General features: G+C 37.3%; 2 protein-coding genes across 2 annotated transcripts; one reads left to right on the forward strand and one right to left on the reverse strand.

Annotated features, from left to right (window-relative positions):
• Nucleotides 1–3919: 3919 nt before the first annotated feature.
• On the forward strand, nucleotides 3920–11757 carry LOC311221126 (riboflavin kinase-like). The gene is made up of 4 exons (XM_084304925.1): nucleotides 3920–4022; nucleotides 4786–4937; nucleotides 6010–6112; nucleotides 6764–11757. Exons 1-4 carry the CDS (start codon nucleotides 3941–3943, stop codon nucleotides 6886–6888), a joined length of 462 nt encoding a protein of 153 aa, XP_084161051.1. The 5' UTR covers nucleotides 3920–3940; the 3' UTR covers nucleotides 6889–11757.
• A 3338-nt stretch (nucleotides 11758–15095) lies between these two features.
• Nucleotides 15096–243587, reverse strand: PCSK5 (proprotein convertase subtilisin/kexin type 5; the record flags this gene model as incomplete). The annotated part of the gene is made up of 37 exons (XM_084305562.1): nucleotides 15096–15496; nucleotides 16323–16509; nucleotides 18087–18202; nucleotides 20358–20575; nucleotides 21360–21537; nucleotides 23516–23746; nucleotides 24286–24522; nucleotides 25045–25262; nucleotides 27170–27365; nucleotides 27910–27993; nucleotides 38915–39115; nucleotides 40365–40507; nucleotides 41309–41351; nucleotides 52690–52758; nucleotides 53101–53298; nucleotides 55236–55372; nucleotides 58591–58693; nucleotides 73227–73342; nucleotides 74453–74582; nucleotides 75122–75219; nucleotides 77784–77868; nucleotides 79354–79547; nucleotides 80111–80213; nucleotides 81995–82138; nucleotides 89790–89926; nucleotides 98063–98251; nucleotides 99317–99434; nucleotides 114064–114167; nucleotides 126636–126736; nucleotides 138479–138691; nucleotides 158132–158304; nucleotides 163317–163405; nucleotides 191966–192042; nucleotides 194261–194404; nucleotides 222324–222437; nucleotides 242640–242744; nucleotides 243537–243587. 37 exons carry the CDS (start codon nucleotides 243585–243587, stop codon nucleotides 15096–15098), a joined length of 5445 nt encoding a protein of 1814 aa, XP_084161688.1.
• Between the last annotated feature and the right edge of the window lie 21135 nt (nucleotides 243588–264722).

Consider the following 264722-nt stretch of genomic DNA (forward strand, 5'->3'; position numbering starts at 1 on the left):
TATACCACATCTGTTCTGACCTGATCTAATTTGTAGCCTGTTATTTCTACAACAGTATGAACACTTTTTTTTTTCTTTCCAGCATATCCAAATAGCTTTAATGACAGTGTAAAACGATGGAGCTGAAGCTCATTTTGATATTATTAGCATTATTAACATACAGCATTCGACTCTTGTCTTTATTTTGATCTTTCTATGTCATCAAGCTTTCAACTTGGAATATCATCATTCCACATTTTTTATTTATTTATTTTTTTGTGACATGGTGAAATTTTGTCAAATTTCTCTGCAAATCGCAGCGCTTTTGTTAATTTTGATTTTTCAGTATGAGGTGCTTTTGCTGTACCTGGTCTGACTTTGTGGGATTCTTGTTTTTATAGCAGGGTTACTGGGATCAGTAAAATACTTTTCAACAAGTCAGCTATTTTTTAGCAAAATTTGTCCCTCTAGGCAATCTCTCAGTACACCACCTTCATAAAAGTACTTTCTACATTATTCTTGAGTAATTACAAAAATGCTAGGATACCTTAACTCTGGGAGTTCTATTATGTTGACCATGAATAAAATACATGGACTAATATTTTCCAGTATTGTCTTAAATGGTTGCTGTTCTGCACCTGGGTGCAGGAGGAGGTGACAAAGAAGAGTTGTTTCAGGATCTCAGTAGGAACAGCACAAGAAAAGGCTTAATAAAATAGATGTTTTAATAAGATAACATAAAATTAGAATATAGAAAGTAAATCTTATGTCCCCTGAGGTGCAGGGCACCCCACTTTCAAGCAACACCATGGGGAAAAAATTCTGTTCTTGGAGTGGACCCTCCTCCCTCCCATACTGTGGTGGCTTTTTATTTTTTATTTTTTTTTAATTGTGTGTGTGTGCGCGCGTGTGTGTGTGTAACCAGAAACATTTATCTTCTTCGGACAGGTTGCAAAGTTATCTCTGTCATATCATTCACACCCACACAGCATAGGCCAGGATGGGTCACTCCAGCAGGTTTCATTAGTGTCTGCTCATGTTTTCAGCAAGACACCGAGCACATTCACCTTACTGAGCTGGCAGTGCTGTAAGACGTGCCCTGCACGTGTGTGGAAGATGTGTTGGCAGGAATATTATAAACGTCAAGTTCCTTTCTACAGTGAGTTTTCACAGAACCTGTCATGGTGGTTCATTCATTGCTTAATGTGTGAACACCGCTGGAAGGCCAGCCGTTGTCTTTCCAGCACGCTGCTCAAGGCCTTCTGGAGAAATTGAGGTACAGCTCAAGGCAGGTAAGAAGAGAATGTTGTTAATGAATAATAACACACAAGCAGGAAAAAATATTGCTGACATTTGCTTTGCTACCTCCTTCCTCAGTCACCAGGACCACCATTTTCATCTTCTCTTTCTGATGCTGTTGCTTAGGTGCTGCACCTTTCTCCCTTGCAGCTTGAAAATTAATGAGGCCTTTTCAATATTCTGTGAAGAGAATAGAGGTGAGGGACCATGCAGCCTATTCCCGGACAAAAGAAAACCTGCACTGATGACACATGACACCTGCCCTCTTTTCTTTATTTTGGTTTCTATGGTTACATGTACAGTAGAAAAATACTTTGGGACTTTTCACTAGCGACAACAGCTGTAAAAATACATTATCAGTACAGGGCAGTTCTTTTTCAGCTCTGTGAAATAGTGCCTGAGTTTTCTAACTGCAGGTATGACCTATCAAACTGCTTTTCTTGGAACATGTTTGTGACTAAAATTCAACTGTACTTCTTGAAGAAATACCTCATAAATTTGAATACAGGTGACTAAATTCTGCTTATGTAAAATCCACCTTCCAATCTGAACTTAGTACAATTTGTATCAAAAGAAAAAATATGCATCGAGGATGAATAATGTACAGCTGGATCACAGTGACCCGTCACTTCTGAGAAGGACTATTAACAAAACAATTGACAGGATGAGATATAAGTCACAAGTTATACTTCCAAGAAACTACTAACCATGTGGTTCTTAAGCAAATATTTACCTTATTCTTAAGATCTGTTCTATTGTGAACATTGGAAAAATGTGTGCCCAAACCTGCAGATATTGAAGAAGAAAAGATCGGAGGATGGCACCTTGTGGACATCACAAGAATATAAAATTTTGTTCTTAAAAGTTGTATTCATAAAACAAAACAAGCTAAAATAACAAAGAAGAACAGAACACAAGGGTACATCTGCTTATATACAGATCATTACCAAAGCTACAATTCATTATTGTCTGGAAGAAGCAAAATACGAACAATATAAACATATCTGCTTCACATGTTCATTTTGCTGTACATATGAAATAAACTAAAAACTCTGTGGGCCAGAGTATCACAGTGTCAATTATTACAGTCCACCCTTAGGCTATATTCTTCACCTGGTCTTAATACCCAAGATGCCTTCATTACTAAATTCACTTGACAAAACTTTTTGTAACATTTTCTTCTCCGTGCTGTTAGACAGAACAGAATGTATGCACTACTTGTGTATTATGCCTTCCACTTTTCCCTTTATATATACTGCCACTGTTATTTTTTTGTTCAGCCGCAGTTACATAAACAATGATTCTTCTAGTGAGTCAAAGGTACTCAAACTGAAGTAATGAATGAAAATGTTATCATTAAATGCACAGTGGGGGACTGGGGTGAGCGAAAAGAAAATAGGAATATGGGTAAATTTGAGGTAGAATTGTTTTTTAAGATAATTTTGGCCTTATCCTATGAAGCAATTAGTGCCTACAGATCATATGAATGCATTCAGTGTTTTGTGTTGTGAGAGAACCAGTTTGTCAAGAGAGTTCTCCATCATCAGAATGAACTGTTTACAAGATGCTTAGACTGCCATTAGGTGTGAGCATAAGTACTTAGCAGATTTTTTACACGGAAAAGCCACCTACCAGATTTCGAGCTAACTCTGGAGACGTTTTTGTAACTAGGTATATAAAACTGGCAAAACTAGCAACTGTGCTCTGCATGAATTGTGAATTCACTTCGAGGACTCTGGTGATACTTCAAAATACACTTGCACTTTTATGTCGATGTGGCTATGTGCACTATAGCCACCTTGCTAGAAGTCCAGAACCTCTTTAGCATACATACCACTGATACAGCCAGACAAGCTTAGGCTGTCTGCTACGTACTAAAGGGGGAATATGCACTGCCATCTGCTATTTTGAATAGAACACCAGCAAATTCAATCTAGTTCACCTGGTTAAAAAAAAAAAAAAAAAAAAAAAAAAAGCGTTATTCAACTGAGCATGTAAGAGCAGTTTAACAACAAACCTACAACATGAAGAGCACCTGGAAATGGGGAATTAGAGAAATGCCAAGTTGGCCTTCACGTTCAGAGCACGGCGATGAGAACACTGGATGGGCATTTCTGTCTCGGCGCATTTTCCAAGAGGAAATGCCCGCAGTGGAGAGGGATGCATCACAGGCGCAGAAATGGTTTCCCTTTAACAAGCAGCAACAGCTTGTCGTAATTACCTAACTAAAATATTTGTTTCACAGATTTTCCCAGGCGTCTGCCGTATGCAGAAACAAGACGATTTTCTATAAGGGAAAAAAAAAAAAAAAAAGAAAAGAAAAAACGGAACTGCGAGGGAAGACCCGCTCGCTGTTTCGTTTCCATGCGCGGGTGAGGAGCGCAGGGCGCAGCTTTTTCCCGTGCCAGGGCGGAGGAAGCGCCACCTCCAGGGGCTGCCGCTGCCGCTTGATTTTTGGGGCATAAAACCCAGGCGGGCAGGGCCGCCCCCCCCCCCCCCACCCGCCCGTCCGATAGCAGCCCCCTTTCTGGGCGGTATTTCCCCCCGTCAGGCTGCAGGGCAGGGGGGCGGTGGTCTAACGGCCGCCCAACGGCCGCCTAACGGTCTGAGCATGCGCAGCGGCGGCGCCGTCCTTGTGGAGGCGGCGGCGGGCGGTGCCGCCATGGTGCTGCTGCCCTTCGCGTGCCGCGGGGAGGTGGTGAGGGGCTTCGGCAGGGGCTCCCGCCAGCTGGGTGTCCCCACCGGTGAGGGGCTCTTCTCCTGGCAGCTTTATTTTCTTTTATTTAGTAATTTGTTTATTTATTTATTTTCTTTTCGCTCTGTTCCCCCTTCTCTGTGTTGTTTAGAGCCGTGTGCCTTCCGTTGTTGAGGCAGTCCCTAGCCGAAACCGCTTTAAAATCCGCTTGAAGCCTTGCACGGAGAGCTGGAGCTAAGCGTGAAGGGAGTTAGCTGGGATAGCGGTTAGGGGAGAGTCTTAGTTCCATTCCCTTCAGTCAGGATAAAAAAAAAAAAAAAAAAAAAAGTAATTTTCTAAGCGAAAAACCCCAGTTGTCGATAACCTAAAAGGCAGCTGGAAATTTTTGACAGGTGACTAAAGTCATAAAATACATGCAAACAAATTAAGTTACTTACTAGAAAAATAATTATGCATAAATAATTCTAAGATGCCACTTGAGCGCGCAGAAGAAACTTGATTCATTTATCTTTGACCATTTTATAGTAGTGATATTTCTAATAGTGGAATGCATTCATAATGGCTATTTTAGTTTTAGAGTAGAATGGATATAACAATAAAATAGGAGCTATACTGACTGGTAGTGGTACAGGGACTACATTTTATGAAGTCATTTTATCATTTATAATTTGCAAGTGGCACGTTATATCACAATCATCATCCTCGGCACTCTGTTTGCATGTAGCAGGTTGGCAGAGCTTGACTTTCAAGCGCTTGAGAATTCTGTCATGCTCTTGATTCACATAAACGTATATTTTCTAAAATTTTTGCAGCTAACTTTTCTGATCAAGTAGTCGAAAGCTTTCCATCCGATATCCCTACTGGTGTATACTATGGATGGGCCTCCGTTGGAAATGGAGATGTGCATAAAATGGTTTTGAGCATAGGATGGAATCCTTTCTATAAGAATATTAAGAAATCAGTGGTAAGAATTTTGCTTTGTGGCGGTACTTTGATTATAATAAAGGAACCAGATGTTGACTTTGAATAAGATGAGCAGAATTTGGTCCATAAACGAGCCTTAGAAATTCTGTTTGATATTAGGAATGTATTTGGTATCCATCTCATATATTTGTATTCTGAAAAGGAAGTAGTCTCAGATAAATTTGTTGTATGTTGTGTCTTCCACCATTACTTAAATTCTTCTGAAATGGATTTTTATTTCCAAATTGGTGGTTGCTTATTGTTTTCATAGCTAGATAAACGTAAGCTTAATACAGCATCAAATTTAATGGTTATGAGAATCTTAGAATGAGCTAGGAAATATTAATATATTTTCCTCTTCAATCCATCCGCATTTTAAATAAGAAATTTGGGGTCATCTTAATTTGTAGTGGTTTTTCATTAATATTTCTCTTAAATGGTAGAATACATAGATTTGCTATAGCTTAATATACAGAGTCAAGCTCCAGAAGTAGTAACAGGATGGAATTAAAATCCTGAACTGTGCCATCTGTGGTCTTCTTGTGCTTTTCCTGAGTCTTGCAGAATTTACTTTTAATTGCTAATACTTGGAAGCAATTTTGTTTCTATGTGAATCTGTGCTTTACTGCCCTCACTCCTTTTATAATTTTAACATTCAGTTCCTTTAACAACTAGTCGTGAAGGCTTTCTTTAAACAATTTCAACCAAATTCATTACAGTTATTTGGAATCATCAGTCTAATGATCAAACAAATGTAAATGTTTCTGATATGTGGCTTTCAAAGCCTTATCTCCGTGATAAGGGATCAAATGTTTTTCCTGAGTGTTTTTGTTTTTTAACATTCTGTTACTAAGTGAATAACTTTTCTTAAATGCTATACAAAGTATAACTCTTCCTCCTAACATAATCAAAGTCTCTAGCCTGTTAATCTTGCATTATATGTGTTAGACTATCTCAGTTTTCCTGATGATATGTGGGAGAATTTGAATTAAAGATGTTAGGTGAACATCCTTGCAACAAGGGGAAAAACTCAGTTCTCCATGATAACTGCCAACGTATTTCTCTTTTTTTAGGAAACTCACATTATCCATAATTTCAAAGAAGACTTTTATGGAGAAATTCTTAGTGTAGTCATTATTGGATATATTCGATCAGAAAAAAACTTTAACTCTTTAGGTCAGTATTACAAGTTTCTATTAAGCTATTTGTCGTATTCTAGCATATTGAAAGTACTGTGCTATCATTCTCTCTCTTGTCTTCAGAGTCAGCTGTTTTATGCCTTAATCTTTAACGTTTCAGTAAAATATTTTTCGTAAGCTGAATCTGCTAATATATCCATTGAATGTATATAATTTAAAAAACAAATTAAATTCAATTAAGAAACAAAGCCACAATTGTATCAATACTTGTGTGCAATGACTGTATGACTCGAGCCTAATAACCATGTGGTCTTGCCGGTTGTCTGAGGTTTAATTCTAAAGTGATGTGGCTGTCATAAAAACATTTGTCTAACATGTCCATTCCTTTTTAAAATGGTTCATGAAATTCTGTTGACTTTTTTTTTTTACTAAAATGCCCTGAAACAATGAAAGAGTAGTGCTTGGAGCACTGAAAAGTTAAAAAGTCAAAACTAAAGCATTTTTAAAAACAAAGATAATGTTGCCTTTCCAACTTCGTAGTAATAATTATGTATTGCCTCTGATTATTTTCTGTTGTTCTGTGGTGCACCTTATTTTCACTTTCTATTCTATATTCAGAATCCAGATCAGCTTTTAAATATTGTTACTATGTTTGTTTTTTGTTGTTTTTTTTTTGTTTCTCCCCCAGAGGCACTCATTTCAGCAATTAAAGAAGACATTGAAGTGGCAAAAAGACAACTAGGTTTACCAGAACATCTTAAACTCAAAGACAATTTCTTTCATCTGCTAGAAGAGAAAATAGTAAACCACTGAGGAAAAAACTTTTTCTTCTCTCATGGACCTCTTTTCTTTGCCTGGCCATGGATCATTTGATATATGACGTAGACCTGTACTAGGTCTTCCTAGGATGAAGTTAATTTTCTTTGTAACAACTTGTATGGTGCTGTGTTTTTGATTTGTGACCTAACGCACTAATGTTTTATCTGTTCCGGAACAGTGTTTACACAGCATCAAGGCCTTCTGTTTCTCACTCTGCCCTCTCAGTGCATCCACTGGGGCTGCGCAAGAAGCCGTGAGGGGACACAACCAGGGAGATGATGCAAACTAACCAAAGAGATATTGCATACCATGCCGTGTTGTGCTCTAGCATAAAATGGAGGGAGGTAGGATAGCCATCTTTTTCTTGGGTACTGGCTGGACATTGGCCTACCCGTGGGAAGCAGTGAGTGATTAACTTCGCATCATTTCATTTCTTTTTCTTACTCCACTTCTTTCCTTATTAAATTGTCTTGACCCATGAGTTTTCTTGCTTTTGCTTCTCCTTTCCTCCTCCTCTTTGCACTTACAGGAGTGGGTGGAACTGAGCGAGTGTCTATATGGTATTTAGCTGCCTGTTGGGGTTAGCCCACAACTGCCTGTTTGGGTGATTCTGATCAGACCTGAACACTAAAACCACACAAGATTTAAGTTTTCTTGTGTTGAATGGTCACTGATCTAGTTGTGCAAAAGGAGAAGGCTATTGTGGTAGGTCCTTATAGATAAATTGTTAACCCATTATTACAAGTCATTTAGAGATCTTAGTCCATGTGGAGCGTGACCATAGTTAATTACCTCTACTGCCCCTAAGGTGTGAAGAGTTAAAAACATCAAAGAAGATTGTCAGTTTTCACATAAAGAATATTACTTTTAATTTGTTTCCCAAATTTGTATCTGGCTTTTAGCTAGCAGCTTAGGAATATGTAATATTGAGACAAATGTTGACTTCTTGTATCTGAAGCCATTGATTCTATAACAGTAACAAGAATGATTCGTAATTGTTCTTATTTTTTGATATGCTATACATATATTTGTCATAGTTGAAATTATTTATTGTAGCCTTAATTGAAATAGAGGAAATCTTTGTTACTCACTGAGTTACTGGAATGTGAAATAAAAGCTTCTGCCTAGTTAAATGTACATGTGGCAATGCATGACATGCTTAGTTTTCTTATGAGGAAGTGTTTCATTAAGGTTCAGAGAATGAATGACAGGGAGAAAGTTGATTTATGTCAAAGGTTTCAGGCTCAAAGGGTAAAGAACCAGTTTAACAATATTTCTAAGGCAGGGAAGGTAACCAAAAGCAACTGCATTTTAGTTGCTGCTGGCAGCTACTTTAGATAAGAACCCTTGGGTTCATTATACTGACAATGATACGGTGGGCTTAAAAGTTGAGGTTAGAATGTAAGGCATAGGAAAGTCCTTTCAACCCTCTACACTAATTGCAGGTAAAATCCTAACTTTTCACTGTAGATCAGTGATCAGTGAAAGTCTTTGGAGATTTGTAGACTACTGTATGAACATTTCAGAAGGTACTCAGTATTTATTACAAGTCATGGTGGCCTTTCCCACTCTAAAATGTTTGCACAAGCAAGTGCAGGGTATGTTGTCAAAATTAACTAACTTGGAAAAGATCTGTTAACGCATACACTTACTTGAAAGTGTACTGTGTATTTGGAAGCCTGTACTTCTAAATCTACTTCCCCCACTCTCTAGCACAACTTTCTGAATTTCTTCCTTGTCCCACCTCACTTTGAATTTCAATCCAACATTTCAGAGAGCTTGGATGAAGTAGACTGAGGAATTCTCTGCTAGAACCCTGTCAGCATGCCAGGGTTCTAGTTCCACTTAATAGTACTTACATTTCAGCCAGTATTCTAGGATATTTTTGGAAAAGGCCTTGAGCAAGTCAAAGAATCGTTATAGCTGTGTAGGACTTACACAGAAGCTTCATTATTAAAAGGAATTGCTCATCAGTCCTGCTGATGGCAAGATAGAAGGGACACACCTCTTGAGGGAGGAAAGAATGATTTCCATAAAAGCACTTACTGCAATAAACAAAACAGCATTTTGGCCTATGTTGCTAAGGTTGTTTATAAATTTAACTCTCCAAAGACACTGACAATTTTGTCTTAGCTGTTGCCTGGACGTTTTCAGCACACCTTAACCTTCTTAGGAGGAAAACGTTAAAAACAAACAAACAAACAACAACAAAAAAACTGCTGTCAGAAATGCTTTTATTAAAAAAAAAAAAACAAAAAACAAAAAACACAATAACGTAGATTTACTGTATTGCATGTTGGAATTCTCTGTAAGAATTGTCTTGAAAGTGATAGTAGTTTTTTTTTTTTTTTTTTCCATTTTAAAATATAGATGTGATAGGGGAGAATTTTTTTCCTCGTGTAAGAAGAGATTCTTGAGTTGGTAATTATGCCAAGGTCTTATTTTATGTTTTACTTTCTGAAGGAACAAATAGTAGCCATGCTAATCAATGAAATGTGTTGTCAAAGTAAAGAATAAATCTTTATTCACTGTAGTATTACAGCTAAGCTCATAGCTGCCTTTAATTTATTTTTTTTGCCACTGATTTTTTATTGTGGAAAGCCTGGTGCCTTAAGCTGGTTGTCTTAGTAACACTATTCTGTAAGTGCTAATGAGTGCTACTGTACAAAATTCATTTAATCGTTTGCTTTCGGAACAGCTGTGCTTGATAGCAGTACCTAAAGAAAAGTTTGAGAAACTTAAGTTGCTCGTAGCTCTCACTTAAAGTATGAAGAATGTTAACAGTAAACTAATAAACTGGTCTTTGCACATTTGTGTTCATGTTTGAGAAAATGTAATTGCATTCATTTGGTTGAATGTATATATCCATACATTATTTAAGATTAAATACTGTATTCCTGTTCATTACATGATCTCCAGTACTGTATAAGCTTTGTGAAGGGTTATATTTTTCCACTGTGTGCAAATAACTATTTAAATTTGTTGTAGCACTGTACTGTTAATAAAAGAATGTAATTAAGAACCTTGTAATGCTGCTTATCACAGATGTTCTGATTGATTGTATTGTGATGAAATAATTTCTGCATATTCTTTAGCATATACTGAAAGAGGTGCAGAGTTCTTTCATTATGCTCCTTAAATTTCTTGCAGAGTCAAAGGGGGAAAAATGTTCGTCTTGCTTATAGACTTGCTGCTACAGTATTTGTTTGAGATGTTTGCAGTTTTATATATAAAGGTAATACATGAGCACCAAGTGAAACGTAAGGATCACTGAAATTGTTGGAGTTCAAGCAATACAAGTATTTCTGTATCTTCAAATACTTTAAAAAAAAAAAAAAAAAGACTATATATTTTTTTCCCCTACATTTTAAATTGATTGTTGCCTCCTGAAGTCTATTCCTGTTGTGAAATTGAGTTGGTAATCTGGGAATGTCAGTATCAGAAGTTTTTTCAAATGCACATGTGAGATAATGGTCTTACTTGGATAACTGTGGCATTAAACAGCCTGAGGGTCTAACAGCCTAAAAACCCTAGGCTTAGCAGATGTTAAATTGGACCATGCTTTTGTGTTTTGAAAAAAATAAGGGAGCAAAGTCTGGAATAGTTGATCATACAGGCTTCTTGTATAGCTTGTATATTTTGAATTGTGAATTTGAGATCCTTGAAACAGGTATGAAGCCTGTATTCAGTTGGTATCTTTTTTACTGTGAGAGATTCCCTGTGTATATGGTATGACTTTGTCTAAAACTAATTGAAAATGAATTAAAAAATCATATTTATGTACTTACTTTAAGCTATAAAAGGTAAATATTGTGTTAAAATTATTACTAATGTGAATAACATGCATTTTCTATAACTGTTACACAAATGTTGTAAACATAGAATGTCAAACATTTTTCCAGATGAATACAGTGAATTAATTCAAATGCTAGGAAGTATCATTAGTAGCGTTCCTGCTAGAGAGTGGTACTTGTGCGTTCTTATTTACTGATTTTTTTTGCAAGCTCTTTTGCCACATCTGTGTTGATAAATTGTACTGAGCCAAAGGAGATGAGAAGTTAAAGATGTGTCTCATAACTCTAGTTAAATACAGTAATCACAAAACTGCAGTAGGTGAACTTTGAAAGTTTTCCCCAAGAGGCACTGTACTACTTTGATGTCTTAGATACCTTGATATGTTGATAACCTTGGTATCCTTAGAAGCTCTTTTTAAAGGACTATATGCAGCAAATAGCTTTTTGAATTCTTATTTTGCCTTCAGCAATTCTTAGAAATAGTTTATTCAACTTCTGATCTGTAAGAATCACTGCTGTGGTTTATAATAAAGGTTATTGCTAGTATTGCTGTTAAACATTTTTTCTGTTTAAGGAGGCTTCTGACAAAAACTTGGCTCCTATGATGTGTTTCTGTGCCATGCCTAGCACAGTTAGGTGTCATAGTCCTCTGGAAGTCCTTGTAAGCGTGATTGCCTAAAAGGTTAAACCGATGGGAACAAGTGTCCAGAAATTATTTAAACTAGCTAAAATTAAAGTGTCTGAAAACAACCCCTCTTTTTTTGTGTGTGTTCTTTATCTAGGACTTAACAGAGGTATGTCCGCAGAACACTGTAAACTCAAAATAGATCTGTCTTTACCCTTTCTTTCAAAATTTAAAACTGCTTGGTTCCTTTAGAAGTCAGATGGAAAGAGTTGTGTCCTATTCTTATGTTCTTGTTCACTTGTTTAAACATTTATTTGGGTCAGGGCAAAAGTCCATCTGCTATAGTTGAAACCTCTATCTTACACATTAATCTGTCTCTGGTCTCTTGGGGAGACTTCTTCTCATGCTGTTATGCTGTTAGTATTTAGACCTTTATTTAACCTCTGTGTGACATCCCTGCATTCCCATGAGAAAATAATGTAATGTGTTATGGGTATGCCATAAGGATTGCTTTTTGGATTAGATGGAGAGGAGTTTTCAGTGTAGTTTGGTATTTGTCAGGGGTTATGCTGTTCTACCAGCTCTGTGTCTTGACCGGAGGCATGGATTTAAGTCCTTAAGCACCTACATTCAGGTTTTTGTTTAGTACCTGAGCAATGTAATTTCAAAGCATTCAGTTGTTGTAGTCATTTTCTGGAACTGAAGTTTGAGATTAAAAATATCAAATTGCCTTCATAATTATTTTCTAATAAACGTGGTCTACATAGTTTTTTTGTTATTTATTTATTTATTTTTGGATCAGAGTATCCAAGTGCTCAATGTGTTTTTCTGCAAAATTTTTCTGAGGTTTGCGGTTGGCTTGCTTTCCCATAGTGCTTTTGTAGGTAAGTAATTAACAAAGTGCCCTTAAACTGTTTGAATATTTGTTCCTCATCAGGAGCATCTTGTTACTCAAAGTTCATTAAGATGTTATGGGGAGATGAAAAATCTATAGTTAGTACTGGTCTATTCTGCCTCCTGCCCACAACCCAACTTCTAACAGTTACTTATGTGATTCAGTTTCTTATTTTGATTTCTATCTTTAGCTCAAAATTCCAGTCTGAGTCTTCAGCCAGTTGTGCAATTGTCATGTAAGACCCAGGAGTAAATGTGTGGTATACCATGAAAAGGTAGTCTGGTCAGGAAATAGCCTGTAGAGGAAGGAGTCCTGGGACCCAAGATACTTGAACTCCTCCAATGCACTTGCCTTCACTTCCTTTCTAGCAAAAAATCAGGATGAAGTCATGGAAGAGAAAACTTTTTTCTACTTATGTGTGGAAAGAACGCTGGTAACATACACCTTCCTTTGAAATCAAATTGCTGGATTACATGAGGGGTAAGTGGGTTGTAAAACTATATAGGGGATAGGATCTTTACAAGATCTTGTGGAAAGAGCTTTACTACTGATAGAGTAATGAGAAATAGTTGCCTAGCAGAAAGGCAAATAAAATACAAGTAATCAGAGAAGAGTGAAGGACTTCAGAAACTCAATGGATAAATGAGAAGGGCAAAAGAGGTACAGAAACCAAAGGCCTTGAGAAGGAAAGAAGGCTTGAGAAGCAAGAAAGAGAGAAGTTTAACCGAAGATAACAGGAATTGAGGTGGATTAAAAGAAAATTAATCAGGGAAAAGTTGAGTGAAAAATATCCTGTAGCAGGTTTGTGTTTTGAACTATATTAGTAAGAAAAATGTTCTAAGAGGAACTCTGGTGGGTGGAGGAGAACATAGCAGAAAGAGCTGTCTTTGTGGTTTATTTGTATTTTTAACCATTCAGGACAATTTTAAATAAATGAAACTTTGCTCATAAAAATGATAGAGATGTTACTGAGATCCTATGCAAAAAAAGCTTGCTGTATCTAGCAGAGTGATTTAAAACTGCTCAGATATAGTTAGGTTTAAGCCTTTGAAACATGATGGGGAAAGTTCAGGTATTTAAAGCAAATTCCTACAATTGTAAATCATATATATATATAATATATATATATATGAAATCATATATATATATATGATTTACATATAAATCATTATAAATCATTATTATAAATCATAAATATAATTAACATAAATCATTAATAATGACTAATAAAATCATTAATAATATAAATAATTATAAATCAATAATAGCAGCATAATCCAAACAAGTTAATCCAAACAAGTGTAGAGAGCAGGATTAAATTAAAGGATTAAAAAGTTTTTCTTTTAATATGACCTTTCAGTCTGATTTTTCACTTTTTACCTTTTCTTTTTCCTTCAGAATTTCTCCAGAAAAAGTGACAAATAAGATGCATCTTTCTAAAGTACCTTACTGTTGTAGAGCTTTTGATAAATAAAAATCCTTTTTTGGAGGGCCTTTGTGAAAGGACATGACTTTGAATGCCTTTCTCTTACTGAAGGTGCACTGATTAAAAGATTAAATTCAAAGTGGTGACAATGGACTTGTCCTTAGAACCTTGAACTTAGAAATGGAAAGATCCTGGTATCTTTAGAAATACCTTATACAAAAAATACCTCTTAGATATCAATCCATAATAATCAAGTATTCTCACACAATTCATTTGTAGACACTAACTGTAATTGATTTACAGGTCTGGAGCTAATTCTTATTGGAAGTCTAAAGGAGCTCAGAGAGAGCAACTTGACAAATAACAGCATTTTCAAGATGGTTTTGTGCAAATAATTTATTCTTTCACAGTAAAGGGCCATGAAAAGCATCCTTTTCTTTACTACAATGCATTGCATTTCTGTAGTGATTGAAAAAAAATCACATTGCTGTGTTCCTTTAAATTACATTTCTAAATAAGTACAAATTATCCCCTTTGACATCGTCTGACCATCCTTGAGGCATTTACAGCAGAAATGGAAAAGTTGCTTGAATAAACAGTTTAAATCTCTTGTAGCTGAGAAGGTAGTTGAAAGACAGAAGGAATCCTATTTTGTCTGTGCTTATAGGCAATATTTCCCTTTGCAGTAAACCAAGAAGCCTGCGTGTACAATAAAAGATTATTTAACAAACACTCTAATAAGGATTAATCAGAGGTTGATATATAAAATATTTTAGTTTTTTTTTTTTTTTCCTCATACAAACTGGGACTGCAGTGAAGTTACCTGTAGTAGTCACAATTGCAGGTCTTAAAAATCATGTTATAGATGCACAATTTCACTGGGAAATATGTTCCAAGATTATAAGGAGAAATGTGTTGGCTTTGAGCAGCGCAGATGTACCAGATGATATCAGTGAAGAGAATCTGGCTAAAATCAGGAAACTTGCATATGCTATTACAAATTGCTACACAACTATAATCACAATGTAGTAAACTACTGGCACCCTACCACAGTGACATTTGTCATGTAGTTAAATAAAACTATCTTATTTATATCTGCACATTTTTAGTAGAGAGTGGCAAAGTTTGCAGAAAGTGTGTATGCACAGTTTGGATGGGTGTTTGTGTTTGTTGTGATGCACACACATACACATCGGGAAAGGATTTGCTGTCCATGCAAATGCACGTAAATGTAATCTCCTCACCAGCCTACATCTGGAGTGTTACTTAAAAGCCTAACAAGGATTTCTGTAAAGCTTCAGGAAAAAATGTTTTTAGAAATCACTCTGCTCTCACAATAATTGTAAGCTACAGTCTTAAGATCAGCATGAAAAGAAGTAACTAAACATACTTAACTAAAATGCTGTAATTTAATAGGAAAAGCAGAAGAGCAGACCAGAAAAACTCTAAGTTAGTAGAGAGTTATCTAAATGAATAACTTTCATCATCATATTCAAGCTCATCTTCTTCATCGTCCTCCAAAAGTCCATATCGAAATCTATGATACACTGTGCCATCCTGGCCCATATATACGATATCATCTTCATCATCATCTTCAACATCTCGATCCCTGTACTCAATCACTTGATCTTCCTGATAGCTCGTGGTCTCGCGGTAGTTGCTCATGTAGGAAGGAAGGACTTTGGAGTGATTTGTCAGCTTCTCATACCCACCTTTCTCGACAGCATGTCTTTTGGATTTTGATTTTCTCAAAATGACTACAATGGCTCCAATGACAAGAAGAAGCAAAATTGAGGTAATGACAAAGAAAGAGGTTTTGCTTTTGCTTGCAGGTGGTTGAGTGGTCCGCAATACACAATCATCTGACAACAGCAATAAAATAAAAAAGAGTAAATGAAGTTGTGTGTATACGTGTGTAACAGGGGGTGGGGTTGAGTATCTTTTTAAAAGACCCAGTACAACATTAAGGCCTGCTTACATTTTAAAATGTGTTTGGCTAAATACCTTACCTTTTCAGTACCTCAATTACGTTCTTCTAGCTGTGGTGGTATGAGGAGGTAAGCAAGGCTCTTGGGACAGCTACAATTCTTTATTAGATTAGGAGTAACCAGAAAGAAACAGAAATGCTAATAGGCACACAAACACAAACCTACTCCCTAAGCCTAGGCAAGAAACATAGCACACCCCTATTGTATTTATGCTTTTTAACTTTCTGGCTGCTAGGATAATTTAATGACAAGTTGTGTGCTTTGAGTGTTTTTCAAAATTGTATCAGTTTGGTCTAATAAAAACATTTTTTTCCAACCTACAGGTTGTCCCTTGTATGAAATGCTGTAGCTATTTAGAAGTCAACGGTGTGATTTTGACATGACGAGCTTAGAATGGGTCCATATTGTTTGCTATCCACTGAAGGAAGCATGTCCCAGTCAACTGCTTTATGCCTGGCCATTTGGCACAATACATGTAGGTGAGAGGAACTCCCATGTCAGTTGCAATTAATGTTATTTGGGTAAAGCATTTCTATTCTAGTGATGGAGCAGTACAAATACACCAGGTACTTGCAGCTCAGCAGTGCATTTTTGCTGTTTTCCACTTTTCATTTCTAAGCGTCAGTCTAAATTTTTTTCCATTTCTAAATGTCCAAATTAAGCACACAAGCAGCTCAGCTGCCCTTTGGGATGGTCTTACCTTGCGTTTCACTGCAGTCACAGCACTCCAGGATGGGTTCTGGGTCGGGGTCCCTGCAGCAGGGCAGGCAGCGGCCTTCCTCGAGGTAGAGCTGCGCACCGGCTGGGCAGACGGTGCAGTTGAGAGGCCCGGGTCCCTTGCACTCTGTGCATGTGCTGTCACAGCTCTCACACTTGGGGTTATCCTCCTTCAGACACAGAACACAAGGAACATGCCTTTCTTTTCAGCTGCCTCAGACCTCACCTGACAGGTCTGTGCCGTCACTCACTGTCTGGGTGGTCACGTCTGGACACCAGGGGTGTCAATTGTAAAATTGAGTAGGGAGTAGGAAAATTGACGTTTGGTTCCTACCTCCTAGGTTCTCAGTGATCTGCTTGTAGGGAGGGGGAATAAAGTGTTGTAGGAGCTTAATTAGGGATCTGACCTAGCTAGAGAGCTATCTAAAATTCATTTGAACTATAAGCTTTCTGGTCAGAATGTATTTTTGTTTTGCTAGACCCATCCTGGCAGGTTTATGGTTCTTTGGCACTAATGCATTTAAAATAGCCTTCAAGAACATATTCAAGAACATAATTAAAAGTAACTGAGATGTGAGAAACCAGACAAAATATCTGGGGGGATGAGAGGTGGGGAATGATGAGAGAATAAATTCCTTTTGCAGCATGCGAAGGAGCAGAAATAAGAAGTAAAGCTGGGTGACAAATTTTTAGCAAAGCAAATTTTTATTAGATTGCGTTGGTTCTGTTTAACAGAAATGTCTTAGATTCAGAAACTTTTCTCAAATTCCAGAGAGGCTTTTGGGAGCCTCCATGTACAAAGACAACTGGAGCTTGTCACTGTCATATCTACTTCTCAGTAAGCTCTGAGGTCAGGTAATTCAAGGCTTCCAGTGTTTGCATTTCCTGGCCTACTGGGAAAAATTATCTGTTTTTCTGTCTTGGAGCCAGGATCACATACTCAGTATGAGGATCTGGAAACACCAATAACCTTTCATCAGTCTTGATCTCTGCTTGCAGCAGAGGGCTGCTTGTTCTGAATCTAAGAGCTTGGAAAAGATGTGGGGTCATAGCAGTTGGTCTGGAGAGTCAAAGCCCTTTCAAAAACTGTGGACCTCTGTGGTCTTCAGCTGTTAGGCTGTTTTTTCAGGTTCACAGTTATGCAGCAGTTCTGCTACAGGAAATTTCAGGCCAGAGACTTCAGAGTATGCAGCATCCTAGGCCAGCTGGCTTGCCATGCTGCTATATTCATGAATAAACAACTCTGGGAGGTAGTTGGTGTAGAAGCCTGAAGCAGGAGTGCCCAGACTTGTGGCACAGACTCAGACCTAGCTGTGGTCCTACTCTGTTCAACATACAGGTCTGTCAACTTCAGCCTCTCTTTTCACTAGAGATTTCTACTAGCATTGTTGTCAATCAGGAATGTGATGTAATTTCTTACAAACAAAGCAGCAGAAAACACCAGGGAAGTCTCAGTAATACTTGAAGAAAATAAATGCCCTGTTACAAATGTAGCTGATTTTGTTCACATAGCTTTGGTATCATCTTTGCCAAAGTAGTGTCTTCGTATTTACTGGTAGAGAATTACTCTACGGTAGAGAGAGACCAAAAGAGAAACAATACTTCCCCTATCAACAGAAGAAAAAAGTAAGCATATTTAAAGACAAGAAGCCTTGAAAAGTTAGGGAAGAACATTCTCTTTTTGTGTTGTGTTCAGAAGTTGAAGTTCAGCATGCTAATCGCAGGAAACAAAGCCTACAAACATTACCTCTTGTCCTGACACATCTTCGACTTTGTAGCTACCTACAAAACAGTCTGAGTTGCACATTCCACCTAACAAACTGTAGCTCCACACACAAGATGTGCAGCTGAATGCTTCCTTCCCTAGAAAGGAAAATAAACCAACAGTATTAGACCAGGAAATATTGTCATCTATCTTCATTTAAAAAATATTCTCACCACCACCACCAACAAAGAAAAGGGACACTTGTCATCTTCAAGAATCAGCAGTAGGGAGTACAGTTTGAAGAAGCCGGTATTAAAATGCTATTAAAGAGCTTAGACCTAGTGCTTGAAGTGTTTTTTTCTTTTGTGTTTTGATATTCATGAAAAGATGACTAGGATATAGTTTTACTAAGATGTAGTTTTACAGGGAAGCTCAGGTGCTCAGTAGGATCAATTAGATCAGTGTTCTAAAGTAAAGTTGTGGGAAACCTTAGCCAAATGTTCCTTGCAAAACCAGTAAGTATTTGGCCTACTAGTTAGCCTTTTTCAAACCACAATGAATCAAAGTACATTTATGTTTAAATAGCAAAATAATTTTTTTAGTTGTGTAGGAAAAAAGTTCTTCACTAGGTGCAAAGAGATCATCACATGCACTTTGTGTGTCTTCTGTGAGTCTTTTTGAAAGCAGATGCTGCCTGTAGTGTTTCTGTGAAACATTGAAGTGAATGTTTTTTCATATGTTAAGATTCACATATTAAAATGCATCTGTCCAGTCCCCTGCAACTAAATGTTTTCTGTCACTGTCTGAAAGGAAGAAAATGTAAATGCTAGTACTTCTTGTCAGCAGAAGCTAAACAGGTGAAGTTAGCAACCTTCCATGACCCAGCAAATTTACTATGTGTGTTTGTTTTGTTTTGTTTTCCTGACCAATGCAGAGTTTACCTACACAGTCTTGAGAAACAAGAGACACTGTATTACTTTTTTGCCTGTATCTCAGCAATGCAGATACATTTCAAAACATCTAATATTTGTTGTTTAGAATGATAGGCTTGTTTTTTTTTTTTTTTTTTTATCTTAGTGTCTCTTTAATTACAACAGAAATTCTCTTCCATAACATTTATCATGAATAAAGTAAAAATCAATGACTGAAAGTAGTCTGGAAATTAAAGTGACAATATTTTTGTCCCAAGTCTGAGCCAAACTATTTCTGTTATTTGTTATAATGTTGTTATGCAGTTACGCTTTGATAGTTCTTGAAGATGGCTTCAGTCTTGGAGTGATTTCCACAATTTTAAATATTGTTATGTTGCAATTAGCCATCTGTGCTATCCAATTGATCCACTATCCAAAACTATTTTGATATGTTGCAGTATGGTGTAGTCTGAGCTGCAGAGTGGCACATGCTAGCTGTCATCAGATGACACTCATGTACAGTAGTACAACAAATGGGTCCAACGAGATTAATGCTGCCCTGTTCTGAATCTGATGCAGTATAATTTAGGGAAGAGACTGAATGTGTAAGTGTGTCACAGAGCAAAACAGATGGTCTCCCAAAGTAAAGTTTGAAAAATACTTAACCATATTAAAAACAGCAGACATCACACTGCTTTTTTTCCACCCTAAAGATATGCTTTATGGCCTTATTCTTATTTTAAGTGTTGCTAGCTTTTCATTTTTTTTTTTTCTCTTTCCTTTACAGTCTGTAAAGGTCTGTGGTTAGATTTAAATTCTTTCACAGAGTAACACATAGCAGGTTAACTCAAAGAGTGAGATATTATTCAGTGTTTGTGCAAGAAACAGGGAGGGCCTAGCTCTGTATGCAACAGAGCCTTTTTATTTTGAAGTGGATGAGCATCTTTGAGAGAGGCCTGGCTGACTTAATACTTAATTACTGCTGTTGGTTTGTTTCCCGTTGCTGGGGACTCAGTCCCAGCCCTCCCGTTGTGTGTCTGCTTTCACACTTGCACTCTGTGCGTGCAGGCAGCCCTGTGGGGAGCTTGGTTGGATTCATATCCTTGCTTTGATCTCAGTCAATCAATGCTTTAAAGGTAATGTGGCAGCATGGAATCTCCAACAAAGTGAGTGACCCTGGGGTCTGGGGGAAGCTGGCAGCCCCTGCAGAGGGCTTGCCAACCTCTGCAGCTACTGAGATCATTGATGTGTTGGTAGGGCTATGCATGGCATGCCTCTGCATGACATGTTTCCAAATCTTGGAGCAGAAGGAGAAAAAGAAAAGGGATGGCAGGTGCCTTGACAATCCTTGACAGTGGTTTTGATAATCCCTTTTTTGTCAAAACTGAATATGTGTTTTTACCTTCACAAGTTCGACAGAATGGGTGGCATCTTTCACAGACATTGTCATCCTTGTTTTCATAGTAATATTCAGGACAAGAGCTAACACATTGGTTCTTGGAGCGCAACAGGTAGAAATATGTATCACAGAAAAGGCAGTCTGTCTGTTGAGGCCCCATACACTCCTTACAGCCCTTGTGGCATCGCTCACATGATCCAGTGGAGTTTTGTGCAAAATATCTGAAACAGATCAGACAGATCAACTCAACAAACAGGCTTAGCCAGACGATACCAACAGAGGATCAGTTGGTTCACTGAAGCTATGCAGTCAAAGGAAAAAGAGGAATAGCTGCACTGTGGCTGTGTTGAGATGTCATTACAGACTTCAAATTTAGTGGGATAATAACTGAATTTAACAGCCAGCATGATTGTACTTACCGCAGAACAAAATGGACCTGAGCCACAAATCATAACTCCATGTTCTAGGTTTGAATTTTTGTGACATAACCACAAGAGCTTGAAGTATTCACATTTTTAAATTAAATGAATTCATATTAATGAAGTTACTACCTAGAATTTTGAGTCCTCAGTTAAAAGATGTTTTAATCATTGTTTTTATTATGATCTATTAAGTGTTTACTTAATGCAAAAGTAATCTCATCCAGGTTAAGTGGAGCCTGCAAGCATGCCTGAAGCAAGTTGCACTTACTCTGCTCAAGCTGACTTGAGGGGATAATTTAGCATATTTATTCTGCTTCACACTGTTCTGTATAACCTCAGAGTATCCTCAGAGTGTGAGAATGCCCACATCAGATCATGCTGTTCCCAATTTAGTAACAAATTTTCTAGTTTTAAGCTGTGAGGGGATGCTTTCTACCACCTCTATACTGGAATAACATAAGAAATTTTCACCCAGAAATGTAATTCAATTCTGTGTGACTCTAAAATAGAATAGGGCAGAATGATCTCATTTCTCCAAGTACTCTCTGTGATGTAGCTCTTAGCTAAAGATCTAGGACCTTACCCTGATGGACATTGGTTTACACATCCTTTTCCTTGTCTGTACCAGCCTGGTTTGCAGGAAAGGCACTGTGAGCTGTGCTTTCCATTGCAGGTAGCACAGGCACTGTGGCATGGGGAACACCATCCCTCGTCACTGTCAGCATAATATCCATCTGGGCATGTTTCAACACAGGTTGTATCTGCACAAACAGGAATGCAAAATATCAGGTCATATTCAACATTTGCTGGTATGAATTAACTTACAGCTCTGCTAGAGCAAACTCTCTATCAAGACATGCTGTTAGCGCTTATATGAGAGCAAAAAATAAAGGGGACATTGGGACATTGTAACATTTTTTTGTTCTTCTAAACCTTGTCAGTTCGTCCTCATTTCTGTGCTTCATGTAAATTAGCAGGCTCTTCAGAACAGAAAATTACTTATCTTTAGGCAAGATAAATGCATAATCATAATAACGAACAGCTGTGATTTTGTTCAGAATATGAAAAAGGAGAAATAATAGCGAAGAAACTTACTATTGGCATAACCATTTTTTTCGATTTTTTTTTTTTCCACTCTTAAGTGTCAGACTAATTGAATTCTGTGTATATGATTAATCTGATGGTAACTCTGAGATTTAATGACATTTGTTCATTGGTCTTTACACCTGTGTGTAACTGCTGCTTTGTGTTATGGGAATAAATGCCTCCAATACTGCCAAATGTACCAGGCACATCTCATTGTTTCACTGAGATACCAGAGCATCATTAGCAGGATAGAAATCTGGGATGAGAAGTTAGGGCTGATTCAAACAAATGCAAGTGCACTATGCTAAGAGAGATGTGATTACTCATTGTCTAACTTCTCTTCATAATTTTGCTTCTTAGGTTATAAGTGGGCAAAGACACGCTCTTTCTTTCTTTCTTTCTTTCTTTCTTTCTTTCTTTCTTTCTTTCTTTCTTTCTTTCTTTCTTTCTTTCTTTCTTTCTTTCTTTCTTTCTTTCTTTCTTTCTTTCTTTCTTTCTTTCTTTCTTTCTTTCTTTCTTTCTTTCTTTCCTCTTCATTCCTTTCTTTCCTCTTCCTTCCTTTCTTTCCTCTTCCTTCCTTCCTTCCTTCCTTCCTTCCTTCCTTCCTTCCTTCCTTCCTTCCTTCCTTCCTTCCTTCCTTCCTTCCTTCCTTCCTTCCTTCCTTCCTTCCTTCCTTCCTTCCTTCCTTCCTTCCTTCCTTCCTTCCCTCCTTCCCTCCTTCCCTCCTTCCCTCCTTCCTTGTCTCTTTCCATCTTTCTGTCTTTCATCTTTGTACACTCTACATTGTTTATTTACATATTTCCATTGTAAATGTCATTACGATGGAACTATTGATAACTATATTTATCAACAGTAATCATATAAAACTGCTGAGTGTGTACATATGAAAACAGGTCTGACACAAGACCTCAGAAATGTAAGAATGCAAAATCTGCATCAGATTAGACTCAAACAGCTTAGAGTCATCTTCACTTCAAGCTTTCTTTAGATTTTTCCTGCATGAAATATCATTTTGATTTTTTTTTTTTCTTTTTTAAATATGAAAAGAAGTGAAGTTTAAATTCTGGTATCTTATGCTTTTTACCAATTTGTTCCTGAAACAATACAGTCTTTTCCCCCAAACTCAGAAAAGGAAAGTAGTTTTGTATCTCAGCCATCCACTAGAGACTGTTCTAGTGATCCAGGGACAAATTTTTATCAGTTCTGTTTAATTATTTCTTTGCTCATCAGGTATCTGCAGGGATTAAACAAGCCAACATGAAAATTGTTAGCTTACAAAAAAAAAAAAAAGTTATAAATTTGTTCCTCTAGACTTTTTAATTTCATTCTAGGAAGCAAGAGTGACAGTAAATATGGAGTGAATAAAAAAAAAAAAAAAGTTTTGTTGAACCATGGACTTTGCTGCTACTTAGGCTTCCTTTGCCCCAGTGAGTGGCAGATAGCAGAATGACAATTTTTCCCAGTCTCTCGAAGAGTTTCCAGGTAGCCCTGTAAAACTAGTTGTCACTGCACAAGTCATCTACTTGTCAAGTCAACTTTGAAATGTGTAGATTGTCTGAAGCTGTCCTACATATTTCATGAATGTGATGGAAACTTGATTATTTCATGTTCTTCATGTAGAATGAAGTCTAGAAGGAGGATCAAGACACTTACTGAGAAGGTAGCGGTTATTTGCACAGCCAAGACACTGGTGTTCAGTTGGTCCTGAGCAACGAAAGCATTTCTTATGACAAAGCTTGCAGGTTTGAGTTTTCTGGTCATAGTATTCAGTATGAGAACAGTATCCAGGTGCCACACAGTGCCCGTTGTGGCTCAGGATCAGGCCATTTCTGCAAGTAAGGCAGGCAGCAGAAGACGAACAAGTCTGGCATGTCCTATTGCATGCTGGAAGGAACAAACAGTAGGAAAGTCATCATTTCTTGTTACATTTTCAAATTATGATTTCAACTTCAAGTTTGCAAGGAACATCCTTCATCTGAGGGTGAGAGGCTGAGGGAAATTAAGAGAAACATCTGCTCCTATATAGTCAAACCATTTATCATTTTCAGACTTATGCAGACAGTTCCTCAGGTTTCCTTTTGCGCTGGCACTGCTTTTGCTGAACAGTGATTTGCAACTTACTGCCTCCTACTATACTCAGTATTTTACCAGAATAGTTGATTAGTTGCTGGTAACATTGAACACACCTGGCTTTGATATCTCTGTCTCTGGATTTTATCTTATTTTTACTTTATCTTTTTTGCTGATTTTCTAAGCTGTTTTTTTTTTTTTTTTTTTTTTTTTTTTTTTTTTTTCCCTGCCTTGCTATTCTCTCAATTTTCAGGACACTGACAGCCATAGCCATCACTCTCAGGTCCTGTAGGAATCTTTAGCCAGTTTACTTGTATCTCAGTGCCATTCTGGAGAAAACAACAGCTGCCAACCTTGACAATCTTCTGTCTCTTTTTCATAATAAGTCCCTTCGGGACAGGCCTTAAAACACATGCCACCGTAGAGGACAAAGTAACTGATGGCACACTCAGTACAGTCATCTGCGTCTGGTCCATCACAATCCTTGCAGTCTTCATGGCAGGGAAAGCAGTGTTTGTCTTCAGCATAGAATTGGGAAGGGCAGTCCTCCACACACTTCCCTTCATGCAGGAGGAACTCATCCATGCATTCTACAGAGAACAACAAACATCAGGTAAGAAAAAGGGCAGCTAGTTCTGACTTCAGTAGGTGAAGGAGTGAAGAAATCCTAGGAAACCCCAAACCCTGCAGTGCATGTCACAACAGGAGATAAGTGGACAGTTTGGGAAGGTAGTTCTTTCTCTTCTAACTCTTTCCCTCCAACTAGATATGTTTCATTAGAGAAGTTTCATTCTTCACCATGAGTAGTCATTTGTAAAAATGGCAGAGATTTAATGTTCGACCAAACTGGGAAAGAAACATTCTTATTTCACTGTGATGTATGTATGTATGTAAGTATTTAGGCACAGATACACTAAATCAGCATCAAAAAAATATAAATCTCTGACAGACAACAGGAACAAGGAAAGCGATGTGAAACAAATTTATTATTTTCTTTCCCTTTTTTTTTCTTCTTCTTACAGATAACTTTGTTGGGTCTGTGTTTCTATCAGTCTGCTTCTAGACAGATCTAGATAGATTTAAGCCAAGTCACAAACAGTTGTTTGTAATACCTTTGCACATTTCACTGTGAATGCACTCCTGGCACATTTCAGGACAGTGTTTACAGATTCCATCATAGGCAAAATGTCTCTCTGAACAGGTAGATTTACATTCCCACTGCTCCAGAAGCAAAGGACTTTCACAGGACTGACACTTTATGGCATTTCCCACGCATGTCTTACAGGATTCACTGCATTTCTTGCAAGTCCCAGAATCATTAAAGTATCCCCTATTGAGTGAAAACAATCACAAAACAAAGTGTTGGTCAGTGTACATTTATCAAACAGTCCAGGCTGTAATAATCGTAAGCATATGTGAGACTATGTGACATTCCCGGCACACTCATTTCAGTGGATCAAACAGGTTTCTCAAGCCAGTTGCCTGTTCTCTACTTGATTACATCCCCTATGACTGCAAGCAGAAAACATGCATGTTAGTACCATGAAGGGAGGCCTTCCCTTCATTTTGCACCTAATCTAAGGGATGCTGGACTTCCTTTCCCACTGTTTTCTTGGTTTGCCCCAAGAAAAAACAAACAAAATATTAAGACCAAAATGTTAGAAGACACAGTAAGAAGCTAGTTTGTGCTTTTAGGTGATTGTTAATCCATATATATACAGACATTGATTAAAAATACAGAAGTTGACTTAGAATGTAGAACATGTATTTCACATTAATAACCTGGCTGGGGCAGGAGAAGTGGGGAAGAAAGTCCTCTCCTTTACAGAGGTGACTTGTGACTTTTCCAAAGACAGGCTGGGGAGATATGTTAGGAGAAAAGCTAGAGAAAAAATAGAAGAGCTGTTCCTGCCATCTATTCTTATCTTACCTCATTTTTACTCCTGACCTTTGTCATAATTCTGCAACTATTTCTCAGCCTTTTCTCTTGTTCCAGTCTCAAGTACACTTCTAGCTCAGTCTTTCAACATCCTCTGTCAGAAATTATCAGTGCAACAAGTCAACACTTTCCATTACCCACAATACGCTCAAGGTTCCAAACAAACACTAAAAAAAATCCTTCCTTAGTCCTCTGCCTCAGTGGAGAGTAATTAAGCCGGAAGAACTTTGTCAGAGGCTGAAATCAGTTTAAGTCTAGAAAACTTTGCTGAATGATGCCTGGAAAGACATTATTTATAGCCTGGAATTTGGAAAAAAATGAGGGTAATAGCAACAGAAAAGAGTGATGATGTATGAAAAGGTTTAATTGTGTTATACTGAAACTGTGCAGGATAAAAGTAGCTAATGAATACTGAAAACAAACATATTGCCACCAAAATATTACTTTGTTTTTTTTTTGACAGAGTTTTTGTTTTATATATATATATATATATATATATATTTTTTTTTTTTTTTTTTCTGGACTAGAGTAGATTTTAGTGTAGCTACTTTGCATTTGCCCTGAAGCATGGTGGTCGGAATCTGCTCCAGTGACCCTTATTGACTTACTTGATAAAGTTAGCAGGAAAGTACTGCCAAAGAATTTGTTTTGGTCATAAGAAAAGCAGAAGCTGGACATTTTTCTTAAGAGAAAGATTATCCAAACAGGATCTTCATACTGCATAGCACCGGTTTTATGTATATATTTAGGTGTGATGAATGCTGACAATGAAAGCAGAGACAACAGGAGAACCTGATACAGTCAAGTGCCTGTTCCAAGCCATTGCAATCAAATGGAAATCTTTTTGAATTTAATTTGTTAGAGGAAAAAGCAAGGGATGTAAGCCAAGGAGAGACATCCCTCACTAGGCACTATATTTCCATATCAGGACTCTGAGGCATCCACCCTGTGGGTTCACACCCATACTCTGAGAAAAGGTTAGGAGAGGAACTGGAGGCTTATTGCCAGTCACCCCAAAGTACAGCTGAAAGCACTGTGGTGTTACTGAAGTCAGTGGGACTATCTGTAACAGGATTTCCTGTATAGTTTTCCTTCCACTTTTTTTTTCACTTCTCCTCTGAACCATAGAAAATGCTGTTTACTCAGGCAAGCTGAAAATGACTTTTACCTTGTGGCAGTCTCTCGTAGGTAAAGTTACATTAAGCTTTACCTTGAAAGCTTAAGGTAGATGGATCTAAGCTATGACAAGAAGCAGCACAGTGAGGGAATAAGGAGCAGTCGTGACAGGAGCTACTTACTCAGGGCATTCCTGTAAGCATCTGCCTTTGTGGAGAAAGAAGGGCTGGTCTTGTTCACCCTGACACTTCTGGCAGTGCCAGAGGTCGGAGCACACCTCACAATTGTCCATGCACATCTCGCACTTTCCACTTTCAACATTGGCAAAAGTTTGTTGAGGGCACTGAGAGACACACGTGTCATGGATAAGAAAATTTCCTGACAAAAGAGCAACCCAGGTGGGGAAAAGCACCAGTTAGGACTATACCCAGAAATTCCTGTCTTGGATGGCTATAACAAATACTTTAATCTTCCTGTAAACTTGAATTTTTGGTGTCTTAAAAGATGAATAAATCATTCTCTAAGTCATTTCCCAAAGTATTCTGCTCATCCTTCACTAAAATTTAAGGTTAGGAAGAATCATCAGGATTATCTAGTATCTTCCTGAATAAATCCCTGTTCTGTAATTCCTGCATCATGTCTACAACATGAAAAAAAGAGAATAGGTTCAGCTTCTACTTCACTTTTTTTTTTTTCTTTTCTCTCTCTCTCTTTTTTTCTTCCCCCCCCCTCCCCCCCCCCTTATTTCTAAAGGCATGTGCTTGTTTCCTAGATTCAGCTTTCCTTAACTTCAGCTGCTGATTATCTGATTACCTAAGCTGCCAATCAATGAATGACAATGAATGAAAATATTCCCTTGAATTGTGTAAGACACAAAATATTTTAACCTTTTGCAAAACCCAAAGAAGAGGAAGTCTCTTACCTTCTGGACACGAAGTACAAACTTTAGCAGATTTGTCACAGGTCCTGCATGAAGGATCACAAGATTGTAACTGTTTATTTTCATCTGGAATAAAAAGAATAAAAGTTCTGTTTTGACAGTCTTACAACAATTTTTGTTGTTTCTGTTGTTGTTCAACAAGGAGGGAATCCCCACCTTTGAAGGGCTGTTTCCTATGACTTTTCCTAAGCCAAAATTACAATGTATGTTTGAGTTTTTGGAATTCTCTACTTGGACAAATTGATGATTGTGTTCAGCTCCACACTCTTAAACAATAAAATAGGAATTGTAATAGAGTAAAACATAAATATTATTTTGAGATTCATTAAAGCACTGTTCTGAACTACTCACAGCAAATGAGGACAACACTTTAGCTTAACGTTACTAGTTTCAGTGTAGTGATCCAAAATCAGTTTCTGATCTGTAGTCCAAAAAGACTATGAGCAGGAAGAGGAGGAAAGTATGTAAATTTTGGGGACTTGTAGCAATGTATTTTCATGGAGACTTTCTACTAGCTGGTTGCCAAACACCCTCACTTTGTATCTAAAGGAGAAAACTCAGAGAAGGAAAAGGAGCAATATCAATATTTGGAAAGATGATTGGTAAAATCATTCTGCCCAGTGCTATTGCCTCCTATTTCCCCCTAAAAGAAAGACTCTGGCTGTGTGTCTAATTGAATTTTTATGCCTCTGGGAAGCTAAGACCTTGGTTATGCTTTGAATATACTTTATTCAATGCCAAGGAGATTTGAGGATTGTACTAAATACACAGAAATTTTGTTGTGGAATATGATAGGTCTCACTGTGCAATTCTGTGCTTTGATCCAAACAGACATAATAATGGTATAATGAAAGTTTGATGAAAAATTGGGCCAGTGGACACAAGACAGTAACCTTTTAATTTTGCTGGAAACCAAAAATAATAAAAAGAGCAGACTGAGCTTAGCATCTCAGCACACCCAGTTCATCCTGCCAATTAAATACATGTGATTTCTATAAATTAATGGGCTGGTTGACAGTATCTCTTAAAAGTGTATAATATAGCACTCACTTTTTTTTTTTTTGTTCTGACTGTCACAACAAAATAATTTTAAATGCTGAAATTTTGAATGAAATTCATAAAAGCAAACGCTTTGGTTAGAAGGAAGAGAAAGTAGAAATGGAGTCATATATAGATCTCTTTCCTACAAGTGGAAACACTGAACATTTTACTCAGCAAAGAGTCACTTGGTAGAAAAGTGGGTATGTGCACACACAACATGGCACAAAACAGAAGGAGAAACAGTAATAAGAATAGTAATGATAATTGTTATTACTGAAAACTGCACCGCTAAATGAGCGGAGCCATGGCTATCTCAGTGAAAGAGACTATTCCCTAGTTTCCTTGAGCTTTTTCCTCAATTACTGAAAAAATCATTACCAAGTGTCCTTCTTCATGTCATCTGTAAGAATATAAGCAATATTCTGAGAAAGCTACATGTTTGGTCTAAATTTTACTGGATTGAGCAGTACTTAGGCTTTCTATTCCCCTATTATGAATGCCTTTGAAACCTTTGCCCTTTTTCTTCTCTTGTAAGAGGATTCCTACTGACCTGTATGTCCTAAGTTTTTTATTTTCAGAGACTTTTGGCAATCTTTGAAACCAAACATTGCTTAATTGATGATATATTGAAAAGGCTTGTAGTTTTTAGTTGATGTCTTTCAGTTTACCTCTAAAACTGTGGCTGACCCTCTGTTCCTGATGCCTGCCAGCAGTTCTATATCATATGCTGCTCTATCAGTCACTTTGATAAACCTTCAAGATTTTTCTGCTGAAAGTGTCAATGACACTTTCTAAATATGTAGCAAATACAAATTTTAATTTCCCTCCTCAACAGCTTTACATCCAGCTACCTTACTAAGGCTTATGTTTTATTTCTTTGAAAATCCCTGCTGGGCAGTTTTAAGTGCTGTAATTTAGTACCAGTTATGTGCAGGAAGAAGCAAGCCAGAAATATCACGTAAGTATGTGTTGCCAATGAAAAAGGACCTTGATCCTGGCAAGAGATTTTTGTAATATAGAAAATAAATAGCAGTAAGATAAAGTTAAGCAGACAACTTGTTAACTACCACTAAAGAAATTTCAAGCTAGCTCATTGTTTCAAAACATTTCACTCCTTACAATTAAAAATAAAGATTTTTTTTCAGTGAAGTACCTCTTACTTCCATTTAACATTTCCCTCTTTGGCAGCATTTGCTGCTTTCTGCAGTATGTGCTAGTCTCCACCAGAGGGGAACGTACACAAGCAGTTGTGCTTCTGACCTTTTGCCGGGGAGACAGGCTTTAAAAGCTTTTCGGCGAAATGTAAGTGCTTAAATGACACAGTGGGGCGACTGGTAGAATATGAACATTTTAAAATTAATTGATCTACCTTTTACGAAATTATTATTATTATTATTATTATTATTATTATTAATGCATTTATTATTCTGGACAGTTAAAATTAGTTTTTCCTGTGACAGTGTTCTTACTGGCTCTTACTGGCTGGAAATAGGATTTCATTTATTGAATAAATGAATAAATAAGAAGAAATTATTAAATATAATTTTTCCTGCATAGTAAATATTCCAAAACATTTGTATTTTGCTACAGAAACCTGTGTCCACTACTTCCAAGAACAAGCTTTACCAAGAACAGCCTTGCAAAGCTGTCAAGAAAATTGGTCACACAAAATATATTTGCTTGGCCTTTGCACTGGTGATAAATGAAAGATTCAACTGGCATTTTTAGGCTTAAAAAAGGCTTCCACTTATTGGTGAAAAATTTGCTCAGCACGGTGTGACAATTGAAATCACCTAATGAAGCAAAAAAACTAATTAAATAACTACTGGCAAAATTGCCTCCCTTCAAAGAAAGAGTTTGGTGGCTACCAGAAAGAATTGCCAGCTCAGGGACTTCAGCCATCCGCTCTGACCTGTCACTGTTCCTTACACATGAGGAAGATAAGGACAAATAAAAGTCTCAGAGAAGGACAAACAAAATTCACAGCTCACTGTGAGCTGCTTGACCTTCACTCCCCAGCCCCCCAAAGCTACCATTATGTATTTGGGAATCTTAGAAGCTTTCCTTTAACTTCTTTTCAGTCTATAGATCTTATGATTGGTTGCAAATGAAACTTCCAAATGTAGAAGTTGTCTGTCTGTGATGTAGAATTGCAGACAACTCAAACTCTAAAAATGTGATGTAGACTATGAAAAAACATCATATTGTGTTATTATACTATTGCACATTTTTTTATTAGCGGCGCAAATACATGACATTTTCAGATCTATCAAGCTAGTTTTATCCTTATGTTTACAGTCTTCCCTGGGTTTTTCGAACTAAAATGCGTTCCATTTAGTCTTATTCAGGCCAGAATCTGACTCAATGTCACATTGATTCTTGTTCCTTTGTCAGAATGAGTAACAACTTTGACATATATCCAGCTCAATCTCCCTTATTCCTTTATGGAAACTGAGAAACTGAATCTTACTGTGCCACTACTTGAGCTACCATTTACTGCAGCTCAACAGCTACCATAGCGCTATGCCCGTTCAGTCTAGTCAAGGGCTTATCAAACTGAAAACTGATATATATATATTTTTAATGTTTTTGTCCTGGTTTGGTTGGGATAGAGCTAATGAACTTTCCCTTTCCCTTTCCCTTTCCCTTTCCCTTTCCCTTTCCCTTTCCCTTTCCCTTTCCCTTTCCCTTTCCCTTTCCCTTTCCCTTTCCCTTTCCCTTTCCCTTTCCCTTTCCCTTTCCCTTTCCCTTTCCCTTTCCCTTTCCCCTATTTTATTTTTTATTTTTATTTTTATTTTTATTTTTATTTTTATTTTTATTTTTATTTTTATTTTTATTTTTATTTTTATTTTTATTTTTATTTTTATTTTTATTTTTATTTTTTTATTTTTATTTTTATTTTTATTTTTATTTTTATTTTTATTTTTATTTTTATTTTTATTTTTATTTTGTCTTTCTTATTAAACTGTCCTTATCCTAACTCATGAGTTTTCTGCTTTCTGATTTTCTCTCTCACCCAGCTGCGGGTGAGTGAGCCAGTGGCTCTGTTGTGCTCAGCTGCCTACTGGCAATAAACTATAATAGTTTTCTTTTCTTATTTGAGCTTGTAAACGGGACATGAAAGACACAATGGCAGTTTCTTGAAAACTAGTGCCGTAAGATGTTAACTGTGATCTCCAAACTGAATTAATGGAAAAAATGAGTGAAATTCTAGCTCCATTAAATACAATGTCACCATTTTCCCCCTTCTTTTTACTGAAGTGGTTTTACTTTGAACTGTATCCCAGAATTGTTTGATTTGATTTTAAAGAAAGATTAAATGAGTTCTCAAAAATATTCAGGGTGAAAAACTTAGGTCTGTATGGAAAGAAGTGGTTGTTCTGGAGAACTGAAGGCTTATTTAAAAGAAAACAAAACAAAGAAACATCAACACAAGAAGCCCTCCAAAAGCTCAAGACCAGAGGTCAAACCAGAGAAGTGGACATATCTAAAGAGTCATGGCTTTAAATATAATGGCATTTGAAACAGCTTATAGTCCATCCTTTAATCTGTTTAAAGCCACAACTGCATTTTAAGGGTTCTTGCTAGGATAGATTCATCTTTTCTGTTCTTGTTCTTCTCCCATCTTGTTCTCTCTACCCACTCTTTATGGACAATGTACTTAATGACAGGTAGTGCAAGCAGTAAATGTTCACATGGATAAAGTTTTTTTTTTCTTCTCCATTTTAGATCTTATATATTCATGCTCTTCTCTGAATAAATGAGGGACCTAAAAGCTTATATTTTTAAGTTGCTATCAAAGTAGCTACTTGTGCACATTTGTATTTGGAATGCTTTTATCTTCTAGTTAAAAAAAGACATTGAGTTCTTCAAGAAGAGTATTTTTGCAGTGTAGAACCATGGCACAGTTGCTGCAGTGAGGAATGCAGAAGGAAATGTGCATGCATATTCCTTTTAGAACATGACCTGTCTGACTTTTATACTGTGTAGTGTGATGTGATTTGAATATGATCCAGTTGAGATGCTACCTAGTTTGTTAGATTTTATTCTGCACATGGCACTGGCCTTGAAACACTGATACAGTCAAGAATAAAAAGACAAAAAAAAAAAAGTTACATATATCCACAAGGTAATTACAATTACATAGACACGATAAAACATAATGAAAACAATACACTTAAGCAATAAAATACTAGCCCTATCCCATTTCAAAGGCTTGTGTGAACTGTAAATTTAAGGAAACTATGGGAGTGCTGAGAAGTAAATCACAAGCTGCAATAAACATTAATTCACAATCTAGTTATCTTGTAACAACCATAGCATTATTTTACAAAAAAATAGCTAGAATACGAAATCGGCATGCCTAAGAATGTATAGGATAGTCAGTCATTTTTTCTTGCCTCTAGCAACCTGAAATTTCACATTTGGATGATGCTTACAAAGGTCTTCTAACTCTTCCCATGGTATTCTAATTCTACACTCCAAATGTCATAACATTTTCTCATTTGTAAGACTATGACCCCTTCTCTTCTGTTTCTGATTTCTCTACTATCTTCTACCCACCCCATTTCATTTTTTTCCTTACACATTCTGAGACCCTTATATGTATATCTGCATATCTGGATTAAGGTCAGAGAACCTTAATAATACTTTAGAAGCCTGAATTACTGTTTTCTTTCAGCCGGAACTCTTCTAGCATGCTGTATTTTTACAGTTTTGTTTTACTCTATATTTAGGAAAAGGAAAATATGCAAGATTGATGCAGTTGGTCAATGGCTGCTTGTGGGAGGTTGCTCCCATTATTGGGGGTGGTATGTAATAGTAAACAGAACCAGCTGCTATTTAACTGCATAATTTACTACAGCACATATTATCTGCGTGTAAAGAAGTACATATTCCATTTTGTGTTTGCATCAGAAACAGACCTCATTCCACACCCATTTTTTTCATTTTGTACTTTTCAGAAATATGTGGTAGACTAAACCATGTAACCAAGGAATGAATGATTTTTTAGGAGCAGTATTTACAATGAACAGGCAAAATGAAGACCTGACTGTAATTTGCAAAACATCTAATCCAGTTGAAAGTGTGTGTGTGTTCACTTGGTGAATCAACTTACACTACTGTGTCTCCTGGTTTCCAAGGTCATTTCATCATCTGGTACAAGAGATAAAATACAGATGTTTCATGCTACAAACACAGAGCTTGATATCTTTTTTTTTTTTTTTTTTTTTTTTTTTTTTTTTTTTATTGGCTTGCCCAGTCTTTTTAAAAGCCTATATACCAGACAAGGTCTGTTTGGATATGACTTATTAATGAGTCCTGATATGAATCAAACTGAATCAAAATGAGTCCTCAGTGAGTCCTGATATGAATCAAACTGTTTGCCCAGCAGAATATGCCCTCAAAGTTGATATCATTTAAGTAAGTTGTTTTTTATAGAACATTTTGGACTTTTGTGTATGCTCAAAAATATTTATAAGACTGGTCTATCATTTATCATTGCATTAAAAAGAAATATAAGTGAAAGCTTCAACTGAGAAAAAAAGTAAAAAAGTATTATATATCCACAAGGGTTTAATCCTCCCTTAGATGGAACAGTTTCTCAAATTGCAAAGAAAGTCAGACTCTGTGTTGGTTTCACCATGGCAGGCTCTGTTGTGCTGCCCTTGAAATTATGTTCACCAGAGAAACAAATAAAAACTACAGCTGTTGTTTCCCAAAACTCCCTTTGTTACATATGGTAAGTCAATACAATCACTAAAACCACAATGGAGCCCACTGAATCCATGTGGCTGGAAAAGCCAAAGGAAAATGGCTTTATTGTTTGTAAACACAGTTCAAGGTCTAATGCCTCAGCTTTCTGTTGTAATATTTCTGAAGAAAATGAGTAAATAGAAGACTAACATGGTAAAAGCTGACGTAAACTACTGGATTTGGAAATTTTGGCTGTCTTCCTAGCTGTGTCGTCTTCCTGCATTGTCTGGAGTAGGGTATATACTAAGGATGAGTTTGGTGTGATTTCATCCTCTCACCCATGACAGGGGGTGAGGTTTTTATTTCATACTTGTTCCTCCACGTGCAGCTCAATCCCTCAAAGTGTGAGGACTAATAATTGTCGGGTCTGTATTACTTAATTAGAACAACTCATTAGACCACCGAAGCTCAGAGGCAGCTGTGCCATGCTGCTGCACTGATGTAAATGTGTCAAGGATACTGAGCACTTAGTGGAAAATATATATTGATAAATAAGAAGAGAAGATGGGAACCAAAACCCAAATCACTGCCACAGTCTTGCCCACAGCAGACTGGTGAACAAGCATAGAAGTATTTTAATATCACCTGAAAACCACAAAAGTTTCATGGAACATGTCCATGCTCATGACAGGCTTCCCTTTGAAACTAAATTTGACAACAGATGACAATATTTTACTAAGAAAAATAACCCTGTAGACAATCAAAGTAGCTGTAAAACAAGCTAAAGAGTAAAAAAATAAATAAACTGGGATAAAATATTTGGGGATTTGTCCAGAGGAAGAAGTGAAAAACTTGTGAAGTTGCCATGATTTTGCATCCATGTGTAAATAAAAAAGAAATAAAAAAAATTCTTAGATCCCATAATCCCTATTGAAATATATAATGGAAAAGAGGAGGCCCTACGGAAATGTTTAAGATGGAGAGGACCTGTTGTCCCAGGAGCTTTTTCTGTATAGTTATGCCAGCCAGAACCTTCACTGACTGTCAGTTTCGAGGAGCACAGGTATGTTTTCATCTTAGCTGATCTTGTACTGAAAATACTGTGGAACATTTCTAAACATGGCAGTAAAAGACAGTGGCTGCCTCAGGTACATCTTATTGGTTTTCAGAAAACTTTTGCCAATAAAGGAAGAGATTCTAACAGATACTGAAACTCTGTCAAGTTTTTGTTTGTTTGTTTCTTTGTTTGTTTGTTTGTTTTTGGTTTTTGGTTTGTTTTTCCCTTATAAAATTATCCAGGCATTTTGAAACTTCATCTGAGTGTGAAATATAATGCAATTTCTAACTAGGAATTACCTTATTCAGGTGATAGGAATCTAACTAGGAATTACCAGGTACTACTGGTGTTAAATAAATGTATTTTGATCCTTCCTGATCCTTCCTTTTTGTTAAGGATCGTAAGTATGGATTTTCAAATATAGAAGACACAGCTGGAAATCTGGATTCACCTGATATCTGTCTCTTGAATGTATCAGCAAAAGAAATAAGTGAAAGTGTGATTTTCTAGCCAAAATGCCAATCATTTAGTTATCAATCATATTGTTTATTAGTTGTATTTAGTTAGTCAATCATATTGTTAATTAGCAAATTAAAATGACTTTTTTTGAGAGAGATGATCCTAGAGTATCTGAGCAAGAAACTTCATAAACTGTTGATAAATGTAGTTATTCAGGGTGTAGCTTCAGTAAGACATTAACATTTTGACTTGAAGGGTACTACTATCTGGAAATTTTCCCTTTTGAGAAAAGGCTCAAGATATCATCAAGTTCAATGTCACTTTCTCAGCAATTGTATGCCACGGCTGCTGCCATCCTGTAGAGTCTACCTAAGAGAAAGTGAAAATACTCCAGCCAGAGTCTACCTAAGAGAAAGTGAAAGGTTTCCTGGACTCCTGTCACCAACTACATCAGGGAACATGTGGCTTTGGATCAGTCATTAATGCTCAAGCCAGTACAGCTCAGAGAGAGATATATCTTGAGGTACAGAATGCCCCTAAGTAAGTTTTGCTTTAACTATTGGAGAGAAAATGAAATAATAGGCAAGATGGAGATTAAATGTTTCAACTGTACAGTAAAGCTGTGTAGAGACCTGCCATCAGCTGCTTGATCAAAAGAAAACAGCTGACAATGAATCACCTTATCTAATAGTGTTAGAAGTAGCTAGACCAATAGCTAGACCAAACCACAGACGTGTTCTTTCCATGACAGTTTCAGAGCATCTCAGATTGGGAAAATACCTATCTGGATGAAACACAATGAAATGCATGGAGGAAACCAACTTTTTATTAATATTTCTCCTTTCTAGATCTCTCTGATCTTTTTCTAATGTGAAGAAATGTTGTTTTCGATGCAACATTTCTCCATAGATAAGCAATGACTAGAAATGGTCAATATATATATTTTTTTCTTTCTCTCACTCTTTTTTAATTTATTTTTTTTTTTTTTATTTATTTCTTTTATTTTTTTAACAATATATTAATTTTTAATTCAAGGCCATAGAGATCTAAGGATAGCCATTCTTTGAAGTGTTTGAGTCAAATAAAGGCATAAGAATCAGAAGAAAAATTGTATTAGATAGAAAAATAAATCTGGAAGGGACCATAAGTAAGATAGTCTCTCACTCTACTCAATAACCACCCTGTCAGATGTTTTTTATCTGTTCTTAAGGACCTGTAGTTATGGAAATTCCCAAATGTCCTCACAGAGTCCACTTTTACTCCATTATTCATTCCATTTGGAAGTCTCATTTTTTCCAAGGCCAATCTAATCTCCTTTTGGCCATTTTAAGTCCTGTTTACTGCACATAAATAGACCTGATCCGTTCCACTCTTCTTTATGGCTGTATTCCTTTTGGCCTCCCCATTCAGTCCCAAGGGCCTCATTTGTCTGAGTTTCTAATTTTAAATATATATGCACAAACACATATATATATACATATATACACATATACATACATATATACACATTATTTTTCGGTAGACTTCTGTTATTCCTCACTGTTTCCTGATATATTGACCCACTTCTTTCTTTAAACATTGTGCCCCAAACTGAACCTATCATTCCAGCTGATGCCTTATGACTGTAAAAAGTGAAAGGATTGCGTTGGTGACTTTTCTCTTTCTTTACAGTGATCAGACAAATAGATATTGAAACTGTGGTGGAAATTTTACTCTCTGTTGGCGGGTATGGTGTACCTACCATTTTAAGGTGTCACTTGCAAGCCTGTCAAGATTCAGTGTGGTGCACAAAGTTTCACTTAAAAATAATTAATTTACCTATCAAAAGAGTTTTAATTTGCATGCTGGGTGATAAATTCACACATTAGCAAGGCCTCATTGGGTAACGTAACCCATTCAATTGTACTTTCTATAACTTATATAATAGGAATGACAAACGCTGTACAATTGTCTTTTCATTTAATGCTTTCATAAGAAGAAATAGATGACTGCACTGGAATGCACTTGCAGATGCTTTAATAAAGGAAAATAATTTAAAAAATAGTACAAATCATCCTCATCAACAGCTTTTATTTTCACAAGCATTTTCCTTCCAATTACATTATTTTATTTGAGAAGAAAATAGTAGTTTTCTCATTCTATAGACAAGCTAACTAAGAAAGAACTGATAATTTTGTGAAAGCATGGAAACAGCTGAAGTAGGACAAGAACTCATAATGCAGTTTTACATTCTGTGTTCAATCTCTTAGTGGTGCATGTCTATGTAGTAAGAGGATTGAAAAGAAGGAATATTGCTGTTAAATATGCATTACACACACACATTCGATTCTTTCTAGTTTCCTTCAACTTACATTCACTAATGTGTAGAGAATCGATGGCCAGATAGCTGTTCTGAAACATAACCTATATGTCTCCCAGTATAGGAACTCACAGTTCCCTATTTTTTATAATTTTTATCTTTTTAAAATATGATATCTTTTAAACTCTTTCCTATCCAGATAAAATAACTCCCCGTATTTTAGATAAGGAACACAGAAATTATAATAAAATGTTATGCACTTTGCAAGGAGATAAATTTCAGTCTGTGATCAAAGCAATGTTTTTAGTCAGTACATTTGATGTACTGATGAAAGTGTATTTTCACTGAGACTGCATGATCTTGATGTCCTCTTTCTAAAGTTCTTAGTAGTCTTCAGAGAAACAGAAAAGATTAAGGGGTCTCTTGCCACTTACCATCCCAGAATTTCCCAGTGGGTTGATAATTTCTTGGATTCAGGCACTCTCCATGAGACAGCTGGAAATCTTTTTTGCACCCAGTGCAGTTCTTGTAGCTATACCCAACACAGGTTTTGCAGCTCCTATGGCAAGGTTCACATTCTCTAAACATGTCATCATTGAAGAAGCCTTCTCCACACTCAGTCACACATGTGTCACCTGCAACAGAAACACAATCTAACATCACGGTGTCAACTGCTAAACATGACAAGAAGATACCTCTCCAGTAGACCTCTCTGTCTTCAACAAGGAAGTTTAAGACAAACAAATAATATATAAGAATTTATGAAACTTTTTTTAGATATCAAAACAACATTTTTAATGTGAACCCTAAATTCGGCTCAGCTCATAAACACAATATTCATAAACTCTTCTAACCAATCTGCACTGAAATTGGTATCTCAGGTAGGTTTTCATCCATATCTTATATCCTGTAAATACATATCTTATAGGAGTCCAAGTTCTTGAATAAAGTTCTCTGGTTAAATCCCAGTTTTTATATTGGCCCTCTATAAAACCTAAGTCCAGTATTCCAGAATTCAGGTTTGGCTGAATCTCCAATTGCTGGTGAATATAAAGCTAAACTCAGGCAAGCCTGATTCAGCTTAAACATCTGTATACTGTAGCAAAGCCCCTAGACATTGTTAGACTGTTTTTTTTTTTGTTTGTTTGTTTTTTTTGTTTGTTTGTTTTGTTTTGTTTATTTTTGTTTTGTTTTCTTCAATCTCCATTAAAAGAAAAATAGACCACCATATCATCTCAGGTTGTGACCACAGAGTTTTCCATGCATGTGATTTTTTTTAGTCCTCTGTTTTGCACATGGAGTAGGCAATGCACAAGAACACCGTAACCTCAAGATTTCCTGTGGTTCCTATTTGGTATTATGTCTGAGCCAGACCTGCTTGATTCATGGCTTCCTAATACAGTTAAGAGATTCTGAGTCTTGTGTGAATCTGAGGTGAAACTTTGTGGTTTAACTAAATTATGTTGAAAATGCTTGAGGCTCATTACGTGGACCTTAAAGTCAAAGTAAAAGTACACCTAAAAATAGCAAGGAAATGTTTGTGTTCTTCTGTGAGATAAAAGCCTCTCCTGTCACACAGTCTGAATCAAATCGATTTTTTTTTTTTTTTAATTTGACTGAAAGTGTGATGATGCATTAAAATAAAACAATACAAGAAAAAAATACCCTCCCAAGCTAGTGGATAGTTAGTGTCAAATATTTGGAGTTTTTGAAACAAATGGCATCTTATGTTAAAGCAAAGGACCTGATTCTGCGAAGTGTTAAATCCCTCCAGCCTCTCCTGTTTGCCATAGGAGAGTTGTGAATTTGAGAATTTGAATCCAGACTAAAAAGGAAATATCTAAGATACTTCCAGGTATATGCCATACTTGTTGCTTTGCTTACCTGAGAGATAAAAACCTTCCTTACACACGTTACACTTATCCTTGTCACAGCTATCACAGTTGCTAGGACACTGTCTACACTGCAGTGAACTTTCATCTCTGTAGGTATTTTCTGGGCAGTATTTATAGCAACGCTGCTTATACCTATAAGGTAAAGTAAACATAAATGGTAAATTCCTTTTGAGGTTAATGAGTTTATTTTCTGTCTGCTTCTAGGCATGATAATGGCAAATCTCTTTTCTCATCCCAATGAACAGAAATTATTTGAATTATTTGAAGTGCATTTGTGGTTAGCTCTTCAATTTTAGTAAGTCTTGTTTCCTAATATCAGCATTCTTAAGTATAGCAACTTTGATTTTTTTAAATGTATACACAAAAATGAATGCTTGCTTAAATTACTATATTGTGGGTCAAAAGAGATGACCACTTGTGAAAATGTATAATCCAGTGCTACAGCTCACAGTCTTTTCAACATTTATTCTATCACAGTAATCATTAAAGAGATCTCTCTTGATACTCTATTTGAAAAGCAGTAGGGTTCTTCCTTTCCCTCTAGTTAAGTTAAACTTTTTTTTTTTTTTTTTTCTTTCCTTAACCTCCTTAAATTTTTAAGTGCCTGCTGAACTGTAAATACCAGAATTGGGCACAATATACTAAGAGTGTACTAGTTCCAAACCCAGAGGCACTTATTAACTTGTATACACTTTCTGTTCAATATACCTCTCTTTATATATGCAAAGATCAAATCAGTCCATAAGGTTTAAATGATCTTGATACTGTATGACTGGCTGTTTTTTCACCATTTCCCAGGCTTTTCTCAAAGTTACTGTTCTCAGATAGGCAATACTTAAAAGAAGTGGGACAACATAAACAGCACAGTTTATGTGGTGAAGCACACATTTTTGCATCAGAAAAAAATGTAGAGGCATAAAGAGCTATACTCACATGTAGTAGTTCTGAACGCATGCCATGCAGATTCTTGGGTCATCTGAAATTAAAAATGTGAAATTATGTAAATAATATTCAGAGATAGAATGAGAATGTTAAAAGGCTGCATTGTGACACCATTTTTATGTTAAAAATTCTTACATTAAAATCAATATAGTCATAACTATAACATGATTTTCTCTGAATCTCCACTTACATTTTTTTGGAAGCAAGCTCCTCCACAAGTAAGTTCTAGTTTTGTATTTGTTTGTTTGTTTTCAGTGACTTTGAGTCTTATTTTTGAGCGCAAATCACCTAGGAATTGATGAGTAATTAAGAAATGTTGTTCTGAACAGCAGAATCTTCCCAGGAGCTCAAGTTAGACAAAAAGTGTAACTTGTAATACAAGGAGACCGTGAAGTATCCAAATCTGTAGTTTCAAACTATTTGTTCATTTTTTGCATGTCTAAAAGCAAACTTTTAAAAAATATGTAACCAATCATTTCATCTTAAAAGTTAGACCAACACTTTTCTATATAATGGGGAGGGCAAAGCTTTTTATTAAACTTTTTAATAAAATTAGTTTTTGCATTCAAAAACTTCCAGCAATAATGAAAAATGAACAAAAAAAGTGCTTTACAATTCTTAAAGCTGTTAAAATGATGGATATGGCTTTATGCCCACATGAATGGAAGAGTATTTTCTGTAACCTTCCAGTATCTTCTGTTAGCTTTCAGTTTCTTTTACCTTATTCAAGTATCCCAAATGGAACAGAGTAGAAGGAAATGGAACAACCTGGCCAATGTATTTTTAAACTATGAAATGTCTAGAAATTATTTTTGATATTAATAGTACTCACAAGACAAAATTTTCACTGAGTCTGTTTGAATTTCGTATACAATAAATCACACTTTACACATGCAACCTTATTAGGCAACTTGCATTTGGTTTTGTAAGTAGTTCCAGCAATTTATTTATGAGGTGTAAAACTTTTCCCAGAAATGTTGCAAATCTGTGAAAACATTCTGTTTGCTGTTTAGAGCACAATCAGAAACAACAATCACACAATCTAGTGTTCTTTGGATTAGGTTTTATGTTAAAAGAAGAAATACTCTTAAAATATGAAAATATTTTCTATGAAGCCCTCTGTTACTTCCAGATGAAATACTTTCAGTTTGTCCAGGAATTCTGTTAATGAGATACTATTTTATTTATTTATTTTTTATTTATTTTTAATCATAATTGAAGACAACTGCATTTAAAGCTGGTTTAGGGTCTAAGAGAAAACATCTAGAAATTAATGAGTAAAAATAGTTTGTTAATATTTCAGACTAGAATGCATGTTGGGGAAAATGCATGACTGGGGATGATTGTTGGGGAAAATGCACTAGAATGCATGAGAGGGGAAAAGAAAAAAAAAAGGTTTCACAAACATCTAGAAGGTGCCTACTCACTCAGAACCTTCTTGCACCCTGCTGCTCACACAAAAGCATAGGCAAAATTGCAGAAAGAAAAAACCTACTGGAAAGCCAAAAATATAGTAATACCTAGTTTGCTGTATTTCACTTGGGAATGCACTGTCTTTCTTCAAACCGAAGATTTTGGAGGAGGGACAAAACCAAACAAATTCCTTAATAATTTTGAAAAATGAAAATCTCAGGAAGTTATAGAAGCAAAGCAAACATGGTGAAAATTTTGTCTCATTTAAGTTTCCAGCAATAATGAAAAAAATATTTTTTTTTTTGTTGACCTTTCTGATGACAAAACCAGGGGGACTCTGAATTTTCTAGATTGTTTCTGAGTGAGTAGCATAATGTGTTACCCACGGGCCTCATGTGTAGTATGCTACTCAGATGGTGAAAGAGCACTCATGGGTTGTTAATGCCAGTCTAACCATGGCAGGTATCAGGAATTTGTTTGCTTATTGCTGCTGATAGCTTTGTATAAAGTTATACATCTGTCTCTTTTATGATTCCAGTACATAGTCAGGAGTTAAAACGGAATGAAGAAATTTTACAGTTTCAGATTTATTATCCAATAAACTTTTAAAACAGTGAAGAATTGCAGGGGGCATACGTTTGGCTTTCTGATTAGAAATCATGAGCTTTCTGAAAATTTCAAGATATGTTTTTTCTGTCATTCAGAGTGCATTTGAGGTTACAGTGTCAAGGAACATACATGTTCTTGTTATGTCTCTTACTCATGTCAAGACCAGCCCATAGTCTAATCTGGTATTTAAACATACAGCCATTGGGATTGTGAAGCCTAAATCCCAAGCATATTTGTCTCCTATATTATTTATCAGCTTTTACTGAACATCGCCGTTTCTTTTACACACATACCCACTAAATGGAAGCTCTACCACCTCTTATATATAATCTTAGTTTTTTGAGTTTAAACTGTTGAGGAATAATGCAATAGTTTAGAAAGGAATACAATGAGGGAAGCTATCTGAAAGCAAGCAGAGAGAAAGCTAACTATATAAGTAAGTATTCCTTCAATAGCAAATTCGATGTTTAATACGTGCTATGTTTCCAAAATCTTGGAAACAAATTTTAAGAATGAATTATCTAGGGAATTTTAAGGATATTACCATACAGTTCCTCGGCAGTGACTCCTTGAAAATCTGCCACAATCTGTTCTTGGACTAGCAGTAATAAATACCTGTTGGGGCTGAAGTCAGCTTGTTCATCCTATACTCACTTAGAGTTCAATTGCCCATGAAACAACTAGATTTCTGTGGCATGAAATGGGTTGATAGATATATCATACTCTAAAAGATTTATTGTCATGAGAACTGCTAATATTTTATCTACACACAATAGTTTCCATTTGCATTGATTTCCATTGTGTTGAGTCTCACCCACTCTTTGAATACAGAAACAAAATTAATCTTGATAGCACTGGAAACAGGATTCAACCAATTTTAAAATATACAGCCTCAGATACAACCAAAATCCTCTGTGACTTTCTGTTTTTATTGTAGCTTTCTTAGATAAGTAAAGATCATCTGGAGTTCATAGAAAAAGTAATTTTGTTCCTTTTCTTTTCTGTACTACAGTGATTGTCCTGTACCCTCCCTTGCAGCCCACCTCTCATAAGTACAATATATTTGTAGCAGAGCTCTGTTCTAATTTAGAAAATGGACATGCAAAGACTAAATAACGGTCAAAGGACAGAGAGTTACTTTTTCTTTAAGCTATCTGATTTGTACAGAATTAGTGGTACATTGTTGGCTTTTTTTTTTTTTTTCTTTTTCAGTGGTGGTGGTGTTTTTTTTTCCCTACTTCATAAGGGAGTATGGGCATTAGTGTTACAAGCATTGCATTGCTTTGCCGGAAGGGCACTTTTGTTCTTTTATTTGAAAGTATAGGAACACTGCAGGTGATTTTTGTAGTATTACCTTAGAGGCTTAATGAAATACTTACTGCATAAATCCATAGTAAAAATGAGCTCCAGACCATTTTGAAAATCCCTGTCACTGTTTCACGGTATCTCAGAGTTCACAATATTTAGACAGATCCTAATTCTGGAAACATTGTGTGGTTAGCCTACTGTACTTTTGCGCTGGCCTTAATCGAAGTATCTTGTCGAGATCCAGATCTTGCAATGACTGGTATGCATGTTTAACTTTATCTGATGTATACAATAAAGCTGTGAGTTGAAACTAAGTGCATGGGTATATTTTGCAGTATCTGTATTTAGATCATAACTTTTCTTTTAGCTTTCTGATTCATTTATGAACTTTTTTTTTTTAATTAAATATTTTGAAGTATTTATTGGCTCAGCCTAGAATGTGCTGAAAACACTTAACTCCTTTTGCACTCAGAAGAAGCTGAGGATATTCTGTGCCTGGGACTTGATGCCTGGTTTACCTTTCTTTTCCAGTTTAATTAAATGTAATGAATGAAAATGATTTTATATTACATTGCAGCTTTTCTTTAAGGGCCAGCCTGTAGTAATTGTTTAATTTCAGCAGTTACTGCTAGATTTTATTTTCCATTTACATTCCTCTGAACAATAATTTAAAATAATGTAAAAAAAAAAAAAAAAAAAGCAAACAAAACTATAAATGGTAATATATAACCAACAAGTGTAATTACATATTTTAACTACCTCTAGACCATTTTTGATTTAGTTTTATGGGTTCTCAATTAAAATAACTGAAATGTACAATCCAACCACAATGGGATTTGGACTAGACATAAGCCTAGGTGAAAATTCTGATTTCAGTAAGTCATGCAAATAAGGGAGATTTCTTTTCTGGAACCCAGAACTGTGATTTGAATCTTCTACTTTGTGCGTGAAAACTTATTTTTTTTGTCAGTTTCATTCTTTCTATTTTATTTTTTTCCTCCAATTCTTTTTCTTTTTAGGAGTTTTGTCAGTAAATTTGCTTAGTTTTCTTTCTTAATTATAACATATAATTCATTTGACAAGTCATATTACCAGGAAGAGGAAGAAAGGTGAGAATGATAATTTTAACCATGGAGTAAGCTGGATTCTGTAGTCAGTGAGACTTAAATGGGAAAAAAGGTCATCATTATTTGCTTTGGCCAAAAGCTATAACTTTGGTTTGATCATGATGAATGAATTAAAAATACGTTCATTTTTAAGTCAAAGAAGGAAAAATATTTTTCACCTTTTTGTTTTCAAAACCTCCTGATCCTTTTACAAAAATTACCTCTATTTCTTTTCATAACTTTTATTGTTTAAAATGTAACCTACCTTTAGTTAGTAAAAAAATGAGGATAGTGAAAGCAGAAAATATTTTGATTGTTATTCTTGTTGGAAAGCTGGTTAACTTAGAAAAATCATAAGCTCTAATCTCAATTATATTATTCTAAAAGAGAAATAATCTCATTTGCTGTTACTGCTTTTCATTGAAAAAATAAAGGGGAAGACACATATTGAGGATTTTAATATGCTGTAGTTAAAAGCAGTAGTGACCTGCAGATAAGATGAAATGAAAGCAATTATATAATGCATTATGACATGCATTACATGAAATAGCTCCATGGTTTATATGATGGAAGTTAAGTGTTGAAAAACACGTCAAAATTTGTTTGTATGTTCATTAATAAACACATTATATTTTGGGAGAGATTTCACTGAGGGAAAATGATGTGAACCTTCAAGGAACAGAAAATTTAACAAACTAGTTTTAAAATGTGTATGTCTGGTTGGAGTACTCTTGTCTGTAAACACATGTAGTGGACCAATGCTGAGGAGAGATTTACACCTTAGATGAAGCTCTAGAATATGATAGCAACCAGAGAAATTATTACTTACAGGGCTAAAAAGAAGAATGAGTGTTTCATTCATATTCCTATTAAAATTAAAGTTATGCAAACTTCACGAGAAATGAAATAAAGACATAGGCAGTAGTATCTAACAATTAAGTGAGGGTGTTTGATTTATTTTTCTTAGAGTTTATTCCAGCACTCAGCTGATGCATTATCTTTTGCTTTTTTACTCTTCTGACCATCTTCTCCATGTGTGTGAATCTTGATGTGAAGGTTTTTAAGCAATATAATAGCTATTACAAAAAATGACCTTTCTGTGTGTTGAGATGCATTTGTGGAACAGACCAAGATGGTCACTTATCTTTGAATTGTTTCTTACTACACAGGTAATTCTTCTGGGTGAGTAGCACTACCTGAAGGGTGTTGGAATGCAGACTGTGGGCCAGACATCCTAGCTTTGCACCACAGATATCAATGCAGGTTTTGCCACTAATTTGAACAGCTGGATTCCTTTGACCCACTGATTAAAAAAAACCAACCAACCAACCAACAACAACAACAACAAAAGAAAAAAAATGTATGCAGGCAGGAATCATAGAGAAAACATCTTCCCTGTATGCAGATAATCCTCATTTGCACTGTTCCAGTCAATAAATTGTTCTTTAAACACAATTCCCTATTTGAAAGGTCATGGCATTCTGCAAACCCAAGTAGTTGAAACAAGTACATATTGAGGTAGAGTTGCTTGAAATGGTTAGATTTTATTTTGTTTTACTATATTTGTTCTGCAGTTATTCCAGCAGAATTATTCAGCAGAAAACAGTTCTTTACTGATTTGATTAACAAAGCTCCTGAACTTCACATTGTTGAAGGACTAGCAATATATACTTTCTTTGTCTTTGTAATTCTAACAGTATGTTCATTGTTTCACCACTGATTACAGAGCTACATGAACTTTTGATCTAACACCAGTATTGTTCTTCCATGCTGTTATTACACATAGCTCTAAACTGAAATCTGGAGTATTAATACCTTAAAGAGCTAAACAGATTACAGACATTACAAATGTAATGACGAACATCATCTTAACATCAGAATAATGAGATGGTTCTAGAAAATTAATAGGTTCCTGCAGACTATTTTTTTTTTTATTGTTTGATAATCAGATATCACAATTCTGCTTTTCAGTCAGTGAAATAATATTTTTCAAGAAATATGGGGGCTGGGTTGTCAAAATTCAGTACCAAGACAATTACTCTTAATTGTTTACTTAATTATTTAATTACTCAAAAACTCTTACTATTTATAGAGGAATCATCTGTGCTACTAGTAAGAATCCAAGCAGGCTGCATGCCTGTGTTCACAAACCTCATGGTTCAATGTTATGTCTTAATTTCTTCCATTGATTTCCAGGCCTGGATTTTGCCAAATAAGTTTTGTTTTGTTTTGTTTTCTGAGAAAAATAAAATTTCAAAGACAGCTTTTTTATATATTTATTTTTAGTGCAAATGTCCCATATCTTTATTGTGCAAGGAAATTACCTTCTACCTATACTTTGGGAAAGACAACATCCTTTAATGTAATGTTCTGCCTACACTGAAATCTCCGTACTGAAAATTAAAGAACTGTTCCAGATCTTTTTGGACATTCTTTTTGCACAGATTGCATATTCTCACTCCAAAAATCTGAGGAAACAAGTCCTATTATCTGCAAATCTAAAGCCCATCCTGCATGATTAACCTTTTGAGGAAGATTTACTCTGAGATAAGAAAGAATCCTTATCATAATTTTCTCTGGTATTTTGAAATCTGTGGTCTATTCATCATCAGGGAAGGTTTGAAGAAATAAAGTTTTTCTTTGTGCTACTTATGTTGCTATGGGAACCAGATCATTTTTCACTCATTAATCATGAGCACAACTGCCAGAATCCCAATCTGTACCTGTGAGTTAAAGTGCTACACTTTAACTGTCTCATATGTTCTTCAAATCTCCTCCAGATACCTTTTCTCTCACTCACAGTACCTTACACATCTTACTCTGTGTGATAGAACTTGTGGAACATTTACATGTCTTTCTGTCTGCCTCTGCCTCTACAGCTGTACGTTTGTTCCCTTGTAGCCCAGGCCAAACAAAATAGTTAAGTTCTGGATGAACTTTGAGAGTTGCTGAGGCTTTACATTGTTAAAATGAAGAGTCACACTTGGGCCTAAATGTCTGTTTTATAGGCTTTTATTCTCAGAGCTGCTGTTTCTTGTGCTTTCTTGCTGTTTATATTGTTGCAAGGTATCTCATAAGGAGAAAAGTGTGATTGCTATTCTGAACATCCTTATCTGCACCACTGAACACTTGCACTGAAAAACACTTTATTCTGTGTTAGCCTTTGAAAATAGTCCTGATGCAAAGGTTGCAAGAACCACTTTGTGCTGCTCTCTGCAGAAAACTGGGAGGGTCAGAAGGCAATGGAATACAAGGAGTTTTGTTACACAGAGATGAGGTAATCTCCAAGAAACCTTAAGAAGTATTCATATCATAACAAGTTATACTTTCACAAGTCCGGTGAGGTGAATGGAAGTGAATCAGCAAATAGTTGAGCAGGAATTGGATCAGGAATATGTGGCTACATGGGAGGACAAAGTCTGAAAGGAAAACAAATTGGGTCAAAACCTGACTTTTGCAGTCTCTCTTGAGAGGAAGAACTATCCTTCAGTTGATCGCTATGAATTTATCAATGATACACTTGAGCTCTCTGTCTTCAAATATTTAGCTTTGTAATAAACTAGGTGCTCATATTTAGCATTATTGGTTAGTGGTGTGGTGGTTTCTGCTTCTGAAATATACATATACAAGTCAGTAGATATCGCATATCAAGGAAGTTCATAATTTTTCATCTTCATAAGTACTCATATATTGTGTCTATATATTATGCAGGTGCAAAAGGGCAAACACAATTTGTATTATTAGAAAGAGAGATGAAAGTGGTTGAAAGAACACTCTGTTCCATGTGTTGCATTTTAGAATACACCGTTCCATGTGTTGTATTTTAGGCACAGCACATAACAGCCAGCATTGTTATGTTCTTGTATTGTACTGACTCTGGAATTCTTTTAAAATAATTACATTAAATGGCTCAAACTCTACAGTTTTACCTTAGCACTTTTCTCTTGTCCTAAGTGGGATTATAGCTGACTGCTTTTTAAAAAAGATAAGGTTGACTCTGAAGAAATTTCCTGATTCTCATTACAGTTTTAAGGCTTTGGAGAAGCTATGGACAAGATTCCGAGGTGATCTTAATATGGGAGTGAGAGAACTTGTGCTGAAGGGTGGAGTGTAACTCCTGTAACAGCACACAGAAAACTCTCTTCTCTAATGGCATTGCATCAGCAAAACTTTCCTTTTCAAATGATGACTCTGTTGAGGAAATTGGATTTTATTTTATAGTCTTTATGGTGCTTTCTGGTGTCCACCAGAACACAAGTCATTTACATTTAGTCATGGCTTGATGGTCAGGGGTGGTGAAGACCTGAATTTCCTGTGGATCTCTCTGAATGAGAGGGAGCAATAAGTCCAGATCCAGGTTCTGGACTACAGGTCCAGAAAGTAGGCTCAGTGTCCCAAACTAGGCTACCAGACCTGAGGTAGCAAAGCCACAAACATAATCTTGACAGTGTGGACTTGAAATTTATTCAGAACACTTTCTGAGGCACTTTGTCCAATTCTGTGTTTGTGCTTACTTGTCCCCTATAGGCTTGACTTGTTGTTAGCTCTCACTTCTGATTTCAATGCCTGTGCAAGACTCTGCCTTTCGGATTTCATGGGATGTGATGTATTTGAACATGCCAGTTGGGCTAGATGGCAGCAGTCACAGTCAGAAGTGTTCAGGAGCATGTGGGCAGAAGAAGGTAGGGAGGTGAACCCCGCAGTGCATAGCTATTTCTTTGGCACAACGTACAAAGCCATAGGTCCTCTGGGGGTTAGTGACATCTAAGGTAATTTTCTCGTAACGTATTCCAGAACTTGACTGTCTGCAGGCAGAATGGTATCTGTCAGTTTTAAAGATTCCTTAGACTAAGCATAAACTGAAGAAGATATTTTTTTTCTCTTACAGTATGTATCAAAAAATCTCAAAGCACTTCAGAAAGAGCAGGTGCCTGACAATTTATTTATTTATTTATTTATTTATTTTTGTGAGAGAATGGTCTTGAGATGTTTGCAGATACATAAGTATGCATGAAATGAATTTGTATTTGTATATGAATAACTACTTTTTGGTCTGTGAACTGTATAATTTTGATTCCAATTGCTGTGATTATTACATTTAGCTTCCTTTCTCTCCTTCTCTCTCCTTTTTAATAAAGCATTCCCCAGAGCTTCCTGCTGCACTTCTGAAAGAAACGTTCATTGCACTGGAATGTTTTTCTACTCCTGCTCTACAGTTCTTACTGAGATTAAATTCCTCAGTGCTGCTGAATGGAAGATAAGACAAAGAGAGACTTTAAAATTGTGCAATATTCTCTTAATTTTAAGAAGACATTGTGCAGAAAGGCCATAACGACGTGAAAAGAAATATATCACATTCCATATTTCCTCAACTTGAAATTTTACTAATTTTAATTATTTTTATGACAGTGTAATTTCTTTACAGCTTTCAAAATAATCCACTTCTGTTTTCTAAGAGACAGGCAGTTCAGCTGTTTCTTTTTACGGAAATCTCTAAATATGTCAATTTTCTGATAAGACATGAGAAAGCTATTACTGTCCTCATCTTATCTATGAATTGGTATTGATATACCAGAAATCTCAATGACTATTAAGAGCAGAAATGAACAAATGGCATCTCTACCTGATTCATTTTAATCTTGAATTTTATAGGTCATGCTTTATTTCAGGAACACATGGTAATTTGCAAAATCTGTTTGGAATCTTTTATACCACTGCTGTTTCTGTTCTAAATAGAGCTAACATTAAACCAACCTATTTAAACTCTCAATAATATATGCATCATAACTGTCAAGGAGTTTTCTTAACAACATGCCCCTTACCAGGCTCTGTCATCCTAATACTTCTGACTTCACTAAGCACTGGAAGTTAACTCAGTCTTTGTTTTACTTTTATCCATTCTGTTGATCTTTGAAGCTTTTGAAAAACAGTTTTTAAAATTAGAATTCTGAGTGCAATAACCTGGGAGTAACTATGTAGTGGATATTATGACTGATTAATATTATGACTAATATTTAGGAGACGATTTACAGGACGATGTTCTGAGGATAGAGGTAAGTATTTTAAATGAGTATAACTTCTTTCTCTGTACTCCAATGAAAGGTCTTGAAGTTTCCTGATGCAGTCTTATTAAGTTCACAATCAAATAAAGTCTGTCCCTGAGTTACTAGCAATGCCTATTTTTAAGAGAGTTTGCTATTCATAGGGTGTTCTGCACTAGCTCAAACCCAAGATTAGCAGTAAATTGTTGCAGGAAAGATAAAATGGATTTTAAGCCACAAGAGTCATGAAGGCACCAAAAATATTAACATAGCCTAGGAAAGTACCATCTGATAACAACAATGAAAATTGGTATTGGAATATATTCTTTCCCTTTTCTTTTTCTTCTCTTTTTTTTTTTTTTTTTTTTTTTTTCTTTCCACAACCAAGCACCAAGCACCCAGCTGATAGGAAGCTGGATACCACGGATACCACACCATACAAAAAGGACAACAGTGTAGTTGTAATCTTGGTCCTCGATCTTGATCCTGCCACCTATTCATTCACCAATATAGGAAGCTACAGGTATAGTAGAAAGCTAGAAAAGTAGGTATAGACAAAAGTATTAGGCTAGATTGCACTTTTACAAAATGGCTGGTCACTAGAGTTGTTGGTTTTATAGTATGGCGTATTACAGCAGAAGTCTGGTAGAAAGAAAAAGTAGTATGTGCTGCAAAGTTAATTAGTTAAATTAACACAAAACCTTATTCTTATTTATGCTGGTGATAGAATTTATAGTTGGTGTTAAAAAATAAATACACTGAGAAAAGTGCAACTTATCTGGTGAGAGAATACAGCAGTGGTTAATTGCTCACAGGCCAACAGCAAGAGAGGAAGGAGAAATAATTACTCCCTAACTGAAGAATAAGGAGAAAGGTTTGTAATAGGGCTACTTACCCAATTGGCAGTTCTGGCATCCTTCTGAACAAGGTATGCAATCTTCAGAGTCAGGATCTTCCACTTCACCTGTTTTGAAAGTCACTTAATTATGGTTAATCCTAGATAATAGAAAGCCAACATTTGAAGGCTCATAGAATTATGCTTTATGCAAATCCCAAAAGGAGAAAGATACAGACCAATTTCTTTTCTCGTTTGTTCTTGTGTAACCCCATTCAATTAGAGGAGAATATTCCTATTTTGCATTAACACAACATTAGAAGAGCATTAGAGCTGGAGTTAAAGGAGCTCAGGTTCAGGTGTGATTGTGTATTTCAGAACAGGAACCAAAATGTTTAACCACTTTTCTGTAATGGATTAAATAGAGTTTTTGTTCTAATACATAGAATATAATCACTGAAGGATGCTTACCTTTTCTGCAGCTATGTTTCTGACATACATTTTGGGTAAGGTAATATCCTCTGTAACATTTTTTGCAGTGTCTGGAGTCCAGGCAAACCTCACAGTGTCCGGAGCACGGGACACAGGTGTTCTTTGAATGGTAGTGACCTGGAGGACAGCTCTCTTTGCACTCCCCTTGGTACAGAAAACGTTCCATCCCTCGTCTATCTGTGTGGCCGACAAACAGGGAAAAGAAAGCAGCAGAGGGCATTTTAACAGAAGAAGCAGCATTATTAATCCTCCAGTGCTTCATCTGATGTGAATTAACATTGAATGCAGACTACAAGATTTGCTCAGTTTTACACTGAATGTACAGAAGTTTCAGGATCTCTGATCTTCCAAACACCTGAAGATCTGTGACATAAAAATGTTATGCTAGTGAACCATCACTATCTATATCCATCAATCTAATCAAATAAGGACCACAAGATTTCCATTATCGGGTTCCAAATATTCCCTTACAGTGACCATAGAAGTACTTGTAGTGTGTTGTACAAATAGATGTAAAATCACCATTATGAAAACAAAGCTGCCCACATCACCTTTCAGAGGGATCAGTATATTTCCATAATACATTAAAGTCTAATCTGCACCCTAGTCACAGCTAAGCTCTGGAAATGTTTAGATTTGAATCTGAATAGTAAATGTCCTTCTGTTTGCTATCAGAGCAGTAGCATTCTATAGTGTATGGGAGCTGACTTCTCAATGAAACCTGTGGAAACTCCTATAACTCCATGTGCCATGTGCTGTGACGTGGGTAATTCTCTAATGAGCTACCCTACAGTTTAAATTGCATACAGTATAGTGCTAAGTGTATTTTATTACTTATCTATAGAGCCCCCTAAGCATTCGTGTATCATAATTTACTTCTGACGCTGCAGGGAAAGCAGCTATGTTAGGGAATGATTGTTGCACCACAAAAGAAAAAACAATTCAGACTTTATTCCTTTCCTTTTCATGTCTGAATCTTGAGTGATCTTTGTTAGCTTTCCCAGTGTGACTCTCATCGGTGTTTCCACTGCTTGATATAGAAATACAGAAATTTATATTGCTGTCCACCACAGGGAGAAACTTGAGCAAGAATTATACAAACTGCTTCCTCATATTGGGCCTAAAGCACAATTTGGAAACTTCATCTACTCAGCCACAGTTCCCAAAGTGAGAACATCAGTCTCATCAATATGACTAAATTAATGTGAGTTATGCCAGTGTTTTCTTGTAATCTGGACACTTATTACTAAACAAAGACTGGGCCGGTAAAGAATTGGACTGAACTGGAAGAAGCAGAAAAAAGGAAGAAGGCTATGAATTCATTGCAAATCATTAGAAAAAGCTCGCAAATATTCATTTTTCTTAGATGAATTGAGAGTTAAATTCTAAATACTCATTTCCAAGATAATTTGACACCACTTACAGTCACTTGCATGTAATTGTTCTCGAGTTCTTTATGTATCAGGCATTAGAGAGGTGAGAGGGAATCAATTTTATGCTTCAGACACTGATGGCGCTTCACAAGAACAGGGGTTGCTTCTTGGAACAACTACATAGTTAACGGCATAGTCTCAACATAAACTCCATAAAAAAGTGTCAAAAAGACACTGTTCAGACCTCATTTGTCCATCTGTAGGGGCATGGTGGTGGAAGCCACCATGCTTGCTTCCTAGTCTTCCCCAAGGAGATGTTTTGGAGAGCACCCTGGATTCCCTGCAACAAGTTTGTTCCATCTCAGTGAAACACTGTGTAGAGGCTGGTGGAGGTAGGCATGATACTTTCTTTTCTAGAGGCTTTTGTGTAGATTTTCTGACTTTATTTTACTTGTTACTGTTTCTGTTTCTATTATCATAGCTCCTATTCAAAATACACAAAGGGCGAAGCATAAAGATGCAATGACAATGCAGAGCCATGTTTTGTTACACTTTAAAAAAAAAAAAAAAACAAAAAGAGTTGAGCTCCAAAACCCTTCAAGGTTAAAACACAGTTATAAGGCAGGTAAGTAGCAAAAGCACTGCTTGTTTTGCTGGCTCTAACAGGTCCTGAAAGCAGAGAAGAAAGGAAACTTGGATGCCAATCAAGGGGGAAAAGCCGCAAGGAGAAATCTTTCTCACCTGTTCCACAAGCGGTGCATTTGTTAGGTTCACTTCCACTGCAGTCCAGGCAGGTATGATGGCACAAATGACATTGCCTTTTGAATTCAAACTTTCCTCTGGGGCATTGTATAACACAGCGACCATCATCAAAGAATCTTTTGAGGCACAGGGAGGCATAATTAGAAATTCACCAATAACTTGTTCTTTAAATTTAGAATGTACTGATAAGAAAAACAAGATATACTTCCTTCACTCTATTGACAAGAGTCTTTGCACTCCTCTCCTTCATTTCCCTGATCTTACTGATAGTATTTGCTGATTAGAATGTCAGCCATGTGTAGAACCTGGACTTCAGAGATGAGTTGGATTATTTTCCCAGAAAAATCACCCTTTGGTCTTACATCTAAATTTCTTTCTACTACTTTCTCTGAAGTGGTCACCTAATGTCATTTAGAGGGAAAGTAAGACTAGGTCTTTCTCTGTGAAGCAATGGTCTATCTGTTATTTCAAATGCTAGCTGTGAAAAATACTGTGGCTTCAGTGCAATGCCTAAGTATATGCAGTCAAACACCTCTTTGAATCTCCACCCTTAGGACTTATCTTTTTAGACTTGCATATGTGTAAATATTTATGCATTTTGCTACTAAATGTAGTCCTGCTGCATAACAAAAAATCTGCTACAGAACCCTTATATGTAATGAAAACTTCTGGTCCATTTTCACCACTATTTAGTGTCTAATGCTTTTATTCTTTCTGGATGAAAAGGAGAAAAGCATCAATACAGATATGACTATTAAAAGAGTATAAAACAAGTTGGCTAGAGTTGGAATGTGTTTTCAATACTTAGAGTTAGAGAGAAGAGACTGTAATCTCCTACTCTCAACAGTTTTTGTCCTTGACCAGTTTGGTTTTTGAGGATTTAGGACTCATTTTCTAGACACATTGAGCACAATTCAGGATCTTAGTACAGATTTCAAGACCATCAGGTTTTCTGTACAACTAGGATTTAGGCTTTCCACAACATGAAGATAGTGCATGCTTCCTTGGAGCCAGGCAGTGGTATTGACAATGTCTGCAATATGTCTTCATAAATTTGAGTTGCTATGGTCATTGTTAGATTTATTCTGAAAGAGGGAGAGAAAAACATCTGCAAAGTTTAAAAACAATTTTGTCAAACTGTCTTTGAAACCGTTTTGAATTTACCATGACTGGAAATGTCTAGGCTTATGAAGTGTGGATATGGAAGAATATGCCATAATGCAAACAGCCTTCCTGAAGAGCATGCAGCACATCAGTGTCTAAGCAAGCTTAGGAATTAGTTAAAAAGACTTGTGATGCTGAAATCAGGCTGCTGCAGGGAAACAGGGAGAAGCTCGTAAAGGTAGATTCAGCAAAGATGTCTCTTTGCTCTGGAGTCTGACAGACCATTCACAGAATGCTATCTGTATTGCTGAAGACCAGTATTCATCTCTTCATGTGGACCACAGCTCAAACTGTTTTGTTTCTGTGCAAATGGGACACCATGTCAGAAACACTGGATTTAGTGTTACTGTATTCCATCACATGTGCTAGCTATAATGATAGTTATCCTCACTAAACAAACAAACAAACAAAAAATAAAAAATTGCACCTTTTATAGTGGTAATGTACTTTTTTTTTTTTCCTTCATTTTTGTTATGCTGTCTCTAATGATAGACACCAGCAGGAGAGATCTTTTCACTAAACTTTTCAGCTGAAACAGTAAACAAGGGGAGGAGAATTTTGATGAAAAACACTGTTTAGCTGGACAAAAACTATACTACTACTACTATATAATTTTTATAAAACAAGTAGCTGCATTTTGAATTTTCAAACAACCAACTGATCTAGCAGTGATTTTATTATGAATTACTGTGACATCCCCTGCTGAATTTTCAGAAAGAATAGGGATTGATCACTGTTTTCATTTTCAGGGGATTTTCAGTAATTACCCCCCACCCCAAATCTCTTCATCCTTTTCAAAAAGGACAGGTGTTCCCCTGTAGGAAAGCAGGATTGCTGAATTTTAGTCTCTGTTATCTAATGGCCACTCATTAATGCCTTCAACAGATACCATCTAAAGCTCTAAAGAGCTATAAGATTTAGGATCCAGTTCAATTGGTCTATTTCAAGCACATAACAAATAGTGCCCATTGGAATGACTTATTATTTAGCTTTCGGTTGAGGTTTTCCATTATTATTATTTCTTTAATTGTGACTGTCCAATATTACTTTTTTTCTAACAACTTTTCATAGTGTTCAAAAAGAATACAGAGAGCTCTTGGAAACCTTAGATAAAAAACCTGAAAACTGATGGAGCATTTGTACTGAGGAGACAGCAGCACCCTTCCAAAAGATCACAGAGACTTCATTGCTGGAAACTTCTAGTGGCTTTGCCTAATGGCATTGTAACTAGTTTGTTCTGTACCTTTGTTTTACATCTCAAAACGCATTGCTAGGAAACACATACAACCTAAGTTAATGCAATTGTGAATTGGAAAAATCCAGTTCTCTGTCCAAAATTCTGCCCAAAACCTGTGCTAATGCCACGTCCAACTTTATATGCATTACATCCACACTGTTTCCTCAGCTATGAATTTGTCTGGGCTCCACTGATCCTTGTGCATCCAATGGTCTTAGCACAGACTTTTGCTCTGTAAATTGTAGCATTGCTTGAGGTTTGTTTTTCTGTGCCTTACAGAACCAGATTCTGATTTCATACTACTTAAATACCAGTTGACTGCAATGTAAGGGAACCAGAGTTATTGGTGTGAGGACAGAGCTATTGACAGGACATGAGTTTAGAAACAACAGGCTCCTGGATTAGGTGCTAGAGCACCTAAACTTCAGCTTTTGTTCTGCAGTGATCTCCTGTGGAGAAGCTTTGCTCTCTGCTCACTCCTTGTGAGAGGTTAGAAAAATAAACTGCACTTAGGAGCATATGTTCAGGTGTTATAAGCAGTCCCACACTTTGTTGATTGCTAGCTTCAGTGTCCATATTCACTCCTATGTCAAATTCCATTGGTGTGTAAAATTGCAGATTGCCTTGCTGTTTGAGTTTATCACCCTTGTGACTCCAACAGTTATGTTTTTGAATGGATGACAGTGAAGGAAATATTATTTCACATTAAAATATTTGTTTCTGTAGTTGTGGGAATCATTTGTTTAAATGCTGAATGTCTGTGTAACAAACAGTTTTGTTCACATACTTGTCCTCTCAGTTTCTCACACTGGTTTTGTTGTTTGCCATAATCTTCAATTTGTTTGTAATAATCATCACTTGTCTCTTCATTTGACTCTGAAAGATAGTGCTAAAGTGATGTCTTTGTGTTGTATGATGCTAGAAGACACATACCTTGTGCTTGGGCAGCTGATGCAGTTGTTGGGCTCAGGTCCAGTGCACTTGTCACAGAATGTGTCACACAACTGACATTCTCGAGAGTCATCAAGATATTCATCTGGTAGAAAAAAAAAAGATTACTTATTTCAGCTCAACATCTTACACTAAACAAACAAACAAACACACAAAAACAAAGTACTAATCCATGTTGGTAAACTCAATGAGTAAAAGGAATTAGACCTGTTTTGAATTATTGAAATGAGCACATTTCCACAAAGTGTCAAGAAAACAAATACTTGCTCCTTTGGTATACCAGGATATTCAGATTTAGTAGTTTGTAGTCCTAATTTATTTAGGACTGCTTGTTTTTATTTTTAATTTTATTTTCCATATGAACCTGACAGGTGGTGATGTTTGGGTTGAGGCTATTACTTTTGCATCAATAATAATCTTATGTAGGAGCATTTGTTACCTAGTTTCCCTTGCTGCAGGTGCAATGTGCTCCTGATTATAAGCTTTAATATAAAGGGTATACTCTCATGGATGTGACTTGTGTTATGTGTGGAGAAGGACTTGAGTGAGCCTCCATAGGTCAGAGACATGTTAGTGCTCCCCACATCTCTAGCTGTAGCACCTTTGTCTCCCTCTCATGCTGCTACTGCAATAACCCACTTCTAAAAGACTGGGGTTCTTCTTTAAACTGAGTAAAAATTTGGGGACCAAGTGTCCTCTTGTACTTGAGGAAGAATTATTGAGTGATTGTCTAAAATCTGAGATGTAGATATAAACACTTCATAATCATGAATACCATAAAAATACTATGGAGCTGAAGTGCAAAGTCTGCTGTTTATTTAATGAATATTCTTTGAAACACTGTTACAAAATGGTAAGCTAAACTTTTCCTACTTCTAAGAGCTGAGATATTCATTTAGTAATTAGCATGAATACTAGATCTGCGTGCAACACAGTGTGAGAACACTAAATGGGTTTATCAAGAAGTTTTGTGGTTTATGTCAGTTTGTTATGGGAAAATTTATTCTAATTGCATCTATACAGTTGATAGAACTGGCTGTTCCTTCATTCTTACATAATGGAAGAAGTTTGACAGAAAGTCCTGTGTAATACATAAACCTTGCAATTTCTCATATCTAGAAACTCTTTTCACGTGTGTTGGAAATTCAGTTTTGGCACACACATTGAATTTTAGAAGTCAAAACACAAATATGTAGTGACTTGGTTTTGGCTCACAGTTGCAATGATGTTTTTGCATTGAAGAGCAAGAGCATTGTCTGAGAAAGTGCTGCTGGATTAAACAATGTAGGAATGAAACATTGTCTAAAAAATCCCTATTATGCTCTCTGTCCCTTGTCTTTTCTATATCCATGTTTCTTTTAACAGAATTTGTAATATTTGAAGTACCTGGTAGGAAATATAAGCTATATTATATATAGCATATATAGTTATATAATTATAGTGGTTATAGTGGTATAGGGAGTGGTATAGTTACAAATGCAAAGCATGCTAAAACAGGAGTATCCAGCTAACCATGGGCCAAAGCTGAGGTACCCAAATTGTAGGTACAGATGTAATTTTAATTTTGTAAAGGATTGTATGTCCCATGGAGTAAGGAAAAAGTTCAAAAATGAGCCATAGACCCACATGAATCAACAAAATAGTGCTCCTCAGAGGCTGGTCTGGTGTTGTTTCTAACCAGCAAGAAATCCAGAGCTAGGAGAAAATGATCAGTCTCTTGAGATGAGAGAAACAGAGATATTTGTAACTCTTTTTTTTTTTTTTTTTTTTTTTTTTAATGTAAATTTGTGCATCAGACAAACATATAAACTTTATTATTTCTGCTGATAATAGGAGCCACCCACACTGCAAATTTGATTATCTGCTCCAGTCGATAGGATAATAACACAATGTCAGAAAGAGACAGACAGCGGAAGAGGTCATGTACTACCACTATGAGTATTTATAATCCTTACCTCTTAGAAAAAAAGCTGTGGCTTGCTGCCTAATAGATCTTCGGGCCATTGTTATTTTTTCTTAGTGTAGGACTCTTTACACTTTTTGATTTGTATTCAGAGGGTGTAACGTGGACCATAATCTCAAATGTCTTTATGAGATTTTACATGTATAATATAATTTGATACTCGTTACAACAGAAAAATTGCCAACTTCCTAAGTCTCAATTTCTTTCTTACATGTTTTTTGCTAGACAATGCACCACCATGAAAAAATGCAGTATTTGGAAAATCTTCTGTTTGCAGGTTTGGTGGCTTGGTGTTTTATACTACTGCCTCTACATAACTAGGAGATCTGTCCTTGCAACATTATTAAATACTTACTTCTCTCATATTACTTTCCAATATTTGTAATAAAAGCATTTTGTTTCTTCCGTCCTTACTACCTTCATTTTATTTGCCTGTATGCTTTTCCGTGGGACCTGAGATATTAATTCACACACCCTGGCTATCCCCTTTCATACCCTTCCCACAAGGTAAAAGTGCTGAGTTTTAAAAGGTTTCTGTTATTTCTTCGTTACTTCTTTCATTGGAAGTGCTGTAATTCATTTCAGCTGCCTTGGAATAGTGCCAGGAAGACCAGCTCTCTGCTGACTCTATTGTCTCAGTCGAAGCATTTCAAAGCATACAATTATAGGAATGCACATCAGAAATTGCTTACATATTAGGCCCTCTGAATTGCAAGTCACATCTAAAGCTGTAGATCTGCCAATAAATGTTAACAGAATATCCTTTTTTCCTTTTTTCTTTCTTTTATTTATTTTTTCCTTTTGGGTGAGGGGGGGAGGGGTAGATATTCAAGGAGTTAAGACAGAAATGCAGCTTTAGAGAAAAATTTTAAACTATTCCACAGGGTGGTTTAACTGTTTGCCAGATTTCTTGTGGGCTATGTATTTCTTGCAAGATAATACCACTTACCAAACCTTGACTCTCTTTTTTTTTTCTTTCTTCTGTATTAAATTTCTTTATCTGCACAGTGTACAGAAATGGAGAATACCACTGCCAAAGCACCCCAGCTCTGCCTTAATTCAAGCAATACCAGTCAATTACTTTGGGCCTTCCTAGATTTAATTTTCCCCCGTTTGTCATTTCTGTTACTTTGTCACCTTGCTTAAAAATGGTTGTCACATTGTTTAAAAAATAAGGGAATGAAGTGTTAACATACTTAATACCTCATAATTGGAAGACTTTTGTTTACAATTTCTTGTGTTTCTAGCATTGTCTCTTCATCAGGGTCATGTCAAGTTGTAGGCTGTGCTTTTAACTTCATACAACAACCTATACTTAAAACAAGTTCTTATCTGTTGATAGGTGTGTTTTAAAATGGGGCAAGACATATACCCATTAAAGAGGCAGAAAAAAATGAATTGCAGTAAACTCATCGAGTCAGGTTAATGGTGTAACAGCAAACTAAAACCTGGTTAAATACTGCATAAGCAGTATTAAGGACATGGCCCTTATCTTGACTCTATTTCCCTCCTGATTTCCAAAATCTGCCATTTATTCACAGCACATGGTGTTTCAGTAGGGCAGTTGGATGAGGGTGTGAATATCTTTGCAATATCTCTCATTTAAAAAACATTCACAGGTTATCTTCTTAAGCATTACTAGTGACATTTTTGTGTAACCATCCAAAAAAATGACCTTATTTCCTCCTTTTGCTTGTTTACTTTCACAGAACCTTGTATATAGATTTTGTACTTAGGCTTTGTATCACTTGTATTGCTTGTATGCGATCTTACAGGTTACAAAAGTTTCACCCAGCTGATAAAGAAACACTCATCATAACCATTTTTCACTGATCAGCCTAGAAAATTCAGTGTTTGGAAGAGTTCTGCTTTTCCCATATTCAGCTTTGACACATTTTTTTTGGCTGGAAGATGGGACTAGCTCCTTGAATTTTGTTAAAGAAAAGTCTATCCATGAAGCTTAAGTCCACTTAGACTAACCTGTGTGTAACAAACCATTAAACTTCATGCTGAGGATTCCTCTTGGAGTTACCTCTCATCTGAGCCCAAAGACTTAATATTTGATAAGTTACTGCTCCCTGAAAGGAATCTTGTCTTCACCTTGAAAATTTCTGAGCACAGAGATTGTGGGATTGTGGTATTTCCTACACTTTTCCCCCTACCCCACCCCTTGACACAATTTTGGGTAAGCATATGAAACTTGAGCCTGCTTTCCAGTTCTGATTTGTCTAGCTTCAGCCTCATGTTAATTATAAGCTTCCAGTCAGTCATTTTACACAGTGACCACATCCCTGTCTCCCTGTTTGGGTGACAAAGGGACAAAGGGGAGATCCTTCATGAATATTGATGTGATATGAACCAAGATGTTGAGAGGGATTTGGGATGGAAGTCTTCTCTTCAAAAGTGATGAACATGAAAGATGAGGTTAAGATGCAGGCTCCTCAGCCACTGCAGACCCCTTGTGCCAAGGGATGAGGCAGAACCTTGGAAAGGGATGAGGATATTCTCCATGAACAGCAGTGTGTGGAGCAGAGTAAGATATAATAATTTTAGGATGAAAGAGCCCTTTGTTTCTGAATTAACTGAGATCACATAGAGCCTGAGGTTAGTTTTAATTGTGAGATGCTACTGCCTTTATCAACTGCATTATCTTGCACAGCCCTCTATTCTTTTCCCTATTGAATAAAAACATTTACATCAAACAAAGGTGCCCTGTTTGTTGACACGAAGGGAATTTTTGTCTTTTTATTTTTGGTGTGTGAGTTTCTTCCCTCATTTCTATGTATATATGTATATTGTATATTCTATGTATATATATATATTTCTACTTATACAATGGTTGTTAGAAGCCCATTGAAGAGCCAGAGCCCTAAGTGGTACTGTGCAGGTGTAAACGGAGTCCAGAAAGATGTTTTCCTTGTTTTAAAAATCTGCTTTAAATCTCCTTTTGTGCTAATAATGTGGATGACTGGAAGCATAAGCTGGCCAGGATCAGGGTTTCCCCCTTGCCTGTTTAAGCACAAAGGTCAGAGCCTGGTAGGTTATTCTGCTGTTCACTTGCAGCCTGAAATTTGACAGCCTCATGAGAAGGTGGGAAGGGAAACGTAGCAGTCGCTGTCCTTATTGCTAATATTGTGCTCTGTACCCTTCTTATTTCTTGAAGGAGGGGGAAACACCGTGTCTATCTCTCAAAATTTCAGAACTACATGGGTAAAGAATCTGCTTAGCCTCTCCATTTCTGGAGCTTCAGATTCCTATTTTTTTGTGAAGCTCAGTAGCCAAGAATGTCCAAAATGGCAGGGAAATGGAGACACTCAAATCTCACTGAAATTTATGTAATCTTGCTGGAAATTATGTGTTGGAAATCCAGATTGTGTCTTGTGGAGTATGGAAAAGAAAGGCTGACTGGATCATTAAGTAAAGGTGGTGTTATTTGCATCTGTACACATTTACATATGTTGAATGTACAATTAAACACAGGATCTTTCAATGCTTGAAGAAAACTCTTTATAATCCAGAGGCAACAGTAGCAGCATGGTGTCTGTCTCTTATGTTTTACAGTGAGCTGTACTTAATTGGTATAAACAAAGCCTTCCCTGACCACAGGATTTCTGCAGATAGACATAAGCCCATGGAGGAAACAGAAGAACATCTCAGGGCTGTATTTAAGTTGTTGTATCCATCTTAAATAGAGCAACCCTTTACTGGAGATCCTAAACTTAACTGGGACATGATCTGCTGAAATAACTGGGCAGATTTTAGCAGGGAAACTCTTGCCCCAACAGGACATAACAAAATAGATTCATACTGGTAATCAATTTCACATTCTATTCTACTTTGTTTTCTACTTTGCTTTTCTCTTCCTGCTAAAGGTAGGTATCCACAAATACTGAGCAGGATCAGTGTACTACCTCCTAGTTCTGCAAAGCAACTTTTCAGTGTGATAGTTTTCACAGAATCATCTAGGTTGGAAGACACCTCCAAGATCACCGAGTCCTACCTCTGACCTAACACTAACAAGTCCTCCACTAAAGCATATCATTAAACTCTACATCTAAATGTGTTTTAAAGACCTCCAGGGATGGTGACTCCACCACTTCCCTGGGCAGCCCATTCCAATGCCAAGCAACCCTTTCAGTAAAGAAGTTCTTCCTAATATCCAACCTAAACCTCCCCTGGTGCAAGGGGGCCCATTCCCCCTTGTCCTGTCACCAGACATATGGGAGAATAGACCAATCCCACGTCGCTACAGCCTCCTTTTAGAGAGCAATAAGGTCGCCCCTGAGCCTCCTCTTCTCCAGGCTGAAAAATCACAGCTTCCCCAGACGCTTCTCATAAGACTTGTTCTTCAGACCCCTCACCAGCTTTGTTGTCCTTCTCTGCACTTGCTCAAGCACCTTGATGTCCTTGTAGTGAGGGGCCCAAAACTGAACACAATACTTGAGATGTGGCCTCACCAGAGCCCTGCAGGGGGACAATCACTTCCCTAGACTTGCTGCCCACACTATTTCTTATGCAAGCCAGGATGCTCTTGGCCTTCTTGGCCATCTGAGCATGCTGCTGGCTCATATTCAGCCGACTATCAACCAATACTCCCATGTCCTTCCCTGCCAGGCAGCTTTCTAACCACTCATCTTCCAGCCTGTAGCCCTGCTTGGGGTTGTTGTGCCCCAGGTGCAGGACATGGCACTTGGCCTTGTTGAACTTCATACAGTTGGTCTCAGCCCATTAGTCCAGCTTATCCAGATCATCCTCTTGCTTAAAGTCCCCCCTCATTCCTAGCCTCCACTATAGACACTGCAGAAATACCTAAAAGGTAATCACTTCTGATGATTTCCCAAGCAAACAGTCCAGGATATTCCCTTTAATAAATACATATTCTTTGCTGAAGGTGCAGAAACGGGCAGTTGAGACAGCTCCTATTATTCAAGTACAGCTGGAAAGAGGCTTTGTAGCACCTTTTAGCTACGTGAGCTCCTTGACCCCCCTTGGGACTGAAAGCGTTCAGGGAGGCTCTGCTGGAGGTAGACCCAGTAAGAGCAGCATTTATACACCTTCGATATGTCCTTGCTTGTAGGAAAAGGGCCTTTATTTTGGGAATGAGTATTACGAGTTATTTTTCTCTTTTGATCATTGGCACGAGAACATGATCACAAGCACTGGGGCTGACAGCAGTGCAAAGTGTGGGGACTTGGAGACCTTCTGACCTACAGCTCAAAGAGCATCTGCACCCACCGGGAGCAGGGCAGTGGACAGGATAGGGACAATTGTAAATGGAAGAGATGGATATTATTAACTAAATCACACTTGTCAAGCTTGAGTGAACATTCAGTGCTTTTATTGAGTTTGTGTGATGGAGCCATTAATTCTCCTTGGGTAAATAAATATTCACATCCTGGCAATGTTCTAGCTTCTCCTCCCCAGGCTGATTGGCAAAATGGGTACTTAACCAGCTATTTTCGTAACACCATAAAGCAAAGACGTCCACTGTGTTTTGTGATGGGATGGTATTATTTGCTTTGAAAATTGATGTTGTTTTCCCAGAAGACCTTCAACAAATCCATCCCCAAACACTGAGAAACAGTGATAAATAAATGATTGTATAAGGGGCATTCAAAGCTGTGCCTTGCCCATTTTTTTTGCAACAAATGCATGAGCTGCTCAGAAGAAAAGAGATATGACAAAAACCAGCCTTTGGGTTGCATGGACAGGCTCAATTTGTTGCTTACTGAAAAAGTTTTTGTTTTTGTTTTTCTAAATGCTTACAGCCTTCCTGCCATTATATGTTTTTATCCTGAGGATTTCAGTGAGACCCTGTATTACTCTGCTCTGAAATTTTGCAGAAATGTCCCCAGACCACAGTAAGTTTGAATCCTCTTGGCTCACCAGTGTGCAACCAACAGAAGGAGTGCAGGTGTTGATTGCACTGCCACAGGTTGTATGCAATACTAAACTCTATAGCTTGAATTTGATCTCAAGGACACTGTGTTGCTACATATAGTTCTTTAGTCCTTGCTAGTGGACTAAGAGGAGGATTAAAGCCCCAAAACACTGTCATGAGTTATGGTAATAAATAATCAGATAATCAGTTTAAACAAAATTGGAATCTTCCATAATGATTTAAGACAAGTAAATAAAAAATTTACATCAAAAAAAATTGCCCTCTGTTAAACAAAGCATTCATACTTTTTCATCCTTAGTTATCATATATTGAAACTGCAGATTCTGAAAATTTTCATGTAAGTTCATGTTGGGTTCAGTTTCTTTTTGATGTAACTCAACTAGGACATTTTTTGTATGTTGTAAAACTTTTTTAATGCTTGCTTAAAATATTTTGCACAAACATTTAATGACAGAACTTTTCTTGATTCATTCTTAACCAATGACATGACAATGGCATATGCAATATAAATATAAGGCATGGTAATGGATCAAAGACAAGTTACTGTTCCATGAGTTGCACTGCAGATTGAAAACATTGAATCATACAAGCTGTCACTTAAATGTCTTTACAGGAATCTTGAATTTATAACAGGTCTTCTTAAAGTCATTCAGTTCATCAACTTTTTTTTTTTTTTTTTTTTTTTTTTTTTTTTAAGTGGCAGGTAGTTACCTAAAGTGGCCACTGATATAGGTAATACTCAGTCTGGTTGCAATGTGGCTACTAAGAGAATTAACTTGGCTATCACCAGTTGCAAGTTCTATTTAGGAATGAAGTTGCTCTAGTATCTCTGCATATAGCTTTACTCATCTTAAAGGGTTATAGGGTCATGCCTCTTATCATTACCTGACAACAAGCAGCAGCCTTGGTATTGTACCATATATTCAGTAACAGGGTTTGCTCAGAATTTCACAAGGACATTGGAAGCTTGTAGTCCAAATAGTCTCATAGGGAAGTCTCTATTAGAAAACTGTGTTCTCCACAATGAGGGAGCTTGCAAAGCCTCCCAGAAAGAGATGAGATATACCAGTGGAGATTGGTGTGTGGGTAGATGGGGTCTAATCCAAGAGCCACAGAAGCTACTGGTCAGAAGCATAGTTTCCACTGACACAACCTGGTGTGTCTCTGATTTGCTGATCCCACAACACTAGTGTATGATTGAGATGGACAGCAGCAGCTAGAAAGGCATATGGCCCACTTACAGAAAGAGAAATGCATCCTCCACTTACAAAATGGTGCATTCATACAACAGACTTTAGCAGATACTCTGCTTGTCTATGGCATGCTAACCTTCTTTCTGGTTAAAAATAGTGTTAGCTGATGCATGAGATTTTTTTGACCCACAGCTGCCATTGCCTCTGAGACTTTTAGTAAGGAAGAGGTCTGTCGGGGTATTCATTTCACTTTTAAATCAATGATTAATAAGAATTATTCTGAACATACATGAACAGGCAAATAATTTGCCATGGAAGTGACATGCCTTAACAAGAAGATTAACTTTAAAAATGTCATTTATTTATTTTTTTGACTTGTGTTATAAATAAGGCAGAAATCAATGAACAGATCTGGACTGACATCATCAAGTGTCCTTTCATACAGGATGAAAAGTTGCATTTTCTTCAAGCATAGCAGGTCTTCCTAACAAGGTTCATATCTGTTCTGCATGCTAACAACAAGGTGTGAAGTAATGAATACTCCAAATATGTCCAAATACTGTCAAGTATACTCAGCATTGATCAGAGATCAATTACCTAAGATAATTCTGCAGGTGGGGACATACTAGCTTCCTTCAACCACAATCCCATTGCTGCAGTGAGCCTCTTGTGCAAGGACTAACTATAGTACTGTTTACTAATTCTGCATCTGGCCACTGCTGTCAATGCATCAAGAAATAAAAATGTTCAAAAAGTCTGAACTGACACCAGAAACTTCTCATTTTCAATCTAAAACTCTGTCCCAGGCTTGCTTTTCTGTGAGGCTTCACAGACCAACATTTAGATGTACACACTCTAGGACAGATTTATTTGGCCAGAGCTGTAATGGATGTACTCTTTGTATGTTTCCCATTCAAAGAAGATGAAGCCTTGACATTGTGATTGCTTGAATTTCTCATGCCAGTTTGAATATGAAGGTGGGATGGCACCTGAAAGAAGCAGCTCTTCATAGAGCATTGGTGTAAGGGTTAAGCCAACCTTTTTTCCCAGTGTGGCTTAATGAAACTATTGCTGAACAGGTGCTGTCCAAAAAATGACAGGAAAACTGGGAGACTGATGACCTAAATCCATATTTTGAAACCAAGTTGGTGATACTGAGATATTTGAGGCTGAAAGCCAATGGCTAAAAAATGTTTTTTTTCAGGATCTTCTTTACATGTCCTCAGTGAACATGCTTAGATCTTCTGAATATACAAATTCTGAGGATGAGTTGCCATTTTGTTCTCCACTTAGGTTGTAGGACTAAGTGAAAAATGAGTGAAATCATCAGCTAATGTCAGTGGAAGATCTGATCCTGCAGGGATCACAGCTAAGACTACAGGAAGCCCTCTCAGTTTAATGGAATGGAGAGATAGCCTGCTGCTCTTAAGTGGTAGACCAGGGTTGTTACCTGAGGTGTGCAGAATGTGAGTATTAGCATATAAACATGCATTAGTACTGCACTGTGCAAATGGTCATGAACAACCATAAAACTACTACACTCCTCCTAAGCCTTCTGAGTCAAAAGGTATTTATGCATGCAGCTTTTTAATCCAAAGAATGCATGAGACAAACTCTTATGGGGAGGAGGAAGCCAGCACTATTGCCCATCAGGGTTTGGACATGGCTGAACTGATAATACACAAAAGGTGTCCTCCCACAGAAACCAGACATTTATGCTTTCGTAAATTTCATCACTTAAAAAAAAATCCACAAAAAAATGAGACACCCTTACCCTCCCCCAATTTGTTTCGATGACTTGCATGTAGTATCTATAGGATAAAGCTACCTGTGCCCTTCAACAGAGATATTTTACATATAGATTACCAACATGTTTTTCCAGACCAAAGGAACATGAATTTAGGTTAATTTAATAGAAAAAATAAAATATGGAATAACATTGATTTTGGCCGATATCAATTACAACAGAACTACCCTATTTTACAAATAACAACTGAACATTTTACACATGTACAGTATTTTTTTTTCAGTAAAAATGAATTTGGATATAACAATGTGTCAGTTTTTTTTTTTTTTAAAGAAAACAGATATTAATTTTTTCTCTATAATAGTGTTAGAGGCATTTGTAAGTATCCAAACAAACTCTTTACAATCCATTACATAATTAAATCTCAATTATGAATATATATTTATATATAATATATATATAATATTAACTTAAACTTTGAAAGCATTATGTTCTAGTTAAAAATGTTATATTGAGAAATGAGGCAGTAACAGACTAGTAGTTAAACTAGCACATATTAAATTCTTATAACTTTGCATGTTTAGCAGGAAATCTGTGATGGGCACCAAAGGAGCTTCACAGGCCCCCTGTCATACAGAACCAGACATCGGTTGCAATAGTTTATCTGCTCTCTGGAAAAGTGGGCATATTATTTCTATAGATTTGTATCCATAATTTGTAAAACTTCCACAATCATTTTGGTATTTAGAAAGGAGGTTCTCTTTATTTTCTAACATTTACATGCTTAAACACCTGCAATACATTTTCTACTTGTGTGTCCTGGAAAGAAAACAGAGAGACACTTTGCACGTTTTAAGTATTTTCCCCCCAAAACAGTATCTTCAAAGTTCAATTTACTATTTTTCGTTAAAATTAATGGCTTCCAAACAGCATGCTAAGTGAAGCTGATGAATAGATATTAAACAGAAATTTGTACTGACAGCTGTGTACCTGGGTAAAGAGAGAAGAGAGGCCCATTTCTCTTACCACCCAGGATGGTTTTACAATGAGGTAACTCTATTGGCCTCAGCAGGATTATTCCTGCTGAAATTTGTACTGTGAGCAGTTAAAAGCAGATTCAGGCCCATCAAGACACGATTGTTACATCAAGAAAACAGTTGATTTATTGCCCTATATGTAATTACCCCTGGAGATGTATTTGGCACAGTGTTACATGCTCAATTATAAATCCAGTCCTGTAAACACGTTCTGTCACATACAGTCACACTGGCATTTCTGTATGGGCACCATGAAATATCCCCACATATCTGCATGATAATATCCCCTTTTTGGTGAACATTACAAGACAACAATAATTTATGACTACTCCTTACATGTTAGCAATGTTTTGATTTCCACGTATACATTACTCTTGCTTACACAAACCAAGAGTAGTATCTTCCAAACTTGTTCACAACAGGAACAAAGTTTTTTTTAAGTTTATTTGAAATAGCTTTTACAATTTAAAAAAATAAAATAAAAATCCTAGCATATCTGTTAATAAGCTAGCTGTCTAAAAATGAGATCTATATGACCAAAAAAACCACTTTGGGCAAAACATATATACACACTGCATGTGATACAAAAAACAGCACACAGCAGAGGAAGTAGGAAAGAAATGTGTGCAGAAATGATCACTTTTCTTTTTTAAATACTGGTACAAAAGGGACAGAACTTAGTCCTGCAGCTGACGATGTTTCTGATTCCCTTAGGGACTCATTTCCTGAAGTTCCCCCTGTCAATTCACATAGCACAACAAAGACTAATGCAAACATTTTTCGTGTTGTTTAGTTTTAATCCGTGTAAACGTGTGTGTTCTTGAACCACTCTAAACCTTGAAGGGGAAACAAGCAGGAAAAAAAACTGGAAGAAAAAGGACCTTCAAAAAACAGGAATAATTCTAAGGTTGACAGGAAATCAAATCATGAGTTAAACGTTAATTTTGGCATCAAATGCTTTGGTCACACAATACTGACTCTGTGATTCTGGATGCTCAGCTCTAAACACCCAGTTATGAAAGGTAGGCGTGTTGTAGTTTTTCCATTTAAGTTCCAACAAACAGTTCACCATCTCCCCACACAAAGAAGGGGGAGAGAGAGAGAGGTGGCTTTTTTTTTTTTTTTTTTTTCTTTTTTCCTTTTTCAATAATACGGATTAATCTATAAGTCTACAGGAGCAGGAGGACTCTGGGAGGTGTCAGTTCACCCCTTGTGCGTACATGTTCTGCAACACAGTTGCTGGAGCACTTTCCGCTGGCAGAGATTGTTCTTTTTCACCAGCATACAGAATCCTCCCTCGGCCCAGGACTCTTCCGTGGCTTCCGGAGGGCAGCAGCAAGAGAAGAAGGGGAAGTTGAAGGTTTGGAGAGCATGGTGTGTACAATGGAGGGAAGTTTAATTGGTCAGACAGGCAGATTTGGTTGAAGAGACCATTCAGGAGCAGGTAACAAGTAGGAAATTTGGTCCATCAGAAGGAATTTCAGTCAACAGCATTTTTTTTTCAGGAAGAGATATTGTGTGGTCCAACAGGGAATGATTGGTATCCATTTGTGAAAAGGAAAAAAAGATTAGAAAGAGAATAATTAGAAAACAGTGATATTTACAGCAAAGGAATTTGTTCTTGATTTTCATGAATCAAAAGAATAAAACAGTCAAACCATGGAAAAAGAATAAACATTTTCAACAGAAACGCAAATCCTGCAGAGTGAGTTAGACACGTCCCCAGTGTTGATGGTCAGGCAGTGAAATGAGGCTCACCATGCTTGGTAACATAACAGAAGGAAAGACTTCTATACTTTCCTTGGCTACCCTGGGCTGTGGAGAGCACACACCATGTGGTGGGATCCAGCAGGACGCACTGCAATTGCCTCATGGCCCACATGCCCATGTGTTGCCTTGTCATGGCAACTGCACTCAGAAGAACCAGGGAGACAGGACTGAGGCAGGGTGTCCCCAGACCTGGGCAACTGTATGTGTGTATCCAGCTGAAGCTGCATGTGGACAAATGAGGACGGATTTTCCCTACCGTAATAATGACCAAACTGTCTGCATATGTATATGCATGTATTACTGCACTTATATCAGGTATCTTTCACGCTGCTTAACACTGGACTTTGTTCTGGTGTGATTTTCCTCTTGGGTAGCACTTGTTCGGTTGTTATTTACAAGTAATTCACATAGTAGTATTTTAAGAGAAGCATGATGCTATCTCAGTGTCTCTGTAATTTTGACTTTTGAAAGGAATGACTATTAGTGAATAATAAAGCCAATCATGCAGTAAGAATGATACCTTCATTGCCTCGGAGAGCTTGGAGGAAGTTCAGGTCTCCATTAAAAATTGGTGCCTTCTGTTCTTCTTTTTCTCATTGCCCTTTCACATAATTCAAGTAACACTACAGGTACTTAAGATCCTTTATACTTACCAGCATTTTCATGGTTTAAAGTGGTGAAATAAATAAATGTGATTCTATTGACAGTACGCTAGGGTCCTCATATAAATTTTTTTTTGAAAGCAATATCTTTTGAAAAACAGAAAAGGAAGCAAAAGTAGGTTGCTGCCAGGGGGGAAAACTATTTTAGGAAAATTCAGGTGTGTATGTGACTAATCCTATTAATGCGCACTTATGTGGCTTTCTCCTTTTTGCAAGACTGAAAGAAGTAAAAAGTAGTGTAGACCTCAAACTGAGAATTTGACAAATGAAGAGACCAGACCATCCCAATAAATGTTAACGAAGCACCAACAGTAAAACAGATCTTTTGAGAGAATTGCACTCACCATCCTTGCAGACTGTTCCCACTACACAGACACCAGAGTCTAGGTTATAGCCGCTTGGACAGATCGTACAGTTTCTGTCTCCTTGACCACTGCAGTCCAAACAGCTGGCATCACATCTGAAAGACAGTGTTATGGTTGGCCTTATGGCCTCACCAAGTACAAGAGTTCCCAGGAGGCTGCTTTGGCACTGCAAAAGGCTTGTTTGCTGTTTCCAGACGTATCAGCTGTTCTAACAATGGTAATAATTAGAAAACCCCACAACCTCCTCCTGCAAGTCAGTCCTGTTTCTGTCCTTCAATCACTTTTTATTCACATTTTTTTGAAACTAAATATCTGCGTTAATCTAGTATTTAGGAACTATGCAGTAGTAATCAATTGAAGTATTAAGCTGATAGTGCATCTATACACCAGCAAGGGATGAACTCAAAGCCACAGGATGGAAAAGACTGACCTGCCCCCCAGTCATTTCATCACCCTTTTGGCTGAATCGATTGCTTTTTTTGTGTGTGTGGAAGACTGGAAAACTGTAACACATGGTGATTCCCTTCCTGTGCTGAACTCAATGTGAGTCAATAATAAACAATTCCAAAGGGCAACGAGTGGTATTTGTTTAACAAAGAATGAAATAGAAAAGTATGTCCCCTCTTTGCACAGCACTAACTTCTCCAAGGCTTATCTACCTATTGGTACACTCAGATGATCTATGCTGGACAGTAAGTCTGTTAATATATTTATGTCATGTTTATGTCTATACAGCTGAAGAACTGAAATGCTCCTTATGAATAGTAATTAACCTGATATTAAACAATCATAGATTCACTTTTTTTTTTTTTTTTTTGACTTGTTGGGAAACATAGATCCTCTGCCAGATTTGTAAATTCTACATTTCTGTGCATATCTACTCAGATTCTCACTATAGGCTTTTTAAATTGAAGAACATGTATGTTTACTAGAAAAATATTTTCAGATGATCTGCATGAATATAACTTAAAATTTAAAAAACAAACAAACATTTTACTTATTTGCTTAGTATAAAGCACATTTTTCCTGTTTTTTTTGAAGTCAGCAGTGTTTTCTGTTCTCATAAGTATTATCTTTCTCTGGACTTGATGATCCTTGTGTGTCCCTTCCAACTCAGGATATTCTGCGATTCTGTGAAATGTATTCTCAACACAGTAATAGCTAACATACTACTGAACATCAGACATATTAGCCACAGATCATACCGTTTGCAGCTTTTGTATCCACTTTCAGTAGAGTGATCAAGATAGTAACCAGTACTGCAGGACTGCACACATCTCCCATCTTCCATAAAATAGCCCTGTGTGCAGTTTATACAAGCGTCTACTCCACCACCTTAAACAGCAGAGAAAACACACTATATTAGCGGTTAGTTCCTCCTATTGTGTAACAGACACCAACTCTTTCTGTAGCAAAACCTTATCTTAATTTTAGAGACCATGTTTTACTTGCCTTTCTTTCAAAGAGTAACATCAAACAATATAGGTGTATGTTTAGAAGAAAACACATTACATAATTGCAGTATTTCTTTTTCTGAAAGAAATGTATGTTGGTAGTTCCATACATGCCATAAAATCTATCCAATCATTCTTCCAATCCAGAAAGAAAATGGAAGGCATTACCGGAAATTAGAATGAGCATTATTACAGGGAAAAAAAAAAAAAAAGAATTTATGCACACCTTCAATTAGGTTTTCATGTTAGCTGAAACAAGTCTGCCATATTTAAGATATATTAAAGAACTATCAAAAGAATTAAGAAATTATATGTCAGCAGGCACATTATATTGTAACTAGAATGTAGTAAAAATGAAAAGATAAAATCGGAGCTAAAATTAGAGAGGAAAGGAAAACAATGCAGATGCCAGTCAGATACCTGCACATGTTGCACAGGAGCGGTGACATGGTTCACATTCCCTACCATTATGGTATTTTCCATCTTCACAGCGGATAGCACATCTGGTGCCGTGCAAACTATTGTAAAAAGGAAAAAAAAAAAAAAGAAAGCACGATGTCTGAGCAGATAACAGCAACAAAAGACAAAAAGGTCATTCACAAACCACTAGTTCTCTTGTAATGAAAGTGCAACTCATAGATTAGGATTCATTGGCTTCCTTCACTGGTCATATTTGTGTAAATTTAGAGACAGCAATCACATCAAGTGGGAATGAAATGCAGTTTCATCTATGGTGAAACACAGATGCTGTTTACAAACTCATTGTAAATACTACCAAGTAGTAGAGGACAGTAAAATATGAAAGATGCCAGAGTCATTTGACACAGGGTCAGCACCACTGCATTAAAAAAATGCTAAGGGACTCGTTAACAAGACCTCATACTTTGTTTGAAAGACCAGCAGTATATCCTGATACCAAGAATAGATTCTCAAACAATGAAATCACCACCTCTTTCTGCCATAGCAGTTTCCTTTAAAATCTCCTAACAGAATAGCAGTTATGCATGGCATGGGTGATTTGTCTTGATTACAGATGGAGGTATTCTGTCTGCAGGTACTTTTGAGGAGCATAAGGTACTGAGTAACAGTTTTTTTTTTGTTTTGTTTTGTTTTGTTTTGTTTGTTTGTTTAAAGGTAGGACTTCTCTGCCATCTTTGCCATCTTATGTGGAATCTCACCTTTCACCAAATTGAGCTCTTTCTCTAAAAATGCTCTTCAGCTCTAGGGATTATCACCTTATGTGAGAGCTAATGCTGTTTTATAGATAGGATAAAACAAAAGTTTTGTGTGCTGGGCACTGCAGGAACTTTTGGAGTGTCTATGATCCCAGTTTAGAAAAAAATAAATTAGAAATTCAACAAATGTTACACCTCCTTTATTACTATTTTTCCTCATCCGCATACCTTAAAGTGCTTTACAAGGCATTATCATGTTTTTACAAATGGGAAAACTAATCATTTGCCTGAGTTTAGTTAATGGGTCAACAGCAGAATCAGAAGTGGAATCAATGTCTTCCAAGTCCCAGCCATAGATACATCCTGCCTATAGATACAACTCTGCCAAGAAAATGCAGGAAATTTTGAACAACAGGAATATGAAGTGCATGTTCTGGGTCTCAAGACTCCACTTACTTTTCACGCCCACACAGATGGTGTTCTTTGGAAATGTTACCAAAAACCAGTCTGAGCTTGCTAATATTGCCCAAGAAAACATGAAATATGTTTGTTTGTTTTAATTTTTGTTTTTTCTTCTTTTGTCACACAGAATAGATTTGTCTGCTTCTTCCGTGGTGCTACAAGCTGACGTTAATGGACATGGAAGTATGTAAAGTTAGTTCCTGAGAAATACAGAAAACGAGACATAGTTTTTCTACGGAGACTATGTCCTATATGGTCACTATTATGGCTCTTCTGACGTATTTGACAATTATAGGAACTTTTGAACTGCTACTTTACTAATTTAATTTCACTGATACACAGAAGGCCATGTTGGTTCTGTTAAAATTCTCCAAACTCTTCACATAGACTGCAAATTTAATTACTTTTTAAAATGGAAGCAGATACTCATATTTCACAAAGAGTGAAATGTTCATATTCAGTCCCATGCCTTCCTTCCCACTAGATCACACTTCCTCTTCAAAGGGTCTGTTTTTGTTTTGTTTTGTTTTTTAAAAATTAGATATTTGTAATAACAATTGTGCAAGCACTTGAAAAATATAAATGCAATATAAATACGCAGAAATGAGAATTCCTTTACAAAATGTAAGGGAATCTAGCTCTTGATGCCCTGCAAAAAAACAACTTTCAGCTTATACTACCTGAAAGACAAAAATCCACTTTGACAAAATGTAAAAGCTCAGTGTTAAAATACTTTCAGAATACTGTATTCTGAAAGAAGAACCCCTACAGATACTGAATATTGACTTCATATTTTTTTGTGGCATAAAGCCAGCATACACTCCTTCATGAATTTTGAAGGATTTTTGACCTTAGCTGCTTGGATCAAAAGGTTGTTCATAAAGGAGCTTGAAATGTGTACTGATGCTTTGTGGGTTCTACCTATCAATTTCAGAAATGATTAAGTCCTCCTATGAAACAAAAATATCCACTGCTGTTCAAAATAATGTGCACACTACATTGTAATAGAATTGAGCCTGAGGTACTTGAGATAAGTGAATGACTGGATGTATGAAGAAACACAATAAAGATAAGAAAATAGTTTCTAAGTATCACCAGAACGAATCTGAAAGATTAATATGGTTTATCAGGTCTACCTCTAAAATAATCCTTGACTGCCACACTGTAGGTCAGAAAAAAAAAAAAAAAGAAAGAAAGAAAAAAAAAAAGGCAGCTTTCCACACAACTGTGACTTTTATTTTACCTGAAATGAAAGGTTTTCTAAAAAGCCATTGTTGGCCAAACCACCATACAGTAGCATAAAAAAATACTGTATTACTGCCTAAACAGCAATGGAACACATTAAATAAGGGCCACTCAAGGTTAAACAGCTATCTGATGTACTTCATTGCATACCCACAGAATTCTTCAGCTATTGTGTTTAGTGATATCCATAATTTCCTTACCTTAGGCCATGTTTGCATTCTGTGCAGATTTGGAATTCAACACATGTCTTACAGTTTTCACTACATTTTCGGCAAACAATCTTATCTACAAAGAAAAAAGAAAACAGCCCAGAAAACCCTGGTCAGTTATATTTAATAAAATTATATGGACATACATGTATAACATGACTTACTGTTTTGTAGCTTGACATCCAGAACAGAAGCAGCTAGCTAGACTAAAATGGCGAATTCTGCCTGTCATTAGCTTTCTCCATCAGACATCAAATGGTTTAATTTATTTTTAAACATTTGACATTATAGTTGTGCCGTTACAGAAATAGCATGCTTTGAGGTTGTTCAAAACTCTTTTTAAACATTTGATATTTAAATTCACTATTTTAATATGGATTTAAATCCTCTTTTCATACAGCAGGGTCAAGCAGTAATGACTGCCATATGTTCCAGAAACTATCCTGCAATTTACTTCCTATGCCTTCCATGCAAACAGTCTGTCATGTCTTACCTGATTTGGTGTTCAAGGACACACCTGCACAAAAACTTCTGATCATAAGAAAGTTGAGATATAAGTTACTGACACTTGTCTTCACATCTCAAGAGTTCCCTACTTTAAGAGATGTCTCTTTCTCTCTTCAGACCTGCCCTTTTGAGATGCAGTGCTATGTTCCTCTCTAATAAAAAAAAAAAAACAACATTCCCCCTTAATTTTACATTTTCATCTACTTTTCTCGAATGGGTGGAAGGGAATTCCATTCACTGTAGTTCTCACACAGTGAAAAATGGAAAAATTGAAGTAGTACCCACTTTTACTAATTATCAAAAATGAACACACATGTTCATGATGCAGGTAGCAAAAGGTTAAGTATCTAGTCGAACAAAGATCTTTGAGCACATATTTGTCTTCTAAGCATGTGTTTAAACCCAAATGAAGTCAGTGCAGTTTAAACACATTTGAACTAAGTCTAAGTATTTTTGCTACCCAAAACTAGAAATTAGGTATGGCAACCGCAGAAGGAAATGGAAGCTAGGTATCTGTCAGGGAATTATTCCTCTTGGGTCATCACATCATTGCAGGTACTCAAGCCTGTCAGAAATGCTAATTGCAATTACATTTCACATCCCAGAAGACTAATTTCATCGGAGCTCCAATTCAGTGACAATGGTTAACTTCTCAGCTGCCTCTTCTACATGGTGTCACAGCATCCAAATGTGGGAGAATGGGAAATGGGAATGCCTCATGTTCATGATCTAGATGATGCCTGTCTTTTCTGGAGTAGTTGATAACCTTCTCAGTACTGCAGCTGACTTTGCTCTTGAACTGCCATCATTCTGCTAGTTACTCCCAGCCACAAGCAGAAATGACATCCTTCCTCTAAACATGATTTTTAAAATCAAGAAAGATTCCTAGGTTGATTTTTGGGAAGATTCTTAATGACACTTAGCAACAATTTAGTAAGAGAAATAGGATAAAAGTTAGATGCATTCAACATATTTTCCTGCTTATAAGTTTTCCAGCTACCTCCCCAGATCAAATTCTGTAGCCCACAATAAAGAAACAATAAGAAATACTAACTCTTATCCAGGTAAAACCCATCGGGGCAGTTGGTAATGCAGCTATTGGTTACTTCATTCAGGTAGTAGCCAGATTTACAGGTCATGCACTGGTCACTGTGGCCTCCAACACAGGTTTCACAATTGGGTGAGCATTTTTTACAGCGTTTCTTGTCTGCATTGTAGTGACCAGGTGGGCAGGTCGAAACACAGATCCTGCAGAAAGCAGGGAAGAGAAGGCAGAGTCGTTAATGATATAACCTGCCACCACATTCCTGGACCATGACTGCAAAGCAGAAATATTTCTCAGCATTGATACTTTTCTAAAGATCACGTATTTTCTAATGATCATGTAACCCTCCAAAGCATTGCATCAGGCTGCCTCAGCATTTTTTTTCCTACAGCATATGCTATCTCACTGGCAAATGCCTTGTCAGACAGTCATACAGTATCAGTTTTGACCATCTATACATCTTTCTATCTTGTTCAAACTGAATCACTGAAGCTGTAGTAGCTATCACAGTTATACACACACATATATATATATATATATATAGCCTCTTATGAAAAAATATCAAGAGATGGGGAAATAATCAGGGAATCTTGTTTGAATGCTGTACTTGAAATTCTGATTAGCTCTTTTTTTTTTTTTCCAACTCCTGAGAAAATTTGTCAAATTCAGAGGAAAATAAATAATCCATGACTGCAGCAAAGAGATGAGGAAAAGAAGTTAATATACTTACTGATGAATCTGTGAAGATTTTTTCTTTTGGTCTTACCGTGTATTGTTCTTGGATTTGTAGTAGTAGTGCAGACAGTCAGTGCAATGATCTGGTCCTGGCCCATCACACCCTACTTTACTGCATTCTGCATTGCATGGACCTGTAAAAAAAACAAACAGGACCCCCCCACACACACAAAATACAGGGTGGGAATTAAAACTTCTCATTTAATACTTAGGACCACTTAAAACAATATTTTAACACAGAATACAATTATTGTGTTTTCCTGTTTGATCTTAGGCCTGTGTAGTAATTTGGCTCAACTGAAAAGAGAAGTTTTTTAGCATTTGAACACCTTTGCAAATCCTTGCTTCAGTATTTTTTCACAGTGATTTACAATTTTTAGCAAGTGTGGCATCCTCTGTAGAATCTACCAGATACTATTTCAGGATCCAAACAGATGACTTCCTAATGCATAACAAATCATTTTGAATTTTATTTAGAAATGTTGAAAGGCCTCTGGAATTCATAATAAGGAATGATTAGCAACTTCACTTATCACAAGTAGGTCAATGTAATCAGCAGTTACTTTGGTTATCAAATGGGCAAATGGTCCTGGTGCCTGCCACAACCCAAATGAACCAGCAACCATGAAGCAGACTCATCTTGTTCTGTGCTGCTACATGCTGGGAAAGCATTGGCTAATGCTTGTTAACCAGTCCTCCATCTCACCCACACTCGTGTTTACAGTTTTCAAATAGTTCCTTCCAGCTAAAGGAGGAAATAACCATCAACTCCTGACTATGTCTAGGGGACCAGGACTGAAGTCAGTTTGCTTCATACAACAAAATCTAAGAAGTTAGGGAACTTTGCAGCAAAAATAGTAGTGTTTCATCACCTTCCAAAGCAAGGAGTTCAGCAGTTCTCAATCAAAAATAGGGACTGTGTGTCTGACATGCTGGGGCAGAAGAGTGCAATGAAACTTCTAAAGTGAACATGGTCCTGCTGTTGGCTTGCAGGAACTATACTCAAGATTCCTCAAGATTCATAAGCTTCTACTTAATGCTCAGGACATTGTTGGATTACATGTAGGAAACTGGCAACTTATTCTGCAGCAACAAAAATTTAAGGCTACTGAAGTCTAATGAAAATAATGAAAAACCTCTATGGGAATCAACAAGAAACAACACATGTAGATGTAGAAGATAATGTACTTCATATATATTTGTGTGCGTATGCATATGTATATTCATATGAAAAGCAGTGCATTCTTCATAGCATGTTAACTGCGGCTTAAAAATATAAAACTGTATAAAACGTATATGGATGAAATGCATATATATATAATTTTAAATTATGAAACAAATAGTTCTGATCTTAAATTAAGAAACCAATTCATTGAACTCCCACTACTTCCATACCCTGAGAAGAAAATCCGGATGAAGCCCTATTTTTGCAAAGACACGCTGTCAGCATCATGTTCTAGCCTCAGTATTTTAATTTTTCCATTTATAAATACCATAAATCCTCATAAATCCTGCAGTTTTGCCATTGCACTTCTAACTAAGCAGATGAAATATAAATATAACCTTATTTTTCTAGTCAGAGAAAGTCCAAGGAAGGCTCAATGTATTGATTATGTTTCTATTTCACTATTTTTATTATTATTATTTTTTTATTTTCTGGTAACTTTCAGTACCACCTAATTGTTTCCCAGATGTGAAAGGCCACAGACCCTGCTGTGGGGTCAGAACCTAGTCTTCAACTAATGCAAAAAGACTAAGAGACACATAACATAGAAGAGAGCACCTACGGAGTAAGCAAGCCAGGAGCCTTAGCAATGTCTGGCCATACATTAACAATACAAAATCCAATGAGAGAAATATTTTTATATGCATAGTTTTGTATCAGTAAATGCACAGAGTGAATGAATATACACACCTGAATAGTCATCTGTTCCATAATCTTCTGTAGGATCTTCAACTGGACTGGAACGCACTCTTTCCACTTTTGGAAAATCATTTCTTGGTGAGTATGGCTGGATGGATGTTCCATAGAGTACCAAGGACCACTCTTTCAATTTGCCTAGAAGTATTTAAAATCTAGTTTTAGAAACCATTTCTTATTTTCTCTATCTTAAAAAACATAACACTTGTGAACATGACCTCTGAGTAGGTATGGAAGATTTTGCTTCAGTTTTCTTAGTTTAATATAGAGAGTGCAATCTCTGCTTCAGTATAAACTGATAAAGCATACTTTCTTCAATCAGTTTTACTTTTTTTTTTTTTTTTTTTTTTTTTTTTTTTTTTTTATTCCCCTCTTTTGTAAGTCTAATTGAAGTTTGCACAGGTTGAACTCAACAGTTCCTGAGTTGGAAGGAACCTACAAGGATCATTGAATCCAACTCCTGGCTGCGCATGAGAGTACCTAAAAATTAAATCCTGTGACTGAGAGCGTTGTCCAAACACTTCTTGAACACCCGTAGGCTCAGTGCTGTGACCACTGCCCTGGGGAGCCTGTCCCAGTGCCCGACCTGGGTGCAGGACTTTTCCCTAACCCCCAGCCTGACCCTCCCCTGTCCCAGCTCCATGCTGTTCCCTTGGGTCCTGTCACTGTCCCCAGAGAGCAGAGCTCAGTGCCTGCCCCTCCGCTCCCCTCCTGAGGGAGCTGCAGGCCGCCATGAGGCCTCCCCTCAGCCTGCTCTGCTCGGGGCTGAGCAAACCAAGGGACCTCAGCTGCTTCTCATACGTCTTGCCCTCCAGACCCATAGCCATCTTTGTAGCCGTCCTTTGGACGCTCTGTGATTGTTTTATATCCTTATACTGCGGTGCCCAAAACTGCACACAGTACTCAAGGTGAGACTGCACTGGCATGGACTAGAGCAGGACAGTCTCTTTCCTCGACTGACTAGCAATGCTGTGCTTGATGAAGCCCTGAATATGGTCAACTCTTTTGTCTGCCAGGGTGCACTGATGACTGATAGTCACCTTGCTGTTGACCCAAATCCCCAGATGCCTTTCTGCAGGGCTGCTTTCCAGCCTCTCATCCCCTGGTCTGTACTTGGCCTGTATAGCCAGGGTTGCCCCTTCCCGTGTGCATAATCTGTCACTTCATGTGGTTGGTGATTGCCGAACTCTTTTATTTGTCAAGATCTCTCTACACTGAAGAATTTCCTTTCACTGAGGAATGTCAGCTATCTGACAGATAGGAACTGAATTCTTTTAAGTGGTTTATATTGGGGTGAAAGATGGCAATGTCTTTTATCTGATTGTCTCTTGCCAACTCAATTTAATATTTATGTGATAGAAATTTCTACATTTCATATGAAACCTTATCTGTTCTATACTTATTTTTTAAGAAGAAACTGTCGTAAAGAGTATATAACTTAATTGTTTCACAGAGTAACTTCCAATTTTTTTGTAGCCGAAGCAAAGCATTACTTTTAAAGAGAAATTCAATCCCGATTTTAAAAATTACCTGATGAAGAATCCACTACACTTGCTGCCCAACTACAATTGCCCTGGCTTTCAAACTCTATGCACTTTATTTTCAGTTTGTCTTATCCCTGTTGTAGCTCACAACCACGGAGCAATTTAGTCTCCCCTAGATTAAAAATGCCCAAATCATCTATTTTCCACCTGTTTAGACATATGGGCATCAGAGTACCTCTCAATGTTCTTTAGAGTGATTCAGCAGTGTTCTCAAAGGCATTTTTCTTTTTAGCAAGGGATTCACATAGAGACCTGATGTTTAACAGGACATGCAGTCATCTTTACAGCCTTTTCAAAAACACAGCTTCTCCATATAGTCTCTGTCCTTTTGGTGTTTTAACCCACTCCCACAGCATATTGACCACGATATATTGGATGCAATCAAAAAATGTGTGTTTTGCTTCATTTCTCTAATCTTTTCCTCCTTGTCCTTATTATTCTCCAATGATCACTAAAGTTTCTAAGTGTTGATTTTATATTTCTTCCAGAACACTGGTAAAGATACTGAGTACTAGAAGAAAATATTTGCAAGTACCCACTAAAAATAACCACAGGCACCGACGCTTCTTAGGCACAGCGTATTGTTGTGTCTGGACTTACACATATGGAAGGGCTTGCATTAACATATCTGCAGGAAAGATTGGAGCTGTCAATATACACCTAATGCAAAAGAGCAGCAAGGGGGAATAACACAGGGTCTCTCAAGAGATTAGCTGCCTTTTAAGAATAGTTCAGTAAATGAAGAAGGAAAAAAACCATGTGACTTGCCAGCAAATAAATGAAGTCTGCCTCCAGGCAGGTATAATTTGCACAATGAAAATATTTCAACAAATAATTACATATACATACACACAACTTTTATAATGAATAAAAAAATGTGCACATTTAAGCCAAAATCTTTCTTTGCCCATTTTTGGCTGCTTCCATCACTTAGTTTGGCTAGAATAATACCTTACTCTGCTTGTATTTAGTACGTAACAGGAGTTCCATGTTGTATGCACAGGAGAAAGTGTATATCACAGTTTTTCACAGCAAGCACATGTCCTCCTCCATAAATTCTACAGAATTAAATGCAGAAATCACATGCACTACATTTATGAACTGGACCCTGCATTTCTTTACAGGTAACAGATGTGGCATTACCTTGCCAATGCAGGGATATGATGACATGTTGGCTCTTTGTTCTCAATTTGATTACAGGAAAACTGCAGCTCTTAATTATAAGACCTTTCAATAGCTAAACAAACACATGCACACAAAGAAACAAGAAATAGGCATGATGGTGATATCGATGTGATAAACTGCAGGCTACGGTGATAAACTAGAGGTACCATAAACTGTGTTTAAGCACTATTTGTTTACTACACATTCTGTTGCTTGCAGAGACTAGCCCTAACATGACCAAAAATCTGAGTTTATCCACAGTGAATATGTCAGGCACTTCCAAAACTTTCTGAATATGTTATTGGACAACTTTCATTATGAGAGAAGCACAAATCTAGAAAGCTGTGTGACAAATTGTAAAGAATATTCAATGAACCACGATCCAAACTCATAACCAGCGTGCATCTGGTGAAACACAAATACATGCAAAAATCTAACCAGTTTAAAGCAGTATTTCACATTGAGGTCAAAATAAAGTAAAGAATAAATTCTCCAGCAAAATTCCTTGAGCATATCAGTTTGCTCCGCCATGCTTGGCTGGGAAAGTATGCCTTCTCCACATCCCCTGGCCTTACTGTCCCTTTTCTTCACATGTTGGATCTTTAGGCTTTACTCCTCACAGAGCAAAATAAATCAGTCCCGTATGATTAGTCACTGTACCACTGAGAAGAATATATATAAAGTATAGAAATCAATATACCAGTAAGACCTATACAATGACTCTCATAGAATGTGATGTGCAGGAACAGGCTTTGAAGTGTATGGTTGGAAATATAGCTGGTCTCTTTAGACTGTCCTGGTGACATAAAAGGGCTATAAAATGCCCAAAGGAACAGCTCACAGGATGGTTTTGTGTTACCTCTTTTCTAGGCTTCAGTACAGGGAGTGTACCAGGGCAGAGAGAAGAGGTTGATAGCTGAAATGCGTTGCTCTTTGGCTCTCCTTTATGCTTGTTGGATGAACCACTGTATTCTGGCACACAAAAAGGTGAATCACAGAATCACAAAATGGTTGAGTTTGGAAGGGACCTCTGGACATCACTTAGTCCAACCTCCATGCTCTAGCAGGGTCCCCCAAAGTACATTACCCAGGATTGTGTCCAGACAGCTTTTGAATATCTCCAGGGGAGGAGACTCCTGTGGACAGCCTGTTCCAGTGCACAGTCACCCTTGCAATAAAGTTTTCCTCATATTCAGATGGATCTTCTTGTGTTTCAGTTTGTACCTGTTGCCTCTCAGCCTATTATTGGGCACCACTGAGGAGAGTCTGGCCCCATCCTCTTGACATTCTCCCTTCAGAAACTTATCCACGTCGATCAGACAGCCCAAGCCTTCTCTCCAGGATGAACAGGCCCAGCTTCCTCAGCCATTCCTCATATGAGAGATGCTCCAGTCCCTTAATCATTTTAGTAGCACTTCTCAGGATTCAATCCAGGTGCTCCATGTCTGTCTTGGACTGGGGAGCTCAGAACTGGGCACAATACTCCAGGTGAGGCCTCACCAGGGCTGAGTAGAGGGGGAGGATCACCTCCCTTGATCTGCTGTCAGTGTTCGTAATGCAGCCCAGGACAGAGCTACCCTAAATTGTCCTTCAAGCCAGAGAGGTTCCTGACTTCTTCAGGAATACTAAGTGCAAAATGGAGTTCAAAATCATTGATTTTTGTCTGTTTTCTTCTCAGTAAATAATTACATTTAAATTATGTAGTAGCTGAGTAATAGCTGTCCTTTATCAAATTCAAACAGACTGAAAATAAAAACACTGTGCTGGGCTGTACTGCCATTTGAGGGACCTGGACAGACTAGAGAATTGGGCAAAGAGGAACCTCATTAGGTTCAACAAAGGCAAGTTCACGGTTCCGCACCTCAGCAGGAATAACCCCAAGCACCACCACAGGCTGGGGGCTGAACTGCTGGAGAGCAGCTCTGCAGAAAGGGACCTGGGAGTCCTTGTGGACAGCAGGCTGACTGTGAGTCAGTAATGGGCCCTCATGGTCAATGAAGAAGGCCAATGGTATCTTGGGGTGCATTTGGAAGAGTGTTGCCAGCAAGTCAAGGGAGGTGATACTGCCCCTCTACTCAGTCCTGTGTAGAGGGTCTCTTAGAGTGCTGTGTCCAGTTCTGGACTCCCCAGAGCCATACTGGACATACTGCAGAGAGTCCAGCAGAGGGCTATGAAGATGATGAAGGGACTGGAGCATCTGTCATATGAGGAGAGGCTGAGAGAGCTGGGCCTGTTTACCCTGGAGAAGTCTGAGAGGGAATCTTCTGTATAAATATCTGAAGGGAAGGTGTCAAGAAGATGAGCCTAGACTCTCTTCAGTAATGCCTGGTGACAAGACAAGAGGCAACAGGCACAGACTGAAATACAAGAAGTTCCATCTGAATATGAGGGCGCACTTCTTTACTGATGGTGATGGTGACAGAGCACTGGCACAGGTTGCCCAGAGAGTCTGTGGAGTCTCCTTCTCTGGAGACAGTCAAAACCCACAATGTGAAATGTGCTCTGTGTGACCCTGGCAGGGTGCTTGGACCAGGTATCTCCAGAGGTCCCTTCCCATCTCAAATGTTCTGTGACTCTGTGATTCTATGTAACCTTGGTATATTTCTGTTCTATGTAGTCTGTACCTACTTTCCCAAATACCCCTTTAATGAGTACCCCTTTTAGTGTACAGGAAACTTTGCATTTTCTTGTTTGATTAATGCCACTTTCCTAAGAAGTTTTCACCACTGTAAAGCCGTGGTGAGAAATGGTCAGTGCATATAAAATTCAGTGAATATTGAAGTACTGACAATGTTATTTCCCTTCAGATCTCTAGAGGATGACAATTGGAATTTCAAAATGATGGGCTTATAAGTTAACCTCTTGAGTATACAACTGACATTTAGATGATACTGGCCATGTTACAGTTATCACAGACTTTAATAAGAAGTTGTTTGCTGCTCAGCTATTTTGAAAATAACACTGATTATCCTCGTATTCAGTAGGGACATATGTGGCTTGTATTACATACCAGGTTTTACAAAAATTGGGTTATGACTGCTGGTTTAGCATCTTGGAAAAATTCAGATTATGCAGACAATTTAGGCAATAAAAGAATTTGATTTGGTGGCCAGATAAACAGAGAGACTTTTTTAAAAAGCAGAGATTGCCTATCTATCTGCTTTATTTAACAGAATACAATTCAGTTAATGAAGAGCAGAACCAAAGAACCAACATTCTCATTCAATTCCATTGATTTCAACTGGAGTTGGGTGAGAATGATCTGTGTTAGAATTTTTAAAGGTAGAAAATCAGCATTTCCATTTTGTCATCATATTGAAATGAGAAGGTTTACTTTTTTACAAAGAAAACTGTACAAACCCAGTTAAGTTTGGCCTATGTTCCACTTGGAATAGGAAGGAGACTGGACAACATCATGTTTCTACATTATAATTCCACCAGTGCCCTGGCTTGCTCTAAGTCACAGTGGAAATAGTTCTACTGAGTTTCTAAGCTGCAGGAGAGCCTAAACAAGCTGCCCTCCCAGCACTGCTAACTCCTCTGAGAGGTATGTTTACCTTGAATAATTGAACTGCACATAGCCTTCAGTTCAGTCTGAGCAATTCAACATACCAAACTTCAGCCAAGAAAGTATATTCCATCTACTTTTCTGGTTGCAGAAAAATTAATGGGCATTTTTTTGGACAAAGCAGAATCGTCACAATCAGCATTCTTTTAGAAAAGGCAAATATATGTATGTATGTGTCCCATCACACCAGTCTTTCTTATTTTAAAGAGCTTTTAAGCACTTCAGTTCACATTTTAGTCAATGTTTCTTTATTTGTATATACAAAAATATTTTTCCATGGCTTCAAGTACTTTAAGTTAACATATATGTCCTAAAATTCAGAATTGATTTTTAGCAAATCTATTAGAAAATCCTGAATGCTTTTTGAGTTTATATAGCTGAGATGTAATGTACCTTGTAGTTCACTGAATTATAAACTAATTCTGTTGCTCATGTCATTGTAGTCCTATATATAATACTTCAGAGCAGAATTTGTCACTTCCAGTGCAATATGATTACATTCTTACATGCTGCCCAATTGGAATAAGTGTAAATGTAGATTGAGGGGAAATAAATTCCAATACATTAGTCATATTTATCTCTCTAACATATGCTTTAATCTACATTACTTGCTTAAGCTATATTTCCCCTTTGATTGTTTTTATGAAAGGGTTTCCACCTACTTTGATGTGCGTTTCTAAAAGAACTATGCTCAGTATCATGCATAAACACTGCAATTTTTGTCTACATATAACATATCTCTTTCAGAATGGTTTTAAGGTTGAAATTTTCAGTAGGTGCAAATGGAAGTAAATACTCATCTCTCAAAACCAGCAAACAGAAATAATCATTTACTCACTTGGGTCTCTTTGAAAGCTCTTCCCTTAATCTCTATTTCTTTCAAAGTGCTTCTACTGAAATATGTGAATGAAACTGACCAGTGCAGTGGAAATTAAAATAAGAATGCCTGTAGTGTTAAAAAAACACACTACACAATACTGTAACTTCTTTCAAACGTGATACTTGCAATTTCATGCATTTTTTTTATTATTATTATTTTTTTATTTTTATTTTTTTAATTGAAAACTGTGACTAGTAGAGTTTTGGTTTTCTTTAAAACACTAACTCTTGTAACATTTCAGCTGGTAGAGGAGTCATCCTCTGCTTGCAGAATTCATAGCTGGTATGATCTAGCTCTAAATGTTCAAACTATCTTTTTATACTTTGAGGCAACATGTCTGAACGCAAAAAAGAAGGCATTTTACCATTGGGAAGATGAAATTCTCTATGGACACTAGAAGAAAGTTCAGAATATAAGAAAATCATGTCTTAAGTAGCAAACAACAGCAACATAAAAATGAAGAGTACACTAATAAATTAAGAATAATTCTCTTCACAGCTCTGCTTTCACACTTGTCTTTATATAGTCAGATGTTACAGATGTAAATAAAAGGTGGAAAGCAGTCGAGGCAGTATTAGAAACTGCAAACATTCCTCTGAGTTCACTGAGCTCAAATAAAGACTACAGTCATACCTGGGGTCTTGAAATTTCTCAGCTGAGATGGAGTGTCACAGATTTCCAAGATCCAGTCACCTGCTGCTTTTTCACTCCAGCAATGAGTAGTCATGAACTCCCAGTTTTTGAATCCTTCCATGGAATGATCAAATAGCCTACAATAAATCATATTATTTTAAGTGAACCATTTTATTTGTGGTGCTAGGCCCCAATATGCAAATTCTTGAATTGTATGCTAATTAGCCCACTCATTTATCTGTGTCTTTACTTAATGTTACACACGATGGTTTTCTCACAGATAGTTTAAGTACATTCAAAAGTTTCCTTATTTTTTCAGTGGAGGAGATTCTGTAAGGAGATAATATGAAAGAGAATGGAAGGAGAATTCACTACAAAAAAAAAAATAAAATCACTAGTGTGATTTAATAGGGTGCATATCTATTGGGAAAAGTGCATATTCGTTGCTTTAACAGCATGACATAAATATAAACAACTTATAAGTTGCAAAATTTCTGTAACATTCATTTTTGGCATTGGTTTGGAATACTTATAAAGGATTTAAAAACAATAAAAAATATAAAAATAAAAACTAATACAAAAATAAAAACTATTGAGTGACCAAGACAAATTAGCAATTCAATACATGCAACTGCTTGTGAGGAAATCAAACGTAATGGAGACATTGGACTCAAACCTCAAAACCTCTCAAATCTATTACCAAACACTTGACAGGATGGAGTTTGGGTAAAACTGAGAGTTGATGGTTTCATGTAAAAACATGGTTATGTTTTAATTACTTAGGTCTTGGGTTGGAGCTCAGGCCTGGATTACAATACTTCCTAATACAGGGGCCCAGTTCAGAAACTGCTATGTTATACTGATCTGGAGGGGGAAGGAGAAGGAGGACTGGGCAGCCATTTTATTGCCTAAAACTGGAATTTATTACTAGAGCTTTGGAAAGACAAGAGAATTTACACTTTTATTCAGTGCTCACAGTATGTCTGCTTGGTACCCCAAAGCTATTGATGGGAGCTATAATCAAAGCTGTTGCATTTATTAAAATGTCACAGCTCACCTTTGAAATAAATATATATGTATATGCATATATATTTATGCATATTCAGTTGTCACTATTTTACCATGGCCTTAAAACGTGGAAATTTCGCTGCTGACAGAAATGTTTAAATATTTCTCATTTAAAATGATATCTATGGTAGAAAATACAGGGGATTTAAAACCTTTTCCATAGGATACAGAAATACCTAGCATTAGACTATGAATATAATAGGATATTTTACACTCAGTTGTTTCTTTATTGTTATTTTCTTAGCAATTTTCAAACTTTAGTTGTTCTAGAAGGCTGTGAAGTTCAGCAGACAAACATTGGGAAAGTAAAATACTTTTGTAGCATTGTATGCATCAAGCTCTTGTAAAAGCATTCGGACGGGATATGAATAAAATACTTTGCTTCTAGCTGAAAACTTTGGTCTGTCAAAAGCACGAGGACAAATTTCCACTGCTCACTTCAATATATATATGTATATGTATATATAGCATTGTGTAAGTACTGCACAATTATACTGTAAATTCTATATTCATTTAACTTCCATTCAAACATATAGAAACACTTTTTACTGTAATTAGTTCAATACTTCCCATAGTATTTTGTGTTTAAAGTTGTCTGTATGCCAACTTTTAATATTTTAAAATGCTATCAGATTGCATCACTCTTTTAAGTCATTCAGAGAGAAAGAGACAAAAATACCTTATGACTTCATCTAATGTATAAAAAACATTTCTACCTAAAATATGCTATGGCTGAAACTGTAAGCTTTCACATCTCCATACATGGAAACAGGGAAAAACAGTAATATTATTTCATAGTCAGTGGACTAGATTTTGGAAAGAATACTTCCCTAAACTTTTTTTTGGGGAAGATTTGAATTTTATGAAGGTTTAAACTTTTAATGTATGAGTTTTATTTCTAAAAATAAGTCTGTAAATGAGTCAATAAGCTACAGACAGATCAAAAGAATAGATAACAACGTAGAAAGGTAGTGATTCTGAGGCTATCTGCAAGTGCAAGTTGTGTAAACGCAATGATTCAAGTATTTTTGTGTTGCTCTGCTTATGCACTAAACTCTCAAATAAAAGATCCTGAATTTTCCTTTCAGTTGCGTTAAATGATAAAATGATTTAAATAATTAAAAAAAAAGTTCAGGTTTATTTTTTCTTATTCAAAAAGAAATACATATTGAATAACATCTTTTAAGGAGCCTGGAGCCAATCCAGATGGGTAATTGATTTTAACTGTTATTTGTCAGATTGATGCCAAGTCAGAATTCATAGTAAGGACACACTTACATGTATACATAGCTTCTTATGGACTAGTAAATTTTTAGTACATCGTTTGATTAATTGTTATTTATCTATTCCTGGTTATTGTAGATTAAGAATTTTAGTTAATCAGGACACTTGGAATAATCCAATAATTTTTATCACCATGCTTATATATGTCTGCAATATCCACACATGTATGTAACAAACATGCTTTTAAGGACCAAACTGGGTGACAGCATTTGATTCTTCATAACTTAATTGTTAACATAACCACGACAGAACAGATATGTTGTGCCCAGGTGACCTTTCTCACTAGAGCACATTCAAGTTAGTGTGGTTGTGATTACATGACTGTTTATATCCAGAGAAACTAATTTTGGGCTACTGCATATGGTAAATAGCATTGCATTTAAAGATAATGACTCTTGCCTCTGAGGAATTTTTTGACATACTCATTACACACTATGAGTAGGTCTATGTGAGAACGTATATTTTACAGAGTGTAGAGTAAAATACTTGTTTCCTTAAAATAAATTTAAGAGTCTTGGACTCTTCCACTACCACAAGCTCAGCCTAGAAATTGCATAACCTTTCTGCTTAAGAATATAACTTCAACCAGAAATATTCATCTGTAATTAAATGTTAGACATAATGGGGGACAATTAGCCACTTTTAGGAGATTCCACAATCAGGAACACACAGCTAGTCTCTCAAGCCTATTAGCATAAAAAAAAAAAAAAAAAAAAAAGCGTTTCAGTTACTTAGCAAAGAATCTCTAATCTCCCAAATGCATAGAAAGTAGAAAATGTATAGAAGAGTCTCTTTTTATTATCTAGATCTTCTTCTGATCCCAGGATGTACAGCTGCAGATGGTGACTGACAGCCATGCTATGCATATTCAACTTACCAGAAGGAGAGCCAGGAGACATATACCCTGCACTGGCTGATGGCTGGGGTTGCAAACAGTGGAGTAGCTGGCAAAACAAAGCTATTTTCTTCTCTGTAACAGCAGCCTGTGTTTATGATGGGCTCCAGCCTACTAAATTGGCAGCCTGACAGGCAACGGTCCTTGCCTACTGGTCTAATTGGCCACAACATTTAAAGTGAGTTAGTATCTTGAAAAATGTACAGAGCATATTCCTGAGCTGTGCACCTGCAAAGGCTTTGGTCAGCTATTCTCCTTGAAACAGCTCTTCTCCACGTGGTTCAACCACCTGTCCCCTGGGAGATATAACCCCTGAAGAACTGCAGACAGCTCAAACTGACTTAACCAAAGCCAGTCAGGTAGTACTGCCCACCTGAATTTAATTATTCAGGAAAATAAAAAAGAAATGGTCAGAGGGCACACAGGCACCTCAGAAGCTTTCTCACCTACATATGTTGGGGATGCTCACTTAAAACTTCTGGATAACAGATCAAAAGATTTATTTAAAACATATGCATTTTTTACTTAAATTTACACTTCAAGTTTTGTTATTGCAGTTAATTTTTTTGAAGCAATGGAGTTCTCTGTCTGAGCTGTCATGAAGAACTTGTTTGTAAAAGAGTAGTATCAGCAACAGGGTATGATGTCTGCCATCTGAGATGCTGGAGAGAACAGCAGCCATCATCTTTAATTATGGAGAGCTTGTCCCCAGGGACTGCACATATCATGAAGTGCTCTGTCATGGCTGTACTAGCCATACAGTTGTGTACCTGATGCTTATAGATGTCTTCTAAAAAGCTGTGTGTGCTTTCCTATTAGTACATAAATCTTCAGAAACCTCACTCTAAATAGTGAGCAGGAATGCTAATTCAAGAGCTTGAGTGAACTTGGTTCCTTATATGGACTTTTCCTATCTTGATGTGTCAGGTAGGTTGAAAGGGATAAATGATTAGGGTAAGGGCATCAGTATAGACTGACTCTCCATCGCACAATCCAATTTATCCAAGTGAAACTCAGTGCAATAAGTGCTATTATAGCAAGATTGAGGTTGGTCTAGTTTTTGTATAGCTAGGAAGATTCATTTTTTCTCACCATAGTAGCTGGTGCAAATGCACAAACCCTAGGCATTCATTCTCTTGTATATTTTACACTGTTTCTCTTCTTCATTTAATACAAAACTCAAAAGGTAAGGCATTTATCTGGATCCTAAGTATGTGCTCACTCATTTGTCCAATTCCACTTCTACTACAGAAAGTTATTTCAAAATTTTAATTATGGATCCCAATTTTCTGCTATAACTGAACTAGAAATACTAGATTCTACAAGCTAATATATACCTAATCTTCAGAACCCTCTGACTAATTCTTTACTACTCTCAGTCTGAAAGAAAGGCAAGTGCCATTCTAAATCTCAGATATATTTGCACTTAATTTTTCTTCCACGATTATATTTGAGCATGTTCCAGGATGGATTTTAGACTTACACAGAGGATAGTGTTACTTAGATGCATTCATGTACTGCTTTGCACATTTAACCCCATTACTTGTTCTTGCAGAGGTGGACAAACCAACAGTAATTTTCCTCTTTGGTACAAAAAGAAGCTTTATTTTTTTTTAAATAAAATATTGGTGTTGGGTCTCTAGTATTCCCAGAGCTCTTTAACCTATATAATGCTAACACTGACAGGGTATAACAGAAGAAGCATTCTAATATTTTTTCAGATGAATTGATGTTGCAATTGCAGAAGTTCGAAGAACGGGTGGTAGAAAGGTAGTAGGATATCAAATCAAAACTAAACTAAGATAAAAGACGTAGACAACCTGAATGAAGTAAAATATAGTGTGTAAGAGTTGCAAGACAGTTTTCTGAGAACTGCTTCACCCTGTAGACATTGTACAAAGGACAGGATTATTGATTGCTCATCCTGGATTTAATATCACCAGCATGTCATTTTCAGTTACTCTAACAGTAAGACTCAGTATGAAGGTTGACCCTACCCTTTTCTTCATATTTGAATACATAAAATGTTTTTGTTATTAGGGTATAATGTGTAAACTTCAGATGTAAGATATAAGATGGGCTGGTCCAGAAATCAAAACGTCCTCCTATAAAGAAAGGTTTCCGCTACTTCTGTTCACCAAGATTTTTTATGGAGTGATCTAGCAAGCAAGATTAGACAAGAATACTTCACTTTTGATCTAAGAGATTTCTGCAGAGAGGGGTATTATTAAAATTTACTGATTATCTAAGTTTCATTATAGGAAAAAGATGGTCATGAAAATACTTCCCTTTGTTGTTGAACAGAGGTATTATTAATGTCAGTGCCATATAAGCATAGGAAGCTAGTGGCCTGGAAAGTTGCCACCACGTGGCTAAAAAATTTCAGTTACGCAGTTTGAATGGCAACAGCTGCTTTAAATTTAAAGGGCAGGAATTAAACAAACCGAAACTTCACTGGGAGACAAATGAGCCCCAAGTTTGCTTCTTCTGCACTTTTTGTATTTAGCTTCTCCTTCATGGCCCCTTGTACTGAGTGTCTGTTTGTACTGATCTTAGCATGTCTCAAAAACACTCAGAAAACAATGCTGCCAAATCCAATGGCCAATTGTTTTCAGAAAGGGGATACTGTTCCCCTTTGGACTTAACTGTAGCCTCATCCTCACAGCAGCCAGCACTTTCCAAGCCTGTATTTTGCTCTGTTGCAGTACATCCAATGTAATCATGTTTAGTACTTTCCAAACAACAAAGCAGATGTTCCCTGTAATGCAGTTTTTGAAGAATGCACATGAGGCTCAAGCCAGTGACAGTGTAATCCACCAAATGCCTGCGAAGGAATCCACATCGTCTCTGACTAACAAGTTTTCTTACTGAAGTCATTTCAGGGGATGCCAACATTAAGTATAAAATATGCAGGAAAAAAAAGCCAGATATTGCCTCGAGGGACCTGCTCGTCAATGCACCAGAAACTACTCAATGACTCTTCTCCCAGAATTGGTGCAGAAGAAGTGCACATATGTAAAATATACCTTTTGCACTTTAAGACATTTTACCAGCAAACTGTTTCAAATTAAACCCAGATGAGTAATGGTAAAGCAATGAGGTTTTTCCTGGGTTCAGTAAAAACAGCTGGTATTGCTGCTATTAATCATGTACATGTGCATTAAAAGGTCTTGTACGTCTGAGAAAAGCGTCTCAGTCAGGTAGTAGCAATGTACAGCAGCCTCTGGGACCTTTGCCTATAGAATAAAACCCACCAGACTGCCTTCTGCCATGGCATCTCTGCATGCTACCTGTACTTGTCTATTCTGATGTCCTCGTGATAAATACTTTAATAATCAAATGTCTCAAAATTAAATGCATTCTTATGTTAGCAAATAACAACCCTTCCACTTCACCATAAGAAAGGTTTTTTTGAAGTCTCCATGTATTTCAGACCTAGAGTTTTCAAAACGCCTTTATTCCTTAATATTATTACCCCAGAGCTGTGAGTTTGTTTCATCCATATGTGACTGACAAGTCAGTATACATCTGAATCTTGCATGGGAAAGGAATTTCTGGTGTGACAGTACAAGTCATTAATAATTCATTTTTGCAAAATGGCAAAACACTAAAAGGTCTTTCAGGTTTCTTCGTTTTCTGGTTAGCCTTCTGATAGTTTAGTGTAAGAAACAGCTGAACGTCACTGTATTTTAATAAATACCTTTGCATCTTTCTACCACAGGTAAAGAAAAATTACTTTCTAAGGTTACAAAGAGAGTGAATTAGACTTTGTACCTATTCCACATACCAGTCATCACCAGAGGTGAACTGTGAATACTGGAATGTCTTTATCTCCCACTTGCTGTGAGTCAACTGCAAGACATGAATGTCTAGAGCCAAAAGTTAGCTGTGTTAAGACCACTGGGTTTACACAAGATTGTTTTGTTTGGATACCTAGGTGGAGGAGTTTTAGACTTTCTCATTTTGAAGCATGGAAGAATGGTTGCATAAAAAATGGAATAGAAAACTAAAGAGGAATTTATTCAAAGAGAAAACAAAAGCCAGATTCATAACTGTTTTGAGGGTAGAAGTCTGCCTTGGCACAGTTAGTAAAAGGCAAGGTTTTTTGTTCAGGGTAGCAGAGAGATACATAGATATTTATGCTCATGTTTTATCAGCAAGGCACTGATGGCACTCATAACGAAACACAGAAGTTATTCTTGAGTGCCCCAAAATTCTGGCACAACTTGCTCTCTATTTGGTACATTTATGACTATAGTTTGAAGAATATTTTCAGTGAATCTTTTCTTTTAAATTAACCTCATCTCTAATGAAAATGTGGGTTTATATCTCTGTCAGAACCAAATCAATTTGAGCTCCACCTGTCTGAAAAATAGCTCCTTCCTCTCAAGAGGAAAGATAGGTCATTTAACAACTGAGGGTCAGGAAGACATGCAGTTCTCCAGAGCTTGATAGTCACTGTATTGGCAAATTTGGCTGGGATGATATAGATATGAATGTGGGGCAGTCTTGAAAGCTGGAAAACTCCTATTTATTAAAAGTCCTGAAGAAATTGGTGATGCCAGGAGTCATAGCTGTATTCACAAAGCTTAAAGAAAATAGGAGTAGAAAATTACCATTCTATCTGATTTTTATTACTAGTGAAGAAAGGATGAGAAAAGAGAGAAATGAATAATAAGTGCCAAAAGTATAGTAGAAGCACACATCCATTCAGCTTCAGTTTCCTTCTTTTCCAGCCATTAAATAATTGGTAAGCCACACAAGGGTATGAAAATAGACAAATACTTTTTTTAAAGATGATGATCTTCAGTGGATTTACAGCTTACTCATCTATTAATAAAGACAGAGATTTACATATTTGAGTTCATTTGCACTTCATTTTCTCCATCTTTCTCTGAAAAAAATGATTAGCCTGTGTCTGTCAGCAATCCTATGGTAATGGCTTGACTATTCTTTGCTGATGCTGCAGTCTCAGTGCAGGCTCTGCATGCTGACTGGACTGTGAAGTTGCGTTGTCATACTGTACCTGTTGGCCAAGAGCTGTGACCTAGTTCCGGAAGGAGAGGTTAGGTAAATTGCCAAGTCTCCACGTCGAGGGTGAGTAATGGTGATGCGCACAACAACGTGCTCCAAGTAGATCACATGGTGGTTAGGATTATCTGAACAGCCAGTGGCTTTGTAAATTGAACGGACAACGCTGTCGGGTCGTATTGTTCTATAATGTAAGCATATAAAACAACATCAGCATTTCTTGCTTATTCTGTAGAATAAGATAACCCAATCGCTTTTGCAGAGTAGTGAATGTCTTTAGTTTTAACGCTTATTTCCCAACAGAAACACACCACAGTGTAATTTTACTGCAGCTCCTGGCAACTGCCCGGCTTTCTGTTAAGGGCTACGCTGATATGCCCACATGTTAAAAGAGGATTGTAAAAAACCTGTAAAAGGAATAAGCCTTTGGGACAGAGCATTTTTGAGGATTAGTGGCCAGCTGAGAATTGTTGGGATTGTCATGGGATCACAGCTGCTTGTTAAGCCCCAGGAAATGCCTGGCATAGCCATAGTCCTTGCTTACGTAATAGCAAGTATTACATGTTAACTGTAGCAAACAGTGGGCAACCAGCATCAGACTCAGCTGGTTTAAATTGGCACAGTGTCCTTGCAGACTATATCAGTTATGGGTCAAGGTTGTCAAGTATATTTGTCAAAAAAAAGTATCCACAATGACCTTAATGCTTTGGAAACGTGTCTTGTGTCTGATGCTCTCTCTGTAGTCACAGAGTGCACTTACAGAACTTCGCTCTTAAGCCTGGTTCTGTGGAAAACCTATCCTAGCAAGCAGAGAGCAATTTAGTCTTAGCCTTTAGACAGGCTCTCTTGAGACTGATTGAGAGAGATACTACCATGTAAGGTTTTAATGACAAGAGTATTTACTTGTCAGACCCCCAGCTGATAAGTTTGTACTCATCTTACAAGGGTGACTGCAGTGCACTTGATTGGACATTCTTCTTCTTAGACATTCTTATACTTCTATACCAGTATTCATCAACATCCAACCTGGCTTGTTTTGTACCTTCAACTTCTGGGGCATTCTTTAAACTAGGGCCTTTTTTCCAATTGCTATGGGGAACAACCTTTATAGACAAATGACCTGAGACCTGTGAAGGTGACAGTGTAGCTTTCAAAATGATACATTAAACACAATGCAAGGGAGGGGTAAATTATACCCAATTTCTTTCCACAAGTTTATGCCAGCAAGAGTTTTGGCAGCGGGTATTACTTGATTTGCCGATCTGTGTTCTCCACGCACACATGCTGTGGAGGGACCGTTGTCCACTTTTCTGCCTCTATCACCATTGCTTCAGCATCCATCAGTCCAAATCCATAGAGGTGGCTCACTGCAAGACACAAACAGAACAGTTGCAATTATAGCATAAAATCTTGATTTTCATCATAGGCTGATTCCAGAGAGTCAGATCCTAAAAGGAACTGCTTCTTTACCACCTATCCCTTGCCTTCACAGAAAGCTCAAAAATCTCCTGGCCTGGAAAAATAATGGCTGTCTAATTTGTTCACTGAATCTGTTCACTGCTTTATTAGAGAGACAACAAATGATCAGCACAAAGCATGGACAAGAACCACAGAATGCCAGGCAGTATAAGTGCCTCGGATTGTTTGTTACCCATGTGCCATAATTCAGCCCAGATCTCTTATATAATGTAATGCTGAAAGGAGTAAAGAAGGTGAGGAGAGCTATTTTTGTTACTCAAATAGCAAGCACATGCATGCACGTAAATATTGAAGATAACTGAGACAGTGTAATTAAGAAGGATCAGACTGACTTTTATAGATGTGGTACGCTCTTAACTTTCTTGTGTGTAAGCAGCATGTGGATGGTCTCCTATTCCAGTATGCAGTATGCTTCCCACTGTCCTGCCAACCAGTGAGACCCGACGTTTCCCTAAAGTTGCCTGCATGATGAGGCTGAGAAGCATGGCATCTGAAGTCCAGTGTTTTAAAGGTAATCTTGTTCATATGTAATGCTTATGTCAGGAAGATTCCTCCCTCTACCTCCTTTTTACATCTGCAGATGAAAGACTGTGAAGTTACTGCTGGAGACAGCTGTTGACATTGTTGCTGACCTCTGATATTACCTACCTACTGCATGCACTGCACACACAGTGGTACTGAGCACTCCATTAGCACTCTGTTAATACTCATTCCTAGATGTTACTATCTCACCTCTACCTACCCTTCCTTCATGCTATGGAGAACCATCAATGGTTCCCTTGCAAGAAACTTAATGTCTTTAATGCCTGAATGCCCTCTACTAAAAGAAGCAAAATGCTTTAAATCATCAGCTTTTTAGGATACAAAGGACTGAACTTTCAAATGTTCAGCAACAAGACAAGACATTTCCTATAGGCTTGTGCCAATCCTGTATCTCTAACTTCTTGCTAATTTTTATGAGTACTTAACTTCATGTAACTGTTTCAAGCATTCCAGAAACTCACAAAGACTAAGAATTTTCACTTACTGAATCAGCTGTGTTTTGTTTGTTTGCATGTTTGTTTTGTTGCTTGTCCAATCAAAACAGAAGCTTGCAAATGCATGTTGATGAATTAGAAAGAGCTGCTAACTGTGTTGATTTTTGTGTGACACTTTGGTGCTCTTGGTAAAGTCCTGATGGGAGGAGGTGAAAGAAGAAAATCTACCAGAGGAAGGAGTTTAGATCACAAATACCACTGTATTAATACATCAGTTTTACTTGCTTCCACAGTGCTACCAGAAAACCCTCAGAAAATCCTAAGTACTATTTTAATCAGTAATGTGACAAGGCATGGTGCAAGTCTTTCCAAGTGCACTTTGCAGAGGCTTTCTGAAAGCAGCCTCCATTTATTGCCAAACCAGAATTCATAGGACTCTCTCCAAAAAAACCCCAACCTTGTCAAACAAGTAACAGTTCAAAGCATTAAAATAATCAGTGCTTAAGGATCCCATCTTCCAAATATGGCAGCATCTAATACGGTTTAGAACTACCAGCCAAAGAGGGTTCCTCAATGGAAAATCCTATAAGGTGCAATGAATTTTTTTTTTCCCATCTCCTTTTTCCCTCATTCCCAAACTGAACATTCCCAAACTGAAGTGCAAATAGCATGGAAATGTTCATTCTGAAAGAACTGAGCACAGCTCTTCTGCCAAAGGAGACAGATACAATTTTCAGAAATGAATCACAATTACTAAAATATATGAAAGTAATTAAATTCAGCTTTCCTTCAGAATTCTGAATTCTCTTTAATGTACACCACAAACCAATTGACAGGGAAAAGGATACCGTATTTTTACATGTGTGTGGAGGTATCCAGAAAAAGGGCGAGGAAGGCTTAGAGAAATTGTACTGTGAAGAGGGTTTCTGAGATGGAAATCACCTTGCTCATAAACATCTTGTAAAAACTGCATCTGCATGTTTATCTATGGAGTCACTTGTCTATTCATAGACTGCATCTATTGTTTTTTAAAATTTTAGTTAATAGTCATTGTCTGCTCAGAAGAACAGTGGGAGGAGCAAGAGTATTAACTTGTGGTCTGTAACAGTACACAGTTGCTCCGTAAAGTACTACTTTTTGACAGTGAGGGTTTAATTTTTTATGAATGGAAGGAACCTTTGAGCTAGTACATAGAAAATGCATTTTTAATTCCTGAAAGGAAACAATCTACTTCAGTGCATGGGATGTCTGTAGTGCTGTAAATCACTGTGTGTTCAACCAATATGTTGACCTGAAAGAAGAGACAAACATCTCCTTAATTCCCTTTGCTCACCCAGAAATGAGGTCAGAAAAGCACCTAACAATGCCACCATGACAGACAGTGAGCTTCTGACTAAAATTTAAGAGGCTTTTAAGCCAGCAAACACTAGAAATGCCCTTTTAGCCCTAATATGCACATTAAAAAAATAAAAACAAAATCTAGTGAGTGAACTTTCTATCTTTCTAACCCTAAAAATTACTTTCAAGATAGTTGTGCTCATTTTTCATTCATGAGATATTTTTTTTTCACCCAAAGTTATAGAGATGTGTTAATTGTCCATGACAATTATGACCTTCAATGCCTAAACTCTCTTGCATGAGAACAGAGATGGGAGTAAAAAGTTCTGCACCTGCTGGCTTTTTTTTTTTTTTTCCTTGAAAGGCCTTCCAATTCAAATCAAAACATCCTGACAGTCAGGGGTGCTCCTAAAGCCTTCCATGGCAGAAGCTTCCAGACAGCTAACATTTGGCTGTCTGCAATGTTTGCACTTCAAAGCCCTTGATCCAGTGGGTCGGTTAGCAGCTGCAGGTACCAGGAGAGGCCCATCATTTTCAAAGACTAAATAATAGCAATTTAAGAAACCATTACAGAGTTAAGAAAAGTAGCTGATCCCCAGTGTCTCAGAGAAAAAAGCAGATTTTGTCTCTTACTGCCTTCAAATTGCACCCCTTCATCTGTGTATGTGATGGTACTGCTGTGAACTCAATGCCAGGGTGTCTCTCCCAGAGGGAAGAAATGACCTTGATGGTCTACAAAGGGCCATAAATGTCTTCTGGTAAGCAACTGGAACAGCCATTGATTTGTATGCAAATGGTACTGAGCTCACTTCCATTAACACTGTAAAAAGCCGTATTTGAAAGGTACTGATGACTGCAGAATGAGATAAGGTGACTGCAAGTGCAAAATGCCCCAGGACCTTGCGCTTAAGTGCTCTACATTATCACTGCTTTGATTTAGTACTAGGCTTGATTGTTGCTAGGAATCATTGACCATGTTAGAGGGGGTACAAGGCTGTTCTGCAAGAAGATATTTTGCTTTTAGAGATGGCATTGGAATGTGAAACTGGTGTAACATAAGCTGATGATTAAGAAACAGCTCTTTTCTCTTGTTGAGGGCTGAGAACTGTGATCTGGTGCTCAAGGTATCAATGGGCAGAACTATTCTTTAATCCTCTCCCTACTCACACAGCAATACAAACTGACCTATTTCTATTTTCGCAAAATCACAGTCATGCACAGAGCTTTACAGATGCAGAACTAGTTTCAGAGAAACTCCTGGAACACAAAGTAAATATTGAGTTTTAGCTATCTCTTTACTCTTCTTATCATTACAGAAAATAACATTTCCCAGAGCTAAAGTCTGTTTATTTATCCCTAGAGCAGTTCCTCTCTTAGTGCAGCATGAAACCAAGGCCTGCTCATCTGCTGGATAGACTTCCCCAGCTTTTCATTATCCCTTTGTTTTTGTCTGAATCTGTTATTGAAAATTCAATAACTTTCTTATTTGTGTACAAAGAAGATGCAAAGCTACCCCTAAATCTAAAGGCAGAATGTGTATCCCACTTGACTTGACTGAGAGAAATATGAATGCTGGAGCTGATAAATCATAACGCAGCATCATGCAGACTGCAGGAAACCTGGACACAGACACTGATAATACAGCACTTCCAGTGCTTCAGTGTAGCTAAACTTGATTTGTTAGGCTGGAGTTCCATTGCGTGTCATCAAGATGTCTCATCAGTAGCTTAGATGCTAAGCTACTTCCTTGCTATTTTTCTCATGTGATGAAAAACACTCTAGAATATTTTCTTCCCACTATAATTTTGTCCTTTAATTTTCTATACGATGAAAGCAGCATTAGAAATATAAGCATTTCGTACACACACATCAAGTACTTAATGATTCTGAAATGTCCATAACTTCAGTTTTTCAAATGAGGATATGCAGCTGTCCTAAGCTAGATTTAGCTGTTTTAGCTGTTGAATTGTGGTCTGTTCATTTATGCTACTTTAGGTAGCATAAATTTATGCTTCAGACTCATCAAAAAAAAAAAAAAAAAAAAAAAAAGCTGCAAAATAAGAGTATGTCCCTTATACTTTGATTTTCTTAAATGCTGCTTAGCAAGACCAGAAGATTTGAGACTCTTATGTTATGTCCATCATATAAATACCTCAAGTCAGCATACAGTAGCATTTCTTTTATGTTTGATACTTTATTTGCAGATATAAAGCTCTAATTCTATATTACTTTAACTTTCAGTTGTTTGCTTAGTATATTAGAACGCTTTACATTGCAAGCAGAAAAGAGAGTCTGAATAAAACTAATGGACAAGAAAGGAGAAATGCAACAACAGGACAATACTTAAACTATTTTCATGTTGTTTTGTCTTGTATTAACTAAGAGAGCATTGATCTTGAATGAGAATTCATCTTGTTTCAGCCATATCCTTAACTCTAAATTCCCTGTTTTGTGTCAATCTATGACCAGTAATCTGCAATAACTGGATGTGATTTCTGAAACATATAACTGCTTTGCAAGGCAGTAACACAAAAGTACAAGAACATTCTTTTTTTTTTTTTTTTTACTCTTTGTTATAAAATCAAATCCCTCATGCTTTTTACATTAAGTACAAGATTTGAAATTTTATATTTTATAGAGAAGCAAACCTCAAATTTTTCTACATAAGGAGAAAACAAATAACAAACCCAATCCCCCCTTCCTGTATGATTTCCTTAAGTCCAGCAATCTATAAAGACTCAGCAGGGATGGAAGAAAATTAAGTTCTTAATCTTACCATCATACTACAGGAGGATTTAAAGGACAGAAAATTATCCAATAAATTTGTCTTAAAAGTAGTAGCTACAAAGACGCACAATGAGAAACTGAGGAGTCTCTGTTTCTAGACAGAGGATAGCAGAATATGTTGATTTATCTCCTAGTTGTGTTCATGTCAGTTACTGATTTTTGTATCCATACAAATTATTCCTCCAATAATATAGTAACTGTGAATCAACTTGACAATTGATTTGCTGCCCCCACTCCCCCCCAAAAAAAAAACAAAAACAGAAAACAAACAGCACAATCACTCCTCTAGATTTTACAGATTTGTCTGATTGAAAGCTCCTATTCACTGATAAGTAAATTATGGACCTCCCAAGAGCAACAGTGGAACAACTAGTAGAAGCTAAACCTCCTGCAGCCAGTGTACCTTTGTTTCTGTATGAAAATCTGACAGTACCTCACCTGCTGAGACTGCTGACACAAAAACCAGACCTAAAATATACAACCTTAAAATATCAAGGAATTAAATCTAAGATCACATTAGTATTCACACTTTGGCAGTATTTATCTGCTTCAGGAATTTAAAATATGTTGTTATTAAGCATAGCTACTGGTTGACAAAAGGGACTAAGAGCAAATGGCACTTTTGGGGCACCACAGTCAGCCTTTACTAATACTTACAGCAAGTACCACTCAAACGTTACTACCCTCTCTCGTGAGTGTTAGCAACGTCAAGGCAGAGTTCTCTAGTCTTGGGATTCAGCCATCTCACAGTCAGTGGTCAGCACTGAGCACCCCTGGGTACCCAGCATGGCCCTGCCAGGTTCTCCCCTGCATACAGCAAGGCCCAGGCGAGTATCTGATTCACTTCTGAGAGCTTGCTTAGATATGGCTAGATCATGCTAATGCTGTGCTCAGAGCACATGGTATCTACTGTGCCCTGCACATGCAGACATTTTCCCGAGTGTCAAAGTACCTGTGTACTTTGCTGAAAGCCTCAGCAGTGACCAGGAAGACTGGTTTAATTCTCTGCCTCTAAAGGAGCAGGGTTGTGACAGAAGAGGAAAACTGACTATTGCTGGCTGGTGATGCCTAAGACAGACAAGCTGCTTCTTCTCCGACCAGCATTCAGTCATAAATCATAAAGCCTCTACTGAAGACATTCATTTATATTGCCTAAAATGTGCCAGCTTATGTGAATAGAATAAATTTAAGGATTATGTGCGTTTAGAAGGGGGAAAAAAAGTTTGCTGACATAAAGTTGGCTAGGGACCACCTACAGTAAAAGAAACTATGTATTTCTAACTCAGTGATAGTCTTTTTTTATGTTGTGTTTTCTTCTGAAAGGCATGAAGATCCATTTGCAAAACATGGCAGCTTGCAAGTTTTCTTTAAACAAAACAAGTTCGTTCGGGATTGCACTATGGAATACTTTTTAAGAAAATGTATTAGTTTCCTTTATTAGGAGCAAATTTACCCTCAGAGGTACATTTAGGATTCCCCAGGAACTTAATAAAAGCAGCCAAATGTTGTTTTATTCTATCAAAAAATAAAAACACATTTTAGTAAGAGCTGCTATGCTAGGCTATATTTCAGAACAGATGATGACAGATGAGGTAAAGAGACTGTAAGAGGAAATGCTGACAGACTGTTAGCAGGAGACACAAAGACAGCAATTCTGTGCTGCCAGGTGTATCAGACACATGGTGCAGAACATCCTCCTTGTTCTGTCTTGCACAGAGGTTGTGTCTGTTCTGAAGTATTGGTGCTCCAGAGCAACGTTTAGACTCAAACTCATTCCTGACTATGCACACGGCTGCAGCAGATTTCAGCAGAGAAAGGACACATACAAATGTGCAGAGTTTTATTGAAGTATATTGCAAATTATTTAATAACAATGATGGTGATTTTTCTAACTTGAACAACACTAACTTCACCCCAAAGCAGCGAAAATACTAATTTGCTAAGCAGACTTCACATGGTCCCCATAGAAATATGTGGTAGGTTGAGTGTCTCTACTGAAGTACTGAAGTAGAGACACTCTGATAATAAATAACTGTGAGTTTTATAGTTATAGCAGAACACTGAAGCAATGCAACAGCAATGAAGAGCTTTGGTGATCCCAAAGGCAAGTGTTGTTCTCAAAAAAAGATAGAACTACCCCATGCATAAGATGCTTACCACTGCTATGGACGTACTACAAATGCAGCTACATGATTACCAGGAACATCCTCACAGATGTTCTGCTTCAACAATTAGCATGTAAATGGTTCATGCAACTGCATATAACTTTTAGGGTTTTTCTTTTAAAATGCAATCTTCATTGTATATGTGTTCTACTCTGAAGAATTGTATCAGTTTGTCATTCACTTATTACATTCATAGGTCCTGGCTCTTATTTCTTAAGACTGTAAAATGGAAATCTATACTTCAAATTAAGTGGTAGACTCTTAGGTTATGAGTTCATGGCAAGACTTTTTTCCTCTATTCTCTCTACCTCCCTGTCCCCCAAACCTTTTCGGAGTTTTGCTAAAGGTCTGAGTTGGGCTTGCTGAAAGAAAATAATGTCAAAAGTTGTAATTCCTATGGCATATATCCTGTTAGTGCTGACAGTCCACTTTGCAATGTCTGGAATATTAGGAATTGCAGAGTATAGTAATTGTAAATATATGTAGCTTTGTTTCTAGGACAGATGGACATCAAGTCTGTCAGCTGTTCAGCAGAGGTACTATCTTTTAAAATTCTTTCTCTGTTGAGCTGATCATGGATTTGTGACAATTCTGAGTGCTATTATAATAGAAATTTAAATCCTAATTTTGCCTTTTGCCTGCTGTTACTCCTGATTTAGAACCATTTCATTTACATTTTAAAATAGGTGTAAATTGGACTCACGATATTGGATTCCAGGAAAGCAACCAACTGTAACACAAAATGTCAATCTACTTTTTCTTTATGTATCCCACCACAGGCCTGAAGTTTCTGATTATATTCTATTTTAAATTCACAGTTCCTTTCCTTGCTTTTCAGAGCCAGCAGGGAACAGAGTGCTTCAGAGCGGATGAGTAATGAGAAGCTTTGACAATGAAGAGTTTGAGGCTGGGAGAAGTTATGACACCTCCCTGCCTTCTCTCAGAGCTTCCCTCTCCTACTTTGTACTTTTACATCTCTGGAACTATAGAGATATATTTCTGATCTTACACATCTTTCAACTGAAAGCAACATTGGGTGGATCTCACTTTGTGCTAGGTAAAAAATAATATATCCAACAACCATGACTGAGGATGCAGAATGCAATATATTTTCCAACTACCTTCCCTAAATCCCAAAGAGGTCTTTTAGGTCTCACTTAAGACCAGCATAGTTTGGATACACTGCTATTTGTTTGGGTTTAACATATGAAATACTGAAACATTCCGACTGCAATTTTAATATTACATTTTCAAAAACATTATTTGTAGCTGCCAGCTGAACTATTACATGTGGAAAGGAAACAAAAGCAATCATTAAAAGTTGCAGTGACCATAAAATAAAAAGCACGAATCATTTTAAACTTGCTGCTGCTAAAAAAAAAAAAAAAGAAGCATGTTTTTATGCTCTTTTTCCTCAACCATTTTCATTTCCAAATCCCACCACCCCATGTCTTCTCCAACTACAGCAATGGTCTTTGTTAGAAGTGATGATAAACTTTATGGTATTGACCTCATGATTACAGTGATATTTAAAGATGGCTGTGGGATTCTTGAGGGCACAGACCTCTTTCTATCATACATATTCTGTCTGCTGGGGTGACACTTCTGCTCGCTGTTAGACTATCTATTAATTTTAATTCCCTGTTGCTAAACTAAATGGTGTCCTGACTACAAACAACCTCCAAGCATGTCAAAAAGCATTCAGATGAATGTAAACAGTTCAACTAATGCAATACTAATGCCTGTCTATGTAGGTGAGTGCTAGCCTTTCTCTCAGACTTTACATCTGCCTTTGCTGAAGACTAGGTCATGTACATGTAAGATACGGCTGGATAGTCTTTCTGCACATACATTTGCTTTTCCAGAACTCTTGCTCTCAGCTGCCTATTCAAGATTCTGGTTTGTGGAACCCTCTGTAAATGGTATGTTATATCTTTGTTTCCATTTAAATATAATTTCAACAATATTAAAATCCTGTGGCTTAATGACTGGTAAATAGTGCTCTAGGTGCCAGGTTCTTCTGATGTTACCTTTACACTACTAGTTTAGAGAATGGCAGTACTGAGCTGGAGCTTTTTTCAAGAACTAATGCATTTGGATGCAAAATCTGACTTAACGGGATTCCCTGTGTGGTGGATAGTTGCAGAAATATGTCTGTGTGGTGGCTTGGCAATGAAGCCATGGGCCTCTGGAGAGGAGCAGGTGGTCAGAAGACAAGGTGCTAAGGGTATTCCTGGTGAGGAAACAAGTGCCTTGAGCCAAGTGCCTCTTGCCCTGGGAGAGCAAGAGAAACGTGTCACATGTGAGAGAGTTTGCATTTGCCCATGCTTCTCAACAGGTTGAGCAGATAATTTACTGACAGCACTCTAATCTGTTAATCTGAAAATATCAGCTTTATCTTTTGAAAGATTAAAAAAAAAACAAACAAACAAGAAATCATTAGTTTAGCTTGCATAGGATATAGTCTTCTTCATTCCTACAAAGTAAGACCAATGCAGTTTCATGTGTTTGTTGCCAATTGCCAAACTACCCCAAACTGGGCTCTTACAGCAGCCAAACTCAAAGCCCATGTTCTGCATGCTCCATGCACCATATGTATGGGTGTTATGGCTGCGTAGGAGTTGATATTGGCTATTAATGCTGTATGTAAATGTCAGCTGGCAGCTGTAAGACTGAAGGCCTTTTGATAGATGAACAGCTTCAATTGGTTGACATACCAGCTCGTGAAATGCCTTCTGTTTTTCGAAGTCTTAAGCCAGTTTCTAACAATGATTTGAAAACATAATTAAAAAAAAATATTTAAAATATGTAGCAGGGTATTTATGAATAGCTTGTCTTCTCTGAAATATGCATACTGTTGTGAATACTTTCTCACACATATCTGAATTTCAGCTTGGTTACTCATCACCCTACAACAATTTAAATCTGGCCAGTCATAGGAACACAGATAGACTCATCTTTTCCTCATTCACAGAACTGGTAGTGCCCTGCTCACAACAAGAATGATGACTAGTTTTATTAAAATTTATAATTAAACAATTATATTAGAAGTCCATAAACCATTAAGTGACCACTTCTTCCCTAAAGCAGCAGAAACTTTGGTCAATCTAAATGGATGAGACTTATCTCTGCTAGAGTCTGTCACTCCCTGGCACAGGAGATAACTCAGTTTCTGTAGGAGAGTAACTCCACTAGGCTGGAGAGTGGCCCAAAATGAAAAAAAAAAAAAAAGGGTCTAGAGTTTTGATTTTCCTTTATCTTTCAGTAGCATTTTATTTCACTGTACTGAAATGTTATTATCCATACTTCAGAGCCAAGAAGAGTGAAGGATGTTCTCTAAAAATCTCTCTGCAAATTAGTGCTATTCCTTCACTCCAAATGGTCTTTTTCCCCAGAGACAGTATTTGACAGTATTTGGAGCTTCGCTTATATATAAAGAACTGTTCGGATGATTTGATCATTGTTCATAGAATTGCAGTGTTTCATTCTGTATCTTTCAACCTAGAGACAAGTTGGCATTAACATAGCATTCCCTTTTTATGAATGCATTTTTGTGCTCTGTTGTTGACCAAACAATAGACACAACAAGGAGCCTTTGCATATCGATCTGCCATAGCAAAACCAGACCAACTATTTTGGTATCTTCACAAAAACAGATATTCTCTCTTTTTTTTTTTTTTCCATATACATATACTAATACAGTTAATTAACTGTATTAGTTATAAAAATTAAATCTGATTTTGAAGTGAAATAGTGAAATGGACCATTATGTGTCTCTATCTAGTGACAAATATTACATACAACTGACTAGACCAGAGAATATTCCAAAGTAAGTATCCAAGTGTTTCTTCTTGAGACTGTTAGGTAATAGGTTCCTGAGTAAAGATGCATGCATGCTGGCAGCAAAACAATAATAAAAAAAAATACCAAGAAAAAATTCTTACACATTTCTGGCTTAATTCAATTGACATGCATTTAATGAATGCTGTTTACTTGCCAGAAAACTAAACAAATAATGGGCATTGCTTTAACAAATCAACAGGCTGGCTCAAGTGCTTTTCATGAATTAATCTTTCTCTTTATGAATGTAAGATATAAAAAACAAGAAATCTTGCAACCAATAATGATTGCTCCTTCTGTGTGTTCTGCAATGGAGAAACACTGCAAAGGACTACAGCGAGGGACAGTGTTGCCATGCAGCCCAGCAAAACAGCCCACTGAAAAGCATGCTGACCCACTTTCAACTACCAGCTCTTGCTGACCCTTTGTTGAGAGAGAGGTTCTTCCAAATTTTTGTTGTTTTTACCCTTTCAGCTCTTCTTTCTAAAGGAGCACGCCAGTCCCTCTCTTTCTTTTCATTTTTTTTCTTTATTTTCCAGATGCATAGAAGAAAGGCAGATTGTTTCTTGTGACTGCCTTTGCTTTAGTTAATTTAGGAAAAATCTTCCACCCCTTCTCTTGTTAAGAACATGCCCTGGAAGAAATATGGATCTTGCCATCAACAAAATTATGATACAATTCCTTAAGGAACTCAGTCTGATCAGAGTAATTCATCTATGAAAAACCATACTATAATTGTTACTCTTGGCAACAGTGAAGGATAATAGTGTAATATTATACTAAATATTGCCACGTGCAATAGTAAAAAAACTGTTCTAGCCTTGCCAGCAGCGGTGTGCAAACCCCCTTTTGAGTTCAGGTTTGGATGTTGTGATTTAATCTAAATCTTTTTCTTCTCCTTCTTCCAAAAGCAACAGAGGTTTAAAGAGAGCTGGATTTTATTGGAACCATTTGCTCAGCCTAAGTTGCCAAAATAATTTAGTTAAAACTAGTGCTTTTATTTGGGTTAAAGTTGATTTCTGAGCTCCACAGAGGTCGAGGCACTTAGTTTGTCTTCCTCTTTTTCAATTTCACCATGAAGTCTACAGCAGAGCTCTGCCAGGTCAAGTTGTATTTCCCGAGTCCCAGTCACCCATTTGAGGTTATCTATGTTCATGATTCTGCAAAAGTGGAGCAGATAACTTTTTCAGCCCTTTTCCTCACAATTTATCTGCTACAATACATAGAAAAATGTGTGGATCCAAGGATTCTGAGTAAGCAGGCACTAGTAGTGTAAGAGTGCAAGCCCTGCTGCCAGTGCTGCTACTGCTGGTGCATTAGTGTGACTTCTCCTTAGCTAATGAGTGACAGCTGCTGTGAAATGCCTTACAGGGTATTTGGCTTTCCTGGGCAACAAGTGGAAAAATACAAAAATATAGACTTTTGGAAGTGAGCTGGGGGAAAAAACACTCTATTTTATGCTACTTGAAAAGCATTGTTTGAATTTCAGATAGTTCCAACAAAATGATAATACAGTCACAAAGTCTTGCCAAAACTTTTTAAATCCTGGGATACGTTTCACAATAACAAATACTGCAATGTTATTGCAATTAAGGAAGTATCTATTTCTCACTGTATGTGTTTCTGCATGTGGGCATGAGCTTGTTGTAAATGGGACAAAAGCAGGCTCTTGAATGTCAGAACCTTTGCATGGTGAGGGGGATGGGGTCAAATACGCATTTCTAAAACTATCTTCTGTAGTTAGAGTCTGGTTTGGATCCAAAAATGAAAGCTTTTTTTTTCTTTTTTTTTTTTTTTTGGTTCCTATTCAGTTGCAGAAGAAATGTCATAGGTCAGAATGATATATTAAGGATGCTCTATGGTAGCAGTGACTTGTTCTGGAATAGATTAATGCTAGGCTTCAGTTTTAAAGTGAAACCAGGGTAAAGATTTGATGGTTCTTGTTTATTAATTTATTATTTATTTATTTATTTATTTTTTCCCCTCAGGAGATCCTAGCACAAAACAGTTCAAATCTCAAGACTTCTACTCATCTTAAAAGAAGTACTGCTGTCTTGGATGGAATTCTCATAAAAAAGAAACAGAAATAAGCCCGTCTGGTTGTTGTTGTTGTTGTTTTTAAAGCAATCCAGACTGAATGCAGTAGGGATTTAGTGAATGGAAATCAGAAGCCAATGCATGTTGAAATACAACATTGGATGGATTAAAAGGCCAGTTTTAATCCATCTTGCAAATGTGTTTATTATTTAGTTGATCAACTGAAAAAGCCAGTCCTATTCTCAACTACATCAAAAGAAGAGTGGCCAGCAGGTCAAAAGAGACAATTCTCCACCTCTATAACACTATTTTGAGACCTCACCTGGGTGCATACAGCTGTGGGACTCCCAGCATAAGAAAGACATAGACTTGCAAGAGCAGGTCCAGAGGAGGGGCACAAAGATGATCAAAGAGATGGAGAACATCTCCTATGAAGAGACACTCAGAGGGCTGGGGTTGTTCAGCTGGAGAAAAGGCGGCTCCAGGGGTATCCAATAGTGCCACTTATAGGGGGACTGTGGGAAAGATTGTGAAGGATTCTACCAGGGTGTGTAGTGATGGGACAAACTAAAAGAAAGCTTCAGAGTAGATGAAATGAAAGAATTCTTTACTGTGAGGATGGTTAAATAATGGAACAGGTTGCCCAGAGAAGCTGCAGATGCCCTATCCCTGGAAATGTTTGAGGCCGGGTTGGATGGGGCTTTGAGCAACCTGATCTAGTGGGAGGTGTCCCTGCCCATGGCAGGGGAGATTGGAACTAGATGATCTTTAAAGGTGCCTTCCAGCCCAAACCATTCTATAATTCTATGATTCTACAGTTCTATGATTCTGTGATTGAGTGTGATTTTTCTCCAGTTACAAATACTAATAGTTCTGCATTTGATATTATCCTAAATCAGATAAAATTTTAAATATAAAGAATGTAGAGTGAATAATATAAATCAGAAACTTAAAAATAGTGTTTCACCATTTTTAATCAGATCATTTAATGTTATTTTGCCATTTTAAAATTGTAAACATTCTTAAATGAGAACACGGTCTGCATCCAGTAACTTCTGTAGCTTCACTTTATTTTATCTGAATGCAGTCTATATGAGGAAAAATTTTAAAACACCTGATTTACTAGATTTTCTCTTAGCAGTGCACAAAATAGGGCTGAAAGGGACAAATAGGATCTGGCCAATGTATTTTGTAGCTGCCATTTTTTATTTTAGTAATTTTAAGAGCTTTCCTTTATAAAAAGAAGACAGTACCCCTAAGCTTAAGCCTGTAAAGTCTGAAAGCTATGCACAACACAACAAATTACTTGAAATTGGTTGTTCTTCATAAATGCCAAATAAGATGTCTCTGATGGCAAACAAGAAAGTTCTCACCCTTATACCCAGCTGCATTGGTTTTCCAGTCGTTAGCATTCAGATGTCCTGCACGAGAAGTCCTGACAATAATATGCTGTATGTCTCTCCATGTCAGAAATGGACTAGAAAAAAGGGAAAACATAAAGTCACAGATTAGATATATTTTATTAGAATGGAGGAATACGAGTCACAAAAGCAAAAAAATATCCAAAACCAAAACAACCCTCACTTCTCTTCCCTGCTCTCCTTTTCTCCATTCAAAATAGCATTTCCTAATCTTACTGAATTACTACACGAAATTATTTATACAGCTAGGAGGCTTCCATGAAGCAGACTATAAAGATATATGATACTCCATTGCACAAACTTCTAGTGTTTTGCTAAGTAAGGGAAGATGATGGAGTACATTTCACCCAGACTTAATTTGTATGACCGCCAACCACCACTGTACGTTGTTATGTTGGCTCACTGAAAAGCTTTACTAAATCTTAATAACTGTGTGCTCAAGCTGTCAGTTTCCTTAGACTTGCAGCTCTGACTGAAACTATTTCACATGCTCTGTTGTTATTCATTTGACTGTTCATTTGATTGTTCATTTGTTATTTGCCTGGCCTTGGGTACAAGGAGCCTCAGCGAGGCTCCTTGGGTACACTTCAAAGATGACCAAACAAACAGCACAGTCTCTAAATAGTTATAGAGCAAGTACCTGATGACACAGAGTTGTATTCTTTTTACACGCTTCTAATAACCTGACCACTGCAATGGTGAAAGGAGATGCCATTTGCATTCTTATTATGAAACTAATATCCATTTATCTAATATCCACTTATCTTGTAAGAAATCTATAGGGAATGTAGTGTTCTTGTTGCTTTTAGATACACCCCATGGAGTATTTCTTATCTTAGGAGATCATTTAAAAGAGCATGGGCATCATAGGGGTATTTTTTATTTCTTCTCATTTCTGTTTTTGTCTCAGACATAATAAGAATAGTATTCCATTTAAAAACATGGTTAAGTGGAGAGAATGAAAAAGTGAGTAATTAAGTAAAGAAGAGAGAGAAAGTACTGTAGGACAGAATACTAGTCAAGTATCATTCTCGGAGAATCATTATTTACCCTTACTCATTGGCACAACTCCATTCAGTTGTAATAATGAAGACAAACCAGAATGAAGTTCTGGTGAAGACCCAGTACTGGCTGTCTACAATGTCCAGCACTAGGCAGTCATTGAAAACCTGGGAAACCTCAGTTCCTTAACACATGCTCTGTGTTTTTCTGACCAAGAAGTAACCTGGCCTGGCAGACAAGTGACTTATTCTCAGCATTTATATTTAAGGCTTGATGAGGAACGCTTGTGCTCTGCTTGCACTTGCAGGTAGAGGCTAGAAAAAAGGAACGGTCAAATGAGTGTGGGAAAGCTCAACCCATGAGAGATGGTGAGTGGGTCACTTTTTGGGGTAGGTAGGACATTCCTATCACATGGAGTTACCATATATTTTTATACCAACACATAGTTGAATTCCTAGAAATTTCAAAGACAGATTTCTTCAGAAAGCAGACAGAGTAACAACAAATATGCAGAAATATTTGATTGTTCTGTATTGAAATACACAGAAAAATCTCACTCAACTCTCCATCTGAGGTACATAAATAAATGTTGTGTGGGTTGTCATACCATTCACAGTGTTTCACATATTCCAGTACTTGTTATCTCAAAATAATACTCTTTTCAAAATACTTGAGTAATCAATGCAGTATGGCACTTAACTATAGAAGTAGAAACCTGCTTATCATGTGAGCTGAACTCAAGCTATTAAGAAGCAATCAGTGAATACATGTGATAATCTATTAAAAAATGTGTACTTAATTTTCAACCAAACTGCATCGATTTAGGTTTTCAGGTGATATATTTCAGCTTCAACAAGCTGTACCTTTAGCAGAAGGTAGTAGGGAAACACAAGTTATTGCAAACCTGCAGCATACTTGTCTATAGAAAAGCTAGCGCCTATCCTATCCACATACAGACATATATTGGTATGTACTAACTACTGAGAGTTCACCATTCTGGGTAGAACTACTGAAAATGAAAATCAATTACCTTTCAGAACCATGGTCCATAACTCTCTGTTATAACAGATAAAAACTTGGGATGTGAAGGCCATTCACTCACATAGAACTCATTCTTACACATTCTAAGTTCCAACAGTCTTATAATTCATAAACCTGAAAACAAGTTGAAATTGCCTAAAAATGTGAAAATTCTTTTATTCAAAGTTGTAAGGAATAATTCAAAGACAGGCACAAAATCCTATTACAGGACATTTCCCAGTGTGTGTGTGTAAACCACGGGTATGCTGATGTAATCTAGCATCTTTCTGCTTACAGCAGGGACACCACAGTATTTTTCTAGAGTCAACACAGAAAGTCATTTTTATGCTTGCTATTAAAAGAAGAAAGAGATGGAATAATCTAAAGATGGATGATCATTTTTAAGTGAATCTCTTATTGACTGTAGACAGATTTTTCTGTAATTTCTTCAAAGCTATATTAATTCATCATCATTTAAGTTCTCTCTTATTTATTTATTTATATAGGACACAAGTGTATTCCTGTGCTTAAATTATTCTGTTGTTTTTAAGAACAGCTGATGCATTCACTAAAACATTAATATGCTCACAGATGCAGTTTTTTTTATTTTTTTTTTTAAGTAGAATTTCTCACGATAGACAGTTGGACTAGATGGATGTAGTTGTTTATTCAGCTGAACTGGTAAGAATGAATGCAAAGAAAAAAGAGTTATGGAATGTAATGAGCATTCAGGGTTTGTAAGATAGGGTATGCTTGGACAGTCACGTAACATGCTTCAAGAAAAAGAATCAATATGATTTTGTACCAGCTCAGGAATTTCACTAGGAGGCTGTGTAAAGTCTTAGAAAAACATGTTTCAGGCCGTCAGGAAGACCTCCAGGAATCCCACGAGCTGCATTCTTTATAATCTGGAATCTAAACAATCTGTTTTTCCATAAAGCAAACTGTCCATGCTACTGGTGAAAAATAAGGCACTAAAATACTGCTCTCAACTTTAAAAGGAGATAGAGCACCCTCAGCTGATTATTTAAAGAGGAATAGTGAAGCTAGTGATGGTGTATCCATCTATCTTCAGACAAACAATTTGAGGCTACAGTGGACTTCACTTGATGACATTAACCTTCCATAAATTGGAATTGCTTGTTCAGTCAGAAAATAAGATTATATCTTAAAATTATGGTTTCCTTTTAAAAACATAAATCATGGAAAATCTCGAAAACTGAGCCATCCACTGCTGAATCTACATAATCACGTAACCATAAAAAGTTATGTAACATTTTCTGTGGCAGAAAACCTGTGACCAAAGTTCCAACTTCCAGGACACAGTAAGATACATAGCCAAATCAGTCTGTCTGTTGTACAACTTCCACATAATTTGATTACTGTAAAAGTCATAAAATTTTATGTTTTCTTCTCAGTGAATGACATTTTGGGCATATGTATATCAAAGAGATTTAACAGCATAAGAACAATATTCAAATCAATTTCTGTAACATACTACAGAACCTTCACTATACTAAAAATTGAGCTATTACCAGTTAGAAATTTTTTCTCTACAATAGACACCTCATTTGAAACAATATAGGTCTGCAATTGTTTGACCTTTTTTTTTTTTTTTCAGAAACTTCAACAAAAAGAAAAAGGAAGAAAGAAATTGGAATGATGTCAAAATAGCAGTTCATTTGGAGAAAGAAGAGGGATTATTTTATTTTATTTTATTTTATTTTATTTTATTTTATTTTATTTTATTTTATTTTATTTTATTTTATTTTATTTTATTTTATTTTTTAGACAAGACAGTCTAGCAGCCAATTTTGAAGCATCTGGAAAAATCACAGATTTTTCAAAAATTGAAGATAAGTGAGTAAACAGTTGTTTGCTGGCAACGTGGGCCCCAGATCCAGACAATATGTCACGGATGTTAATAGATTTACCATTTGATTTATTTAATAACAATTAATGACTAAATATCTTGAAATGAACAAATGCATGAAAGAGAACAGTACTAACTCTGCTTGATAGTGGACTGATTTCAAAAACTGGTCTATTTCCTTCCAGAAAAAAAAATAAAATCTTGTCTCATCTGAAATTGCCTTGGGATTACACATACCAGACAATACTCAAAATCAAACCAGAATAAGCAGAAGTGAGAACAATTACATACAAAAGTACTTGTACAGCAGCCAAAAAATAATGAATGTTGTGTCCTTAACCGACTATTTATACTCTAAGGTACAGCCCTTTTCTTTCAAGCTTCTCAAAATGTTTATAAAACAAGGCAAATGGAAAAAAATGAAACAGGACACTATAAAACAGGACAGTATAATGTAATATAATCACATTATATTACAGTAATATTCATTTGAGATTTAACTGTATCTTTAAACAGGAACAAATATCCTATTCAAACTGCTTAGAAATAGTAGGTCATCATTTTTAGACAAATTTGATTTCTTTATTCCAAAAGTAGTCTCCCTAGTGACAAAATCTTGGAAAAAAGTAAAATATCCAGGCTCTATCTTTTTGCATAATGACACAGTGCCAAAAATAACAGTTAAGAATAAATAATTAGTGCAAGAGAGTAATTAGTAAAAATATCACTCGATATAATGCTGATAGAAATTAGGTGAAGATGCTGTTTGCCTTTTTAGCAATATGATAGGGTTAGAAAGATGAATAACGATTGCTGTATTATCTTAATAACCTGAATTTTGAACATGACACAGGTGTCCCATCCAGATAAGATATTTCTTGCCAAAACAGCGGAGGCTTAGGTGAATTGTTGGAAGAGTACAATACATTTATTTTAATCATTATTATTTCCAAAGAATCAAGGAAAACAAACAAACAAACAAAACAAACAAACAAAAACAATGTATCATGGGGTAGATTAAGAAAAATGATCATCTTTCAGTTTATAGGTATCAAATAACCTTTTTTGGAAATCTTCGCTATGACAGAACAGACATAGGTAATTACTGCTATAAACCACCCAAAAATGAGTCTCTGTGCCCTAGACATCTTGTAGGAAATCAGTAGGAAATAATTTTCATCATGGATATTTGCATAATGCCAGCCTTAAGGGCCTTATGATAAATCTATAAACAAAACATAAGAAATACTTTCCTTGTTTATTCACACATTCCCATTACTTAAAAATCAGCCAAATTGTCCCATGATATCTACAACCCTATTACCTGTCCTAATGACTTCTATTTATAGTCCCTTGGACAGGAATATTAGCTGTGGTAATGGGAATCATTCCTCTTTCCCAGGTCACACAAAGTGTGAGTGTGAAGATGCCAGCTGCAACACAGAATTTTAAGATGGATGAGACATGAAGACTGTCTCTAATTGTGGTGCTTATCCTGTGCTTAGGTGTCTAAATGGTGTACACCATAACCATTTAATTCCTGAAAATTGGAAGGTAAAAAACGTGGAGCTCAGTTTTAACAATCCAGTTGCACATACACAGGACACACAAAATGCATGCTTTGGACATGTCTGACACTCCCAGGGGTTCTAATTACCATGTATTCTCTAAATAATTCATTAAGTGTCTGCTAGAAGAGAAAAGGTGTTTCATGTGTTTGATGATCGGCATGTAGCTCTTTCCCTGTAAATATATATATAAATTTTCTGCTCTAGTGGTCTTTTCCTTATCTGACCTGGTAAATCAACATTTGTTGAATCAGTATATCAAACAAAACTGTCTTTTACTTGGTTGCTGTGAAGTTAGCTGTCACTTCTCTGCTTACAGCTGCTTTCTGGGTATCAGAATGGCCTATCAAATATTTATAATTTCTCCTACTAATTTCTGATTCACATTTAGTTTCATCCAATGAAATCCCTTTGAAAGAAAGCCAGAACAAATTCAAGCCTGGCTAAAGATGAGACTCCCTTAAAATACACATATGCCTGGCATACACAACAGATCTCTGTATAAAGCAATGCGCAGTTACTGACATTTCGGGAAATGCCTTTTCAGGGTCAAAATTGCTGTTGGGAAATGCCTTTTCAGGGTCAAAATTGCTGTCAGTAGCCCCTTACACTAAATGTCATATTCCTCCTCTTTTTCCATCAATACCTTAACTTAAGCACTGGACAAAGAAGAACAGAGCATGTCTGAAAACTAAATGCTGACTAAAAGTCATTAAAAACACATAATTTAAACCAACTGCATTCTGAAGTGTCCTAACATTTGCCAAATTTTATTGTTGAAAGACACACTGGATCTATCCATTTCAACAGCAACTATCTTCAGTAATTTTAAATATATTAAACCTAAATTATTAAATATATTTAATAAACTTAAGTTTATTAAATATAATAAACTTAAATATCTCATGCTCCCAAGTCCTACATGAGAAGGTTTCCATTTAAAGCTAAAGATTTTTTGAAGATATTTTCAAAGTAGGGGCATTTCACTTCACAAGATCATCTTTATCTGTTTATGTCTGGCTTTAAAACATTCACTTGCTATTAGTGCAGCATCTTCACAGTTTCAGAGAGTATCACATTTCTACCAGATAGAGAAAAGTGCTAACTAGAAAACAACCAATGGCCCAACAGTAAGGTTGATAATGATCACTTTCTGAGAAGAAATCTCTTAAGACTGCAGGAAGACTGTAATCTAGCAAACCTGTTCTTCTTCCATCTTCCATGTTTTCCTTTTGCTGTAAGGACACAGGCAGGGAAAAACAGAAGGGCTCCCTGCTCTCAGGATCAGTATCTGGATGGCCATTAGCAGCCTGAAGAGCAACTTCAGAGACAACCCTAAGCTGAGGCTGGGGAACACTTAGCGAAATAAGAAACTACAGGGAACAGAACTGCCAAACTCTTAAAACAGAGAGCATGCCAGCTGAGATTTTTCAAAAGCTTATAAAAGCAAAAGGCATTGCCTTGGCACCAGAACAATGGCTATCCACTTGGTCTATTTCTAGCTGTCGCTGCAAAGTGTAGACAGTGGAACTCAATGAAAAATTTAAAAACAATCACAAACACTTTTGCTTTAACATTGACTCAGTTTGAGAAATGTCTGGATGGAATTTTCTTAAAACTTTTTCTAAAGAAAGTTACACGGAAAAATTCAGACCAAACAATTATTCTTTGGCAAAGTTATATGTAACTGAAAACAGGGCCTTAAAATGGCAAACTCTGGGCAACCTGAACTCAGGAAAATACTTCCAATTCAACCTCTACATAATAACTAGAATTGCAGAAGTGGCACATGTGGTTAAAGCTCAAGAGAAACACAGGTTCTAACCACAGCATTTATTTTAGTTTACATTTTTCAAATACTTCGCTATTAAGAGCATTACTTTACATTTACTCCAAAAAAGCAAAGATTCACAAAAAGATTTCTAACTTACACACTCAAACATTCCCTTTTATAATAGTCAGTTAGTCAAAGAAGCTAAGGCGGACGGACTTAAATGATAACTTCTTCTTCTCTTACATGGGAATCCTACATACAGATCACTTGACAGTACTTCTACAGTTTGCCTCAACTGTCAGAATCACCTCTAGCCTCTGACTATAGTTATGAACAAAGTCCTCATAACTTTGATGACACAGAAACACGTTCTATCTACCCAGAACTGCCTTCTCGAGATATTATGTTGCTTTTCTCCTTTGCTGATGTGGTCTGAAAGAAAATTAATGAATATGGGAAGTACTGCAAGTATCTGATCAGTTGTCAGAAATCCGAAGGCTCTTTCTCTGGCACTCCTGAATGCTGCAATGTGAACTCCATTTTCTTTTCATCTTAGTGATTACACTCAGTTTTACCTTACTTTCAGAAGAATGAAGTGCAGTGTCACTTCTCTGAATTAATCAGTGGTATCAATTCACTGAAAATCTTTATCTTTTACCAACCCTGCCTTGTTCTAGCCTTAGCTTCATATAACTAAAGACAAATGAAATATATAGGTTATATGAAGAGAACAATGGGAGAAGGCACAGAATCTCTCCAGATCTATGCCACTGAGAAAATGTAGCAGATTAATACTTGCATTTCAGGTGCAATTTCTTACTCACATAACTGCAGTTTATTTATCATGTACCAGAAAACATGTATTGGCTTTTAGGCAGTGGTACGTTCAGTTTACTTGGAGATGTATAATGGTTTGTTTTTTAGCAGTGCTGAAACTACATGTATTGTTTTATTATTATTATTTGGCTTTTCCACAGGACCATGGCACAATCCCCACTGGAATCAATGTGTCATATTAAACCTCAAATTCAGACCTTTCTTCAGTGAGAGAGAGTAATTCTGATATCAACAGTAGATGGTACTATGCAACACAAATAGTTTATATCATAGGATCACAGAATCATAGAATCAAAGAATGGCTTTGGTTGGAAGGGACCTTAAAGATCATCTAGTTCCAACTCCTCTGCCATGGACATGGATGACACCCACAAGATCAGATTGCCCAGGGCCCCATCCAACCTGGCCCCATCCAACACTCCAGGGATGGGGCATCCACAGTTTCTTTTGGCAACCTGTTCCAGTGCCTCACCACCCTCTGAGTGAAGAATTTCTTCCTAACATTTAATTTAAATCTCCACTCTTTTAGTTTAAGACCATTCCCCCTTGTTCTGTCATTATCTACCCAAGTAAAGTGTCTCTCCATCCTTTTTATAAGACCCCTGTAAGTATTGAAAGACCTCAGTCCCTAGAGCCTTGTCTTCCCAAGGCTGAACATGTCCAGCTCTCTCAGTCTTTATTCATAGGAGAGGTGCTCCAGCTCTCTGATCATCTTTGTAGTCCTCCTCTGGACCCACTCTAACAGGTCGACATCTTTCTTGTGTTGGGGGCCCCAAACCTGGACACAGCACTCCAGCTGGGACCTCATGAGGGCAGAGTAGAAGGTGACAATCACCTCCATCAACCTGCTAATCACGCCTCTGTTGAAGCAGCTCAGGATACAGACCAGGATGCTTGACTTCTGGCTCACGTTGAGCTTTTTGTCCACTAGAACCCTCAAGTCTTTCTCTGAAGGTCTGCTCTCAATGAGTTCTTCTCTCGGTCTGTCCTTATGTCTGAGACTGCCCCAACACAGGTGCAGCACTTTGGACTTGGCTTTGTTGAAACACACGCAGTTCACGGGGGCCCAATTCTCCAGCCTGTCCAGGTAATTTTTAGTAATAAGATTGCTGCCACTGTTGACTAAATCTGTTATGCTTTAGACCCCTAATTGCTCATTTACAACGAGAAAAAATCAGCATTACATACTGACTAGGAATTGCAATATCAAAGTAAGCACTTATTCATTGAGCCTGAACAGGATACTAGAAACACTGGAAATTGATCAGATAAAAGAAATGCCATAAGAAAACTGTAGAGAAACATAAGAAAATCATAGAATATAAGGATTAAGAGAGAACTTTCTTTGTGTGACAGTTACTGCATACCCGAGTTTCTGCATTATGACCTTGAGGATTCCAAGCAAACACTCTCAAATTCAGTTATACTTTTCTGGTTCCTGCATGAAAACGTGCCACTTCATACTCAAATACTGGACCAACAATGCAATTCATAAATAAGCAGGCCACCCTCCCAAAACCGTTTGTTGCCAGGATCTCAGGAGCAGATTTCAGTTGGAAAAGCCAACTACGTGGATTGTTCAGATCAGTAAGCAGGTAAGAAGTCCTCCATCAGCTATTTGCCAATACTTCCATATGGGGCTTATCAAAGAAAGCAAGTGGCAGGTTGGAGCAGAAATCTGCCTTGCTCATTTTCCATTGGTTTAATATACCTTTGCGTGTGAGCTGAAGCAACTTCTTGGCTGATCTAGCTCATATCGAGGCCAGACTAGTGCTCTAGTTGACTCCTGACGTCTCTCAGGAACAAAACTTGGCTTCTGGGAAAAAAACGACCTCGTAGGCTTAAAAATATAGTTTGTGGTGTTTTCCAGCACAAAATGGAATAAAACTATACATTATTACAGACATATTCAAGAAGTGTTCAGAACTAAGTGCTCCAATTTTTGAACAGCTTGCTGTAAGAAGAGCATAATTAACCTTGCAAAACCCCTTTTCAACTAATCTTTTTTAAAAAATCTCATAGAAACACTTGTGCTTTTAACACAGGCTCTAACATGGAATTTGAGGAAGAAGCTATGTAAATGAAAGTTATCTATATGCAGACGAGTCCCAGTAAGCCCTTATGCTAAGGTACAGTATCATGTGCCCTTTCCATGGTACATATTTAAAAAATATTGGAGAAAATGCTAAAAATGGATTTGGAAATTCTTTTTCCATATTTTCCTTTATTTTTCTTCCACCAGTTCCTAGCATTTACTTAGAATCACCTAAATCTGCAGATATCAGAGGAGAGAAATACAACCCTAATCTTAAAATCAGAGAAATAAATAAAAATCAGCATTCAGAAACTGCTTAAAATTCTCTGTGTAGATTTCATAGAAACAAATCCCAGACATTAAAACTGAATATATTATGACATGATCTTCTTGCAGTAATAAAGGCATTATTTCACAATCTATAGCTTCACAAAACTAAATGTTCCCCCACTCCTAGACATGAATTCAGTTTATTTTATGGGAGAAAATATAATGAAAACTGGAAATAAACAGCACCCCTGCCCCTGCCCCCTACTTCTCCCTGTCCCCGCCCCCCCTTTTTTTTTTCACTTCTTACTGGTGATTGCATTTAAAAAAATTAGTTGTTAAGTACTCATGTGAGAGAAAGTTAGTGAATTTTCCACAAATGTAGAAACCAAATGTAGAAAAAAGATTTATACATTTTATTCTATTATTAATATATATCCCTTGCATTTAGTCAAATACACAGGCTAAGATTTGGAAATAGGAATCTGAAAGAAGGCAAAACACATTTTCACCCTGATTCTCATTAGCACCATGCAGCAGAGTACTCCAAATACAAAAAGTGACTAGGATTTTCATTCACTGGCACATTTTGTCTTCATCACCACACATGAAACCACTATACATTCTTGCCTTTGTTCCTAATGTACCTGTTCTCATAGCAATTACTGACTCGGGAAAAAGAAAAATTATGGTCCATAGAGGGTAACATGGATTTCTCTTTGATATCATCACCAAAGTACGCATTCTATAGAAAAAAAGTAGTGCAAAGTGCAAGCTTCTCAGTGTGTTAGGACACCATAACAAAAAATAGCTCAATTTTAGGTATTACATACTATAATTCCTTGTGACTTTCAATTACAACGATGATTTGTTAGAAAATGCACACAAAATATCATGTAAAATACAAATTGAGAATTACAAGGAATGTTCATTTGTTAAGAAGTAATTATAAAAGCTTTCAGCAGAATGGATTTTTCATGCATGCAATTTTAAATGCATGTGCAGATTGTTTAGAAAAAATAATAAGGATTTTAAAATGGAATAGGAAGAGATTGAAAATAATGTTGTTGGTTTTTTGTTTCTTTGTTTTGTTTTTCTGAATTAACAACATAAAGTTGACTTTTCAAAATAGCTTTGTTTCTAACGATTGAATTAAGAAAATCTAATTATAATGATACAAGTGCTACACTAAAGATTATATCAGGTTTTCAATTACAAACTCTTATTTTCATGACTATAACTCAACAGTGCAAAAGTATTCCATGCTGAGTATTGGCCCATGGTTTCTTCCAAAAAGCAACATTAAAAATGGAAACATAATCCTGCTGCTACGAATTACATGTAATTTGAAATGACCACTGTACTCATATTTTTTACTGCTTTGAAAGGAACTGATTGCCCGCGAAAGAAACTGTTTTTCCTTAGAATTTAATAGAATCAGTCTCATGGCACTTAGAACCATTTGATTTCAAGCATGATTTGTGGTGGAACATTACACCTGAGACCTGGAAATATTATCCAAGGGAGTCCCAATATCACAAAAGGTTTTGAAACATAGAGATTTTGAGATTTCTACCTGATAAATCTCCAGTCTCTTGGCTTTTCCATAAAGCACATTAAAGATACATATTACAGACAGACTTTTTTTTCTTTTTTCTTTTTTTTCAGCATGCAGAGGTTAAGAATTTTTATTTTCCTATGATATTAATTTATGCACCTTGTAGTTTAGCACAGCAACGATACTTTCCTTGCTGTTTAAGAATGGACACTGCTAAAAGGAATCTGATCAATGCAGAAGGTGAGCTACAGGGGCCTGCAGAGTACAGTGGACCTGGACAGCAGAGTGAGCGTACTGTAAGGCATTGTGAGGATACCAAAGGTCGTTCAGTGGAAACTACCTGCATTCAACACCATTTCAACACCCTTTGTAGTCTGCCATTGCTTCCATGGTGTTAGCTTTCTGGCATGTGAAATGAGCATGCTGATCGTTTCTGCTGTTGGAAAGGTACTGCGAATTACTACAACAGAGTTTCTAAAGCACTTTGAGATCCCTAGATAAAGGTGCTGAGAAAGATCAATCTGCATGTTTTTTGTTTGTTTGTTTGTTTGTTTATTTTTTTTTTTTTCAGAGTATAACTCAGATCTTACTTTGCTTCCAGTGCCAGTGCAATGATGCCTGCAGCCATAGGTGCAGAGGCTGAGGTTCCAGTATGGCTGTCTGTGCAACGCTGCCTCAGGTCTGTGGTGATCTGGAAGAAATTGAATGTGTGAAATTTAGAACATAGCTTCAGAAATCAGAACAGATTTAATTTGCTAAAATGAGTTGTATGTATGTGGAAGGTATTTCCTTCTTTCACTGCAAGGAAAAAGAATGTTTTCTGAATACATGACCTTAGATGTCTACATTCTAATCTGACAATTTGAGCTTGAAGTCCTTTGTGAACTTGGAGAACTGTTACTGTATTGCACTGAAAATGTAAGTTAGTATCCTTTTTTTTTTTTTTTTTTTCCCCACAGCATGATCAACAGAAAGACATGCAAATTAGAAAAACGCCGAGGGTTTTATAACAGAACAATTAGAACTCTGCCCTTCTTTGTACTTATAGAACACTTCCCATCCAAGAATCTCAAAGTGCTTTATAAACAGGACTGAACCAAAGCTCACAGTCCTATCACAGTGTGGTTATGCCTGTTTTAGAGACTACAAAACCGAGGTATGGAGATGTTGTCTGGGTTGCTTGAAGTCACACTGGAAGTATGTGATAGAATAGTATACCGTTCTGCTCATGTAAAGTACTATGTTTAACCCATGGTCTGTTTTTTTCATGATATATGCAATAATTCACATGAAATTAAGCAGTAATTCATCTGAAAGTCCTGATGTAATCACGAATTAGGTCCAGAGACCACCAGCAAATTAATTATTTGCAGCTTTAAATTGTTATATATTGCTCAATTATCTGCTGCTACATACTTTTGTATGCAATCTAAGTGGTTGTATTAAGTTACAATGTGCAATAGCAACCAAAGAGATAGAGTTGCTTACTTAGCGTTGGGATGTTCCCATCTTGTAATAAAATTTAGACAGGTTATTATCTGTAAGATAATAAATCACACATAAAAATGTGTTTATTCTAAAGCTACTTCTTTCAAGCAATATTATTTTAAAGTGATTCTGATCTACACTCTTCTTTCTGAAGAAAAAGTTCCTAGGAAAAATAAGTCAGTAGAAATAAGAAATCACTACTACCTAGCAGAAGATCAAGCAGAATCCACGTGGAATTTAAACTGTTTGCTAGTGGACAGCAGTCCACAGCACAGAAACTTCCATGAAGGCAGCAAAGCCTGTGAGGCCAAAACTTATTCTCAGCAATTCAGTTGATCCTTGAGATTCAATCACAAATAAAGTATCTGCCTGAGGGGCAAAGAAGAAGTTGCTCACACAGCTTCTTACCCAAGTATACAGAAATCTTGTGTCTCCATTTCATTTAATTCCCTAGCATCATACTTTATTTGTAACATGGATGTGTACAAAGACGAGTGAAGTTAAGGATGAAAATATCACAAAGAAGTACATGGCATGTAAAACTGCCTGTCTAGTTTTGACACTGGAAGATATGTCAGGAAAAAGACAGCCATGTTCCATCTGGGCACAATAAAGCAATTATATGTAGAAGGTATAGGTTTCACATATTTGCGTTAGAAATAATCAGTGGTATATATATTACACAATACACAATATACAACAAGGCTGCTGAAAGTTTTCATGATGTGTAAACATATACAAGCTAACACAAAACTTACAGTAGAAAAGAAGCTAGCGGAACCTAGGGATCATTGCTAAAAGCAAGCAGTGAGCAAGTGAAACAAAATGGAAGGTTTTAGAAATGGCAAAAGAAGGATTAAATCATTTATAATGTCATATCCTTAAATCAGTGAACTTACCAAAGGCCAGATTCAAGAATAATGAAGTCTAGAAAGAACCTCTTTTGCCCTATTGATGTCTTTCATAAATGCATACCCATTCTTTTTAAATCATTTCTTGTATCTATTCAGCTAAAAGCTGAATCCCATAAATGGAATGTTCTTACCATTTCTTTATCTCTTGCCTTCCTTCCTATTGATTGTGCATTAACTTAAACAATGAAAATTAATTGCACTCAAAAAACCTGAATGCATGCAAATTCCATAAATGCCCTAAAAGATGAAATTGCAGCAGGAACAGGCCTAACACCATATTACCTACATGTGCAAAATCACAAGTTGTGATTTTGCAGCTGAGATAAGCCAAAGACCACAAGGACCAACGACTACAGCGTGACATACAAGCTTCAGTTTCCTTTTGGGATAAACATCTCTCAGTGCAGTGTCTGGGAGTGAAAGGGTGGCCAGGAAGTAGGGCAGGAAAAGAAGTGACTAACACATGCTTGTCTCTTCTGCATGATTTTTTGCAGGGGCCTTGTACCTTTTTCCATGTCACAAGTCATGGAGTAGGCATATTCCTCAGAGGACTGAAGGATAACAATGCCTAAAAGAGGTCAGGTGGGGAGAAGTACTTACAGCTTTTTTACCTTAAGAGAGAGCCTCTCAATACATTGATAACCATACTGCATCTTTGTTTCTGATCCTTGGAAATAACAAGTTTTCCGAGCTTTTTATTGTCCTGTAGCTACAAATATCAAGTACAATAAAACCATGACACTTTATTCAGAAATGTTTTCTCTCATGTTCTAAGCAGATGTTGTGGCAGCAGTTTGCACTACAGCCCTTATCTCTCTCTTTCACTGAGCAAATATTTCAGCAGAAAATGTGTGAAGAAAGCTTCCTAAGTGGAAATCCCATTTGAGCTATTTCAAAGCACAGTTACTGACAGGAGCTGAGATGTTTTTGGGGTATATTACCTCAAAAATCTAAGGCATGTTTTTCAGCACTATGGGTTCACTGTCAGAGAGGTATTGTGTCTATCATGAGATAAAAAAGAGTACAGAACCACCAACAGATGAGCAATTTTCAAGAAAAATGGTGCTCCAAATTCCTGAACCACATGAGGGCAACATCATTAATTGTGATTAACATCACAGTAGAAGGATATGGTATTTGACATCACCAAGTAGCTGTCATTAATTAGCTGTCATTCTCTTCAATAGGTTGAGGAGGAGAAGAAATTTTTCATTTCTATCATTGAGTATGACATATTTGTATGCTTCAATTATCTTTGTAACAACTGCTGATCTACGAAAATGCTGATGAGACTACCCAAGGTAAGTCCACATAGTATTTCTAAGGTCTTGACGTATAGACACTTCTAACTCTTCTAATCAACTAGATTTCATGGAAGAAAATGACAATTAATACAATAATGGCCTAGTTTCATGCTGGTTAACACCAACATGAAATTAGCAACCTAGGATAAACCCTAGTGAAAGGCAAACAATGTACTGTATTACCTGCCATACATATAAATCCCACACATTTTGTAAAGACACATTTTTGTTAAAGAAAAAAGCTCTAGACACATGGTAATAGTTTTATATATAAGCAACTTGCCCTGAAGAGTCAAGGAGATGTCATTTCTGTGTAGTCATTTAAGACTGCATCATCAGTCTTCCCATGGTTTCACCAATTGGGAGGTTAATGCCTTTGGTCAAAAATGGGATTTTCCTCAGCAGAAGGTGCTCAGTCTTCCCAAGCGTCTTTATTTCTTGCCATTTCATATTTCATGACAAGAGTTGTCTGAAATGATTGAACCATTCTTTTTACTTTCTGCTACAATTCCTCAAGATATGTTTTTTTCTATGAACCTATGTCCCCAGGATTGACAAGGGTTTAACAAAATTCTTCTGTTCTTTCTCACATCTTTTGTGTATCTGTATCTACCTGAAATAGAATAGAAGGCACCTTGTTGTATTTTGATACTCTGAATGAGAGTTTGTAAACAAGAGCAGTTTTTTTTTTTTTTTTCTGTGTTTTAAGAATTGACAGGAGTTTTTTGTTCATTTTTATTTCAAGTTCTGCTTAACACAAAAGTTGGTCACCAAGACAAAATCATATCATAAAATGGCTTGGGTTGGAAGGGACCTTAAAGATCATCTAGTTCTAATCCAGCCATAGGATGCCACCCACTAGATCAGGTTGCCCAGGGCTCCATCCAGCCTGGCCTTGAACACTTCCAGGAATGGGGCATCCACAGCTTCTCTGGGCAACTGTTTCAGTGCCTTACTACCCTTACAGTGAGGGTCCTAATTTCTAATCTAAATCTATTGTCTTTTAGTTTAAGACCATTCCCCCATGACCATTCCCAGAAGCATGCCTTCAAAGAGAAAGAAAATCAGGGGACAACATGGCATTTTTTAGGAAACACAAGTAGGAAATAGTAAGTAGAGGTATTTTTTACAAGGTAAGTAATTTTAAATAATTTTTACAATGTAAACTTTTACAAAGTAAGTGATGTAACAGGTTCATAAATTATATCTGTGAGGGATTTTCTAAAATTTATCAGTGCTTTAAGAAGTTATTTGAAAAAAGAATTCACATGAAATATGGTTAATTTGCACAACCTGTTATATAAATTAAAGGCCCATCTAAGTAACCATAGTTATATGTGGTGCTTAACCTATCCTAGCTGCATGATCCAGAGCTGGGAAGCTCTGTTTAACATTCCAGTGTTATCCTATAGCATTCAAAATATCAGAGAATAGGAAGAATACCTTTACAACTGTATATCATTAGCCAACAGTTCTGTATTCACTCTTTTATGAGAGAGAACCTAAGAAGAAGTACATGTTCATGGTATTTACCTAGTGTTAATTTGACTTTGCCCCAGAGTATGAATTTCTATACCTTTGTGTATGCCCATACTTTGCAGTTGCTCCTGAAAACACCTAAAAGAAATTCTAGCTCTTTTCTCTAAGACTCTATGTAGAAGACATATACCTAGCTTTATCTGTATTCCTTAGGAGTGCATCCAAAGGTTGGATCGGTCCATAATGGGCTAATGTTTACTGCAATACCAAATTTGGTGCAGCATAAACTCAAGTACATTTTAAGTACCTTCCCTGATAAACAAGGAACTCATTCAAGATGTAACATCAGTGTGTGTTTAACTGTAACCATTAGCTCAAATTATTTCAGACCAGAATTTGCTGCCATTTACTTTAGTTCAAACGTCAATAAAAAAAGCTCCACCTGGGATACAGATTTGTGTAGATAAAATTAAATTCTTGTTTACTAAGTCATGTCTGTACAAGATTTAAAAATAAAAAAAGAAAACCTCCTAAAATTATGTTACATCCCATATTTGTAGCAAGCAATTATAAAAACAAATACTAATGAAAAGAAGGAAAAAAAAAAGTTTTGGGTTGTTGTAAAAGTATGGGTGCTTCTATTAATCTACATTGGAACTGAAGTTTTTTATAAGAAATTTTATGTATCTCCTTCTAGATCAGAAAATGAGTTATTAATATTTGGTTATAGTTTACTTATCTACTTTATAATACATTCTTAAGCTATTAAACTGGAGGATAAATTGAAAAATACGAAGGAACAGGGTAACCTGACACTATAAAATTGTAGCCATGCATTGTCCTTTAACTAGGAATTCATATCTCTGTTCTACAGCCATGAAGTAACTTACGATATCTGAACTTGTTCTGAGTTACATCACAATAAATAAAAAATGAGTTATTTTAATATTGACAGTAAATCCCATGTCTGGTGACTTCTTCCTGATTTACTGCAGTTGTATATATATTTTTTTTCCTATTTTGGATGTAGTAGTCTCACTCTCACAAACCAGCAAACGTATTGATCAAATTTGTTATTCTTTTTGTGTAATGGCAAGAAGGTGAGCTCTTAATGGCTGATTTGTATATTGCATGTAAGTATATATGCATAAGAAAATTTTGAGAATTGATATTTAGCAGTTATATTTCTATATAACTTTCCTTTTATTCTATTTTTCAATTCTATTCTAGCATTTTGTAGAGTCATGGAATCATAGAGTGGTTTGGGTTGGAAGGGACCTTAAATATCATCTAATTCCACCCCCCCTGCCATTGGCAGGGACACCTCCCACTAGATCAGGCTGTCCAGGGCCCCATCCAGGCTGGCCTTGAACACCTCCAGGAAAGGGGCATCCACAGCTTCTCTAAGCAACCTGAGGTGCCTCACCACCCTCAGAGTAAAGAATTTCCTCCATATATCTAATCTAAACCTACCCTCTTTTACTTTAAAGCCCTTATCCTTTGTCCTATCACAACACTCTCTGGCAAAGAGTTCCTCCCCACTTTTCCTGTAGGCCTCATTTAGGGACAGGAAAGCCACTATAAAGTCTCCCTGGAGCCTTATCTTCTCCAGGCTAAACAACCCCGACTATGTCAGTCTGTACACATAGGAGAGGTGCTCCATCCCCTTGATCATCTTTGTGGCTCTCAGCAGTCTGAACAAAAACGGGCAATGTGATGCACTGAAAAGTATGTGTGATTCAACAGTGAAAATGAACACACATCTTTTTTACTCTACACTCTTTAAGCATTTTATAACAGTTGGAAAATTTTGTCCTCAAATTTTTCAGTTCTGTCTTTTCTTTACTTCATGTTTGACCAAGACATCTTTCCAAGGTACATGGGGTTTAATAGGTCTTTTGTAGTACTGGATTTTAACAAGTTGGAGAAGAGAATGGAGATGCTATATTATCTTTCTCAGAATGATTGTATAGTCTATGAGCAAGAGAGCCAAACAGGTGAGAGCAATGTCCATGAGTGTACGTATTGGAAAAAATTGCTCAGTACTCTTACTTTGAAGAGCTAACTCCACACTGTGATGTCTTTTCCTCCAGGGGTCTAGCATGGCAGAAGTACACAGTCATTATCCTTATGGGGGTAGCTTTATACACAACACAAACACAAAGCTATTTACTGCATCTGCTCCACACTGTTCTGCTTTGCCACTGAAAATGTCAGGAGGTGGAACAGGCTTGTCTGGCTTTGAATGACAAGTACCAGCAGCAAAATCTTCTCATATAGGCTGTTTCAGAAGTTGGTTGATAATACAGTACAGGGAAAAGAGTCTTGGATGGAATATTTACAGTCTCATATTCAAGCATGTGAGATCAGTGAATATTATGGCACAAGCTACTGAAGTAGCTTTGCATAATAGTAGTTGGGATGCAAATTATGTTCCAGTAAACAAAGGATCAACAGATGGGTTAATTCTTATGGCTGCTCAGTATGCTTGTGCTTTTATCATTCAGTGTGCCCAGTAATGCGGTTTGTAGGAATAGTCTAAAATTGGCATATGCAACTGGATTCATCCCAGACGAATGAAGGATCTGATTAGTAAAAGTAATCAGTATCTACAGAACTGATTAATTCAATTTAAGGTTATTTTTGCTTATCTCTTGATAACTTGTCTTAGATCTCAAATGGAGACTCCAAATTAAGGATATTTTTGAAGAAGCCAATCTTTAAATCTTTTCAATAAAGTTAATGTAAAATCTCTTAATTATTTCCTTAATTCTGGGATAATATATGTTCATTTTATAAAAAATTAATCTCTCATTTGTAAAAGATGCCTTTTTAAAAAACCTTACGATAAAACAAAAAACTGCAAGTATAAGCATAGGGTCATAAATCCTAAAACTGAACTATATTACTTCAGTTAACTAAAAAATTATCTGTCTTAATTCTTGCCTTTGATTCTAACATAAATCAAAAGTGAGAGATGTCAGAAATAAGCAAGGTTCTTTTATTGGAATAGTAATTCTACAAAAGCAGAAAGTCCATGCTAATTGAAAAGAGTGAAAGACAAATATCAAGAAAACTATGGCTATTCAAAAATGAGAGGAATGCACAAACATTAAATCAGGTAAGCAGAAAACTACAAATGAAGACCGAGAAACATAAAGATGTTTTCCTATATTAAAAAAAAAAAAGCAATGATATATTGGTCAACGAAACGAGTATTGACAGGTACAAGGAATAATAAATAAATAAATAGAAGTGAATAAAAGACAAAGTGGGTAGCAATGAATAAAAAATAGAAGGTGCATAGAGGTGGTAAGGAAAGACAAGGAAAGACAAAGGACAAAGAGTGAGGAATGCTGGTGGAGAGCATAGGACAAGAACAGAATAAAGATGTTTTTAAATTGATCAGAACCAAAAGAACCCCAAAACTGATATTGTTTAATTGTATAGAAATAATAGGATAGTTAATAGCCATTTATAGTAAATGATTATTTCACCAAATGTTCTCATTTTGGAAAAAAAAATAAATGAAGTTTTCAGAGCATACAAAAGTGATAAATCATCTTCCTATTTATAGCTATTTTAAATAACAAGTTTAAATCAGAAAATTTGGAAGTACTAAATATTTTTAAGAGCTTGAAAGTGAACATGTTAGACTGTATTTTTGATTTTATCAAGTCTTTGAACTCTGGAGATATTCTAGGATATTGAAGGAAAACTAGCACTGTGTCAATATTTTGAAAGGGCAAGCATTATTGCCCTAATAATTCCATCTTTTTTTTTTTTTGTTAATGCCAAGCTTTTAACTGATGTAAAACAACTGATACAAGATTTAAACTAACTGTTAATTGATTAAATAGCAGCATATTCAATGATGATAACATAGGCTGCTGGAAAAAAGAGCTTGCCAAATTGCCACAGTATTTTTTTTTGGTCAGCACTTTGGTTGAAAGTAGTATAGTTAGAATTCTGAAAGACAAATAATGTGATATCACATATTAAAAAAAAAAAAAGAAAAGAAAGATTTAAATTTAAGAGATGATACATAATACATACATTTCATGTGAAATAATTAAAAAGTCTCAAAATATAAGCATACAGAAGAAATTATATATATTGTTATAATTATAGAAAATATATATACTTAAAAGCACGTATCATAAATGAGGTTTGTTTTTAATCTGGCCTTCTAAGATTTGGTTCTTAACCTTAATATGGCCTAAAGCTTTTAGGTGAAAACACTGATAACTTTTGATGAATGCTGCATTTGTAGAAACACTGGAGAAAGTGATGATGGGGGCTAGTCTGAATTGAGTTAACACTCAATTAGGAGTGTTAACTCAGGACTGGGTTGAGTATAGCCAATTGAGTATAGCCAATGGTAAATGGTGCAATAAAGAGACCATAACTACCCTCTCACCTGAACTCCAGGAAGCAATTCTGAAAAAGACCAGAAGTGGTTCTGAAATCAACTTGGTTGTCACACAGCGATGAACACGTAATGTGACAGTGAGGCTAACAGGTCTCAGTGAGGCTTACTGTATTAAGAGAAGTGAAATCTGGCAGTTACAGATCCACATTTCCTGGTCCATCTGGCACTCATGCCATTACCACCTGAGTGGTGTGTCCAGTCTGGGTGCTCAAAGCTGAGAGAGGATTCTTAAGAAAACATGCCTTAAGCAGAATCATGCAAGAAGCTTAAAATCATTTACCTAACCATGGTTACCTAACCATGCTACATGGTTTAAAAGAAATATGTTAGACTACTAGAGCAATCTTCATAGAATCACAGAATCACAGAATCATAGAACCATAGAATCAGCAAGGTTGGAAAAGACCTCCAATATCATCTGGTCTAACCATCTGCCCCTCCATGAATATCACCCACTAAACTGTGTCCCAAAGTACCACATCCAACCTTCCCTTAAACATCCCCAGGGAGAGTTACTCCACCACCTCCCTGGCCAACCTGTTCCAATGCCTGACTGCTCTTTCTGAGAAGAAATTCTTAATGCTAACAATAATATCTGTGACACAATGTAATGTCGAGACATTGAAACTAGAAGAGCTCAGACAGCAAAAAAAAGATACATATATTTTTAATAACAACGCAGAATTAAAACCACTTACCACTAGACTTGACTGGATTTTTTTTTTTTTTGTCATTGGAAACTTTGAAGGGAAGATTGTGTGTATTGTCGAGTTGACCATAGCTACTGGATTTGAAGGACTCAGGGAAGTCCTATATACTTGGCTATGCAACAGTTCAGAGTGGAGAATCACAAGGTCTCTGCGGACCTTATTATAAATTTCACTTAAACATACGGAAGTTAGTGATGGTCTTTTAAAGGACAGTAAAAGGAATTTAATTACATAAGTGAGGACTGCTAGGAAACAAAGTAATTTCTGTCCTTCGCTATTATTTATCAGGGAGAACAAGAAACATGCCAGGAACAGAGATAAGGTTTCTGTGAAGAGAAGTAAGTAAAGAACAGGAAAACTACTGGTATGAAGCGGCACCACTGAAAAAGTTTAAAACAAAAATTAGATCATCTGATAATAAGGAAGAATCCAAGAAGGAATGGTCAGCATCCCACAGTCCTGAAAGGCAAGACAGACACTATTTCAAAAAATAGCTGCAAGAATTTTTAACTCTTCACTGGCACCAAGAGAAGATTCTGCTAAGGACCAAAAAAAAGTAATGTTAGACTGGTGCTTAGGAAGACATCTGTGGAAACAAATAAACAAAAGCAAGCAAACAAACAAACAACAACAAAAAAACACCTTCAGGAAGAAATTAAGATATATGTTATACACTAGAATAAATATGCCGGGAGGAAGACTGTTAACAAACCTAATTAATAGCAATAGAAATGTTTAAAAAGCGAGATTGAGTAGTGTAATTGAATATTGAAAAGTACATTGAGAGCACTCAATTCAAAAAAGCAGACAGTATTAACAAACCAGACTAACAGTAACAGAAGAGTTTAAAAGGCTAAAAGGAGGGTTTTATTGAACACTGAAAAGTATATCTAATGCACTCAATTTTAAAAAGCAAACATATCATAGTGTAAAAACACTAATGGTATCGATACTTTATCAAACAGAATTAAAACAATTGGGGAGTTTCCAGCCAAGATGAGAACATAATTGAAAATGGATGCACAGACTGTTTAGGAAGGAGATGAGGAGCAATATGGGAAAGAAGAGCACTGAGCTTAATCTTGCTCACAATATACCAGAAACTAGGAACTGGCAGTAATATGAACAATTTGTGTACAGCTTTGGGTGCCATGATATATGAAGGACATAAAACTATTTGAGAGTGTCCAAAGAAGGGCTACAAAGATGGTGAAAGGTCTAGAGGAGAAGACATATGAGGAGTGTCCAAGGTCTGTTTGTTTGTTCAGCCCAGAGCAGAACAGGATGAGGGAAGGCCTCATGGTGGCCTGCAGCTCCCTCACGAGGGGAGCAGAGAGGCAGGCACTGAGCTCTGCTCCCTGGGGACGGCGACAGGACCTGAGGGAATGGCATGGAACTGGGACAGGCTCCCCATGGAAGTGGTTCACATCACTGAGACCACCACAGTTCAAGAAGTGTTTGGACAATGCACTCACACATATGGTTTGATTTTTGTTCAGTTCTGTGTTGAGTCTAGGAGTTTGACTTGATAATGTTTGTGGGTTCCTTCCAACTTGGGATACTTTGTGACTCTCTGATTCTAATAAATGAGTGCAAATGAATGTAGAAGACAAATGATACTGGATTCAAACAAATATGAGAAAATAGAGGCATGTGGGAAAACTGCTAATGCCATGTATGTAAAATATGAAAACTATGGTAACTAGATTTAAAACCAAAGAAAAGAGGACATGTTCTTAGGCCTGATGATGTTAGGCAGGATACAGGTAATGAAACAAATTATTTTGGTGGCAATGGCAACAGAATCTTTGAAAGCATCACTCAGAGCTGGCAGCAACTAGTGAGTGGAAAAATGTACTATGAACCAGATACACCCGCACTGCTGCACAATGGCTGCGCAATGCAAGGGTACCCACGTTGTCTTCAAATGACCAGATTTGAAACTTGAAGGAGTGTGGTGCCATCAATCAAGTAAAAAAACTGGGGCAAAATCAACTTGTGCTCATATGCTTGTTTCCAAAAGCAACCCATTAATTAGAATAAATTATCTGTCTCTCCCCATCCCCACAAAGTGGCAGACCACAAACCCCAAACTGAAAGACATACTATTTTCCTGTCGTAGGATTCTCCGCTGCTGTATGTTGTAGCTAGTGTGGATGCACATTCTTCTAGGTACCACGGCTTCTTCCCACTTTCAGCTGTGCTGCTTATGGAGATAGTGTAGATGCTATTGGTGTAGCCATCACAGGAGCAGTGGTCTCGACTCCTTCCACCATTTCCAGATGCCCAGACAAAAACTGAACCTAATCCTCTTCGTCCCTGTTTGGAAAGAGCACAGAAGATTTGATTCATAACTCTTTTTTCCTCTCATCACTTGCATAACAAGTAGGTATTTGTCCCTAAGAGACATCTGAAGAGAGAAAAACAATAAAACAAACTATCTCACTGAGAAGAATCTGAAATAAAAGCAGGATTTAGTAGAGTTCAGAATGAGACATCCACCCCCCCAAAAAAAATCAGAAAATGTGTGTGATGAACACAACTTTAGAAATAACTTTTATACAGTGTCTGCTGCTCAGCACCTGTACTGCTCAGCCTTACTAAGAAAGAGGTGCTTAAGACAGACCAGGCATTAAAACATCACATTGAGTTGAAACAGGAGAAGAAGTATTATACTTGAAAATAAAACCTTTTGTAATGCATGGCACCTTTTGTTTATTAGGGTTCTGTCAGCTGTTTCTTCTTGAATTGCCTGGTAACACTAAATATAGTTTGGGTAGCATTATATACTGTGAATCATGGTGTCATGGTTTCACAGAAGGTGAAATTATATAGGTTTCACTATAAATCACAGAATCACAGAACATCTGAGGTGGGAAGGAACTTCAGGTCATCTAGTCCAACCCACCTAGGTCATTATAAATACTAAGTACACAACACAATAGATGAACAAAAATGGACAAAAAGAAGATACTTTTAAATCCATACAGTTAAGCACTAATGCATTAATTCAGCAAGACATTTTAAACATATGAATAGCTGGACAAATTGCTTAGGCATATTTGTAATTTGAAATGAGAACTTAGAATTAGGTAACCTTTTGACATTTTCTTAACATGCCAAAGGTATGTAGTGTTTAAATAAATGCATATTTTTGGTGGTGCTAGTACTCTTGCATTGATGTGAAAAGTGAAAAAGGTCAGTAATCTCTGTTGTTGATACATGGGAACTGAGAATTACTGATACACAGTCATGGGAATTGGCTTTTCCTGATTTATATTTGCACTTTTCATAGAATCATGGAATCATAGAATTTAGGTTAGGTTAGGTTAGGTTAGGTTAGGTTAGGTTAGGTTAGGTTAGGTTAGGTTAGGTTAGAAGGGACCTTAAAGATCATCTTGTTCCAACCCCTCTGCCATGGGCAGGGTGGCCACCCTCTAGAACAGGTTGCCACCTTTGTCCAACTTGGTCTTGAACACCTCCAGGGATGGGTCATGCACTAGTTCTCTAGGCAAACTCATGCTGGTGAATTAAATTCAAATCCATGCATCTTTCTGATCTGCATTAATTATCAGCAGATAATATATAGTGTTCATATAGAAATGTTTACCAAAGGTTTAAACTTGTCTTTGATTAAGCTAAATTGTATCACCTTTTCTTACATGACATTCTCTCAAAGCAATGGAACATCCCTCTAAGTTACAATTAAACTAACAGTCTCATTTGTACCTCATTAGTCTGCAAGTCATCATGTAATGTCTACCTGGGTTCTGTAAGAGGTAGCTGCCTCTCCTGCTCTCCCTGTGTGTGATAAATTAGTGTTACATGGTGTACAACATTTTTTTGTGTGCATGAATTAATTGCTTGGCCATGTGGGGAGTGTTTGTTTTTCTAAACAGAGTGCAGTTGTGTACCACAAATAACATAAAGACAGCTGTTGGACATCTACTAGGTCAACCTTAAACAATTAGCAATTCAAAGATTCATTTACTCCAGATGTACAGAGAGGTTTCATTTTGGCATTTTATGCTGAGAATGTAAATCAATGTAAGAAAAAATCCCTCACAGTTCACAATCAAAGCTTCAGTTCTCAAACATTTATGCATTTCATTTTGTGAGTTTAATAAAAGCATAGTACCTGAAGAGACTCTTTTCTCCAGCAATATAAGTTAAATATAAAATTCTCCTTGCTAATGTTTACCTAAGGTTATGTCTCTGCCATGAAACTTCTCACTAAATAAGAAAACATCTTAAGTGAAGAAAAAAATTCCAGTATGCCAAGTTAAATGTGTTACGAAATCCACATTCTCCAGACAAGATTAGTCTGACCAGCTAAGAAGTACAAATATTTCAACTTCTTTCTCTTCCTTTAGTTGATTTTAGCTACTACGCATATGAAAAAGATGCAAAATAGTAACATTTCTTTTTGTTTTAGAGACAAGTTTTCTGAAGTGAAAATCTATCCCTGTCCTACAGCTCCTTCAGCACATTATGAACATTTGTCAAGTGAAAACCCCTTTTGGTTTTGTTCTGGGGTTCTTGTTCTGCTCTTCTCAGCCAACAGTGTCTGATTCAGAGCTGCTCAAAGTCAGTGGGATGTGCTTTGCAACTTCATGGGACTGGAACAGGTTTGCATACCATTTCTCTTTCATTCTACTTTATGGTCACCTCTCTTTGTATATCTTTACTTCATACTCCATTGAAAACACTTGATGAGATAGATGTGAGAAAGGATAAACAGAAAGATTATTTCATGCATATTCACTGATTTACTATCCCAGCAGGTCAGGAAGCCAGAAATTAGGACACTCTGTATGTCTGAAGGGAATGGGATGGAGGTTTATGCTAAAGATATGATGCTTCTCTACTTTGCACTTTATTCCTGCTTGATTTTTACTGGTTTTGTTTCGGTTTGATCCCATCATCTCTTGCTATTATGTAATGCTTTCCAGAAGTACATTATTATTTGCTTTCTTCTTCTGTCTCCCAAATGGTTATTTTTGACTTGTCTGTCAATCCTGACATTTGCTTCAGGGTAATTTACAGATTTCTGTCTAGTGCTACACTGCTTTTACAAAACAAATTATCTCTCCTACATATATACACGTCAACAATATAATACATGGATAGGTAGGTAGAAATGATACTGCAAAGCATATCACACAAATGAACTTCTATCTCCATAACTAGACAAAATACTTTATCAAAACCTTTTGATGAATTTTCAAAAGTGTTCCTGAAGAATTTTAGATTCATCTTTTTCATATGTGTTTCCTGAAAGCAAAGTACTATGTACAGCAAAGTATTAGTATTTTTGGCTAAATTGATACCCAATTGGAAATTCAGAGTAACCCACCAACACAACCTAAAAAGAAAAAATGAGAGTTCAGGGTAGTGTAACCAAAGATCCAAGGAGGAGAAAAATGGAAACTAAATATTTGGCTTTTTTGTCTAAGTCTGTCTCTGACATTTATATATGTATATATATATATGTATATATATATATATAAAAAGTATGCATAGAAGATTAAAGCATAAGAAAACAATCAAACAAACAAAACAACTATCATTAACAGTCCACCTGTCTTTTATTATTATTATTATTATTATTATTATTATTATTATTATTATTATTATTATTATTATTATTATTATTATTATTATTATTATTATTATTATTATTATCATTATTATTAATTTTTATTTATTTTTATTATTTATGTTTATTTTTATTATTTTTTATTATTTTTATTATTTTTTATTATTTTTATTATTTTTATTATTTTTTTCTTTTTCCCATCATCAGGCTGAAAAGTCTGCAAGCAGCAGCATAACACGATTTGTCCCACTCACAATGAAAACCATTTCACAGCAGGTTAGGACTGTACTTTGCGTAAGTTTTGCAGACACAACCCTTGAACTATTAGTTTCTCTGCACATAGAATGTGTCTACACTTCTTTAGATGCATACTTATGCTGCTGTTCTAATAATGAAAAAATGAGCTGCAGAGAAAGATATGTGAATACTTCTTTGGGCATAAAATTTAGTCCTACTGAAAACATGCCCACATATATTAAAAATTCTGCAATGCAGTGTTTAAAAATAATAAACACCCATTTACATTTTAATAGTAATCATTGGGCTTTAAAAATAATAGCCATTTGCACCCAGGTTTACCTTTACATGCTCATTTTTTGTAAAAAACTGATATAAAATATCTGTTAAAAAACTAATGCCTCCTGTAAATATATTAAGATCTCTGTCATTGCACTACAAAGTAAGAACCAGGTGCACTGACTAATGGTAAGGAATATTTTCTAATACATACAAAGAAAGAACTCCCATTCCCTAATACACTGCAATATAGCACATTTAACAACTCGGCATTTCTCCGAAAATAGCATTACCTTGCGTCTGGAAAACGTGCTAAAAATCTCATTCTTAAAATCTATTTGGCAAAGAAAATGGTAACCTTAAAAAAAACAAAAACAAAAACAAAAACAAAAACAAACAAACAAACAACAACAACAACAACAAACCAAACCAAACCTGTGCTTTATGTGTGCATTATAAATTTGACCTGAACAAAATAATATGTCAAGTAAATAAGTTCTGTTTTACATTTACTGCCTATTGTCAAACTACTATTTGGTTTCCTCCTCCCTGTCTCCAAACACCTTACTTTATTTCAATAGACCCAGTCATGCTCAGGAAATGATAAACTTGTTAGCAACTATACTAAACAAGTAATTAGAGCAACAACATCAGCTGTCCTACTGTATGCGAATGCCTTTCCCAATTGGTCTCCTTTCAATACATGAAGTTAAATAACATTTGGACTGTGTTACAAAGCTAAGATAAACACACATGCAAGGCACTCTGTAGCTTTTACTGTTTGTCTAAATCTATCATCTGTCATCTGCCAGATGCCCAAGGGTGTCAAGATGAAAAGTCAAGCCTTGAGCTGCCAAAGAAGTCATGTGTCATTTATTACTGAAAAGCAAAGGTGCATTTACAAACCATATGGGTACAACTTGGACAAAACTAAAAGAGTTACTGAATTACAGCAGAGGCATGGACCAGGGTGGAATGGGTGTACAGCAAAGTATGATCAATTCCTGTCCCATGATTTTAAAAATGCACTGCCTCACCTTGTAGGCACATTGTTGTGTCTGCTCTGCAATTTGCAGTGTTACCTGTTGACTCCCTCTCACAAACTCTGCAAGGTGTCCTGTATTTTTCCATTTCAGTGAACCAGACCATTATTCTTTTATCTGCTTTCTTAAATTGCATAAAATGTCACATAGTTAAAGGAAAATCACCTACTCCATTTTGAAATGAAAAAAAGTTTTTCACTGACAGCTAAGACTTGCTACTGACCTGTTGTCTCAGCCCAATTTTCTAGCACATTTCCTGGGTAAAGTTAGTGTTCTCCACTCACAGCTGACCTTGAATGAAATGGACTCAGGTCATTGACAAAAGCGCCCCAAGTCAGAAACTGCACCTGTAAAAGCATGGCACAAGAATCTTGGGGCATTCACTTTTTTTCTGCCAATACTTTGTTTTCCTTGGTCAGCAAGTTGCAAGTGGGGTATGTGATACGAATGCTCCTTTTCTTTCTCTTTTTTTTTTTTTTTTTTTTTTTTTTTTTTTTTTTTCCAGTTCAACAGCATGGAAGAGTTAGTCTGCCAAGAACCAGAGCCAGTATGAACATTTTCATAATGACATCTGCAGAATTTCCTAACACTATTAAAAGAACATTCAACGCTCCAAGTGTATGCATTTGTGTATGTGTGTGTGTATACCTATAAAACACATCTCAGAGTGAATGTCTTACTGGTACTGGCAGGTACCATTATAAGGTAGAGGTCTTCACACATTAAGCTAAGGACAACTAGCAGACCACATACTTGCAAGTTGCTTCCAGCACACTTCCATCTAATAAAAACAGTTTCCATCTACCAGCTGTAGTTTGAGCCAGTAGAGCAAGATTTATTCACACTGTTTTACAAAGTTTATACTGGCCATTCATTCTCTGCTTTACAAGTCAAGCTGCCTTAATCCAGCTTCAAATCCTGATGCTTTCCTGCCTGTGATGTAGGATAGGAACTGATTGCCCCAATAGCCCTCCCTGTCTATCTGGTGAGTTTTGCTTTCTCTGTGGAAGTGATTAACAAGTGACAGGAAAATATATCTGAAGGAGCAGGAAATGCAGAAGACAGAACCACTGACCTGGAGTAAGTAGAGGTACAGCAGCTGCAGACTGGGAGAGGTAAATTGGCAGCAGTATACTAGAAAGCCCACACACATGAGCACAAAACAAATCATGCAAATAAAATACAAAGAGTAAAGGAAGTACACCCTATCCTTACCTGGAGTCTAAACATTTAATTTCCTCTGTTCTACCTAATAATGTTACTTAATGCTTCCAATAACAAAAATTAATACTTGTGAGAAGTGAGATTGATCCTGAAGTGGGAAGTGGAAAAAGTAGCCTATGGTACGAACTCTTCCTTAAAAACTAATTCTTAGAGTGGAAATGTTCAGATCTGAAGTTCCAGAACACCGGTCCATACTCTGGTGACCTAGAAAAAGTACTATGCAGGCATGATTTTAAGCATAGCCACCACAGGGCCAAGCACCAAGGAAGACAGTACCCTGAGATATGCACCTGTGAGAGGCAGCATCTCCTCTTGTAGGTTCTTCATATTCCAATGATTTTTGCATACCCTGAATGCTGGATGCCATTGCCCTGTGTAGAGGCAAAGTTCTGCCAACTGGCAGAATTTTTCTTTTGAGAGGCAGCATCTCACAGACCCTGCTGAGTTTCTACCAGCACACTTAACCTCTAATTTGAAAATGAAAAAAAAACAGTCTGGCACACCACCTGTAAAACTATCTGGCTCTTCTGTAGACTGCAAAGCACTCTCACTCTGAAGCAGGCATCTGTCCAAAAGAGATAATGGCAAATTGAGAGCCCCAGGCAGCAACTCTGAAGTCGTATCATAAGATAGTCCAATGAAGTATTTATAATTAAAATATCCTCTTTGGACATCAAAAGAAAAAAAGCTGTAAACAAAAGAAGAAATTTCTGAGGCCATGAATTCTCTTGAGATGTCCACATTTTCAGAAAAAGTCATGTTTGGGTATCAATTCATTAAAAATGTATGCCTAAAGTCTCTATGACAAAACGAGTAGTAAGCCTAACAGGCATACATAAATAAAAATGCCCATTTGAGGGAAATGCTTAAAAATTAGGTTCCATGCTTGCATATTATCATTCCTGTTTTTTTGTTTGTTTGTTTTTTGTTTGTTTGTTGTTTTTTTTTTCTAGAAAACTAGAAAGTCGAAAAAGAATTTTTTAGTGCTAGAACAAGCATATAAAAATATATATATACAATGCAAAAATCTATCACTACTAATAATAAGAGACAATTATGTTCCTGAAAAAGCAAGTTGTTCCTAGTGCAATTAAACTTCTTGCTCACTTCTGAACCAACTTCTTTACTGAGGAAAAGACAAAATAATTAATCACAACAGAAAGAAGGAAAATGTATTTTATTAGCTAATAGGATATGACTCCTTTAAGATACTGAAGTGCGAAAATACTTTATGTGTGCATTAAGAAGAGTGTATCAAATAACCACAAGCATCCATACATTAACACAGTAATTACTGGGATATATCAATGGAACATTGCAACATACGTCCTTGCGTGTTGTATATATTTTATTTTACTGTTCACTAGAACAACAGCTTAAACAGCTCCAAGTTATTCCCTACAGAGCTGTAATTAGTGCTTAAAGTGCAACCAAAAGAAGTGTTGGCTGAAACCTGAAATCTGAACCTGTGGAATGCTGGAATGAATTTCCCATTTTCCTAAACAAAATAGTGCCAGCTAAAGGGCTGTGTGAATTGCACTTCTGGTTTAGACTCTCTCTCCTTATTATCATTACTTCTGTTGATGATATTGTTACTGGGATAAAATAGATTGTGTATTGTAAATAAGATAAGAGAGAGGTTTTCCAAACTTTTTGTAAGACAAGGCATCTCTAGTAAATAATAGATGACCAAAGAAAATGGGTACTGTGTAAGAAAGAAAGCTGCGTTAGGACTAGGTAAGGGATGTATTTCACATGCAAACACCCATTCTGTGGAGAGGTTTAGGCAGTTGCGGTTACTTTTGTACTATCATGTGATTAAACACTGGAGAGGAAGCTATGTCTACTAGAACCATATGACTTGTTTCACTCGTTAAACTCTTCCTTACAGAAGGCTTCAGGTTTTCAAGATAATTACTGAACTTCTTCCCGCGTAACACACAGAATTGTGTAGACACTGTTGTTGCTCAAGTCCTTAGAAGCATGTGAAGAAAGGGGATAAGCAACTCCATTCATATTTCAAAAAGTCTCTCTTTGAAATGCATATACTTCAAGTGTATGGAAAGAGACCCATTTTGCCAAAGCTGCTTTTGACTATTGGCAATCCAAACTAAGATTTATTCCACATCATGAATGGTGTGGTTTTTCATGTTCAACTATATCACCTGTTTCAGGTTGGGCACCCAAAATCAGAGGCCACTTTTCACAACTAGTCCAAAAACAGTAATGCTATTCTGGCTTGTTATAACAGTTTCCATATATGTGTGAGAATGGATGAGGTAACTAAACAGTTTTGGTTTCCAGTACACTTTGTGACATTGTAAGGAAACTGGACATTTTGAGGTATATTTTCCTGTAACTCTCATTCCAAAGTTTCCTGCCCTTTAGGATTTGTATATTCCAGTTAATGTAATGTAAGAACATTTCTGGTACATTATTTCTTTTTCTGCATATATTTTTTTACTACATGTTAACTTTCTGTGAAAAAAATCTCTTTCCCCATAAAGCAAAGGAGATGAATTTTAAGATTAGTTTTGATTATATATTTCCAAAAGAAAATAAGATGCATAGTATCATAATTCATTCAGGTATCACTGAAGTAAAGCCCAAGCTCTACTTCATTTCCTGGAAGGTAATATCCCTAATTCTACTTTTACTGACTGCTTAAAGTTGCTAACTGGGTGCAAACTAGGTAGGCCAAAGAATTATTAGCTTAACGATGTGCTGAGGTTGTTACCTAACCTGATTTTTGCTGGGCACTCTCAGTTTGGAAAAGACTAAATCACATCAAGGATAAACCACACTTGGAAAAACATTAAGGCATCCTGATATAAATCTATTAGCTGCATACAAGGAAATGAAGCCTGTAGGTAACAAATACATGATGGTGGACAAACTCCTGGAAAACGGTGACTCTTAAAGGCAGTTTAGGGTCATGGCAGATAACCAGCTGGCAATGAGCTTCCCTAAAATTTAGTCTGATTTTTGGATCTCTAAGTAGAATGAGTATGAATATGTGCAGGGAGCAGGGAAACAGTATTATCGCTGCATAGAGAAAGCTGCAAATTCTGTGCCCCATTCTGGTATCCACATTTGAAAAAATAATGCTGGGAAACAGAAAGTGCTTCAGAAAAGAACTACAGGAATGAACAGTGGTTTGGAAATTCTGACTACCAGAAGGAAAATTAATATATAAAACATTATTGTTCAAGGCTTTAGAACAGATTTTGAAGGACGGAGTAATAGGCACCAAAGTCAATGGAATGCAGCACACACTGAATTTAGAAATCAAGATAAACCTTTTAAGATATTTTCAGATAACTTATTTTATGCAGAGAAATGAATTAGAATCAGTCTATCCGGTTTCTACAAAGCATGTATAGAACTCTGAAGAATCAGTAATGAAACAAAATAAAAGTTAATATTACAGCAAGCTGGAAGTGGAAATGTCTGCACTGGAGATGTGGGCTGTGCTGGGGAATCAGAATCCACAGGGTTGAGGAAGTTATGAGCAGAGTGTTTTAAGAATGAAACAAAGCTATTTGGTGATTTTGAAATTAAAAAAAAAAAAAAAAAAAGAATGGTAATGAATCTACTAATTACTACTACCCGCATTCAAGAACAGAATTCAGGTTGAAAGACGTGGAGGGAATCACCACTATGGACAGCAAGGAGACGGACAGCTTAAATGTTAAGAAGTTAGAGTGGCTTGTTTAGCACAGCAAAGTGAAGTCTGAGAGAGGATGTGACTGTGTTCTATAAATATGTCAAATGCTAAAAAGATAGGGGAAAAACTATTTAAGCTGAAGAACAATTTTGACACAGCAACAAATGGACAAATACTGCATGTGAGAAAATCTCGCTAAAATTTAGAAGACAATCTCTAACAAATACATTAGTGATGGCTGCGAAACAGTTACCCAGCAGAAATAGAGGGGGAATTTTTTTCTAATTCATTCTAAAATAGAAATTGCTGAATGTATTTACAGGACATGATGTCTGTGAACTGTACTAGATGACCTACACGTCCATTTCCTGCTTTATGTTCCAACTTAATTTATTCAAGAGATCACTTGGCTAATATCTGTAATTACTTACAGGTGGAGATTTTTAACACCATAAGGTAAACCATAAATGTAGCAGAAAAGGCAATTTACAGTGGAAAGGAAAATAACAAATTTAGATGATCAATAAGTTACTTATTTTAATAATGAAGGTACGTAGTGACTTCCAAAGCAGTGGACGTAACAGGTTTAATAGAGTCATAGAATCAATAAGGTTGGAAAAGACCTCCAAGATCATTGGTCCAACCATTGCCCTACCACCGTCACCCACTAAACCATGTCCCTAAGCACCACATCCAACTTTTCCTCAAATACCCCCAGGGATGGTGACACCACCTCACTTGGCAACTCGTGCCAATGCCTGACTAATCTTTCTGAGAAGAAATGTCTCTTAATTTCCAACCCGACCCCCCCCTGGAGCAACTTGAGACCATTCCCTCTTGTCCTATCACTAGTTATATATGAGAAGAGGCAGACTCTCAGCTCCCCACACCTTCCCTTCAGGTAGTTGCAGAGAGCACTAAGGTCTCCCCTGAGCCTCCTCTTCTCCAGACTAAACCCCAGTTCCCTCAGCCACTCCTCACAGGACTTGTGCTCCAGGCCCTTCAACAGCTTCGCTGCCCTTCTCTGGGCAAGCTCCAGGGCCTCGATGTCCTTCTTGCAGTGAGGGGCCCAAAGCTGAACACAGTACTTGAGGTGTGGCCTCACCAGAGCTGAGAACAGGGGGGTGATCACTTCCCTGGTCCTGCTGGCTACACTGTTCCTGATACAAGCCAGGATACTGTCGGCCTTCTTTGCCATCTGGGCATGTTGCTGGCCAGTTGAGGACTGATAATTGTCTTTTCTTATTTCAGAAATATAAGTGTTGCAAGCCAACAGTACAGCGTCATGTTATCAGAAGGCAGAATTACAATAGTAAAACTCAATACCATTTCTCCGGTTTTGGTACACAGTCAATCTCCCCCTGTACTACAAAGATACCCAAACTTTAACTTGTTCTGTTGAAGTAAATACACTATTATATCCTGAATAATAGATACAACAGGCATACACAGCATATATGCAATACATGTAACAGGCCAATGCCAGGACATAACATGAAGTTACATGAGCATACTGGAAGTCTTATCTTTTGCATCCTTAACCCAAGCACAACACTAATTCTGACAGTGAGTCTTCAGTGAGTAGGTTTTGAGCAACTAATTAGAGCTGTGCAGGAACTCTTGTGCATGCAGATGTTATCTATGTATGATCCGAGTTTAACATACAAATAGCTACGTGTTCATTTGGTCATAGACTACTGATGTAAAGGGTGAACAAATACAACACACAGTTTAAAAAAAATATGGCATTAACTTCTATGAATCATATTTCAGTGTATAAAATGATAGCTATTTTGTAAGTTATTTTGAGAATTATTGTTTTTTGAAGTTTCCTTGCAGGAATTTGTCTTTGATTTTTACAGTGTAATGTTCTAGCAAAGCAGAACAGAGTAACTCCTCTTTTCATAGGCAACACATCCTACTCAAAATGATGCAGAGATGTGATGACAGGAGAAGCCAATAGCTTTTTTAAATAAATGTAAGAGAAATCTATCCACGGCAAAACACAGGCAACAAACGTGGTCCTGAACTCTTGAAAATTTTGAACAATCTCTTCCATTTTTGGAGTAGAGACATTTATTAATAGCAGCAATAATAATAAAAATGTGAATTTCAATTATTTTTTTCTTCTCCTTTGCCTTCCCTTCTGTTCTTTTTGCTTCTCTTCCCTTTCTCTCTCTTCCATCAGAGTAGGAGGCTTGTTTAGTGATTGTAAGTAAGCCTTCCACTCCCAGCAAACACTTTGAACACACTCTGCAGCCAAAGTTGGTGAAGCGAGAGAGATGAGAAGGGGCAGTGATGATGGGAGGGAAGGCACCAAGCCAAGTTCTCACAAGAAGTTCAGCCACACAGCATCTGATCATTAATGTCCGTCAAACATTTTGGCTTGTGTCCAGCTTGCTAAACAGAATGGTGTCATGGCAATAAAATGAAGTCTCCTGTGCTGATGCAGGCAGAAAGCCAACAATTCCCATGTAGATTTCACTGCCTATCTGCCCTCTTAGTTTTTATTAAGGATGACCTGTCACTGATTTTGACTACCTTATGCATACCTCACAACAAATAATGCTAAACATGCAGTTGGTGGGATGCTGGGAGGGGTGAGATAAGTAGCTCTTTGAAACTCTGCTCCATAAAACATAATCAGGGATCACATTCTCCAGAAAGTTAACTATTAGGTCCTTGTCAAACAACAGTGAAAAAACAAGTCAGAATATCTGAAATGCATTATTCCCCAAATGATGTTGAAACTGATCCTAGAATACGCTTATTTGTAGGAACAAAAAATTAACTAGTTACAATGCTGTATCCTGGAGCCATGAATCAGAGAATATAAATCTCTAAAGTGGTTATAACATTGGGCTTAAAGCCTGTGAGATACAGGCAGATACCTTAAAATTTAAAAGTAATTTGGTTTTATTTATCTGAATCAAGGATGGGGTTTTGTGTTCTCCCTTTTGTCTCAGACCCAGCAAAGTCTTATCATATGACTTGGCCACAATCATGTTTAGTCATGCTAAGCATGTTTGTTCTTGAACACAGGGTGAGATGTGACATCACATACCTAATCTTTTATTGAATATGTTACCTTTGGACATATTGACCTTTGTTCTGCTGTTCTGCATTATTATGGGTGAATTGTTTCTGAGATTATTAGGTGACTTCTTATGCATTAGTATTTAAGACACAAGTCTCCCAGAATTTTCTATCCTTATGAGTACACTATTACCAAGAAAAGAACATTGTCAACTGGAACCATAATATAAAGGGAGCTTTTATATTTGCATAGAAATTGTTTGATTGCAAAGTCTTCAAGGTTTCTCTTTGAACCCAAGTATGCAAATTTAATAGAATTAAACAAAATACCCTGAAGATGACAGAAAGTAATGGTACTCAAGACAGGTTTAAAAATTGGCTTCCTCTTCCTTTACCTGGATCCTGGGCAGAATGATAAAAGCATATTTAACTTGTGGTTTAGGTTTTCATTTCATAAATTCAGTTATTACTCAGTATCCTTTCTTTAAATAGATTTGTCTATTTCAATTTATGGCATGTGCTGTCTCTCTGGAACTCTATGGAAAAACTGTACAGTCATTTATCTTTGTTATTTTGTGCAGGATTTGGAAGAAGTAATCATATTAGCTCAGCAGATTTAAAAATAATAATAGTTCTAAAACACCCTGCATGAGCTGTTAATTGGAATAATGTGCACTAAAGATAAACTATCTTATTATTTATTTATTTATTTATTTATTTATAGAATCATAGAATCATAGAATATCCTGAGTTGGAAGGGACCCTTAAGGATCATCAAGTCCAACTCTTGACACCGCACAGGTCTACCCAAAAGTTCAGACCATGTGCCTAAGTGCACAGTCCAATCTCTTCTTAAATTCAGACAGGCTCGGTGCAGTGACCACTTCCCTGGGGAGCCTGTTCCAGTGTGCAACCACCCTCTCTGTGAAGAACCCCCTCCTGACGTCCAGCCTAAATTTCCCCTGCCTCAGCTTAACCCCGTTTCCGCGGGTCCTGTCACTAGTGTTAATGGAGAAAAGGTCTCCTGCCTCTCTTCTAGGTTGGAAGAGACCTCAAGGTCATCGAGTCCAACCTCTGACCTAACGCTAACAGTCCCCACTAAACCATTTCCCTAAGCTCTACATCTAAACGTCTTTTAAAGACCTCCAGGGATGGTGACTCCACCACTTCCCTGGGCAGCCTGTTCCAGTGCCTCACAACCCTTTCAGTGAAGAAGTTCTTCCTAACATCTAACCTAAAACTCCCCTGGCTCAACTTAAGCCCATTCCCCCTCGTCCTGTCACCAGGCACGTGGGAGAACAGACCAACCCCCACCTCGCTACAGCCTCCCTTGAGGTACCTAAAAAGAGCGATAAGGTCACCCCTGAGCCTCCTCTTCTCCAGGCTGAACAAGCCCAGCTCCCTCAGCCGCTCCTCATAGCACTTGTTCTCCAGGCCCCTCACCAGCTTCGTCGCCCTTCTCTGAACCCGCTCAAGCACCTCGATGTCCTTCTTGTAGCGAGGGGCCCAAAATTGAACACAGTACTCGAGGTGCGGCCTCACCAGAGCTGAGTACAGGGGGACGATCACCTCCCTAGCCCTGCTGGTCACATTGTTCCTGATACAAGCCAGGATGCCGTTGGCCTTCTTGGCCACCTGAGCACACTGCTGGCTCATATTCAGCCGACTATCCCGACTAGCCGACTATTCAACTTGCTGTCTACCACAACCCCCAGATCCCTCTCTTCTAGGCTGCTCTCCAGCGTCTCATCGCCCAGTCTGTACGTGCAGCCAGGGTTTCCCCATCCCAGGTGCAGGACCCGGCACTTGCTCTTATTGAACTTCATGCGGTTGGTGATCGCCCAGCTCTCCAACCTGTCCAGATCCCTCTGCAAGGCCTTTACGCCCTCATTTGAGTCCACAACTCCTCCAAGTTTGGTGTCATCAGCAAACTTGCTCAAAATACCTTCTATTCCTACATCCAGATCGTTTATAAAAATATTGAAAAGTACCGGCCCTAAAATGGAGCCTTGAGGGACCCCACTGGTGACCACCCGCCAGCCTGACACAGCCCCATTTACCATAACCCTTTGGGCCCTGCCCGTTAGCCAATTGCTCACCCATCGTATGATGTTTTTATTTAGCTGTATGGTGGACATTTTGTCCAGTAGGATCCTATGGGAAACCGTGTCAAAAGCCTTGCTGAAGTCCAAAAAAATCACATCAGCTGGTTTCCCTTGGTCCACCATACGGGTGATCTTATCATAAAAGGAAATCAGGTTAGTTAGGCAGGACCTACCCTTCACAAACCCATGCTGGCTGGGACCAATGACTGCTTTGTCCCCCAGGTGCACCTCAATAAGTTCGAGAACCAACTTCTCCATGATTTTACCAGGCACTGACGTGAGAATCATTTTTCATAGAAAAATGATCATAGAATCATAGAATCATTTTTCCCCAAGGATCCTAGACTCCCATCAAGAAACTCCCAACAAGAAACTGTGGCTGTTGCATCCATTTCTTTTTTACTTTATTAATATAATAAAAAGATCAGTTAGTTTAATTATATTCTAATCAAAGTTATTATCCCGCATCACCTTTCTTTTTCCTAATTAAACAAATTAAGCATAATTTCCTTTTCAAATTCTTTTTAAAAATCCCAATCTTTTTCATTTCTGTTCTGTTTTTTAAAATAATATCCAGTTGTCTCCACATATGCACAATACATGAAAAATATCAGTTTTGAATATTTGTGTAGATCTGATAAAAGTTCTTGACAAATTATCCTGTAACAATGTTACTTCAATTTACATCACAGACACTGGATATAATAATGTTGTTGTCCAGATCAATATTTCTAAAAGAGAAGGTCAAGATCTGTCCACATTGTAATATGCAATTTTGTCTGCCTATTTTTATTTGCACAATTATTGTGACTGCTTAACTAAAGAGAACAAGAACAAATTCATCCTGAAGTCATTTTGGGTCTGGAAATTAAGCCTATTAATGAAGGTGATAATTGAAACATACACCTACAACCTTTCAGTGTATATTATATTTCAAAGAATGAAATATAATATACACTGAAATATAATATAATAATCTCAAATTAGAGATTAACCTTAAGCATTTAAAAAAATATCAGTATGATTTTCTAAAATATCTGAGTTTTGTAAAAGTCTTAAAGAGAGTACTTATTTCCTTGAAAAAGATTTTAAAGTTTTTATAATCAGAACTAGACAAGATTTCCAAATATATGGAAGTACTTAGATCTATGTTTTTGGATGATGCCAAGCTGTGTGGTGTGTTTGACACATACAAGGGAAGAGATGCCATCCAGGGGGATCTGGACAGGCTTGAGAGATGGGCCTATGTGAACCTCATGAATTTCAACAATGCCAAACAAATGCAAGGTTGGGGCAATCCCAAACATGAATACAGGCTGGGTGATGAATGGATGGAGTGCACCCCTGAGGAGAAGTACTTGTGGGTGTTGGTGAAAGAAAAAATTAACATGAGCCAGCAATGTATGCTTGCATCCTATAAAGCCAACATTACATTGGGCTGCAGGAAAAGAAGAGTGGCCAGCAGGTCAAGGGAGATAATTCTCCCCCTCTCTCATGAGACCACATCTGGAGTGCTGCATTCAGCTGTGGGGTCTCCAGCACAAGAAGGACATGGACTTGTTGAAGATTGTCCAGAAGAGGGTCACAAAGATGATCAAAGGGCTGGAGCACCAATCCTATGAAAAAAGGCTGAGAGAGCTGGGGCTGTTCAGCCTCGAAAAGAGGAGGCTTCATGGAGACCTTATAGCAGTCTTCCAACATTTAAAGAGGGGGACAGACGGGGAGGCACTCTATCAGAGAATGTAGCTACAGGACAAGGCGCAATAGTTTTAAACTAAAAGAGGGGAGATAGATTAGATATGAGGAAGAAATTCTTCACTAAGAGGTGGTGAGGCACTAGAACAGGTTGCCCAGGAAGCTTTGGATGATTGGACTTATTCAAGGCCAGGTTAGATGGGGCTTTGGGCAACCTGGGAGCCCAGTGGGAGGTGCCCTTGCCCATGCAAGGGGGATTGTAATTAGATGATCTTCAAGGTTCCTTCCAACCCAAGCCATTCTGTGATTCTATGATATTATTCAACTCTGAATGGGCAACCTTGTGCAGAACAAAAAGTTGATAAAATGAAACAGAAGGGAAACCACCACAAAAATAGTAACAATTTGACTCACATCAAATATGACTTCTACTATTTCTTTTAAAAAATATCAAAAACAAACAAACAAACAAACAAAAACACGATTACCACTGTAAAATGAAATCCTATGTTTCCACTATATACTGGTATTCTCTCAAATTACAGCTGCAATAATTACAATGGAACAAGGATGCTTGTAGGCAAGATCCACACTCTAGGAAGATTAATCCACATTTCTTATTTATACTGGATTTATCAAGTTTAAAATTCTAATAAGGAAATGGCTGAGTTCTGTGGGTACAGAAATTTGGGCTAAACTTTCCATGGAATATGAAATTTAAACTAACACATATATATGTTTGGACATAATTATTATTTTTTGAGTGTGCTTCAACAATTGAACAATGTTTGCCCCTACATCCTGCAGTTCCTTTAGTCTTGCTTCATCACCTTATTGTTTTTCTTTTCATGCTCATTGTCAAAAACAGTAGTAAGCTTCAGTGGGGTGACAGTGAGTTGTTATTCCAGCTGAAAAGAGGAATTATGATGCATGGGAAGCAGCAAAGGAGAGGTATTTGGCCTTCTCACACACTTGTGCTGCTCTAAGAGTATTTCAATAACAGATAATGATTACTAATTACAGCAGAGCTCTCCGGGGACAGACTCTCCGGGGACAGACTCTCTCCGGGGACAGACTCTATTTTCAGACATTAAATATTGTACAAAAAGTAAAAGCACAAATTTGCAGCTCCACACTGAAAAGTCTTCAGATGACCCAGTGAAAGGAAGGCAGTGGTATGTGGTATGTTGTTGCATGGTTATTTTAGAGCATTTATGGTGTTGACCTTAATGAGAGGTATTTTTAATATCATATACCATGGGAAGCACACTGTAGTTGTTGTTAGTTTACTACTTAAGTAATTGTTCTTCATAACTTAGCTGCAAGGTAGTTCAGCATATATTGTTACCTACATAATTGGGGCAGGAGAGGGAAAGTGTGAGAGTAAATAATTTATGCAACTTTGTAAAGGAAAACAAAATGAGCCAGTGATGTCGCTGTGATTAGAACTGAAGAATTCACAGCTTGTTTGAGGTTTGAGTGGTTAGGCAATGTTTATGGTGACAATGGGTGTCAATTTTATGTTGCATTAGTCAAGTATATTGTAAATCACCTGAAACACTGAACTATGCATACAGACTGTCATTGTGACTGGATGCCCCTGTGAATTTGCCTGTTTCCCCTATGCACCCATTGCCTATTTCCTGTTATGGCTATTTTTGATGGTATATCTTGAATTAATATGATCTCTCAGTGGTAGACACTGTCTCTTATACATGGCACAAATTTTCTAGGCTGCATGTTAGCTATAGTTTGCTAAAATCATCCTGACATATCTGGTAAAACTTGCCCATTTAAATAATAGTTGCACTTTCCAATCTTGCTGCATAGTGTTACCACGTTCCATTAATTATGTTCCAGTTTCACCTTGGTCCAATTGCTTCAGACTCTTTATGCAAATGTTTCATATTAATCCCTTCTCTGATTGTAGAGTTATTCACCATTGAACTAGCAAGTCTCCTGCTATGTTCAAAATAATGCTCAGGCCTTCAAGCACAGAGCTTTAAATTCCTTTCCATCCAGTCTGCTACAGTGGAAAGAGGTGTGAGCACTGGAAAACTAGGCATTTCCTGATCTGTTTAACAGACAGGAGGATAAAAGGAAGAAGCAAAAATTGGCTTCTGACATCACAGGTTCTTCTAACTACTAGCTTCCTTCTGTGGTGTGATTTGTTTGACAGTTGCTTATTAAAGAATATTGAAACAGTCTTAGATTTAGGGTATATAGATATATTTAGGGATATAGAGATTTTTGGGATTTTGTGCACTGTATTACATAAGATTTTTGAGCTATATCACTGAGAAATTGTAATACTACAAACTTGTAGAGAAATTTATACAGAAGTTATAGAAAGAGTGTAAGTTCTCTGAGACCAGAGATAAACTCTAAAAGAAACACGAATGTAGACTTTTTTTAGCTTCCAACTTCCTATTAAAACTATAAAACTTCCATTAAGAAATCAAGTAAAACTAGGCAACAAACGAAAAGAAAGAAGAAGGAAAAACAGTCAAAGGTTTTTGCTTTAAAATTTCATTGCAGTTTTGATTTGATGACTTGGCACTGCTGTGCAAAATAACATTTTTCAGTCTCATTTTTTTTCTTGCAGAATGACATTGGTACCTCAGGGCAGGTTTAAAGGACACTGAGGATGATGTATTCTGATTGACAATGAACACAGCTAGTTGATACACCAGGAAGGACTGGCCATCAAGTCAATGAAAATGTATTTTTAGATTCATACAAATTAAGCTTTTATTCTTTCCTTCAGAATCCTTTTCTCTTCCCCATGCAGTACACTTGGATGTACCAGGTATGTGTACCCTTACAGTTTCACATGACAACAGATTCAGAAGATACACTCTGAATTCCACCTACCATTCTGATGCCATTCTCAAAAGCCTGACGTGCTAGAGAAGCAGGTCCATCCACAGTCTTACCGTCGTCATCAGGCCCCCAGCTGGCACTGTAGATGTGGATGTGCTGGGGATTCAGGCTCAGAGACTTTGCTTCTACCATGTCTGTCACATCTCCATCCAGCATCCGTACACCTTCAGGATGAAAGACACAATGAACAGGACAAACAAATTCAAAATGCTTTTTTTTTTTTTTTTCTTCCCAGTGAGAACTGTTGTGTAGGTTATTGGAATGAATGATCATAAGGATTTCTAGTGTGGAAAAAAATCTCTTTGAATATATGTTTCTCCAATGAAAAAAAATATTTCCATATAAAAAATACAGAAAGGAAATAGTATTACAGTCTTTCTTTGAGTTTTAAAAGCTATCTACTTAGTTTATCCACTGTACAACTCTCAAACTTTAGCATCAAATTTTTATGTTGAAAACTTCTTTTAAAAGAACTTGAACAGTGAAATGTTTGTGTGTTTCACTTGAAGATACAGTATATGATTTTATTTCTCCTTATATACAGCTGTGAAACTGCAGCATACAAACTGAGACCTTTACAGTCCTACATATGCTAATAGGCATAAAAATAGGATCTCTATTGACAGGTAAACATGGAAATGAATATTCCTTCATTTTATGAGGCTGAAAAAAAAACAGTGGGAAGAAAGCTCATGTGTGCAGATACTTAAGTACACATAGTAGCAAGGCAACGTTAGGAAGTCACAATCAAATATTCAATGTACCACGTTATTCAACCTGAAACTACAATATTGTGAACATTCTCCTCTATGAAGAAGCTTTTGTATGGTACAGTCTGAAATTTTTGTGCTAAAAAAATCTATTCACATGAATTTTGACAAGACAACGTGCCAGCCCTTCTAAAGTGAATGGTATTATTATATTTTAAGATCAGTAGAATAAGTAAGGCTTAAAACTGGTAACTAAAGAAACTTTTGACTACGATTTTGACTGAAGTTAAGCTCTGACTGAGAAAAGCACCATAACCAGTCTTACCCTAAATAGGGAAGAGCACCTTCATACAGCTAGTGTGACATTTGATCAAAGAGATATTAAATATTACACCATAATTAGCATAGAACTGTAAAGAGTAATGATCACTTCCACAATTAACTAGTTTGAAGCTTTTTCCCCTTTAAAAGACAACTGCTATTTTAAAGCCAAATTTACATATTTTAATTACAGACATATTCTACGTTGGTCATGAGTTCAGACTGCAGTAACTTGAGTGTTTACCAAGACCTTAACTTTCAGTTAACAAAAGGCATAGGGGCTGCTTTGTTGATAGAGGGAGAGAGGGTCTTTTTTTTTGTCTTTTTTTTTTTCTCTCACTCTAATTGACTCAAAAATGAAAAGTGATCATATTTCTAAGTTCACACAAAAGCTGCTCATGTTTTGTGAGATAATAAACTTGTCCAAGCAGTGATCTCACTATGAACTTTACTTTATAAAAAAGCCATTAAAACAAATTTAGGAATCTCAGGTTTTATTTTTCTTCCTCAGCATAATCTCAGAAAATTAATGATGGGTGGAAGCTATGTTCTCATTTCTTTCAAACACATTAAAATATACTTCATTCTAAATAAAGACAATAAAAGGTACACCACATTTGAAATAAGGAAGATAAGACTTCCCTTTATGTTTCTGTGACTATGTAGCAAGCCTAAATTATACAGCATTCACCTGGTGAGCAGTAACTCCTAATGCTGCCATGGCATTTGAAATAATTCATACTAGTTTTCTTAGGTGATGGCAAAGTGGTCAAAAAAGCTATATAGACAAGGTCGTACCTTAGGTCTTGCTCTGTTCTGCCAACAAATGACAGACATGTTTCAAGTGTAACTTTGATCAATGGGTGGCTCATTAGCTATTAAAAAAACTCTTTTCTTTCTCTCTCTCCCCTCCATTTCTTCTTCTTCTTCTTCTTCTTCCCCCCTTCCCACCCCCAAAAATCTGAAGGAGTTCATTTTGCCAATCACAGAACCTCCAAACTGCTTTTGGCACATGGTGATAGCACAACAAAAGCTGTCCAGAAGGCAATTAGCAGACTGTGTTTCCAGACTGTTCCACCTAAGACTTTAGAGCACTGTAAACTTTTTCCAATATTTTCAGTAAGTGCCAAAATGTAAGTGGCATTTTAGTCAGAACAAACTTTCAGCAAATCGCAGGAAACATGCAAAACTGAGCTGAAAGAAAGGTTTCTTCTAAAATGTTTGTTTTTAATCAGAATCTGACTTAAGCTTAAAAAAACAGCTGAACTAATTCCTCGTCAGCTGAAGACAATCTACATCTGTTGTGCTGTAACTCAGTGTAACTGTTTTCCCGTCAGGATTCCAGCCCAGCCAAGTAACTAAGCACCCAAATCCCTGCAGATGCTTTGCAACTTCCACAACCAGTCTGCAGCAATAACAACAGGCTAACCATCCCTTCCTATGAAAAGCCCCACGTGCTCTGTAGGTGGTAATTTGTTATATGTGAATATTATGGAGGGTCACACATTTAAAAAAAAAAAATCTACCCCTTTTGTGCATTGGCTTGTCTTTTAATGAAAGGGGCCTGTGGCTGAGCTAAGCACAAACTACAGACACATTGCATATTTTTTTTACAAGAAGCATCCCACAACCTATAAAAGAATTGAAGGTCCAAATTGTATTTTTTTTCTCAGATTTTTGTATCTGTGGATTAAGTCCCCACTCATACCATTTTAAGAGAAGATTTGGACTTTTAAAGGATCTTCTTTTTGACGTGCTTTGTGGTTAGAGATTCTTAAGTGTGTGGAAATGAATCAAGGAGTGCAAATACATTTAGATGAAAAGTGACCATTACTGGTGGATAACTTGTTAATGACTTTTTATCACAGAGGTCGTTAATTGGATTTGCTCAGCTGCCAGTATTTGATAGAATATTGATGGGAAGGATTTATTTTTCCCTTTGCTTTATTTCCTTGCTATCTTTTATGTCTCTAGAGATGCAGCAACTCCCATTTTGATTTGAGGTAAGGAATACTCATCTTGGCAGAACAAATTCCACATCACCACTGGCAGGTGCTACTCTGTGTAAAAAAAATATAACTGTGTTACCTTGACTCTAATTTCTTCTCCAAAAAGGCCAAAGGAGGGTCTTTAAATCCTTGGGAAATAAGTGAGCTGAACACTAGTTCAGCATAATATGATTCAACATTTTTACACTCCATCTGGCCTGTGGAGAGGGAACACAACCGCTGCATATTCACATGTGTAGCTTATGGCTTTTCTGAGGGAAGGAAGAGAGGCAGGCCAAATACAGGTCGGTGGCTAAACTCGTACATATAGGCACCTAGTGGAAGGGAAAACTCAACCTCCCTTCTCAACATTCTGAAACTCCCTCTGGTCTCTGATTTTCTGCAGATGGTCTGCTGAGGCCTTATTTTCAAATGCCAATGATTTTTAAAGACACTACATTATCACACTGCCACTATAATATTTTTGTCTCTCTTTAAAGAATTATGTTCGTTCTCGCTGTGGAGTGAATGCTCCACAGAACTATTGGGCTGAACAGAGAGAATAAAATTTTTACTCAGGTTAGAACAATGAAATTTCTTGAAGTCTACTATATTTTTAGCACAAAATAAGCGAACACATTATGAAAAAGGCACACAGTTTTTGCTCTTCACAGAAATTGAGTTCATACCATATCCTTCTGAAACATTTTATACTATATTTAGAAAAAACTGTGATTCTGCTAATATGCCTGTTGTTGTTGTTTCTCTAAAATATTGTCATTGGACAATCCTAATGGTGAATAAATAATAGCCCATTAAGAAGCCACTGTTAATAATGGAGAGCTTCCCAAGCACATGCCCAGGCTGTCACAGGCTGTGTGAATATCCAACTCACAAGTTAAACTTTTACTCCAGAAGTCACCTTTTATTTTTATCATTTAACTAACTCTCCTCAGATGCTGGTTTGAATGCAGTAAATCTGTTCATAGCCGCTACTACATGATTGAATGCCATGCCAACATGAGACAATCTGTTCATCTGCCACAAGCTCACTTGGCCAGTTCAAATTTTTTAAAGCCTTCTGACATGGTAACTTCATGCTGGAAGGCTATCTGTTCATCTGCATCACCCTAGCCATATGTTAGATTAGGTATTGTCTACCCTCTTGAAGCCATCAGGAAAACAGAAAGGTGCCATTAGGTTTCCATTGTGTGCTTTGGCTAATTTGAAATGCAGTTGTGATCACATTTGATTTGAATCAAACTTTTACCATTCCAGTAGAGAAGAGATACAGTATTATTAATTGTGGAAACAGCCCCAGCCCTGTCTGCTTGTATTTTTTAACTGTCCTCTACTGTGTATTTAGGTAAACACATTTCTGTTTTCACAAAGGGGCTCTATTTTAGATCAGTAAATCAGTTAATAAGTTTGAGCTGTAGGTCTTTGTACTGAAAGCCAATATGATACCAATATCATGTTTTCATCAAAAATACAGGAAGCAACCTTACTTGAAGCATTACAATCTGGCTCAGGCAGGCTACAGCCTAGAAGACATGTAGATGACATCTTGGCAGTCTTTTCCAGTTGCCAAAGGTATTGACCAGCCATTGGTTAAGAATTGATAGAATTGGAACCTCTTGGCTGAACAGAGCAAAAAAGTATTACCAGATTTCACACTTTAGACAATAATCTGACTGGTCACAGGGATCAAAAGAAGATTCTCTCCAACCACAGCCAAACAACACAACAAAGTTTTAAGTTTTCACATTGTTTTATTTTAGAGTGACATGCAAATATTTGTACTTTTACTTCTGATTTGTCAAAGCTCATTACTTGGAGCTCTCAATCTGCGAGAAAACCCAGATGTCAAAGTTCTAGGTTTTGTATTTTCATGCAAGGTCTCACTTCCTATGCTCCTGTGTGTATTGAGAGGCAGTGTTCCCAGGAGCACTGGAGAAGTGTCACCACAGACAAACTCCTTCAGTACTGGTCTTTACCACCCTAACACTGTGATTTCCTTGTTAACACAGCTAAGTTTGTTACCCAAACAAATCTCCTTCTCTTGTTGAGAAAGGTCTGCATGTGGCATTTAGCACAAATGTCTCTTTGGTGACTTTTTTTTTTTTTTTTTTTGTGGTGGGAGATTGTTTCACATACCTCCAATCTTGGCATTAAAGGCGATTCCCACTGTGCAGTGTGAGTTGTTTGCAGTGGCTGCCACTTCTCCAGCACAACGGGTTCCATGCCTAGAGTCAGACAAACATTTTTTCAAGTAAGCACAGACTGTTGGGATTTACAGGCATTGGCTTTGCTCATCCTCAGGTGCTAAAAGTGCAACTATCCACAATGTCCTGCACTATTTAATGACCCATAGTAATTTATACTCACATTACAATATTCCTCTGAATGCGTTCTAACATTATTATTACAATCATCTTAACCTGCTCTTGACAGGGTTTCTAGCTATCATAAACACACATGATTTGTAGCAAAGACATAAAAAGATGACACATAATTCCCTGTAACAGAAAGAACTCTTGGACACCAATTCTTAATTTTGAACCAATACTTAGGTTATAGACAGAATTTTTGTCCTGCATTCTCCCACAATCTCCTCACGTTGCTAGCATTTATATTACTATACAGCATTCAGTGAGCACCCTCAGTAGCCACAGCATGAGCCACACTTTTCCATGAAGATGAGACTGTTACAATGTCCGTACTGCTCTTCACAGCCATGCCTAAGACATATAAGTCAGGTACGCTCAAAGCTGCCATATAGGCATGTTCTGGTCTTGTCTTGGTCTAACCCTGCAAGCCTGGTGTCTTACCAGGACCTGAAAAACCAGCTGGCAGCATAGTTGATCTATGTACAAGATCTAGTGTGGGGCAGTTGGGCTGCAGAAGTAGCATCTTAACAAGCTGCTGAAGGTGAATGCAAAACCTCTGGTGGTTGCTTACACCCCTCCTCACTGTGCAAGGCTAGAGTGGGATGTCTTGGCTAAACCTGATCCATGCTCTCTACAGTATGATGGTGGTCATTCATATGGCCACTATGGTAGGAAAGCTGTCCCTGCTTTTTGAGATTTTTGCCTGCAATATGGGCTTCACAGGGTGATTTCCATGAGTAAGTTTTCCCTCATCCTTGTGCAATTAACCATCCCCATTGCATAAATATGACACAACCAACAAGGAAGAGACAGAGAACTTTAGATTGTTGCTGTGGAGAGAAGATAAAGAGTTTCAGACCAGACAGGAAAAGAGATGGGAAGTTTATGAGATGAAGACAGATAATGTGGCTTGGGTAGACACAAAGTAAGGAGTTTAAAAAGTCAATGCAAAAAATTGATAACAACATGGCTACCACTTCAGAGGAGGCGAAGTGAAGTCAGTTGTATACACAGGCACTCTTCTGCTAGTGGTGGTTGACAGACTGCTTACATAGACATCTGGAGTACATGGGTGTTTTTGAGCTAAGGTTGACGCCCACGTTACAGACAAGAATCACAGTTGCTTTCTCTTGGTACAGCTTGTTTTCAGTAGAGTCATTCCTTATTTCCATATTATTAGCGTAACTTTTTCCCCTTAACCTTTCGAGACATTTAGATGAGAAACACTATGACAACTTGTTTGGAATGGCTTAATGTAAACCAAGAACAACAACCAAGAGACATGACTAGGAATTAAAAAGAGGATACAAAAAAAGAAGCGATAGAAGTGATCAGCACTAACCTGTTAGAATTTCAAACAAGACAATTCAATTTAATTCAATTTATCAGGTAAGTTATATATATTTATTCTATGAAGAAAGTGTAATCTTTAGTTACAAAACCTAAGTGACAAGTTACATGTTGATGAATCCTAATGCTGGATTAAGGTTTCACAACTCTATGTATATCTTGTCAAATCTCTTCCTATTAATCTGTTCACAATTCATCATCTAGTTGCCAAACTCGACCAGAGGCTTTTTTTAAGATTTAATTTGAAGTTTCTTTTTCATATGAAGCCTAATTTTCAAGCCTGATTTTCTTCATTTTGAGAAAGCTGGTCTAACTGAAAATGTTACAGCAATTCTTGTAGATAACTAGCAATAGAACGAGAGGGAATGGCCTCAAGTTGTGCCAGAGGAGGTTTAGGTTAGAAATTAGGAGACATTTCTTCTCAGAAAGAGTGGTCAGACATTGTAATGTGTTGCCCAGGAAGTGGTGGAGTCACTGTCCCTAGGGGTGTTTAAGGAATGGTTGGATGTGCTACTCAGAGACATGGTTTAGTGGGCAATATTGACAGTAGGTGGACCAGATGACCTTGGAGGTCTTTTCCAACCTTAATGATTCTATTATTGAATTATTTTCAAAAATCTGAAGTCAATTTTGGAATCACAGATAAAAATGAGTTTTAAAAAGATCCTTGTTCATTTTCAAGTATTTTCAAATAACATTCAAATAGCACTTCAAATATTGTTCAAATAATGTATTTGAAGCAGCGCCCATCTAAAATGAATGCAAATTTAAAGGAAAATGTTGTTCTTAAGAGTTGCCTTCAAGACACATGATTCCCAAACTTCCTCTTCCTACTTTATGACTTTGTTAGGTCTCACAGGTAAGTTTAGACGTATTACAACTCAGATATCAAAGCAGAGATTGCTATAATCACTCACATCACTCTGGTGCATATGTTTTATTAACAAATTGCAGCCTGCGTGGTGAAATGCAGGCTGAGATGCTGCTTCCAAGAGAGAGGCTGTGTAGGCAAGGTACCCTCCTGGGTGCCAAGATTGGGAAAACATGAAAGGGCAGTTATGTGAGGAAGGTTTTTCAGCTGAGAAAGGGGTCAGGTAAAACCTCCCCCTTGAGGGAATGCTGCCTGAAAAGAAATGGAAGAAACAGCTTGAGTTTCTCTGTGGTTCACAGAAGAGTACACGGACACCTGCTGCCTTGTTAATCATATCTACTGAGCACCAACAAAAGATTAGATTTCCACTGGATCACCAAAAAGATCCTGTTCACTCCAGCGCCAGTTAATGTTTTGTAGATGGGACACAGAGGGCATGTGTGGTAGGTGTGGAGGGAGCAAAGCATAACTGCCCCTTCAGCAAGCCACAGTACCATGGGATTAAATGCAATGTGAAACCATACCACAAATTCCATCTGAAGTGGAAGTGGCTGCAATGGTAGGCATACTTCTAACTTCTGTAAGAAGTAGCCAAGGCTTTAAGTGTGGCATGGAGTTATGATGACATATACTTATTGAATTAAAGAACAGTATGAAATTTCATGTAAATTTCTGGTAAAGCATATTCCAGAGAGAACTATATCTTTGGACAAATATGCAAGTTAAATTAACTTTGCTGTAACTTTGTCTTCTTCACACATTGGAAAATCCTTTTTTTTTATTATATCTTTAGTATAGTAATGGTAAAAATTTATTTTGTAAGCAGATTTAATGTTAGACCCTTGCTTCTCTGCCAAGATTATTGCTAATTGCATTCCACATTTATAAAGGAAATGACAAAATTAAAAGTTGTTTTATTCATTTCAAGGTCATGTGTATAAAATTGCATGTCTCACAATCAACTTCCTACTGTGTGAATTAATCATATATGCAACTCAATTTATTTTAATATGTTATCTTTTATGGATCCTTTAAGTAATATTTCAATTATGCTGTGAAATGAAAGACTTTCTAAAAATCTGCATATAATAAATTATGTTCTTTCTGCATTGCTTTTAGCTTTCTCTGTCCTAGGTTTTGCCTGAGGTCTACACTTTGGCACAGACCCTGAATTCTACAATTAAAATTAGAAAAGCCTTCTCATTAATTGCTACAATAATTTATTAATTAGATAAACAAATATGATGACACTGATCCTTAAAATTGATTAGGTCTTCTTTTAAGCTATGAGAACTTCTATTGAGAATGAAATCCCCAAAATTTCAAATTACAGACAGGTTATGGGGTAGCATGTTATAGGATTTAACCACTAATTAGATGTGAAACACCTAAGGTGCTTTCAAGCTAGCATTTTTTATGAATGTGTATATTTCAAAACATGGCAATCTCCTATCTTTGTGGAATGTCTGCATCACACACAACTTCTTTAAAAAGTTGATGCAGTCATAGAAGAAAGCATGACTACTCTTCCACAAAGGCCTATCTCAATAAACTTTAAGGGTTGATGCTTCATTTCACTGGTTCCCTTGACAGCTTATGTTGAAGGGAAATAAGTTCCCAGGCTATTAAACCACACTTTGAAGAGACACTCAGCTGAAAGGTTTTGCACTTGTCCTTTGTGTTAATGTCAGTGTGATGTAGTATCCAGAATAGAAACATGAAAGAATGCTTCATTACGAGACATTCTGCCCATCTACAAAGGGGTCTTCTACCTAGAGTATGTAAGAAAGAAAAGGAATGGAAGAAGAAGAGCTTTCGTTTGTTTCATAAGGAGAGACATGAAAAATCGCTGTTCAGATAAGATTTGGGCTCAAGAGGCCATCAGGTAAAAGACAGATGTCACAGGTATTATCTTAAAAATAAAAAACAAAACAAAACAAAACAACAACAAAAAAGAAGCCACCTGTAGTTAGATGCTTATAAAGTTGGCTAACACTTCCTACCATAAAATCTATACATTATATGATTCTGATTAGGATTACATACTTTAGATAATTCTTCCATTCAGGCAACTATGTAAAACTTTTTCAAAAATGTATATATTTTCACTTTTATCTGTGATAGACAGAACACAAAGAACCAAGGAAATATATAGGAAATTCAGACTCATTTTCATCTCTTTTTATAAAGGGGAAATTTGTCAGTCAGTCACTAAACACAAGTCAGTAACATGTCAAAGACCTGTGCAAGAAGACCTTAGTAAAGACAAATCCTCTACCTTATGATGCCCTCACTATTACAGGGAGAACTTGAAATAAATTGACAAAGAGGTACACTTCTGTGAATAGATGTATGTCACTTTTTTATGCTGCATGCATGAATAGTGCTAGAGCACTGGTAGAGTAACGCGTCTTTTGATGGCTCTCTAAGAATAGGATAAGCAAGAGAAATGTAATAGCTACACACTATACTGTTACACAATGCGACTTTTTTTCATCACCAGATTTTCTCTGAGAGAGGAACAGGGCAATATTTCAGGCAAGGGATGAAAAGAGAATGGGTGCATGTTCTGTGATTAACTATCACTCCCCATCTCACCGTAAGACATCTATCTTTCAATTATAAGTCTTGATTTGCGTTTGAAAAGAGGAGGAAGGTGTAAGGCACCAGGAACATCTTTAAGATAAAAGTTGATTAACAGCTTGCCTCTGAAAGTTTACAGTAAGCAAATACTCAGAGTTAGCCAAGATGGCTATGGGTAATTTGAAAATCCCTTTCCACATAAATTGTCTCTGCATTTCAGAGTCTCCATTTCTGACAGCTATTCACTGAACTCCACAAACACTCTGACCATGCATTTATTTGCTGTATTTTATTCTTCTGGAGTTCACCAAGTATTTCAGAACACAAAAAGCTCAGGGGACTAGAGGGTTTAAAGCCCTTCTGCTTTTCATGACACTAACATTACAGTCCAACCCACTTCAACCTGTCACCACTGAGTCTTTTCAAAATGGGAACTTATGGAAAAAAGCGTTTCAGAGAATTTCAATGCAAGCCCATCACAAACATCCCTGAACATAACATTATTTTACTGAAGTTTTCTAAGAGATATTTCTAAGAGTACAGGAATGAGTTTGTGAAGAAATAAGATAAGATAAGATAAGATAAGATAAGATAAGATAAGATAAGATAAGATAAGAAAACAAACAGTGGTTTGCTTCTTTCTATCAGGAGAAATGTTGACAGAAAACAGCATGTCTTTTGCAAGTTCTGTGCTGCACATACTGTGAGTGGATATCAAATAATTGTAAAATGTTAGAATAGATGGTCTAACAGTTTAGACAATGTAATGTACATTTTAATGTGATGTGCTTGAATGGTTGCTCCTTTATTTTTGATAAAACAGCTTCCTTTCTCAGCATAATTACATAATAACCATATTACCTATGCATGGAATCTCAAGGGTGGAACATGTAATGTGAACTAAACACCAACCATTGACTAGTCAGAGATCTTCTTTTCTAGTTAACAAAATTCTAAACTTTACATGGAATATATTTGGAATGGAAATGGAAAATGACAGGATTAAATTAACTTTATGGGTGCAGCTTTATCCAAATCTGAAGTTTTTATCCAGTGAAGTTCTGATCCTATTACTTTAGTGAGGTATTGCAGCCATAAACTTGAAAAACTAGTTTATACATGGTAAAATGGACTGAAAACTGTAATTACCATGAAGTGTCAATATGAACTACATAGCTGCCACTATTTTCAGCTCTAGCTGCAGGTAATCTATAACTTTCTGAAATCTAAATATCTATAGTTACATTTGCATCACTGACAACTGAATTCAAACCTCTGTGGAGAGAGAAGAATGAAATTTTAGGTAGCCACTGTTACGGGTAAAAAAAATGTAGAAATTGATTTATTTTCTTTAAATCTTTCTTAGTTGAAGTTTCAAGTGCTTCTAAAGGCCTCTCTTACATTGGAATATATTTGTAATTGAGAATATGTGATATCTGAGACACCGCAATGTATTTTAACAACAATCGTCAGAAATGCATTGTATCAGAAATGGATTTTACTGCATTCTGGAGTAATGTCTTACGTAGTGCAGAAGAAATCCTAGGTTAGGATGTTGTTCTGGGAATATCTAAAAAAGAGATATAAAGGAATTTACAGAAGTTAAAAGTATGGGCATAGAAAACCCAATCTTTAAAACACAATCTATCTGCTACAACTGAAAAATAGTAAGACTAAAGCTATTTCATGAAGGGGATATATTTAGATATTAACAGTGGAGAAAGAAATGAAAGAGTAAATGTGAAAAACAAGTTACAGACATCTTAAATGTGAGATATCAGGAGAAATGCCAAAGACTTGGGTGTTACATCGCACAGACAGGATCCTGTTTGTGAGCATCAAGCATGGTGTTGTAATGTGGTTACAGCCCAGGACTGGAAGCTGGCTTGAGTCAGGGTCCCAAGGCTAATGACTTTTTGCATGATTATGGGAAGTTACTTAAAGAGTAACTTGAAAATAACTCATCTACTTCTCACAAATAAATCAATGATGACAGCATTAAAACAAACCCATGGAACACTTTGCATCTCAGACACTCACATCTTAAATTTAACAGCAGTGATCCTGCCCTGCCACTCTCTCTACATTTGTTTTCTATTAGCAGCAGACAGCTAATTTGTCGTAAGTGTGAAGTTCTGATGTAAGCCCAGCAAAGGACTGTGGTTCTACAAGATTAATTACCATTTTACAGTTTATGTGACTGGGCATATGAATCTGAATGTATAAAACAAATATGCTTTTTTTCTTTTTTTCCTAGTAAAGACAAAACAAACAAACCGCACTAACCGAGACTCCCTGATTCCCATCCATAAGCTAATTCGTCAATTGGAGAGCCAAGGAGTGATCAGCAAGACTCATTCACCTTTCAATAGTCCCATATGGCCAGTGCGAAAGTCTAATGGCGAGTGGAGACTAACAGTGGACTATCATGGCCTGAACGAAGTGACGCCACCACTGAGTGCTGCAGTGCCGGACATGCTGGAACTTCAGTACGAACTGGAATCGAAGGCAGCCAAGTGGTACGCCACAATTGATATCGCTAATGCATTTTTCTCTATCCCTCTAGCAGCAGAGTGCAGGCCACAGTTTGCTTTCACTTGGAGGGGAGTCCAATATACTTGGAATCGACTGCCCCAGGGGTGGAAACACAGCCTTACCATTTGCCATGGACTGATCCAGTCTGCGCTGGAGCAGGGGGAAGCTCCTGAACACCTGCAGTACATCGATGACGTTATTGTGTGGGGTGACACAGCAGAGGAAGTTTTCGAGAAAGGGAAGAAAATAGTCCAAATCCTTCTGAAAGCTGGTTTTGCCATAAAACAAAATAAAGTCAAAGGACCTGCACGAGAGATCCAGTTTTTAGGAATAAAATGGCAAGATGGACGTCGTCAAATCCCAATGGATGTGATCAACAAAATAACAGCTATGTCTCCACCAACTAACAAAAAAGAAACACAGACTTTCCTAGGTGTTGTGGGGTTTTGAAGAATGCACATCCCAAATTACAGTCTGATTGTAAACCCGCTCTACCAAGTAACCCGTAAGAAGAACGAGTTTGAATGGGGCCCTGAACAATGACAAGCCTTTGAACAAATCAAGCAGGAAATAGTCCATGCAGCAGCCCTTGGGCCAATTTGAACAGGACCAGATGTAAAGAATGTGCTCTACACTGCAGCCGGGGAGAACAGCCCCACCTGGAGCCTCTGGCAGAAAGAACCTGGGGAAACTCGAGGTCGGCCCCTGGGGTTTTGGAGTCAGGGATACAGAGGATCTGAGGCCCGCTATACTCCAACTGAAAAGGAGATATTGGCAGCATATGAAGGAGTTCGATCTGCTTCGGAGGTGCTCGGTACTGAAGCGCAGCTCCTCCTAGCACCCCGATTGCCGGTACTAGGCTGGATGTTCAAGGGAAGGGTCTCTTCTACGCATCATGCAGCTGATGCTACATGGAGCAAGTGGGTTGCGCTGATTACTCAGCGGGCTCGAATAGGAAACCCCAGTCGCCCAGGAATATTGGAAGTGATTATGGACTGGCCAGAAGGCAAATACTTTGGGATATCATCAGAGGAGGAGGTGGGTCGTGCTGAAGAAGCCCCACTGTACAACCAGTTACCAGAGAATGAAAAGAAATATGCCCTGTTCACTGATGGGTCCTGTCGTATTGTGGGGAAGCATCGGAGATGGAAGGCTGCTGTATGGAGTCCTACACGACGAGTTGCAGAAGCTGCTGAGGGAGAAGGTGAATCGAGTCAGTTTGCAGAAGTGAAGGCCATTCAGCTGGCTTTAGACATTGCTGAACGAGAAAAATGGCCAGTTCTCTATCTCTACACCGATTCATGGATGGTAGCAAATGCCCTGTGGGGATGGTTACAGCAATGGAAACAAAACAACTGGCAGCATAGGGGCAAACCCATCTGGGCTGCTGCATTGTGGCAAGATATTGCTGCTCGGGTAGAGAACCTGGCTGTGAAAGTACGTCACGTAGATGCTCATGTGCCCAAGAATCAGGCTACTGAAGAATATCAGAACAACCAGCAGGTGGATCAGGCTGCTAAGATTGAAGTAGCTCAGGTGGATCTGGATTGGCAGCATAAAGGTGAATTATTTATAGCCCGATGGGCCCATGACACCTCAGGCCATCAAGGTAGAGATGCAACATACAGATGGGCTTGTGATCGAGGGGTGGACCTGACCATGGATGCTATAGCACAGGTTATTCATGACTGTGAAACATGCGCTGCAATCAAGCAAGCCAAACGGTCAAAGCCTCTTTGGTATGGAGGACGATGGCTGAAATATAAATATGGAGAGGCCTGGCAGATTGATTACATCACACTCCCTCAAACTCGCAATGGCAAGCGCCACGTACTTACAATGGTGGAAGCAACCACCGGATGGCTGGAAACATATCCTGTGCCTCATGCCACCACCTGGAACACTATCCTGGGCCTTGAAAAGCAAGTCCTATGGCGACATGGTACCCCAGAAAGAATAGAGTCAGACAACGGAACTCATTTCCGAAACAACCTTATAGACACTTGGGCCAAAGAACATGGTATTGAGTGGGTGTATCACATCCCCTATCATGCACCAGCCTCCGGGAAAGTTGAACGATACAATGGACTGTTAAAGACTACATTGAAAGCAATGGGCGCTGGGACATTCAAAAACTGGGATACGCATTTGGCAAAGACCACCTGGTTAGTCAATACTAGGGGATCTGCCAACCGAGCTGGACCTGCCCAATCAAACCTGTTACGTACTGTAGATGGGGATAAAGTTCCTGTAGTGCATGTAAAAAATATGCTGGGTAAAACAGTCTGGGCTACTCCTGCCTCAGGAAAAGGCAAACCCATTCGTGGAATTGTTTTCGCCCAGGGACCTGGATACACTTGGTGGGTGATGCAAAAGAACGGAGAGGTCCGGTGTGTACCTCAAGGAGATTTAATACTGGGTGAGAATAGCCCATGAACTGAATTGTACCATGTTAATTACTATATAATACTGTATGTTATCACTACCATGACTACTATAGGTGACTAATTAGAATGTATGGAAAAGAGTGTAACCTGAGCATGACATAAATGGTATGGAATAAGGGGTGGATAGATGTCCTGGTTTCAGTTAGAACAGAATTAATTTTCTTCCTGGTAGCTGATGGAATGCTGTGTTTTGGCTTAGGATGAGAAGAGTGCTGATAACACCCCGATGTTTTAATTGTTGCAGAGCAGTGCTTATACCAAGCCAAGGACACCTCAGCCTTTTGCTCTGTCCTGCCAACAGGCAGGCTGGGGTTGCAGTAAGAGTTGGGAGGGGACAGACCCAGGACAGGTGACCCGAACTAGCCAAAGGGGTATTCCATACCATCTGACGTCATGCTAAACAATATATAGGGGTGGCTAGCCGGGGGAGGGGGCCGGACTGCTCGGGGTTAAGCTGGGCATCGGTCAGCGGGTGGCGAGCAATTGCATTGTGCATCACTTGTTTGTACATATTATTAGTAGTAGTACTATTATCATCATTGTATTATTATTATTATTATTATTATTATTATTTTCCTGTCTTATTAAACTGTCTTTATCTCAACTCACGGGCTTCACTTTCCATTTCTCTCCCCTGTCCCAGAGAGGGAGGGGGGAGGGTGAGCGAACGGCTGCGTGGTGTTTAGCTGCCGGCCGGGTTAAACCACGACAATCAGTAACTAATGTATTTAGCCCTGTGTATAGCTTTACATATTAAAAAAAATTATATACATATTTACTGATATCTGATGTTTTAACCCAGGGTAAACACTAGGTATTGAAAAGTGAAAATGAATAAAAAAGCTCAAAAGCCACCAAAGAGAAAAACCTTTCAGACAAGTTTTTTTTTTTTTAATCATTATTATTTCATTTTTCACACAGATTTACATATAAGTGTACAGTAACTTTCTTGAGAAAGGGAACCCAATTCTTTTCTCATTCATTAAAGCAAATCACAAGTATAAACAGTGCACTTTAGTTACTGTGCACTGGAATTAAACCTCTTCAGCAGCAACATCAAAGCCAATACTCTTGGAAGAACATATCGCTGCCTAGCTATACCTCACCAAAAGGACAATTTCATTTGCTTTTGAAACAGAAGTATATGAGGCTGTTTAAACTTCAAGGCTCCCCTGATGCATAAGCAGAATGATCATTTTTTTTACCTAATTCAAGCTGTTTGAGATGGTATAGGAAGAATGTTAAGTCACAAAACAAGTAGGATGTGCTCCAAGCAATTTTGGCAATCATTTTAAGGATCTCAGGTTAGTCGATCCCTTTTGTATTCAGCCCAAATAATAAAGTAGCATACACAATTAGGAAGAACTGCTTATCTGTCTAGACTGTCTCCATTCTTAATCTGAGGTGAAACAGTTTCATCACTTCACTCAGGACGTGCAGAAAAGAGGACAGATGAAAGCCCAAATTCAAATCTCTTACATACAGAATATGGCTAACAAAAATGGCATTGGAACTACCATATTATACAACTTAATGAAGGATGGAGATGTGCAAAGTCAGTCATATATTTTTACACAACAAAAACTCTTGTAATCATGTTGTGAAAATGATTATACATTTTAGCTAATCCTTTAAAAATTAGCTAATTCTTTGAACTTGGATTTACTGTTTCAGAATAATGGTAAACTGTCTCTCCCCTCTCTGCAACAGTGTCAGTGAACAGAATAGATTATTAACAAATTCCTAGAGTTTAAACTCTGTACCTTTCCAGTAACCTGTACTTTTACAAATGGTTAGGTAACACTGTACTTGTGTATAAATAAAGAAATCTTTGAAACTTCACTAAAAATACAGAAGAGAATAAGCCACACTCACATTGCCATACCCTTCATGGTTCAGATGCTATCCTCCTCATAGATAGTAATATTGCCAGCAGATGACAGCAGTAAATAACCTACATAGGGCCATTCATTGTTTCAGGTATCTCTTGCTGAAGTCCACTTTGTCTCCACAAAGTAGAAATACCCTTGTTTATTTGGGGAGAAGAAGGAACAGGTCTGTGGCTGCCTCTGTGCGAGGCTGGACAAGGCTGGCACATACCTTAGGTAATCTATTAAGGAGCAGTTGACAGCAGCTCCTACAGATACATCTCATTTTTCAGTTCAGTTTCAGCACACAGATAATGCAAGCTTATCTGTAAGTTTATCATCCAATGAGATGGCAGGTGAAAACTTCTTTCCTGGAAAACTGCTGATATCTATCCCATTGTTTACCAAGAAATTACCTGCTTTAGCATCACTTCTGTGCTGAGAGAACTTACTTTTGACCCTTTGCTATCTGAACACAAGCACTCTTGAGTATATGCATAACTACGGAGTTATATTAACTAATGTCTTTATAAAGTATAAAGACATAATAGTTTATACTTGGTGGCAACAGCTGAGGCAAGTTCCTCTCTTGCCTCAGCTGTTGCCACCAAGTATAAACTATAATGTCTTATGATTTGAGAAATTATGAAATGTCCTTGAAGTGTTAAGTTTGGGGCATGTTATGCTCTCATACCAATGTGACTCTGATCCTGAAGAATGAGCAATTACTCCTGTCAAGCATCTTGACAGGAGTAATTGCTGGAAAGCAGATGGTGGGGACACCAGAAAAACATGGGCCACATGGCCTTCATGTCTCCTTTATCTACACCAAACTGTCTCTCAGAGAAGCACTTGTGAGATGCTGAACACCTGAGGTTACTAGGAGAGAATAATACCCGGAGAATGATAGAACTACCTACAGAAATGATCATACAATAAATCCTAAACATGGAACCTGTAGCGCAAACAATGTCTCTAACAGTTCATACTCCAATGCCACAACAAATGCAATGCCCTCTGAAGTTTTAATAATGCTTTAGTCAAGTTTAAGTCTGCAAAACAATGCTTCCTCACATCAAAGAAACGTTGGTGGGATATTTAGAGGTCCCATCTTAGTAGAAAATCATCTCAGCAGGTGCCCCTGAGGCACCCTCTCTTTTTCTTTCCACTTCTTATCTCTGTGCAGAAGAGTTTTAAATATTTGAAAAAAAATGTGATGCAAAGATAATCTTGTAATTTCCAAAGTCAATGCACTACACAGATGTGACAACTGAAAATACAAAAGTACTCAACCAATTAAACAAACAACCAGAATCAGAAACATCCATATGTCTTCATAAAAGGTGACTGAAAATAAATGTGTCTCAACAGGAAACTTCAAAAAAATCACTAGATATATTTTTAAATGTTGTTAGCAGATGTGTTGCTTCATTAATACCAATTTTATTTTAAAATTGCACTGATTTAACTGGAACAATGTAAAACTAAACATGATTTAACAAGTAAAAACTTTTGCAAACAGATTATTACAGCATTTTAAAAATGTTTTATATCATCGTAATTAACCCTTGTTAATTACAAGAATCAAATATTTCAACCTAGAATAAATATACTTAACAGACGAGACTTCAAAACAAGTCTTTATACTATTTTTTTTTTTCATGCAACTATATGGATAATGAGCATAGCTTAAGTTTTTTTTTGTTGTTGTTGTTTTGTTCTGTTTTTTAGTGTTTTTGGAGTCTAGAATTAATCCTAATTTAGGAACAAGACCTCAGATTGCAAAGGAAGTTAGTGTTGTTCCCAATATTACTTTACACAAGTCAGAAACTCTTGATATTCTTTATGAATGCTCCCTATTAACTTTACTTAAGCTGAAGGTTTATTTACTAAGTTTCATCAATGAACTGCTACCAATGCTTCTGGGAATTTGTCTATGCAAAGTTGATGATATATTATCTTTTTATTTTATTTTATTTTATTTTATTTTATTTTATTTTATTTTATTTTATTTTATTTTATTTTATTTTATTTTATTTTATTTTATTTATTTTATTTTATTTTTATTTTTTTTTAAATACTTCAGAGTAAGAACTGGAATATTGGCACAATGAGTATTTTTGGCTAGGCAGTACATTTGCTATTCCTAGGAAAATCCACCCATATTTATCTAAGATACTAGCCTTAAAAAACATGGTCATAGACACAACGAGTAAAGCTTGCTAGAAATTCTCTGCTGAAACTTCCAAACATACCACCTAGAGTGAATATGCTTGTACTTGAGAAGGATCCCTGTGGACTAGATATACCATGCTGTCTATACAGTAGGTACAAAGAAGAGCTTTGGATGAGAAGGACACAGGTGAAGCCATCTGTCGTCTATTTTTTGGGCTTAGGAAAAAACATGATTAACTAAAAACTGCAAATGTGCTTCCCAGCTGCTTACATTTCAGCAACTTAGCATAATGCCTGCAGTCTTACAATTTAAAAAGTCACACTGATATAAGAAAATACTACTATTCTCATTCTACTGAAGAAGTACCAGGATGTTAAAAGATTATTTCTTGCAAATATGAGACTAGAAAGAACACCTCTACTAGAACAGCTGCAGCTTAATAATGATGATTTTCAGAATAAACAAAGCACTGTAAACAAAGCACTTTACAAAGCCAGGAATAAAAATTCAGACTATATTTCTTCAGCATTCCTGCATAACCTAGTAATCTGTGTGTACGGTAGAGAGAAGGAGGAATGTGTTGCTCCAAACAAATGCACAGTAGAAGTCTGCCCTGTAAATTAAAAGACTGTACATTGCAACTGAATGGTGCATAAAGAAATGAAGATGAATTTGAAGTGACTGAATTCATCTGGTTAGTGTTTTTCATTGGTTTGATCTTATAGCTGGCAAGCTGATTTCTAAGATTGTCAGGGGATTGTCAGCAGATTTGGTCATAAGTTTTCTAAGAGTGTTGTCCAAACAATTCTTGAACGCCAGCTGGCTCGGTGCAGTGACCACTGCCATGGGGAGCCTGTTCCAGTGCCCGACCACCCTCTTGGTGAAGAACCTCCAAGTCTTGCACAAGTTTGAGGTTGGCTGGGAGCTTATCATTCCTGCAATCATGGTCCTCCAACCCAGGGCCCATCACTGGAGTTGAAGACAGATGCAAAGAAATAATTTTTAAACATCTGCTTTGTCTATGTCCCTATGTTTGTGAGGTGACCATTCTCATCAAGTAAAGGAGCAATGTTATCTCTGGTCCTGCATTTGCTGTTTACATATTTAGTAAAGCCCTTTTTATCGTCCCCCACTGTACCGGCCACCTTCAACTCTTATTCAGGCTTGGCTATACAATTTTTTTCCCCTACAATGGCAAACACAATCTCTGTAGGCTTCCCACATCACCCAACTTTACTTCCACTGGCCATATTCTTTCTCTCTCTGCCTAAGCTCTAGAAGATCCCTTCTCAGCCAAGCGAACCTTCTGCCTTTCCTGTTTGACGTCGGATATTTTGGAACTCTCTGTTCCTGTGCTCTTAAGAGATGGCACTTAAAAACTGACAAGCACTGATGGAACCCCTTGCCTTCAAAAGCAGTTTCCCAGGGGACCTTACTACCCAGTTCTCTGAGCGGTCTAAGGTCTGCTGTCCCCAGATTCAGGGCTGAAGTTTTGGTGGCACTTTTCCTCCTGTCACCAAGGATTTTAAACTTGACTACTTCAAGGTCACTATGACCAATATGGCCACCAATCACTACTTCACCTCTTCTCTGTTCGCAAGCAGCAGATCTAGGAGGGTACCTTTCCTAATTGACTCCCTTAGTTCTTGTATCAAGAAATCATCATCAAGATGTTTTAGAAATCTCCTGGACCTCTTTGTAATCAGCTGTGTGGTACTCCCAGTTCATTTCTGGCAAGTTGAAGGCACTCTTAAGGACAAGAATAGCTGATCTACAGGTATCTCTTAGTTCCTTAAATAACATTTAATCAGTGTTGTCATCCTGGCCATGAGGTTTATAGTAGACTCCTACAACAACATCCACTTTATTTGCTTGTCCCTTAATTCTGACCCAGAAGCTTTCAACCGTGTCACTGAAACAGCTAACTGCAAGCTCCATACAGCTGAGACCCTCCGTTACATACAGAACCACCCTTCCTGTCCCCCTGCTTTGCCTTCCCTGCCTATCCTTTCTGACATCCCTTATAACACACCAGTCACAGGACTCTTTCCATCAGGTTATGAGGTTTCCATCAGTACACTAATGATGTCATAGTTCTGGGAGTGAGCCAAGGCTTCTACTTCGAAGTGTCATAGCATATCTCACCTCTGCAGATATCAGAAATTTCTGTCAAGTGTATCTGCTGTTGCTGTATGTAATACCTGAAATGGTATGAGTTAAGAAGTAAATATATTTTTCTATTCTTTTCCCAGTTGTTTTCCACCTGCATTAGCCCACACTTCTTCCAGTCACGTCCACTGCTTCAGGTGTCACCTACATGGTGCCTTCAGGGACTTAGAGATCAGCCCAGCAATGGTAGAATAAGCAGCTCCACGACAACTCTGTGTGTGTATATTCCTCTGGAATGTGAATCCCTTATACATGAACACATCTTCATAAGCAACTCATTACAAATCTTGTCGTCAGCTTCACCATGAAGTCGGGCCCACAGAGATAATGCCTCAGATGTCTGTGACCATAAAAGATCCATTCAAAGCTATTAAAATTACTCCTGGTTCTAGTACATTAATTAAGGTTCAAGTATTAACAGCAATCTCCTGATAAAAAGACTTCCATGAACATCACTTGCATGGCATGAAAACTTATCAGTTTTTACAAATCGTATCACTGTATTTTGATCTTTTTGCAGTAGACACTGGTTTTACATTGTTGTTGCTTTTTTTTCCCCTTAAATTATTAAAAAAAATAAAATCGTGTGCTCTCAAAATCACATGCACAAGTGTATGTGAAAGAAATGACTATGGGAGAGAGGTAAAAAGGGACTCATGAACAAATTTTTGTGCTTGTTAGGCAGGTTAGTTGTTACTTCTAAAGCAGAACATTCTGTTATTTTCTGTCTCAATTTATTTTTTTTAATCCTTTTTGGGTAGAACAAAATGTACAGGTAAAAGTAAAAAAATATCTTTTATTAGAAACCTGAGTGGTGGGTTGACTATGGCAGGCAGCTAAGCCCTCATCTGGTCCCTTGCTAACTCCCCCGCATTGGGCTGAGGGAGAGAAATAAAAGGGCTAAAGCAGGAAAATTTGTGAACTGAAACAAAGATAAATTCATAAATAAAGAGAAAAAAAAAATAAAGTGATGCAAAGGCAGTCATTTACCACCTCCCAACTGCAGACCAGTGCCCAGCCAGTCTCTGAGCAACAGATACTTTGGAAAAACACACCTGCCCCACCAAGTTTTACTGTTGAACATATTGTATGGCACAGTCCAGCCCTTTGGTCAATTGGTCCCCCTGCAAGCCTCTTCCACACTCCAGCCTCCTTGCATAAGGAAGCACAGTAAGAAACGAAACAAAAACCTTGATGCTGCCCAGGCACTGCTCAGAAGTAGCTAAAACACAGGTTAGTTACCAAAACGGGTTTGGTCATAGATCTACAGCACAACAGCATAGTAGCTACTATGAAGAAAAATAACTGTCCCATCCAGACCTAGTACGACCTGGTATAACTAGGAAAAATAAGCCAAAATAAACCTTTTTTTCAGGACTGCCAACATTCCTGGACTGCCATGGCTAAAACAATGTAACACTAATGCCTTTGCTCTTTATCACCTTAAATTTGGGGCTGTGAGCCTTCTCTGTACTTTTGGTATGCTGGGTAACAAGTTGCCCAGAGAAGCTGAAAATATCCTATCCCTGGATGTGTTCAAGGCAAGGTTTGATGGGGCCTTGAGCAATGTAGTCTAGTGGAAGATGTTCCAACCTAAGCCATTCTATGATTCTATCATACAAACGGACAGAGATATAGACCTATCTCCTTTTTACCTAAAAGCCTCCACATTAAAGCCCTATCATTTTTGGTTAATGAAAAAACAAATAACAGGAAAAAAAAATCAAAATATGCAGCGTCAGTTCTACTGGAATCACATATAAACAGAAGTAACAAAAATCTGATGGATACAAGAATGCAGATCTGAACTTTCAGTTTAGGCATGATTTGCAGCACAAGCAGTCCACTGAACCAATGAAAAGCAGTTTGGGGCAATGCTTTGGGGGAAAAAGGATATTTATCGTTCCATGCAAGAAAGCTACTGACGGATATTCTTGTTTTCACAAAGTAACAATACAGTGATGGGCAGGCAGGACATGGACAGCTCTTTACCCATTTTGCATACTCCGTTTGTAATTGTGGAAGACTGCTTTTGCAGTGTGACAACGGTTTGAAGAAGTTAATATTTTATAACTCTAGATCTCCACTAAATTCCAGCCTGGAAACATAATTCCCACTTATTTTGAATTCTGACTGCAATTTCAATTAGATATGCACTATGCTTAATACTACATTACATTTGATGCTATTGTGCATGGACAATGCCTTTCTCCCATTTCTCTTTAGAGTTGTCTATATTTGCAATTGTCAAAAATTTGTTTGAAATTCAAACCCCACTTTTTTAAGGCTTTTTAAGGTTAATTCTCACACATTCACTAGGGTGGGAAACAAGTTAGTGGCTGTTCATCTCATGTTTATACAGCATAAAGAATAGTGCAAGGAAGCAAGTCTGGGCTGAAAAGAAATGTAAAACTTACCTTCTCATCTTCTCTGTGGTACTCTTTGACCTCTATCCACTAGACATGCCATCCCACATGCTAGAGAAGTAAGCAGGCCATGGCCTGTACCTTGGCTTAATAAAATCCAAGATTTGATGAAGCTTTAGCACTCTACAGCAATACAAATAATTTTCAAAGCAGGTTAACTTCTTTAGTATGGATCCCAGCAGCACAATCTGCATTTATGATGGATACCAATTTCTTTACTTCTGCATCTGAAATTCTCTACCTTTATTGCTTTCCTTTGGGAAAAAACCAGTATGTTGCCTTCAAGAGATCTATCTCACTTTGCTTAAAGTGTCAAACATAGTAATTTGACTGTGTATCTTTAAGAAAAATTACAAAATCACAGTAATGCAAAACAAAGCTAGAAATAAAAAACCTGCCTACAGCAATAAACCTACATAGATACATACTTTTTCATTTGCAATAAAAAGCTACAACTGAAAGTTTTATCCTGAAAATGTCTTACAAAAACATCTATTAAATCCATTAAGATGTTGCTCATAGCATAACTTTGCAGAGCTCATTTTTTAAAAGCATGTTATTTAGAAAAAAAAAAGCTTGAGTTAAAAAGCTTTTGATACCAGATTCAAAATTGCTTTATCAAACTTGTAATTAGAGGTTTGCTTTTAATGCTACAACTATTAAAAGGGGAATAAATCCTGTATTTTGTTTTTGTACATGCTGGCTGAGAAGTCTCAATGAACCACATTTTGTACTTCTGACTGAGCTGACTATTGTGAAGTTAGCTGGCAAAACCAATTACCAAACACACAATACAGATTCACTCTACAACTTTCTCTAATAACTACAGTGTGAAAGGGGGACAACATAAAGAAATGTGTTTTTGCTCTCAAATTCTGCTTGGTTGTAGACCTCTGATGTGCAAATGCATGCAACCTGAAACTTTTAGTGATTTTACTGAATCAATGGTTGTCTACCGGACTCTCTCCTCCAAAGTTCAAAACCTCAAAATATAGACACATACTTAGAGGAAATACCAACTCCAGGAAAAAGACCTTCTGTAAAACAAAACAAAACATAATGCAACAAAAACTTCAATTTCCAACTCTCCGTGAAATTCAGAAAAGAGAGCACCAAAAATACAATAAATATGAAAGTTTATATCCTTCCTATTGTTGACTTTGAAATGAAATGGAAGATCTGACTCATTGCTATCAATTATTTACATACAACAAATAGAAGGAATTGCATAATGATTCAGAATGTCATTTTATTTGTGAGCTCATTGTCTGGTATTTCAATAATTAGAAACAGGAAAAAGGCTTTCCTGTAGAGATGTGGTTGAACATTTGAGATCACGAGAATCTTACACATTCTGAAAAGGAACAGCACTGCTCTTCAAACAACAGTTATGTGATGAGAAATACCGCTCAACAACCTATACCAAGGTAATGAAAAAGGATGAGTATTTTCTTCTGTGAACAGTTGGAATTCCTGTTGAACTTTGATTTTTGTTAAAAAACCTGCTTTAGATTAAAAGAAAAATGGAAATTCATTTATACAACATTTTTTATTTAAGGAAAGTAAGTTTTCTCCAGAAGGTTTTCAGATGTGCATCAAGTTTCTCAATCCTCATCCGAAGAAAACAAAGGATGCATGAAGATTACCTCTGAGGTATGGCCATCTAAATGACAGGACTGTTCATTTGGTAACAACATACAGGGACTCCAAACAACAGTTAAAACAGGAAGGGAAAAATGTGCTCCAAATGAATCTGTAAAGTAAGCCTACTTCAGCACAGCATGATTCTGCAAGCTGAGTGTTAAGATGATGTTTACCTCACTTATTCCTACAATTACTACACTGGGACCTTTAACAATGGCAACTGGCAAGTGACACAGATCTAATATCTCATGATCTTTATGCTACATGATGCCCCTAGGCATTTGGTTGGGTCACTAGATCATAATTGACTTGGAGGCTAGCTGATGAATCACAACCACTTCCCCTCGTAAAATGTGTCGAATCTCACTATAAGCTGACACAGATTGAACTCTACTTCATCAGTAACATCTGCTAAAATTGGAGTGCAATAGTATATTGGTCATAACGGTAGTGAGTTTAAAACCAAAACATGATATAGCAGGACTGCAAGTTCTGACTGTAGCTTCTATACCATCAATGTCTGTATTAATTGGCTTCACAAATGAATACTTCACCAATTCACGGGAAAAAAGTCCAAAATCTGCACTTTCCTGAAAATCCTGACTGATATCCATTAAACAAGCAGTGACAGTGCATATTTAGATACTAGATACCTGACACTTAGTCATTGGTACTTGAAACTCCCACCAAGATTTCCTGCCCCAGCTGGATGCACAGAAGTCTATGGGGCCTCATGGGATTCCTCCCTGAGCTGGCTGATGTCATCGTGGGACCTTTCTCAACTATTTTTCAATGGTCTTGGGAATCTGGGGAGGTCCCAGTTACCTGAAAGCTGGCAAATGTTGTTCCAATTTTCAAGAAGGGCAAGACCGTGGTAGTTAAAGGTCTGTCAGTCTCACTTCAATGCCTGGTAAAATTATGGAGAAAATTATTCTGGGAGCTAATGAAAAACACCTGAAGGACAATGGAGTCATTGGTTATAGCCAACACAAGTTCACAAGAGGAAGGTACTGCTTAATGAACTTAATTTCTTTTTATGACAAGGTCATCCAGCCTAGTTGACCAAGGGAAGTGAGCTGATGTAATATTTCCGGATTTCAGCAATATGCATGATACTGTTTCTCACGGTATCCTTCTGGACAAAACATCCATCCTACAGCTAGACAAATGCATAGTATGATGGCTATGAAAATGCCATGGCTTTTTCCATGGCAAAAGCCGTGCCATTGGCTGATGGGTTGGCCTCAAAGGTTTAGAGTTAATCAGGCTGATGGCCAGTCACTAGTGAAGTTCTGCAGGGCTCCATTTTGGGGCCAGTTGTCTTTAATGTGAGACAGCTCCCAGACAACCTCTAACTTGTGCAAGACTTGCAAGTTCTTCACCAAGAGGGTGGTCAGGCACTGACTGGGACAAGCTAGGGCAGTGGTCACAGCACCAAGCCTGTGGGCCTTCAAGAAGTGTTTGTACAATGCTCTCAGATGTGGTTTGATTTTGGGGTAGAACTGTGTGGAGCCAGAAGTTGGACTTGATAATCCTAGTAGGTCTCTTCCTACTCAGGATATTCTATGATTCTGCAATTCTGTGAACAGTACCACATTGCCATGTGGTAATACTCTAAATCACCCCCTTTTTGAGGAAAATGTATCTGTTATCAGTGACACTTCACTGTCATTGGACAGAAGACATTCTGTCAGATGACAGAATCATGAATTCTTTGGGTTTTAAGCCTCTAGAAGCTGCAGAAGAAAGTCAAGTTGAAGAATCATAGTACACAAAAACAGCAGACACTAAGAATGGAGTTTCTCTCTGAAATCCTCAGCCGTATCCTGAGAGATGATACATCGTTCCAAATTATCCAGAGTTCAGCCTCTTTGCACACCTTAAGCACTGGGTTTTCCAGGCCTTCCCTGTAGGTGTGAACCTTGGGATCTGCAGTTCAGTGCTTGAAAGACTTGAGCACAAACAAATGAAAAAAAACAGTGACTAGTCTAAGCCTTTGCTGAATTCTTTGTTGTTGTTGTGACTAGTCATTTGACAGCAGCCTTGTTTTTTTCACACAAAAGATACAGCACAAGATGGTACAGCAGTGCTTCTCAGTACTACTTAGTTACCCCTCTTTCCCCATGTTTTGAGTTCAACACGTGATACAGCCAGTGCAAAATAATAGTAATAGCTGCATACTGGCAATCAAAGTGTACAAACTGTACAGACAGGTACCCCCACTTGTCAGCACCCTTTTCTATTACACTGCTATGATGGGAACCTTTTTTGAGATGATCTTTCCAACCAGCAGTGCGAGACGTCAGGTTCCCCGTGTTCGACTGTGCTCTTCAGACACCTGCTCTGAAGAGTGTCACTGAAGCTTTTTACTTCTACTTTATTGACAATCCAGAGGACAACAGAAGATGATCTGCCTGTCTAATATCTAGTGTCCCTTCTGATTAAATGACTTAGGATGTACTACAGGTCTTTCACATAAGCATCTGGTATAAACAATAAGCTTGTCACTGCTGGAATAAAATTAAGCCTTTGGCATTTTATTGAGCAACTACATTCATTGATGTGACTGGGAGAAGAAAGTAGCAATGAATTGAAATGGATGTATTGGTCTGCCACTGAAAAACAATGTCAATATGCTGCATCAAGCAGGACTGAAAGTCATTAACTCGTTAATTTTTTTGCTATTGTGAGGTAAGATGTAAAGCTATCTGAATACTGCAAAGTTTAGCGAATAGTACATCAAGTAAATCAAAGAATAGCTTGTGTTTCTTATAACTTTTGAATGGCAAAAATTGCTTTCTCATTAAAAAATCATTGAGAAGGTTATTTAAACAAGTTATTAATGTAATGGGCTCCACTGCTGAAAAATGTTGAAGAGACATTGAAAAGACTGACTCATTGTATCCAGAACAGAAATGACAGCTTACTTTTATTTTTTCTTACCTAAGTTTAATACAAATTGCATCAAAGCCAACTGGTTGCATCAAAGCTTACTGATTGGAGTTTTTAAAAAAGTCCTCTTTTAGAAAGTACCTGTTAGTAGAGCAAGACCTAAGCTCTAAAATATCAGCACAAGAAATTTCTCATGAAAAACATTTTTTTTATTATTATTATTATTTTGGTCAGAATAACAAAGCATTTAAATTCTATAAAAATTTCTGTTTTCTTTCTGTAGCTGCACAGTGTGCATACTACAATTTCAGTGAGCCCATCTGCTTTCTGTTCAAGGACCTGTGACTAGCAATGTGCAGATTTTTTTAACATGGGTGTTTAAAGGTAATGATGGGATAACAGAAAAAAAATTAAGCAGCAGCACTCAGCAGTAAACCAAAACAAGATGCTTTGCATAGCAGGAATGACTTCATCCACAGCTGACTGCTGTCTCTAGCCTCTGAGCAAAAGGAAGTTCTAGTATAGGCCTGTACCATTTACAAGCTTCATGAGTTGCTGCCAATTTGTAGAAACCAAAGTAAACTTCTGGCAGGACTCCTACATACCATAGTAGTTAAAGAAACTATCGTCCCACCCTGATTTTGACTATAAGCCTTGAAAGATTAATCTAATGTTTCTTTCTAGCCTCCTATTCTCTTTAGCTAATAGAAGATTTAACTGAAGTTTTAACTTCAAAAAAATCATTTTGGAAAGTGCCACTCTGGTTATCAACAGTCTCTTCATAAAGCCTCAGTTATTTTTTTTCTCATTCCATTTTCCTCACTAATAAGTCCTGGCAACAGAAAGCATTCACTACTAATTAAAAGTGAAAAGCTAGCAAACAGACCCAGTACCCCAATGCGTACAGCTCTGTGCAATGCTGCCCAGAGATACCTGCTTATTTTTTACAGAACTTCTTTTTACTCTATGATTCCATCCCTTAACATTGGGTTACAAAATGAAACAGAATAAACTAGACCATTTCATGAAATGATAGTGCATTTATATGTCCCCACCTTTACTGGGAAACACAAATGTCCATTACGCAATGTTATTCAGTTGCTATAGCAGGAGGCAGGAATCAACTGAATTGATCCTGCACATTGCAAAGTCTTTGCAAAGTATGGCTTTCAGAATGCTCCCTGGTTGTGGTTACCTCAACTTCCAGGCACAACTTGAGATACCTAGTGCCAAATGACCACATACACTGGATAAGCACAATTCCTGTCCTGATATCTAAAGACACTTTAGACACCTAAAAATATAGACAGACTCCTATCAGTGCTTTTCATTGCCTATGTAGATATTTAATTTTTGCTGAATCCAGTGGGAATTAGGGAAGGATCAACAGACTCACAATCTGAAGGTAATTAGGTGCTGCTTTCCAGGCTAAGTGTATCTGATAATTAGAAATATTGAGCCTTTAAGCAGTTAGGCAGCCAAGTAACCTTATACTGAAAGCATGTTCTGTTACCTCTGTGTCCAGCAGCTGATTCTACACTGACAGCCGTGGGTCCTGAAAAGGCTGATGAAGTGCTGTGCCTGCCCTCCTACCATCACATTTCACCTCAGAACCTAGGGTCTGAGTGCTTTCACCTGAGACGTAGGGTCAGAAAGTTCAAATCCTTCATCCCTGGGAGAAATGAATCTGCCCAGTGTTATCTTACATATAAAACTCTAACTAGCAACAATACAGAAAACAGCCTTTCTTCTCTGGATATGCTTTGTAAAAAAAAATTGATGGCTTTGGTAGTTAGCTAAATGAAAAGATTCATCTGTGACTCCCAGCTGGAGATCATGTCCTTGCAGTGCCAAAGATGGCGAATCCCTGAAAAGCCAACTGAACTGGGAGACCTCTGAGTGCACTTTCACCATGTTCCAGCTCTGGGGACAGGAGCATCATCATGTAGATGAGCCAGGGTGAGTCCCCAAAGTGTGTTTGTAGGACAGTAGTGGAGAGCGATGTGCTGTGATGCAAACTGGCAACTCAGCTGAGGGCCAGACTGACTGTCACATCTTTTCTCAAAACTCCTTGGAGGCTACTGCCAGCAACTGCCCACCCATCACAGGCAGTTCCACGGACAACAGTTGTAGCTGCTTGGGGCATTATCATACAGTCATCTCATCTCAGTAAACCCAGCCTTTACAGTAAGAGGTTCAGGCCATGCTTCATTTTCCCTATTTGTGCCTGTCTAGTTCTCCTCTGACCTCAGGCTGAGCCGAATGAGGTACCTACTTGACCTGGCTGAAAATGAAATTTGTTGTTGCTAGCACAATTTTCATCTTTATTAGTTCCCTACTCTGGAGAACTACATGATGATTTGGGAAAGACAGGAGGAATGAACATACACGAGGTAAGGAGTACAGGTCACCAGCCATTTGAGGTGACCATGTAACCACAGTTTTGCTCTTCCAGCATCTTTGTATGGGTCCGTAATTCAGACAACCAGTTCAAAGCTAGGGCTGATGCTGAAGTGGTCAGCCACACAAATTAGTTGTTGCAGCAAAATGAGTTGCAATGCCTACGGGCCCTGGGCTGCAAACAATTTACAATCTTATGTTCATACTCTATTGTAAGGTGACTCATATTCTTAAAAACCTTGCTGGCAGTTCTGAGACTTATCATACACCAAAACAGAGACTTCTTTTATTACCTACCAAAACATTTATAGCACATTTGCTGATTCTAACTTTTTGACACCAATGACAGCCCACCTCTAAGGCTAAAATAATAACAGCACATGAAATTCCTCAATTAAAAAAAAAAAAAAAAAGCTTTTGAAAGAGCAAGAATTTATAGACTTTTTTATTCATTCCTCTGTTTCAATGAATGTGCGTCTTCAGGATATGTCCTAAAAACTTTGATGTAGCATAAGCATTTTCATTACAAGCATCTGGTTCTGAAATCTTTGGTTTGTCACTAACTTAACTGAGTCAATACAGCCACTGGGTCTTTCAACCATTTGTTCCACATTAGTGTTTTCTTCCTTGCATAACTTAAACTAGTCTGCACGTGCAGAATATTTACACATTTCAAAGCAAAGGGTGTTATTGAATTTATCTATATATTCTCTCATGGTACTCTTGCTTCAGGAGATTTCTAGTGAAGAAGAGGCAGATATGATTCAGTAAACTGAGATTCTGTATGAAAATAGGATGAGAAAGATATGCCTAAGGGGCAAAAGGGGAAGAAACAGTTCTTGCATGTACTTGTTTCTACACAAAAATATTTGGCAATAAGCAAACAGCATCAAATAAGAACAACTGAATGAGAACAGATGCTGATTGCAGTCCCAAATAAATAAACTATGATTACTATTCAGATTAATACTGACATACTATTTTTTATGCTAAACAGGATTTCTAGTCATGTATATATGTATATTTATTTATATGTTTTTTAAAGAGTTAAATCCTCACAGATTTCATATCTCAGCCTACCAGAAAGGATCAGGCTGACTAACCAAGCAAGTATTCAGCAGAATTTGCCTTAGTTTTCATATTTATTTCATATAATGAAAGCAACTATGACAGGTCCTTGAGACTCACTGTAAGATGAGTGCATGTATATGTAACTGGCAGCTATCTGTAATAGGGTCCTGTTGTTCAGCATGTTTATGTATTTTCCCTCCTATATTGACCAGAAGAGCATTCTCCCATCAAAGTGTGGTCCAGCATTGCTCCAATTGCTTCCTCCAGTCAAGCCAAGGCTAAGTTTTCTGTTGACTCCCAGTGAGTTAGCTCACTCTTGCTGTATTCCTCTGGAAAAAGTTTGTGAGATTGCAAGGGAAAAAAAAGAAAAAAAAAACTCTACCAAAACCAAACAAAAATTAAAATTAAAATTAAAAAACAAACAAACAAACAACAACAACAAAAAAAACACATGTATCCAAAAGCATTTGACGTCTGTAAAGAACAAAGTTTCACCTCCTGTATTCTCTCTTCTGTAGGCAGGTAATATCAAATGCTTTCCACAATAAAGAACACCAGACCTCAAGGAAACAGTATGTACATACAGCATGTTGACAACTAGAAGGATCCCCTTCCTCTAATACATGTAATTCCACAGAAAGGTATTTCTTTATGCCAAGTTGTCGTGGCTTTGGTTGTGACAATAGTAATTTTCTTCACAGAGGCTTGTTTGATTCTGTTTTGGATTTTTGATGAAAATGGTGCTAACACGCTGATGTTTTCAGTTCTTGCAGAGCAGTGCTTGCACAGAGTCAAACATTTTTTCTGCTTCTTGTGCTGCCTTGCCACTGAAGAAACTAGGAATGCAACAGGAGGTGGAAGGGGACACAGCCAGGTCCAGACTGACCACAGGGATATTCCATATCATATGACATCATGCTCATTAATAAAAGATGTGGTAAAGAAGGAGGAAAAGGGGGACATTGGGAGTGATGGCATTTGTCTTCCCACGAAGCCACTATGCATGCTGAGTCCTGCTTTCCTGGATGTGGCTGAACACCTGTCTCTCAATGGAGCAGCAAATGAATTCCTTGTTTGACTTTGCTTGTGTGCCCAGCTTTTGGTTTGCCTAGTGAACTATCTTTATCCCAACCCATGAGTTCTCTCACTTCCACCTTTCCAATTCTCTCCCCCATCCTACCCTGAGAGAGTGAGCAAGCAGCTCTGTGGTACTGAGCTGCCTGCCGAGTGAAATCACTGCACAAGTACCTAGTAAAACAATTTTACCAACTGCACTCAGAAATACCCATGGGGACAGAATGGTGGCCCTCTTCCTGAGCCCTGTGAGTTTGTCCCCAAGACTTCACAATAGTACATCCAAAGAGCAGAGCTAGAATGACAAATACCAGGAAGTGCTTTGAAGGAGAAACATATCACTCATGCTGATATATTCAGACAGCCACATGACACAGATATCATAACTAGGCAGAATTGCTATTCCTGGGTTTATATGGTTTCTAGCAAATTTCTATGTGTAAAATCTCCATGAGGTTAAGACTGAAAGTATTAGAAAATATTAGAAAGGTAAATCACCACTAACTTTTTTTTTTTCTTCAAAACTCAAAGTCTATGAAGTTCAAGGAAGTCAGAAGCCAATACAGTTGTCACACTTAACAACCTGCCAATAACTCACTGAAGTAGTATCTAAGAAAGGTAAGAGCCACCACTTTATATTCTGCATCCCAAAGGGATTGAAAATGTTTCCTTTCATGCACCCAGAACTCTCAGACTAATTTTTATGTGGTTTTGGATTGCTCCAAATGCATTCAAAGAGTAAGTGTCATGCAATGTGCATGGAAGAGACATAAATACATATTTCACAAAGATTTAAATACAAGTCATGCTGCCTTATGGGGATTCAAGTTTTCCCGGCTTTCACAGAAGAACTTGTATGCTCTACTTGAGGAACTACATTGAAAGTGTCATGAGTGTCATAGTGCCTTACTTGTTCTCATTGCTGGCATCATATCGAGGCATAGGGTCAAAATCATTTCCATTGACATCAAAACTGGCCTGCGAATCCTGTAGCCAACAGGAGAAATAAAATCAGTTTCTGATTAATTAGTCATTGAGTCATGTAGCCTATACATTCTTCAGCAGGTTTGTACAAGAGAGTCATTAGGTTAACTAACATTCCTGCGGTTTTATGATGATTGCATTTTTTTAGGAAAGGATTATGTATTTAATAATGATGGGATTTACAGATTTTATTTTATCTTTGGAAAAAGGAAGAGAATAATGAATGCTCTGAAAAGCCATAGTTCAGTTGCATAGAGGAAATAGAAAGTGCAGTTTCATTAAACCAAAAAACCTTCTAAGAAACTTTTGGAACTTCAGAGAGTTCATTTTCAAAGCTGGGATTTCACTAAATGTTTCAAGATTCAAGAAAAGTTATCTGCAGCATGATGACTGAAGTTTCAGGAAACAATATAATTTTCTTAAGGATATTAATATAAAAAATACAGCTTCAAATATATTGAATTCCTATTTGTTTGGGAGTGTAAATGTTTCAAATATATTGAGGGTATCTGCACATTTCTACTTCAAATTTTACCAAGATTCTTACAGCTGAAAATAGTTTATAGAGTAAACATCTGATGGTTTGTATGGCTTCCATTAATCCATGTGGTAGCATGCAGTGTGTTGACATGGCAAGCAGTTCTTTTTAATCTCATATTTTTTCAAAACCAGTTACCACATCCACCTCAAATATGCCTGTTTGCAGCCACACCAGCAATAATCTGACATATAGAAGGCATTTGTCATCAAACAAGCAATGTGTACTGCTTTGGGGGAATTCCTTCTTGGTGTGAGGAAAAAGAGAGAGGAGGTGGTATGGGAATAAATAGCTGCTTTAAATTCAGTGGAAGGACAGTACTGGGATGAAGTGACAATCTGGATCATTCAATGAGAGGGTAAAATACTTTGTTTGTTTAAACAACTTTAAAGATTAAAGAGAAAGATGTGGCATGCATTAGGATCAATCACATACTGACAAATAGGGCAACAGCCTGTCACTTCTATTTATGCAGTCCTCATGTATTTCAGATCTGAGTTCCACGTGCAGCATGGGGAAGGATGTAAGTGTGGCTAATTTAAAATAAATGGCTTTAAACTGTGGAAAAGACTGTAGCTTTTGATGGGTTATTAATGATATTATTGTTGCCTTTATGTCTTAAATGTTTTGTCAAGATGGTATGCTACCTGGAAAAAAGCCTGTGTTGAGAGTTTTTTTACAAGGCCTATGACTCTAACAGGACTAAATGTGTATGCATGCCTTGTGCTGGTCATCTTCACTGGTTATACTCAACACATCTGTATTTGTTGTTTCTTTATCTTGTGTAAATATAAAGCTCACACATGTCACTTCAGAGAAATAATAAGGTTGCCAAGGTGCCAAGGTCTTGTGCTTTTGGGTAATGCCTATTCCTGAAACTCAGGAAAAATCACTCCAGCAAGCATGGTTGTGACACTCTGAGCAGCTTTAAGTTCAGATACAAACACAAGAAGTCACCCACTAGAGAAGGAACTTCTCTTCACATTATGCAGTCCTTCCAAGGTATATTAAAACAATCATTTAAACATGATGAACCACAAGCAAAAAGAAACTTTCTGATGGGACATGAAATACCGGACATGGTAAAAAAGGACACTGATCTCCTCTTATTGTAAACTGGGAAGGGGCTCACTGGAGTTTAGAAAGACTCATTATAAAGACCACAAAATATTCTACACCTCTTTTTAATTGAGTTATAACCTTTTCCTTTAATATCATTTCCAGCAATAACTAGCTTTAAAAATGAACACATAGAACAATACATCTAACATTATAGCCTTTGAGACAAGAGCTACTGTCTTGCTAGCTAAATGTATTTGTCAAAAACAGACTTCAGCTGCTCACATTAACTGGAAAGCAGAGTATTTCCATTCCTTAAGTTCTGCAAGTGTGAAGATATTAGGTAAAATAATTGTGGAGAAGAGGAAAAATATCTGTTTATTGGTCCCGGTCCTTCAGAAACGCAGGACTCAGCTACACAAGGCATCTAGATATTAAAGACATTCTGGCTGAATATAGTCTTAACTAAAAGAATACAGACTATCAAAATTCATCTATTTTCCTTCCAATTTGAGGAAAACCTTGTATGAGTCTTCTTCCTCCCCCCCTCCCTCCCTCCAATGAGCAGCAAATTTATTGCACGGTAATAATGCAGCAGCAAATCAGACTCTAGCAAACACTCACATAATTCTGCATCAAGTCTGGATGGTTTCTTTCAATGCCGTCATCCAAGATGGTGACCACAACATTTTTTCCAGTGTAACCTCTCTTCCAAGCACCTACTATATTCATATCTGATTGGCAATGATGAGTGTTATCACTGCAGTGCTGTGGAGAGAAGAGGAGATAAAAATGTTGGATGTTGCAGACTAGTGAGCAGTATGGGGTTGAGATATTATCCTACTTACGTCAACATTACCATTTAAATTAGCACAAGCACATTGATTTGAATAGCAACTATACAAGATCAACACCTTCATTTAGAAAGAAATGAATAATTAAAAAGAAACGCCTAATTGTATGAAAATTGTTTGTCCTGTTATTTTATATTTTTTTTCTCAGATTACTTTTCATGCTAAGCAATAGGAAAATGAAGCAACCATCCACAATAAACCACTAGGATCTGTGTATAAAATAAAAGGACTATTCCTGACTGTTAAGTGCCCTTATTTAAAATGTACATTTGAATTATTTTTTTTTTTCAGAAAAACAAACCATATGTGGATAAAAGGAGACAAAAGCCTGTACAGAAATGGCCACAAAAACAAATACTGCTTTTTGGAGCTTATGTGCTGCATAATTTCTTGACAGAATGTTTGGAAAGTAATCCAGATTCACTTCTATCTACAAAAGAAGACTTTTGGCAGGTTTTGTGCAGTATCAGCAGGAGATGAGCAGCGGTTAAGAACCTGTAACCAAAGACTGAAAAACTTGCAGCTGAAGGTGTCTAAAGAATTGCAGATAGTTAGACAGAAAGCAGTCTGTGATACAGCTTTCAGTGCATCCACGTCTGGAGAAAAGAAAAGTTTAGGGTACTTCAAAACCGAAAGCCTCTTCTTTCTTTGACACAAATGCACCCAGATCACATGAAGTGATCTGGTGTGCTGTGACAGTGAGACGTGACCCATGGGTGTCCATCTGCCCAACCAGCAGCTCTGGCCTGCAGGCAGAGCTGTCCCTGCTGAAGCAGGCCTATCAGCTCCCCTTCCTGTAGCCCCTTCCAGGCTCAGGCAGAGCAATGGGCACAAATAAGAGGGGAAAAGCAAAGGGTGGGAGGAAGGAAGAAAAACAGAGACTGACCCTGAAACTTGTATCGTAGCAACAGCACCCATGCTAGTGTGCTTGGCACTCACTCCCTGCTCCACGGCCTTGTGCCCTCATCTCAGCCTGATGTTTTGGTGCCCCACAAATAGTAAGCAGTATGAACACATCCAGGTAGATGCACTTCACCTTGAGCTGGCCCAACCCTTTCCTCCTAAACATGAGCGCACTACAGGCTAACATGCAAACTGACATCAGGTTGCTATCACATCTTACTTTTCCTCCTTTTTCTCCCTTTTCCTCCCTTCCCCTGCACTTTCATAAACAAACCACTGGATTTAAGAGTGGTCATTTGCTGTTACTAAATCAAAACTGCATTATTAGGTACTATATGCACATACATACAGCATACATTCTTCCTTGCCGTCTTTTCCTTGTGCATGCAAACATCCACCTGCCTGCCTGACTCTGTCTATCCATCCACACACAAAGGCACTTGAAGACTTTCAGGGCCCTGTTCCAAAGAATGTACAGGCCTGGCTTAATGCTTTTGTTCTGTGTACTGCTTGGAAATGCTCACACTACTGGATTTATGGAATTAACTACAGTCAAAACCTGCCCTCTATATACTGAATGTAATGGTTGTACACGTCAGGCTTTCTAATGTACAAACAGCAATATCAAAAGCATGTGATGCTTCCAGGTGCCTTTGTGCTTTTCAAAAGTGTTACTAATTAAGCATCAGAAAATGCCCACAAAACTGATGAGTATCATTAATCACAATTTATTGGTGTGAAGACAAGGAGACAAAAAGTGGAAGAACCTGCCCCCAGCCACAGAGCAAACCCAGGAGAGAAAGGCAATGTGCAATCAGGATTCCTGGCCCTGGCCTCCAGTCAAAGTAACTGGGACACTACTTTGCCCCTTCATCCCCTTCTCTGAAATTCCAAATGATCCTTCGGATGCTTTTCTGCTCATTTTGTCCTCTCTTCATGGGTAATAATCTTGTTGTTTTGCTTCCCAGCCAGTCAAACCAGGCAGGATGAGCAAGCAAACGCTTTTTAATCATGAAAGGGATGCTGGCTCTCTGAAAGCATGCTGGCTCTCCACCAGAAGATGACTACTTCTTCCATTAATGCTGCTGGCATGGCCTGTTGCCCTCACTTACCTCTCCTGAACTGCTGTTTGTGGTGGTGGCAGAAAGGAGTTAATTCATCAGCTGTTTTGCCACACACATGCAGGTGAACACAATGAAAGAGATATTGCTCACTTTGCCATGTGCTTTGTTAGCGTGCAAGAGATGTACCAGATGAAATTGATATTCAAATTACTTTGCTCTGCTCCAAGACTGGGCAGAAAGCTAGTCTAAACAAAATCTTTCTGCATAAAAGAAATTCCAGGAGTAAAGCAGGCATAAATGTATGTGCCCACATAAAACTTTAGATCACAGCATACGTGACATACAGACAGAGAATACAAAGGCAGTGGAGATCCATCCAACTGGGAGTAGTTCAATAGCAGATGAGGTGTTCAGTTCTTACTGTTAATATATGTTACTTATTCTCAAGTCTTATTAATAATAGCAATTTTTTCCAGCTCTGTTCCTCACTGTTCTTTCTGCTTTTACTACTGTTTTATCTATGCTTTTCTCTCCTTGTTCCTAGCTCTATTCTTCTCTGCCAATACTATCTTTTGCCAATTAATTTTTCGTTTTGTTTGATTCAACATCTGATTTCAGCTTCCCCAATTATGCCTTATCTCTGTATTAAGATTAATCTGACTGTGCACATTTCTCTCAAAGCAGTCAGAAGATTTGGCTTTTATCAGGAACACTTCACATTTTAGAGAGCAATTACTCTTCCAATGCTATGTAATATTGTAGAGATACACCGTTTCACATGGAATACCCTCTAACATGCTATTACTTGGTTTCACTTGCACTCTTTCCTGTCACTTTAAAGTACTCTTTCCTTCAAAAACATTTATTGTAAGGAATTTTCCACTATTGAGTTCCATTCTATTTTTTATTTTTTTTAACCATGTGCTGCTTCTTTACACCTATCCAACTTACATTGTCAGCTGCTTAACAGAGAGCTGTTTTTAAAGAATTTGGAAGCACTGTTTCAATTGATAGTGTTAGCCAAATAAAAAAGAATAAAATAACAGTCATGATAATAAAAATTATGTGATTCACAGAGATGGATTTTATATCAGTGGGCATTTATTGAATTTTCTAGCTTATTTTCATTTTTTTTTTCCTGTTCTCTCTTTTCAGAATTAAAAACAAACCTTGTCATATTAATGTATAAAAGGTTTGCAAGGTTTCTATTAGACCTTTTAATCTTTGAACTGTTGTTATCTAATTTTGAAGGGAATAGTATAAACCACACTTCAAATACAGAATTATGGAATAAATTTGTCTATGGAATTTCCCCCTCCTCCCAGCAGATAAAGTAATTCAGAAATTTCCTGCATTGGTACCATGACTAGACAACTGCAGTGAACCAGCATCATTTCAACATACATTGGTTTCATCTATTGCCTGGAGGATACCATCAAAATGAATAAACAACCTCTCACCCACTTACATAGAGTAATTTGACTGAGATTTTTAAAAGGCTCTCAAAGAATGGTGTTTTTCTTTAGACTGTTTAATTGGAAAATGTTAATGATACTACTGTTGGTATTTAATAGAATCAGTCTGCAAGGGTGAAAGGCAGTTGAAGGACGCATAGGAAGGGAGGGACCTCTAGCAAAGAAAATGTCAGATATGGAACGTTTCTCATACTTGAAATTCAATTACTATGAGTGTAAAAAGACAAAATAATCACTTAGGCATCTTTGGACAGACAATTTGAAAGCCTGCCTCTGCAATTAACAAGCAGACAAAACATTAGAAAGTTTTCTATTTTGACTTATTAGACTCCAATCATTTTCAATGCTTTCAATGTTAGACGTGTGCTTGGATTCTCTTAACTATTTTGTGAAATTCTGTCTAAAAAGTAGCCTGTAGTCATTGTATCATTATTTTAACATTTCCTGTGTGCTGCACTAATTTTGGTGGGCTTGATATATGTAGTTAGGGATCAATAGCAAAATGGAAAATGGAAAATTAAGAATCATATTAATGGCCAAAACCTCTTGGAATTCCAGAACTTGAAATCAAATTAAAAGAACAGTTACTATGAAATTCTGCTCTCTCTTTTGCCATGCCTATAAAAAGAGTGTAGAAATAGAAATATCTAATCCTCTGACATGAGGTCTTTCAGAAAAGATCTATTGTGTTCTCTGTAAGTCTTCATAAGGTACATTATTTTGATTTCCTATAGTTTTTGAGTAGCCAGGACTTTTTTGGACTATATATATGTATATATATATTCATATCTGATTATTAATATAGTAGGATGAACATAAATTATCAGCTTTTAACTTCAGTAGAGGAGACATCCTGATGCTATGTTCAGCTTTTTGAGGTGCAGTGTTCTAAGTTAAAACTTGTCAATTGTTCTCGTTTCCTGAAAAAAAAAAGAAAAAAAAAAGAGAGAGAGAGAGAAAGAGAAATAATCTGTTTTCTTTATGCTTTTGATGTGATCCAATTTTAAAGGGAATGAAAGAAATAAGCAGAGAGGTAATCAGGAGACATGGAAAGGCAGGATACTTATTAAAATGGCTCTCGTAATGTTACAGAAATCATGACAACATGCTTTGAAGAGCATTATAACCTGAAGAACTGAAGTGATTTACTGAAATTACTTTTTGGTTTCTCTAGAATAAGCAGTTGAAAGCCACATTTTCTAAGAAGACTATTAAAATAATGTTTCTTTTTAGAAGTATTTCTCACATTTTTTTATTCTTTCATCACAATATACAAAAGGTGAAAGGATTTTTATAAGCAGAATGTATACTTGCATAATTTAAAATTTTTTTTCTTAAATATAATGTGATATTTATTGCATGATACAAAGCAATTTCTAACTGTATAGGAAATTATTTTCTTCTTTGTTTCACCTTTAAATAACTTCTTTTTACAGCTGCACACAATATTTGAAGATCGATCAGGAGTAGACAGATAATATAATAGACTGATTCATCTCAAACACAGGATTTTTTTTTCATTGAATTGTGTCTGACTTCTGGAGCCATGTGTTTACTGAATTGCTACTTTTTACATTCTTTTTTTTTTTTTTTTTTTTTTTTTTAATCTGTGTCAGTATAAATAGAAATATTCCAAGAGTGCACCATCTTAAATATTTAAAAACAATTTATTGCTCGTGCAACTTGAGAAAGTTTAGTTAATTTACTTCAGAGATGAATGTCATTCATCTTTATTGATTCTTTAGGTTAACAAATAAAAATACAATTGGAGACCCATAAGAACAATTATAGGCATACATTATTTTACACCTGTTTAAGCAATGAAAGAGAACAGGAAATCAGTATAAAAGGGCTTCTTGTATTCATTGGAGTATCTGATGACTACAGTCAGACAAGAATAACATACAAGGCTGTTTTTATGTTTTTTGCAGTGAAAAATATGGAACTCGTAACTCTTATTCTTTGTGTTTACATTGCTATTCTTTCCAAAAATAGAGTATTTCATAATGCATAAAATTTGTATTCAAGACAATTCCATTACTTTTCCATCATGGGCAACATGGGAAACCAGTCAACACTGGTTTCTTCTGCAACCCATGTGCTGCCTCAGACATGAATTAATTTAGGAAAGCACTGCATGTCCATGTTCCATAGGCTGCCAGGCTGATGACGACTTTTTAGGAGTGGAAAACTTTCCCCTTTTCTAGCTATGCAGATGGCAGAATTTCTCTCCCTGTTGCAAATCCTAGAACCTGCAGAGGCACAGGAATAGTGTGCTTCTAACATTGCCTCTTTGTTCCACATGGGGCATGTCTTGTTGCTCCATTAGGATGCCTGCCTCTAGTCCTGTTTCTTTCCCAAGTGGAGGGAACTACAGAGACTCCTTCAAGGCAACAAGAGATGTAGCTAAAACTGCATCATGGTTATTGAGTGTGTTCTGCTGCCTCCACTAAACAAATGTGAAAAGGGGTATTCACAAAAATGCAAAAGGCTCACCATATCCTCCACCAAACAGCACAGCCACATAAAAACACAGAAAGAAAAGAAAGTAAAAAAGGAAAATGTGAATTAAAGCAGCCAGGATGTGTCTGCTTTACTTTGAAAGTACAAATTGTCCATATGACTGGCATGCTATTGACCTGGTGCAACTGGTATACCTTGAATATGTACTAACATGTTGTAAGATCTATATCAACGTATGGACAGAGTTCTGCCTTGGAAACGTTGGAAAAAATATAGGTACCTGATGAATAACCTCCTGGGGAAGCAGCAAAGGATAGATGAAGGAGGAGAGAAATAATTTCCACAGCTTGTGGCTACTGCTAAGTAATGGAGGAAGAAAATAAGCATGCATAGAAATACATCCCTATATGTAGCAGTGTTCTCTCAAGATGCCTGTATGATGACTGTTACTACTAATGGTGCTGCTGCTACTACTGATGCTGCTACTACTATACAAACAGCTTACTTATCAACAAAAGGCTAGAAAGTGAACCAAAAGTTAATGTGCATTTTAAGTTAAGTTAAAGGAACAGAACAGGACAGGTAAATGACTGGCTGAGGGAGTGGTGTCTGGACCAGGGATTTGGGTATTTTGATCTTGGGCCGTCCTTTGAGAGGCCGGGTGTGTGGGCTACGGACAGACACCAACTGAGCAAGTGGGGTTCAAGTGTTTTGGGGAGCAAGCTCTCTGGGCTGATTACCAGGGCTTTATACTAGGTTTGATGGGGGAAGAGAGGGGAGCTAAAGGTGACAGAGAAGGGCTGGGGGAAGTTGTCACTTCTGTCACTGTTGAAGACAGGGAAAAACTTCTGAGCTCTCCCATAGGATTGTCTGAGGGCTCCTCAGAGAGGGTAGCGTTCCCGATCCCCCGTCCAGTATCTTCTTCTTGCATCCCCACAGGGGTAACTGCACCTGCTACTTCCCTAAAGTGCCTGTACACCAATGCACGGAGCATGGGAAATAAACAGGATAAGCTTGAGATCTGTGTTTGGTCGTGGTGCTATGATCTCGTTGCGATCACTGAGACATGGTGGGACAGCTCGCATGACTGGAACACAGTCATGGAGGGCTACGTCCTCTTTAGGAAAGACTGGGGAAGCAAGGGGTTGGGGTTGCCCTTTATGTGAGGGAGCAATTAGAATGTACCCGGCTCCAGCTGGGGGAGGGTGAAGGACAAGTGTAGAGCTTGTGGGTAAGAATTAAGGGTTGGGCTGGTATGGGAGACATGGTGGTAGGGGTCTACTACAGGTCTCCAGATCAGGAGGAGGAAGTCGATGAGGCCTTCTATGAGCAGCTGCTAGTAGCCTCTCAATCACAAGTGCTGGTCCTCATGGGGGACTTCAATTACCCAGACATCTGCCGGGAAAGCAACTCAGCCAGGCATAAGCAGTCTGACGCAGGTGGTGGAGTAGCTGACGAGGCATGGGGTGCTCCTGGACCTTGTTCTTACCAACAGGGATGGCCTTGTTAGGGATGTGAAAGTAGGGGGCAGCTTGGGATGCAGCGACCATGAGATGGTGGAGTTCAAGATGGAACTAGGCAAAGGAAGTAAGGCTAAAAGCAGGATTGCTACCCTGGACTTCTGAAGAGCCAACTTCAACCTCTTCTGGGACCTTCTTGGGAGTATATCATGGGATAGGTTGCTAGAAGGCAAGGGTGCTTGTGAGAGCTGGGCTACATTTAAACAGCACTTCTTTCATGCTCAGGATTGGTGCATCCCGAGGAATAGGAAATTGGGGAAGGGGGGCAGGAAACCTGCATGGATGAGCAAGGAGCTCATCAATAAGATCAAAAGGAAGAGGATGGTCTATGAAATGTGGAGAAAGGGCCTGTCCTCTTGGGAGGAGTATAGACGTGTTGTCAGGGCCTGCAGGGACACGATGAGGAAGGCTAAAGCCCACCTAGAGGTGAGGCTTGCAAAAGAGATAAAGGACAGTAAGAAGAGTTTTTTCAAGTATATAAACAGCAAGAGGAAGACTAGGGATAATGTGGGTCCCTTGCTGAATGAGGGTGGTGTCCTGGTAACAGGAGACACTGAGAAGGCAGAGATACTGAATGCTTTCTTTGCTTCAGTCTTTGCTTCAAGGACACTCCCCCGGGACTCCTCGCCCCTGGCAATAGGACAAAGGGTCTGGGAAATGGAGGGCTCCCCCCTGGTGGATGTGGGAGTGGTTCGGGAGCGTCTGAGTGGGCTCAACACACACAAATCCATGGGTCCCGATAGGATGCATCCGTGTGTGCTAAGGGAGCTGGCAGAGGTGATTGCCGAACTGCTCTCTATCATCTTTGAAAGATCCTGGAGAACAGGTGAGGTGCCTGAAGACTGGAGGATAGCCAATGTCACTCCAGTTTTCAAGAAGGGCAAGAAGGAGGATCTGGGAAAATACAGGCCAGTCAGTCTCACCTCTGTCCCTGGAAAGGTATTGGAGCAGCTTGTTCTGGATGCCGTCTCCAAGGAATTGGAAGAGAAGAAGGTTATGAGGAGTAGTCAGCATGGATTCACCAAGGGGAAGTCGTGCTCAACCAACCTCGTTGCCTTCTATGATGGCACCACCAGCTGGGTAGATGGAAGGAGAGCGGTGGATGTCATCTACCTTGACTTTAGCAAGGCTTTTGACACTGTCTCTCATGACATCCTGATAGCAAAGCTGAGAAAGTGTGGGATAGATGAGTGGATGGCAAGGTGGGTTGAGAACTGGCTGACTGGCCGAGCTCAGAGGGTGGTGATTGGCGGCGCAGAGTCTGGCTGGAGCCCTGTGACTAGTGGTGCTCCCCAGCGGTCGGTGCTGGGTCCGGTCTTGTTCAACATCTTCATTGATGACCTTGATGAGGGAATAGTGTGCCCTCAGCAAGTACGCCGATGACATAAAGCTGGGAGGAGTGGCTGACACACCAGAAAGCTGTGTTGCCATTCAGTGAGACCTGGACCAGCTGGAGAGATGGGCAGGAAGAAACCAAATGAGATTTAATAAGAGCAAGTGTAGAGTCCTGCAGCTGGGAAGGAACAACCTGAAGTATCAGTTCAGGCTGGGGGATGACCTGCTGGAGAGGAGCTCTGAGGAGAAGGACCTGGGGGTCCTGGTGGACGACAGGTTGACCAGGAGCCAGCACCGTGCCCTTGTGGCCAAGAGGGCGAATGGGATCCTGGCATGCATTAAAAGGAGCGTGGCCAGCAGGTCAAGGGAGGTAATCCTGCCCCTCTACTGTGCCCTGGTCAGGCCTCACCTGGAGTACTGTGTCCAGGGCTCCTCAGTACAAGAAAGAGAGGGATCTCCTGGAAAGAGTCTAGTGGAGGGCCACGAAGATGATACGGGGCCTGGAGCATCTTCCTTATGAGGAAAGTCTGAGAGACCTGGGTCTGTTCAGCCTGGAGAAGAGAAGACTGAGAGGGGATCTCCTCAGTGTATATAAATATCTGAGGGTTGGGGGACAGAAGGATGTAGCCAACCTCTTCTCAGTGGTCTGTGGGGATAGGACAAGGGGCAATGGCTGCAAGTTAGAACACAGGGAGTTCCGCACTGACATGCGAAAGACCTTCTTCACGGTGAGGGTGATGGAGCATTGGAACAGGCTGCCTAGGGAGGTTGTGGAGTCTCCTTCTCTGGAGATATTCAGAGAATATGTGTCTGGACGCCTACCTGGGCAGCCTGCTCCAAGGAACCTGCTTTGGCAGGGGAGTTGGACCCGATGATCTTTCGAGGTCCTTTCCAACCCCTACAGTTCTGTGATTCTGTGATTTTCACCTGCCTAAAATCCTGTTTAAGAATAAAAATAATTATTTTATTAGTTAGAGAGAATATATGAAAATAGCAGCTGCTCCCTGGCCCCAGCTGTGCAGCATCAACCCTGGGGATCCAGTATTCACGAAGGATGAATAATTCCTCAGAGAGACAATTCTTTCCATTCTGCCATTTTTTGTGGCCTTTGCTTCATTGCTTTATATTTTTATTTGACCTCCTCTAAGTCCCCAAAAAAGAAAGAGAAATAGGGCAGTTTTACAGAAAGTTCCAAGATGCTTTTTTTTTTTTTTTTTAAATGCATCAGTTCATGGAGTCCATATAACTATATGACTATATGACTGCTTGAGTGCTTACGCGTTTAAAAGTCTTTTTTACTTCTCTTGGTCATAAAAGATTTTGAAAATGTTTCAGATCACAAAAGCAAAATAAAATAAAATAAAAAAATCTAAGCTCTTGATTTTATATGCAAATTCAAGACTATATTCTGGCATGACTTGTGAGTTTTGAATGCTAGAGGCTTGTAATACTAATCTCCTTAACTCCCTAACTTTCTTTCCAGCCTGAAAGGTCTCAAACAAAGCTGTAGATTGCGGTTATCACTGCAGATATGTGATATTTAAACAGTGACATAAATCAAAGAGTACCAGCATACAGATTAAATGTTGATTGTCTGAGTTTACTTGTTCTTAAGTACTGTAGCCAGTCTAAAATCCACCTAATTTCCAGATTTCTGAGTACAGAATGGGCTAGAAAAAGCCTAAAGGGCATCAGAATTATAAAAATAGCCATATTGCTTGTATGTGCTGTTTATTTGGCATGTGTATTGTGAGGATTTGACAAATGGTAAAACAGGAGCATTGCAACATGAAAGAACGTAAAAAAAATTAATATTGGACACTTAAAAGAAGGTGCTTCTATAGTTAGCTTAGTAAGATATTTCTGGTTTTATTATCATCTGCTTTCAGTGATCAGTTTACATCTTTTGACAAAAAATTCAGAGTTCCTAATCTTTCAGTTAAATTGTATGAGTAAAAATTAACCTGAAGACAGTTTGCAGTCACCTAATAGACCAACCTTTTTTTTATCTCTCTCTTTCAAGCTAGACTCGATGTTTTGGTTATTTCTAAGATAACAATTAAACAGACAGATGGTAAGTCTTGCTTTAAAATAGTTTCCATAACTTTCTAGGGATTCTCTCTAAGCTATAAAAGACACTTTCTTTGCAACTTCCTTTTTAAGCCATTTTGAGGAGAAAGACTACTACCCTACTACCCCTCTACCAAGTTGTTAAGAAGCATGGGAGAGGGGCTCATTTTATTCAGACTGTGTGAATATATGTGACAGAATCTAACTCACCATACAGAGGGAACTCTCTGAGCAGATGGCTCCAATTAATCATTAACCTTCCTGATAAGACTGATGAGAGTGGGAGGAGACCAGGGCTTATACAAATCCACTTCATTGCCCTTCCTCTTTTTATTTCACAAGGATAAGAACGATGTTTAAGAAGGATATGCTGTTATGCAAATACTGGAGTAAGGAGAGCTGATTTAGGAGGGCTTAGAAAACTTGTTTTTCTAAGAATGTTCTGAACTTGTATGGATGAGAGGACTTGTGAGAAAACAGATGAAGAAAGCTCTGAACACTCATACCCAAATTTTTAAGGACTTTTGCATTACTGCAGTGTTTTGTTTTGTTGTGTTTTTTTTTTTTTTTTTGTTTTTTTGTTTTTTTTTTTTTTTCCTCTCTATTTTACATTGTGGTCAGATCCCTTTGATCCATGAGGCAATAGCTTGGTGACATCTGGTGTTAATGGTGGTGGGATGTCCTGAGGGAGAAGGAGGGTGAGAGGGACAATGAGAGGGAGGGATGTGAGACAACAGGACTCATTCAGGAGTCTGAAGGAAAGACACACGTCCCTACTTTTTCCTCAAGGGACAAAAGAGGGTAGCAAAAATGGGGAACATGAAGCTCAGAATATGGTGACAGTCCCATATTCCATTATTAGGAACAGAGTGGGAGTTTTTCCACGTTTTCCTGTGGGCATATGGAGTTCTTGGGGCTGGAATTGTTTCACAGTGCCTTTACTTCTGCAATAAACATCTATGCTACTCGATACCTAGAAGTCTTTTTCCCTTAGAGTCATAAAGAGCCATCAGGTTATGATACCCTTGGTCCCATTATTTGCTTGGGTTGGTATGTCAGAGGAGATTATAACTTGCCAGAGGACAAACTTTAAGCTCATGAAACCATTCTCTTGAGACAGAAGTATAAAAATCACTCCATACCCTCCTTAGACAGCCTTATAGAAATATTTAATCTAACTCTGAAATGCATGCTGTGAAAATTCATTAATAGTGCAGGATCAGACTAAGATGAATGGCTGCTATTTTAGTTTGCCTATAGGGAAGTAAGTACCGTAGGCACCAATGGGCTTTTCACCATTTGAACATGCTATGGTTGATGAATGCAAGGCCCACTACATAGTGTATGAGAAACCCAGGAAGATAAGGCCAAACCACTAGAGGGAGTGGCTAGTTATATTTTGAAGATGAGATCATCTGGCAGAAATGAGAAAAGTAACCCTGAGAAATCTAGTGAGACACAGGAAAGAAAAAGTGTTCAAGAAATGAAAGTTTTGGATAAGGCAAAAAAGTACCAGAAATTTACTTTTTCTACTGTCTCAGAAAATTTGACTCAACTGATTAAATGTTAAAGTCCTTCTGAAATGCTGAATGTTAGTCCAGAAACATATGACAGCTGTAAATGAAATACTGTGCAAAGTAGACAAAGAATGTAAAAATGCTGTGAAATTGGAACGGGTCTTAAAAGAAATTTCAGTAGAGTGTCAGAATTCAAGCTGTATCAGAAAATATAAATATTGCAAAAAGGTTCTGGAGAAGTGCAGTTAGCATGCATTGATTTTATGGAGAACTAGGCATAGAACAATGTCTACAGAGCTTTCTAGTAAAAAGATTTTAAGGGTCTTTGGGAGCTGCTGCTAAGCTAAACACTCATCTTTATCACTAAAGACAGATAGATTGTGTTTACTGCAGCACTACTATGAAGGAAGTTCCCCCAGTTGCAGATAAAGTAATTGAGTACGTGGAATGATGCAAATTGAACTGAGAAGTTAATTTTAAACTGATACTAGGAGAACATACAAGCTCGGTATAAGCAGCTTTTATGTACATCAAGGACTAGAAAATGTAATTGGTCTAACTGGAAATGGGAAGAACATCTCATCTATTACTGTCAGGTTTACAGAGTCTGTGTGTAGGCCACGTCTCAGCTTTGAAATGCAGCACCTGTCAATGATAACTGCCTTACCATTTGCAGGTACCTCAAACAAAACAAAACAAAACAAAAACACAAAGCAAAACAAACAAACAAACAGGAAATTTGCAGATGGGCAGATGGCACACACACAGAAAACAATAAGGAAAACTATGGTAAGAGCACTGCAAGTGAGAACAATATGCAAACAGATATAACTAAAGGTAAGAGTTGTTAATGTTGTGATTGTTGACAATTCTGCATCCATCACTTTTCCTCGTATTTCAGCTACAAAACACTCTTCATGGCTCCCAGTTTGCATTCTCCCTTGTCATTTCTACTCTCTCTATCAGTCTCTTCTGTAATTCCTGTCTTTTGGCTTTCTGAATCTCAGCTTTCCCAATTTTCTTATCTCTGTTGTAAATATATCTTCTTTTCCAATAGTATTGTCAAATACTATTTTGACATGAATGTGTGCCCAACACAATTCACAAAGCTTCATGAAGTCTTTCAACTAAATGGGGGAATTCTCAGGGAAATATAACATACCTCCTAAAAACTAATTATTTTTTTCAGCTATTATGTTCTATCATGTAAATGCATGAGGCAGCTACAAGAATATTTTTATTTACTTAGAAGTGTAATGAGTTATTTGGATCCATGAGAGACGTAGCATTAATCTGTAAGCTTTTAATAACATAGCCACTCATAAGGAAGTTAGCAGAGGGCTTGACATGTCAGTTTGTACTTTGAAGCCATATGATGACTTTACAGACACAGAATCATTCAGGCTGGAAAAGACCTCTAAGATCCTCTAGTCCAACTTTTAACCTAGTCCTGTCAAGTCCAACAATAAATTATGCTACTAAGTTCTACATCTACACATTTCTTGAAGACCTCCAGGGATAGTGACCTGACCATTTCAATGGCAGCCCGTTCTAATGCCTCACAACTCTTTCAGTAAAGGAATTTCTCCTAATATCCAACCTAAACCTCCCTGGCGCAACTTGAAAATTTCCCTTCATCTCATCACTTGGTGCTCAGGAGAAGAGCCCAATCCCCACCTTGCTGCAACCTCCTTTAAGGCAATTGTGAAGCACAATAAGGCTCCCCTGAGCCTACTTTTCTCCAGGTTAAATGACTCCAGCTCCCTCAGCTGCTCCTTCTAAGACTTGTTCTCTAGATCCTTCACCAGCTTTGTTGCCCTTCTTTGCACGCTGTTATAGTTAAACCCATTTTGTTTAAGAAAGCATTAGCGACCATGTACAATTATTAAGTCTTAAATTTTAAGAGGCTACCATGTATACTACCATGTAGTATAGGAAAGATGAAGTTACATACTTCTACAGCATGCTTTTCTGATGACACAGATGTGGAGTGAGAAGTGATGATGGTCATATAGCCAGTGTAATTTGGATTATTTGTGAAGGTGAACTTATTTAAACCATGTGTTTGTAATATAATTTTATATATATGAAATCATGCAGTTAAGCATGGAGGACCAAGAGTGCAAGTAATGAAAAGAGAGAAAGTGTCTGGAAGCAGAGTAATAGTGAAAAGAATATAAGGAGTAAGGTAGACTGTAACTTCAAGAAGATGTTCTATGAAACCATGTATTATCCTTTGATGGTTAAGCAGTGGGATAGCAAGAAAAGTGGGTCAATGTATTTTTTTAAATGACAGTAACTGACAGAGGCTGTTCCTGGAATGACATGTGCATGTGTCTAGTATTAATGTTTCAAAAAGGATGCTCTTATAAAATGAGCAATTAGTCCTTGCTGCTTGTTTTCTGAACCAAGTACAGGAAAAAAACAGTTTACAACGATTCTTAACAAGCTCAATGTATTTATCTTATCTAAGAGAGGGTAAAGACATGACTTGATTGCAGCATGCAAGTAACTCAACATGGAAGAAGTTTTTGAAGGGGGATGCTCCTATAAGCTATTATGGAGGACAGCCTAACAAGTACAGAATAAGAGAAATATCCATCTACAAAGTGTAAGCTATTTTAATAGTTAATCATTAACACAATGCTCTTACTAGTGTGACTCTTGTACAAATGCAATCTTTAATCTAATATATGTATGTATCACTGAAAGCCTTCCACAGCTCAAAAATTCTTAGCTTGTGATTGTAGATTACCAGTTGCAGCAACTGTTAGTCAAACTAAATGATCTTGATAATCCTCTGCCCTATCTGTGAAATGAATTAACCAAAGTAGTTCAGATCCCAACGCTGGCTGCTATGAGACTAGAGCAACAATGTGTCAGGAACTTCACAGAAACCTCAGTAGGAATTAGGGTCTGGGACAAAAGAACCTTTTTCTGCCATTTAACTGCCCTCAAATACTTGGAGATGGAGTTTTGTTGTCTAAAATTAGATGCTGCTTTACATATATGCATATCCTAAACAATTCTAAATACTCTCAGAAACATTAATTACTGTGAATAAAATGATCTTCAGTATTTCATTAAATATGTAAAGCAATAATTTTAAAAGATAATTTATATGACACATTCAAATGAGGTGATATTTTGCTTTTTTAGCCCATTTGGCCTTTAGATTATGAGGAGACAAATTAAAAAAAAACATTTTTTATTACTTCTGGATAAATGTTAATCCAAAAGCACCTCTCTGCCTGGATACAGACCATATTAAAACAGAAAAATGCCAGTGTATGTGATTGTTGTGTTATCTATAATAAAGACAAGATCTTTCAAGGCAAATGAACAACTCGATGTAGCATGACTGCATTCATAGTGCTTCTATGGAAAGAGAAAGTGGGGAGAAACATGCTCAAGGCTGTCATTCCATGCTTACTTTAATCTGAACTTTCTCATTTCAATCAAATCATGTAGCACCCCTGTTCACAACTGTCTAGAAACAAAAATGGTGATGACTTAGATTTTATTTATTTATTTATTTATTTTAATCAAAACATATATACAGACATGTAAATTGTTCCCGTCCTTTCTACACAGTGTCACTCCATCAGATCTTCACTGTTCAGTGCCTCTATGGAAGCAACATGGGTCACAACTTGTTTCATTCACCATCACACTCACATAAAACTTCTACATGTTAAGCAACAAAAGAAGATGAATGGCTCAGCCTCAGGTTTATTTTTCCTTTTAGATTGTGGGATAAATCTTAAGTGTGTGTGTGAGACTTTCAAATGTTGAGACAATCTAAGGCTTTTCTAGGGCTTGGCGAAGTAACAAAACAAGCTTACAAAGTGGTTTTGGCTACTCTTGCAGATTCATTCATTGAAAATATCTACTGAAGTAGTGCTCAAGATGTTTTGGTGGCAATACCTTACATAATGTATAACATGATCTTGGGCTATGTCTTAAGTCCCAAACAAGATCAGCTGTTTCATACAGTGTGGTCAATACTTCAAACTTTTGAATATTAAAGAACAAGCAGGCAGACATAGTGAAAACAGGCTGCAAGTCCAATGTGAGCAAGGGTAAAAGACAGAAAACATTTAGATTTCTGTTTTTTCTCACTTGGTCAGTACAATGCAACTTCCCTTTTAACCAAAGGGAAGGTCAATGTTATGCTATGTTTGGGCAAATATTTTCAAAGGACAGACACATAAAACAAAACAATTCTTTCACTTTCACAATATATATATATAAGTAGTATTTTATCACCACTCTAGAATGAGAGCAGATAGAAACTACATGAGACTGCTTTAAAAGAAGGAAAACCATACCAGGATAGCAAATACACCTAACATGAAATCGAAATCAAGAATGTTGTGATCATCAAGGAAGTTGAAGGAATCTAACTTCTCAATACCATCAACAAAGATAGTCCCACTCCCTTTTCTTTGATTTCTTTGCTGTCTTCTATACTACTTCTCCTGGGTTTGTTCATAAGAGATGAAGCAAGGTATGGGGGCATGGTTGAGAAGCTGGGGCAAAGAGACTGTAGATATTAGGATGTAATGATCATCAGAGGCTTGGAGCACCTCTCTTATAAAGAAAGACAGAGAGATGGGGCTCTTCAGCCTGGAGAAGAGAATGCTCTGGGGCAACTTCACTGTAGCCTTTTAATACTGAAAGGGATCTCATAAAAAGGATGGACAGGGACTCTACTCAGTAGATAATGACAGGACAAGAAGGACTAATCTTAGACTAAAAGAGATTAGATTTAGATTAGACATTATGACCCTCACTGTAAGGGTAGTGAGGAACTGGAACAGGTTACCCCAGTGAAGCTGTGGATGCCTCATCCCTGGAAGTGTGTAAGGCCAGGTTGGATGGGGCCTTGGTCAGCCTGATTAGTGGGTGTTATCCCTGCTGATGGCAAGGGGTTTGGTTGGCATTGGATGATTTTTTAGGTCCTTTCAAACCCAAGCAATTCTATGATTCTATGATTCTTCATGAGAAATTAAACCTTGAGGCTGTCTTTGGTGTCTAGAAAAATTTCATCTTCAGGTCACTGAGGAAGTTTTCTGAGGAAGGAGGTGAGTGGGCTACAAGAATTTGGGGCATTCTTTCAGAATCCATTTTCTGTGTGCAGACTGATTCCTTTGCAATTGTAAAGGCTATAAGACTTGTTAAGTAGGCTGTATTAATTCCTCTATCTACATTGCAATTCGTGTAGATAGGGCCTTAGTTAATCAAAGATAGATAGATTTCAGTGTTGCAGCAGCTGGTATCATATAAAGCCCATGATATGGGGCTGTTCATTGAAACACTGTGTCTGAAAGCTTCCTTTGCAACCTACTTGTGGACAGACCAGAGACTTATAAGGAAAAAAAGTCTCCTGATTCAACATTAAATGTGGAGAGGTACATGGAAGTTGAACAAAAGCGAAGCTTTTCAACCTCTTCATAACCTCAGGAACATTTTTTCTTTGCTTAAAATTGTATTTTTCTCTAAATGAGTTCTCTGGTTCCCCAATATATTCTTTTGCCATGATTTGATATTCATAAAAACAAAACTTTATCTTCCAAGCAGTAGTTTACTGTTCATTAATAAACTGTCTTGTCCTAAAGACACAGAGAAGAAAACCACACTGTATATTTAAGATGTAGTCTCTTATGTATATTTATATTTTATTCTACTTAGGCTTCTGTGCTTATAATATTTGGATTTAATGTAATTTTGAATTGCTTTCAAAACTGGAAATAATTTCCTTGTTCTGTTGGAAATTCACATCAAAATGTTAGTCATGAGTTAGTGAGTTCTAATGGAATAGAAAGGTTAAGACAAAAGTGGTATCAACACCATAAAAGATTCACACTTGTACCCCCTGGGGCTGCATAAGGTTCTTCCCTTTCGCATATTTCCTCCCTCTGGCTACCATGAATTTCTGCCATTTGCTAGAAATATTTTGAAACAGCCAGTCTTTAAGTTTTCACACAATTTATAACCTCCATAGCAAAAGACGAAGGACAGATATTGTCCAAGTTGCTCCTATCCTCAGAATCAGCTTATTTTCCAAAAAGTCCTACCTCTTTGAGGAGAACTGGGAATTTGTGCCGACACGCTCACCTGTATGCAATGTCTGAGTTCAAAATGATCACTTAGTTTAGGTTAGCTTTCACCAAATCCATATTTAAAATACACTAAGGACCTTTCCCATTTGCTGGACTGCATTGTTCTGGACTTCTCTCCAAAATGGTGCCATTAGAGTTACTCTCCTATGCTACTTGTTTCTTCTTTAGCTAGATGAAAATCCTCTTCACAGAGCTTGAACAACAGCTGTAACACGCCACAGATTTTTTGACATAAGAAGCACCTGCAGACAATGCCAAGGATGTCCTGCATCCCCTGAAGTGATGTAGAACACACTCTTGAAGAGAGTGTTTCTCACCGTATTTGATTATTTTTTATTTTTATTTTTAAATGTGGTTGAAAAGGGAGCCTTAGAGTCAGCAAGAATTAAGGTCCTCTGCATATTTGTAACCTTAGTCAAAACATTTGCTTGTGTGATACATGGAAAGAGAGGTTAGGGCACAGTTTCTGATGGTATCCTGAGTCAAATGGCATTAGTTTTCATTAAAAAAGAGGAATAATGGTATTTCATGAATGGCTTGAGATCTAATATCGTTGAAAGCTGAACAGTAGTTCTCCTATCTTTTCTTAGTAAAGGAGAGATATGCTACATAGATACTTGCTTGGGTACAGAATGGTTAGGGAATTGTTATATAGAAGCAAAATACTAATTTCCTGTTCCCGGACAGCAATATAGCTACTATTTGTATTAGAAATGTATACAACTTTTATAGGTTACAACTTTGTTTCTGATGAGAGTGAACTGAGCACATCACAACTGTTTGTTCTGTAACAATTGGATAACAAGACAGGCAGTCAAGCTTCAGCATTGATTTGTACACCCTGGCTGTGCAATTCTGGTCGCTTTGGAGTTCCTGATGTTTGTATAGCATTCTTTATGTGTAAAAAGCTATAACATATTAAATATACATCATATTTATCAATACTTTTCCTGAAGTACCTGCTTTTTTAGTAAGCTCATGATAGCCAAAATACATAAATTGTTTGAGGCAAGACAGCATTTTATACGGTTAATGAAATTCCCTCTTCCATTTTTTATGGAACAACAAAATAAATTGTTGTGCTCCTTCTGTTTTGTTATTGATTACTTGATTTTGATCAAAAAACAAAAACAAAACAAAAACAAACAAAAATTAAAAGTGGATGGATAACTAAGTAGTTGTTCTTGGAAAGTAACAGACAAATTCCTTCACCTTTGAAACAAATAAATAAATAAATAAATGTGCTTTGAGATAAATACGTATCTACAAATTTACAGGAATATTTTTTTTCTGTTGAAGAGCTAAGAGAGACAAAACCTGAAGCATACCAAATTGCACCCCAACATAACACATTTTGCAGTTGTTAATGTTAGCAATTTTCTGTCCACTTAATCTTACATGTCATTTATTGTTAGCTGTTTTATTTTGAACTACAGCTAAAGAGAGATATTATGTCTCACTAGAACTTCAGCACAGATTTTGTGATACTACCATTTCCTCGTTAGTTGTAGAAAGAACCCTGTAAAAAGCAGTTGAGAAAAATGTAGCATTCTACAGAAATGGTATTTCACAGAAGAGGATTACACAGAAAAGTACCTGCAGTTTCTTAATGTGGCTTGGTTGCTACTCAGAAAAAAAATACTTTAAATAAATTCTTGAAAGATAAAATAAAAGTGGATACTATCCCTCTGAAGATAAAATCACTGTAGTAAATAGGCAGAGAAATGTGTGCTATTGCTATATGATTTATTACCAAACCTTTGACATCTGGGAAAAGCTCTTCCAAAACACGTATGGAAATTATTTCTGTATTCTGTATTTCTGCTTCTTGGTTCAGCAAAAATACTGGCACAATCCCTGAACAGTGCTGACTTTCATTTCATGTTTCCTGGCCATTTACAAGGTTGCTTACCTTGAAGTCACAACTGCATGTCCCAAAAGAACAGATCAAGTAGCCTATCCATTCTTTCTGTCATTAGATTATTTGTCAATCTTGCTAAAGTAGTTGCATTAATAATATGTATTTTCTTCAGTAGATAAGGATAAAATCATTTCTTCTGCTTTCTGACTACCCAAAGTATGCTGCTGTTTTCCAAGAGGAAATGAATTTAGGTGAAACTGTGTATTGCATGACCTTACACTATTAGTTTTAGCCTGTCCACAGAGAACAAGAGGTATGTTTTCATACACAGATTTGCAAGGTAATATTTTGACAGGAAGTTTGATTCTTTCTACTATCACTTTCACTGAAGCTATGTCATGGATGATTGTCTTCTTAACATTCTGAAAAACGAAGGGTTTGATGTTCTTGTGTAATAAAAAAAATAATACAAAAAGCACATGCAAAAACCCAACCAAGTTACAAAATATGCACAAAACTTAGAAATATTTCATGCCACCTAATAAAGAACAATGATTGGCATCAACTGCACAGACAGAAAGAAAGAGAGAATAATCTTTTGGAAAACAGTAAGAAGACAGTGAGGTTTTTCCTTAGCTGCCAATGCCTTGCATAGGTTGGTCTGAAATAAATTGTTAGGAGGTAGTAAAGGCGGATGATATGTATTCATTTGTTGTGGTGTTACCATGTGGCAGGTGAAAATCTGTCCCAGATTCCAGATTATGTTTCCTCTGTGCCTGGACTTGCACTTGGACTGTGTGACCTCTCCTTCTCACTCCACCTCCCTCCAGCCCACTCAGGCTCTTGTCACTCCCTCTTTTGTCCCCCTCTGTCTCCTTCCACAATCCCACTTGCCTTAGCTGACCTCATTAAGGGCCAGGCCAGGATCATAAAATCCTCAGCTCTGCCACTTGCACTTGGACTTGGGAGGGAGACACAAGACAAGCCAACTCCTCACAGACAGCAACAGCAGCGTAGAGAAAGCAACTAGCTTGTCTAACTTTTCTCCCACAAGTTATTTCAGAGCTGCAGGACCTTATGATTCACACTACTCACTGGTGGTAAAGGTTTAGTAGCCCTATTCTGGCTGTCTTCTAGAGTCTGGTGCTACATAGCACCAGAGCAGAACTGTCTGTCCCTTCCTGTGGATGCTAGAGTAAGTCACCTGGTTGCTCACAAATATAGCAGGACTGCTACAATCTGTTGATGTGGCACACTAGAAGAGCTTCCTGAAGCAACAAAGCTGGGTTTGCCAGTTCCTTCACCAAATCTAACAGCAATGCTCACTTCAGTGTCCTTGTTGAAAGTGAAAAGTAGCAACTTTACCTGGGTTTTGCTTTCAGCATCAGAGCTGAAGGCAGCCAGCTCCAGATGCCACTATTAGAGAGCTCGTCGGAATGCATAGACTGCTCTCAGTTATGGTATAAATGACATTTAATCTGTCTGCACCAAAAATCTTTTTGTGCAGGTAAAAACTCATGACTGAAACATACTGGGAGATAAGTTAAACTCAGCAACTCAGTGCATTTAACAACACCCAGTTCCAGCAGTGATGTTCCCTTTAAAAACTGCTTCCAGTGCTAGCCATGTGACCATATGCTGTTTCTCTTTATTTACCAACTTGTCATTCACAGTAAAATTTGTGCATCTGTTTGTCCTTTCAGTTCAGTTTTGGAAACTGGGAATGCTCTTCCTAAAGCCCACAGAGTTAAGTCAGAATATAACCATTTGGAGAAGCAGTACATTCAGGAGTTATATCTTTGTTTTGTATTTACAGATTTCCATCACTAGCATTTTTATTTTTAATATAAAAAAAATAGGCTTTTTCAGTAACGAAATTGCATTATATCTAATGGATTTTAATTTAATTTAAATAAACATAACAATTTAAAATAATGCCTTTTTCTTTTTTTTTTGTTTTATTTTTTGTTTTCTGTTTTTAAAAAAGGCCATGCAAATTAGCATCTGACAGTGCATTTCTGTTTTATTCCCTCTTTCAGAGAAAACTACACTATAGAGAAGTACAGTGCAGTTTTACAAAGTCCTTCTTCTGGGTTCCAAATGAAGGACTATTAGGTTCTCTGCTTTCAGCATTTGGTGTTTCACCAACTCACAAAGCATGTTTTTTGTTTAGAAAGAAAGAATAATGAGGAATGTATGCGAAGAGAAAATAAAAGTTGATAACAGGGAAGAGATTCAGAAAAAAAAATAATAAAAGATTTTTCAGAAGAGGAAGGACTTAGTTTGGAGAAATGCACAGCAAAAATTGACCTTAAAAAGATTTAAGAAAGATGGTGAGCTGACATCACTGTGGACCTTAGGTTTATATAAAGCAAAATTGGAGTTTTCCATCGATAATATTTTTAATTGTACTTAATATTAGTTTGGAATGTGTTTAGCAATGGCGATGAAAAGACAGTGTTTACATACATAGTAAGTGGTGTGCTTCTTCCTCCATTCCAAGCACCTTATGAATGTGACTATCTAGCTCATTTTCTATCTGAGAAGCTGGCAGGCAAGTTCATATGTTCCACTTCTTGTTGTGGTTTACAGCACTAGTAATATTGTCAGCTATTACCTAGGCTGTTAGGTAAGGCTCACTGTTACATAAATTTTCACTATGATTCCTAAGTATGAATTTTAGGGACCACAGCTAGCTTCTTTAAGCATAACAGCATTTTTAAAGTTGTATTATTTACTTCTGTGGGTAGGTCAGTTATCTTATGCTGTAGTTTCTCAGAGGAATACAATCTTACCCCAGTGATTTACTGCAATTGGCTTTCCAGGTTTGCACTGGTTCTCTCTGACAGTGCCATGACTTCTCCAGATATGAGGAGTAACCTCTGGATACACATTTCCTCTTCAGCGGCATCCAATCATAAGAAAACATTTGGCTTCTAAACTTTAACTATCGTATTTATTCTTATGTGCTCTAGAGAACAGTGCATCTCCCTCCAGCCTCACATCTCAAAACATTGTACCTCTCTTCCTGTAAAAATTCTCAGTTCTACAAAAATACCCTATAATACGTTCAATTCCTGTCCAGCAGTAACTAGGACATACAGAGTAGAAAGAACCTGGTAGGAAGTGAAAAATTCTTCTCTAAATTGGAGAATCCTGTCAGATTAGCAGTTATTACTAACAATAGAAGGGATGATAACAGTACTGGAGAGGATTAAACTCAATCAGTTGAAAAATACTTGTTCCTGTCTGAACTAACTGCAAAGACATGGTCTGTGTCTTTGTAGTCTAACAATGGCTTATTAAAAAGTAAACAATGGCTAAATTAAATTCTCCTCTTTACATTCTATTTTACAAAACTATGCAAAGAGGCCCAGCATAACAGCAGAGCTAGACTGCAGCTGCAGAAAGCACCTCTTGTATGTCCATATAACTCCAGCTTCACTGACCATTACCAACCTTTTCTGAAGCAGGAGGCAAAAAGAAACAGTCAGCAATCAGTCTTGTGATTGAAGTCTAGTAAATTTCTTTAAAAATGAGTAAAAATTGGTTTTATTAACCATATCTTCCCAAATATATATATTTATCTTCACCTTCTTCACTTTTTATGACCATTTCTCTATGCAAGCAAGATGAGGAAACTCATTAAACCAACTGGCAGGAATGGTGACATTGGTTAGGCACAAAGTCCTCTTAGTCATTCCAAAGACATTGTTTGCTGTTACTACAAGTTAAGTAAAATGGTTTCAGATAGCAGTAGGATTTTAAGGTTGACTTCGACCTTTTTCAGTTATGCAAACGGATTGTTTATAGTCCATCCAGTTATTGACAAACAGACTATTTTGTCAACACCAGTGAAAGAGAAGACATTTAGTAGAACATGATGGTATGTAGATAGCTGAGGTCTGGGGATGTCATGCAGGATTTAGCTTTCTCCTGACTCAATATTTGGAAAGGGATGTTAACTAAGGAGCTTCCTTCCCTTTGATTTTACTTCTTTGCTATCAGTCCTAAGCAAGCTGGACCCAAGCCTTTAGGTCATTTTCAAACAGTATTTGAACAGTGGCTCTTATGTGAAGTTTCATGTGTTACTTGATCTATAAAAAGATTCTATTTTACCCTTTAAATACGGATGCCTGAAAAATCAGGGGTCATGACCAAGCAGGTGCCTTTTTTTTTTTTTTTTTTTCCAGCTTTCATTGCTTTGAGTGAGCAAAGACATATGAAAATTGTCTTTACCTGGGTATTAGAAAGCAATGGAAACAGTAATTTCTCAATAGAAAATCCTCTAACAATGAAAAAGTACAAACATACATGTTTAGGTGATGAGTGGCTCTGGGAACTCTGTCTGCTTTGGCTTCTACTGAGCTGTAAAGTGTTAAATATCTATTTTTGTAATCTCTCTACTCTTTCTAGGAATGTGTTTAGAGTAAATGGAGAAAAATAGAGCAATAAAAAATACCTTTCAATTTGTTTACAGAATAGATCTTGAGAGATACTTTTAACCTTTGTGATGACCCAAAACAGAGAGAAGGCCTGAATCACCTTTGTAACTTCTTGCCATGGATCTCACACAAACAAAAATGTATTATTTCTAGTCTGGACTATTAAAATTACAAGGCAAAGTACTTGTGAAGATGAAGATGGGGGAGAAGAACATTAATCAGATTTTGTTTGACAAAGTCTTTGAATAAAAGGTCTTGTGTCAACAAATCTGAAATACATTTACAGCTCTGTTAGAGATTATACCAGTTCAACGGCCAAAGGTATCAATCTTAACCACAACCAAGTTACTTATTAACCAAAATGCAAACCTGTACATGATAATACCTTATTACTTTCTCAATAACATGTCTGCTGCCAGCAACCTAATAACCCCCTTCTGACATAACAGTGACTGAAACCTTTAACTAACCTGAAATTCCCTTATTTTCCCCAACTTATAAAGATAAACAGGATTAACAAAAGTAGCTATGGTTACAATCACAAATGCAGTCATATGAGGATATCTGGTAATGACCCAAGTCAGTCCTGAAGTCAACTCATTCACATATTTTTAGCTAGTCTCTCTGCTGCAATAATGTATGCACTAACACTTCCTGATCGCTCTTAACAAAATGTCATCAAACCACTACCACTAAAGATATTGCAAATATACAAGAGTTATTCAACAGAGGTAAATGCAATCAGCCAGGGACAGTGCCTCCCCAGACAGCCTGTATATGAGGATACCTTTTTTTCAGGTACAGAAATGAAAATATTCTGAAAGTTGTACATGACCAGCGGTACAGATCACTTGTTGTCCTAGCAGGTTTTCCTTGATAGGCTGACAACAGTGAGGAAGCCATGAAGCAATATTGGTAGGCAACACAACTGATTAATTAAAAACTACTACCTTCCTGAACAAAATTACAGGCAACTGTGATAAGCACCTATTACTAATCTGAAACGAAACAAACCAACCAAACAAACAAGCTAATTCAATTCAATTAAAAACCTATGTTGACACTAAAAAACTTGCATGCAAATCCAGGAACATGAAGGAGAAATTACATAAACTACTGTAAAACATATTGGTGGGCTTTTGCTCACTACTATTATTTTCTTGAAATTTGTTTCTTTCTATTCAAACACAGAGTTGAAAGTATGTAACAATAACAGCAGGCTACCTAAGGTTAAATCACTGCTTTTTTGCTATTTTCTAGTTTTAATTGAAAAAGCTAAAAAATAAAAAATAAAAAATAAAAAAAAAAAATAAAAAAAAGAGAGAGAAAAAAAATTGAGAGGACACTGTTACAATCTACTGCCATTTACTGAAATCTGTCTGTCACCTTATGCACATATTTAAAGGATAAGTAGACTGAATAAACACATGTATTAAAGATAACAAGTACACACATTAAAATCAACTGGAAAAAAGTCCTGCCATGATCCAATTACACAAAATTATACAGCTTTCACAAAGAACTTCTGAGAAGTATTATATTTTGAATAAAAGCTGTTTTCAAGGTGGACAATGAACTGCTTAAAAAACCCTCTGCTGTATCAACACAATGCAGCAATTAAAAAAATGAATTTCTACTGTAGGATAGAAATGTAGGATAGATACTGCCTCAAACACTGCAATCTCCAATAGTTCAGAAAAATTATGATGGAACCACTTTTCCATGGGAAAAGATGAGTCAATAGTACAGTTCTTTAATAAAAATGAGAGGAGTTTTGGAATTGAAGTTATTACTTTGCCTCTTATTAAAATACTGGAGTTCTGGAAACTGAAAAGCAAAGCTACTATACTTTTTGGCTGGTGACATGCTCATGTGTGAAATATACTTGAAGATAAGGATTTCTGGCTATCTGCATTTGTTAAGAGCACCTATTTGGAGTTAGCTGCAAATTGCTGTAACCCTACTTTCCCTATTATTTTATTTATTTATTTTTATTTTTTTAATGCATGCAACAATGAACTACAAGTCAGAATGAAATGAATATAAAAATGATTTAAAATATTTGTTACGCTGTGTTAGGACAAACTTATTTATTCACATAAAATAATAAACTAATGCTTTGGAATTAACAAAAAGTCTGAAAAGACAATGTCTACTTACAGGAAAATTATCCTTATTATTGTTGCCAGAAAGGCATAATTTCCTCCCTGTCTGAAGCAATTAAATCTATCAAGTCATAAACCTTCTGAGTGTCCTGCTGCCGGTGTTGACGTAGTGAAAAAACAAGATGCAAGGACTTAGAACTACAACAACAAAACAGCAGGGAAAGGGTTCAAGTCCACAACAATGTAAATGGGAAGGTGTCAGCTAGAGGCAATTGCATAACTTGTTACCCCCCGACTTTCTTGAACTAAATATAGGATTTTTTATTTGTTCATTCCTGGGCAAAATGAAGACATTTTAAAAAACATAATGACTAAAGAAGTTTCACTGCAGGCTTTAACTGTGACTACCAGGCAAAAAGTTAAAAAAAAAAGTTTGCTCTGAAAACACACAACTCATGTCAGATGCAAAACAGCACAAATAATCCATTTATTTTAACAATGCAATTGTTCATTACTAAAAAGAGTGTAATTATAACATTGAGCAGAGTTCTGGGCTCCTTTCTCCTTTTTCAGGACACAAGACATTTGTGTCACATTAATGTTTGAGACAGTGAATTAGGCACATTGAAAACAAGTGGTTTCACCGCTCTCACAGAGTGTGGCTAAGTTCCTTCCCTTCTCACTGCTGAAAGTTTATCCTCTAATAAGTAATTCCCAAGACATCTTGCAATAGGAAGCATTCATGAATGAATGCATTAATAAAAGTTTCCTATTGCTTGGCCCACTGGGAATTCTTGTAATACTTGCAAGGAGTTTACAGACCTTCATTAGTTACATACAAAAAGGAAGTTTGCTTCTTCTGAACACAGTATTTTTCCCTGTTTCAAAATATCACAGCAGACAACTAAATGCTGGCATGAAACAAAGCCAATGACTCTTTATGTACTTACCATGTACCACATGCTTGGCCACTTGGGATCATTGAAATAAGTGGATTGGGTACCTCCAGGTTTATAATCCCTCTTTATCCTTCTTTTAACCACCTGCTGTTGTATCCACTCCACCTGCCAACCAGGAAAACATTTGGTAAGTGTTAGGGTTCCATGGAGATTATCAAGAAATGTGTGAAATCTTGGGAAGTTTCCCATTACCATCGTCCAAGATATATTTCATGTTAAAGAGTTCATTTTGGCAGTGGGAATGCACAGCTCACCTTGGCATATGGTTCACTAGGGAATATGTCCAATTTAGTTAGTGCTACAAATCTCCTTGAAAAACTACTTAAATCCCCTGCTAGAAAGATTTCATTGGTGATCATCTTTTGCATGCTATTATTATATTATTTTTCATTATTAGAATTGAACCTTTTTCAAATTTATAAAACCAATTATTTTTACAAAGCATAACAGTACATTGCAATGAGAAATTAGCTGAGTTTCTGATAGTTTTCTTTTTTCAGGTAAGCCCTGAAAATAAAAACTTCCAGTAAAATATTCAAATGTTGTGCTTAACCAATATCTAGATCATCTTCACCACCTGGAGTGAATTAAACTGTATTTTTAGTAGAGCGACTCTTTGTCAGGATTCTCTCAGCCAGGTGCTCTGGAACTTTATTTGAGCTACTAGTACAGGGAGAAAGAGGTGGGTATTGAGCACAAGGGCAAATTAAATGACATCAACAAAAAGTGCTTGAAACGAGAAAGCAAAAATAAGGGTTAAAAACCTAGTTCTGAAAATCATATTCTTGTCTATCTGATTGTTCTTCATAGATTCATCACACACTCAGAAAGGGCGACACTGAAAGTGATATCAACCTTAGAGTAGATCGGACTCTGCAGTCATTTCTGCATTAGCTAGTCTAAATAGGAGTTAGTTTCTATAAATGTAAATAGTATAACTATTCACAGAGAAACCTAGGTTATATTTACACTCATCTAGCTTCCTGACAGCTCATATTTCTGCTGAATTGTTTCATGGGATATAACTATAAAAATTCAATTCAGCTCTCCCCAAGCAAGACAGCCATTTCCTCCTAGCACCCAACTCTGCACCTTTAACTTCTGCTGTTTATGAATACCTGTGTATGCACACACACATACATATAAAAGAAATTTACTTTCAGTTTACATATTTCTCTTTGTCACTTGTCAGAGATGGTATTAACATTTTCTGTATGCAAGCTAATCCCCACCATGCATTCACAATTCAGCTTCAAATCATGGGGTCCTTAAAGAGACATAGGTCCACTATGAAAATAGTGGACACAGGTCCAGAAATTTTGCTTGAGATCCATACCACCTTCACCTCTATCACCCCTAACATATGGTTTTGATTATTTTCTTCAGAAAGAGGAATTTATTTTTTTTCTCCTCTCGAGAATTAACTTTAGGGTTAAGACTGTTCTTCCAGAGAAGTTGTCCAGTTTAAGAATACAGGACTATCACAAAACATTCACACAGAAATCCATTTCTCTAGTCTTCTTGTAACAATTATAAATCCTTTTCTGCTTCAAAGAAAGATTCTGCTCCTCTTTCAGCTCAAGTTGAAATCCATCTTGGTGGACACCCTCTCAAGAATCTGAGAGCTGACCGTCCCCATCAGATCTTACAACACCTCTTAGAGGTTATTCAACATTCTGTTGTTCAACAGAAGTGGGCAGCTAATCAGTCTTAGGAATTTGATGACTGGAGGCCTGTGAGATGTAGAGTGTAACTGGCCAGAGGACAAAAGAGGAAGAACCAGAAGACTTTGGTAAGCACTGTCTTAAGACTGATGAGACAGCTTTAAAATGGGTTCACTATTCCTCTTAAGTGAATCTCTCCTACGTGAAAAAAGATCTTATAACTGACCTTTAATGAATCTTACTTCCTTGTCACCTGCTGCTAATGTACACTGGACCCTTGCAAAAGAAACTTGTTTTTCTTCAGTTTACTTCCTGCAGGTAGTCCATCCCTCCCAATGCATCCAAAGCCAGCTGAGAGCATCTTAAGTACTACTTGATTTCTAACTCAGTATCTGCCTGGATTGCCTTAGACCATGGGCCTGTCTTCTTTTATTACTAATATTTAACAGTCAATAACTAAAAAGCTTCAACAAGTCTGAATAAGCAAACAGGTCTGAAAAAAACTGTTTTTCAGAGCTTACACAGATCCACCTTCCAAGCCTTATCATGAGATTTGACTGTCAGTGCTAGAAACATTTTCAGCTGAAGGAGAGGTCCCAAGATTTCTATGCTGAATGAGTATTTATTGTTACCTTGACTCATCCTTTAGCTGAAGGAATGAGTCACATGAGCATGTTACCCCATCTTTAAAAATTACAGACAAAACTGTTTAAGTCAACAGATTTCAAAGTGACACAAGCTACAAGCATACAGAGCATACCATGACATGTATGTTAACTCATTATGAAAACTCATCCATATCTGAGTCTGAAGAGAGGAGTTACAAAGGCCAACCACCAACACAATCTGAGGATCTGATACAGTTGTGAAAAGATCCACAAATTTAAAACAATGAGATAGCAGAAGAGAATTAAACTTTCTACCACTGCAGACTGACTCAGGTGCACAAGCATCAATGGAAGAAGGTAGTCACCAACACTGCTATTATGGCCTGTGAGTCAGAGACACAAGGCATTTAGTTTGGCATTAGGGACTCCTCTGCATCTAAGCTCCTCTGAGAAGTACTCACAGCAACTGTGAGAACTATGAAAAAAACCTTCCTTTTGTAAATGGGGCCAGAGGAGTGTGAAATATTCCAGGAGGCAGCATTACCCACACAAGTTAATACCATTTCTATATGGCGGAACAAGAGGGGTTTTCCTGACAAGACAAATCACAAAATTCTTTACAATTCACTGTGAAAATATGTTTTGTCAATTTATTTACTCCATATTCAGCTGCAAATATCTGCTGATCATTAAAAAGACTGAATGTAAAGGCATCATAGTGCATATGGAGACTGATACAACCTTATATTGATGCCTCAAAACAAACAAACAAACAAAAAAATCAATTCCTTTCCTCTTTTTTCCCTTTATCCAAAATGACATTAATGACAATTATCAGACAGTTCTTTAGTTCAAGAAATCACAAACATTGCCTCACTGTGCAATTCCAGTTTATTGGAACAATCACTTGACACATAAGGAACTCTGTATATCCATATATGTTCGTATTTGTGTACACGCTGTATTTGTACAATAGCTTGTATCAACCGAGTTAATGTGCAAGCCAGTAGCATAGCTAATGGTTAGCTTTTGAGTGATGGACTGATATTTTTAGGATCTTATTTACCACCTTTTACCAAAAATTGGACTGTTCTTCAGAATATGTATTTGTTGCAGGCCCTGCCCCTAATACATTCTGGATGTTTTCCATAATTCCTATTTCCTCAGCTCCTAGAAATGTTAGGGAAAACGTATGAGAGAGTGAGTAATTTTGCAGAAGAGCTGTGCAGCATGCATGTTCAGACCCAAACCCAGAAAAAGAAACGTACCTGCTTGTCTTCGTGCAAGACCTAACAACAATTTAATGTATTCATAAAATTACTATAAATAAAATAGTCATTTGATTTTGTTCAAATAGAGGGAAAAGCAAATAGCATGTCTGCATGGGAATGCGTGGGGAATAACACAGGTAGCTCTGTAATGATGGATATGATGTAAGGAGGGCTCATCTTGGGCGTCTCTGGATATCCATGTAAGTGGAAGAGGGAAGTCAAAATGACCATTCACAGACAGCAACTGTGAACTGTCTTGAGGGAGACAGAATGCTTGACAGAGTGACCCAAAACAACATAGTATCTTTGATCACATTCCCGAGTATAGCCTTGTCTGTAATATTTTTAGCAAACACTTTCTGTTGAAAGCTGCTTAGTAATTGTTTTATACTGAGTATACACTGATACACTCACCTACAGTATAATTTAAAACATCCCAGGAAACCCATATTCTCATTTGAGAAGCCAATGAATAAAGTGTACTTTACAGAAAATACCACTGCTAGAGAAATATAACACTTTACTCCACTGAATCCTAAAGTTTGTTTATTTTCTCTAAAAAAGCGAAGAGAAAAACTTGCCAATAGTCTTCAGTCTAAGCTAAATTATACAATGACTGGATTATATTAATGACGACCAGGTCAAAACTCAGCAGTTATTTTAGTATCTCCTTTGAGTATTTTATGGGTATTCATGTATATATCACTGTGAATGTCTGGTATATACTGTATTTCTTTGATTCTGTATGAAAAGATCTCATTTGTATAAAAATATTTTCTTTAAAAAAGCATCCACACTTTTTAACCTATAGGCCTTGAAGGAAAATCTCTGGAGTAATTGATTATACAGATTCCCACCTCTTGCCAAAAAGAGACTCTATGCGAACAATGAGGTGCATTTTAACATTTCCATAAAGTCACACTTACTGAGGGGGAACAGTGTACATTTTCCCATTGACTTCAGCTTCAAAAGTTCCATTTCCTGAATGTCTAGAAATCAAAGCCAAGCCAGATTGGAGACCAAACTATTTAAAAAAACAATCATCATTTCCAGTCTTCTCACTTCAGCACTCACAAGCTTGTTCTGTACATGATGCAGTTACTCTTCACAGACCTTCATAAAACAATGCTATAGAATAAAAGCTGCTCTGAGCTCATTCTAGCACGCCACTCTTTTATCCTCTTTAAATGCTAAAGAATATACTGAAATATTATCTCTATGTGAAACAAAACTATTTTCACTTTCATTTATTCAAAGTATTACTTTTTCATTCATTGAAAAAGTAGCCCCATATAAGAACGCTACTAAGATCTCCACTGTAATAAGTTATGACAAAAAGTTTGAAAAGCAAAGGGAAAAATATCACATGCTGAAAAAAATTAATAAATCCGCCCATTTATCAAAGCACTATGATTTTTAAAGTAAAAACACCAGACAAGCTTGTGAAACAGCATTTACTTTGTTTTTCATATATGTGATGAGGGTGTCTACTTGAATAAATATTTTTAAATTGATTAAAAATACGTGAAGTCCAACATGTGAAAATGTTATTATCAAAAAGCAGAAGTTACAAGCAAGTTGAAGGCATACTCCTTTGTATTTTGAGGAAAAAAATGCACAAGGAAAAAGCACCCTAACTCTGAGGTAATATATGCATTTCATAAAAAAATCTATTATTTTTATGTTGCAGAGTTAAACATGAAGGTGTGGGTCTTCAATCTGTGAAAAAGAGTTGCTGAAGGTCCCAATCCCAAACATAATCATGGCTTTATTTCTCATACTGCCATAATTTACCACATCATTCTGCCACATGAACAGTATAGATTAAAGAGAAAGAAAAACAGAAAAAAATCAAGTAGGGAATGTATAAAGTATCATTGAGCAAGCAATGAATCTGCATGGAGTCAGGTTGGATGAGCAAAAGGCGCAACAGTTATGTAGAAAGCTGGACAGTATTCCAGCACTTTCACTTAGAACTTGACTACAGAAGGAATTGCCCCAGATGAGCATCCTGCCTCTCTGTAGGGATAGTCTCAGGCTGCACCTGGCACACCTCATCCTTCACACACTTAAAACTCTGAACACTGACATTTGAATAAACTCCAGGCTGAAAAAGGACAGGAGTGAGCCTGGTACTCTCACAGGCAGAAAGTGAGATTATGCTTGGCCCGTACCAGGCCATAAGAGAAAAATTGTTCCTACTGCTCACAGGTAGCAAAAACAGTCAGATATATATCTTAGGTGTGCCATCATCATGTTTTCTGTGACACACGCTATAGTTAAACATACCATTTGACAATACTGTCCATTTGCATTTCACATTAAATTGAAGACAAGAAGTCAAAGAATATTGGAGGATATACTAATATCCAAGGGACATAACCTGGCTGTGGAACAAGTGAGACCCAAGCTGTTACTCGACAATGCAGGGGGGATGTTTAAGACTGCTGGCACAACTCCTCTTGCCCACATGCAGAGTCAGGAAAGTGAGACTCCCATAGTTGGATTACTCTGCTTAAGAGGAATTGCGTATTTTTTAAGTAATTGAACAGTAGGCTATTTTCCTAACCTATCAGTATTCTCTGACTTGCAGTAGCAGCAGCCAATTTGCACATAAAAACAGATGAAGACAGTTGGATAAAGGAGCTATTGACATAGGTCAGAAGCATGGAAAATTATTGCAGATGTCATTTCACGAACTGCAGGGGTCTAAAGTTGGATAAAAAGTCAATGAATCCAGCAGTGCTAAGTGATGAATTCTTGCTGATTGACAATATGCTTCTTCAGCAAGGGTCAGTGACAATCCACAATCAAAGCAGTTGTCATAATTATGCTACACATAATCTAAAAAAAAAAAAAAAAAAAACAAAAAACAGAAGCAGAAGCAGATGTTAAGACAAGTTGGATAGAGAAAGGAAAAGCAGGCAAGAAAAGAAGGCAGCAGAGAACACATGAGATTACTACTTAAACCCAAAGAAACACATCTTGCACAGCAGTAGGGAAAGCTACAGTGGTCTGACCTGTGGAACAAAGCCGAAATTCAATGCATATTTTTCCGTCTTATAGCTACAGAAACGTGAGGCAGTAAGTGGCTTCTACCTACTTTGCAACATACGAGTAATCCATTATAGCACTACAGGCATACTTCCACAACTATGAGGTACACTGATGCACAGCTGTGCATGCAAACAGATCCGAAACACCCACTGCCTTTCTTCTGCACCCTACCCATCTCCAGACCTCAGAGTTCTTCACATATGTCAACACAACTCTGCCTCCAACTGTGTGTGGCAGCAAAGTCTTCTGCATGCTTCAGGAACAAGACCTGGGGAATACACAGGGAAGCAACACAAGAGAAAGTGGCACAGCCTGGCTAGAAGTGGCACTGCACAGTCCTGGCCTCAAGGGAGTTTATTACCAGATGGCCCTGCTGGTAGGAGTGGCACCATACTTCAATCTTGGAGAAGCTCAGTGTCTGTGGCCAGAACTCATGTCCCGCTGGAAAGGCAAGGAACAACGACAGTGGCAGAGGCAAAAAGACCCACATTATCTCTCCTTGGGGAAGTCTCAGCAGATATTACATTCACAGGTGTGACTGTAGCAGTTGCTGAGGGAACATGACCATGACCTCCAACACACTCTCCTCTTCCACGCTGTACCAGCAAGGAGCTTAAAATTGCACAATGCACATCACAAGGCAGCTTTGAGGCAGTGCTGAGAGTAAGTCCTAGGGAGCTTTGTGGCTTCCAGCAGCAGCACCAGCTGTCCTAGGCAAAGTGAATCTCAAGCAGCTGGGGATTTTTCTCTTCTTAGGACTGGAAGTGCCCTAGTTAGCTCAGATACTTCTGGTTCTGTTTCTAAGGTAACTCAGCCTTGGAAAAGTCAGGAAAACTCTTTGCTGCACCAGCTTGAAAGCAACTCTCATGCTTATACAAGGTACTTTATCATTTATGACCCCAGGTCAGACAGTTCACCTCATAACAACTCAAGAGCTACAAGGGAACACAGATTTTAAGAATAAAAACAAAAAACACTATAACTGATAGGTCTGTTAGGTACAGTACCTAACTTTCTGCTTACACCACTACGTACAATGCTAGTGTATCTAGATGTGAAACAGTATAATAATCTAGAATTTCAGTACGTTGTGAAGATTAGAATTAACATCACTCCAAATGTAAACTGATACGTTGCAGCTTCATCTAATTAGGCCTACAATTGTATCTTCTTAATAAACTGAAAGGCTGATGCTGAACCCAGTATCCACAAGGGAATAAAACTTCAAGCTCTCTAACCTTAATTAGCTTTGGAGTTTAACATCTGGCAGTTGAAATATATTGAGGTTTATGTTTATATTACTGTAGCCATGATGGTTTACATATATATATATAAAGTATAAATTTTTGATGGATTTTTTCTTTCCTTAGGCCAGTCATACAACTCATTATAAATGATGTAAGTACTTCAGATATCTGCATGTGCTAATTTCAGATGGCTTTAAATCATTTACTAAATGACCTTTAGGAAGACAAGTCTCCCATTGAGTCAAATTCAAAAACACCAGTGTAATTCCAAAGGTGCAGATTTGGTCAAGGGTTTGCCATAGATTGTATTGTCACAGATAAAAACGACAGCAGTTTAGCAAATCCACTGAGAATTTCTGCGGTAGTAGAAATATTCCATAATTAAGTGATATCCATCAGTGGCATACCAGTCTACCAGTCTTGCCAAAGCAAATAGAGGGTGTTTTACCTGAGTAGTCTCTTCATTGACCAAAATCCCATTGAAATCATCCCTGTACAATATTGTTGCCCTCTACAAAACATGAAACCACCACCTCTTTCCTTCTTTCCTTCTTTTCTTCCTTCTCCCTTTCTCCCTTTCTTCCTTTCTTTCCTCCTTCCTCCCTTCCTCCCTCCCTTCACCTACCCTTTTCCTAGCATATACTTAAAATGTTTAGAATTCAAAACTGGGGAAAAAGTACGTATCTCAAGATTCATTTTCAAAGTTTTGAAACACTAAATAAAAAAACAAGAGTTTTGCTCTTTTTGGAAATATCCATGATATATTTTACACCATTCTATGTCACTAGTTCTTTGGCATTTCAGATCCTTTGTGCCACAAATTGAGGAATATTCCTGTTCTTTTCATGGCCAACTTGTATGTCTCTGATCTACCTCTCAGATCAAGAGAAGAGACTCATTAGCATTGCCTCTTCCAGAACAAGTTGTAGTGAAGAAAAAAAATAAAATAATAATAATAATAGGAAACATTCTGTGCCCTTCAAGCCATTGCTGGTTTAATCTTTCTTTTTCTCTGTGTGTGACCCAAGCTTTAGCACAGTTCTATCTGTCCTGAATTCCAGTCTTGCAGCTGGCAGTGAAGCTTGCTGCTGTGAAAATACTGATTATTGCCGCTCTTAAACATCATCATCACCTTCTGAAATAATCTGCAAAGCTACCCATGAAAGACACATGCAGCCAGCCTGAGGAAACATTGCAGTCCAACTGCCCGGCAAATGAAAAAGTTTCCTTTCCTACATCCAGTAAGCTAAAGAAAAGCAAATGTTTCAACTGAAGTACTATTCCCACACCTCAAGAACTGCTGACAGTGCTTCCAGCGAGGTAGTATCTCTCAATTTCTGCAAATCAGACCACATAAAAGCTGGAGTGATGCCTGATTAATGAACCTGCTGGTTACTGCTTTGCTTTATTTTAAAGCCCTGAGTGAAGCACGAGCAACATCTTGACTTGGTAACTCCCTGACAGTCCTTGTGCACATTCTGACATAAGAAACGCGCCAGGAGCAGTCACTTAGTTATGGATTCATTTCTCAATGCTCATAATTCACAATGCTCTTCATATTAAAAACTGAGAAAAATAAAACAATGAGCATTATTTCCAAGGCTCTCACTTATGAGACAGACTTTCCAGTTGTATATACCAAAGCTTTTCAGTCTCCAGTCAGACCGTGCACATAAGGTTGCAGTGTGGTCTGTATAGTCTTGCCAAAATTTCTGTTATCTATGTTTATGTCACTTGAAAGCTCAAAGCTCATAAAACAATGAGCTTTATATGAGCTATCTCTACTTTGTCTTCTGTTACGATAAAAAAAAAGTTTCAAAAGGGCTAATATAAATGTGATTCTTCATGATTACAGGTTATGAATACTTTCTATACCAATGCAACCTTTTTCCTTCTGGAAACTCTCCATTGCTGGAAATATTTTAATAAAAATTGGAGGATTTCTAAAAGCTACACTCTGCTTCAGATAAAAATTCCAGGGACCCATATGACATCTGGTCAAAGATGGTTTGACTGGATGACCACAATATTTCCTTTTGGTCTTACAGACTGTGAGTCTATTGGCAACTGTATTTTGGAGAAATAGTTTCTTAGAAACACCCTGGAAAAGAGAAACCTGTTTAGAATTCAGAAATTCTGGCTTTATCATATGATCACATATAGTTGTTGTAACTGCTATTGACCAAACAGTGGACTGACTCCGAGTTTGGTAAAAAGATGTAAAAAGAAATTTTTTAATTGAAATTATCTTTACTTAAAAAGTAAACATAAACAGATATTCTCGCCTGCATATTTATAGAAAAAATCAACATTAATGGGAGTGACAGAATTTACTCCCCCTCAAAAAAGTGGAAAACAATAATCTAGGTTAAATACAGCTTATGCAAGCAATAGTCAACACACCAATGGATATGACTGCTTACAGTGGATTATAGGGAAAGGATTTAAAGTGAGAGTGTTTTATTTTACTCAGATGTTATGTGTATTCTACAATGCTCTGTGTGACACCAAAAGCAATATATTTCCCCAGAATAAAATACAGAGTGCTCTCTTTGCATGTGCCATTCGCAGCAGTTTGCATTCAGCTGTCAGCACTGTCCCCATTTCACAGGTAGGGAGTGGAAGCACGTGGAGTGAAGCCGTCTGCTGATGTCCACACATGTTCAAGCTGCACAGCTGGATGCAGCGCACAGCTCCTCTGAGCAGCTCACAGGATGATGAAGATCTGCCAGTCTGAAATAGAATATCCAGCCAAGGAAAACGACTGGCTTTCCAGTGACATTGACTTTTCAAAATGATCCTATAAAAAAATGAGGTTGTTACACACACAAAGTCTGGGGGGAGGAAGGTGGATTCTTTTTGCTTTGCCTTGGGAAAGGATGTCTTTCCAGCTCCCTGTCCCTGCTCTTTATTATCTGTTAATAACTCTAGATATGATAAATTATCTATGTGTATCATCATTATTTGCTGTTTACCATTTAGATTATCTGGGTGAAAACTGCTACTAGAATTGAGTGAGATTGTTTTGTCTGTCAGAAGCAGGCAGAGAGATGCATAAATATGTTGATGCACTCCATCAGGAACATATATTGCTGTCAGAAAATTTTTCAAATGCAAGAAAAAAAAAATCTTTAATCCATTTTCTATGAATATCCTGCACTATAACCAATATCATCAGTATCAGATGAAGCTGGATCCCCTCAGGAAATGGTGTGTAAAAGCTGCTCTGTCACATTCCTACACATTCTGCTCTGAGATGTTCCTTTCCAAAGAGTGTTTTCTTTCAATCTCTCTCTCTCTCTAGTCTGACATTCTGGCATTTGGCCCTGCAGGATCAGCTTTTTTCCAGAATGGTGCATCTTTCTGTAGTTCAAAACTAGGATCTCTTCACTTCCTCCTCTTCTGACTCTTGCTGATATCCAGCAATTTTATACCCCAGCAGCCAGAGCAGCAACTTGCTAACTCTGCCACTAGCAATGCAAACTGACTCTAATGACAGCAAAAGCGCATTTTGTATAACACAAGACCATTGCAGCTGTCTCCCCTGGCAAGCTCCTAGAACAAAGATTAGGAATGAAAGGACTAATTCCTCTTGTCTATTTTTGAACATTTAGTTTCCCTGTCATTTTTCACATATAGACCCATTTCACTGATAAAAAAATGCAGGAACATGTGCTACAACAGTAGAGAAACTCAAATGTTATGAATGCCTAATAACATCCATAGACTAAGGATTGACAAGTGCTTTCCTTTTTCACGCTCCGCTATTTCACATTTATAACTGCTATGATGAAAAAGTTATTCTATGGATTTAAATTTCTCACACACAGATTTACCTAAAGTGTTTTTGTCGTCTCTAAGGCTGAGCAAAATCCTTTAGTAATTCCTGAACTGTGAGATGAATGTAACACCCCTTGCCTTCTTAGGCTGCAAATGGATCTTTTTTTTTCTCTTCCTTCTTTTTTTTTTTATTTTTTTTATTATTATTATTTTTAATGTATCACTTGCAGTGTGTGATCTTGCTTTATGTGCATGGCATTCCCCTCATTAAAGGTCATTTTTGAATGAGGCTGAGCACTCCCAGCTCACACAGGGAGAGGCAACCAGGCAGATGTGCAGTTATGCAAGAAAGCAACAGCCACATGTTTAGAAATCCTGACAGAGAGATGCTGAGACAATCTCATCTCTGAATGCAAATATTTTAGAAAGCATTTAGATAACTTAAGACACACAAGGGAACCTAATGATGCTGATTAACTACATGGAATGCCTCATATACCTTGCATGCTCTCAGCAAAAGTGGCTGGGACCTCTACTAGTCCCTGCTCTCATCAATTGGCAACTGAAGACTCCTAAAGCATGCTGCACCATACCACAGTGCGCACTGCCCTGGTAATTTCTCCACCCTTTACCCATGCCATGAAACCACCATGCTTCTGATGCCAAAGGGTCTTCTGATGAAGCAGCATAGTGACAAAAGTTTTCCTGCCATGCTTTTAATGTTTCTTCAACAAACATTCAACTTTGCAGTTATGATATCCTGAAAGGTTATAATACCTAAAGTCTATGGGGTTATGAGGTAGGAACTAAAGCAAGTATTCACAAATAAATATTTGTGCACCAGGCACTTTTATATTTTAAAAATAAATGTTAAATGCTAAAGCCAATGTTAAATTTGCTGTTAGGTGTAGTATGCACTGGACTTTTTCCTGAATCCACCCACTGTTTGGGTCAGCACTGCAGCTCCAGTAAAGATTACAGACTGGTAGAAAATGCAGGAGCATGTACTTCTTTACAACAAAAATATAAATGAAAAGCTACACAAGGTGATTGTAAAAAAATATCACTTTTAAACAGGCTAGATCTAGGTTTTAAGATACCAGAATGTAGTTCTTCTTTGTTCTATGGGTGACTGTGAAAGGAAAACATCTACAAAAGTGTTTTCCCTGATTTGTCTCCAAAATTTAAGAGGGACATTATATTCTGAGCCTTAAATCTGACCAATTGTGAATGTGGAACTGTATACTTTGTAAATATGTACTCCCTATATAACAAAAGTATCTCTGGAAGGGAGTTTTCCTCCTAAAGAACATTTCTATGTATTTTGAAGGTCCTAAACAAAATTTTGTAACAAGATTGAGACTACAGTCACAAATACTGCCACTGATCCTAACCTCTGCTCTACATATTTACTCAAGAGACAATGGATCTTAACAGCATAACACATACCTTGAAGCAAAAATGTATGAGTACAGTAGGCATGCACCCCAAATTCACCAAGTGCAGAGAGGTCAAAGAACTACATTTCTTAAAAGAAAAATGCTTTTCTACGGCTCTGAGCTTAAATCCTGTCTTTTTTATTTTGTAACTATTGATGTTTATATTTGTATTATGTTTATGTTGCTTTGCAAATTTCAGAATAGGTTCCATTATTTTATTTTATTTTATTTTATTTTATTTTATTTTATTTTATTTTATTTTATTTTATTTTATTTTATTTTATTTTATTTTATTTTATTTTATTTTATTTTATTTTATTTTATTTTATTTTATTTTATTATTCCTTAATAGAGTCTCTTGCAAAGCACCAGGCCACGGCATACATGTTTTGTGTTTTGATTTTGATCCTCCAAAACCAGAAGGTTCCAAATTCATCAGACTCAAGAGACCAATGAGATCTTCCTCATTTTGACTATTCTTGTCTCAGGAGAGCTTAGCTACTTCTCTGAGAGACAGCTGAGCTGTTGCCTGGCTCTTCAGGGTCAGTCAACATCTTTCTCATTGATGATGAAGTGCAGAGAACACAACAGCAGATCTACCACAATCCCAGTAGACTATTTCTTGCTGGAATTGGGTATTAGCCACCTGGTCTGATGCTGGACTGTGACGCTGGGATAACTTGATAAAAAGGGTGAAGAAGCACAGCACTTTTTCACAGCATATGACTGTTCAAAATCTCTACCCGACTCCTTCCCAACCTGTGGTCTTTCAGTTTTCTGGCCCATCTCACTACCAACTGATGAAAATAACTACATGAAAATAGCAAGAGAATGACATTCTGCTGAGTTTTTTTGTTTTGTTTTGTTTCATTCCTCAAACCATTTGCTACACTAATTAGGAAGTGGGCCAGTTGAAACCTCTAGACTAATCTCCAATTCTTGCCCAACAGTTAACAGTGAGATTGACATTGCCAAGGAGTTCTGTAAAATGACCTGGCAACCAGAAAACTACTATGTTCTGAAATCTAACATTTCTTTTAATGCACAAGCAATTAAGGAATGGAGAGGACAAAAACCCTTTGAGGCAGGTGCTAACAACTGCAATAATTATGATGAAACTGAAATACATGCAGGTAATCAACCAAGATCATTCATGTCAAGAAACACTTTGATTTTCTCTGAGACTGGACATTTTTCTTTCCTAAAATTACATTACATTGAATTCCTATTGGCCATTTCTCTGTTTTTAGTAGAAAACATCAATAGATAATTCCCCTAGGTAGTTTAAGTAATTATTTTTGAGGTTTTCTTTAAGTGCTAATAGAAAAGTCAGCTATCTTATGAATATCATAGCAGAATTAGACATTAACAAAGCTTTTATTCTTCACAAATAAGTCTTGGTCCCATTAGTGCTATGATTATCTTCATTAAATATTTCTACCTATTGTAGATAAATGAAGAGAAATTGCCATTATATGACAAAATTTGCTGATTGAAGTTGCCATTATACGACAAAATTTGCTGATTGAAGAACATTATCTCCTGTTACAGCAGCATTGGATTTGGCCTGAACAGTGCAAGGGTACAACCACATATGTGATACATCCAATTCATACTTTCTGAATGTACTCTGGAGCCTTTCATCTTTAGGTTGCTGTCATTCAAGGTTCAGTTTTGAGCTGAGTTTGTATCATCCATAGGCCAAACACGTCCCATGTGTCCAAAAGGAGCACCACATTTTAGGTTGCTATTCTCTAGCTATGCCTGACCTCTTCAGTTGATTAGATGATCTTTGAAAGTCCCTTCACATTTAACTATTCTATTCTGTTCTGTTCTGTCCTGTCCTGTTCCACAGAAAGATAAGTTGTTTCACCCTACCCTCCGTGGTTCTTCAGGTGTCATGCTGGTACAGGCAAGGGAGAAACTTGCTACAAAACACAGCTACAGTTCCACTCCAGCACTGCTGGATTTGTCGCTATGCTTTTCCTCCAGATCTAGGCACGTTGCAAACTGGAATCCAGTCCACGGTGGCTCACAAATGAAAATGAGCCTGATGCTGTCTCGCAGCCTCAGCACAGCACAATTTACCTTGATTCCTGCTGAAGCAATGCAGGCTTCCCTGTGATTTTTCCTGATGGAGAACATTTTATAAGCTAAGACTAATATACCAGGCACCCCTGTACGGAGAGATTTCAATGACCATTTCACAACCAAAATACCAACCATCTTGTGCAAACTTAACAACAACATGATGTGCACTAGAGCAAAACTAATTATAGCAGGATCTGATGCAGTTGCTTATCAGTGAACAGCAACTTCATAGCTCAGAAAGCCCTGCAAAAAGATCCAAGCTGCAAGTTGAATTGCTCAGGTTTACATGAAACTTTTTAACACTCTGGAGACAGGTACCAAAGGGAGATGTTGCTGTGGCCTCTCACACATTGTGATTCTGTTCATGTTCCAACTCACTGGCAACAGACTCCATGAAACAGCAAGCCTGATTCTTGAATTTGACTAAACTAAAGAGTTACTCATGTAAAAGCTCTTTGAGGCAATTAAATTAGGAGCCCACAGTGGTAAATATTTCATTAGTTAACAACTAACTTAAGCCCACCAGTCAAACTCTGAAGATGGAAATCAGTGTGACAGTTCCTATTATTTCACTACCAAGTAGTATTGATTCTTTGTCCTCTGAGCGCTCATGCAGATTATGGCTACCCGGGCAGACTTCAGTAACTCACCTGGTCCCAGTGTTTAACAGTTCTGTTACTCTGGCTAACAAAATCCTCCTGTTCACTAATGAGGTTTAACAACATAGCAGTTAGCACTGCCAACATGAAACACAACCTTACCCACAACAGCATTCTCATCAGTTTCTCTAAGCTTTCAGTCCAAAATGTCAGCTCTTAAAAGCCCAAGGATTTAGTAGTTTAGTGAAATTATTTATTCCTGCTGAATTCATGTTCCTCCTACATGAAATACAAATTATTTTAAGCTTTGTTTTCTCCTTTCTCAACCTCTCACTCCAATCTCAGCACATTTAAACTCACAAATAATTGGAAAACACAACCTGATGATGTTCATCCTGGCATTGAAAATTTTGACCCTCCTCTCTACTTGCAATGAACATTCTGATCTCTACTGATTAACTGTATTACTTTCCAAAGATAATCCCAACAAGGAGTGGCATAATCTTTGCCAAAGCAAGACCTTATAGTGAAATCCATCCTCTCTCCTGCTCTTTAGCGAGCTATCTCCTGCATCAACACAGGATATCATTCAGCAGTGTGAACTGGTGAAAGCCCTGCTGCACAGCTGCATGATAAAATATTTACTGCTGCTACCGTTCTGCTCCCTTCTGACCTCTCATGAACAGCCAGTGTCCTACAAGTATTATGAACACAATTCTGCCATTACCTTTCCAACCTCTGAAGTCAGCCCAGACCATTTGGTGTTGTCTCCTCAGAGATAAACTTGGTAGTGTTTTACATGCTGCAGCCACCAGTCCCATTTGGCTTGTTTTGGCAGAGACAAAAACCCACTGCACACACGCTACTAACAGCTTTACATCACCAAGTCATACAGATCTTCTCTTTGTGTGGTTTGCTGAGACTGGGTGAAAGTAGGTGTCTGGAGCAATGTTTCCAACAGGTATTCTGACCCTGGAGCAGAGGCAGCAAAGGCATGACATTTCTGCACAATCCAGCTCAAGCAGGGTGTCTTGCTGAAATTAGGTGGCTTTCCTTCTTATTTCAAAGAAAGTGACACTGGTAATCTTTCAGCTTTTAAAATGTGAGTGTGAACCTGACCCACTAGCTAGGAGGTTCAAACCACAAAGAAGCCTATCCAGTGAAGTAGTCACTGCACCAAGCCTGTCTGAATTTAAGCGATTGGACTGTGCACTTAGTCACATTGTCTAGACTTTTGGGTAGACCTGTGTGGTGCCAGGAGTTGGACTTGATGATCCTTATGGGTCCCTTCCAACTCAGGATATTCTATAATTCTATGATTCTATGATTCTATCTGAAATAAAATTAAAAAAAAAAAAAAAAAAAAAAAAAGAGATGTCATCTCAGTTCAGACTGACAAACACTAATGCTGTAAAACATTTTCCCTGTTAGTAAATGTGACATTTTACAAGAAGTTGAATTACTAATTTTACATTTTGAAGCATTGCTATGGGCCACATTTATTTTTTAGATCTCTGTTGTGATGCGAAGCACTGGGGACCTCATAAGCAAAACAGAACAAAGTTTACAGAATCACAGAATTGTCTAGGTTGGAAGAGACCTCAAGATCATCGAGTCCAACCTCTGACCTAACACTAACAAGTCCTCCACTAAACCATATAGCTTTGTATGTACACAGATTTGAGTATTTATCAATGTTAAAACTGCATTTTACTATGTTAAAAATGTATTCTACAGTTATTGCTTTGCCATTTATACTACTTGATTCTGTGGGACATTTTTCTCCATACAAGTCCCAAACTTCATTATCACAGCCCTTCACTACGAACTCTTCATCTCATAGAACAGTTTCCGTTATGAAAAGACAGCTTTCTCATCTATACTGTCTGCTTAACTTCTATGTACCATTGCTATGTTCAAAGTGTTTTAGCTATCACATTTCATTGGAACTGTAATCTCTTCAGTGATAGAAAAGCTCCATTGGATTTTCTTCATGTTTGTATTGACATAAGGTGACTTACATGTCACTTACAAGTGACATGTGACTTACATGGTGAGGTTGCAATTATATTTTGCATTTTCTTCACCTTGTGTACTTTCTTTTCAGCACTGTGGCAAAACCAGGGGTGCACCACAACTTTTAATTCCCCTTTTAATTCATGAACCTTTTCAAGTATGAACTGACTCCGTCCATCTTCCCCCTTCTGTTTTGCTCCCATTGATTCACACACCACCAAAATAACTTTGCTGAGCAAATTCGAATGAGCTAAAAAGGCTCTCATTTCATGGTATGGTGCTTTCACTGATCCATGCAAAAAGCTAACCTGAAGCATCAGATCAGTTAGAGAGACTCTGCTCTGATTCCACAACCTTCTTTCATGCCTTTTGCTAACAACTCATAAGAAACAACTATGCAACTATAACCAAGACTAGAAAAGATGTTGTGGAGAAAGCTCTCTTTCAAATTTTCTACATGACAATCTATGTTTTGGACATTAAAGCCACACTTGGGCATCTCTTCTTAAAACTATTTGATCCATTTCTCCTCTAGGCAAGGATGTGGATGAAAACAGGCAAAGTCATGTTACGCTGCATATTCTTTATCTTTCCATCTAAATAGAGGGTAGTATTTGTCTAATGTTGAGACAATTGTCATAATGTGCAATACACTAATCAGTTTATGCTCCCTGTTGGACTTATTCATGTAATTTATAATGGTGTCATGAAGGTTTTCTAGAAAAAAAAAAAATCAAGCCAAAGATCATTAAAGTGATTCATTAATTGAAATCCACAAAAGCAGTTTTTTACACTACCGATATGTCTTTCCTATTACAGTCACACAGTGCAATCAAACATTATTCACACAAGTAGTTTAGAAATACCAGATTTCAAAATGGTTCTTTCATTACATAATGGTAACTTATGTAAGGAATTTCTCCTCAATAAAAATTCCAACGTTTAAAATTTTATAAAGCAGGAAATTAGTGATCCACATCTGAAGCAAGCACAGATCAAGTAATTGTGTGTACATGTTACACAGAGAGGATTTTAAGCATTAACCAAACTACCATTAAATGATTTTGAAAGTACGTGAACCTTAGTGTTCCCTTGTTCACGAATACACACGCCATCTAATCTGCTGCAAATACTGGCATTAGATACAGTGATACTCATAAATATAATAACATAAATACTGGTGTTTTAACATTCTCAAAGCCATGCGACATGCCTTTCTTAAGATTAAGCCTTTTGTTTTCAAAAGGTCCAGCTTATACAATACAATTGAATTTCCAGCCTGTTTTAATAATCATGAAATATTATAAACACACAAGCTGGACTTTATGCTACAAATATATGTTTGCATTTTGACATGTCTAAATCTGCACAAGAATTCCCAAACCCAGATTCTGTGGAGCCATCACAAGATGAATCACAAACACTTTTACCAGAACACAATATTAGACTGCTAGCTTTCTCTTCTCTTTAACATATAGAATCATTACCAGTGTTGAGTACCTTGCACAGCCCTCACCAGAGCGTCTCAATATTTCAGTGATATTTAATAATGATGCAGAAATTGGGCAGTGAGACTCCTGTACCAGCAGCAGCACAGAATACTGTATATAGGAAAAGACCTAAATGGTATAACATGAAAGGCACTAGAAAATCAATTATTGCCCTGATTTTCTGCTGTGCTCTGCCATACAGTCTCTCACAGTTCAGGGCATAGTAATCAAGGCCAGCTGCCAACAGTGCAGAAGTGGTATTTGGAAGCTGGGTAATATAAAAAAATTCATGGTGGTATGTGCATATGAACTTGCATATTTGCATGTAAACTACTGCACCTCTATGCACGTAGGAAACAGAGTAAGCTGATGCAAATGCAAACACTTTTCCTTATTACTCTTGCAGAATGACCTACTGCAAGCACAGCCCCTGTTGTCTGAATGGTGGGTCTCTGCACTTGTGGGAACAGATATGAGTACAGTAAACTGCTTTTTCTTTTACTTTTACTATTTTTTAAATAGATTAAATAGATCTTAAAATTAAGATCAAGGGGAACTGGTAAAAAGTAAACAGAAAAAAAATATTATTATTTTAATCTCTCACAAACTCTTAACTCTAGAAAAAGACCAGGAAAACCAACAAACAATCTAACAAAAAAAAAAAAAAAAAAAAAAAAAGAGAAACTTTCCTCTAAACATTGATACCATCCTATATTGCTCATCTTCATTTCAAAACCTAGATGATTTACAGAAGATTTGCAGACATTAATGTTACACATGGTTTTGTAGAGAAGCACAGCATGGTGATTAGTACATTAACAAAACTCCAAGAATAATATTGGACCTTATGCTCCAAGAATAGCACATGACTTAATAGCATGGTATTGTCTCCGCCTCATTTTAATGGGAAGCAGAACCTTAGTGAACAGATAGTGTGTCAGTTCTTGTAATGCTATATGCCATTCAGGTAAACACCTCATGGTATGATATTTCATATAAAAAATGCAAAGGCTTTTGCCTCAGACACTTAGATGGATTTCCTTACCTTTGGTTCCATTGAAATGAAGCTGTGGGTACCTCTACTTGAGAGAACTGACCTTTTAATTGTTTTACTATGGTAGAAGTGGTAGTAATCCTTCAGTGTTCCGATCTGTAAGGGGAGGAAAAAAAAATGAGAGGGAAATTTAATTTATGGAAAGCAGTTCTCTGTTCTTCATTTTAAAGGTCTATAAATTATGCAATTTCCTGCTGTGCTGAAATGTTACTTGAACCCAGTGATCATCTTTCAAAAGAAGGACATATGATATGAAATGGATGGAGTGTCCTTGAGGCAGTAACTGCATAACCAAAGATTATAATTGAGCTGCTTAGTCTGTCTGTATCTACCTTTTTAATGTTTAATTTATATGCAGTACTTTAAGTAATTCTGTATCAATCTATATCCAAACTGTCTTCAAATGGCAAGTATAAAAATCATCAAATGACTATATGGTTATTAAAAAGCATTTCATCTAGTTTGCTTAAGGAAATGTACTGTAAAATGCACTAGATTCAGTTATTTATATAATTAACTTATAAAAAGGACATTCACAGCATCAAACTATACAACAGGAATAGACTTTTCTTTCTGCCAAAGATGGGCAAGAAAGAAGTAGAAAAAAAAATGGAAACATTAACCTCACACAGAGTAACGACTAATTCAAAATATAAAATCAAATCATGCAAAGTGCAAATTTCACTACAGCAAAATAAAATTTCTGCTTACTTATCCCATCACTACACAGTAGCAATGTGAAACTAAACACAGATATGCTACCCAATTTGATAAAGAAACTTTCCCTTCTAGTCTCACTAACCTCAAAAAATTCATAACATGAAACTCCAGTTTCACACACCTATAAACAAACATTCAGCCTCCTTGTATTGAGGGTCAACATCTCACCAAGTCATATGAAATTTGACCCTCTGTTGCACTGTAAATCTTGTAAGACATTCAATAATTTAGCTAAGTGTTCCTTAATGTTGAGTAAAAAAAGGGAAAACTGAGCTTACTGTTATTTTAAGATGAAAATCAAAGTGACATCAGAAAATAGGCTTGGTTTTACAAATAAATCTCAATGAGATCATCAAAGAGGGTGGAGCAACAATGAAAAACTGTAATCTCAAAGATCCTGTATTATAAATTTTCATCTATGAATATATATGAAGGAAACTTGAGTGTTTAACATTAAAGGGTCAAAGAGAATAGGAAACAAGCCACTGAAGAACTCCAAGAATATGCTTTTAGAATATTAGAAAACAAAAATGTTGAGAAAATATCGGCATACACTAAGAAATATTCATAGAAATATTTTGTTCTCATGGAGCACTTCTGTATTCCATATGAAAGACATAAGTGACATGGGGAATGAGAGAGAACTTTTTTGTGAAAAAAAAACAACCATCTGTAATTCAAAATAATTCACCTAATTGGGAAAACTGCACCAGTGTCTAAGATATTCATCTCAGTCTGTTGAGTGTGTCCATCCATGTCTCCCTTTCAGAAAGAGTGACTTATGTTTAGTTTAAGCCCAATATCAAAACACTTAGTTATACAAAGTTGGTTTATCATAAATTAAATAGGAATTTGGCTAAGGTATAGTCAATTAGTTTGAATAAGGTATATTAGCACTGCGATAGTAATCTCCATGCTGCCTTCAGTTTGAAAGGTGATTCAAGCAGAAGTGGTGTGATTCTGTCCCATGGAAGAGCCTGATCCCATGCATGTCTGTGAATAACCCCCCTTTAAACATACAGGGAACAGTCTTTTGATGGATATCTCAAAGAGCTGTGAGATCCTGGGGGTGCTGAGACTACCCAACACATGGTCCTCTGTGGGCTGAAATGTGTTGCCAAAATAAGTGGAAGAAATGGTTCTTTGCCCAAAGACTACCATACTCTTTTGGTGCATAGGAGCAACACCACCCAAAGTCACAGAAAGCAAAGGCAGGGACTGGGAGAATGAGAAATTACCCACTGTAGAATATAAGGTTCAAGACCATCTAAGGAACCTAAAGGTGCACAAGTCCATGGAACTCAATGAGATGCATCCACAAGCCCCAAGTGAACAGGCGGATGAAGTTGCTAAGCCACCGTCCATCATATTTGAGAAGTCAAGGCTGTCCAGCGACATTCCAGTGAAGTTGCCACTGACTGGAAGAAGGGAAATATAACCATCGTTTTTAAAAGAGTAAAAAAAATAAGACTCAGGGACCACAAGCTAGTCAGTTTCACCTTTGTGCTTGGCAAGATTATGGAGCAGATCCTCCTGGAAACTATGCAAAGACACATGGAAAATAAGGAGGTGATTGGTGACAGCCAATTGTTTCAATAGGGAAAATAATTCCTGACAAATCTGGTGGCCATCTACGATGAGGTTACAGCATTGGTGGATAAGGGAAGAGCAACTGATGTCATTTATCTGGATTTGTACAAAGCATTTGACGCTGTCCCCCATGATATCCTTATCTCTAAATTGGAGAAACATGGATTTGATAGATGGTCCACTCAGTGGGTAAGGAGTTGGCTGGATGGTCACACTCAAAGAGTTTCAGTGGCCACTCAATGTCCAAATGGAAGTCAGTGACAAATGAAATTTCTCAGGTGTTGGTATTGTGATCAGAACTTTTGTCAGTGACACAGTCAGTGGGACTGAGTGTACCTCAACAAGTTTTCTGATGACACCAAGCTGTGTGGTGCAGTCAACATGCTGGAGGGAAGGGATGCCATCCAGAGGGACCTAGACAGGCTTGATAGGTGCGAACTTCATTATGTTCTAAATGCAAGGTCTGGCATAAGGGTAAGGGCAATCCCAAGCACAAATATAGGCTGGGTGAAGAATGGATTGAAAGCATTCCTGAGGAGAAGAACTTGGGGGTATTGGTGGATGAGAAGCTCAACATGAGATAGCAATGTGCACTTGCAACCTACAAAGCAAACTGTATCCTGGGCTTCATCAAAAGAAGCATGTCTAGCAGGTCAAGGGATGTGATTCTCCCCCTCTATTCTGCTCTCGTGAGACCCCACCTGGAATGCTGCCTTCAGTTTTGAGGCCCCCAACATAAGAAGGACATGGATCTGTTGGTGCAAGTCCAGAGGAAAGCTATGAGGATGATCAGAGGGCTGAAGCAATTCTCCTATGAAGACAGGCTGAGGAAGTTGGTGGTGTTCAGCTTGGAGAAGAGAACACTTCAGGGTGACCTTACAGCAGCCTTCCAATACCCAAAGGAAGGCTACAAGAAAACCGGAGAGTGACCTTATACTTTTTAGAAGGGCATGTAGCAGTAGGACAAAGGGTAATAACTTTAAACTAAAACGGGGTAGATTTATATTAGATATAATGAAGAAATTCTTTGTTATGAGGGTAATGAAGCATGGGAACAGGATGTCCAGAGAAATTTTGGGTGCCCCATTCCCGGAAGCATTCAAGGTCAGGCTGGATGGGGCTCTTAACAACCTGCTCTAGTGGTAGGTGTGAGAAATAAAGTACTATCTTTGCAGTGGAAAAATTCACTAACTTTGTATATTCAAAAGTGACTGTGCAGGTATAACAGTGGGGAGTGTGTTAAGCAGATAAGGGGAAGGTTCCCCTGTCCCAAAATAAGAAGGATAGCTAAGAAAAACAAGACAAGCAGCATGAAATCAGTAAAAACAAAAAAATCACAGGCTCTCTGGTCACAAAAGAAGGAGGGGAAAAAAAAAAAAGAAAAAAGAAAAAATTAAAGGTTGGTCAAATAAAATTGTACTTATATGGCATAGTAATGAGTGAGTAGTTTGTGAACCTGTAGTACTCAGCCAATGAAGAAATAGGAGGAATCAAGTGTTGGGTAATAGGGAATATAAGGTTATGATATACTTTTGCTGTGAATTCCTGCTTGAAGGATGCACACCATTGAATCGCGCATAAAAATGCTACTTCACTGAGATCCTCACCTGAGCCTGTTACTGGCTACAGATTGTTTCTCACAAAGGTGTCCCTGCTTTTAACGAGATGTTCTTTAAAGTCCTTTCCAATCCAAACCATTCTATGATATAGCTTGAGTTAGATCGAAAATCAGTTTCTGTGCTGATGTTAGCCCAAAAGGAAAATAAGGACGTTAGTGTATACGGCTGTATCACTTGTAACTATATTAACTAGAGTTTATTTTCAGTTGAACAGCCTGTAGGACAATGAATGTCATAACAAAGGTTATGGACCTTTTAAGGACCTTGTCACCACCAGGAATCATGGACCTACTACTGTGTGCACACAATAGTATGTGTATCTGTGTGCAAGAACGTGCATTATTGAAAAGATACAGCTCAAGTAGGTAATTCAGGTAATTGTATCTTACTCCTACATAGCACTGCCTAAACAGAAACTTATATTTTAGGGATTTTTATTTAATTATTTATTTTTGTGCTACACGAATCTCGACATCACCCAGTTCTCTATGGTTTGTCTTGTATAAGTTTGGAAATCTTATTTATTTATTTAAGGGCAAACCATAGCTGACCCCTTTGAGGGCATCCACAACAGCAGAATTAGGAGATGGCCGAATTGGACTCCAGGAGGTCATACAGTTTAGCAGCACTAGTGTCCTGGTTAAACCACAACAACTAGCCACAACAGAAGAGACTGGATCTGCTTGCTCTACATTCTAACCAAAGAGGGAAAGCCTGAAGCTTTCTATTGTCTGATGGCTGTACTGCCTCAGAGACCTTGTGCTCAGGAGACAGAAGAAGCCTGTAGAATTACGTAATTGTAATTGTAATGTCATGCCTTCGAGGTGTGGCCAGTTTTCATATAATAGCACTTAATAAATAATAATTAGTAGTAGTAGTAGTAGTAGTAGTAGTAGTAGTAATTATTATTAAAAATAGTGAGATCTACAGCTTTAGTTCATAACTGTCAATAAAATAAAGGAATCCCAAACTTTTTAAATGGAATTTAATTCATATTCACTAACTGCCAGTGCCTCTCACAGTAAGGTAACACCAGTGTTATTAAAAATTTTATTGCCCTCTTTTCCTTTAATGGGAATTTACTTAGACCTTCCAAATCCTTGGACTACTTGGAGAATAGTTAAACTATGGAAATATAGCACAATAAAATTTATCATTATGGATGTTCTTGTTAAATTGTTGTTTGTTTTTTTTTTTTTTTTATAATTTAACTACCAGGTCTTAGAGGCACCCTCAGAGGAAAAGCAATGCAAAGACAGAAACACCAGACTGCACAGCTAACCACCTTAGAGACTGATGGCAATTTAGCTGTTTTATCCTTGGGAAATCTTTGTAATCTCCTTTTTGACCTGGGAGACCCGATCTCTTTAAAATGAGATGGAGAAACATTCCTGAGGAATTGCCTGGTGAAAAGCAAGGAGAATGGGTGGCAGTAGCCAGGGAGACCCACTCTTTTTGGAAGTAAGCTTCATCACTGAAAACTTCAAATGGATATATACATAAATTTTAAAAGTACTATGCTACACTTATTCAAGAATAAAATAATTCACAGAAATTACAATCCTACAATATAATACTAGAATCCCAGAAAACCAAAGCATCCACATATACAGATTAATTTCATATTTATTAGTCCTGGTTTTCTTTTTAAAGTTGAGAAAATGGATACATTGAAACAAGAGATAAACTTTGTCCTTGGATTATATTTGTTCCATATGCAATTTCATATTTTAGTATTAAAATAATCTAGGACATAATTACTGAATGAATTCATCTAAGTTCACATATGAGTGTCCTCACAAACTCTATGAGGAAATATAAATGCTAAAGTTACCAGTTAAGTATACCTTAAGGATGTATTTATAAGCTCTAAACTGACAGATATGATTAAGCTCTCTGAAACTTCTATGCATTACAGCATGAGCAGGGAAGTTCTTCAAGCTAATGGAAAGGAGCACAAGAAATACCTTCCCAACAGTTTCTTATCTAGTGAAATAATACACTGATTTTTATTTATTTGGTTTTGTTTTTGAAGAGAAGAGTTACCTGGATGTCTGGGCTCAGACTATATTTCTCCCAGGATTACTATCATCATCTCATTTTGAAAAAATTACCTCAACTCTGCTTCAAATTTTAAAACATTTAAAATGTCACAATACAAAGAGGAAAGGATGTTTTGGAGCAAAACATCCTTTGTTTTCGGGTCCAGAGAAGGGCGACGAGGCTGGTGAGGGGCCTGGAGAACAAGTCTACGAGGAGCGGCTGAGGGAGCTGGGCAATAAAGCTGGGAAATAATGATGTTGAGTCTCTGTTTTATGAGAAATATATACATTACAAGAATATCTACTGGGTGTGGGGGAAAAGTGCACTTTCGGTGTTCCCAAACTTGGCTACCTGAAAGAGTTCAAGCAAGGTGACGTTGGTATGAACACACATCACCTCAGACTACAGACCCAGACTACACTGAAAGCATGAACTCCAGCTATGCTCAAACACACAAATAACCCAGTTCTCAGTTCTATTTTAAGCCCAATTAGCTAATATAAATTCAACAGCCCAAGTTGTGCAAACAGCTCTGTATGTGCTCGAGGTAATCATAACCTAACTTGACAGTTCATATCTCTGCTCCTCTTATGTTTCTTTCCTCTCAGGTTTACTGCAAGGGGACCTGCTGCATCTGCAGAGTGCTGCTGTTTCTGAGCAGTGACACCCTGAACAAGCTGGGCTTGACCTGACTCATCAGGTCTCCTCCATGGAAATTCAGATACAATGAAACAATAAACACCATCACCTCAATAAAAATGCTATACTGTAACCAACAGTTCTTGCTTAGTTTCTTAAATCTAGGAAGTCTCTGGAAAACAGAAGAGTTCAGCCGGAAAAAAAGGAGAAACCCTCCTGGACCACTGGCATAAGGAAAACAAACAAAACCTCAACACAGACAGACAAATTAAGCCACATAGCTGTTGTAACAGAAACATCACATTTTCCATATAAATAAATCAGGTTATATCTCTTCACATTCTAGGAATGTGCCAAGACTTTACCCTTGAAAATTCCTCTCCTTCTTTTCAGACAAGGAAAAAAATTCATAACCTTACTGAATTAATATATGTCACTCCTGACTTCTTTTGTATTTTTCCTTTGTGTTTCAGCTATTTGCCTGGGCACTTACCTTCAACTCAAAAAGTACTGTTTGGATTTTTAAACGGTGATGTCAAAAAGGAATAACAGAGTCATTAAAATAAAGTAGCTCTACGTAATGTTCTCTCAGATAAGAATGCTACTGCTGTTGCTTACATCCTGTTGCATTTTACTTTAAAACTAATGCAGCACACTAAATCTTTTACTGGAAAATAAATAAATAAATAAATAATGACTTCTGTAGTATTTAAACTTTTATCGTGCTTTGCTAATAGGATAAAAAATCCTGAAGTGAATTTTAATTTCTGATACTGAGTTTTTTTCTAAGTCACTTTGCAAATTTTAATGCGAATTTGAATCATTATGCATATGTTAGGAAGCTTTAAAATTCTCACATTAAAAAGAACATAAAACATATCAATTTGCAGTGGAAATTCTTTACATAAGTTCATATATTCCACTGTGGACTACTGCTACAAAAATATTCTTTTTAGTAGATTTTCTTGTCAAGGCTTTTGGTTGAATATAATCTAAATATAAAGTCTTAAGTATCAATTCTAAACAACAAGTAAAATTTAATTCAAATTAGAATTTACATTTAAATGTAAACTATATGTTTCTAGTTAGATTCTCCAAAATATTTTAGAATTTCAATGTTCTATTTTTTTAAATAGAGAGATGTCCTGCTGTAAATATATTTTAACATACACTTCACAATATAAAGCAAAATAATTTTCCTCTACAACCAGTAATTGATTCATAACTTCTATGAAATTCAGGTACATTGCACAAAGCTTTCTAGACCATACTTTCAGCATACATGTTACTTTCCACATCTGTGTTTTAAAACAACTATTGTCAAATGAAATTCTGCTTTTGGCAACTGCAGTACTTAATGATTTTTTGGTAACCTTATTTAGTATTTGGAATTAATTGGAGAAAAAAAAAAAAAAAAAAACAAAAAAAAAAAACACTAAAAAACAAATACCAGCATAAAATATTTTGTTTCATTAAAAAATAAATGTTTTAGAATGTAACACAGCTAAGTTGTAGTACAACTATATTTGCAAGAATGGGAAAACATTGATTTATAGAGAGGTTATAGGTCTCAGAAGTATTGTGAACCATAAAGTAAGTTCACATATTAAAAAGATATTAATTAGAACTGTATGACAGCTTTATGTTAATACACACTTAATCACACTAAGAATAATTGATTTAATCTACCCTACTAAACAGGATGAACAAATCTTCCAAAGAGGATTGTGGTAGCATTTTTGGATTATATATTCATTCACATCCTGTAAATTTGGGAATCTCTCCTGTGAAAGGGGAAGTAGGTTAGCTGTTTTTATTTAAAAATAAAACTGTATATACATTTGATCGTATTTAATTACAAACAACGCTACTACTAAAAGCAAAAGAAACAAACAAAGAAACAAGCTAAATCACACAAAGAAAAATCCTGAAGACATCAGGCAGTTAAATAAAACCAACAGAAAGCTGCCTGAATACAGAGCAGATGAAAATGATGTTTGAGTCTTACATGGATGAGCAATGAAAAGAACGGTGCATTATACACCACAGGTCATACAAGACCTGTCTATGGTAGATTCATATCACTTCCAAAAATGATGAAAGAAACAGATTCTGAGGCTGGCCCCCTACCTTTCTCAGCTGCAGCTCCAAGAACAAGAACTTGCATCAATGTTTAAAGGAGGGCAAGAGCTGGCAGCCCTCTATGAATCTGAACTGTGTTGTTTACTGATACCTTATGAACATTATCTCTGCTACGTGATACCACTTCCCAAGAGATGAGGACATAGAATAAGTCCTCAGTGAAGCTAAGAATGGATATAATGCGGCGAGTAGAGGGTATCTATGGTTATATGGTACTAGAGGGTACCATGTTGATTATTCAAATGCCAAATCACAAGAAATTTGACCACAGTACTTGAAATCTTTTAATGTCAGTAAGGAAGAGTTTCATCCACCTCCTCAGTAGGACTAACCAACAGGTTGTGGCTGTAAGAAATAAGCAGCTAAAAACTAATGAATACAGAGATTTTTTATTTTTTTTTTTTTGGGGGGGGGAGGAGGAGCTAGGACCCCTCAAAGCAGATCTTTGTATGAAGTACATGTTTGTTCTTCCATGAGATAGAGAACAAAGCCGTTTTCACATCTCTCATGAAATTTTACTGTCCAAGTACTTCACACCTATAGACCTTACTAAATTATAGCCCCAGTGTCCCAGTGTGCTTTGCCTAAGAAGGCATCACAGCAATTGGAAAATTCATGTCCCTATCAAATAAAGTAAAACAAGGTTGCTCAGCAACCCGCAATCGTGAGGTTTCAGTTCCAGGGCAACATTAAACATTTCATGAAAATTCTCAAAAGGAAATCAATTACTGCCTCCTTTTCCATTAATCTTTTCTATTGTTTCTTTTCAAAACACAAAGCAATGCAATGCAAACTGATAGTTCATGCCCTTCTGTGAAGCCCAATGAGTCACCACCTCATTTCTGTAAGTAAAAATGAGTGCAACAAGCAGTGTATTTATGTTCAGCTAAATGAACAAACTTGACCTCTCCAACATTTAAGCGACTTAACACAGTTATATACCATCATCCATTGCAAGTTCAAGCCATAACAAATGTTATTTGTATCTACAAAGCTGCTAGGCAATATGGTAATGTTTGTTTCAGTAAACCGCCCCCATAATGAAGCCATCAGATAGGAAACAAATACCTTTATAATCTCAAGGGGTCCACTAAATTGCCACTGCATTCTGAAATCTTTTTTCCTCTTTAACAACTCACTACTCTGTAATATAAAATAACTAAATGATATACTGCATTGCCTGAAATGAGCTGTGTTGCTATTTTATTGACTTCCAATCCTATTTCATGTTGTATTACTGAACAAACATAAAATGACAATGAGAGAAATAGGATAGATTCTCGTTCTATATCGTGAATGTTTACTTAAGTAGCAAACAGAACTGCTATATTCCATACATTATTAGCTACTCCAAACTGTAAGGATTATTGTTTTTTCCTAATCTTTACTCTCTGATATGCAATTATAATACCGCAGAGTAATGTGATTTGACAAAGTTCTGACACTGCTATTCCAGTCATGCAAGCAGTACAAAGAGTAGTTAAGAAATAGGTTTTACTTTTTTAACAAACTACAGCAAGAGAAGTTTCACAGTAAAGAATGTTCATATTCCTTTTAAATCTTAATCATAAAATATTTAATAAGCATCGTCCCTGTCCTGAAACTCCTAAACAGTTCCAATGGGATCAAGTTCCTTCTGATTTACAAAACCATAAATCAGAAATAACTCTGTTGAAGCTAATGGAATTTAAGAGGCACAAATCAAGGGAAATCAAATCTAAAGGGAATACTTGTATGAGTAAAAGATTTAAGAACTGGGCGCCAAGTTAGATATGCCATTATATCTCTACCCAGTTGTTTCAACATCAGTATAAAACTCTTAAGCACGTTAATAGCAAGAGAGTTTATAACATTCAAAATGACTAATGCAGTGGCCTACAGTAGTCATACTGTTTCCAGTGAACATTTATATTGCCAGCAATAAACCTTTTCACACTGTACTTTGTCTTGCAAATCTGAATTCAGGTCTTATTGGTCCTAGTAAGTACAATGTTTTCATTTAACTGACTTTCTCATGAGACTTGATTTAAGTAATTTCCTCCTCTATCACCAATATAATTTACGGAAGAGTAATAAAGAAGTGACTCATGGGAATATCTAGGACTGGGTTAAGTTCATCTGTGTGATGTGTGTAGGCATTAAATCCAATGCTCTTTACAGTGAACCTACATCACACTTTATCACTTTGTCCTGTATTAAAGCCTGATGATCTACCACTCTGTACAGCAGGCTTAACTGAACACAGATTAACACGCAACTTGTCCAGAACCAGGCAAGATGCTGATACATTTTCCTATCTTACTTTGTCGGTGCTAGAACTGTACAAAATGTATACTCTTTTGTATAACAGTCAGGTTTGCCAGTAATTGTTAGGTATATAACCATCTCTACACCCACAGATAATCTCATGGATTTTGATAAAACAAATTGAGCAACAATTTATTCATATGAGTAACAGTTTCTGGAGAGAATCTTTTTGTTTCTGAGGCTTAGTAATTCAGAAAAAAAAAATAAATCTCTCTCTGACAAGATCTACAGGCACTTGCAAAGAAAAAGCAAGTAAAAAAATAAAAAAAAAAATAAAAAAACCCATTTTATTATGTACCATTCAAGCCTTGTAAGAAAGAAAACATCAACATCATCATAACTAATGTGTAGTGAAGTTTTTATTTTTTTAATAGAACTGTTAATTCTAGGCATAGGCAGGTAAACCTAAGAATATCTACCTCCAATTACAGCAGAGAAAAATGTGATGTGTTAATTGAGAAATATACAGGTCTCTCCTGCTATACCAGCTTCCATTGTGCTGGAAGAGTTATATATTCAGTGCTGACTGGAATCAGTGGGATCCTCGACTGTATTTAATGGGAGCTGTGATAAGCACTTAATGAAGAAATTTAATTGTTTTGAATACAGACCTCAATAAGGAACATGGCCTTTATTTTAAGTAAACTTATCATCACAATGCCTAGACCTGTTTACCAGCTTTGAACTGATTTCAGACTACAGATTAAAGTCAGGGAGATTTGAGAGCAAATTGTAGCTCATAATGAAATATCTAAATTTTCTAAAATCAATGAAAAACTTCAGGTCAAAGCTTACACAAAGTGAATTTCACACATTTAAAGACTATTCCTTGATGGCCTTTTTTTTTTTTTTTTTTTTTTTTTTTTTTTTTTTTTTTTTTTTTTTTTCTGAGAGTAGAATTGTAGGACCTGAAGGCTGAGTGAAGGCTCAGCCATGTACCTCAGAGTGAATTTCCTGGTGAAAGGAGAAATGTCTCTGCTGTACATTTCTTATATTGGTAACAGAATATTGAAATAGGGAAAACTTGGTCAGCTAGAATGGTAGCAATGAATTGAATAAAACTATGAATTATGTTTTATAAATGGATTTTGATTTCCATTTTGAAACATCTGTTTCTGTGGTGTACCAGTCCTACAAGGCCAGAAACATTAAGAAATCAACACAGATTGCAGTCACTGCTAGAATTGCACACTGTGCAGTTAAATGTGTCAGATTAATATTCCTAGTTCCCAGAAATTATTCAGATTTCGCAAGATGGAAATGGTATTTATGTCTAAGAAAGTTTCCAAAAGAGCAGTCTGTTGCAACGATAAAAACATTTATTGATAAGATGCATGTAGTTGTCCTTTCCAACACAGTCCAGAGACCCCTTAAGCCAGAGGACGGTTCACTCTTTTAGAAGGGCTCAGCAACCCTGCTTACTCCTAATTATCATTTTTCCCAGGTGATGTCTTTGTGACTTTTCAGTTCTCCATGATCATCATGCACTGGCAAAAGAACTGCTCAAACATAAAGGTCTGCTCAAACACAAAGGATATTCAAAATTCTCTGAACTGAAGCAAAGGTTTGCTTGACCAGAGAGGCAGAAAGGTGTAATGACAGTAATGTATGGGCATGTGACAGAGCATCAAGGAAATCCCAGATATTCTATGTGTCTTCTCTGGTAATGACCTTGTACTTTACATACAAGGTGTGAATAAAACCATACTAACATTGTGCTTTATATCCAAAGGAGGGGACTAATTTGGTTTATAATGGAGCAGAGCAGAATCTTTCAAGAAGCAAACAGTGTTGAAGTTAATGCTGGAACACTAGTTGGGACTGAAGCTCCTGTCATGTGACAGTGATGGGACACTTCTGGTCCATCAGACTCTCTGTTACAGTCAGAGCATATGCAAATGCATTTCTAATATTCATGCTAACAGATAATTGAGGCCTTTACACACTGCAAATAATTGCTTTGCTGAGCTGAATTTCAGAGACTCTCTTCCAAGTCCAGTGAGAGGAGTGTTTTCCTTTAAGAGCATAAAAATCTAATCTGAGCTGGAAAACCGCAGTTCAGGTATCTGCACTGGCTCCTCTCCGCTTCCAGCTGGTAAAACTACTGCTTCCTGCACAGGATGGGGGTTGGTTGGTTGGTTGAGAGAAAACAGAGCTCATTCCGTAGTCCATTCCTGCAGGGAAGCTGTGCTACTCATTTGCAAGAAAGGTAGGGAAACTTTCCTAGTTTAAAACCCTGCCATTGCTGTTCGTTCACACTTGGCTCACTGGACAGAGCCCAGCATGTTCACAGAACATTAAAGATTTTTCACAGTTGAGCATTAAATAGTTTTGTTTATTTTCGTTCAGATCAGATAGACTACTTGAGATATGATACTTTAAGTTCAAATATTCTGCAAGACAGAGTTTGGAAGGAATAAGGATGACATGGATGAATAAAAAAGCTCAGTAATTTAAAATAATTGAAAGTAATACAAGTAGTGGCATGAAATCTCTCACACACAAAAAAAAAAGTTTTCATATTTCAGGACAAGTGAGTCCATCAATTGACAATTGATGTCAATTTTAAAAGGCAATCTGAACCACTTTGGACATGCAAGTCACTATGAGGTAAATGAGCATAAAATGTAAGAGATGGGAGAATTAATGAACACAGAGAAAAAAGGACCTCTTTGAAAATAGTCAGAGGAAAATTCTGCCATAAAAACTATTAGTGTTCTTTGAAGAGGCCGAGTGTACAGAAAAAGGTGGCCAGACAGCTATACCTTGGTTGGACTTCCAAAAGCCTTTCACAGTGTCTCTTATCAACAGCTTTTAGGAAATTAAGAACCCATGCCATAAGGTCCTTGCAGAAGCAAACAATCCATTAGACTACTAAAAACATAGTTTAGGAGCAATTTGTTATTTGTTTATTAAAAAGTAATTAGCTTTCCACAATGGAAGGAGGTCCCTGCTGGAGTTTCTCTGGGATCTGTGCAAAAACATTTTCTGGGACCTATGCTATTTCACGAAAAATGACATGGAAAAAGGAGTGAGAAATGAGAAGTAGCTGTCAGCTACTGTCAACAATCACAGATGTAAAGACTGCAGCTGGCTGTACATGAGCTGCAGAAGGACGCTGCAAAATCCAGTGACAACAACAAAACAACAAATTAAATCCAGCATAGACATATGTAGATGAACTGGTGCACACACCAAACCTCACATTAAGATGAAGTGTTTTGAGATGCCCATTACCACTGAGGAGTAACCTTAGGAGTACCACTGAGTGTAACCTTAAGGGTACAACAGGCTAATAGTCACAGCACCTCAGCTTGGTAGAAATCCCAACAGCAAAGCACATACTAAAAATTATCAATAACAATATTGAGAACAAAGCAGAGAACATCAAGAAGACACTGTGAAAACAATCCAAGAGTTTGCCATACTTTGAGTGCTCCGTGCCACTCTGATCCCCTCTGTTCAAAGAAGAAATGGAAGAGCTGGAAAAGTTTCCAAGCTGCAGAAGAGAGACAAACCAAGATATGGAACATCTTCCACATGGGAAATAGATAAGTAAGCTAACAGTCTTCAGTCTGAAGAAGAGACAACTGAGGGGGAAATTTCAGAAATGTGTGGCATAAGAAGAGTGAACAGAGATCAACTTTCACTGTCTTTCAATTGCCATCAAATGGAACTAGTAGGAGTCAGGCCTAAAGCAAACAGAAGACAGGTGGTTCTTCATACAATGAAGTAACAAACAAAAACTATGCCAAATAATACTGTGGATGCTGAAACTTTACTTCTAATTGAGACACTGGACAAGCATTTGGACAAAATAAATAATAAATAAATAAATAAAATAAAGAGTTTCTAAGTATACAGAAATCACATCCACTTCAGGCAGTCTTCTGAGTTGAAAATAGCTGAAGTGGCTATGAGGAAGAGGCATCAGATGCTTGTTTTGTTCCTTCTCTCCCACAAACAGTAATGTAACATCACTGCCATAGGCAGGCAGGCTAGATGAATCTCCCAACTGACTCAAAGTGCCCTTGCATCCTTACAGGTCTGTCTGAATAAAGGCTTTTGACATGAACAAAAACATTACAGGAAATATCTTTAGATGCCATACTACTGGCCTTAGAGCTATAAGACAGTGTGCATTTTCTTTGCTGTTTGTTTTTAAGACATCAGGTTACTGTGTTAATATGCTTTATAAAGAAAAAAAATATCTGTAAAAGTAAAAAAATAAAAAATAAAAACCTACATTTATCCAGAAGGGAGGCTACATGCTACCATTGATTAAGCTAAATATTTAAAATAAGGAGAACATTGTCTAATTGCAGGCTTGAATGTCAGCCACACAGCACTACTCAGTAACATGTTTGCCACCCACTAAGCACTCACTGTTGCACAAAGGAGTTTTTTTTTTTTTTTAATATTTTTTAAAAGAGTTTTTTTAAAAACACAGAAGTGTTTTTATTCCAGTTTGAATGAGTATGGAAATGTAGCAAAGGTTTTGAATTTAACTTGTAACATCTCTGTAACTCTGGATTGGCCCTGAAAACAAACATAAATGATGCCTACTCCTTGCTGGCACAAAAGTGTCTCAAAAAAGGAGAAAAGCTTTAACTCAATGAAAATGAAAAAAAGGCCCTTTGCTGATGTATATTCCTCACTTATCGAAGTATCCTATCACTGTGAGAGCAAAATCCTTCTACATAGAAGAGTCTGTGCTGACAATTTTTTTTCTTTCCTGATTTGTTTAGCGTTGTATGATCCATGATTATGCCTGGCTAATGCGCCTTTTACAATCTCATCTCCATCATGTACCATCTAGCAAGTACCACCTAGCATGTACCATGTACCAGCTAGCAAGAATCCACACCAGCTGTTCTGGTTACATTTCATGGTATGATTCTGATACTCTTCTGGACTTGCCACCATTTTTTTTTCCAAAGAGTTTTTCATTGTGTAAATATCAATAAAATTGGGTCCAACATGTTGCCAAATAATCACTTACTCTCTTAAGGTATATATCTCTGGCAAGCAGGCTTCTGTTTGATTGTGCCATTTCTTCTGTTTGGCAGGTGACGAAGAGCAGCACAACTCCTCACTAAGGACCATATAATTATTCAACTCCATGGATGACATATGCATCTTCCTATTTTGTGATTTTACAATTCATCATTTGGCAAGGAAGAGAAAGATACACTGGTCAAACACAAAACCAGAGAACACAGCTGCAAAACATGCAAATGAAATATTGCAAATATCTTGTCTGACAAAGCCTAGAGAATTATTTATGGCATTGTACAAAGCAGTAGGGAGGCTCTGTACATGCTGGACATCTTTTCTGGTCAAGGCAAACAGATTTCAATTGAAACACTGCAGTCAGGATGACCATGGAAGCACAAAGCCAATCTTCTAACAGGAAACCAGAAGTTAGCAGCAAAATTGAAGACGGGTTCCCCCACAAATGTACTTGAGAAACAGACAAGCCACTTAAGCACAGGAACAAATAGATGTATGCTGCTACAAGTAACATAATCACTTTTAAAACTTGTTAGTTTTAACTTGTTTGAAAAGTGGGAAAGAAATCAACTTAATGAACCCTGATAAGGTTTATAACAGCAATGGCTGATGAACTGATGATCCAGTCCTATTAAATATCCCTGTGATTTTCATGTTCATTTTGAGGCAATGCTTTGTAAGTTACATACTGTATTTATATCCAAGTACTACTTGATTAACAGTCCCTGTCAAATTCCTGATATAGAGCCCAACATTAAACTATGGAATAGCAGGTCAAAACTATGTAAATAATGTTGATACATTCATTCATTGCAGGGGAATGCAAATGACTGCCTGCTAGAGTTCCTCTAGAAATGGGTTTTGGTCGATATTTTCACTGACCTAAAATAGTGGTATAGGAAACTGATCTAAATAGTGACATAGGAAATACACCCATAAAGGATAGCATAGATGACGAAGCAGCGAGGACCTTGAAGTACATTGTGGGGCAGGAGGAGAATTCAAAATTGACAAATTGTAAACTGAGGCCTGGAAAAAACAGGCCAAAATTCAGAAAGGGAATATACACAGTGCTACATGTACCCAAGAATTAACAATTGGACAAATTCAGGCTGGAGAACAACTGGCTAGGAATTTGGCAGAATCAGTCTGTGAGCTATAGCAGACCACAAGCTGAACTAAGTCAACAATGTCATACGGCTACAGGAAAGACAAACACCATAATGGGCTACACAAACAGCAGTGCTGTCCTCCAGACACCTGAAGAAATCCGTATGCTATTCTCAGCTGTAAAGCTGTAACAGCTCGTTTCCCAAGAAGATGTGGTTCTCTTATAAAGAACAGTGAATCCATGACCTATCTGAAACAAGGGAAAGAACTGGGCTTGTATGAAAAAAGCCAAAAATAGGTGCAAGGAAGAATTAAATGCTACAACTTTTCTGATTTTGTTACTCTTTATGTTCATGAAGAAATAAGAAATCCAGCCTTGAACTGCAGGAAGAATGTTGCAGCTTGTAGTTCAGAGGAGCAATTGGCTGTGGCCTGGCACTGTGGAGCTTCTTCAGGGAACGTGTCTGAAAAGTGGTTAGATGTCTGCTATGAAAGAGATAGGCATAGATGGTCCTCTTAAGAACATGGCAATGGATAAGGTGATCTCTAGAGATCTCCCCCCATCCCATGACTTCTACAACTGTCAGCTATTATGTACCAGACATATGACACACTACTGATTTTCATTACTATGTTTTACTGATTTCTTCCTCCTCTTCCATTTTCATCCAGCCTGGTCCACTTCATCTTGCTTGAGAGGAGTAGTTCCCACAAACACTGCCATCTAAAAATTGGGTTTGCAACTAATTGCTATTCTTAAAAGTATAATTTAGTGTGTGTTTGCCTAAGGGCTCTAAATAAAAAATCATCGCATAATTTGTAGCCTGACTACTATGCTGTAAAACCAGATTCTCATCTTCCCTCATTTTACAACAGCATATGAAGGCTATTAGATTGCCTTTATAACCAGAACCCATTTAGCACATCCTATTCTTCATCTACCTCCTAATGAAAGCTCACATTTAGTAGTAGTATGCTCTGCTCTCTTTCCCTTCTCCCTCTCATTTTAACTGCACTGACAAGAGAATTACTGCTAAGTATGAAGTAGTTAGACATGGCATACCCTTTGTATTCTCCAATACATGCTGTTTTTCTGTTTTTGTGTCATGTACCCATCTGCAAGAATGTTGTTTTGGTGTTGACATTTTCCAAAGATCTGTCCATCTAGTTATTCTCCAACAGTTCCCAAAAGTACTTTCTGTACCACAAGTAGGAAATAATTTAATTTTCCTTGTTGTATCTCTGTAAACTTACTATACCTGCACATGCATATAGTCTGGAGTACACCTCACTTTGATTCTTCCAATACCGTAGCCCCAGTACTTGCATCTTTAGTTCTCAGGAGGTCACTAAACTTATTCCAGCTACTAACTTAGGTAAGAGTGGACACTGTTTCAATGTCATGACTACACAGGCTTTTAATGGGCTTGTCTATATTATTAACTGTCTATTCGTGGGTAGCTGAAATTCTTTACATGTAGAGACAGACCATTCTGCTTTTCTGAGTCATCAATATGAGATGGTGGAAATTATGGTAGAAAATTCTAACCTCTGCTGTAGACAGCAACCTTACTTTAGGCTCTCCATCTTAGCATAAGCTCTGTTTTTTCTCAGCTTGATGCTTTTTCTAGTCTATCAATTTCAGCTACTTAGTTTGCAAAATTTTCTTTTGCTTCCCATCGGGAACAGATTTGGAAAATGGAAAACAGACATTCCTCCTATTCTTGCTGATCAATTGATTTTATTGCACAACATCTCCTCTGTGCCATCTCTGGGAAATCAGGTTTGAAATGGACTAATATTCAGTAACTCTTTGTATGATTTACTGGCATTAAGTCTGTAAACTCCCACTAATACCTTTTGACAAATCACATCAGTATTTGCATTATCTATCTCTTGGGCTACCCCTCAACTTAGAATGCTTAGGTGCCTTTCTGTAAACAGTATGTATTTCTCACAGGCAGAACACTGGAGGAAAATGGTATTCTGTCATTTGCTGAGGGTAGGGAGTAGGACACTAGACCCTGAAAGAGATCAGAAAAGAAAAATTACTAGGGAGGAAAGATGTGATTTGGAAAAGTGTTGACCCATCCACAGCTCCTGCCTAGATCTAAGTAAGGAATATGAACAGAAGGATCTAAAATGTATTCCTATACTAATTAAGGCAGCATTTCACTCCCTTGTTGGAGGCACACAGGAGATACCTTGATGTCTCTCATTCTTCCATTTCTTTCAGGGTATCAGTTGGTGGCTTCTCATACTTTCCTGCACCTTCAAGGAATGACCCCTACCCGAATGAGAAACTCCTGGCTCCTGAAAATGAAGAATCACCAATTTCTAGAAAAGCACAAGCCCAGAAAATCTTCCTTATGTTGAAGCCTACATCTTTCACATGACAAAAAACTTATGTGCTCAGTTTCTTGAAGCTTCTATTCTTTCATCTATATAAATGAAAAAGTCAGGGGAAAAAGCTTATGTCAACAGGTCAAGAGCACAAAAGCCTTCAGCACTGGAGCCAGAAGTAACATTCCCAGCTTCTCAGATGCTTTACAAGTCATCCCTCTGTAAGCCAATGTACCTTTACCCAGGTTATCAAGAATATTTTAGCACCTAAACACAGATTTATATCCAGTGAGAAGCTGTGTTTACAAGGAATGAGGAAAAACATGGGAACCAACATGACATATAAGTATAATTTAAATTCTCATATCTGTATCAAAAGATACAGATATCTTCTTTCACTGCATAGTAACAAATCTCCATGATATTAGCACAGTCATAATATTTATGCCAATTGTACAAAATGCTATACATACTATGTGCTTCAGTATATTTAACCCTCAGCAGCTGCCAAGAGTGAAAGAAACTTTCTAAAATGTCAGTGACCAACACTTCACTCCAAGACAAATGTCTGCTTAGTACAGCCACTGCAAGACAGAAGGGTAAAATATGTCAGCAAGGAGCTGCTAGGGGACAGGGTGTATCCCAAATTGCTCCATCCAGCATGTAACTTAGAACAACTCCTTGGCTGCTTTGCATTATACTACCTTATCACAGTCCCAGAGGGACTGCCAGTCCAGACTGCTTGCTTGAAAGACTCATGCAAAAGGAGTGGAGACATTTTTTCACATGAGACAAGGATTCGCTTGTTAGAGAAACTACTAATTGTACTTCACGGCAGGCCAGAATTGCCTGTAATAAATGGTAAAAGAAAATATAAATATGTATACACACATTTAAGTCATGATGTTACCACTTGTGCTATTCTGAAGTTCAGTCAGACACAGATGGCCTTGGGACTGATTCTTTTGTAGCTTATGCTGATGCTTCACCACATTTGCTTCATTAGCCTTAACAAAGCTGTGGTTGTCACAGAACTTACATTAACAGTAAGCAAGTACTGAAGTCTAAAGTCTTGGGACAAAAGTCTATTGATTGGAGTTTTGAGATCTGCTCAAGCAGGATCTGCTGTCCAAATGAGAAGCTCCACATTGGTGGCACAATCATAATAATCACCAACTTCCAGAAGGCTAACCTGCTCCTTTGTTGCAGTCAACAAAGAGATCTACTGCCTCTGTTTTCATGATACTTAACCTCCACACATCCCTAGGGGGAAGAGAATCTTGCAAAAGACACTGTAACAGCTGATACAATGATAGGTCGACACTGCTGCTCTATTTTTTTTTACAAGCCATAGATGAACAAAGTTAATGACAGTCTTGCTAAGTTCACTGTAGGAATTCAAGCATCTTTGAAGAACAGGCTTCCATGTCTACTGCCAATTTCATGTTGTTAACATAAAAGGAACATGCAGGATAAATGAGCAGTTTGCTGGACCAATTCGCAGGAAACAAGAACCAGAACATGCAGCCTGGAAAAGCACAGAATCTTCTATGAGTTAATGGAAAACTCCCCTTTCCAATAAGCAGAGAGGGTGAAGTTTCAAATTTCTCTTACAAGAGATGAAGACCTCAAGATAAGTTTGACAGCAAAAGGAGTTTACCAGAAGCTGTGAGTTGCAGGAGTTCTCAATTGCTCACCAGCAGGTGATCTCTAGACCTTTTTAAAAAATACATCTCATCCATCAGTTTATGACTGACTGGTACAATCATTCAGATAGGCCTTGTAGCTTTTCTGTCATCACCATGGCAATGAAAATGAATGTAACAGATATTTCAAGACTCAAAGGATATTCTCCAGATCACACAAGTACCATCAAAAGGAGGAACAAATTCTGTCTATTACCAACAGAGTGCACCACATAACAAAAAGCGGGAGAAGGGATGTGCTTGTGACTTCTGGGTCTACCATCTTGTTTGCACTGGCCAACGTAACACACCTTTCAGTGCCACTTCTCTACAAACACAACCAAATTGTTTCCTCCTTTTAACCCGACCTAATTGCTCTCTCTCACTCCCATATCATCTTAAATCTCCAATCATCCAAAACTAACAGGCTGGCAAGAATAACACCTTCAAAACCCTCTTCCATTTTCTACTACTCCCTTCAGCTCTAATCTTGCAATTAGCTGCTGTCAGAATCCTCCTGGTTTGCTTCTTTGTCATTGTCCCCACTTGACTTTTATTTTTGTACACAACTTTGCTACCTTTTCTCTAGAATATTTCAACTATGTTCTTCTGCATCATTTGTGCTATGTCAGTTCTTTGGACCATCTGTATTTACACCTTGAGTTTAGCTTTTTGCACTTTCTACTTAAAGGTGAACTTTCACATTTAATTAAACCAGAAACATAACGCTTAGTACATTACATTTGTGTGTTGTTTTTTTTTTCACCTATTTCAGATTATTTATGGATGTGTGCTATTATGAGACTTGTAATTACCTTCTTCAAGCAAAAGTAAACTTCTTACTGATGAATTCAGCTTTAATC

Source organism: Netta rufina (assembly GCF_964035555.1).
Source record: "Netta rufina genome assembly, chromosome: Z".
Taxonomy (NCBI): domain Eukaryota; kingdom Metazoa; phylum Chordata; class Aves; order Anseriformes; family Anatidae; genus Netta; species Netta rufina.

What these genes read in the sequence shown, in the direction of transcription:
- LOC311221126 (XM_084304925.1), top strand. Translation starts at nt 3,941, where the DNA reads ATGGTGCTGCTGCCCTTCGCGTGCCGCGGGGAGGTGGTGAGGGGCTTC. An exon ending in AGAATATTAAGAAATCAGTG is followed by an intron (nt 4,938 to 6,009) that starts GTAAGAATTTTG and finishes CTCTTTTTTTAG; the next exon opens with GAAACTCACATTATCCATAA. An exon ending in AAAAAACTTTAACTCTTTAG is followed by an intron (nt 6,113 to 6,763) that starts GTCAGTATTACA and finishes TTTCTCCCCCAG; the next exon opens with AGGCACTCATTTCAGCAATT.